Source organism: Rhinolophus ferrumequinum, chromosome 15, assembly GCF_004115265.2.
Source record: "Rhinolophus ferrumequinum isolate MPI-CBG mRhiFer1 chromosome 15, mRhiFer1_v1.p, whole genome shotgun sequence".
NCBI lineage: Eukaryota > Metazoa > Chordata > Mammalia > Chiroptera > Rhinolophidae > Rhinolophus > Rhinolophus ferrumequinum.
This window is the reverse complement of record NC_046298.1, coordinates 22,399,106-22,642,726: the sequence shown is the minus strand read 5'-3', so window position 1 is coordinate 22,642,726 and position 243,621 is coordinate 22,399,106. Positions and strand designations below refer to the sequence as shown.

The following is a 243,621-nucleotide window of genomic DNA, read 5'->3' as shown; positions in this document are numbered from 1 at the left end:
ACACTAGGGTTCACTCTTGGTGGTGTACATTCTATGGGTTTTGACAAATATGTAATGACAGATATCCACCACTATAGCATCATACAGAATAGTTTCACTGCCCTAAAAATCCCGTGCTCCATCTATTTATTCCTCCCTCTCTCAGAACCCCTAACAACCATTGATCTTTTCATTTCCTCTACCAGTTTTGCTGTCATGCAGGGTGTTATGCGGGGTCTCTGGTCCTGCTCCCTGCACTAGAACGCAGGATGTGGTGAGGCCAAAAAGGAACACCCACGGAGCCACAGATAGGGGATTCATACCACTATATTCTCGCTGGCGGCTGGGTTGGAGACATAGGAAGCAGGAGCCACACGATCTGCAACCTGCCATCCGCTTCTCTGCCAACCAACCTCCCTTGCTAACTGTAATCTGCCATGCTAACCACAATCCGCTGTGCTAACTGCAATCCGCGCTTGCTAGCTCAGCCACGGCAGTTATATCAACGGCTAATGGCTAACCAGTAAGAGCTGATGGCCAATTAGTCACAGGTGATGGCCATCTACCCGAGCCAGCACCTTTCCACAAGAGCCTGGAAACTGCTCTTTGGGACTCTGTCCCCACATTTGCATTTTCCAGAATGTCAAATAGTTGAAATCATACAGTATGAAGTCTTTCCAGATTGATTTCTTTCACTTCGAAATATGCACTTAAGGCTCTTCCATGTCTTTTTGAGGGTTTGATAACTCATTTCTCTTTAGTGCTGGAAAATATCCCATTGCCTGGATGTACCAGTTTATACATTCACCCACCAAAGGACATCTTGGTTACTTCCAAGTTTTGACAATTATGAATAAAGCTGCTATAAACATCCATGTGAGGGTTTTGTGTGAATATAAGTTACTCATTTGGGTAAATACTAAGGAGCACAATTGTTAGCTCATATGATAAGAATATGTTTAGTTTTGTAAGAAACTTCCAACATGGCTACACCATTTTGCATCCTCACCAGCAAAGAATGTAAAATCCACATCCTTGCCAGCATTTGGTGTTGTCAGTGCTGTGGATTTGGGGCATTCTAATAGGTCTGTAGTGGTAGCAACTAGCTTTTAATTGAAACAATATATAGTCTCAAAAAGGTACTTGTACACCAATGTTCATAGCAGCATTTTCACAATCACAATAGCCAAAAGGTGGAAACATCTCAAGTGCCCATCAACAGAAGAATGGAAAAATAAAATGTGATGTACATATATATAAATATTACTCAACCAAAAAAAGAATGAAGTTCTGATACATGCTACAACATGGATGAACCTTGAAGATATGCTAAGTGACATAAGCCAGATACAAAAGGACAAATAATGTATTATTTGACTTTTATATCTAGAATAGGCAAATTTATAGAAAGAGAAAGTGGAATAGAGATTACTAGGGACTGGGGTGAAAGGGAAGGCATGGGATGATGAAATAGTTCTATTTGGGATGATCAAAAAGTTCTGAAGAGATAGTGGTGATGGCTATACAACACTGGGAATGTACTTAATACCACAGAGTTGCACACAAGTGGTTAAAACGGCAAATTTCATGTTATGTATATTTTACAAGAATTAAAAAAATAACAAGCTGGATTGAAGTGATGGTTGCATAACTCTGTAAGTTACTAAAAATCAAAGTCTCAGCAAGGTAGTTTTGTTATTTATTGTTTGCACTGTTTTGATATTTTTTTATTTGATGAAATAATTCCATACGTCATCATAAAGGAAAACAGAATACTCAGGACATTTTTTAAAAAAGAGAGACTAATAACTATTAGATATAAAAATGTATTACAAAGCTAAAATAATGAAAACTTTTTAATACTGGCTCCAGAAAAAAACCAACAACAAAGACGTAGAAGTGTATATCAATTTAGTGTCTGTTTTCACAGCACTGGTGAAAAATTGGAATATTCCACAATTGTTACTGGGTAATTAATTTACAATTTGGAGGAAAAATTGCACATTAAGACTATATATTAGCTGGGTGGTGAACACACAGTGTGATTTATGGATGATGTGATACAGAATTGCACAACTGAAATCTATGTAATTCTACTAACAATTGTCACCCCAATAAATTAAAAATAAATTAAAAAAAAAAAGACTATATATTAGAACAATAAAGTATAAGCTGGATTCAAGATTTAAGTTTTAAAGTGGAAATCATGAAAGTACTTACAAAGAAATGATAAAGGAATGTTTTTGATATTCTTTGGGTGAGAAGTTATGATACCAAAGGCAGAATTCGTAAAAGAAAGAATTGACAAATTCAAGCATACAGGAAATTAAATTCTGAAAAATATTGCTATAAACAAAGTTAAAGACAAACTGAGAAAATATATGTGGTACATGTATGAAAGAAAAAGGATAATCTTAATTTATAAACACCTCTTACGAGTTTATTTAACCCAATAAGAAAAAATAAGCTAAGGGGTGGCCAGTTAGCTCTGTTGGTTAGAGTGTGATGCTGATAACACCAAGGTTGCCGGTTCAATCCCCGCATGTGCCTTTAAGGAGCTGAGCCCTCCTTAAAAAAATGTTAATAAATAAATAAACAAATGTAACAAATAAAAAAGAAACAACAAAAAAAACCCACAAAAAAACAAACAAAAAAGAAAAATAAACAAAGGTTATGAATAGCCAATTAAAAAAGAAATATATAGAACAATAAATTCATCAAAAATGTCTCTACTAAAAATCAAAGAAGAGCAATATTATATGTAATATCAGTTTGACCTATAAATTTGGACAATACTTAAAAGAATTATGATACCCAGGGCTGGAACAATTTGGAAACATTTTTTATACAATCCTGGTAGGGCTATAATATAGAAAATCTTTCCGAAGTCTTCATTGTATCAAAATTTTAAATTATCATAGCCTTTAATCTTGTACAAAGATGTATATAAAAGAATGTTCTCATATTGCAGCTTATATTTGCAAAACATTGGAAACAATCTAAAAATCTTTCAACTGATATAAATAAAATTAATTGTGTGATATATAAATAGAATTTGGGGAGACACTGAAAATGATAATGTATGCTAACTATATGGGGGACGTGTCTAATATATCCAGAAATGAAAAAATGTAGATCACACAAGAGTAGGTAGTGTGATCCCATTTTTATAAAAATTATGCATATTTTGAAGACTGAAATGTACAAAAAGAAAGAAGAATCCCCCACCACCCCCTACACACAAAAAGTAAATTCCCCTATCGCCTTATACATAATAACACAGAGTACTCTCTGTGTGGGCTGTATCTGAAGAACTTGCAAAATTCAAGACCACAATATTTTCTATCAATTTCCCCTTAGGAATAAAAGGAAAAGTGTGGAGGATGTTTTTGAAAAACACATTGCATATTTTTATTTAAATATTGCTTTTAATTTTTTTGATTTTTCACTACAGTTTCAGAGTGCTTGCTTCTCAATCAGCTACTCAGCAATATCCTAGTAATTGTCTGATCTCCTTCCAAGCATGTTGTAAAATCCACTTCTGTTCCCACCAGCACTGGCACCAACATTAAGTACATGCTTGGATGGCACTGCGATAGGATGTAAAGAGATTTTAACTGCAATAATAGTGACAGTTGAAAATGGAGCAAATGTCCCAGAGCACATAAATAACAGTGTGGTTTGTTCGTAGTTATTGACAGCAAATTTTTATTTTTGTTTACTTGCTCAAATGACATTACCATGGGGCACAGAATATATATCACGACACATGACCTCATCAATTAACTTTTGTACGCTGTTTTATTAAAATCCTTTGGTCTTTCTTGCGCTCTGAATAGATAATTTATCAAGCCATGATTTTGTAACATCATGTCTTGGTCATTTGAAAAATAATGGCTCACTGAGTCATAAAGATCTTTTAAATATTGATACATTTTGTTATATAGTATCAAATGACCACAATAATATCACCACTGGTCTCATCAGAAAAGCTTTAAGTATTGGGAAGCAGATACCGGTTTTTACCAAAATTCTAATTTTCACTTGAAAGCTCATTTTATCATTGGGTGACAAATATAGTCAGTTGTTTTCCTTGAAGTGATAGCTCAGTTCGTTCATTTTTGAGAAAATGTCTTGCCAAACATTCAGCCTTCATTTATCAGCAATTCAAGCAAAAAACAAATGGTATTCCACGAGAAAAGCAGTTAGTTCAGCTCACAATTCAAACAACTGCACAGGTGATTTTCCTGGAGATAATCAGGATGCTTCTGAGCACAGTAGAAGTAATTTGTGCAAACTTTCTGTATCATCGGACAGAATAGTAAAAAGACAGACACTCAACGGGTAAGACTTAATACAATTAACACTCCTGATTGCTCCATTAAGGTCATTCTTAAGTGAAACTAAGGTTTCTTTTCTGCAATTGAGTGCAGAATGCAATGACTACTAGTTTGGTTTGGTGCCACTGTCTGGAATCCTGTGGTAGCACCAGCAGTTTCCCCTACCAATTGCTTTTACACCATCAGGACAAATGTCAACTCAATGCAATAGGAAAATAACATCACCTAGGTATTATTATTAAAATAATCTTGACCTCCTGGATCCCCTGTAGTGTCTTATAAACCCCAGGGGTCTTCAGCTCACACTTAAAGCACAGTCACCATGTGCAATTATCACACCTAAAACATTAATAATGTTTCCTCAATAGTGTTCAAATATCCAGTTGGTATACATATTTCCAAATTCTTTTCATAAACGTTATGCATTATCTTCAAATTTTTAAAACTCAAGATCCAAATGAGTCCACATCCTGCGATTGATGTCTTTTAATATGTATCTTTATTTTCCTTTGTCATTTAAATACTGAAGACACTGGGTTGTTTGTTCTGAAGAATTTCCATACGGTCTGGATTTTCCTGATTACCTTAAATTTTATTAATTAATTATCTGTTCCTTCATCTGCACTCTGAACTTGAAAAGGTCAATGTTTAAGAATTGTTGGCCAAAAAACAAAAGAATTGTTGGCCAGTGTTAATAGTGATTTCCCTCTCCTTGCCAGGTCTTAACATGATTCTTTTTCTAAGGTTCTGCATGATGGATTCGGGTTTCTTCCCCAGGTGTCTTCATTTCCTACTCTTTTATTCAGCATTACTGAAATCAAGTTTTGTCAAGCATCTGCCTGGTGGCAGACACTGCTAGGGCACAACTATGCATGAGACACAAAGCTCTCTCCCCTTGTAAGCTTACATTCTAGTTGGGAGGACAGGCAATAAACACTAAGTGAAATATACAGTGTGTCAGGTGGCATTCACTGCTAAGGAGGTTGTATCAGGAGTGCTGGGCAGCACGTTCATTATTGAATAGAGTGGATAGAGAAGGCTTTACTGAGCAGGTGAGGTTTGAGCCAAGACTCCATAATCAGATATTAGGCTCCATAATCAAATCCCTACTGATGGATGTTCCTTTCCTTGGATTACTTCCAAAATCTGATAACACCACTCCATCTAGTCAACAACGTTTCCCTGTAAATCGGCCTGCCTCCCTCTTTTATACCTGAGATGATGGGAAGGAATAATATCTAATCACAGCTCTTCTCTTCACATTTGGGGCTCTAAGAAGTGGCCTTCAATCTATTTTTCTCGTGGCATAATTACAAATTAGGAAGCCTGCAAAAATTCTCCTGATATGGAGCAAAGTGAATATCTCATGCTCTCTTTCCTTTATTTTTTATTTTTTTTAATTTATTGGGGTGACAATTGTTAGTAAAATTACATAGATTTCAGGTGTACAATTCTGTATTACATCATCTATAAATCCCATGGTGTGTTCACCGCCCAGAGTCAGTTCTCCTTCCATCACCATATAACTTTCCTTTATTTTTAACATAAATTAACTCTGGGGAATGGAACAGCCTGAACCTTGCAAAATCCACTTAACTTAGCATTTGACAAGTCCATCTTTCTCCTCGAAGAATGGATTCTTACATGGCCAATGGCTTAGAAAGGTTTCATCCAAGGATCCTCTGGCATACGAGGATTGTCTGTCTCATTTATCTCTGCCTTCCCAGGCCTGGGCTTGGTATAGGTGAGGAATGAATGAATGACTGGGGTAAGAACTAATGATGCTTGAAACCCAACTACTACGAGCATCATCCAATTCTGTAGTCCTGTCCACCTGAGTGTACCAAGTGTTGCCTAATACTGCATCCTGTCACCCAAATTTTCAGTGCTGCCCACCTGAGTGGAGCAAGTACCCCTGAATAATGTCACGGTAGATAGCTGATCCATCAGCCCATCTCTCCTGCTGGCCAGGTCTTGGGACTGCAAAGAACTCCAGCTTGTTCCTTGTTTTATCCCCTCCTTGTGGAGAGACACCTAAAAAATATCCTATTTATCCCACATTGAGAAGAAAAAAAGGTCATAGTCATTCTGAATAAGTTTTAGTACTAAATATATTGTTTTTATAGAGGATTTAGAGATAACTTCACACAGGCCAGAAAGCCATGGGTATGAGTATTATCGGGCCAAGTATTATAACAAAATGAAGCAGTTGAATCAAAGCTTCCCATATTTTACGAGTAGATCCAGAAATAGAAAGGATCAGGGGTCTGTTAGTCTAAATACCTGTTTACAAATGGAAAAACTAAAACCTGGAGAAGTCAGCAAGTTTCAATTCTGACAAAGATAATCTGCTATGGTTTCAAAATGATAGTATGACTGTGTCTAGAGGTCTCCAAGAACATGCTCAGCTTCAGTCATTCTCCAGAAGGACTTACAGAACTGAGCAAGCTGTTAACACTCACGGTTACAGTCTATCCCAGTGAAAAGACATAGACTAAAATCAGCAATGGAAAAAGGCACAAAGGCAGCATCCACGAGACACCAGACACAAGATTCCAGTTGTCCTTCTCAGTGGAATCATGCATACAATGCTTAATTCTCCCTGCAATGATGTGCGACAACACATACGGAGTGTCACTAACCAGAAGCTCAGAGAGCCTTAGTGTCCAGTGTTTTTATTGGGGGTTGGTCATATAGGTATGTCTGACTGCTCACACAGCTGATCTTAGTCTCCAGACAAAGCAGAGATCAAGCTAATGCCATGTGGCCCAAGGCCCCCAGCATAAACCACATTGCTAGTATGAACTATCTGGCTGGTTCAAGGCCTCCAGGTAAAGAAAGACACTCTTATCGGTAGACATTCCAGGAGCTTAGAGGTTATCTCTGAAGAGCTGGGCAACAGTCAAACCTTTCTTCATAAGGCACAGGGTTTAGACAACCCATACTTGCCTAGTTAACCCTTTACTGTATAATGACCTACAATGTTTCTTTTATGCCATGGGAAACTGGTTTTGTATTTTGTTTTGTTTTTCCAGAAAAGCAATGCCGAAGAACACTGAGGTAATTAATATCTATCTTCTCCTTCCTTATACACAAACAATTATTTCTTTGTGTGCACCTGTTGGCCACAGTTTGCCAAATAGCATGAAGGAAGCTTATTTCTGTACCAGAAGTAGTTCATATTTCAGTAGGATTTGGAGGTCCTTATGAAAAAGAAGTGGCCCCAATGAATGGCCCACCTGTCTCCATGCCCTCTGCAACATGACTTTGCAGGTTTTCTTAGCAGAAGGTGCAGTCTATTTCCCTGCCTATTAAACTGAGGCTTGCTCTGTGACTTGCTTTGGCCACAGTCTTAAAGTACCACCCCAAATATAGTTATTAAGTTCAAAAAGAAAAACAGTAACTTCACAGTGCAGAACCTCACAGACACCACCTACACTAAGAGATCAAGGTTAACATGTCCAGTAATAAGACATATCAACATCTTCTTATACTGCTGATATGATATGCTGAGAAGGGCACACTACTTCTTTGGTAGTCTTGCCAAAACACATGACCTCAATCTCCTGAGAAAATATCAGACAACCAAAATTGAGGAACATTCTATAAAGTAACTGACTAGTACTCAAAATATCAAGGTCCGAAAGACAAGGAAAGACTGAGAAATTGTCATAAGTTGCAGGAGACAAAGGAAACAAAACAACTAAATACAGCCTGGGATATTGGATTAGAACCTGGATCGAAGAAACAAATAAATACCCCCAAAAAACAAGAAGACAGTGGAAAAACAGGTGAAATCAAATTTGTAGTTTACTATTGTACCAATTCTCTAACTGTACCAGTTAGTACTTTACCAATTCTTAGCTTTGATAATTGTACTATTGTTATTTACAACATAAACATTAATGAAAACTAAGTGAAAGATATATAGGAATTCGCTCTACCATTTTTGCAATTTTTCTGTGTGTAAAATTATCTCAAAATAAAAAGTTAGAAATAATCTGGATACTCATCCTTTATCTGTTATTCATATTGAAAAAGAAATCTTCCTCTTCTGGCACTACGTTTGACTACATGAATCTCTAAGCTGGTTCCTTAGCTCCACCTTCCAAAGACCATTCATTCCTTCTATTGCTCTTCAGGTCAGCAGCTCTGGATGGTGAAGGATACATTAGGATTAGTGAATCCCATGGTCATTTGCCCACTACTGCACCTCCTTCGTTAAAAAGTGAGTCGCTTGGTCTGAGGTGATGTTATATGCTATATACCATGTCGGTGGATCAAATACTGTGAGTCTTCAGACGGTGGTGCTGGCTGAGGTCGTGCAGGCAGGAGAGGCAAACTTACACCATAATATGTGTTGTATTGATTTCAGTCAAGATAAATGTAATCAGCTTGGTTACTAGGTGACTGGCTGGTCTCTCTGAGGAATGGTACCATGTTGGGGATTCAGTATTGCAGTAGGGAAGACCCTACTGCAGTGGCAGTAGTTAGATCAGCCTTAGTGAACAGGTGCCCAGGCTGGTGGGCTTAGTATTAGCTTCTGTCCCTACTACCGTTGTGCCTGTATTGCGGTGGTCATTGACAGAGGTTGGCCGATGACAACTGGCTGCATCCTGTTATCTACTTTGTTTAGTCTCTTCCAGTGGGTGGTAGATACTCTCCAGTGGGTGTTAACATGTAATTCACGTGATAGAAAGATATCACTTTGTACCTACTCCTACAGCTTCAACTACATGCTTCTTCCCAAACCTCCTTGACCCTCATTTGCCAATCTTTTTCCTCATCGGCCCCTGACCAACCAGCCAAGCCACTCACCATTGCCCGTGGGCCCATATATACTCTTCTGTTGGGTCACTTTTCTTTGTATGAAAGGGGATGACCAGGTACATGCCTGGGGCTCTGCCAATTTGGAGGATTTCAGGATTACCCTGAAAAGTGTTACCAGTTGGGCAACACATTGAGAGTGGAAATGTGAACTCAATCCAATGTAATTGGGGAGAAGAACCTAAGTAGATGTTTGTATTTCTGATTCGATTAGGAAGAAAAACAAAGCTAGGAATAGCTTTATCTCAATAATGTTAGCAACATGCTCCTTCAAATTTGCTGTGGGAGGAAAACCGAACTTGAAATAGCTTCAAGAGCAGCAGCCACGTCACTCCAGCATGGTCCTGGGATCTGCCTGGTGGGAGGGTGGAGAGTAAAGGGATGCAACCTTTTTTCCTTTACTTATTTAGTGAATGTCTGCTCATCCTTAGTTTTCCTCTTCCAGAAAGATTTCTAGCCTTGCCTCACTGCCCTACTCCTTCCCTTCCCCTGCACTTTGCAGCCTCACAGCCCTGATTGCAGTCCCTTCTGTGACACCGGAGCTGAGACTTGCAGGGTGAGAAAGACAAGGGTGTGTGCCAAGCTAGGGGTATACAGGAGTGCAAAGTGAAGCTGGAGCCAGATGCTGAAGAGGAGATTGGAAGGCAGTGGGGTAGATGGAGAGGTCAGCAGGAACTGGCAGGACCCTTAAGGCCACGGCAAGGAGTCTGCCTTTGAAGAACCACAGGAAGCCCTGCAATTGTTTCCCTTTGTGTTAAGTAAACCTCACCTCTCCTTTAGATGTACTGGCCCTGGCTCACGTACCTGACTCAGCAACGTCCGGCAGAGCCACCTTAAGGCGTGCCACCTTAAGCAGGCTCCACCCTCAGCACACCCAATGGGCTGTGCAGTTACTCCGCTTAAGTATCTGCACCCCTCTGGCTACAACCCAGCTATGGCCAGTCTGCTCCGGGCGGCAGTAACCTGGGGCCGGTTCCCTTGGAGGGGCTACTGCTCCAGGGGGACTCAGGTAGGCAGGGGAATCCCTCTGGAGGGTGGGCTGCCCCCCCTCCCCTGTATGCCAAGCTCCCATCAGGCTCTGTGCTACCCCTGCACCGTGTGACCCTGAACAGAGAATCACTGGGCTTGCCCTGTGTCACTGTGGGTGTTGGGTGAGATGGACCAAAGACCCCACAGCTGTCATGAGTGGGGCTGAGGGAAGTCACACGAAAGGTTTGAGGGCTCCGCAGTGCCCCTTTAGGACTCCCAAATGTACACAGACATTTTGAAAGAATGCCTAGAAAGCAAGGGCGTGGGTTCTAGGCCAGGCTCTGTCCTTGACCTGCTGGCCTCCACTCCCCATCTGTAAAGTGGGAAGAAATCCTTAGAAGGGCTCCGAGGGCCCCACAAGCACCCAGCCACGGTGGAGTCGGGGTGGGGGACACTGCAGTTGATGAGCAATGGAGCTTTTTTCTTCCTGTCCTTCCTTTTACAAGCTGTGTCCCTGGTGTGACTGGGGCACTGCCTTGGAAAAGGGACAGAGATGAAAAGCTTTACCAGTCACTAAGGCAGGACTGGCTACTTTATGTGACCCTGATGACACCCCTTTTGTAGAGTGAGTCTGGTTCTTGTTTTTATCCAGGTGGCAGTTTTTCTGAAGTAAAACATTCACCCTGATGGTTGTGTCTGGATTTCCTTTGGGTGGGCCCACTGGCAAGGCCTGGCTCCTCTAGCTTTTGGGGGTGGTGTCAGTGTGGGTGAGGGGGAGGCCAGAGGTGCTGGCAGCTCCTCTTCCCCTCCAGCACCACCCCTCCCACCTGCCACAGGAGTAGTTCTGTGGCCCCAGGTGTCTGTAAGTGACCCTGGCAATGTTTCTTCCTTGCAGGGCAAACTCAGCAGGGACTTTGTGGAGACTCTGAAGGCAATTGTGGGGAGCCCCCATGTGTCTACTGCTGCTTCGGTCCTAGAGCAACACGGGCATGATGAGTCAATGCACAGGTATAAGGGGTCCTGTACTCTGTCAGAGCCCCTGGCTGGGAGTGAGAGTTCTGGGCTGGCTTCTTCCCTATTCATCTTTTTGGGGTGCTCTGGCATTGTCTCCTCCACTTGTGCAGCCTCAGGCCCTGCAATATCTCAGGGATCCTTGAAATGTGAGCGGGATCAGAGGGTCCCACACCCCCTCTAAACGCTGAGGGTCTTGTTCTAGGTGCCAACCTCCAGACGTCGTGGTGTGGCCCCAGAATGTGGAGCAGGTCAGCCAGCTGGCAGCCCTGTGCTATGGCCAAAATGTGCCCATCATCCCATTTGGTACAGGCACCGGGCTTGAGGGTGGAGTCTGTGCTGTGCAGGTATGGCGGCCCCTCCCTGGCCAGGCTCTGGTCCCATCACATGTCACATTTGTGGTGCCCAATCCACCACATCCAGCTTGATTGCCCAAGTCCAATCCTCCTTACCTGCCATCCTGGGGCTGCGGTCTGGCTGCTAGGTCAGCTTCAAAGTGGAGTGCTGGGGGCTGTGGTCTGGCAGGTGACCTGGGTCAGCTGTCCCCTTGGCACCCCTCCTGCCAGGGTGGTGTCTGTATCAACCTGACACATATGGACCGAATCCTGGAGCTGAATCCGGAAGACTTCTCTGTGGTGGTGGAACCCGGCGTCACCCGCAAAGCACTCAACACCTACGTGCGGGACAGTGGCCTCTGGTTTCCCGTAGGTAGGCTGGGACTTGAGGCCCTTCCCCAAGGCCTTCAGGGCTCCTGGAGACAGGGCTGTTTCTGGGGCTTGAGGCCACCCCTCTGCCCCTGGGCACCTGCCCATGCTACCTTCTGCCTGCCCTCTGCCCTCCAGACCCAGGGGCAGACGCCTCTCTCTGTGGCATGGCGGCCACCGGGGCCTCGGGCACTACCACTGTGCGCTATGGTACCATGCGGGACAACGTGCTGAACCTGGAGGTGGTGCTGCCTGGCGGGCGGCTGCTTCACACTGCAGGCCAAAGCCGTCATTTCCGGTGAGCACCCTCTACCCACGGCGATGGGGGCCTCCTGGATAGGTGGGCCAGGCTTCTGAAACTCGTGTCACGTGGGATGAAGCTGATAGTACTGGAGTTCATTTTTCTTGCACGAGGCGAACTTGGGCTCCGCCTTGATGGCAGTCTAGGCTGATGGGGACAGCCCAGACCTCAGGCTCAGCACCCTACCTGGCAGGGGCCTCGGGGACAGTGCCCAGCTTCCAGCGCCAGGCTCCTGGATAGAAATCTATTGCCAAGTGGCCTGGGTTCTCACCTACCTGTGTGTCCCTGGGTCCCAGGAAGAGTGCAGCTGGCTACAACCTCACCGGGCTCTTTGTGGGCTCTGAGGGGACACTGGGCCTCATCACAGCAGCTACACTGCGCCTGCACCCTGTCCCTGAAGCCACGGTGGCTGCCACCTGTGCATTCCCCAGTGTCCAGGCGGCCGTGGACAGCACCATACACATCCTCCAGGCTGCAGTGCCCGTGGCCCGCATTGGTGAGCTGGGGACTGGACAGTCCAGGTGGGCTCCCCAGAAGAGGCCCCCTTTGAAGACCAGGCCTTACCTCACCTGCCCTCCCCTTGGTCCCAGAGTTCCTGGATGATGTCATGATGGATGCCTGCAACAGGTACAGCAACCTGAACTGCTCCGTGGCACCCACGCTCTTTCTTGAGTTCCATGGCTCCGAGCAGGCACTGGCAGAGCAGCTACAGCGGACAGGTGTGCTGGGGTGCTATAGGGCGTAGGACACAGGCTGCCCAAAGTAGAGCCTGGTATCAACCCCTCACTCCCCACAGAGGAGATTGCCCAGTACAACGGAGCCTCCCACTTCTCCTGGGCCAAGGAGGCGGAGCAGCGCAGCCAGCTCTGGGCCGCAAGGCACAACGCCTGGTACGCAATCTTGGCCCTGCGGCCAGGCTGCAAGGTGAGCCGTGCTGGGCGGAGGCGGGACCCACGGCTCAGCCCACGGACCCTTTTTGCTCAGCTCACTACCCTGGTGTCCAGAGCAGCAGACCGAGGCCCACAGGGACAGGACTGCCCCCACGCAGCTGTTTCTCAGACACTATCTAGAAGGAAAGCAGAGTCATCTGCCAAACGCTCCAGAGAGAGCTCCTGCGGTGAGCCAGGCCTTGTGCACAGGGACCCTGGAGCAGGCCCAGCACAGAGCTTTTAGCTGTTGTGAATGCAGAGGATAAGCTTCCTGGAGAGAGGGATAATGAAGTGGAAGGTGTTAGCCAACAGGAAGGGGAGGGAGACTGGGCTCCAGCAGCTCAAGCAAAAGCTCAGATGTGTGTGCACTGGGGGAGCAGTGAGGGTGAGGAGCAAGGGGAGAGCTGTGGAGCTGGGGAAGCCTCTGCGATGGTAGCCATGCCTAGAGAACACGCCCGGCCATCATCTTGTACAGGGGACACTGGGGCCATGAGGCCGAGCCTCCTCGGAGCTGTTCTTAACCTTGACTACAGCTCTTAACCTTGACCCTTACCTCTGGGCAGGCAAGGGTGAGGGGGGGACTTCACAGGCCCGCCCCCTCTTCCAGGGCTATGCCACGGACGTTTGTGTGCCCATCTCCCGGCTGCCGGAGATCCTGGTGCAGACCGAGGAGGACCTGAAGGCCTCGGGGCTCACAGGTGCTGCCTGCCCACTGCTGGAGCGCGGCAGGGTGGAGGGTGGAAGGCTGGGCTGGGGATGGCAGCTCTGTCCTCTGGGCCCGTAGGAGCCATTGTTGGACATGTGGGCGACGGCAACTTCCATTGCCTCCTACTGGTAGACCCGGAGGACGCCGACGAGATCCACAGGATTAAGGTCTTCACACACCAGCTGGGCAGGTAAGAATAAACCTGGCCAGGGAGCTGGGGGACAGCTGCAGAGAGGGAGGAGCTCCCCGCTGAGAATCTCTTTTCTTCTGCCTCCCAGGCGGGCACTGGCACTCCGTGGGACGTGCACTGGGGAACATGGCATTGGGCTGGGCAAGCGGCAGCTGCTGCAGGAGGAGGTGGGCACCGTGGGCATGGAGACCATGTGGCAGCTCAAAGCTACACTGGATCCCCGAGGCCTTATGAACCCGGGCAAGATGCTGTGAGGGGGCCCCGAGCACTTGGCCCCCAAACCCCCAGACAACGGAACCTCCTGTTCTGGAATCTTGCTTAACGACAGAGAACAGCTCTGCCTTTCCCTCTGATCTGGAACCCAAGGCCAGAGGCTAAGCGAGAAGCCTGGACACTTGGCTCCTTCTTGGACCTCGTGTCCTCAGGAGCCTTTGGTCTAGTAAATGGCTCAGGGTCATTCCGGTGACACTTCCTCCTCTGTTCTCTTACACATCCTGTCCTGGACGGAAGAGGCAGTATGGGTCACCCCAAAGAATAAGGTGACCCCTCTCCATTCATTGCTGGGGGCCTGGGACCAAGCCTGAGGGACCCAGCACCCTTAGCCCTACTCTGCCTGGTGACAGGAATACTCCTTTCTTGGTGTGGAAGGAGGCCTTGATATTGCTTCTTGGGGTTCTCAAAATAAATCTGAACCCCATTTGCGGCAACCTGGAGATGAGCAGGCAGTACCTATGAACGGCTTCCCATGCCACCCCCATTCAGGTTCTCTGTCCTTTGGCCTGTGACACACTCATCCCTCATTCCGGACCTGTTCTCTGACTTGTTGCATTCTGAGGCTACAGAAGAAGGTCACTTACAGGGGCCCAGGTCCCGGTCCCAACTGCTCTGCCTGAGAACCCCAGGGCCTGAGGACTTGCCGATGGCCAGCATCTCTTACGACAGACTCCCCCACTGAGCCCGGGTCTTAGGACATTCTGAACATGTTTTTTAAGCAGCTGCTACCAGTCATTGGAAATGGAAGTGATTTGCCTCATCATGTGATGTATTATACTCCCAGCTTTTTTGCCCTCAAAGTCAGGATCTGCCACCGGGCATGCCCCGGCCTTGGGATGACTGCTAGAGCTACTGGACTAGGGTATGAGTTGTTCCCCGTAAGCCCACGAGAGGGCGCCTGACACCATAAACTCAGACACCATAGACTCTGCTTTGGGCAGTGGCACCTAACTCACCACCTGTTCGGGCATACAGCTCTCATCCCCCAACTTCTTAGGGTCGGGGAGGGGCCTGGTGTCCTGGGAGCCAATCTCTAAACTGTGCACCCCACTGCAGGCCCAGGAGCCTATTGTATGGGTCCACCTCCCTCCCCCTGGGCCTGGCCCCTTAGGAAAGGTGTTCGGCCAGCCATTTGGGTGCACCCTCCATCTCCCCTCACTCTTCTCCCATTACCTCTAAACTCCTTCCCTGCCTCCATCTCCTCGCCACCCCCAGTCCCATCAGCAGTTCGGGGTCTGGGCAGAGGCAGCCCTCTGTGACTCCTTGGTCCACTTGGTTCCTGGAATCCTTCCTCTGTGTAAACACCGAGCTAAGGCAGGAGTTCACCCCTCTGTGACTTTTCTGTCCCCTGGCTGTGCTGGCTGGGAACAGTAGCTGTGCCGGGGGTGATGTGGGGCAAATCTCACTGGCCCCCTCCCGAACAACCCCACACACTGTCCACAGAGACACAGCTCACTAGACCTCGCCTCCCAGGGGCCAATCCTGCAGGGGTAGGGCTCTTCCCTGATGTGCCTCCCACTACCCGGCAACTCGTAGGTGCTCAACAAATGACCATTTCCCCACACTTTTATTAGGAAAAATTCCAAACATACAGAAGAGAAGAGTTGAAGAACAAGCACACAGTTCACATACCAGCCACTGACAATTCAACAATGAATATTTTTGTCTTATTTGCTGTATTTTGGGGGAACCATTTGAAATTGTTACACATTTCTTGACATCATTCATCTGTATAATTCAGCCTCTGTCTCCTAATAATAAGGACATTCTCCTAAACACCTCAACATCATTAAATGCTACTAGATGATATTAGTGAGGTGCTCCTGTCCAGGAAGCCCCCGTGTGTGGGGACCCTCAGCAGAGGGAGTGGGTAGAACCTACCTCCCAGTTCCTGCTGATCCCCTCTCCTCCGGGCTGGGAGAGCTGTCTGGATGGAAGATGACAAGGTACCAGTTCTACCTGGGAAACCCTGACACCCGTGTCCAACCCCGACCCCACCCAGATGCTGGCACCTACGTCTCAATTTGGAGGCCACAGTAGCCAGCAGAGGGCTGCAGTGTGCAGGGTGGGAGTAGAAGTCGCTGGGGGCGGGGAGGGGGGTAAGCACCAGCCCCAGGAGCCTGGAATAGCACCCAGCGTGGGCTCCGGCCTTGCCTTGCCTGGCGCACGACCACTCAGCTCACCCAGAACTCTGCTAAGGCAACCAGGCCTGAAGCAACCGAGGTGGGCACACAGGCCTCTGTCTGCAGGCCCAGGGGGTCAGGCAAGGAGATCTCCGTCAGGGCCAGCTTTGCTGGAGGAATTAAATATAGAACAGGGAGACACAGTTGCCAGGCAGAAGCAGGAGGTGCTGTGAATAGAACAGTGCTCTTTGCTCTGACAAAGCTACCAGGGAGCCTGATATGCATGTGGCAGAGGCAGACTCTCTGACCCTCACAGTGACCTCTGAGCTGAGTGATTCTGTCCCCACTTCACATGCGAGGAATTTGAAGATTAGACGAATAAAGTGGTTTCCTCAAGATCATTCTGCCAAGAAATAGAGACGTATGCAGACAGTTTAGAGCCCATGTTCTGGCCGCCGTGGTGATCGTCAGTCCTGGGGTCTCCACTTCAGATGGGTCTGACTCGAAGGCTCGGGCTTAGACCCACACACAAGTTCTTTAGCATTTCTCTGAACGTGCTGAGCGTGCCTGTACCTTGGCTCACATTTGCCCACAGGCCTGCGGTGCCTTGTGGAGTAGGTGCTTCAGGATGTATTTGACCGAGATGAGTGCAGAGCCAGGGCCTGGAGGGGTTAGGAGGCAACAGCGCACGGGAGGCCTGAGAAAGGCAGAGCAGAGGGCGCGGAGTCGTCTCCCTCCAGAGCTTTCCTTCGCAGGCCATGCAGGAGGCTCTGGAATGCTGCTCCTGCAGCCTGTCTGGCACAGGGACAGAGGCCAGGCGTGCACTGCTATCCCCTGTCCGGAGCTTCCCGCCCAGCCCAAGGTGTGCCAACTCTTGTGAGCCCTGAGTGGCTGGTTCTAGTTCAAGGCTCTGAGCTGGCTTAGCCCCAAACCAGGGCCTGTTTCTGGGCCTCAATGAAGCATGCCCATGAGTCAGCACTGAGGCTCCCACTGAGCAGGCAGGGCAGGATGTGGAGCCGGGAGCCGAGAATGGGGGGGAGGGGCACAGTGCTAGGCAAACACCTGGGAGAACCCACATCCTTGCAGCCTCCAGGGGCTGCAAGAGCTTTGCCCCTGCAGCTCTTTCACAAGAGTTCTGTTACAACCACTCCACAGGTGACGGCCGACTCCACGATGCCGGAGGGTTAGTAAACCTGGGGGCCTCAGGTCTGACCAGCCCCGTTCCTCTATCCAGGCATGACTGCTCTGAGAATCCCAGTACACCTGCAGCCCCAAGTAGTAGCCAGAAGGAAGGCTTAGGGGCGAGGGGAGGGAGGGAGGACAGGCCTTCAATCCCCATTTCCTGATTGTGTAACAACACTTCACTAAAATAAAGTCACACAGTGCATCTTTTATTAGACATTGTTTTAATACCATATCAAAACATCTTGACTAATGAAGAAAGCTTTTCCCCCAGCTTTGAACATTTTTTTAAACATTTTATAAGGTTGTTGTTTTTTTGTATTTTAATATATAAATACAGAAGAAACCTATCTTGCATGGGCTGATGCCACGTGTGACCATCAATGGCTAAAATGTTCTCAGAGTGCCTGAAAACAGGGGTAGCTGTACATATTCCTTTAATAAGTCTTTTGTTTGTCTGTTTAAGTTTTCAGGAGGGTGGGGGAATCCACAAGGGTCTAAGAAAAATGTTCAGGATTTTTGCAGGACACTTGTGATTGTTAAATCCTCTGAACTGACCAGAACCAGGAGGGAGGGAGGGAAAAGAAACGGGAATGGAGGGGGAGAAGGTCTTCCATGGGTTGTTGTTTTGGCAATGAAGTCAAGATCTCAGGGTCCCACAGGGAGAAAAGTGCAAAACCAAGCCAGAAAAATGGACAAAGAAAACCAAGGCAGAGAGGTTGGTGACGGAGAGGGCCGACGGGGCGCTGGGCACAGGGCGCTGTGCTAGGGCTCCCGTAACGTCAGGACAGGAGTGGTGAGAACCTGGCTCTCTCTGTGCGTTTCTGTTCTAGCTGGGCAGCAGACAGCAATCTGTAAACATCACGAGGGAAAACACCAGTCGACACTAGACTTTTTTTTTATAATTTTTTTGTTTTGTTTTGTTTTTTTGTTTTTTTTTGGTAAACACTTTAGAGACAGACCCACAACGCCTTTCAAAGGTGAAAAGAAAATGCCCTTTCCCTCCTGGGATGAGGAGTGAGGGGAAGGGTGGCGGTTGATTCTTTCTTCTCTCAAACTCGCGGCTCATCCAATTTGGTGTCCTCAGGGAGAAAGGGAGAACCATTCTCCAGAAGTCAGTGCAGTAGGGGTGCCCTGTTCCCACTGGTGTCCCCAACTCAGCTCTGCCCCAGTGTCCGAAGCCTCCTCTCAGGAACAGAGCTGGCTGTCCCTGTATGGACCACAATACGTAAGTCATGCTCCATCAGGCTGACACCAGGCAGGGGCGCCTGTGGTTCCAGTCTTGGGGCCCCAAGAAGGCAAACATGCCGGGAATTTGGACTCGCACTCCAGCACCAGGCTCCACTCCCTCTGCCTCACTCTCACCCTCGCTGTTTCTTCTCCCCATGTCCTCAGTGTTTGAGGTGAAGGTAAAAAGAGCAAATGTCCCTGATTTGTCTGCCATCATCAGCTGTTCTGGGAGTTTACTTGGAATAAATAAAATAAGCCTAACAAAGAATAAGAGAAAACAAACAAAAAATAAGAGAAAGAGAAAAAAAAAGAGGCCCCAAAACCTTTGGATGTGAGATGCGGTGGAGTCAGAATTTTCATTGCTCTGGGGGCGGTTTGTCTATTTGCCAGGAAAAAAGAAAGTTCCAGTCCAGAACTCGGAAGGGACAGGTAGGATGGGGGACAGGAGAGAACGGTCAGCTTACAGTAAAGCAGGGTGCCCTGGGGAAGAAATGGAGAGGCCAGACCGGAAGGCTCTATCGGGGGACACGTGTGCACATTTTGAGGAAGTTAGTTGCACTGGCCTGCTGTGGAACCAGGAACCTGAGCTGTGGGGTGAGTGGGGCCAAGTCTGGCCTGCAGGCCTCAGATCCATCTGGCAGCAGGGGAAGTGGCCTGAGGCGGGAAGAGCCAGCAGTGGAATGATGACTGACACCGTCCCCCAGACTGTCTTGTTTAGTAAGTATGATGTCCACCCAGGCATGGGGAACGAGATTATCCCCGTCCCCAAAGAGGAGTCAGAGCCCCTGAGGAGCTGACCTGCCAGAGCCACTCAGTGAGCACAGAGCAGGCTGGGCCGTCAGCCTGGTGTCTGGCTGCTGAGCTCACGCTGCTTCTCCCACCTGGCACATTCCAAAGGGCTCTGCCTTCTTCAGGGAGAGTCACCCTAGACGTCTGGCATAGACTGATCTTTCCCCAGCGAATCAACTGTACCGAGCAGGTTTTTCTTTATAACTGTGCCAGTTTGCATTTCTTAGCCCCTCCAGAATAATTTTCCCCTAACAGAACTACTAACTGATAAGATACACCCCTCCCGGGGGTGGGGTGTGTAGGGGCAACTCAGCCCTCACACCCAGGCCCCAGAATGATCTGACCCCAAGCCTTGTGCACGTAGCACCCGCAACCACCAGCTCACCTTTCAGAGGAATCAGCAAGCGAGCCCAGCAGGGTCAGTCCGCAGGGTGTTCTGGACAAGATCTGTTCACTTCAAACCACGAGTCTATGCAGCTGAGACGGGAGGCGGCAAGGGGAGACAGGTTACCGCTGACCAGGCCGCTCCTTAGGGGGCTCGCTCCAAGGGTCAGGTTTCTGAGCAGGGGTTTCCTAAATCTCGCCTGCGAGGACCCCAGGGGAAAACAAGCGTGTCCCCAGATACCCACTTTCTGAAGCAGCAAGAAGGCAGAACACCAAACTGATCTTGGCTCAGCCAGGGCAGCCAACTTGGCATGGTGGGTATAGGACTGGAGTGGATCGGGATGCTAAGGGAAGAGGGGAGTGTGGCCTTGAGAGGGATCAAGACCTTACCTGCATGGAGCCCAGGACGATGGCAACAGCTACTAGTGAGAAGGGGAGAGTGGCTAGACTGTACAGGGCAGCTAGTCAGCCACATCTCAGGCTTGAAGGGCAGGAAGTGGGAACAAAGACCCGGAAGCCTGGCCATTACTCTGACCTCTGGGGACCTGAGAGAACCCTCCCCTGAGTCAAAGGGACAGCTCGATGCTCCCTCACTGGTGGGAGACTTCTTAGGAGACCCCCAAGCTACCTGGCACAGTTTGCTGCGGTCGCAGCCAGCATCTAGCACTTCCCCGAGAAAAAGGATGGCCTTCTGGCTTAGTGACATTGCTAAGAGGACAGGAGGCTGACCGTGAGACGCTGGTCTCTAGTGTTTACAGAAAGGACTGCCTGAGTCAGAGAGGGAACAGAGATCGCCCTAAGACAGCTTTCGGATTTGTAAACCAACATCTGGATATTTTCAAAGACAGGGATCAGACAGATAATTTGCATAATTCTTCCTGGAGCCAAAGATTCCCTTTTTCTAGTCCTGGTTGGTGCCTGGCTAGGACGCTGGAGAACTCTGTGCTGGACCCGCACCCAGACCCCTCCCCTAGGCTAACCTGGAGCCTCGCCTGCGTCAGCCACATCCATGCGCAGGGTGCCACTGTTGCCCTGTGGCCAGTGGCCCGGTGACTCAGGTTTTGGAAAAGCCCATGTGTCAGGCAGAAGCTTTGGGGCTCGAGGAGCCAAGAGCAGGTGGCGGCCATAGGCAGTACAGAGTGTCCTCCCTCTTGGGTAAGGAGGTGTCTTCTTTCCAGTCGGAAACAAGAACAAGGCTCATGCCGGAGACTGAGGATAAATCTCAGCCCTGCTAATTATAGCAGCTTTCAGTGCTGTGGCCCCACAGGTAGTGGCTATTCCTGCCGCCTGGCCCTCTGGGGAGCAGGGGCGGGTACAGGGGCAGCAAGCATGCTGTTCCACACTGCCTGCCTCGCACAGATGAGAGGCCTCCCCCTGTGAAGCAGGGGGCTAATGGAGGGAGAAGAAACTTGGAGGGATGGATGGATATCAACCTTCCAAAGAAGGGAATTTTTGGCTCTTTGGGATCCTAAGCACCTTCAACCTGTGGGGCTCCACAGGTCTCCCCATCAACCCTCACCATCCAGGTTGTCAAACCAGAGCAAAACCTCTGGCAATTCCACTCGGCATGTCTGCTGGCTCAGAGCCCGGGAGGAAGGTGGGGGAGGAGGCCATCCCTCAACAAAAGGAGACAGAATGGCTAGTGATGAGGGTCTGACTTCTCCCCGGACCCACGGGGAAGAAGCCCTCTGGGATCTGGCGAGCTGGCCCTGCCGTCCTCTCGTACCTTTTGTGATAAATGCACAGGCAGGGCAGCCTGGCTATCGTGTCCCCCTGAAGCAGCTCCTCCAGGCAGATCACACACTCCCCCGCGTCTTTAGTCAGCACGTCATCTGCAAAGGGGGGACAAGGAGAGTGGGAGAGGGTCACCACCAGCAGACAGGTGGCACCAAGCAGGCATGGGGCTGTAACTGGTTGGGACTGCTTGGGTCACCCAAAGTGTACTAGGTTCTATGGTGACAAAGAAGCCCAGGATGGACCTGGCCCTGAAGGCTCTCACTGCAGAGACAAGACATGCGCACCACAAGTTTATTGTCTAAAGACAAAATGGGATTAATCACCAAGTAAGTGGCCCAGGGAGTGGAGGGGGCTTGGGGAGGGAGAGACATGTAGCACACGCAGCATGAGGCAACCTGTTTCCTTGTATAGACTTTTCCCCTAAACATACACATAGACCAGGTGCACTGGTTTTTGGTTTGGGAAATATGATGATGGAGAAAGTGGCACAAGGCAAGAAGGAATGGAAGAAACAGGTATTCTAGCAAGTACTTGTACATGCACGTCCGTAGCAGCATTATTCACAATAGCCAAAGGGAGGAAACAGCCCAAAAGTCCACCAACTAATGAACAGATAAACAAAATGTGGTATATCCATGCAATAGAATACTACTCAGCCACGAAAAAAGAACAACGAATGGACACAAGCTCAAAAATACTACAGTAAGTGAAAGAAGCCAGACACAAAAAGCCACCTCTTGTACGACTGTATTATACGAAGTGTCCAGAATAGCAAATGCATAGGTAAAGACAAAAAGTAGCTCAGGGGCTGAGGGCAGGAGGGATTGGGGAGTGACTGTTTAAGGGGTTTAGAACCCCTTTTTTGTGGTAAGAACACTTAAGCTAAGATCTAGCCTCTTAACAAGTTTTTAAGTGTACAATACAGTATTATTTTAACTACAGGTACAATGTTGTACAGCACAGCTGTAGAACTTACTCATCTTGCATAACCGAAACTTTTTACCTGCTGAGTAGCAAGTCCCCATTTCCTCTCCCCTCAGCCTCTGGCAACCACCATTCTAGTCCCTGGTTCTAGGAGGCTGCCTGTCTTAAATATCACTTAAATATGTAAGTGGAGTCACGCAAAAGACGTTCTTTGGGGGTGATGAAAGTGTTGCTAAATGGATAGACATGGTGGTTGTACAGCATTGTGAATGTTCTCAATGTCACTAAACTACACAACTCAATTTTTTTAGAAAGAAAACTGCCCCTGCCATCCCCACACAAAAGAAGGAATGGAAGAAAGCTGTAGCACACCACGGGCCCCAGCAAAGCCATGGCCACGGAAGCCGAGCGCAACAGGGAGAGCGCCACAGCGAGGCAGCAGTTCTTTATAACATTTCTAAGACATTCTGGGCACTGGCCACTCAGTGAATAAGCCACGAACTCAGGATTCAAGAAACTCAGAGTCTAACAGGTCAGGACAAACAAGAAAATGGAAATGAACAGCACAGGAATTTCTGGCAGGTCTTATAATACATCCAGGCCCCAGGATGAGGTATGAAAGATGCCTAATCAGGGTAGGGCCTGTTCAGAAAAGGATTATTCCAGGCAAAGGGAACAAACAGTATTTGTGTACCTGTGAACTGCAGGGAGCTTGCTATGGCAGGTGCAGAGAGACTCCTGGGGTGAGGGGTCGTGGTGCGGGTGGAGGGGAGGCAGGAGGGAAGATGACACCAGACTCGTGTCCTGCTGCAGTGCCCGGGCTTTATCTGGCTCACTGAGAGGCCCGAGAGATGCACTCTGATCCCATCTGGTCTCTGGAAACTACTGGAGAAGGGATCGAAGACCCCACAGATGGGGGAGCCCATTCTAGAAGCCAATGCAACAATGCAGGGGGTATGAACTCATACACTAGCAATGGGGGCAGGAAGGGAGGAATTCTGCATTAACAGGGGAGCTGGGCAAATGGCGGGCGATTGTCACGAAGAGGGAACCCAGAAGGAGGAGGACAGGCATGGGAATGAAATGAATTCATCGCTGGGTGGGAGGTGCTGACCAGGGGTCTCTACTGGGACACACTAATGGAAACCTCCATCAGTCTGTTCAAGTCTTGATCTGGCGTTTAGAAGAGAGACGTAGGCGACACGTCGTAGAAGATGTGGGATAAAGAGATTGTCTGGAGAGAAAGTTTAGACTGAAATCCATAGAAGGCAAAATACAAACCCAGGTCAACATTAATATCTGAAAGGATGGTGAAAGAGGTGAAGTAAGCAAAAGGTTACCCAGAAGTTCTCAAAACTAAAGGAGAAACACCAAGAGAGCAGGATCATGGATGTGAAGAAAGGACAGCTTGAAATAGGATCAATTCTCCACTACTGAAAAATGTTAATTGTTCATGAATATTGCCCATGATACACACTCAGGGGTGCGTGTGTGTACATTTTCACTTGAGACCCGCGATCTTAGGAACAACGCAGGGCACAGGGTACTGTCCCCACTTTACAAATGAGGAAAGAAGTCAGACATCTTGCCTAAGGCAGAGGGCTGGTGAGCGGCCAGGGACCTTCTGCTTGGTGTGCTCCTCCACTGCTGTTTCTCTGTGCCCTCTGATTACTTGGGTCCAAAGGGAAAAATCTGGGGCTCATAAAATGAGGATTCTCCATGGCCTAGAAGGCTATGGTGACTCCAAGCCCACCACCGGGAACTCCGAGGAAAAAGCCTAAGATAGAGCCGATTCAACACTTCAGACCCCATGCCCGTGAGTTGTGAGGGAAGTCACTCTTAGCTACTTGGCCACCAGGACAATCTGTGGTCATTTTCTCTGTTAAGATCTGGCCAAGCCAAAGGCCCACCCGAAAAGGGCAAAAGAGAAGAGAAAAAGTAGACAGCACACAGCCCGCCACTGGAGTGTAACCTCAGACTCCAAACATGGTAAGTGCAGCTCAAAGAAAGGGTATCGTCTCGTTTTTTAAGAGCACTAAATACTATACATATTTATACATTTGCACATGCATTACTTTTATCATTAAGAAACGCCAATAAATAAACATTTACCAAAAAAAAAAAAAAAAAGAAAGAAACATTGACTCTGAAATGCATCAAAGGATAAGGACTGGGGGAGGCAGCTCACGGGACGTGACACAGCGGGTACACAGTACAACGTAGATTTTGGGTGGTGGGTATTTGGGTGTTCGTGGCAAAACTCCTAACTCTGCTGCATGTTTGAGATTTTTCATAATAAAATATCAGAGGGAAAAATAAAGATGGGAGGAAAGTCTAGCTGTGAGAAGGCAGAGTCATATTGTAGACCTCCCTGGGCATTTATTTCCCACTCTCTTCGTCTCATCTCTAAAGCAAGAGTTTGGGTACAGCCCTCAGTCTCCTTTCCCGTACTTCTCTCTATGATTTCCCTGGGAGCACAACATTATTGCTTCTGAAAGAGTGTCCCCTTGCATTTCACCCTACCAATTGGTAATTCCGTTGTGACCCTAAGGGGCAAGTTAGAATGAATTCCCTGGGTCCCAAACAGCTTTCAGGCTGGCTGCACTTTCCTGTCCTCTGTGAGCTCCAGGAGGGTCCGTGAGGCCCCTCGCCTGCTTAGAAGTGACTAAAATATGGGACACAGAGCCAGGAATGGAGATAAGAGTTGGAGCTTGCTTCTTCAACAGGATTAAACTGGACTCTCCTCTCTTCTCACACTGGATATCACTAGGGAAAGGGGAAGGGATGGGAGCCGCAAGGATGGTGCATTTTCTTATCCTGTTATGCACTCAAGGACTCAGGCTTGAGCACATGAAGGTGAGACAGTCTTTTCTTACTAACAATCGACGGCTATCACACAACACTTTACAGAGCATTTGCATGCGTGGTATAGTGTTGTGCCTTACCAGCCAGCCTGGGTCTGCATGCAGCACTGGAGGGAAGAATGAAACTGTGCAGCTGGCCCACCAGGCTGGCACGCAGCAGGGAGCGCATTTCACTGGTACCAAGAGCCCTGGCTGCAAAAGGCCACCTGAAGGTTCCTGGGATGGGGCTTGGAACCTGACCGCGCGGGGAAGCCAGCAGTGCCCACACCAATACAGTGCCCAGGGAGCAGCATTCTTCCCACGGTGGAAGGCAGGGAGCATGCCTGAGTGGACTGAGAAAAGCTTCCTGTCCCAATCCCTGGGGCCCTGAAAATCAGCAGCCCCCAGATGTCCCTGGGGGCCAAGCAGGGGAGTGGAAATGGCTGAAGCTGAAGCTTGGCTCTCAACCAGTTCCTACAAGACTTCCACACTCTTCAGATGGGAGCCTGCTGCCTGCTGTCGGAGGACCTCATGGTACAAAGCCAAGGACGCTGGGCCTGGCACAAGTTAAGGCCACTCTGCAGATGGACACAGATGCCCCTTGGCAGCCCCAGGTTCCCAGCAGAGGGGGCTCAACCAATGCTGGCTGATGAGAACACAGGAATGAAGCTGTGCTTTCTGCCTTTCTCTTACTGCCTCTCAAGCCCCTTCGAAGCATCCTGCTACGCTGTGCAAGGTCACTGTAACTGCCCAAGGGAGTTTGGAAGTGTGTTTGGACTGGCTGGGGGTGGTGCAAAATGGTGCCAATGCCTGTCCCTCCAACCAGACCAGGGAACTAAACCAGAGTGGCAGGCAAATTTCTCTAGTGCCCAAATGGGAGGTACGATGCCTGTCGTGCGGCTGGGGGCAGGAGGTGAGGGCATACTTTTGCTTCCTCCCTAAGAAACAGAGGTAGCACTATTTGTCAAAGAAAAGGGATTTCGGAGGAGAAAAAGGAACCCTCACTTCTTTGGGGACAGTTATGTGCCAGGAACTTCACAAACACATCTCAATGAATCCTAGAGACCCTGTGGGGGTCTTTGGATCAGTTCATGCAGCTGGTAAGTAGCCACGACCCCCAAGCCCAGTTCCTTCCACTTGGCCAGCTTGCTAACTTTCCTTAAAAGACCAGGAGACAGGGTTTCTTCCTTCGGGCTGGAAAACATCACTGATCTCATAGACAGCTTCAGATCTTTCTTTTTGTGAATGTGTGTGAGCAGAGGCCCAAGAAAGGTGGAGGGAGGAACCTAGATGCTCAGAGTGAACAGACCAGATTTAGGAGCTGCACTGCTGCCCTTCAAGTACTACTGTGGGGCTTAGCTGCCCTGCAGAGAGCGCTGGCTCAACATTCCCCAAGGGACCCCCAGAGCTGCTGGGGGGGGGTCGGGAAGCCCAAACAGCTACAGATACATTTCTGCGGGCAGCCAGGAGTGAAGGCTGATGCTATGCAGCTCACAGCCAGCAGCTAAGCGTGGGACTGTACATAATAGGTTTCCCCTTGTGCCTGATGGCAGTCCAGGCCCCAGTGAGAAGGGAGGCGGGAGCCAGAGGGAAAACCCCCAACAAATGACGCAGAGACACAGGCTCCACCCCCCAGCCTCATTTCCAGCCTAGGTGTGGAAAAGCCTGGTCTCGCAGCCTGTCAGCATGCGCAGAGCTGCCAGCCCAGGCTCCTGGGGATAGGAAGGAACAGAGCCACCAATGCCAGGACTTGCCCGCTCCCTTACAGGGAAATCTCCAGGCAAAGGGGAGACATTGGGCAGAGAGTTCCCCTACCAGCAATGGCATCCCCACTCCAACACCCTAAAGCTAATTGTTTGGAGAGGTGGGTGGCAATGAGGACAGCCCAGAGGGGTGAGCCACTAAAGCAAGCTCAGGCCCAGAAGGCTTCGACGGACAGAGGCTCCCCACAGCAACCCCACTCAGTCCCCTCTCCTTGGGCCTCCCTCCCTCCCTCCCAGCCACTCCTCAGCAGCTGCTGGGCGGGCCCTTCTCCCCTCCCTCCTGCAGCACCAGGACAGACACCTTCACAGCCAGACTCAGCCCCTGCCACAGCATCGAACACCAGCTCCTGGCAGTGCCCAACTAGGCTGGGCAAACTCCTAGGCCAGGACCCGGCTCCCCCAGGACCAAGAAAAGGCATTCCCATCCCAACTACAAGGTCTCAGCAGACAGAGACACAGGCCAAATAAGCACCAGTTACTCAGGTCTGCGGGCTCAGCTCAGGGCAAACTAGCAGGAGGTATTCCTGCTCTCCGAGGAGCTAGATTCCTTGTCCTTTAAAGAAACCTTGTGTGACATTTAGCATTTCAAGAGCCCTGAAGTTGGTTGGGGGCAATGACCTTTGCCAGAAAGGAGGGGAGGGCAGTCAGGACATAAGAAGCAAAGGATGGGTCTGTGCCACCAAAGAAAGCTGAAGGGAGAATCTTCTAAAGCTGTTTGACAGCCACCAAGCTCTCCTAATACTGCTGGCAAAGGAACCTGCCACACGCCAGAATCTCCCAGGACCAAGGACTCCTGGGCTGGCCCTGGAACCAGGACCACCTGCTTTCAATGGGCAGTCGGGCATCTGTCATGCCCCCACCCCAGGATATGACTCTCTTCTAGTCATGGCAAAGTCAGGTCCCTCCTCACAAGGTTCCCTCTGCTAGCTGGGCAACTTGTTGGTCGAAATTTGAGTGCATATTCTTGAGGGCGAGTTCTCCCAGGCTCAGACCACAAAACAGATGTTGGAAAGGGATAGAAATTAAAAGGCCCATTCAAGCTGGCCACATTTACCCAAAAAATAGGTCCCTCCAACTCCTTCCTTATTTCCTAGGAGTCCGTGGGTCAGAGCCGCCCGGGAAGAGGAGAAGGAAGGATGTCCCAGTCGGTGCTCTGGGGTCTGGCGCCCGCCCTGCCCCTCCAGCAGGGCTTACCGCCTGCCTGCAGCACTGCTTACTGGGCTTCACATTTCTCTTGAGCACTGGGCAAACCAGTTGAACTAGTCTTGCTTTTCCTAAATTGTTTTTTTTTTTTTTTTTAATCTGGCAGGCGGCTACTGGAGGCCTTCCAACCCATGGCTCAGGCCAACCCTCATAATAAGAAAAATACTACTTTGTATCTGCCTCATTTAGGAGTTTTCTATTTTTTTTTCATTCGGTGGTTAACTAAATTTCATCTTGTATATAACTGCTGTAAATTTTCTAAAAAATTCCCCAACTGGTGCCAGCAATTACAGGAAGTTTGTGTGTGTGTATGTGTAGATGGGAAATCTCCAGGGAGTGGCCAGGTGTTCCAGTGACTGTTCATAAGAAAGTAGCACGTCTCTCTCTTTCCATTAGAAAAGCCTCATCCTGCCCCCTTTTCAGAAAGATTCTGAGAACGCTACATTTCACAGACTCTTTCATCTCCTCATAAAAAAAAAAAACTTTTTTAACTAGAAAATATCAAATGAACCCAGGAGGTTGGGATAATGAGAAATCATGGGTAAAATCATATTACTGGCAAAACCAAAATAAATATCTAGAGGTCCCGATTGGGAGCTTTGGCCTATGGACCTTAAAGGTCTGTGCTTTGTCTGAACTAGAACAGGCCTCAGACCAGCCCCTGAGACTTCCACTCTACATACAAACCCCAGGTGTCTAACGACTTCTTAGCTGGAAGGTTTAGGTGTCTTCAGAAGAGACGCCTCCTTTTCATATTAATAGTACATACAGAGGGGCCATTGTTTCTGAAGCATCTCATCACTTTACGACAAATTCCACTGACAGGACTGATGCAACAAGCCCTCCCTTTGTCTCTGATGGTAAAGGACTGGCTTTTGCTAAAGAGATCCTGGAGTTTAAGCTTCTAGTTTACACACACGCAGTCCTGAAGAGGTGGCTTTTCAACTAGAGGAGGAAAAAAATGGGACCAGAACAAGAAGCTATGTGTCAGGCTGCATGGACAAGCTTCTTGTCCTCTACGAGGACTCCCACTCTGGGTGTGGCTTCTGTGGATGGCCTGTGCTCAGACTGGGCTGCAAAGCCTGCTCTCCTGTGGAGAAGGTGAAGGGAAAGGACGACCCTCTCCTATGGCTGCCAGCAGGGAGGAGACCTAGGGCAGGGCAGCCCGCGCAGTTCTCCGGGATGGAGCCCCTCACCTTCCCCACTCTCCAAATGGGGCCTGTGAGTACTCCGTACTCAGGTGGCCCCAAGAGCACTCTGTCCTCCACAGTTGCCTTTGCAAAGTTCTGCCCGATGACACCAAGAGCCATTCCTCTTGGGTAAGCCCACTGTGAGGCTGCTTTGTGTTCTTATGACACAAGGCAGTGTCCACGGAGATCTCTCCCCAGTAACCCAAGGGACAAAAAGCGGTCTTCATGAGGGCTCTGCACATATGGAAAATAAGTGAACACAGTTTCTGAGGCCATATTGGGGAGAAGACTCCTCTCTATCCACGGTTCCAGGCAGAGACGAGGAATAGAACAAAGAGTTAGAGCAGCCTCGAAGGGACGCACACTGATAAGTCTGACGGGAAGCCCAGAGCGCTTGTGAGAACAGACTCAAGCACAGTGGCTGTCAGTCCCCAGGGACATGGACAGGCTGTCCACTGGGGAGAGGAGGGGCTTCCCGGACACCAGAGGGTTCGGAAGGGGAGAGAAATGCTGGGGATACAGACAGGGCCACAACCTTTCCTGCGGCTGGTCGTCCAACCTGAGCAAAGGTTACCAAACTGCAGGTAGCTGAGGCAGTAGGTAACTGGCCTGCCCGCCGGCATCCAGAGTCTTTGGGCTGAGCAGGTAAACAACAGATGAGAGAACAGCAGGATATGTTTTCAGGAGAACTGAGTGGATCACATCTGTCAGATTACTTTGCAGGAACAATCTGGAATCATCAGGCCTTCCCTGGGCTAACGCTGTGTAGGGAAAGGAGCACATCGGAGTCTGAGGGGGCAGGAGCCCAAGGACAGGTCTGTCGAGTCTCCCCAGGGAACTTGCACCATCAGAAGGGGGGGTGTCAAGCGATCCAGGCTCACCTCCTGTGCAGTCCTCAGACTCTCTTGGACGTCAAAGAACTCTTTTCCTAAGCACTGCTGGGACTTTAATCCTAGAAGGCGGGCCCAGTGCCAGGGTTGGGCGGCACCACACTCAGATCTGCTGCATGTTCTCAGAGAAGACTCAGTTCTGTGATGAACATGGTTTGAAGACCAGACTGAGCACACGAGCATGGCTGCCAGAGAGCGGCCAGCAGCACAGCGTGCACAGCGCTAAGAGAAACCAGTCTACTCTGCAAAACGAGGAAAAGAAACCCAAGAATGGTGTTGCCCCTTTCGGGGCTGCTGTAACGTCCTGAGACCTGACCGTGTGCCAGGCTCAGTGCTGAAGGGTTTTACATGTAACATCTATATTATTCTGACAAAAATCCTATGAACTAGGTATTGATATCCCCGTTTTACAGACCAGAAAAGCAAGACTCTACTAAACTGATCAACTTGTCCGGGATAATACAGTCAGTAAGCAGTAGAGGCCGGCTTTGAATTTGGATCAGTTGGGCTCCAAATCCTTACCCACAGCAGACCAGGCAGATGCTGACACTCATTTTGTCACCGAGGTGCCATATTAGGGGGACTTGGGTTTCACGGAATCCCTGGCCCGGTTTCCGACCTCCTGTTGTATTCCCGGCTCAGCTCTGAGGCAGCCTCCAAGGTGGGTAGCAGCATGACCGTGGTGGAGCGACTAGGTGACAGCTCAGTGTTTTTAAGCCCTAAAGGGCGTCCACGTATTGCATTTATACTGCGGTGGAGAGTCAGGGCGTAAGCCCTCTGTGCAAACCAGTGGCACAGACTCCTGTCCCCCAAGGAGAGGTGGCACTACCTCTGGGCCCGCTGCTATGAGGTGGGTGAACGGGCAGAGTCTGTATCTCCCACCAACCAGATGTCCAAGGAACCAAGAAGGCAGCAGGACTAACTGAACGACCCAAGAGACTTCCGGCACCATGGAACTGACCCTTAGGCCTTCCTTCCTTATCTTATTCCTCTTCCTCTCTGACTGGCACAGCAAGACTCGCTGCATCGTTGGGTTTCCTGTCACCGTTCAGGATTCCTGCCAGAAGGCAGGTGGAAATACTGCCAGAGCCACGTGAGGTTGGGAAGACCCTCACTCAAGGATCCCCCAGCCAAGCACTTACCATTGTAGGAGAGGCGAGGTTTGCTCAGACACATTATAAAGTGCATTTCCATTTCATCAGAAGCCACAGACTTGGAGCAAATGGGGCACTTGAAACCTGAAAGAGAGGAAAACAGGATAAAATGTCTTCTCCAAATATATCCGTAAGTGCAAATGCTCTTAAATGACTGGCCATGTGAGGTCAGAGCTGACGTGGAGAACTACAATCTAGATATGTCCTAGACTTGATTTCTCCTTCATTGAGTCGTGCAAAATTTTATTTTATTATAGTCCCCAACTCTCATTTTTTTCATCAGTGCTCTCCCTGTCATATGCCCCTCATTAAAGTTTTTCAGGCGTCACTGACAGCTGAGTTGAGTTTTATTTTTTTAGATCCTTTCCCAAGGAGGTCTAGCGGGCAGTGGAGATAGGCAGGCATCAAATCAGGGCAGCTAAATAATCCGTTTTTGAATAACAAAGCGTTGAACACCCTTCCACCTTACAGCCCTCAAACCACTCGCTAGACCAGTGGGAGGATTGCCTACGGTCGTTGGCATCTCCACCCCTCCCACGGCTCCGTTCCTCGTCAGCTCATACCCAGGTGGCGCCTCCATCCGTCACTCCATCCGACACCCTTTGCTTCCCGTGTGACGAAGGCAGCTGTGGTCCTCCAGAGGGTTCCCAAACGCCATGCGTGCCTTGGCGCTATGCCACTGAGAGTGACCGCTGTTTCACCACCCAGGCTAACACAGGGTTCTATTCCCCGGTGGGGACTCTGTATACACTCAAGGGGTTCCATCAGAATGGTCCCAGCACTGGAGATTTCAGGTGACGATCTTCTGAGCGGAACTCCACTAGGCAAACATAGTCCCTTCATTGATTTTTAAAATAAACTTTTAAAAAATGTAAGTTATTTTCAATTTTCCCCACTTTACTTTTACTGAAATTATTTTCAAATGGATTATTTTCCAATCTACCAAAAAGATCCAATACTACGGAAAAGTTATTGTGAAGATTTGACTCTTCTGTTCATTTTTAGTAAAAATGTTGCATGCAGTTTCACCGAATGTCAGTAGTATCTGTCAGCAACATTTCTGTGAAACAGATAAAAGGCTGAGGATTCCTGGTGACTGTTGGCTGCTTCAGGGCAGAGGATTCCACACCCTTACCAGCGTCCTCCCCTTCCGCGGGGCTCGCTCATGCTATATGGGAAGCCCTGGACTCCAATAGCAGGTGGTGCTGAGACAGGAAGCAAGCCCACTCCCACATTCCCACGGAGGTCACAAGCACTTTGCTTCAAGTCTTCTCCAAACCCTCCCTCTCTTCAGTAACAATGCTGTGAACTATAGGACGAGACAAAAAATCCAGGGTCTGTCTGACTGGGGACAAAGTGGGCTCTAGACTCAGCGGCACAGTCCCCATTTCCCTGAACCCCTTCCTAAAAGATCTTTAGCAGCAAAGCATCTCAGCTGAAAAGTCTTAGAAGTGCTATGAACCCAAGGACTCTGGCCAAGCTTTGAGAAAGGGCTACATTTTCTGATTTCTGTATGGTTACGAATCCATTAATAACAAACCCAGAAGACTGAAACAAACAAACAAACAAACAAACAAACAAACAACATGGTGGGGCCGGCCCGGTGGCTCAGGCAGTTGGAACTCTGTGCTCCTAACTCTGAAGGCTGCCGGTTCGATTCCCACATGGGCCAGTGGGCTCTCAACCACAAGATTGTCAGTTCAACTCCTCGAGTCCCGCAAGGGATGGTGGGCAGCGCCCCCTGCAACTAAGATTGAACATGGAGCCTTGAGCTGAGCTGCCGCTGAGCTCCCTGATGGCTCAGTTGGTTGGAGCGCCAGCTCTCAACCACAAGGTTGCTGGTTCGACTCCCGCAAGGGATGGTGGGCTGCGCCCCCTGCAACTAGCAACAGCAACTGGACCTGGAGCTGAGCTGCGCCCTCCACAACTAAGACTGAAAGGACAACAACTTGAAGCTGAACGGCACCCTCCACAACTACGATTGAAGGACAACAACTTGACTTGGAAAAAAGTCCTGGACGTACACACTGTTCCCCAATAAAGTCCTGTTCTCTTTCCCCAATAAAATCTAACAAACAAACAAACAAACAAACAAACATGGTGGGAAGGGTCCATCCCCACTTTTCTGGCAAAATGGGATCTCAAATGTGTCGGACTGCTTCTTTCCTAAGCCAGTTTGGAAAGCTATAGACCCAGTGTTACACACGCAGTGAACAGGGGAGTAACGAACCTGAGTCTGGCAGAACGAGGACTCCTTCACCTCTAACCTAAGTCCCTCCGCACCCTTGGATCTGCCGCCATGCCTGTGTACTGCAAATAAATCTCTACTTATAGTGAATAACATTCCACAGCATTACAAGCCATTGGGAGGTTGTCTCATCTTCTCCAGAGCTTGGTTCACCTCCTTCTCTGCAAAATACCAAGGTTTTACAACACTTTAAGTGAGGACAGGACACTTCTATTTTGCTGAGTCTGCAGGCTAAGGGCTCAGGGCTGTGAGCAGGCCAGGCCGGATGTGCTCTGGACCAGGTCAGGCCCGGGTCATCTAACACGAGGCTGACACAGTCCCTGTGATTTGTTCCTAATAAAAAGCCTTACACCTCGCACATTCCTCACTTCTCTGATAGCTCAGAACAGATTCACGGTTACCGCTTATAATAGCAGCAGACAACCCTGCATCTGAATCATTCCCTGAGTGCAGGAGGGGGGTCAAGTTATAGCGAAGGTGCTGGGAAGTAAGCCACCAACAAGGAGGCCTGAGAAGGAATGCTACTGAACATGTATGTCCCAGAACAATACAAGTGGAGACACAGGTTTAGACCAGCCCCCCTCATTGTAGAGATGAAGAAAGGGGTCCCACTGAGGTCATCAGGTCAAACATCTAAGGAAGCTGGGCGAAGACTAGAATCAGATTTCTTAGCTCCGGATCTAAAGTCCTTTCCATCAGGGAAGAGTTGATCACAGGTGTGATACCGCAATTCATAACAAGAAATATATATTTGGATTTTGTCCCGTTTCTGGCACAGAGCTCCTAAAACCCTTGAAGTTTCCTCATTTTGTAAGTCCAATAACTTTTGGTCTTTTGTCGTCAGTTCCTCAAATGGTTCCAGAGCAATAGGTGAAAGGCCTGTCTTATTAGTCATAACAAGTCCTTTTCGACCACATCAGAGTTTATGTAAATGAGATGACTTCTGGAAAGTCCCTTGGTAAACTGAGGATAGGGGCTGGCTGCCAGGGGAAACAACCAGCTGACCAGAGGGCTGGAACTTTCAGTCCCGCCCCCAACCTCCGGGGAAGGGAGAGGCACTGGAGATTGAGTTCAATCACCAATGGCCAATGATTTAATCGATGCCCATGTAAGGAAGCCTCTATAAAAACTCAAAAGGACCGGGTTCAGAGAGTTTCCAGGCTGGTGAACACGTGGAGATCCGGGGAGAGTAGTGCCCATGGAGAGGGCATGGAAGCTCTGCGCCCTTTCCCCACATCTGGCCCTATGCCTCTCTTCTTGCACCTAGCTGTTCCTGAGTTACATCCTTTTATAATATACTCACAGGTATAATCCTTGTAGCAGGTGAAATGTTGCTCTGAGTTCCGTAAGCTGCTCTAACAAACTACGTGAAAGTGAGGAGGGGGTTGTGGGACGGCCAGCTGATCAGAAGCACAGGTAACAGACTGGACTTGGGAACAGTGTCTGAAGTGGGGGAAGAAGTCTTGTGTGACTGAGCCCTTCGCCTGTGGGACCTGATGCTATCTTCTGGTAGGTGGTGTCAGAACTGAGTTAATTGCTTGGTGGTACTGGGAAAACATACCTCAGAACCGGGTTTTAAGAAAGAGATGGATTGGGGAAAATTCTATCTGCAGAGGAAGTGCCACTGTCATAGGAAGAGATGTACATTCCAGGGCAAGTAGGGTGAGCGCCTACTTGGATCACCACTGCCTCTGGCCTCGAGTCGGGTGGGGTGCGGGAGGGTAAGGCTCAAGAAACAACTCAGTCCAGTACGTGAGCGGGAAATACCAAGATGACCGGGGTTTTCCGGCCTCAAGATCTTGGCAATAATCGACCCTCTCTGTACCTCAGTTTCCTCATCTGAAAAATAGTCATTTACCTCAGTCTTGCTAGGAGCAAATGAGATAAGAAACCTGACAGCACACTAAAAGGCAGCTAATCAAATGCACGTGGTACCCTTATCATCACGAATGGCAGCACGTGACCAGGAGGAACAGGAGAGCCGGGGGAAGGATCTGGGGTCTGAGAGACAGGTGATGGAGCAGCAGGACACAGGCCACGAATGTGCAAAGTGTGCGGGGGTGGCCAGTGGCCACCCCAGTCAGTCCTATCTCTGTTTCCTATGAACGTCCAGAGGACCCTGTCTGTGTATGGCACTTTTTGTAATGCCCATGTGGAACCATGGTCCCTGCTGAACCTCTATGGCACCCATTCTTGCACGTGATAATAAGAGCTTGCATTTACTGAGTTGCTATTATGGGCAGCCACTGGACTTTACATGTCTTCTCATTGACATAACATGAGGTGGGTACTAACGTTCACTCGACTTTGTAGAAGAGGACATCAAAGTGAGTCACTTGCCCAAGGTAGCCAGCCAGACAGAGCCAGAGCTGGCACACAACCCCAGGAAGGCTGACAGCCCAGTGTGTACCTTACTTGCCAAGCTGTGCACTAGCAGAGAAGCTACATGGCAGAAACAACATAAACGCTACAGACACGGGTATTACTAAATGCTAACTTCAAATCTTCCACGTTGGCCCATTTTCTCCTGAAGTACCCACGGTCCTAGATAATTCCATAAACTGAAACAATGAATTGTTTTTTCTGGGAATTTCTGTTAATATGGAAGGACAGAGTCCTATTTTCAATTTAGCACATGAGCCTATAGCACTGGTTTTAAGACGCTGAGTTTGCGAATTACCTTTTAAATGGAAATTAAAAGGTAAAAGGTAAGAGGGATGGAAAGATATGGAGAGTTGAGGGAAAAAAAACTAATGTGTTTCCCACCTTCATTCCTGAAAGGTCATCCAGTGATGAAGGATTCTACCACTACTGCCCCAATCTTTCCTCATAATTGCCCAGTCATGATTCAGCACCAACAATGCTACAGATGAATAAATACTGTGATCTTTATGAGCTATCTGAAGGTTACCCAGGAAGATCCCCCGGAAATTTTGATACCATTTTGGAAAGAAATTCAAATTAAATTAAAATCAGCCCTGAACAGAAAGATAAACCAAAGGTCTGCAATGTCATCCGATCGACATGATTTTGTTATTTCATGAAACCTTCATCAGCACTCAGGAAGCACGTATAAGAGATGCTCGATTTTCCTTCATGAGAAAGCGACAGGTAACGTCTCCAGGAGACCTCCTAACTGCATCTGAGAGGAGACTCTGTCCCTCGCCCTGGAAGTTGGGTGAACAGAGAGCAAGTACATCCAGTTGCCTTCCTCTTTTACATCTAATTTCCTTTCAGAGGCAGTGCCGTGCCTGCGTTGTGTCTTTACTATTTGCCACTGACTGAATGAAGAGACTGACCCTAGTCTGACACTGGCTCCCCTAAACCCTTGTCTGCTCCCATCAGACTGTGGCAGTCAGGAAACTTACCATGTTCCCAGTCCTTTTCTGCCAACCTCTCAAAATGAGGAAGGAACGAATGACAGAGCGGGAGGGGGATTTGTCTGTAATTGTCTGATTCTGCACTGGGTGGGCTTCACCAAGCAAATACTGCCCCAGGATCCCTCCACCGCAACCAAGAGGAGCTGAGAGAGAGCTCCTAATGGAGACTTCATTTCCTCCTCGCTTTCTCTGCCATCGGACCAGGTCAAGGTTAGACAGCCAGAAGCGCTGAGGACAGTTTGATCAGCCAGAGCCCAGCTGCTTCCTGTCTTTCAACAGGATATTGCCTAAGTGGGAAAGCCGCTGCTGGAGCAGCCACCAGGACCAGAGCTCCTGCGAGATGACAAGCCTGCACTAGGCACCTGGTATAGGGCATTGACCCCTTTCCCTGCGGGTTAAAGGCTAAGCCCACTGGTAGGTAAACCCACAGTGCCCCGAGGAACCCACACACGGTCGTGTGCATCAAGCATCTCCCTGGGTCGGGTTAATTGGGCTCCTCGGACTTCACCCAGGCCCTTCTATTTGACTGACAGGGGAACTGAAGAACAGGCAACTGGCTCAAGTTACAACTCTCCCAATCCTCTTCAACATTTATCATGTGATATAAAGTTTTCATGCTCTGGGGACCATATATTTCTCATTTTCCAAAACTGCAGCCTTCTCCTTTAAGACCTGATTTCTCGGGACCTGTGCTCTGCGTGTTGCCCCAGTTCCCTCCCTGACCCTCCCTCCTATGCTGATGCGCTATTTTAACGCTGCCCCAGTTCTGCCTCTGGGATCACCTAAACAGAGAAGAATCAAAAGAAGCAACCAGGGAAAATGAAGCCATGCCATCCGGCAGGACCTCCTGTCCCCGAGAGGAGGGCAGATGTGGAGTCCACTCACCTAGGGGCCCAGAGTGTCACCACCCAACAATGCGTCCCTACTGTCCAGTCCCTGCTTTCCAGCCCGGATGTTCCCTCTCACAGCCAGGGGGTGCTTAACGTCTGTAAAAGGAGACCAGAATAAATGAATTTGATTCAGTGAAATTTATTACAAATGGAAGAGCCAGGAGTAACACGGGATGGCTTTATTTTACTACAGAGATGTGTCCCCGAGAGCACAGGCTATGGGTGTCACATTCTCCTCCTCTGAAACCACTGCACACTCTGATTTGCTGAGGTGTGGGTTGGTCTCTTGTGGAGAACATTCTGGACTAGGGAAAGGCCCAGGAGTTCTGACCTCTACCTTTTCCAACACTGTTCCCCTGGACTTGGCCTCCGGACTTCTGTTCTAGGGCCTGGAGCTCACTTGTTTCCCAGGAGCCAAGAAAATTCTCATATGCAGATATTAGAAGACAGTCACACTGACACTTAAAAGCAATTTATTATATTTGTGTGTGTGTGTTTATTTTTCTTAACCTATCTGTTGTGATGGTTAACTTTGTGCAACTTGACTGGATCATGGGTTAAAGTTTATTTCTGGGTGTGTCTGTGAGGGTGTTTCTATATGAAATCAGTATTTGAATGGGGAGACTGAGGAAAGCAGATTGGGGAGACACACTCTACTTTGTCCAATCCATGGAAGAACTGAATAGAATAAAAAGGCAGAGAAGTGGAGATTTTGAGCTCCCTGCCTCTTTGAACGGGGACACTGGTCTTCTACCCCCAGACTGGAACTTCTACCACCCATTCTTCTGGTTCTCAAGCCTTTATGTATGTTTATATGCATACATATATATCCTGTTGGTTCTGTTTCCCTGGAGAACCCTATTATATCTGTTTATTAAAATGCCAAACAAAAAATTTAAAACATTGACAACAAATGTTGGCGAGGATATGAAGCAACTAGAACTCATACTGTTGGAGGGAGTATAAAATGACATGGTCATTTTGGGAAAAGCTTAGGTAGTTCCTTATAAAACAAAATATACACGCAGCCTAACCCAAGCATAATTCCTCATCTAAATATTTACCCAAAAGAAATGAAAACACGTGGCTACAAATAGATACAACAATGTTCATTGCAGCTTTATTCATAACAAGCAAAAACTGGAACCCAACTATCCATCAACAGAATGTAGTGGATGTGTCTCACTTCTTTTTCTCACCTAATTGCTCTGAGACCTCTAGTACTATGTTGAATAAAAGTTTGCCTGGGTATCAGATTCTTGCGTTGCCTTCCTTTTTTCCTTCGGTGGTCTGGAGATAAAATTCTACCACCTTCTAGCTTCTTGGTGCTGCAAATAGAAAATCTGATGCCAGTGTGATTCTTCCTCCTTTGTAAAAAATAGGTTTCTTTGGCCTGAAAGCCTGAAACATTTTTCTCTTCATCCTTAGAGTTCAGAAATTTTACCAGAATATGCGTTATGTGTCTTAGTTATTTCCCCTAGTGGTTAAGTCATGAGTCTGTTCACCAAATATTTCTAGCTCTCCTCCTTTCAGTTATGTAGTAGGTCTGCACCTGCCTGTTCCCTTTGAAGATGAAGGTGGGTTTCTGATTTGCATTGGCCAGTGAAATGTGAGCCGAAGTAATGTATGTACTTCCAAGCGGACTTTAAGTACTAGTTCATGATTCACCACGTTACCCGCAGTGAGATGAGACCTCTATCACCTTGGATTCCTGAGTAACAAGGAGCAGAGCACCCCCCATTCTTGACCTGCACTGGGTACTGCAGTGTGAGGGAAAAATAAATTCGTTGAGTTAAACTACTGAGCTTATGGGACTGTTTTATTATTACATTATAACCTGGTTCTGTCCTGCCTTGACACACCCTTCCTCTACCTTTTTCTCCTTTTAGTACTTCTAGTTTCCTGCATGTCAAGTGTCTTGGTTCCATCTTCCAGGTCTCATATCTTCTCCTCCATAATGTCTATCTTAGAATTTTCTCAGGAGTTCCGCCTTTCTAACTCCTTCTGTGGGCCCTGCGTGCCTACCCCCGTGATTGGCTCACAGAGGTAAATGGTTGGCATTGGAAGAGATAAAAGAGATGAGACATGCATTCCAGCCACTACCGTCCTAGAATCCTCTCTGCCCGGATATTCCTATTTGGCTCTTTAAATGTACGTACTTCTTTGTGTCAGCAATAATCCACATACCTGTCAATTTCAATGTTTATATATTCTATAGTGATAATATGTTGTACCTAGCTATTTTCTTCTGTGGGTGTTTGGATTCCCAATTTTTACCTGCTATAAAGATTCTCAGTAGTGATCTCCATTCTCTACTTAGCCTAAGCATGGTATATTCCACCCCCAACATATTTTTGCTGTTTCTGGATTCTTGGCTGAATGGTTTGGAAGAAAGAAAACCACATTAGGAGTCAGAAGAAATAGGCTCTCCCAATCACTAGCCAGGTGGATTTGTACAAGCTAACAAGCTACTTAGCAATCTGCATAGTGCCCTGCCTGCTGCCTACTGTCAGTTATTATTCTAAAGCCCAATGAAAATGGCTGTGTGAGTATTCTGTGCAGAGCAAAGCACGCGAAATGTGGGGTGACCATTTTCTCACGGTAAATGCAAGTTTACTTGCATCCCGTAAAAAACTCAGATATACCGAGACTTGTTAGTAAATTGGCCTATCAGGAAATTCACAAATTCTTCAGGCAAAGAAGTGAAAACTGAGCTGACCCTACATAATGTACTTTGTGGACTCTAAGATGCCATCAATTTTAAGAGGCACTATTAGGAACCTCCGAGAGAGGGGGTGAAAAAAAAGCTGCCAATTGTAATTTTAAGATGTGATGATATGATACACCCTGATTTTAGAGCTGTTAACTTGTGAACTGTATATGGTATTAGAATCAGTAAGTATATGAAAAGTACATATATGGATGTTAAAAAAAAATCTATCTACCTATCTATCTGTCTGTCTGTCTGTCTGTCTGTCTACCTATCTATGCTACATGAGAACAGGCTCAGCGGCGGTATCTACAGCGGGAACAAAGGGAAGAACTCCAGGGTAGGCACAGGGACGTGTGCCTGATGACAACCCACCCACCCTGCTGCTACAGCAAGTCCAGGCTGCAATCCTGGCAGGTGGAGCCCAACAACTGCATTCCAGCCAAGTGAAGAATAGGAAAAGCATTTGCCAGGAGCAGGAACTACGGCTACTAATTGGTCCTGTTCCCACTGACCCTCTAACCCATTTCTTCTAGAGAGAAGCCCTGGAAGGACTGTTTAGGAGGGCATGATGGGAAGGGGGGGAGAAGGAACATGACGGTCTCATGACTGGAGCCTGAGCGGGTACAAATATAAAAATGATGAAAGCCTCAATGTGTGACCGAGTCCCCAACTACTGGCTGGGAAAGATAAATGCTGAATTATCACTCCTTGTCACCTGGCTACCCTCCTTGGGCAGATTTAGGGGCATCCAAACATGACTCAAAAGTGTGGACGTCGTCTCCAGATGAACATTTGGCTTTTATTTGGGAGATGTCTTATTTAAAGGATGGACCATCTGTTCAAAGAGGAAGATTGTCTAGTATCCAAAGGGTCAAGCCAGAATTTATTTACATTCACAGATATTAGGAATGACCTACCAGCTAGACAATGGGATAGACATGTCTGGCCAGGAAATGCCTAGTTACTTAGCTGAATCCCATGCTTTCCTCTTAACGGCTGTCCCACTTTAATTCCAACACCCCACACACCACACACCTATGCCCCTTGGACCCACAGCAGCTGCTGGAGTGGGCTTTCCAGTGTATGGGTAATGCCAGAGAACTCTTAGGAGAAGGCAGAATTTCCCAGCCTTTTTCTCACAAACTCAAGAGCAAGAAGTGGGGCCAAAGACCAGCTACCCTCAAAAGACAAAGGGACTATAACATCTGTTCTGCAGGGAAAAGGCAGCTATCGAGGATTTGTGGGCTGCCTCCCCATTAGCCACAGAAGAGGGCCTCCCTTCTTCCACTTCCACAGGGGGATGCTGAGCAGGACACCAGCCACGCAGGTCCAGTCTCATTCTGCAGGTGCCCCAGGCAGATTTACTAGGGAAACTGCTTGGAACTACCCTGCTGCTGGCCTGTTTCTCCCCAAGTTCTTGGGTCTCTATTGATATACTTAAAAAATTCCAACCTTCAACTGACTTTGGGATGTGTGTGTGTGTATGTGTGCGTGTGTGTGTGAGAGAGAGAGAGAGAGATTAGAGGAGAAAAGGCGAGTTAGGGAAAGGAAAAGGACAAAGAAAGGAAGTTTCCCATAACACCTATCCAGGACCAATGGTTTATTTCTGGGCTCTCAGAGGCATTGACCACCCAACGTCCACATGCCTGGCAGGGATTTTTCACTGACGAGAAGGAAAATGCTTGAAACACTACTAGATCATGTTCAGCCAGATATGACTCACCAGGCAATGGACATGACACTCAAATCTAAGTGACTACACATACTGAAAGACACCATTTGCAGGGTGGAACTTTCGTCCACTGATGATGACAACCCTGGCCTACCTATCAATGGAGGCTCCCAGTACAATCTTAGGATGCAGAACATGGTCTGCTGTAGTCACGTGATAAAACCTATGGGCGGGCACGCAGCAACACTGGGGGCTGAGCTTGGCTATTTTGCAGAATGACTGCTGGCTGGCTTCTTGCCTGGGCCTTGACCTGGCCCCTTCTCAGCAGGTGTCCTCTGCTCAGCTGCACCTCCAACACAGAAGTGAACGGAGGCGGAACTCGGAGGACATGGTCCTGCAGGCCACAGTGGTGCTTTGAAATGGCATCTAAAGAGGAAGAAGCCAAAAGAATAGGATGGGTTTGTTTGGAGAGCTTAACCGCAGTGGAGTGACCAGTCTTATCAAAGGGAACTGTCAGGGGGAGAGGAGGCCTTCGTGAGTCAAGCCTCGCTTTTCTGTCATCCTCCCACGGCTGAGTACCATACAGAAAGAGATGGAAAGACCCCAGAGAGCGATCAGGTACTGGCCAATGAGTTAAAAAGGATTTCCCAGAGACCCTCCAGACAGACACAACACATGAGCAAGGATCCCCAATTCTAAGCTCCTTAAAACAGCAAATGACCCCTATCGAGACACATGTAGAGTATGCTACCAGACTGGTGTTCTTCACTTCTGGTTCAGATTATTTCAAGTCTGGCAGACAAAAAAAGGGAGAGGGAGAAGCGTGGGAGCAAGAGGAAGAGACTCCAACATGGCAGCTGGAACATGGATGGCAATACTTCATAAATCTTTATATTCATGATAATCGTTCCAAGGTTAAAAAACCAGGGATCTCCTAATGGTAAGTAATTTGGCTGTCTGGCAAGCAAAAGATTTGTGATAGGATGTAACAATAAAATCAAGTATATGTTAGTGGACCTTAAGCCAGTAAGCAGTGTCTGTATTGGACCTTACAAACATAAATGCTTATGAAATGTGGAAGCCACACAAACTGGGAATTCCTTCTTCACTTTAGTATTTTACCTTGACAACTATTTTTACATAGATTACGACATCCCCTCATTTCAAATTAGCGTATCAACTTCCCAGAATATTGGCATTGGAAATCTAAATGTCGACAAATATCACTTATTGAAATCCGTGGAAAATCAGAGAATTAAAACTCAAGCAGTCAAATAGAATGAAACAACATGAATCTTGACTCAGAATTCAAGCGTTCACGTCACAAGTTATGTGGTCCAGGACAAGTCACCTCATCTTTCAGAGCTTCCCTTTTCTCATCTGTAAAACGGGAATAATTTACCAACCTGACCACTAAATGAGAACATGTGTGTCAACAGCTACACAAACGTGTGGCCGGCAGAACAATGGTCCTTCAAAGATGTCCATCCACATCCTTAACCCCTGGAACCTGTGAATAATACCTCGTGTGGCAAAAAAAAAAAAATGGCTTTGCAAAAGGGATACATTTAGGATTTTAAAATGGGAGATTATCCAGGTGAGACCAGTGTAATCACAAGGCTCCTTATAAGGGAAAGAGGGAGACCGGCGCTTCAGGGAAGCAGGTGTGAAGATGCCACACTGCTAATTTGGAAGGCGGAGGAAGGGGCCACGAAGCAAGGAAAGTGGGCAGTACTCAGGAGCTGGAAAAGGCGGGAAGGGGTTCTCCTCTGGAACCTCCAGAAGAAATTCAATCTGGCCAACATTACTGATTGGAGCCCAGACCACCATTTCAGACTTTTCACCTCCAATAATGTAAGAGAAAAAACCTGTATTGTCAAATTTATGATAATTTGTTAGAGCAGTGACAGGAAACCCATACAAAATGTTATAGGACACGTGATTATTCCCCTAAAGGACCACATTTTATAAGGGGGAAGTAGTTGGGGTTCCCGGGCTCTACTGAAAATTACCGGAGCATGGCAGTCTCTCGGGGGGCACCACTGAAAATCGTACCGCTATTTGCCACACTCAAGTAGGATGAAGAACCAAGTGAGTCAGTCTGTCTGCCCATCCCTTTTTATTCTAGTTATTAAGTGGTAAGGAAACATGGCAAAACATTACATATAATTTCTGTCCTCAAGGAACTGATCATCTATGAAGGATAAGATAAGAAGAAAGAAGACACGGCCACAGAGCTCTCATTATTTTTCGCTATTATCATACCCTAAGCAATTGTCTAACGAATGCATCTGACAGCCAGCTTTTACCCGGGACGCGCCTGTAATGGCTGGCGGAGGATCCATCAGCCTCCTGAAGTAACACGCCAGGTTCTGTAGGTGGGCTTCTCTTTAGGAATGGATCCATCGATTTAGACTGTCATAAAGGGTTTGGATTTAACCCAAAAGTTCAGAATCATTTGTATAACAAGAGAAAGATTACAGATAGCAGAATAGAGCATGTTATAACAGATGTTTTGAGAACAGTCCAAACGCCTGTGACTTATTTTCAATACGGAGAAGGAACTCCAAGGGGAAAAGTCAACTGAACTGGGCCCTCCAGGGCTCTACCTCCAGAGCAGGGTCGTTAATACTTGTTAAAGCACCCCAGGGCCATCACAACAAGTGCCATTAAACCCATTTTCCCTCCTCTCCCGAGTCAGTACACCGCGCTAGCCCCCACCTTACACAACTCTCAATCCCACCCACACCTTCAACCACAGCCCCGTTTACAATGCAAAGCACCGTGCAGAGCTGTCTGCAATGCCTTCCCCACTGCGCCTCGAACTCCTCCAATCCTCAAAACTGCCCTTTCCCAGGTTAGTTACCAAGGACCCCACATCTTGGTACCCTAAAGTCAATTCTTCACCAATAAGCAGCATTTGAGCAAGGTGACCCTCCTCTTTTACCTGCCCCCCCCCACTGCTGTACTTGCTTTTCGGTCCCCCATAATCCTTCTCACATCTGCCAGCCCCCTCACTTCCTTAGACAACCCCCCTAAAACAGCCACCACTCTTGATCCACCCTCCACAACACAATGTACTTTACTTCCTTCGTAGCACCCACCACCACCGTACCTGCTGCCTGCCATCCCCATTACAATACAAGCTCCAGGAAGGCAGTCTTTTTCGTTTACTGCTGAGTCCCCAGCGCATGGAATATGATAGGCTCTTGTAAATATCTGTCGGGTTAATAAATATCACACTGTGTGGAACTGTGTGAAGAATGCCCAGCTGTACAATCGGAAATAGATGTTAGGCGGTTGCTTGAGTCCATTCTCAGCAGAGGCTACCTTCCACACTACTCAGGGCTCAGCAGCTGCCATCCCACAGCGAGGGGGAAGCAGGAGGGTACGCTGTGTGGGAGGCAGAATGTCAGTTAAGACCCACTGCGGTCATGCTGCTTCCTGCCTAACCTGTGGTTCTGATCAGCGGTGCAGATAATAATCACATGTGCACATGCACAGACTGCAGGCACCCCTGCCAGCAATGTGGTGAGCAGCGGATGTGAAGGGATCTACTTCGGTTGACACCTGGGCCGGCCTTGAAAGTCCTAAGGGCAGGCAAAAGGTCAGCCCTGCCCCATGCTAAATGAAGTCACGTGGAGCTAGAACTCCCTCCAGTTTCTCAAGGGCAGGCAGGGCCTCTCTGCCTATTCCTCCCCACCCGGCCCCCACATGGAAGCACCCAGAGGCTTCCTACCCCAGGGAGAGGCTACCTAGGGACCCAATGGCCATTTCTTGGACAGTTTGGATTTTAAACGCTTTAGCAGTCTGATAGATATATTTTTATTATGGAAATTTTCAAATAAACAAAAAATTAGAGTATGATGAGCCCCGAGTTACTCATTTCAACAATGATCAACTCAGGGTCAATTCTGTCTCACTCCCCCTGGGGTGTCCATGTCTTGGCTTGCCTGGACAATCTTGGTTTAAGCTTGTCCTGATGTAATAAGTAGCGCCCCTTCTTTCAGTCTCAAACATACCTGGGATTGGACAATAAATTGTATGGTCACCCGATCGTTACCCCCACCATCTCCCTACTGTATCCAGATTATTTTGAAGCAAATTCTAGACGTAAGTCCATCTATAAATATTTCACGATATGATGCCAAATATCTCAATAGAGCTCTACACCCTTTAGACACCTGCTCATGAAGAACTGTGCTCTTTCCTCTCAGCACTCTTGCTGGGGGCTTTCATGTCTCATAAGCAGGGAGTCAGGAAGGGGGAGTCAGAATGGCCCCCACACAGGTTCTGTGCTATCCGCTGGCATGCGGGCCCTCCACACCCACCCTTTGGGCCAATGTGTAACCCCAGCTCACGGATGGGGCTGGCACGTGTGTGGAGAAACCCAAGTTGTGCTTACGCCAGCCTGATTGCACTGTACGGCCTCCATCCACTGCACCTCCACACAGGAGGTCTAGAAACAGTCAGACAATAGGGCCACCAGACCAGACCGTGGCAGTCACGGCTCATTTTATACGTGGACGCAGCAGGAGCAGTGTGAGTTTGAACAATTCAACTTAAACTTCAAACGACCCAGAAGAGAATGAAAACCCAACTTCTGTCTCTGCTTGCTGGATGGTGTCACTGCAAGATTCCAGAGCCAGGCTAAAAGCTGGAGCCACCTAAACACCCTGCCTTCTTAGCACGTAGGAGAAAAATGGGGAAAGAAATGGTATACTCTCATCTTTTTTCTGTCCTCAGATGAAATAATCCTAAAAAGCTCACTGGTCGATGACCCAACGAGCCCACTTCTGGGTGCACTTCCCAGAGGAATTCTTCCACAGGCCAATCAGAAGCAGCACGGAGTGGGGCGCAGTGAGCTGCAGACGGCCCAGATGACGAGCGGGAATGGGTACACACCACGTAGAGCGTGTATACCGTAAAGCAGGACGCAGCGGGCAGCAGCAGTGGACTGAACACACACACGGGATAGATCCGAACACAGTGCTGAGTTTAAAAAGTCACCCCAAGGATCTGTGGCACCAAGCCACTGACTTAAATTAAAGATATGTGCACACGAAGAACTAAAATCCAAATCCAAAAGCAAAAATAAAAACTCCACGTATGCACACAAGCAACAATTCCTAATACACCAATAAGAGAATACACAGCAAGCACCAAGCACATTTGCATGGTTGGCTATGGAAGGGAGGGGAATGGAGAACAGGAATAAAAGGGAATAAATCGATGTACAAATGAATAAAACCAAGAGAACACCCTTGCCCAGATGAATGATAACATGCCACAAACTGAAGAACAATATTAACCCAACTCTCTATACCAGAAGGTCTAAAATGGAAAAAAAAAAAAGAAGGAAAAAAGCTCATTTTTAATAAAAGCCAGCAAGTGATCAATGCTTGTGAAAAGGAACCTGGCTTTGATTTTTTTAAATGCATCCTTTCACCCAACTAAGTGACTGACAAATGGTCCAGGACCTGGGAGGAAGAGAAACGGGTGCTGAGAGAGGATGCCCCCGTCCTGCCTTTTGGCACGTGGGAAGGTAGGATGGATGGCATGTCTGGGCTACATCGCTGGCCCAACACAGTCCCTGAAACTCAGGTGGGGACGGGGAGGAGCGCGAACGAGTCCCACCCACTGTAATGCCGCCCCTCACAGTGCCAGCCTGGGACTCAGCCTAGAGGCACCTGCGTCCATTGGGTGACTCGTGTCACAGCTCCGTTTACATTTCTTACCTGCAAAGGGATGGGCTTTGACAGGACAATCTAAACCTAAAATTGTCCCCTGCTTTACTACTTGGTGCGTGTGTGTGTCCTACGACATTGCTAATCCTGTGTATTAAACTGTGTTAATGTTTAATTTTGTGTATACGTCAGTGTCTCTAGTGGGTGGCCACTGAAGGCTGAATCCATCTTCTCCATTTTCCTGAGGGTTACTGAGTGCCAGGCACTGATCAGCACCCCAGGCAGAAAGAGCTCTTTCATGGACTGTAAACTCCAAGGGGACACACACACACACACAAAGTACACAGGCAAGTGCCCCACCTCACACGCACTATTACGACGGGGACAGAACAAGGGGCTAAATGGAACTGGGAGTGGGGTTCTCACTGAGATTTTGGGGCCAGAGCTGAGATGGCAGAGATTGTTCTGTAAGAAGGGACGGCTAAGCGGAAACTACAGGACAAGCAAAAGCCAGCTAGGCAGCTCGTGGGGAGGAAAAGAAGGCGAGAGGAAGGAGAGGGAGGAAAGGGTCCATGCAGAGGGCACAGTACGTGCAGGGCCTTGGGGTGAGAAGAGCTTGTTCTTTCAAAGAACCAGAGCACTGCGTGGCCGGGTCAGAAAGGCGGATGAATGCCTATCCCCAGGTGGATGGTGCCGCAGACTGTATTTTCCCAAATGGCCTTCGGGCTATTCCGTCCCACAGGTACTTCCAGGGCCGCGTGGCGCTGGAGTCCGTTTTCCCTCCCCCTGAACCTGGGTGGGCTTGTGACTGATCTGACTAACGGTCCAGCCGAGAGGCTTGGGACTGTGAGGCTGTCATGCGACAGATAAAGCCACTGTCCAGCTGTCTCTCAGGACCTTACCCGGCAGCCCAGCCACCGGGCTGTGAAAGCTCCCGGGCCACTCGACCAGGCCACACACAGGAGCGTGCTGGCTGACAGCCCCGGCTGAGGCCTCGGCCAGACATGGGAGGGCACGGGCCGTCAAAACACACATGGCCCACACTTCCATTTTCTGCAGCTGAGACCCCAAATATCACGAAGCAGAGACACGCTGCTGCAGCAGTGTCCTGTCAGATACCCGACCCACAGATAAGTGGTTGTTTCGTGCCTCTTACTTTTGGGGTATTTTGTTAGGCAGTCTTAGTAGGGATCAGATCTGATAGGACCTTGCAAGGCACATTGAGGGTTGGGTGCATCCTTCTGGAAATATTGCAAAACTGTCCAACAACTGGGAGATGGGCTCCACTCAGAAATCGTAGTGTGGGCACAGTGCAGTAAATGGACGGTGCGCTCTGAGCGCCTGCAGGACAGCGAGGGGGCATGCTGCCGTCACCCGGCCCAAAGGTGACGTGGACGGAGAAGCAGGCTGGAGCCAGGCTGCCTCCCCTGCTGCCCTGCCAGCCCGTGTTACTGGGCCTCTGAATGGGCTGCCCTGTGGACCATCTGGTGGATTCAGAATCCAGAAGAGATGTCTGGATGACGCAACTCTGAACAATTCTTTATCTTGATTACTGTGGTTTTTGGCATCCCTTTATACTTTGTGCCCGATCCTGACAGAAAACTATATGGATTTAAAAGATCTTTAAAGTATTCACTTTCTTGGATTTATCATCTTAGAAGTCAGAGGAAAGCGTGCAGAAGTGAATGATGCTCAACTTTCTGGCTTCAGAAATTGGGTAAACAGTTGTTTTCATGGACATAGGAATGCCTAGAAGGAGGATGGGTTACAGAAAGGGGGAAGGGATAAAGATAATGGTTCAGTTTGGGACACGAGGAGTTTGAAGAATCGGAGAGACTTGCAGGTGGAGACGTCTGGTGCATCTGGTGTCAGAAGCTGAGGCCTAGAGGGAAGATCGGACTGGAGGTATGAATTAGTCTAGAAACAGTTAAAAAAAAAAAAAGCCATGGAAAGAGATAAGTGCACTTCAGGAGAATGGATAAGGATCCAAATCTGAGCCCTGAAAGGAAAAAATATTTAGGGGACCACACTTGAACATACGTGCAAATGTGGTGGTTACTGGAAGTAAAAGGGAGCAGCTAAGAATAATATTTACAGGGACCCAGAGCAAAAAACCAAAAAACCAAATGAAGTTTCCATACAATAGACATCTATCTCCAAAGTGATTTCTTGCCTTCCTTTGCTCCTCTTGTCCTTTTTTTTTTTTTTTTTTCTGGAAAGGAAACAGTGTTACTAAAAGACTACCCCTTGATGTGGCTAAACTTAACTCAGATCTTTAAAATGATGAACCAATTAACACTGTTCACCCCTCTGGTTAAAGAGCAGCAGAAAGTACCATTTTTCTTACTTCTGCCCCGAGGAAGAAGTGGACCCTCATGTTTATGAATGTGCCCAAAACAACTTGGTGAGGTAGTTTCGGGTCCATTTTACAGGAGAGGAAAAGGGCTCAGGCAAGCAAGGAAAGAGACATGGATGGAGTGAAAAGGGAAGTATGTTTTCCAGCTCCGACCACCAGGGTCGAATTTTAAGGTTGGGTTAGGGAGATCGCATTTCATGACCTGGAGGAAGGCAGGGCTACCTGGCTGGAGACGCAGAAGCTCACTGCACAGGCTGCAGACCCCAGAAGCAGCGTGGCCCCACTCACTCAGCAGGTGCTACTGGAGGCCCTCACACACATGTGGGACACTCTTCCTCCAGAGGTCATGCACCAAAACTAGATCCCTGGGTCTTTACACTTTTGGCAGGATAAATGTTTGAGTTTGGTTTTAATAGGCAAAACCAATCAACTAGACAATCTCTGCAACGGGAACAGTGGCTACGGATTAGAACTCAACGAGGCCTCTGAGAAAGGGATTTGTCACACAAGTGCAGCTGCTCTCCATGCAGGCTGAGACGCCGGCCTGCCAGGGAACCTTCTTGCACTGCTGGGGATGGTTTCACACTTGAGGTTTTATTCCCCAATCACTTCAGCATATTACAAAATGTTTACCAATTCTAATTGCCATCTTCCTCCACCTCGAGGCTCTCCCAGGGTACTGCATTCTTGGGGAACTCTGACACTCAGCTCTAAACTTTGAGACCTGTTTTATGTGACACTCCCCTCCCCCAGTGTAGAAAAGGGTTTTATTTTAAATATATTTTATTTGTTTAAAAGTATTTAAAGGATTTTATTTTAAAATATTTTAAAATATTCTCTGGACTAAACTATCTATATGTTGAGACTTTCTTTTTACATGTACACTCTTGAAATCTGTTTTTGTTTCCATTTAAAAATATTTTCTTCCCATGAAATAATGTGTCTCCCTCATCTCTTTTAAGAAATGTTTATATAATAGTATCCTACTATCCAGAGATACAATTTATTTAGCTAAAGTCCTACAGAAAGACATTTATGTTGCCTCCAGTTTTTTTAGTATTGGAAGCTACAATGTATCTTGGCAGCATTTGGGCACTTATCTGATTTCATCCCTTTGGGTAAATTTCACAAAGTAAAACTGCTTAGTCAAGACACAGATACATACTTTACAACAACTACGACTACAAAAGGGGACAAAGGAAAAGTCAGTCCTATGAAGCACATAGATATCTCCTTTGCCAGATTCCCTTTTCTGGATTGCAGGCTTTCCTCCTTCATTAGGAGTGAGTATATCTTCCAGCAGCTTTCTGAGAAAGGGTTAAGTTTTTTGAGACCTTGCAAATGACTTTATTCTACCCTCCTATGTCTGTGGGTGGGGGCTGGTTCACTGGTGGTTTCACAGCAAGCTGTCAGAGACATCAGACTGCTTTTCCTCCACCCTTTGTTTTCATCCTGGGGCTGCAAGGGCTGATTTAATCACACTCGGAGGTTCAGGCTGGTCTGAGTAAGGCCTTTCTCTTTTTGTTTCCTTTCATCCTGGATGGTCATTCCATTCTCCTCCTTGCAGACCTTCTTTGGAAGCAACCATTTAAATGTGCTTTCTGTGCATCCTCTGGATTATAGGTGCACTTGCAAAATGTGGATTGTCATTTTGGCTATGTGACTTTTTTGCTCTTTACTGGATCGTTCCCATTGGTAAACAAATATGCTGACATTTCTCCAATTTTGGAAAAATGCCTTCTCTTGACTCCCCTTTCTCTGACAGCTATCTCCCCATTTCTTTGCATTGCTTTGCATCGCAACTCGTCCAAAAGGTTGTCTATCCTTGCTAATGCCTGTCTTCCCTTCTACCCTAAACCTACTCCAGTCAGACTTTTGTCTTTATCACTCCATCAAAATTACGCATCAAAGCACCACTGGGTCCCATGCGATTAACCTTAACAGTCAGCTTTTGGTCCTCATCCACTTGACCTCTCGCAGGAGGATGGGTCAGGTCAACACTCCTTTCTGTTTGGCTTCCTTTCTTCGCTTGGCTTATACACTGTACTCTCTTGGTTTTCCTCTAACCCACTGGCTGCTCCTCTGTCTCCTTTTCTGTTTTCTCCTCTTCTTCCTCACCATGTAATCATGATCCAGGCCTGGAGGTTCAGTCCTCAACCTCCACTGTTCTCTTTCTACATCGTCTCCCTTCTGAGTCTCGAGGCCTTTAATACCACCTGTATTTCTGCCGTATTTGTGCTTTACAAAGTCCTTCCCTGCTCCTGTGACACAAAGATATTCTGCATTTTCTCCTACTTGTTTGTAATCCTTTATCTGCAAAACTTGGGGCGCAAGGAGTTTGGAATTCAGATTGTTCCAGACTAAAGAATGGTGATGTCATGTGACGTTACAGGTGATAACATCTAGGCAGCACCACATCACCACATCATCACACACGTTCATAGCTGTAAGTGACCCATCAAAGAAATGACTCATACAGGTGAGGGTCGTCACTGCACATTAACACCAATAGATTTTTATCATTAGAACACGAACATCATTTGGCTTTTGGAGAACAGACTATTTCAAGTTACCAACGAATCACCCTCGAAGTAGCTTGCTAACTACAAAGGAGGACAATGTACTTTTACGATGGAAAAAGCTAGCAGTAACCATTTTAACCAAATAATCAAACTTGACAGAACTATTGGTGGAAAAAACATGACATTCAGCACGTGTCTCCTTACATGACACAACATGAAATATGTAGCAAAAACACCTGTATTCTTGCCAAAAATGTTTAAACTGAAACTAATCAAGCGTTTAGACCTAGCTTTCAGTTTATAAAGCAGTGCAAGGGATGGTATAAACAGGCTAAAGGACACCATGGGGAAACAGAGAAATCCACAATGAGGGACATTCTATAAGTCAATTGGTCCTGGTCTTTACAAGAAGTCAATGTCACATGCAAACACACAGCATTCCATATCAAGAGAAATGAAAGAAGCAGATGAACCGAATGCAATGCGTAAATCTTGCCAACATCTTAGTTTATTTTAATAAAGCCATCTAAAAATACGTATTTTTGGTCTAAGGCCAAATATCCCTCAAATTAGACTCATTCTAAGGTCTGAGCAGAGAGGGAACTGGGTTAAGATAAGGAAGAGGATGTAGCAGTTTCCCCAACACGCCACAGCAGGACGAATTGATGAGTCCCGCCCCACGTCCTTATAGTTTTGTTTCTGCCAGTATTATGAAACTTACTGTCGTCTGTCTCGCCTCCTATTTTTTGTGTATGTTTGCAACTCCCATACTAGACTGTTTCTGAGGACACATCTAATTTTCTTTTTTCTAAATGTTGACTTTGTTACTTCAAATGTGTTTAAGAATAAAAGTTCTTTTTTAAAAATCCAATTAGAATTCTGAATGGGATTGCATTTGTGGCAGGCTGTATTTTCCAAAGATAGCTGTACCACTGTGTGTCTCATCCCACACGCTCTTTTTACAACGTGATATTAACATCCCTCTATTGACAGAAGGTCCCTTCTACCTAAAGGGACTTTTGCTCTGGCCTCAACCAATAGTGCAGAGATAACAATGTGTGACTTCCACAGCAGGGTCAAAAAATAGTTTCCACCTGGTTCTCTCTTGGGACAAGGGCTGTGGGAACCCTGAGCCAACATGTAAGAAGTCCAGCTACCCTGAAGGCACCCTGCTGGGGAGATCGCACAGAAAACTTGCAAAGAAATAGAGATGTCTCAAGAGCCCCAGCTTTCCTGGAGCCCCAACTCCTTTTGGTCTTCCCAGACCAGGCGTGGGGCATGTAAGTGGAAAAGCCTTTGACATGGTCCCATCCACAGCCTCAGGAGAGGCCAAAACACACACACACACACAAAAAAAAGCCTGAGAGAGCTGCTCCCAAATTACGGGCTCACAAAAATGGTGAGAGAGAATGATTATTGCTCTTCTAAGCTAGTAAGTTTTGAGAGAATTTGTTACTCCACTGTTATTGGGGAAGCACTGAATTTATAAATCAGTGTGACAGGAAGATTATCCTCTTTATAATATTACGTCTCACGCAAGGATACAGAACGTCTTTCCATTTATTTGGATTTCCCATAGACGTTCTAAATATTCTTGTTTTAGTTAAATACCAGAAACTTTATGGTTTCTTTTGCTATTATTTTGTATATTTCTGGTGACTATTGCTGGCAAAGGGAAATACAATTTGATCAGATATTAGGTTGTATAGTAATACAAAAGTAATCGTGGTTTTTGCAATTATTATTGCGGTTTTTGCAATTATTAACCTTTTAAATCGCAATTACTTTTGCACCAACATAATAGATTCATCTTGTATCTGATTATATCATGTGTAAGTAAAGTTTTACCCCTTCCCTTCCAATTCTTACATTTAATTTCTTTTTCTTTCCTTCACCTGTTGATTAGGACCTCCACTACAATGTTTGTTACAGATTTTTGTTATTTAACTTGTCAAATTAAGAAAGCTCCTTTTATCTTTATCTTATTGAGAATCTAACACATAAAATGGTATTGAACTTATCAAATTCTATTTCTGTGTCGACTGAGATCATGTTTTCTCTCCTTTGGTCTATTGATAAGATAGGTTTGCTGATGTTGAACCATCCTTGTATTTCTTGGGGCAAACAATCCTTGTTTGTGATGTGTTATGTTCTCAACACACTATTGAATTGGTTAGCTGGTATTTCACTTGGAATTATGGTTGTGGAGGTTCCAGGGGTTTTTTTCCTTTGTGATCAAATGGTAGTAACTATAGGTCTTTTCTCTGTAGTAGTTGAGTTTCTTCAAGGAAAGATCCTCCACATTCGTGTCTCTACTCCCGGAACGGAACAGGAAAGGAAGCCTGGAGCCCCGTGGTCCGGCCTAGACCCCTGCCTGACCGCCTGCCTCTGCGGTGGCACCTCACTCCCACCTCCCCGCCTGGGAGCTTGGCCAGCCCGTAAACTCCTCCTGCTCAGCTTCCCCAGCGCCAACACCTCCCAACTGCTGCAGGGCAGTGAACGGAGTCACAAGGTGGAGAAGGTACAAATGGTTCCTTGTTCAGGCTTCCAGACTATCCCCTTGTTTGCGAGGTTAATAGGGTCTGGATAATAACTTGGGCAATATCCACATGAAGCCAAAATAAAAAGGTAACTTTTTTGTATACTAATTTGTCCACAAATTGAATTAAAACAAAAAGAAGCAAGTTACAGAACAGTATGTGGAGTGTGACACTCTTAGAAAACAAGGAAACCCACATGTCCGCACAGAAGCACGTGCACAAACACACCCCTGTTTCACCACGGCTACCAGCTTAACCACGGACACGGAGGCTGCAGTGGGAGAAGCGCGATAACCTTTTACTTGAAACACTCTGCATTGCTGGGTTTTGTGATAATGAACTCAAATTACTTTCACAATTACAAGAACCAAAAAAGATGTTTTTGTTAAGTCCTACTTCCTAACCCCCACCCCATTTATCCCTGGATCTCGAAGAAAATAATAGTGGTTAGGATGGCTACTTACGAAGAAGGCAAAACCAAGAGGCTGGGCCTAGATGAGTGACTCTGGCTGAACAACACCCTGGTGGAGTTTGCTGGATGGCAGCACTCTAGGGCCTGCCCCATAGGAGCCAGCTGCTTAGCACAACCAGCCCTGCAACCTCGGGGCCGCCCTGCCAGGCAGCCCTAGTGCTGGAGCCATGCAGAGCCGCCCCCAGGCTGGCTTGCTTCTCATTGTTGCTTTCCTCGTCTCCGTTTTCAGCTCTGGCTGCCTGCGTTTAGCACGCGTAATATTATCATCACCGCAGCAATAAGATTGGTACAGTTTCTCACTCCAGGAAAGCACATTCCCTTTTTTCTTATTTGAAGACACAAGCGGTACCGGGCAAGGGTTACAGGGACATGGCCCACCCCTCAAAAAGTCTCAATTCTCTCGCTGTAGCAGCTCTGAGTCTGCTGCTCATTTAGCTTTCCCATCCACCCAGTAGGATGGGGGAGGGGACAGAGTAACAGGAAGCAAAAATGAGAACAGCAGCCTGCATTTCCGGGATCACTCCTTTGTGCCAGGCTTGGTTCTGGGCGACTTATCTGCATTACCGTATTTAGTCCCTAAACCTCACACCGTTACTACTCCTACTTTACAGATGAGAAAATCAAGGCACAGGAAACTGAAGGTCAGACAGCTAAGAATGACGGGAGCTGTGATCTCAACCTAGGCAAGCTGACATGAGGAACCAGAAAGGAGAAGTGGGGTGGGGAGGGAGGAAAGGAATAAAACAAGGCAGCCAAAACTCCACTTGCGCCTCATTTTCAATCAAGGACAGAACAACTGAGTTTTGGCTGAAAATCAGGCCCTTATCTCAAAGATTAGCTAATGTGAGACTCAAGGTAGAAGAGAAGTTTTCAGAAATAATGTTCCTATATTCCTTTGGGTGGTCTGGCGACATACAGGAAGAACTACAAGAATAACGGGAAATCGCCCTCTGTATTTTAACAAAAATCCCAAGCTAGGAGATGACCTCCACTCCCTTTCTAGTCCCACCTGGCCTGAGGGAGGCAGGCCCACGCAGGGAGGTCACAGACAACGCAAAAAACAAAAGCCATTTGTCCCCCACTTCCCTCCCGCCGCCTTATTACTGAGGACAAACGCAGCACCTGCTTGGTGCCTAGAGTTTTCTCCCTTCTCATTCCGATTCTGATGGGAACAGGTGCTGCTTTTAATCAGCTGAGCTGAATGGCAGGGGGACAGTGACAACGTGCTCACAAGCATTCTACGCTCTGCAGAACTTCGGAGCTCAGTCACACACTTCATCACTCACTCACAAGACCACCGGCGTTATCATCTTCATTTATTAATTCAAATGCTTTCAAGAACCGATCAAGGTCTTTGAGCTAAAATCTAAAACATACAAACGAAACGCCACCATCGATTTTTTTCAAAGCTACATATCATGAATACCTGTCCAAGGCAAACGCTGAAGCCAGTAGGGTGTGATGGTCAGAGATGAAGGGGGATGGATCAGGTAAAAGTAAAAGCAGGAGGAGCCTGGCTGTCTATACCCACCCCAATCTAGCTTGAAATCTACCCCTGGGCTCTAGGAATGTGGATGCCGACTCCTCCAGGCCGGGGTGTCCTTCTGACCTACCCGAAGGCTCTCCTCACAGATGATCTGGCTCCAGTGTCCAGCCTGCTGCCAGGGTGCTGTGGTAGGAAAGGGACTAAGCAGGCAGCTAAAACGTCACATACGCATTCTCATCAAGGGCCCGTCACTAACCACTTGTGGGACTCTTGACAACTCAGTGTTTCCGAGTCTCCATTTTTCACCTGTAAAGTGAGGAGACTGGCTCCTTCTAATTCTAAGGCTTAGATGACTGCGGTGTTTTTCTCCTGCTGAGGGTGCCCTCTAGTTCATGGAGGACCTTGGGTTCTTCTGCCCCTTGAAGAAAGATGGTACTATTTCCAGGTGAACAAAAGGAGTTGGGAAGCCCCAGGCCTCACACATAGCAAATATTCTAAAATATTTTCAGAACTGATGCCCCTGTGTGTGTGTGTGTGTGTGTGTGTGTGTGTGTGTGTGTTAAAGTATCTATGAGCAAAGGCAATGGGATGCTTGTTATTCACAGGCCGACTGTTAAACTTCAGAAGATTCCTCCTCTGTCCTCCTCTAACGCCTCCCCTTGGACCACTGTGCAGCATCTTACTCCCAAACCCCACACAAAGCTGCCGTCACCTGTAGTGATCTGAAGGAGAGAGATTCACAGGAATTAAAGATTGAGAAGCACCCCAGTAACACCCACCTTGCCACAAGTATCAAGGGGAGACGGATATGGGGACACCCCAGCTCCTGGATGACTCTGCTACACACCTCCTGCTATGAATGTTATAGCAAAGAGAACACAGGTGCATGTGGCCAAAGCTGCTCTGAAAGGTAAAGATATTCCACATTTGCACTCTCTTTCACATAGCTCTTTTAATGGACTCCTCCTAATGAATAATTCATCTCACTTCAGCAACTCAACTTTAGCAGAAGGTCAAAGCAATGACCTTGAGCCTCTGTAGGTGGAAACATCTCCTTTAAGGCTGCTGCGTTCAGCTAGGGAAGGGGAAGTGGGTAAGGAGAGGGAGAGAAAGAGAAAGAGAAAGTGGGTAAGAGAGAGACAGACAGAGAGAGAGAGGTTTTATGGAGGGAGAAGTATTTCTCAGGTGGCTAAGAAATGCATTTTCTGGAGAGACATGGGGTGTCCCTAACCTCCCAGGTTGTGCTTAATGGAGCTCGCCAATGGGACAACTACAAGGTATTACCTTCTTCTGAGACACTCTTAAACAAGTAAGGTTCTAAGCATGTTATTATAAATGAGATATAACAGGTCTGTCAAAGCTCTTTAAACTGTTTTGATTCTTTTGAAGTCACTGAACAGCCATTTGCTTAGATCCGTCTAAGGAGCCTAACAGCGAGAACACTGATACTTTGTCAAGTCAAAAGTGTAACCTAATTTTAAGTTTCTTTTACAGACTAACTTGAGGGAAATATAATATAAGCCTTCCATTGTCTCAGCAGCCAGGCTCTTCAGAACGGGAACGTCCCACAGTACTGTTACACTTAGGCCAATTTTCATTAAAAGGCTTCAGCCAGGTCAGAAGCTGTGACAAAGCTGATTCCTCAAACTGACACTTTAAAGCAAGCTGGTGACAAGATGATTAATTCCGCTAAGACACCTGGTAGAGTGAAAGTTATATTGGGTCATAGGAATCAATTGAGAAGTCCCATATTTTTCATGTCCTCTTTCCTCGGGCACTTCTGATGAAGCCATCACAAAACCTGCCAGCAAGAACATCAGAGCTTCATTGCAGGGTCTGAATCCATTGTGTCCCTTGAAGGGAAGTCACCACTGGGCAGCCTAACTGAGATCTCTTGCCTCATTTTCTTAGCCGCCTCCTCACGCAGTTAAGAAACTCCAGTACCACACAGTATAGGAGAAATAAAGAGATGACCTTTGAAGTCTTCCCCAAAGTCAAGAGCGTAGCCAAGATTAAAATCCAGGTTTCTGGACTCCTAACCTCTCCTCTGGTGGGCTAGGGTTGATTTCATGGTCCTGGTGCTTGTTGAAAGTAAACTGACGTTTTAAGACGCTTAACCACAGAGCTGGGAGGACTATGGGTGGAGCCGGGCCCCTTGTTAACCCTCTAGTCTTGACTTCCTGTTGAATTCTATGGTAACCTCCCGGGAGAAGGGATGGAAATAAAGGGGGTGCCTCGGCCCCCCTTTTTGGCCATGGAGGACTGACCCTCTGGGTGCAAACTTGTTTGCACTCCTTGGTGGTTCCGTTTCTTTTCCTTTTCCCGAATAAACCGTTTTCTTTTTGGTGGATTGTCTGGAGAATTATTTGGCCAGACTACATGGTGAAATATGTGGCTAGGACTTGTCTCCTCACTCCTGCCACAGGCAAGGTTGGACTGCCCCAATTGAGGGAACTGCCCTTCGCCTTGGTTTAGCCGTGGCACGTCCAAATGCTTTTGAGTTTCCTACAATTGAGAGAGGATCTTCCTATCCTGGATTGTACCAAATAATCAAATCAGGGTATCTAGTCAGATAGCCTGACTCAAACGCTATCTACTCCTCTAGACTTTGTAAGTTCAAAGGAGTGAAGGGAGAAATGGGGGTAGGAAGATGAAGGAACACAATGGCTTCCAAAGGTCCAATGAAACAAAGCTAGCCTGATGGAGAGAGGGGAGAGATCAAATCTATCAGCCTAAGAAGACCTTTAGTCCACTTTTTAAACTGATGTGTGCAACTTCTAATCATTACAGGTAGAATAAAAATCCTAAACCCTTGGCTCCAAATACTTCTCTGCTCACATCTAAAATGGAAGGATCAAATATGACCTAAGAAAACACTTCAAGAGACGAGTCTTCCGATGGCAGAAAGACGGGTTCGTAGGCAATCCAAGCCATTTCACCACCAACAAAAATAAAAAGACTATAGTTTTCACGGATGCCCTCAGAGTATCAGAGTTTATTAGGCTTGATCTTGATTAATTATGCTGTTCTTTTAAAAATACCATGTGATGCCAAGCACCCAGGGAAGGGTAACTGCCGTGTCTATAATGAGTCCTCTCATAAAATCTGAAAACAGTTCCGACAGCACTCTTCCTGTGGCAAACAGGCCTGGGACAATTTAAGGGCTTCCTTCACAGGTCCCAAATGCTCGTGCAGCTGGGAGATCAAGGCCAGAATCTCGTCATTTACATTCAGATATGAAAAGCCTCGCAGCTAGCGGCCCCTGGGATGGCAGTGAGCATCTCAGAACTAGAACAAGGAAAAAACACTGTGGTTGAAAACTCTCAACTACAGTGTTCTGGAGGCCCAGTGCATCTTCTGGGTGAAGAGGCTTGATTTACTTAAAGGAGAAAAGGAAAGCAACCACGTGGAACAACTTTCCTGGACCCAACCAGCCAAAGCCGCATCCCAAGCAAGCACAAGTGCTACTAGCATCTCTTATCGACTTACCAAACACAATCCAAACACTTCTTTTCCAAAGCAACGTGATAAGATTTGCTGCTTACTTTCTGCCCAAGTGCAACAATGAAGGGTTGGGACCCCACTGTTCTGCAGGGTTCCAATTTCCCTTCAAGTTGCCCCCATCTTTAACCATTTCTCTTACTCTTTTGCAAGGCCTTCGCCACTTTTCTTCCCGTTAGTTCTGGTGCCTGCAATGGTGTAGGTATGGGGAAATAACCCTTGGACTTAACCGTTATTGTGGTATTATTCTGAGTGCCCCTCGCTATAAGGCTACTGAAAGTCAAAAAGGAAAAAACTGCACACCCCTGATAAGAAGAGCCCCCCTAATGGGACAGCCCCAAACTATCACCACATCTACACACTCCTGCAGAGAAAGAAAAAGAAAAAAAGAAAAAGGGAATTTGGAAATATCAGAATATTTATAGGACCAGAGGGGCAGAATGGTGAGCCCTCATTAGTTCAGGGGGTTCACAATGGCATTGGTTCCTCCCCTCTCCACACACAGCTCACTGCCAGAACAGCAGCTCCAGAGGCAGACAGCACCAACCCCCTGACTTTCTTGCAAAGCAGCTGCTGCTGACAATCCCGAGGCCAGGGATGATGAATCCCTTGTTTGTTTCTGAAGTTCATTTTTTCCCTGTAAAGTTATTTTCAATCCTACTTCCTAAGTCTTCTGACTTTGGAAGTAGAACTGGAAAGTTCAAAAGTGATAAGAGACCCAGAGAAAGCACACGATAGAACAGAAGGAATCTGGTCATCCTGCTGCTCTGAACCAGACAACCAACCTCCCAGCTAAGGGAAGGCCCTTGAGCCTTGGGACTTGAGGAATTTGTCTTTCTCAAGCCCTTCTCAATCCAGGACCAAATTAAATCATTAAAAAAAAAAAAAGAATCCAGGTGTTGATCAAACCTGGTGATTCTTGCTGAGCAAACAAGAATACAAAACTCTGTCACCACTTCTATTTGTACTGGAATAACCTCACTAAATTCTGTTCAGATCAGAAATCTGCTTGGCATGAATAAGCACAAAACAAGTATTTGAGTTACACAGAAGTCAAAGGAGCAGGGGAACTGGAGAAGGAGTTCTGGCAGGGTGGGGGTTTTCAAAGAAGCACTGGAGCCACGGGATTCTGAAAGAGGAAAACACCCGGGAGCTTCTGAACAAATCAGAAAGCAAATACAACAGCATGACTCTGTAAAAAATGTCTTCATAACAAGAATCCGCAATCTTTGAGTTCCAACCACCCAAGAAACTGAACCGGAAGATGCCACAGGACTGAATGAATGCATCAGGGGGAGGGAAGTTTTCCTGAGAAAACTGAGAAGTTTAAACAAAAGCCAGGGGTCTCACAGGTGGAGCCAAGTGTTACCTTCACCACCAGCCTCCAGCAAGCATAGTCCATGGGCTCCTAAGAGGATGTTACCTGCCCTCCAAAGATTAGACATGTTATACACTCACTGGATTGTCATTCTAAGAATCACAGACATGTCTGCTGGGAAATTTTACCTCTGAATGAATGGAAGGACATCAGTTGATTCTCCAAGCAATAAACCAGGAGACACTGACTCATTTTCACTGTGGTGAACTATAAAAATGAAGGACGTCCATACACTGCAATCCTGTTTGCCTTAATTTTTCTGGCAATAAAATGGCCAGAGCCAGAGAAGTCTGAGTTTTCTGGTTGCTTCGCAAGGGGTTTCCCATAGTGGATGGTTGAACCTAGTGGTATTAAGTCTCTTCCATGAGGTAAGTCCATGTCGATTTGTTTTCTCACACACTACTTATGAATCCCAATATCTGTAAGTCTTTGTACAGCAAACAGTTCCCATTCTTGTTGAACAGTGCCAATTCCGGATTTATTCTTTAACCAAGAAAGGTAAACACCAGCATCAGATAGAACTCTATACCTGACTTTCAAACCTGTTCTGGTCACAACCACTAGAACTTATGAGCAGTATTGTCATTAAAAACGATGGAATCCTCAGCCCCAGTACCCAATTTCCAGCGTCCACTGGCCAGAGCTGCCTGACGGAAATGGGAACCAACACAACCACTGGGGATCTATGGAAGGAAATGGATCCTTTCAACTTCCTTAAGCCCTGACCTCTGAAGAGGAAGATTCCAATTCATCTTTATGGATCCTTATATTTCAAACTGGATACAAAAAAAGACCGCTAAAGTGACATTGGGACGGGAACCTATACAAATAACCATCAGCTATTAACGGCTACAATGACTGACATCCTCAGAATTTTCTCCAACAGCAAATAGTCCCAATTACATACAAATACAACCTGCTGGCTCAGCAAAGGAATGAATCTAAATTCTGAGCAACTCAGGGACAGCTTTGGGTCACCGACTAGCAGATGTCTTTATTGAGGAAATCCCAGAAAAGAAATATTATTTGTTTTCTTTGAAGCTTGTGATGCAAGAGATACCCTCTTGATCCTTCAAGGAGATGCCCAGTTAGAGACGACGCTGACCGTCCCAGGGAAAGCTCATTTCAGTTGGAAAGGCAACAGTCACCCGCACAAGACCACGCGCTTGTTCTGTTTTTCTTCTGTAAAATCAAAGTCCTCTGTCGTCAAGCTCACTGAAGAGTTAACAGGCACGGCGGTCTCGTGTCTTTCCAGCAGAAGCGACTTTCCACAGACGGGCAGGAAGGGGTTCCTCACTCCAGACAGCAGCTGGTGTGCCAAAAATGCCTTTGGCTTTGTGGGCAGAGGAGAAGACCTCTCTCCCCGAGGGACTCATCATCAAGTGCTCATCATCAAGCCCACAGGTTTTCCAAGAAGACTCCACTCTCTGAGGGCAGAGCATGACCTGTTCCTGGTCTAGTCGCATGAGAGTGCTGGGGACCAAGTTCTTCCCAACAAGAGACACCCAGGAGGCTAAGTCAGGACCCTGGTTCTATACAAGAACGGTGAAATTCTAAACCGTAGGTGGGACAGGAAAAGCGGGGTGAGTGTGCACAGAGGGAAGGGTGGTTCCAATTCGAGTTAACTAGCACTGCCACTTTACTTAAACCAGAGAAACAGTTCCTTTAGAAAACTCTAAAATTGAGAGCAGGGGAAAATACAAATGCTGTTCCCACACTTCTCGATTCTCTTCCTGCATCAGTGCAGCAGGGGACGATCGATGCCTGGCCGTGTTTGTGGGAAAGAGAAGCCACTGCTCTACAAATGAAGGAGAATGTGGACCAACCCACTCTGCCTGTTACAAAGGCCTTCTTTCTGCATTAGCTCCGGGAAGGTGATAAGATCTCAGTAACAGGTTCATCCAGACACTCTGCTCCTTTAATTATTGCTCTAAAACAAGAGAGCTACACAGGAGACCAGACTAGGAAGAGACCCAGACCCTCTTGTTTGGACTTGACCAGTATGTGAGAGAGGCGAGGAGGGGCTGAGGTTGTTCCGCCGATGGGAGCAGTGACAGCCAAGGCACCATCGCTCGAGAGCAGGTCTCACGCTCCACGTGAACAGGTAAGGCCAATCCCCCCCAGTGGAATTAATATCAGAAATCACGGGGGATGCAGTAATGCCATCACAGACCTTGATGGAGGAGACGGTCAGAGAAGCACAGGGCACTAGTATAACCGACTGGGAAATTATTCAATTGCCTCTTCAAGTAAAAAGCAATGACTCTAGATCTCTAATCCGACATGCCTGAGTCAGGGACAAGAGTCAAGGCTGAAACTCCAGCACGAGGCTTGAGAAGCCCACAGCGATCTCCTGTGCCGGCCCCCACCTTGAGCCCCCCCATACCACTCTTCCCTGTCAACCATGTCCGATAGGGAAATCTGCCCAGGGTCTTAGACTAGAGACCCTGAGCCAGTGACTGGCTTGCACCTTGACCCACGGAGGTCAGCGGGGCAGCAGAGCAGCCATGGTGTCAGAAAGACCAAGGAACAGCAGCTTCTCCCAGCAGGACCACCCCTTACCATGACGGGACTTCCAGCACCAGATTCCTGAGAGTACCCCACCCTCACAACAGCTGCTGGGTTTTATTTTCCTTCTCCAAACCAGGAGCCACATTTTTAGATCAACATAGTTAATACGGCCCTTTACTCTACAATACAAAAAGTGCACGTAAAAATGCTATGCTGTTAAAACAGACAGCAGGCCGGTTACTTTCTACATGGGCTTCTGCCATTTCCACAGGAACCACAAAACCAGAGGAAACTAAGAGGCGTTGCTGGGAGTAGGAAGAGTACAAAGGGAACTTTCAACAAGCAGGGAAGAAATCATTTAAAATGGAAGCAAACCTGTGAGATGAAGGAAGAGACACACAGTTAATTCAACGGAAAGCAAAGGTTTGACCTGGGCTTGGAAGGACGCTGGCCACCAAAGGGAACATAACGGAAGAACCTGAACCATCAGGATGAGCCAAACAAGCAGTGGCCTACAACAGATGTGGCCTGAACAGGGAGTCCAGAACCAACAGCACATACCCCAAAGCTTCTTTCCTGAAGTCTAGATTGTCTTGAAAAGCGACGTGTCATACCCAAGTACAAACTGAAAAGACATAATCTGAGCTTATGAGGGAAAATATGTAAGTCAAGTTTGCTTCCTTAATACATGAAGTGTGTTTTGCAGCATGAGGCACACGTATGATGGCTACAAAGAGAGAAAAACCTCTGCGCTCACAAGGAGCCCTTGACAGCTGCAGACAACAGGCTTTGCAGTTCTTACCTTTCCACAGCTGGACTCCCCAAGTTGGAGAATACAATTCTTTCCTGACCCTTTGTTCCCACCTTATATCTATAGTTAGATATTTGCTGTTTAACGTCAAGGTTCTAACCACACACCTGAACTAATTTTATAAGGTAGGGTGGGGAGTAAGATTAAAATCCCCTAGATTTCCTCTGGGATCTATAAAATAGAGCTTCTGGGCGGCAGTCAGCCTACCTAGGGCAGGACTTTAAGAAAGAGTCCATTTCCTCAGGAGGATCCTGCTTCATTTCCAGTAATAGATGCCTCAAGGAGATAAGTCACAGGATGTCTAACCTGGGGAACACATCATATCTCTAACGGCAGCAAATGAAAATGCTTTTCACATCTGCAGGTTCAGATTCTCCTCATTCTCACACGAGTCACCAGCTCTGTTTAAATTCTGTATGTTCGTGCTGCAAAGGAGCAGAATCACAGAGGAGATCATGCAGAGACTAAAAATGCATTTGGTGAAATGCATCAAAACCATAAGAAGGTTCAATGGAGGACGCACAGATGAACAGTTGTGATAAAGCAAATATGGGGCAATGCTGATTGCAGTCTAGGTGGTGGTTATATGGATGTTCACTGCACGATTCTCTCAATTTCACTGTCTCTGGGGGACCTGTCTGCTTGAGGATGGGGGTGGCCTTGCAGGACCGAGGATGTTACTCCTACCCCTGAGACAGAAAAACTGGCCTCACCTTGAATGAGTCTGCTTGCCTTAAGGAGGCTTTTCAAGTCACCGAAAGTTCTTTACGGGGGTGTGTATCAGAATCAGCGTCATCCACATTAAGGACCTTTCAGATGGGTAGTAGTCTATCGGGGTGATGACCTCATTAAGGTATACAAATGTCTAATCATTATGTTGTACCCCTGAAACTAATGTCAACTGCACTTGAAAAATAAATTTTAAAAAATTAGGGACCTTTTATAAACGGCTCATGCTTGGGCCCTACTGTAAGTCTACTGACCCACAATCTAGTTTGGTAGGGTGATATAATTTTTCTATCTTGATAGAGGTTTGAGTTGCACTTGTCAAAACTCAGTGAACAGGGGTGGCCGGGTGGTGCAAGTGGTTTGAGAGCGAGCTCTGAAAAGAGGGGTTGCTGGTTCGATTCCCACATGGGCCAGTGAGCTGCGCCCTCCACAACTAGACTGAAGGACAACGACTTGGAGCTGAAGGGCCCTGGAGAAACACACTGTTCCCCAACATTCCCCAATTAAAAAAAATTTTTTTTAAATAAACCAAAAACTCAGTGAACATATACTTAAAATGTGTGCATGTCACTGTGTGTAAATTTTACACCAAGAGAAGAAACTAAACAAATGCTGAACACCAGTTAATGGTATACATGTTGAAATATTTAGAGGGAAGTATACAGATGTACTTTGAAATATGTCAAAAAAAAGACTGATAGATGAATAGAAGACTGGATAGATAAAACAAGCATAGTAAAAAAGATATATTTGGGGTAGGTAATGGTGGTATAGCTATGTCAGCAGAGAAGTATTTGTTTAAAGTTCCTCAGATTAAAGAAACTGTAGTCTATCCATATCACAGAATACTAATTAGCAAAAAAAAAGAATGAACTATTGATATGCACAACTTGAAAAGAAAATTATACTAAGTGAAAAAAGCCAATCCTGAAGGTTACATACCATATGATTCCATTACAGCATTAACAAAATGACAACCTTACACAGATGGAGAACAGGTTAGTAGTTGCCAGGGATTAGGGGTGGGGGTCGGGAGGTGGGTGTGACTATAAAGGGAAACAGTGGGATCTCTGTGGTAATGGAACGCTCTGCATCTTGATTGTGGTGGTGGATACTCCAGCCTACAGACGTGGTAAGACTGTAAACCACACACACACACACACAAATGGGTGCATGTCAAACTGGTGAAATCTGAATAAGGTCTGTGGATCAGACCAGATACCAATGTCCATTTCCTTTTGATCTTGTACCACAGTTATGCTAAGATGGACTGCTGTGGGGAACTGCATGGGGGCACGTGGGACCACTCTGTATTAGTTTTACAACTTCCTGTGAGTCTGTAATTATTTCAAAGTTAAAAGTTAAAAAAGCAAAAGTTCCTCGGACGATTCCAAAACATTTCCCTAGTTAAGAACTACTAATGTAGTCTGACCCCTTACTGTGGTTAGAGAAGAAAAACCAAAGTCCATAGAGGTTTCCCAATCACAAAAACCTTCATTTTCTGATTCCAAAATTAAAAGAAAGTTAATCAAGTACCAAACATGTTCATTGATATTTCTGAGCCACTTATGCCTCAACACACCATCCCTTCTTCCTCCTTTGGGTTCGTAAACTTGGCATTACATGAAATACTAGGATTGAGATCATCCAAATAGGTAATTTTTGGGGGGAAAAAGGTAGGTTAAGTAGACCAAAAGGAGGAAAAACACACAGATGATTTCTATAGTTACAGAGGGGCAGCTGCAAATTCGCAAACTGAAAATTATATGTAAGTTTTTTAAAAACTGAGTGGTTCACACCCATCATACCCAAGCTTGGGTTTATCAAAATGGGTTTCTCTCAGCTTTGAGAGATCCTGAACCATTATTTGCTAGTAAATTTCATAAGAAGTTTGGGGGAACAAGCTCTAGACACAGCTATTTCCATCTGTTGTTGAAAATAAGATCCTGTATTTAAAAAGAAATTAAGAAGTCATAAATCCTTCAAACTACAACCTCAGCAGGGGAGTGAACCATGATTCTTTTCATCTTTTAAAATGTAATAACTTTGCTCCAACTTGATCATATTGAAAAGGAAACCATTATGACACATTTAAATGTTGATGTAGGGATGCCCTTAAGAAAGATTAAGCCCCAATAAACTTTAATTTAAAAAAAAAAGAAAGATTAAGGAAAACAAGACACTCAGCGGCTTCTACAACTTAACTTCACTGTCCTCCCCGCTACTTTCCACTACCCCTACTTTGTGAGATCTTTGTAATCAGGATTAATAATAATTTGGGAAGCTAAGATTTCAGGATTTGTTAAATTGTGAGCAAGGTATCAACTTTAGTCACTTGTTGAAAGTTCACCAAAGATTAAACCTAAGCCTTAAAAATTCTTTGACATGCCAAGTCTCAATCCGAATATGAAAATCAGGGGAACTTTCCATTACAGTAATATGACAGCCTAGATAACCAGAAAGCCCTACTGCTACAAATGCCTAATACTATTGGAGGAAAAAAGAACTGGAAATCCCCAAGTGCCAGAAACTGAAGAGAACTGCAAAAAGTGAGGGTAGGAAAAGACACACACACGCACGCACGCACGCACGCACACGCTCAAAAGAAAAGTTTCTCTTAAGACCTCTAACCACAGGCCTGCACGTCCGATACCCTGCTTATGATGAGCTTGCAGTCAAAAATTACAAAATACAGGGGGAAACAATCCGCTATGGGCAGGAATTTGAAAACTGTACAATCTGACAAATCCTGTAAAATAAATATATTTAAAGATTAAAGACATAAAAGAAGGATTCAAAATTCCATAGAGTAAGATACTATGGAAGGGAAGAAAGAAGGAAGGAAGGAGGACATGGGAGACAACTGGAAAGATAAATAAGAACGTAATGTTAGATAATATTAATTAGTAAATGTCATGATGTCTACGACTTACTTTTAAATGGTTCATAAAAATATATGTGAGAGATAGGGAGTGAGAGGGAAGAGAAGTTAAATATGGCAAAATGTTCATTGGCTGGATCTAGGTGAGGAGTATGTAAGTATTTGTTGTTCTCATCTTTTCATTTTTCTGTAGGATTGAAATTTTTCAAAATAACAAGTTGGGGAAAAAGACATCTTTTACATTTACAAACATAAAAACCTGTGTTTGTATTAGGGCAATTAAATATGGTAATGAGTGGGGATAAAAAAGAAGGAATAAAAGAATTGGAAGCACTTACGGATTTAATATGGTTCCAATTCAAGTAAATTATAGAAATAAAAAAGTCCCCAGGAGATCATGTGATGGAGAGTTAGTCTGTTTAGTTCAGGAGACTCTTGATTTGATACCACTTATAACTGAGCAGATAATAGTACGCATTTGTATTGGATCATCTAAGGAAATATAATTGCCAATTTCACCAAAAGATCTAAGAATAATATTTTCACTATATAGCTATGAATCCTGAATACTAAACTAACGTACGTCTTCTAATGCTAATATCAAAGTGGTTTTTAAAGAGAAATAATAAAAGGGGATAAAAATAATTCCTCTATGATCAAAAAAAGTTTATGGAAAGCAGTAAAGCAGAACCTCGGGGGCATTTAAAATGCATATACTAGAACAGGCAAATCTATATGGACAGGAAGTAGACTGCCTAGCACTGGTAGACTTGGGGGGAAATGGGAGATGTCTAGAGGGTATGGAGTTTCTTTTAGGGGAAGGAGAATGTTCTAAAATTGACAGTGGTGATAGCTGCACAACTCTGAATATATTAAAAGAACTTGAATTGTGCACTTTAAATGGGTGAATTGTATGTGAACCATAATATCTCATTAAAGTTGTGAAAAATGCATGGAAAATCACTAGAGTGTCCGATCACAAACCTAGAAAAGAACCACAGACCACACCCAAAGAGAGCAGAAGGGAGGACAACTGGGCAAAAAAAAGGTTCCTCACAGCAACCAACAGAACATGACCAAGGTGCTTAGGCAGGAAAAAATGTTATTTAAAAGGATGGTGGCAGAGTAACATGGACAGGAAGCTAAGCACCCAGGGATAAAGCCAAAAACCACACCACAAAACTGGGCTGATGAGGGGCCTTCCACCGTAGGGATACTTGACAAAAATGCCACCATCACACCACCCCTGATGCCATTTACACACTCCAACTTGACCCTGACCACATGCCACCTCCATTGCCTCCAGCTGTTCTTTCCAAATTAGCCTTTGGACACAGCCCAGGTCATCTTTCTGGACCCTGCCGGAAGGAAGGCCAGGCATTTAAATTTCCCGAGCTCTACCTTGAGAAGGCAAGGCTCAGGGGGTTAGAAAATCTCCAACATCCATTCCTGAGAGCAAATGAGGTGCAGAAAAGAACGTTTTTAACCCAGTGAAAGGTATCTACAATCCCACAGCAACAATCACTTTTAGTGGTAAAACTTCAAGAACATTCTCTTTAAAATCCCTCTATGGTCAGGAAGAAATCAAGGATGCCCACCATCAATGCTTTAATTCTGTGGTGAATTAGATGGCCGAGCCAGAACATTGTTATGAGCTGAATTGTGTCCCCCAAGAATTCCTATATTGAAATCTTAACCCCCAGTATCCCACAATGTGACATATTTGGAGATAGGGGCGTTAAAAAGGTAATTAAATGAAGTCATCAGGGTGGGCCCTAATCCAATATGATTAGTGTCCTTATAATGGGCTGGATCTGCATGGATGCATTTCAAAAACATAACTCTGAATTAAAAACAAACAAAAAGCAAGTTGCAAAGAGATAAATACATTATAGCTTTTCATTTTTAACATACACATAAAATTGTGGGTCTTCATGTAAGTGGTAAAAGTACAGATAAATACACACATAAAAAATACATAAACATTTCATCCTGGTGATAAGTACATAGATGTTTGCCATATTATTTTCTGTACTGTTCCGTATGTTTGAAATGCCTCAAAAAAATGAAGCATTTTTTGTAAAAATAAAACACTCTTTGAAGTCTAGATAAATGTGAACATTAAATTCTAAGGGGTTCACAATGTTTTAAAAAGTCCCACACTGTTCTCTATTATCTGTACACACACGCTTTTTCCGGGGACCCTAAGCTCACTCCTCCACTACCACCACCCCAGCAGGAAGGTGAAACTAACAAAGAAAGTGATATTTAATTCCCAAGTCGCTTATTTTTAAGCCAGAATAAAAACCAACTCTAGGAATAAAAAGCCCCTTTTTCATGGCTTGTGTGACTTCCTATAATCTGAAAGGTGTCAGGGATAAATATACCACATTCTCCACCTGGGAGTACTCAAGTGAGATCATTAAAGAGAAGATTCAGCTGACACAAAAGAACAAAGCAGGCTTACAGGCACCAGATGCAATATGGTTCAAGTTCAAAGTCAAGACCCTAATAGGGATCACTCGGGCAGAGCCAGTGATTGCTAACGTCACGGAACCTTTACTGCCAGGTTAAAAAAAAAAATCTTAAACCCAGTAAAATTTGCATTGGCCCCAGCGCTGTCGACTAGCAGTAACCCTCCCCGCTCATCCATGCCCTCTCTATACCGAGGATAATGACTCAAACTTCTACTTCCCAGCCTTTTCCTAAGGGAAAAAAACAGTCAAGAATACCTAACAAAAAAATATAATGCAAAGGGCAGGCAGAGTTCATGCATTTAATTTTAGGTCGGTTACCAGGTTTTTCTTGAGCCCTGGCCAGGATTATTCTGGTACTGGCATAAGGAACCTGGTTTACATGGGTGTGGGCTAGATTAAAAACAAACAAAACTTTCACACTAGTGCGAGTGCTCACAGAATACGTCCCTCCCCATATCCACGAGGCCTGACCAGACAAGCACTACCCAGTGATCCAACCAGGACACTTGCGAGGAGATTCTGCTACAGGCAGGGTGTCCCACAGCACAGAAAGGGACCGGGAGGCAACGAACGGAATCACTATTTCAAATCCTCTGCCACCTCCTTCTTCTGGTGGAAGTATTAAACAATGTTGGAGAAAAGAATTCCATTTTCAAGAGGCCCATGGGTGACAGAACCATACTAAGCTCCCCTTGGGGAATAATAATATTAAATAACAGATGAGGTGCTTAAAACATTATGTTACTCCATTTAAGAATACATCAATCTTGGTTCGTTTGTTATATGTCCTTTTTCTAAGGAAAAAAACAAAATGCCCATCCAATAAAAATATATCCTAGAGCCTTGTAAAATCAGTGGCAGCAAAGTGAGGCCACAGGACGAGAAGGCCAGAAACTTAAGCACTCTGTCCCACAGTCAGCAAGGCTGATAGTAAAACCACCACAAGAGATTTCCAAAGATTAAATTCTGAAAGTCAGGATCATGCTTTAAAATATGAAGCAAAGGCAGCTCCTGATTCACAGCAGTTTCCACCCAGCCCCACGATCTCTCTACCTCTTACATGCTACCTTCTACGGCTATTGCTGTTTCTGAACTACAGTCTCTGTTACCAGCCTGTAAACTCCATGAGGACAAGAATCATGTTTGATCAATTTCTGCACACGAGGGCCTAAAATGATACGCAATTTCTGCACACGAGGGCCTAAAATGATACGCTGTGTAGGAGGGCTGACAATTCAGTTTGAGAACTTGTTGCAACGAAGTTGCTAACCTTTTTTGATATCAGAGGATTAATCATTATGAATTTGTACTGGACAGTTAACCATATTTACTATTTGGAAGTGCTGAAAAGGATGCATGAAAAAGTTAAATGACCTGAGCTTTTCGCTAACAATTCATGGCTCTTGCAGCATGACAATGCCCCAGCTCACACAGCACTGTCTGTGAGGGAGTTTTTAGCCAGTAAACAAATAACTGTGTTGGAACACCCTTCCTACTCACTAATCTGGCCCCCAGTGACTTCTTTCTTTACCCGAAGATAAAGGAAATATTGAAAGGAAGACAATTTGATGACATTCAGGACATCAAGGGTAATACGATGACAGCTCTGATGGCCATTCCAGAAAAAGAGTTCCAAAATTGCTTTGAAGCGTAGACTAGGCGCTGGCATCAGTGCATAGCTTCCCAAGGGGAGTACTTCAAAGGTGACCATAGTGATATTCAGCAATGAGCTATGAGCACTTTTTCTAGGATGAGTTTGCGAACTTAATTGTCCAACCTCATATAGTCAAATGATCAATAAATATTAGTTGGGTTTAAGTGAATCCAGTACAAAAAGGCCTGGTAAAGTAGAACATAAGAACTACACAGTTCGGAAGGCTGACCGTTCAAAATAAATATACATTTAAAACGATAAAAGATGAAGCGCCAACCTTTGCAAGAAAAAGATAAAAATGTTCCTCTAAGTAAAATTGAGGAAGGGAAGCCCCAAAGTTTCCTCTTGCAAGCTTCTGAAAAGATAAAAGCATGTCTGGTTTGAGTGATGATAATGTGTTATAGGCGTAGGCAAGAACAGGTGAAAAAAATCTGATAAAAACAACCATGAAGCTGCGCATATAACTCAGTGAAGAGGGAACCAGACTTGGCCAGGCTGCTTCAAATCTCACTGGTATGAAGGTGGCTTTAAAATAAGGAAGGATAAAACAGAGAGAAGATAAATGCATCATCTTCAACGTGCTCTTTCTTGTAACGCTCTCTCGCTCCTAGTAAGTATTTGTAGTGCCAACTAGTCGTGAGCCATCGAGGGGAAGGGAAACAACGCAGTCATTGCCGCTCTGGAGCGGGCCTTAGCTTGTGTGCTCACTAGCTGTAAACGGAACATGGCCAACCTGGAGAAATGCCAACACGTCAAGTGTCTCTCAGGAACTGTTTATTATAACCTCTCAAAGAACAGTGAGTCAGTTTCAGTTCCTCTCTGAGAAATCATAAAGATTCCTGAATGAAAAACATCAGAATTCAAAAACAGGTAACAGTTTTATAGAATTCAACAAGTTAATCCTAAAACTTAGATGGAAATACAAAGGACCTACCGTGTTTCCCCGAAAATAAGACCGGGTCTTATACTAAGGTTTGCTCCAAAAGACACATTAGGGCTTATGTTCAAGGGATGTCATCCTGAAAAATCACGCTAGGGCTTATTTTCTGGTTAGGTCTTATTTTCGGGGAAACATGGTAGTATAGCCAAAACAATTTTGAAAAGAACACTACCAGATTTCAAAACTTACTATAAAGTTCTAAGTAACCAAGATAGTGACAAACATATAAATCAATGGAACAGAAATGAGTCCAGAAATAATCCTTTACATTTATGGCCAGTTGATTTTGCCAAGGGAATGCAACTCTTCTCTTGGGACCGGGAAGGGGGGGGGCGGCGGGGGGGGAGGGGAATGGTCTTTTCAACAAACGATGCTAAGCCAAATAAATGTACGTGTGTGTAGAAAAAAAAAAAAAAGGAACTTAGACCCTTACCTCACACCATACCCCAAAATTAACTCAAAATGGAACAGACATGTAAAAGCTAAAACTATAAAACTTGTAAATGAAAACATGGAAAATCTTTGTGACTTTGGATTGGCAAACTTTTTTTTTAAAAAATATATGACACCAAAAGCATGACCAATACAAGAAAAACACTAATAAATTGGAGTTAATTAAAATAAAAAATGTTTGTTCTTCAAAAAGAGACCATAGAAGTAAATGAAAAGACAAGTCACACATTGGGAGAAAATATTTGCAAATCACACATCTGATAAGAGACTTGTATCCAGAATACATAAAGAATTCTTATAACTCAATTAAGATGACAAACAACAAATAAAAAACCAAAGGGCAAAGATTTGAATGGACATTTCACCAGAGATATGAATTGCTAATAACAATAAGCACACAAAAAGAAGCTCAACATTAGTCATTAGGGAAATGCAAATTAATACCACAACAAGATACAACTATTAATACATACCGAGTAGAATGTCTATAATTCATAAGACTGACCAAACCAGGTGTTTCGAGGATTTGACAAAAATTGAAACCCTCATCCATGCTAAAATGTACAGCCACTTTGGAAAAGGTTGTCAGTTTCTTAAAAGGTTAAACATAGACCTACCATATGGAAACACATGTCTACACAAATACTTTTAGGTGAATGTTCACAGCAGCAACCTTCATAATTGCTTCAAACTAAAAATAATCCAAATGTCCATCACTATAGTGAATGGATAGACAAAACATGGTAAATTCACACAATGGATACGATTTAGCAATAATAATAAAAAAAATACTGCTCAACATGGAAGAACCTAAGTGACTAAAGCCAAACACAAGATGGCTTTCTTGTATGATTTCATTTATAAGAAATTTCCAAAAAATACAAATCCAGAGACAGCATATTAGTGGTTGTCTGGGACTGAGGGTGGGAGCAGGGATTGACTATAAACAGATGTAATGGAACATTTTTGGGGGTGGAAGTGTTATAAAATTGGATTTTAGAAAGAGTTGCACAACTCCTTAAAAAAAAAGTCACCCCCATTATCTGGAGGGCCCCTTATTGCAGGTTCTTATAAACAGTGAAAAATTTTGGGGGATACTTTCTAGTAAAAATGGAGTTTTCAGAACTAGAGAGGGATTTCTCTGTAAGTACTTCTGCAACTTTAGCACACGTAAGAATCACTTGAGAAACCTGTTAAAATATAGACACCCCAGATATCCCCCCACTCCAGATATGAATTCAGTAGGTCTGGGGTGGGGTCCACTAATTTGCATTTCTAAAACTCTCCGGGAACACTCAGCAAAAATTCAGATTCCAAAGTCCCACCAGAGATCTATTGCACTGAATCATTAGGAAAGGAGGACGTGGGAATGTACACCTCTTATAGGTAGGTATAGGGAGAGTCTTACTATCCATTCCATGGGTTAGTACTCCATGAGCTATATAATACTCTCGCATATCGTTAATTCCAATGATTTGATAAGTAGTTTCAAGGGCAAAATTTGTGTGTTCCTGTGCTGAAAATGACAAAGTAAATGTCCTATATTGTAAATGGTTCAAAGTAAAAGGTTCTGCCTTAGGCCTTTTAAATAATTTGCAGAGAAGTAAATTATATTTATTCAAGGTATTTTAAATATGCTTCCACATTAAAAAAATGTTTTCACCTTTAAAAATGTTTAGGCCACTTTTTTAAGTTGAATTTAATTTTAAATCTGTTCAAATGCAAGATCATGTTTTTTTCAATTCGTAGCAGGGAAGTGTAATTGTTTGATCTATAGATCACAATTCTGACAGGCACTTGATAACACTCAGCAGTAGTAGTGCCATTTTTAATGCTTCAATTCAACAATTTCCTGCATATCTACTGGAGTCTAATGCCGCGTCATCACAGAAGGCACAGTTAGGCACAGAGGAAGACCTAGCTCTTACCAGGAACCTACCACACTTTTTACTATTATACAAACAATGGTACTCAACATCAGTGTATGCAGGAAGAGATGGGAAATTTTTACAGAAGTAGGTCAGTATTCTAGAAAAACATGTAACAGCACTTAGTTTCCTTTTCTCTTATCAATATGGCTCAAAGGAGGGAGCGTGCTCCCGTCAGAAAGCCCGACTGAGGACCTCAGTGTGAATGTGCGTAGAATAGCGCACACATGGGACTTCCCTAAGGGCACGTCAGTTTCTTCAGATTCCGACTGAATAGGCCTGGGGTGGGGCTCAAGCCCTCCAGGGAAAAGATGCTGCGGTAGATCCTGTTTCTACAATATTGTCCGTCCCACAGGCTCCTCTGTAATGGTCTATCTCCTGGGTAGCCCGGATGCTTGTCTTGACTCACAGAAGGTAGAGGAAGTGGCAGCATGTAACTTCTGAGGCTGGGCCCGGAGAGAATGGCAGCTCTGCTTTTACTGCTTGGAATGCTTGCTCTTGGAATCCAGCTGCCATGCAATGAGACCCAAGATAGCCAAGGGGAGAGGGAGAAGGTCCTTGCTTCCTAGCCATGCCCACCAAGGTGCTAAATGTGTGGGTGAGGCCATCTTAGATGTTCTACCTCTAGTTGCTGACTACAATAACCTCATGAGATGCCCAGCTGAGCCCTGCTTAATCTCCTGAGTCATGAGCAATATATTATGAGCAAATATATTAATGGTTGTGGTCTTAAGCCATTAAGTTTTGAGGTAGGTTTTGTTACCTAACAACAAAGTCTGCTCTCAAACATTCTTCTAGGTAAATGATACCCAGATTGTAGTCAATATACAAGGACATGGTCTCTACACCTCAGGGATGGGATGAACCTGAAATCTACCTGGGGGTGGAGGGGCAGAGGGAGAAAATAAATGTTCACAGCAAGACCAAATCCACTTCCTTATCATAGACTTTTCCACATTTGTTTGCAAACGGTTTTGTTGCCTTCCAGAAAAGCAAGTTTTATGAATGCTTTTTGTCCCTTCTAACAGCCAAATGAGGCATAGGACTGCCATTAACCTATCAATGTGGTTCCACTTTTAAAGAGTTTGCTACAACGGGAGGAAGAAAAGACCCTTGACGGTGTGGATTTCAACAGTATCGTCCATTCTGCTCTTCCCTCTACATGCTAGTACCTCCAGTCAAGTTTATAACAGGAAAGAGTTTAAACCCGACCACATCTACACTGCCACCCATCACAAAGGCTGCAAAAGATGATGCTGGAGTCAGATACAAATTCTGTCTGTCATTTCCCATCTGTAAGATGGGAAGCCTGGCACTGACCAAGCACTCAAGAAATGTCAAGTTCATGTTTCCCGTCTCTCTTCCCTCCCAAACAATGCAACTGAACCGACAGTGTTGCATAGCCCAAGGATTTTCTTGAACGTACTCTAAGCAAACACAATAAAGAAAGTGAATTACGTATGCCTCAGTTCCTAGAGCTCAGGGGAAGTAAACATATGGATGGATACATAAACATTTATCACCCAGATACACTGGGCAAATCCTACTCATCTAAGTACCATACAGGTGTTACCATCCCTTTTAACTGTTCACAATTTCAACAGAAAGAAAATGAATGAAGTTGCTCCTATATTTCTGGACAGGTTGTCCAAAGTTCTTTGGATGAGAGAGTAGATAACTTTGCTGCCAGAGAACAGGCCGTGCTTGTCTAGAGATGGATCCTTAAAAGGAGAACTGCAGAGATGAGCTCTGAGCCCAAAGCAGCTGTGCAAGTCGGAATGATCTCAACTCACCACTAAGAGCTGGCTAGTGAACACCACAGTGTTGGGAAGTAAGTCCTCGAGTCTACTGATTGAGAGAGAGGAACACTTTGGTTGAAACAGGACAGTCTTCTTATTTAGAAGGATGGTGGCGGGTAGAGGAGTTTAGTTCTGCTAGGGTTTAGGAGACGGAAGATTCCCAATGTGATCCTTCTTGATTCTTACATAAGGTAGTAAATTGAATCTTCTACAATAACTGGCATTAAACTGATTATGGCAGCCTCCTACTAATTATAGCTCAGTCGTCACTGGTCTCTGTTTTACTGAAATATCCCTCACTCTTTCAGTCATCTGAACCACAGAACCAAAAAATGAGATCATATGTGCTTTTCAGATCTTAGCTTCATATGATTTGCTCAAGATCTTAAAATGTCTGCTCTATGAACTGTGAAATCTGAATCTTATTCTTTAGGGCCTACTCATTCACCGTCCTCTCTGGAACAGAAATTGCTGTACCAAAAGTGATGTGTGACATGGAGTCTTTCAAAAAATGATAAAAAAATACAGTGAATGCTGCTGTGGAGTGCCATCCGATGGAAAGGCAGTGATCTTCAATACGGGAAGCGGCACGTCGAACCTTAGTAACAGTGTGTGACAAGTCTCAAATTGTTTGGTGCAGTCAGTTGGGTGTGAGCTACGGTTGAGAGAAGGTGTGTTTTAAAGTATGCCATAAATCATCCTCCATCATGATAATGTTCCGTGTCACACATCGCTTCTGGTATACAGCAATTTCTGTCAAATAAACACATTATGGTGTGTCCTCATCCACCTTATTCACCGGATCTGGCACTGTGTGACTTCTGGCTCTTCCCGAAAGTCAAAATGATTCAGGACATCGAGGCAGCCACGACAGTGCAACTAAAGACACTCACGAAACAGGACTTCCAGAACTGCTTCAGAAAGTGGCGAGAACGATGGGCTAATAAGTGTGTTCAAAGTGAGGGGGAGTATTTTGAGGTGTAATCCACCTCAATATTATTAATGGCAATATGTCTTTTACTGTAATAATTTTTTATTTAAACATTCACTGTATTGTTTGATCATACCTCGTATATGCTTTCTCTAAGAAACCCACTTTAAATGGGAAGACATAGATAGGTTAAAAGTAAAAGGATAGAAAAAAATAACCATGAAAATACTAATCAAAAGAAAGCTGGAGTGGCTATAATTATTGCTGGAGATTTTACACTGCCTCTGTCATTGATAAAACAAGTAGACAGAAAATTAGTATAGTTCTAGAGGACTTAAAACACTATCAACCAAATCGACCTAACTGACATTGATAGAAAATCCACTCAAAAGCATCAGAAAACACATTCTTTTCAGATGCATGTGGAACATTCACTGAACTAGAACACATTCTGAGCTACAAAACAAATCTCAAAAAATTTAAGAGAATTCAAGTCATACAAAGTATATACTCTGATCACAACAGAATGAAACTAAAAACCAATACTAGAAAGATATTTGGAAAATTCCCAAATGTCTGGCAATTAAATAAGATACTTCTAATAATCTGTGAGTCATAGAAAAAAAAATCACATAAAATTAGAAAATATAGTGAAATGAATGAAAATAAAAGGACAATATATCAAAATATATGGAATACATAATACAAAAAAACTAAATAAAGCAGAATGTTTACAGGGAAATTTATAGCTTTAAATGTTGATATTAGAAAAGGTCTAAAAATCAATGATCTAAATAAACTTCAACCTTTAAGAGCTAGAAAAGGAAGAGCAAATTAAACTGAAAAAAGGATGAAATAAAAAGCAGAAATCAACAAAATAGAAGAAAAACAGTAAATTGAATCAATGAAACCAAAAGGTAGTTCACTGAAACAATTAATAAAATTGATAAATCCATAGGCAGACATATCAGAAAAAAGAGAAGACACATATTACCAACGTTAGGAATGAAAGATGGGTCATCCCTAAGCACCCTTATGGCCATTAAAAGGGTAATAAGGAAATATTACGAACAACTTTTTGCTGATATATTTAACAACTTAGACAAAATGGACAAATCACACGAAGAAAGCTAAACTACTAAAGCTTAGTTGATGAGAAATAACCTGAATAGCTCTATACCTATTAAAGAAATTAAATTTTTAGTTAAACTTTTTTACACGGAAAACTCCGGGCTTTACTGGTGAATTCTACCAAACACTAAGAAAGAAAACATCTTCCAGAAAACAGAAAATCAACACTTCCCAAATCATTGTACGAGGCCACATTACTGATCTCAAAACAAGACAAAATATTACATGGAAAGAAAATTACAAATACTGTTCATGAACATAAAAGAAAAAATCCTTCACAAAATGTTAACAAATTGAAGTAAATAACATAAAAAGAATGATGCATCAGGACCAATTGGATTGGTTTACTCTTTGAAATCAATGTTATTCATCATATTAACAGAATAAGGGAGGAAAAAAACCTATCATCCTCTCAATAGATGTTGACAAAATTCACCAGCTATTGATAACCAGAAATAAAAGGAAACTTTATGAAACACCTACACTTACTTAAACATCAAGCTTCGTGATGGAAGACTGAATGCTCCCCACTAAGACTGGGGGCCACACAAAGATACGTCTCTCTCTCATTACTTCTATTCAACGTTGTATTGGGGATCCCAGTCAGTGCAATGGAGTAAGGAATATGATTTAAACAGAAGTAAAGCTGTCTCGATTTTCAGATAGTGTAATTATGTGTGTGCAAAGTCTGTGAACTACACAAAAGCTACTAGAACCAGTAAGCTCATGTAGCAAGGTCACAGGATAAAAGATCAAGCTACAAAAATCATTGTATTTATACAGACTAGCAACACACTATATAGAAAAGAAGTTTTTAAAAGTAGCAACCGATACGACATCAAAAGCACAGGCCACAAAAGTAAAAACAGATAAATTGAACTACTTCAAAATAAAAGACTTCTATGCATTAAAGGGCACAACAGAGTGAACAAGCAACCTACGGAATGAAAGACAATACTGTATGTGTATATGACATCCGATCATGTGTCTGATAAGGGGTAAACATCTGGAATACATACAGAACTTCTACAACTCAACAACAAAAATAACCCAATTTAAAAATGGACAAAGGATTTGAATAAACATTTCTCCAAAAGAGATATACAAATAGCCAACAAGCACATGAGAAGATTCTCAACAGCACTAATGATTAGGGAACTGCAATGAGATAGTGCCTCACACCTGTTAGGATGTCTAGTATCAAAAAGACAAGAGATAACAAATGCTCGAGAAAAGAGAACCCTTGGACAGTTAGTGGGAACGTAAACTGGTGCAGCCACTATGCAAAACAGTATGGCAGTTCCACAAAAAATTAAAAATAGAATTATCATGTGATCCTGCGATGCTACTTCTGGGTATTTATACAAAATAATTGTAAGCAAGCTCTTGAAGAGATATTTGTACACCATATTCAAAGCAGCCTTATTCACTACAGTCAAAAGACGGAAGCAACCCATTGATGGAAGTGTCCACTGATGGGTGAATGGATAAACAAAATGTGGTGCATATACATATAATGGAATAATAATCAGCCTTAAAAAAAGAAAGAAGCTGTGGCACTTGCTATAGCATGGATGAATCTTGAAGATTACGCTAAGTGAAATAAGCCAGTTACAAAAAGACAAATACCATATGATTTTATTTATTATATGAGGTGGGTAGCAAGAATAGCCACTCACAGAAACAGCAAGTAGAATGGTGGTTGCCAAAGGCTGGGGGAGGGAGAAATGGGGAGTTGTTTAATGAGTACATAGTTTCAGTTTTGCAAGATGAAGAAATTATGGATATTGGTCACACAACAATGTGATTATACTTACCACTACTGAACTGTACACTTAAAAATGGTTAAGATAGTCAATGTTATGTATGCTATGTGTACTTTACCACAATTAAAACAATTTTTAAAAAACAAATGTGGAAAACTATATTTTGTGATATATGTTTAAAAATGTGTGCATGGCTTTTACTCTAAAACCACAAAACATTGCCGAGAGAGATTAAAGTTCACTTAAATAAATGTAGAGAAATACCACTTTCATGGATTAGAAGTTACAATATTAAGTTGTTAGCTCTCCCCAATTTTATTCATAAATTTCACTCAATCCCAATCTAAATTCCTACAGGTTTTTTCCTAGAAATTTACAAGCTGATTCTAAAATCCATATGGAAATTGAAAGGATCAAGAATAACATAATTATGGGGTGGCCGGATGGCTCAGTTGGTTAGAGCATGAGCTCTGAACAATGGGGTTGCCAGTTCGATTCCTGCATGGGATGGTAGGCTGTACGCCCTGCAACTAGATTGAAAACGGCGACTGAACTTGGAGCTGCGCTACGCCCTCCACAACTAGACTGAAGGACAATGACTTGACTTGGAGATGATGGGTCCAGGAAAAAACACACTGTTACGCAATAAAATTTAAAAAAACAAAAAAAAACTCATAGAAGTAAACACAGGTGTAATTTTCCATGGCCTGGAATTAGGCAACAATTTCTTAAGTATGCCACCCAAAGCATAAGTAACAAAGAAAAAATAAACTGGACTTCATCAAAATTATGGCGACTCAAAGATAACAGAATGGGAGAAAAACTTTGCAAATCATATATCTAATCAGGGATTCAAACCCAAAATATATAAAGAAATTGTACAACTCAACAAAAAGACAAACAATCCAAATAAAAAATTGGCAAAAAAGTTGAACAGACAGTTCTCCAAAAAAGATATACGAAGGGCCCACAAATATGTGAAAAAATACCCAACATTCTAAGGGAAATGCAAATCAAAACCACAGTGAGATATGCCACACCACTTTACAACCATCAGGATGGCTAATTTCAAAAAGACAGATAATAATAAGTATTGGTGAAGATGTGGTGAAATCAGAACCATCATACACTGTGAGTGGGAATGTAAAATGGTGAGCTTTCTTTGGAAAATAGTCTGGAGTTCCTCAAAAAGATCAAACATGGGTATCATGTGACCCTGCAATTCCACTCCCAGGTACATATGTCCAGGTGAAATGAAAACATATGTCCACACAAAAACTTGCACGGGAATGTCCATAGCAATGTTGTTCTTACTGGCCAAAAGGTGGAAACCACCCAAATGTGTATCAACTGATGAATGGATAGACAACAGGTGATGTACCCATACAATGAAATATTACTCAGACATAAAAGGAATGAAGTGCTATACATGCTATAATAAAGATGAACCTTGAAAACATGCTGTGAAAGAAATCAGACACAAAAGCCACATATGATGATTCCATTTCTACGAAATGTCCAGAACAGGCAAATTTATACAGGGAGGAAGTAATCAGTAGTTGTCTTAAGGCTGGGGTAGATTGAGGGTAAATAGAGTCACTGCTAATGGTTATGGGATTTCCTTTGGGGATACTGAAATTGTTCTAAAATTAATGCGATGATAGTTGCACAACTCTCTTAATACACTAAAAACCACTGAATTGTACATTTTAATGGGTGACTTGTATGTAAAGTGAATTATATCTTAATAAAGCAGTTAAATAAAAAAGTGAAGGGAGCAGCTGAGCTGGAGAGGTAAATTCTGGAGTCATCAGCACATACATGGTACTTATAACCACCAATCGCAAAGACTTCACCAGGCTGTGATATACAAAACAATGAGAAGTGTCCAAGGACTGATCTTCCATGCCTTTCAACATTCAAGGTAGAGAAATGGGGAAGAATCAGCAAAGGAGTTAAGATCCATGAAAGGGAGGAAGAAAACTAGGTGAGTGGTACCCTGGAAGCAAATGAAAAAGTGTTTCATGGAGACCAACTTGTCAAATGCAGCTGGCTTTCCCAAACTGAGAATTGCGAAGGGACTACTGGATTTAGCAACACAAAGGTGACCTTGATAAGAGCAGTTTCAATTGAGTAGTGAGGGCAAATACCTGATGGGAGTGGGTTCCAGGAGACAAATCAGAAAGTCAAGAAAAGAGAATTCTGAAGAAGTGTGCTATGAACAGAAACAGAGAAATGGGGTAGTATCTGGAGAAGTAGAATCAAGAGAATTTGTTGTTGCTCTTTTCAACATGGAAGAAGCATCAACAGTTTGTATGTTGATAGAATGTGCCACTAGAAAAGCAACATTTAGGAGGAAGAGGAGGAGGAAGGCCGGAGCAATGCTCTTGAGGCAGAAAACAGGAGTAAAATCCATTGCACAAAGAGGCCGTGGCCGGAGCTGGATGCGGACAGCGGAGGCCTATAGATACACGACAGGGGAAAACAGCAGAGACTCCAGTCAGGGGGTGGATATGGTGGTGAGCGCCAGTAACTTGTTTTCTCGATGAAATAGGAAGTAAGGTCATAGCAAAACGTGTGAGCGGAGTTGAAAAAAGGTATGGGATAGTCCTCCAGGAGGGCAGGAGAATGAATGAACACAGAAACACAGCAGGATTTCCGGGCAGCATTAAGCACCTGCTTTAAGTTAGTGACCAGGAATTAAGAACGACAGGCCTGGAAGTACACACTGTTCCCCAATAAAGTCCTGTTCCCCTTCCCCAATAAAATAAAATAGAATTAAAAAAAAAAAAAAAAAAAAAAAGAACGAGGCCAGAGAACATGGTGGGTGTTTGTGTTTGCTCCAGCCCAGGAGGACACCCACATAGCAGGCAGTCTTGGATTGACTCAAAGCAAAAGCGAAAGGAGGATGAGAGTGTGTTATGTGAGGCAGTGATTATGACTGACCTTAGAATTTAAGTCAAGGAGGAAAGTAAGGACATGAGGGGGTGAGGGACGGGGGAAGGAAATAGGATCAATGAACTATAGGTCCTCTTGGAATCAAAGATTGTCGAGAGGACTGATGTTATGATAAAGAGCAGAAAAATGCAGTCATGGGGGGCAACTCATATACTCTTTTGGTTGACATAGTAAGAAAGTGTGCTTTATTTTTCCACTATTTCTATGAACTACAAAGAATGCTATAGACTCGTAAGTGGTAGGAAGGGCTGAGGGCTGAAAAAGATTCCCCCAATTTAATTTTTGGTGGCCAAACTCAGTATAACTTAATAACAATATGAGATACCTTTTATTAGAGGCACATCACTTTCTAGCTGTGTAATGATAGGTGAGTTCTCTAATCGCTAGGGCTCAGTTTCCTCATCTGCAAAATGGGGTTGATAACAGTTAACCACCTCACAGGGTAAGGATTGAAAGAGTTAATATATGAGAAGCATTTACAACTGTGCCTGACACTTAGTAAGCAATAAATAAATGTGTGCTATTAATAATACTGTTATTACAGACTACTGTTTAAGATTGTGCGTGTTTCTTATTTTTAAAACATGTAATATCCAGCAAAAACAGACTATTATAAAAGCAACAGTCTCAGCAGGGTAGAGTTCAAAGACTCTATGAAGCCTGGCTGAGGCTCAAGTCATCACGGAATTTTTCCAAGTACTTTTCCCACTCTGCTCCTGTTTCTCCACTTTCTGGGGGCATGGGAGAAATGACATGCGCCATCCAGAAGGGCTACGAGCTCACAGGAGCTCTATATCAACCTTGCTGTTGGGTAATGGGTTCAACTTCATCCTTAAACCAATTTCCAACTTCCGTGACAGTACTTTTTACTTCCTGCCTACACAGCTGGCCTCCGACGGTCACACAAAATAGCAACATCTTTAAAAAACACTTTAGGAAGGGGTGCTTTTTCTTATTTAGGAATATTTCACATGTCCGTTTAGGAACAGGCTAGACTTCTTTTACACTTCAAATTAAGATGCGTGGTTATCGGTCGTTTCATTACTCCACAGGTCACTGGAGGACGGAGGAGAATCAGACGTTGCCTGCCCATCACTGACTACTACTCAGACCGCGGGGCAGTTGGAATTGAGCTCACGGAGACTCCTCCCTCCGTGGCTAGAATCCCAGACAGGGGTCCAGGTTCCAGTGGAGTGCTGCGGGGCCCAGGAGCATGCCGCCTGTTTGAGTTTCTGTTTGCAGCACCCCAGGCAAGCAAAAGCCCCTGGCTGAATGCAGAGCCGTGACTAGCTGCCTATTACAGGCCTGGGTTGAAACGTCTCAACCCCCAGCCCCCCGCCTGGTACTGTCTTTTAGAGCAGCTCAGATTGTGGATCCAAGATAAAAATTTCTTAGGCTCTAAGTCTACCTATGGCAGAAGCAATCATCCCATCAGAAATAAAAATGGGAAGAAGCAGTGAATTCTGGTACAAGTTAGACATATTCAGATTGCTTCAGAATTGAAGGCAGAAAGAGACGATGGGCTCCTATAAATCCTACTGCCTGGTGTGATTCAATTACCAAAGGTCCTCTGCAGTTGGGGCTGAGCTCTGGGCTCTTTCTAGTTGACCATTTAATTGCTCTCTGAGAACAGACTAAATCTGTAAGAGGGACTTTGTGGTCTTTCCCTGTGGGACTCTTATTAACAACTTACGGAGAAGTTTTTGACCAAACAGTAGACATGGTCTCTCTCTAGCAACGTGTAAAAAAGCATTTCCGGGTAAATTCTGTGGACACAACTTATTGTATCATGACTTCACCCCAATAGGTACAATGGCTGGGGATAGGGGAATGGAGGGGATTTGCTGTGAATAGGTTCCACTTCTGGGTTCACTAAGTTTTGGGAAATGACCACAGAGACCCAAACCAAAACAACAAAATCCACACATACACGTGGAATGACTTGGAACAATAAAAAACAGAAGTTGTGGAATGGTCATGTGATTTCTAGTTCTCTACACACAGGGGCAAAAATCTGGAGAAATACATACCAAAGAGATCATGGAGAACTTTTGCTTCTTACATTAGTGTTTGAGATCTTTATAATGAATATTCTGATTAGTTTTGTGATGAGGGGGGGAAAAAAAGGAAGAACCCATGCTTCCAGATTTACTTAAAAAACAAAAAACCGATTGACTGAGAAACCACAAAGATCTGTTCGCTTTTCCGTTTCTGCAGAGCACCTATTAATTCATATTGTCCAACCCCTTAACCTGCTGTAGGGCATGTTTTTCTTTTTCACCTTCTTTTCCTTTTACAAATGCTGCCTCTGAATTCTTTCTAAACCTCTCCCAGTCATCTTAGAAGCCATCTTTTTCTTTCAGATTTCTTCCAGAAAGTCTAAGCTACCTTTGTCAAGCCTACAAAAATCACCAATATGAAGTAAGTATTGAAGCCTTTTCCAATGCAAATTACCTTTATCTTTATCTAAAAAAAAAAATCACTGCCCTTTTTCATGTGTATCTTCATTGAACAACTTTTATTTAGGTACCTACTCTGTACCATGGGCCATAAAAATTAAAGACAGACTTTTCTAAACTTTCTAAACTAACACGTCACGGGTACTCTACAACCAACAAGAACAATGTCCCGTCTCTGAACAGCAAAGTCCAAGCCTCAAATCCCTAGCAAAGGACACACGTGCCAACTCCAGCTCGTTAGTTCGAACTGTGAGCACAGGAAGCACTGTATTCAGAAGGATTCTGAGTGCAGGTCGAGTTCCGTAATATAGAATGAGGTAAGTTTCAGCAATGTCTGTCATGGGCAGAGAACAAGGTTAGGGTCAGTGGTTCTTCCCTCTCTGCGTAGCCCATTGGGGCAGGGCTGGTGTGACCCACATTGTTCCTATTCTGGATCTATCTGGAGTCCAGTCACTGTGAAATGTTGCTGTATTAGAAGGAGGTGTGGGTATGTGTCTGTTGCGGGGAGAAGGTATTTTCTTTTCTTGAGAATCTTTAACTGTTCTACAGCAACTCAAGGGAGAATGAGATGGCAATTTAAGGGGGTGGAGAAAAATCATTTCATTACAAGGAATTTCCAGCCTGAGTCAAACTTCAAGTTGTAAGACCTTGGGCTGATTTTCTCCAGTCAACTCATAAACCCATCTTTCCTATTCTCAGTTTAATCACAACTGCATAAAATCAGTATGCTTATGCAATAAGCATCTTCATCTTCCCCGAGCTTCAGTCACCTTTCTACTTCACTGGCTTCCCCTCTTCCCATGGTACCAAATTATAGGTAAGGTTTGGGTTCACCATTTCACCCCATAAATCACTCTTAGAATGCAACACCCTCTCTGAATTCTCCATATACATAAATGGTGTAGAATGGCAGTTACTCTAAAGAGAGCCTTCTAGAGTCTGGGGATCAATAGGTTCACTTGATCCATTTTCTGAAACTACCCATTCACCAATTCTCTACGTACTATAAAATACTGTGGAAGGGTTCAGAACGGCACTGCCCAACAGAACTTTCTACAATAATAGAAATATTCTACATCTGTACTGTCCATTATAGCAGTCACTAGTAATTTGTGGCTATTAAGCACTTGAAATGTGGCTTCTGTGACTCAGAAACTAAATTTTGAATAATTGTAACTTAAATAGCCACATGTGGCTAGTGGCTACTGTGCTGGACAGCCGTCTAGAAGAGAATAAATCAAGCCTCTTGAGAAACTGGAAACCTCTAAAAGTTTATCCTGTAACTTCCCTCGGCATATCCTGAGTACAGAGGAAGAGTTAAGCCTTCTGTTGCCATAGAAACAGATCCTTGCCACAGCTGTAAGCTCCCAAGAGGTATAGTGCTGAAAGGTTTCCCGAAATGACTCAGGAGCTTCTCTTCCTCTGGGAGTAGAGAACAAAATGATGATGGGTTTCCAGCTTCCTGCCTCCCTGTTCATAGTGCTTGTTTGCTCAACAGTATAATGCCAGTAATACAGCTTCATGGAATTTTTGAGCAGCAAGAAAAAAGAAAGCAGCTAGCCAACGCTACTTACTTTCCCAAAGAGGAAAACTAGAACCATGGAAACAAGGTGATTTACTCATTTTTTGTTTGTTTTTACACAATTGAAGGCAATAAGGAAACAACCCACCGCGTTAATCCAAGGAATTTAAAATGTAGTTCAATGAAATATAAAATTCAATGGGTAGGCTGAAATGCAAGTGAAGAAAAAACAGTGTACTGCAAGGTAGAGATAAGAAATTATCCATAGTGCAGCATACAGAGATAAAGAGCTGGAAAATGAGAAAGACTTTAAGAAACATGAAGGATAGAATAAGGACTAATAGATGACTTCTAGGATTTCCAAAAGGAAAGATGGGAGAATAAAAGAAAGGTGAAATTGGAAGGGATAAATGACTGAGAATTTCTCAAATGCTTTGAAACATATGTAATCTCAGATTCAAGAACAAAGAGCAAGCAGGATAAATAAAAATACTGAACACATGACAGTAAAGTTGCAGAATACCAGTAAGAGAAGATAAAGCAGCTAGGAGAAAAAAACCAGATTAACTCTTGAGTTGAGAAGCAGACTTCTCAATTGCAATGTTAGAAACCAGAAGATAATGCAACAGAATATCACCCAATTGCTGAGAAAAAATAACTGCCAACTCAGATTTTTATATGCAGCTAAATAACCATTCAATGGTTATGATAACTAAAACACTTTTAGAGAAGCAAATAGTTTAGTATTAATAGACTTTCACTGAAAAAATATTTTAAAGCTTACTTCTGGAAAAAGGACATTTAACAGAAGGATGAATGAAGCGTGATAAACGGAACGGTAAGCAAAGAATTTGGTAAGGAGGTAGGAAAATCCCAACAAGCAGACTTTATCAAATAAGAAGAGCAACAACTAATTCTAGGGTATAAAAATAAAGTGAGATTACAATACTGAACCACAAATATGTATGTATAATACAAACTGTGGGTTCTTATATTATTTGGGAAGAGAGTAGTGATACTGATGAAACTTCAGATTTCATTCAAATATGTGTGCCAAGAATTTAAGAGTAGCCTCTAAAAGAACTGAAAGCTTCCAGATGGTGAGGAGTGAAAGGAGATAAGAATGAATACGTGGGATAAATAAAACTCAAGCTATCTAAATAGAAGTCAGGAAAAGAGAAAAATTGCAAACAAAACACATTGTAAATAGCACAAAATAAGATATTAAATAATAATATATTAAATAATATAAGATATTAAAACAATATAATTGTAACCACCATGCTTTTAAAATCAAATAAACTTGCAAATTAAAAGTTGCAGATTAAGCTGGGGAAAAAATCTAACTGCATTTACAGGAGACACATGTAAAACATCAAGACATTGAAAGTAAAAGGACAGGGAAGATACCAGGCAAATATTTACAAGAAGAAAGCTGGCACTAATATCAAACAAAATAGACCAAGGTATTATTAGGGATAAAAATGCTTTCTAAAAAAACAATTCTCTAGGAAGATATAAACAATTCTAAATAACTATGCACTTAAGAGAACTTTAAATTATATACAGCAAACTTTGACAAAATTATAAAGAAAAGTTAGCAAATCCACAGTCATAGAGATTTTAACATAGTTCCTTGCAGGAATTGGTAGATCAAGAATACCAAAATTGGGGCAGCCAGATGGCTCAGTTGGTTAGAGCGCGAGCTCCTAACAGCAAGGTTGCTGGTTCATTTCCCGCATGGGATGGCGGGCTGTGCCCCCTGCAACTAAAGAATGAAAACGGCAACTGGACTTGGAACTGAGCTGCGCCCTCCACAACTAGATTGAAGGACAGCGACTTGGAGCTTATGGGCCCTGGAGAAACACTCTGTTCCCCAATATTCCCCAATAAAATTTAAAAAAAAGAAAAAGGAACACCAAAATTTAGTAAGATATGAAATATTTGGACAATACAACTGATAAACTTGATCTAGGATTATACAGAATCAAATCTCACCCAACAATCTTCTCAAGCACAAATGAAATATTTATGGAAATTGACTACGTAGTACTATGCCACAAATCAAGTATCAATTAGAAAAAATCAATATCATACAGACTGCTCTGTGACCATAATGCAATTAAGTTAGAGGTCAACTTAAATAATGTTTGAATTTTTCAAAATATACTTGTCAATAACTCATGAATCAAATACTAGAAATTAGAAAATACCTAGAGCTGAATGATAAACACTACGTATCATGTTTCCCCGAAAATAAGACCTAGCTGGACCATCAGCTCTAATGCGTCTTTTGGAGCAAAAATTAATATAAGACCCGGTCTTATTTTACTATAAGACCAGGTATAGTATAATAAAATAAAATAAAATAAAATATAATATAATATAATATAATATAATATAATATAATATAATATAATACCGGGTCTTATATTAATTTTTGCTCCAAAAGACTCTTTAGAGCTGATGGTCCAGCTAGGTCTTATTTTTGGGGAAACACGGTATCAAAAATCATGGGATTTTAGTTCAAGAAGTACTCAAAGAAAAATTCTAGAGCTTTAAATGTCTATATTAGAAAAGGATATTGAAAAGTCAATAAGCATAGGGTCATCTCAAGAAGTTAGAAAAACACAAAGTAAGTGTAAGGAAAGTATAATAGAAGGAAAGATAAAATACAGTTAAGAACAGAAAGTAATGAAATAGAGGGGAAGAAAGGCAACTGACAAAATCAAAAGCTGGTCCTTTGAAAATAAACAAATAAAATAGAGCTCTGGCAAGACTAATCAAGAATAAAAACAAAACATACAAATAATACTAGGAATGAAAAAGGGGCATAATATAGAGATAGACACAGAGATTGCCTTGAAATATTCCTTATCAAAACTTACACAATAGAAAACCTAAATAGACCAAAAACATTGAAGAATTTGAAACACTAGATAAAAACCTACTCAGCAAAAAAAGTCCTAGGCCCAGGTAGTTTTACAGGAGAATTTTACATACAAGTTGTACCAAGCATTCCAAGCACAGATATTTCCTATGTCTCTGTTTCCTCTCTATTCTGTGCTCTACAAGGCTAATAAGTCCGAACATGGTTCCCTTGCCTCCTAAACTTCTGTTGGGTTTGGCCAATGGGAAGCACCAGTAGGAGACTTGAGGACAAGATAACAGAGAGGTTGGGGTACTTATTACTTGTTTTTTTCTGTGCCTTGCAATGGTATGTATGCAGTGGCTTCATTCTTCTATATAAGTCCACAGTTCTATGGGACATGTCCCGGAGCTACAGTTCTCACCAGGTTTGATAACGGCTCCCTCACCATGGACTCCAGATCTAAGAGTGGTAACAGCTTTCCAGACTGTGGCCAGTCTCCAGATGTTTCACCCATTCACTATTACCGTGTTTCCCCCAAAATAAGACCTACCCGGACCATCAGCTCTAATGCGTCTTTTGGAGCAAAAATTATTATAAGACCCGGTATGTTATATTAATTATATTACATTATATTATACTGGGTCTTATATTACAGTAAAATAAGTCCGGGTCTCATATTAATTTTTGCTCCAAAAGATGCATTAGAACTGATTGTCCAGCTAGGTTTTATATTTGGGGAAACACGGTAGTTCCTTTAAGCCTGCCCACAACTTTGTAAACTGTCTCTTCAATTAAGTTTGATTCAATTACCTCTCTGAGTATTCAATCTGTTTGCAGCCAGAATTCTAATATGCCATTATACAAACTCTTCCAGAAAAGAATGAACATCTATCCCTAAACTCTTTTTAAAAAGCTGCATTAATCTTAATAACAAAAGAATGACAGTATGAAAATAAAATTATGAGTGTAAATTCATAACATATATGCAGAAATCCCAGGTAGGATAGTAACATATTAGCAAGGGAAAAGTTTGATAAAATAGCCATTTGTGATACTTAATTTAACAAATTAAGAATACAAGGGGGAAAAAAATCTATGAAAAACAAACAACACTTCCAATGCAAGAAGCACTCCCTTTAATAAGAGGAAAACAAGGATGCCCTTGATTATAGATTCAAATAGAATTTTTACTGCAGGAACTAGACAGAAATCTTAAAGTAAAAGAAGTGACACATAAGATGATTAACAAAAAAGTCATTATTTGCAGCATGATTCTCTTGGATTTTCTCTGTAGTTATTTCCCTTTAAAACTATTAGACATATAAGAATCCAACAAGTCGGCTGAATATACAAGAAAACTGGAACAATTATTAAAAAAATGTAAAGCTACTATTTACAGTAATAACCAAAAAACTATAAGGTACCCAGTGATAAACCTAACAAAAGAGATTCAAGATCTTCTAAAAATTGTAAAGCTTTCACCAAAGACGTTAAATAATAATGAGGCTACATTTACTGATCACTTATTATCTCATGGGCACTGTTTTGAGTGATGTGGATATACCTATAAACTCATTTAATTCATAGAGTAGTCCCATATGATAGATATAATTATGATTAGCCTTATATTAGAGGTAAAGCAATTAAGGCACAAGACCAAGTCACTTACTCAAGGTTCCAAAACTAAAAATCAGCAACACTAGGATTCAAATGTAAGGCAGTCTGGTTCTGAGTCTGCAACCTTAACCACACCCAAGGCGGGAGGTGGGGGTGTTCCATTCCTCCCGTGAAGGCACCCCTGGCTCAGCCAAGCCAAGCCTCCATTCTCAAGTCATACTTAGGCAGACTTGACCTGAACTCTCCAGCCTACAGCTGTGAGAAGACCCTCAATCTAAGGGCAAGAAGACCCTCTTTCAACAGACGGGATCAGATCACAAACCTTGGGATCAGGGGTTGGGACTGAATCTACTTTGGTCCATATAAGGCTACAGGAAACTGATGAAAGCAGATCTCAGTATTAGGCCTAGCCATTTCTTCAGACACCATGTCACTTTTAAGATCACGTGGTTTTCCTATTCCCAGGAGTAGGTCAATGTAGATAACTCAGACTGGAGAAATTTCATTTCTTAAGATCTTAAGCTGCTTTGCAGAGTTAAGAGCTAAATGAATGGGATGGCCCAGTGGTCTGGTGGCTCAGGTGGTTGGAGCGCTGTGCTCCTAAGGCCGAGGTCACAGGTTCAATTCCCACATGGGCCAATGAGTTGCTCCCTCTATAGCTATTGGCTCTCCCTGGAGCTAGGCCTGGAGCTGGGCTGCCATGAGCAGCCGAGCCAGAGGTCAGCATGTGCTGCCATGACTACTGTGTGCTGCCATGAGAGGCCGGCGGCCAGCCAGCGTGAGTAGCCAGCAGCCAGCGTGAACAGCCGGCAGCCCGCGAGAGCTGCTGTGAGCGCTGACCGAAGACCAGCGAGCGGCTGCCTCAGTAGGGGGAGCGCAAGGCTCCTAATACCAGCATGGGCCAGGGAGCTGTGTCCTACACAACTAGACTGAGAAACAACGGCTTGAACCAGAGTGGGTGGTGGGGAGGAGGGGGGGAGGCAGAAGAAGGGGGGAAAAAAGAACTAAATGGACATCAACTACTTATGTGTTTCTAATAATATTTGAGGATTCTGAGTGATGGATGCAATATTTATTTGTATAAATTTGTACAACTTTTCTGTAAATCTGAAATTACTTTAAAATTTTTAAAATCAAAATAAATCTATTCTTATATCTGTAAGTCCATTTTTACCACATTCATAGGCAGACGCAATTTTATAGAGATAGTGATTGAGAAATTCAATGTAATTCCAATAAATATCCTAACAGTTTTTTTCCCCCACAGAAGTTGACAAAGCTGTTTCTAAAATTTATCTGGAAGCAGAAAGTGCCAAAAATAGCTAACCAGTTTTGTTGTTTTTATTGTTGTTGTCTGTAACATACAGAACTGTTTACTTTGCTGTTTGCAATACAAAGAAACAGGGAAATGTTATGGTTTGTCAATATAGTAGGGGGAAAATTTGAAACTGCCCATTAGGGTCAGTTTGCCAGATGTCCCATCATTAAGAATACCAGCTATAAACAGAGCAGTTCCTGGTACTTTGTACTTCATTTTGTTGATTCTATCTGGATTCCCTTATTTGTCCTCTAGAAAGCTTCGTTTAGACAACAGAGCTTTGAAAAAGAATAAATAACAAAATGAAAGGATTTGCCCTTCCACACAGTAAGACAAAAACTACAGTAATTAAGAAAGTATTACCACAAGGATAGACAAATTGACCAATGGAACAGAACAAAAAGCCCAGGAACAAATCCATGCCTGGAAAGAAACTTAATATATGATAGAAATGGCTCTGCAAATCAGTAGGAAAAGACCTATCATTCCTCACTTGTTGCTAGGAGAGCTGGTTATTCATACAAAAAAAGGGAAAATACACCCTTATCTTACCCCATTCAAACAATTTAATTCTCCAAGGATTAAGGACTTAAATACGAATGGCCAAATTTAAAAACTTTTAGAAGAAAACGTAAGATTATATCTTTATAACCTCAGGAAAGAAAATCTTCCTTAAGACACAAAATATACAGGTCCTAAGGTAAAATACGAGAATAGTCAATTGCATTAAAATTGCTAACTAGAAAAAAACCAGAGTCCCTTCCTGCTCCGCTTGCGTGGATGGGGCAGAGCCTCTGGTCCGCCAGCACCACCTGAGGATCCCAGAAGCCGCCCCAGCGATGGAAGACGACCAGGAGCTGGCGAGGTAACGGCTGAGGTGGGCGAGTGGGCGGGAGGAGCGGGCTGCGCCCTGCACCGGAGCTGGTAGCTGAGGGGCCCGCAGTGGGCAGGGGCCTCAGCCTCTGCAGTCCGGCCTGCCATCAAAGGCCTAACTAGGAGGGCAAGGGATGAGAGAGAAGTGGGCACCTGGGAAGAAGAAGGGGCCCCGATTGGGAAAAGAGGAGAGGAGACGAGGATGTGTTTGAATTGAGATGTTCAGGCACTAGACACCCAGGAGGCAAGATTAGTTGTGGGACTAGAGTTAAGTCCTCCATCCCCGGCTTAGAACAGCAAGAGTAAATCAAGCTAACGTGTGAAATCACGCACCAGGCCACTGTCCTCGAGTGATGGTATTGGTGTGTTCAGTCAGGCCTAAGGCCCTGTAACTGGCCCAAGTCCCGCCTGTGCAGACTGCTAATAAAGCCACTCTGTGCACTGAGTTCTTCCTCCCTCCTGCTTGATTGCCTCTTCTGTCTTTCCGTTCTAGTTTCTGTAGCTCCTGCAAATGGAAGCTGTAGTTGGGCCTGTGCGTGATCAGCTGTAGTCTCTATTTTTATAATAATCTGTGTTTTTCTACGCCTTTCAACTCCCTTTTCATCCTCTAGCATGCCATCCTATTCTAATTCTATCCTTTCTTTGGATTCTACCAAAAGAACATTTTAGCAAACATTTAAGTTTGTGTTTTAAGGAGATTCCCCTGTAGCCATGTGGATGGTCAAATGGAATAGGGAGAAACTGGAGGCAATAAATTAAATATTCATTGATAGAATACGTGGAGGCAGGAAAATAAGGGGTTAATGCTAAATAGTTCTATGTAACTGGAAGTGCGTTAGAAGTGTTGCAGTGGTGAAATGGTAAACGAAGCTACTTACAAAACCATATTCAGTATGATCTCAGTTTTATAAAAAATGTGTGTGCAGAAAAGTATCTGGACTGAAGACCTCAATGGCTGAGGGCGAGAGGAAGACAGCCCTGGAAATGGTCCAGGCAGCTGGAACAGGTAGACACTGTGTGGCACGTGTATTACACAAGGAGAACCAAACCCTAGGAAATTCTCTTCATTACATGATCATGAAGAACCTGGAAGTGGAATTTTGTGGTTACACTACAACCCATCCTTCAGAGAGTAAAATTTATTTACGCATTCAGACTCGAGGTGCTCTTCCAGCTGTTGAACCATTTCAGAGAGGCCTGAATGAGCTCATGAATGTCTGCCAACATGTGCTTGACAAGTTTGAGGCAAGCATAAAGGAATATAAGGACCAGAAAGCATGCAGAAATGAATCCACATTCTAGTCCCTTATTCACTCTACAGGGAGGAATGTCTTCTAGGATATTCTCTTCGTGAGCTTGCAAAACCCAGAAGTTTGTAATTACAACATGCTCTGTCTTTCGGAAAGGTGTGATTCTAGCTATTAACCCATTACAGCTATTGGAATCCCCATAAGAATCTTTGTATTCTTGTAATAAATTCCCTCTTTAAACTAAAAAAAAAGAAAGAAATCACAAACAGAATAAAGAGATAATCCACAAACAGGGAGAAATGCATCTGTATTACATGACAAAGAATTATCTGGAAACGAAACGAAACAAAAACACACTGTCATACAAACTAGTAAGGATGAACCATCCATTATATAAACATGGGTAAAAGACATGAACAAGCATTTCACAGAAGAGGAAACATGATTAAATATATAACATTAGGGGCTGGCCCAGTGGCTCAGGTGGTTGGAATGCCGTGCTCCTAACGCCATGGTCGCCAGTTTGATTGCCACATGGGCCAGTGAGCTGCACCCTCTACAGCTAAGATTGTGAAGCTAAGATTGTGAACAACAGCTCTCCCTGGAGCTGGGCAGCCCTGAGCAGCCAGAGGTCGGCCTGAGCTGCCTCGAGCTACCATGTGCTGCCATGAGCGGCCGGCAGCCAGTGTGAGTGGCCGGCAGCCGGCGAGAGCTGCAGGGAGCTGCTGTGAGCGGCCGACCAACGACTGGTGACCGACAACCGTAGATATATATAGATATAGATATAGATATATATACACATAAAATATTAATGTATTAATTATGTATAAATAGTATATCATCAAATACATAAATAACATCACATGATATGCCATTTCACACCCACCAGAGCTTGACAAAATTAAACTATGACAATATCAAGTTTTGGCAAGGATGTGGAACAACTGAAAATACGCTATTTGGGGAGTATAAATTGGTACAAGCACATTGGAGAGCTACTGGGCAATATTTAATTAAAAATTGAAGATATATATATAAACTATGATCCAGCTATTTCATGACTAAGGATATACCCCAGAAAAACTCTCATTCAAGTATGTAAAGGAACAGAAAAAATTCTCAAAGCAACTGAAAAGAACTTTAATATCCATTGATAAGAGAAGGGCTCCATAATGGTGATATTTGTGGTATAGTCATACAATGGAGTACAGCAGTGAAAATTAATGCATTAGATCAATAAGTAGTACAACGGCCGGCCCGGTGGCGCAGGCGGTTAGAGCTCCGTGCTCCTAACTCCAAAGGCTACTGGTTCGATTCCCATATGGGCCAGTGGGCTCTCAACCACAAGGTTGCCAGTTCAATTCCTCGAGTCCCGCAAGGGATGGAGCTGAGCTGTGCCCTCCACAACTAAGACTGAAAGGATAACAACATGACTTGGAAAAAAGTCCTGGAAGCACACACTGTTCCCCAATAAAGTCCGGTTCCCCTTCCCCAATAAAATCTTTAAATAAATAAGTAAATAAATAAGTAGTACAATGGATTTACAGATCCATTTTGAGGTATATACATATAGGGACATGAAAGGATAGACATTATGATAAGTTTATATAAATGAAATGAATACTGTTTTGGATAGTAACATGAAGTAAAAGTATGAACATACATAGGATGATAAACAGGAGACAGGGCAGAGGTTACCTTTGGGAAGTTGGAAAAGGGAAATTGGCAAGGTACATACAATTACATCTGTAATGTTTTATTTATTAATCTGCTTGGTAGATAAAGTACATTATCTCTTTTGAATGCCTGAAATAGTTCACTTTTTGAAAAGCTTCCAAGAGACCAGAGCTCCTATTCAGAGTCACAGCACTATTTGATTTCCTGAAATGTGCAAGTGAAACTAAAATTGAAATAGCACAAACCCCTATGACTTTCCCATTTTGCAATCACAGCACTGAAACTTTAGGGTTCAACTAATAAAAGTGAACAGACAGGAAAAAGGAAGGGTCAGGCTCCCACCTGGATCCCGTGACAGGACGTACCCTGAGGCCCCTAATGGGAGAGAGGCAGGGAAGTAATTCCTGCTATTTTATAAAAGTGATAATCACTTTTTCCTTAAGCATTTTGAAGTCCTCAGGCAACAGATACTTTGTAATTATGCCCTCAATTAAAAATGTTGAGCCTCTACTACATAACCTAAGAAAATTAGTCCTCTCAGAAGAGAAGTTCCTATGGCTTTTTCCTTGTTTGAAAGAGTTGGTTAAAGCCATCCTTTGAAGGATGTCTATAATCCTACAGGCCTGATACCTTCAAGGCCCAGAAAACTCTCCCCCCGCCCCCGCCCCCCACTTCCGTGCTTGTGTCCTTTTCTCTATTAGTATTGCAGGCTCTAAGGCATCAAACGCTGACTTCCTGTTCCTCTTTATTGAGCTCAAGAGACTAGGAACTGGTAAGAGGCTTTGAAGGAAAGTACAAAGCCAGGAAAACACAGAGTGGAGACAGCTATGACTTTCCAAAGGAAAGCAAATCTTAACAGTGTAGTGTAACCTTTCAGACTTTCTTCTATCTGTAGCTTACATAAGACAGTGGTTCAGACATGAGGACAGACGAAGAACTAACTGTAAGTTACTGAAGTTGGCAACAGTCCAAACTCAGGTTTGAGTGGGCAGAGGTCGAGGACAGGTATTTTGGATGTTGATATCATAATCCTGGCTTGTTCTAAACTCTTAATATCTCTAGCCATTTCCTTTTCACCATCCTACAAAGAGACTGACTGGGTGATGTGTTCTCCTTGGGTGTCATTCTAAGTGCTTTATTAGACCTAAAATGACCTTGAATGAATCCTCTCTGTGAAGTCGTCCCATGGCCAGAGCCAAGTGCCATGCCACCATTTCACAATACGGAAAAAGAAGGCACACTCATGACTCTTAAGCTTTCATCATTAGGTCCAGGGGCGTCCCTTACTCCAGAAATATGATGCTTTTCCTCTAAATGACCTCAGGCCCTCTGACCCACGGCCTCAGGTTTTATGATCCTATTACACCACAATGGTGTTTTAATGAATTGAGTCTAAACATTGAAACTCCAATCTCATTGGTCATGCTCTTCACTGAGCACGGGCCTCCCCCTTCTATTCTGCGGTCCTGCACTTTGAATTCAGGGCACCCTGTCAGCATGGAAAGCACCAGAGTTCCGATATGGCAGCCTCTGGTTATGTTCCACAGAGGGATTTATCATCCACAACCTACTCAAATCCTTCCCCCAACAGCTACCAAAAATTCCCCTGGTGAGAAATGCTATTATGAGAAGGAGTGGCTGTTTTGTGACTCACACTGTTTCATTAAAAAGATTTTTTTTTAAAACAGATTTTCAGTAGAAGAATCCAAAGGTTTTTCCAAAGCTACAGCAAACACAGAACAGCTCATACTATTTCTCAAAGGTCTGCTGCTTCATAGGAGATTCCTATACTTCAAAATACTGGAAACGCTTAGATTTGCTGTCCTTTTATGTTGCACGTAGCCTCTGGGCTGACAGGGGAGGCAGGAAATAGATCAATTAAACACAGCTAACCAGACTGGGCTCATGAGATATTAAGATGGAAAGCAGCTGGTGTGCAAGCCAGCCCTCATCACAGGCCTTAGCCTTGCCAGAGTTATCCAGGGTAACTGGCTGCAATGCCATGAATGTTCGGCCATATCTGACCAGGATTGAGGAAATCTAATAACATATGATATACATGGGTATTTGGTGATGCTTGTTTCAGTAGGGAGTAGTGCTATAAAAAAGTTACTTTGAAAAAGCTGACTTAGATGATATTATACCTTAGAGAGCATTAAAAGTGTAACTGATCTAATAGAACAAAATTACAGAAAGCTCATTTGTATTTATGGTAGACCAAGTATTTTACTGGTTTAGGTTGGAATCTCAAGGACTCCCTCAAATCTTTGTAGGATTCCCAGAGTACTTGGGCAGGCATCAGGATAAAAGAATCCTAAGAGCTCTTTCTATGGAAAAGCACCTTCTCACCAGGGAAAATGGTTATTTCGGGGAAACAAATGAAAAGATCTCCAAAGAGCTGAAAAATGCATGTAAAATGACCAAACCAGCTGGGGTCTAGGGTCTTGGGTTCTCCTCCTACCTCTGTCCCAGATCATCTGGGTGACTCCAGATTTAAGTTTGTCCCACATGCTAACAAATTAACTTTGACCTTAAAAGATACTGTACGGTACAGAGATGACAAATTTCATAACAACTCTTTGTGAAACATGGCTTATTTACCTGTACTTTGAGAATTAAAGGGACTACCAACAAGCAACTTGGAGCCATGCTATGACAAGTCTAATTCACCAAGATCAAGTTGACTGCATAGCCCTAACTGTAAGCTGAGGCCTCTTCAAAAATTATCCTTCAGAAATTAAGGTACCACCTTATAGCCAAAGTCTGAATAAAGTCTCTCAGCATGGAGCATTCTTTTCAGTTCTTTACTTTGAGCAAAAAATACTCAAATATAATACATATTTAATCATTATTCCAGAGGGAATGACATTTCAGTCCCCAGTGTTGGCTATCATAAACAAGGCTTTAAAAATTACTTAACACAACACTAAAGTGTCGATGTTGTGGAACTCAGAGACATACAAGACCAAGGAAAACTGTTCCTTATAGTTCCTTGTGGGCATTTGTGGCTGGGGATAAATTTTATGGAGACAGATTACAAAAGTGCTGGATCATACTTCTAGAAAACAGTGCTCAGGTCAGGCCCCGTGGCTCAGGTGGTTGGAGCGGCGTGCTCCTAATGCAGAGGTCGCTGGTTCGATTCCCACATGGGCCAATGAGTTGTGCCCTCTACAGCTAAGATTGTGAACAACAGCTCTCCCTGGAGCTGGGCCAGGGTGAGTAGCCCTCGGAGGTTGGCGTAAGCTGCTGTGGGCTGGCGTGAGCTGCTGTGGGCTGCCGTGAGTGGTCAGCAGCCATCGTGAGTGGCTGGCAGCCGGCGAAAGCCGCTGTGAGCGGCCAACCGACGGCTTCAGCGGGGGAAGCGCAAGGCTCATAATACCAGCCTGGGCCAGGGAGCTGTGTCCTACACAATTATACTGAGAAACAACGGCTTGAACCGGAGTTGCGGAGGTGGGGGAGGGAGAACAGTGCTCAGTGACCAGAAAGAAAAGTGGCTCTAGGGATAACAAAGATATTAAAGTCAAAGATACACGTGAAGAGTTTGAAAAACAGTTTTTTGTTTGATATTCTCATTGAGAAAACAGAAGACCACTTGTATTAGGACATATGAGGAATTTCTTAGTAGGCACTTAACGGGAACCACAAAGGAAAGATTGCCTGCCCCAACCCAGAACTAGGGTTTTTGAAAGAATGAATAGTGTGAGTGAAGAGTGGAGAGGAAATATCCACTTAGCAGCCTCTTGGACAAAACTCTGAATTTGTTTATTCTATAGAGGGTCTGATGAAGAAGGTAAAATCTTCCACAAGCTGCAATATTCACTCTTAAGGGGTGAGGAACCAACGATTCTCAGTAATGTACATGAAAAAGGGGTTCTATGGAAAGTAACCTGACAGGGTGATCTGATCATAAATTCCTAACTGGGCAGGTCATAATGGGTAGTCACGCCCAGGTGTATAACTTCTTTCGTAAAAGGCTTATCTTTGCCTTAAGCAAGCCCTGTCCATTGTTTCTGTGCATCTATTTTAACACACCTTTGAAATAAGGTAACCACCCTCAAGAGAGCACATAGTCTTGTTAACTATCCTGTAATCCAATCCCAACCCTTGCTCTCTCCCATCTTCTTCTAATCTTCATTAGTTCCCTACTTTATTCCAAATGAATAAAAGAGCTGCAAACTGTCATTTCTTGTATTTATCTCACTCTGTTGAGATCCTGCTTCCAGGCATATCCTGTTTGGCTCAAATAAATTTTTATAAAAATTCTCTACAGGTTTGGATGTTCTTACGTCCACAAAAAGAACAAAGCAATGCACTTAATAAATACCAGTTGAATAAATGAATGTCCTAGCTGTACAGATCTTCACACACATACAGTCTCACACTTGTGGGTCAGTAAGAGAAAAGCAGAGACGTCTTTTGTCCATTTAAAATCTGGATTCATGCTAAAATCTTGACTTATCTAGCTACTGACTGGGGGTACATAAAAGAGGATATAACTCAGTAAGCCTTTCTATAGCAAAGCAGCCAAAGGCAGCTGTGCCTTAGAAGAAAAACGAGGGAGAAGACAAGCACAGAAGGAGAGGGGACATTGCCACAATTAACTGTGAGGAGCAACCTCAATTCTCAGGATCGAAGCAGATGGGCTTAGGCCTACCCATAGGAGACAAACGCACAGTTCCATGCAAAAGAAAACCATCAAATAATGAACAATGCTCTTCTGGGTGAATCCACCCTCTGGGAACAAATGAAAAGATTTGTATGGATCGTGCTTAGTAAGTATCTGCCTGGTTTAGTAATATTAAAAATAAGGCTAATGAATGCACCAAAAAGGCATTCCGAGTTCTTTCTCTGTGTGTAGAGTTGAGATTCAGATATAGATGGTATTCTGACTACATTTTCAGAATCATTTGTTACAAATTCAGATTCTTGGGTCTTCTCCTTAGCTCTACTGAATTCTGGGAGTGAGGTTCAGTCATATGCACTGCAGCCCCCTAGAGAATACTGGGCAGAGTCAACTTTGAAAACCTTTTGAACCTTTCACAGAAATCAGGAGAGCTCTTCTTTGCCTCCTGATTATAGATCCAAGAGTCCACTATAAATTCTTACAACACCTCTTCTAACTTGGCATTTACAGGGACCCAGTGAAATCCCCTTCCTCTTTATTCCCAACAGAGGAAGGATGGTAGTCTCAATTCTAACAACTCCTGGGAGTTTTCAAGGTAAACAGTCTCAACAGTCTAGAAACTATCCCAGCTACTGCTTTAAGATTAAATTTGGTTCTTTGTTTCATACTTGACGGTTGTTGTTGAGTTTATTAATTCATACCCACAACTCACCCCGTACCAATTCAGCATATCAAAATCAAACTGCTGGATTCAAGGATAAAACTGTGGGCTTATGAGAACATAACATTCAGAACTGAAAACTGCTGGGTCTATGAAGTCCCTTCTCATACTCAAGCCTGTACCCACCAGTAATCACATTTTGATTCATATTACACCATGACAAAGCTTGAAAAAGAAACAGATGGAAATTTATACTCAACCATCATTCTAAAAGACTGGGTTTAAGATTTAGGTTCTGGGTTAAGTTCAAGATTCCAGTACCACCCTCAGTAACCCACTGTCATTAAAAACACCCCTATTTAGTAGAAACAGGACGCATTTAAATTATCATCACTTCCCTATGAAGGTTTTTCCAATTTCGAAACTATCAAAATTGAAGTTTAGTTCTAGAATTGGGTTTACTAAAATATTAGTGCCCAATAAGCTTGGGTTGAATATCCCATTTGTAAAATATAAAGCATGTTCCCTTTCCCAAAAGGAACTAGAGTTGCATTTCTTTGGTTAAGAATGGCCTGGCTTAGAGTATTCCTTGTGACATATTTGGGGTGTGTCTTTGTTTAGTAGCAAAAAGTATACATCCCATAAAACAAGCACTTTTAAGAGTGAAACCACTGTTTCTTGCAACACCTTTCAAACCCAAATGAGGAGGAGCTAACTATGACCTTCAAGAAACTACCTTCTCTTCAGGGGAACTTTTTAGTTTTATAGAAAATAAGTCCTCATGGCTAGAGAACTAAAAACTCTGCTTAAAAAAAAATCTTGGGCAGGTCGGGTGGCTCACGTGGTTGGAGCACCATGATCCTAACACCTAGGTCACGGGTTCGATTCCCACATGAGCCAGTGAGCTGTGCCCTCTACAGCTAAGATTGTGAACAATAGCTCTCCCTGGAGCTGGGCTGCCATGAGCAGCTGGCGGTTGGCATAGCAGTGGTTGGCATAGCTGCTGCAGGCTGCTGAGTGCTGCCTTGAGCTGCTGTGTGCTGCCACGGGCTACCATGTGACCAGCGTGAGCTGCCATGAGCGGCCGACCGATTAGTGGTGACCGACTGCCGGAGGGGAGCACAAGGCTCCTAATACCAGCATAGGCCAGGGAGCTGTGTCCTACATGACTAGACTGAGGAACAACGGCTTGAACCAGAATGGGAGTGGTGGGGGTGGAAGAAGGGGGGAAAAAAATCTTTATTAAGAATAGAACTTTTGCAGGGCAGGGGACCCATCATGCTCTTTGGAGACCACAGAATGCTTTTCCTTTCCCAAAAACCATGTAAAGGACCATTACCTCTAGTACACCTAAGGTGAGGTACAAAGAGGCTTTCTGATCCACTCCAATGGAGTTGGCAATTCTCCCTAATTATTTAAGAATAGAGAAAATTAAATCACTTGAGAACCCTAGAGTGACAGCAAAAAAGAACCCATGAGATATCCTGCTAGCACGTTTAAAGACTTCTGAAAAGTCACATTCTGTTCACCCCAGTTGATGGCTTGGTGACAACAGAGAACAGTTTAGATTTTTCTGAATATGCATGTGTCTGACTATGCACATACGACTAACGGATTGGGAGTGAAACCCTCAATGACCAGCCATTTTAAGGAAGGAGCCAGAAAACAGGCAACCCTCTTCCTTCCCACATGGTGGATCCTCTGTTTTCCCCCCACATCTAGAAATCCATATTCTGAGATTCAAAGGACACTATCAGGAGTTAAACACCTTACAGCAAAAACTTACATTTTAATGTAGAAAGGGTCTCCCTAACTCCGACCTTATGAAGCAGCTTTTCTCAATGGCATTCATCATTATGAACAGCTCAGTAGAGAGTACTACCTTCCATTTTGGGGAAACAGTTCACAGTTCTAAATCTCTGTCCAGCAAATTCTGAGATGAGAGAAGGCAGAGAACTAGAGGAAAAGTGTCCCTATAGGAACACCAGTTTCCAGTTGTATGTTATTTGGCTTTTCTAAACACTACCTCAGGAGACCCAGCAGGGTAAACAGAACAGGTATTATCTCCATCACATAGGTGGAGGGGGAAAAAAAAAATGGTGACTCTGAGGCTAAATGACTCATTTGCCCAAGGCCACAAATCAGGTAGTTAATTAGCCGCCCAACTAGGAGATGAGCCCAGTCCTCTGACTCACAGGCGGGTACCATTTCCAGGACCCTACCAGCTTCCTTTTGTTTTAGGATGAAAGGTAGCAGACTGTAATGATTAAGAGCCCAGGTTCTGACGCTTGCCAATCCCAGCTCCATCACCTATTAGCTATCTGACCTGTGTGGGTTCCTTACTCTCCCCTCTAAACCTCAGTTTTCTCACCTGTAAAATGAGAATAAAAAGTCCTACCTCATAGAGTTATAATTATGATTAAATGAGACGATGGACACAAGACACTCAAATTTATTCCCTCAACAGGTATTTGTGCCAGGCACACACAATGCAAGTTACAACAGTGATCACGAGGCACAATCCTGCTCTCACGGAGCTTAAAATTTAGTCAAACTAAACAGAAAAAGTAAACATAAATAAGATACTTATGAAGTGTAAGTGCTATCAAGGTAACAGGAGAGTGACTGGAGAGATTAACAGGAGGGAGCCAAGTTTTCAGACTGGGCTCTGAAGAGAAATTTAAGTTGAACCCTAAAGGATCAGAAAGAGCTATCCATGTACAGAACTAAAGGAAAAGCATTCCAGGCGTAGGGACCAGGGCGTGAGAGGGTCACAGACCAAGAAAGTGTAAGAACCAAGAGAAGACAAATGGGACTGCTGTGTATCTTCACAGGACTTGGGAAACAACTTTTACAGGCTGGCTGCCGAGAATTACACATCTATTTTTAAAATAACAAAAATGAGCCTCAAGAGAGCTGCGTCTCGCCCAAGGTCACGGATACTTAGAGGAGGAGCTGGGACCCCTGGATTCCACCTCCTGATACATCAGCTCCCTCCCTTTAAGGAAGCCTCCTGAACACTGAGTTCCCCCCCTTGTTTCACTGACAACTATTTTCTGTGCCCACGAAGAGTTCCAAAGCACGTGGAAAACACAAGCAAGAGCACGGCATCGACTTCCAGGCATCTAGTTACTTGTGCACCAAAATCTAGGCTTATCCTTCTACTTTCACAACACAAGAGCAAACGCTGCTCAGCCCTTATTCAAAGGCTCTAAAACGGAAGTAAGTTTCTCTTTTTACAGCAATGAACAAGAGAGGAAAGGGATGTTCTGAGAGGAAGATCCCTTGGCCTGTTCCAGAAAGGTAGATAGAACCACCACTGCAGAAGAGCAGAAATATGAAAGTTCATCTCCAATGAACTGCATAGGAAAAACTAATTACTTTAATTGAATGAAAGAACGAATTCTTAAAGCAGTAGTTCTCAATCAAGGTGGTATTCCCCCCTCCCCCACCAAGAGCATTTGGAAATTTGTAGGGGCATTTAGTAGACAGGGCCAAGTATGCTTAATGTATTGCAAAAGGACAGGATGGTCCTGTAAAGAATGTTATTGCCCAAAATAATAATAGCAGCCCCCAACACATGCTTTAATAGTAATCCCTTAAGGGGATATGCTCCAACTTTCCCCGTATTCCCATGACTCAGTGGCTATTAAGGGCTATTGGCTCCCTCCTGTTAATCTCTCCAATCACTCACCTGTTACCTTAATAGCACACTCCCTACCCTCACCACAATTGAAGGGAAAAAAAAAATTAAACTATGGTTTCACAGTTGTGGAATCTGAAATTTTGGAATCAATTTGTAAGCTCCCAACTCCAGCATGAAGCCTGGTGGTGGAATAAGGAAAAAGAAGATTCTAGTAAGAAACAGGCAAGAAATTTTAGCAAACGGGAAACTCCTTCTCTAGACAAGCCTCTATAAGATTACATATGTCTTGCAACACAAAATTCTGTGATTTTAGAGAACCTTCTCATAGTGCTTTTCAGTTTAAAATCAGATACTAATGGCAGTTTTTAAAAAAACTTAACCGCAATCATCTCACAAATTTAGCTGACTCTTTCTGGACCTAATTTTATAAGAAAGATTATTAATTTCAAGATGCCTAAAGCTGATCAAACGTCTGAAAGTGCCAAAGGTAGTCATGCCATGTATCTCATTCAGGGCAGAGTCTGGTGCAGGTCAGAGAATCTCCAATGATATCTAGAGGCTTGTTTAGTGATTAAAATACCATCAGAGCAAATCAAAAGCCACTTTCAAGTGCTACCTGAAATCAGTCACTACGCCCCGCCCCGCAAAAAAAAAATTATTTCACAAATTAAAAGTTTATAGAATTGAAAAAAATCCAGACTATTTCCAGAAATAAAAGCCAATTAGTAAATAGTGGCCCCACACCCCTTTTGACCAATTTTCTAGAAGCCTAACCTGGCCTCTCAGGTTAGCTGAGCAGACAGACCTGTTTTCCTCCAGAAGCTCCTGCCAGGCAGAGCCTGGGAAATCCTCCTCCAGCTTTTTGCTGGCCTGTCACCAGAAGTTCACAACATGAATTCATCCAGATTCTTTGAATCCTCCTCCTCTCTTGTCATGTACCAACAGCCTGGCAATAAAATCCCACCTCTCCATTACAAAAAGATACCAATTACCAGGAAGACCAAGCTCTTAGCACGAAGGGGAAGAAAAAAGATGGAGGGATGTTAGAGTCATTGAGCCAAGCCTAATGCATGCAGCACGGGCGACCAGAACCCTAGTCCTGCAAAGCCTTGGAAGGAGGCTCCCTGGCTGGGCCCTCCATCAGCAGGCCACACCTGTCTATGCCAGCAGCCTGCTAGCTGCTCCATTTTAAACAATTCAAACATCTCTCCAGCAGGGTGGCAAAATTGAGCACCCCTCTCTACCTGCAAGAGTGAGAGCCCTAATCCAACCACCACTTGCCCCCAATTTTATTTCTTTTCACACTCTTTGTTTGGGAGACACCGCTTGGTCAAACTGGATCTCTCTGTAAAGGTGAGGTAGGCACAATGCTGCAGTGACAGAAAGGAAGCACCGAGGCAGACCTGCTTTAAGCCAGGCCAGATTTCTTCTCTGAGGACGGGATTGCCAATAAGTGGGACTTCAATAGGCACGTTTCTCTCTCCACAAGTGAACCAACGCCTGAAGTCTTAAAACGCCCGGCTCCTCCACAGCCTCGCAGAAAGCCTTTTCTGGAGGGTCGGTATCCCTATCTTCCCTTGACTTGGGAAACCCAGGGAAGGCAGACAGATCCAGGTCGTGCACTCCACATCCAAACCTTCGCACGCGCGCCAAGGTTTTGAGCGCCCAAGTGCGCCCTCCCTTGCACTCCACCCCCCGAGGCCTCGAGCACCCGCGGACTCACCACTGTGCGAGCTGAACCACCTGGGTGCGATGTGCAGAGGTAGAGCATCCGCCAGCGAGGCTCGGGAGCCCAGGTACAGCATCCCGTCTCTATGGTGACCGCCGCCCGTCTCCTGGTAACCATTGCCATGGGCATAGGTGGATTCAGACGCGGACCCTCCGCCGCCCGGCGCCCTCTCCGAGTCGCCGGTCCCCCGGGAGGCGGGGGTGTAGAGGCCAAAGGGTACCCCTCCGGCCGTGCTGGGGTCCATGCCCATGCCCGCCACGGAGCTGACCGAGCGGCTGCGCAGCCCCATGGCTCCACCGCCCGCCCGGTAGTGCCCAAAGTGGGGCGCCCCTCCCGGCGGGGGCACGGCGCTGTCATCGGTGGAGACCCCCGGGAAGGGGCCCCGGGAACGGGCCGCCGTGCTCTGCTTGCCCCCCATACTCGCCCGGGCCCCGGTGGGGCGGGAACCTGGAGGCCGAGACCCTCCCCCACTTCTCAGCAGCGAGTGGAGGGCTGGGCGAGCATAAAGGGGGAGGGAGTCAAAAAGGAGACCGGGAGAGGAAAAAGGGGGAAAAAAAGAAAAGAAAATCCGCGGGGCGGAAGAGGAAGGCGGGCGGGGATCCCAAACTAAGAATTTAAAACGATCCAAGCCAAACGCATGTTTCCCTTCAAGGTCCAAAGAGGCGCAGTCCGGCGCGAGCTCGGCGCGCCACAGGCCGCCCCCGGGCTCCCGAAAGCCGGGGGAGCCGCAGGGAAGGAAGGAGGGAGGCGGCAAGCGAGCGCGAGGAGGCGCCGAAGGAGGCCGCCCGCCCGACAGGAGGAAGCGGAGGAGGGCTGGGGGCGCCGGGCGCGTCCCCCACCTCAGGACGCCGCGACCATGGACGGCGGCCCGGACCCTTCAGGCCTCGGGCGAGCTGCAGCGCTCGGCGGCCAGGCCGAGCTCGGGAAACCGCGGTCGCGTCGCGTCGCGCTCTCGCACCAGCCGACACCGACCCCGCCAGCCGCGCCGCCCTGCTGGGTCCCGGGCTGCGCTCGCCGGCGCTCCTCGCCGCCGTGGAGACAATGGAGGGCGGCAGAGCGCAGGCGCGGCCCGCGCCCCCTCCCCCTCACCCCCCCCCCGCCGGCTTAACCCCTTCGCGGCCCCTGCGGCGCCCAGCTGCTGACGCCCTGGAGGCCCCCACCCACACAGCCCCCGCGGGCCAGTGGCCTGAGGCACGGGGTATCACGAACTGAAGCAACGCGTTTTTCAAAGCAAGCACCCTTTAAGTCCCTCAAAGTGGCTAATAATTATGAGGGAACCACCTATGGGGGAGGGGCGGCTCTGGCCCAAATGGGTGGGAAGGAAACACAAGAAAGGCTGAAGATTTCTCAAAACGCCTACCTGGCTCTGAGGGTCACTAGTCAAGCTCCGCTCCCAGCGCAAATTTGCCCCCACAGCACCCTCTGGTGGACACGCTGTCCGTTCTTTCTGAGATTCCCCGTCCAAGGACCCCTAAGATCAGGAAGCTTAGCATTTGGGGGACTTTTAGCTGTTTGGGGGTAAGCAGTCAGTACACTGGGGCACTTGTGATTCCGGATTTTGCTGGCAGTAGATCAGAACTTCCTATTTGGGGCGTAAGCGAATGAGTAGTTACCTTAGCCAAAATGTGCTCCTGAAAATCATTAGTTGTACCATAAAAGGTAAAAAGATATAAATATGGAAATGGAAAAATGCAGCTAGACCTAGTGATTTTAGAAACTCCCTTGTTCAAGGTGGGTCCCCTGCTTAGTTTACCTTTTATCCTGGCCTACACCACAGGACGTGGGACAAAGTGAGTACTCAATAAATATTTGTTGACCGAGTCTGCATTTTGCAATATGCTCCTCTCACATAGTCTCATTCATTCATTCATTCATTCATTCATTCATTCATTCACTATTTTTCAAGCACTGAGTGCTGGCTGTGAGCATCACCCAGTCCCTGGCCTAACTGACTTCCAAATCAAGGAGCCAAAAACAGTGTGGTCAAAAAAGGGGCACTGTAATAAATCTAATAAAAAGTAACCTCACAGGGTGATCTGATCATAAATTCCTAAACGGGCAGGTCATGGTGGGTAGTCACACCCCAGGCACACAACTTTTTTAGTAAAGGGTTTATTTTTGCCTTAAGCAAGGCTTGTCCATTGTTTCTGTGCATCTAGGTTAACACACCTTTGAAATACCTTTTTCAGACCCCTTGAAGGGAGCACACAACCACGCTCAAGGGAGCATATAATCTTGTTAACTATGCTGTACCTTGCTTTCTCCCACCTCCATGTGCTCTCTGTTCCCCCCCTTAATTCCAAATGTATAAAAGAAGTTGCAAAACTGCCATTTGAGAACTTGCTTCCCAACAATTGTTGTCAGTTTGGCTCAAATTAACTCTTATAAAAATTCTGTACAGGTTTGGACATTTCTTATGTTGACAAGGGTGTAGAGCAATAATGAAAGAAAACCAGAAAAAGAAGGGCTAGTCTGTCAGAGGTGTTGATTGTCCCAGTAGACCAGCTTGGAAAGAAACAGGAAGACTATTTGCAAACATGACATGGAGTGCTTGGGAGTGAGCAAAAAGGAAGAGAAGGAAGAGTCCTGTAAAAGAAATGAATGTAGGAAAAAACAAAATGTTCCAATACCCAAGAAATTATCTGTAAGTACCTAACAGGAATTTGTGCACACCTAAGATCCAAATGAGTGATCTGAAGAAAAACAAGAAAGTTTGAATTTAACGCAATTCCATCCTGAAGAATGGCTTTGGTAACAGAAGAGGGGTAGTTCAGTACTGTGCAGAAAAAAGAATACCAGATCTCTTGACAGATATCTATTGAGGAGATAAATACACAATAAGTATTGTAACCATCTAAGTAGCTTTTGATTTACCTATTCATTCAACACTTTTTTAGTGTATTGAACAAAATATGAATATCTAATAAATGCCAGGCACTGTACTAGGTTCTGGGACACAGTGGTGAGCCAGACAAATGGAGTCCATGTTCTCACAGAGCTTCAGAAGAACCACTTCCTATCCACTAGGATGGCTACATCAAAGAGAACAATAAGAAGTGTTGCTGAGATGTGCAGAAATCAGAAACCTTATACCTTGCTGATGGGAATGTAAAATGGTTCACCTGCTGTGGAAAACAGTCTGGCAGTTCCTCAAAAAAATTAAACATAAAATTATCATGTGACCCAGTAATTCCACTCCTAGGTATATTTCCAAAAGAAATGAAAACATATGTCCACAGAAAAGCTTGTACATGAATGTTTACAGCAGCATTATTCAAAACAGCTGAAAAGTGGAAACAACCCAAATGTCCATTAGCTGATGAACGGATAAAGCAAATATGGTATATCCATACCATGGACTATTATTCAGCCATAAAAAGAAATGAAGTGCTGATATGTGCTACAACATGGATGAAACTTGAAAACATTATACTAAGCAAAAGAAGCCAATCACAAAACACAAAAGACCACATATTCAGTTATATGAAATGCGCAGAGTAGGCAAATCCATTGAGATAGAAAGGTTAATGGTTGCCAGGACCTGGGGGAGGGGAGAACGGAGAATGACTGCTAATGGGTTTCTTTTATGGAGTGGTGAAAATATTCTGGAATTAGATGATAGTGACGGTTGTGCAACCTTGTGAATATACTAAAAACCACTGAATTATACACTTAAAAGGGTGAATTTATGGTATATGAATTACAGTGAAAATATATATATATATACCTATATACCATATATGTATACCATACATATGGTATTGAAGCTGGCAGTGACAATACAGATAAGCCTAAAACAGTCCCTGGCATGTAGTTGGCACTAAATAAATATTTGTCAAATGAATGAATGAATGACTAAGTGCTATGAAAGTAAAACTACTGTGAGAGTGAAAGCTTGGTGCCGATGAAAAGAGACAGGTACAAATACAGTGATTCTAAGCCAAGATCTTGTTAAAAAAACAAATACAACCAAGTAAATTTGAAGATCTGATTGGCTTTCTTAAACAATTCATGAATCAGGCAGCGTCTCATCGAGGAACTAGGAGGACATTCCCAAGAGTTGTACAAAATGAAAGTTTTTATAGGCAGAAAGAGGGTGGGACTAAGAAATTAAAAAGTGGGGCCGGCCTGGTGGCTCAGGTGGTTGGAGCTCCGTGATCCTAACTCTGAAGGCTGCCGGTTCGATTCCCACATGGGTCAGTGGGCTCTCAACCACAAGGTTGCCAGTTCGATTCCTCGACTCCCGCAAGGGATGGTGGGCTCCGCCCCCTGCAACTAAGATTGAATACGGTACCTTGAGCTGAGCTGCTACTGAGCTCCTGGATGGTTCAGTTGGTTGGAGCATGGTCCTCTCAACCATAAGGTTGCTGGTTCGACTCCCACAAGGGATGGTGGGCTGTGCCCCCTGCAACTAGCAATGGCAACTGGACCGGGAGCTGAGCTGCATCCTCCACAACTAAGATTGAAGGACAACAACTTGACTTGGAAAAAAGTCCTGGAAGTACACACTGTTCCCCAATAAAGCCCTGTTCCCCTTCCCCAATAAAATCTTAAAAAAAAAAAAAATTAAAAAATTAAAAAGTGGCTTATTTCAGGCAAGGACACCTTTCTTTAGGGGACACCTTTCTTTAGGGGGAGGCAAGGGGTCTTATCAGGCAGATTACCTCACTAGTGTTGATCAGGAAGTTCCAGATTGATTGATTAAGATGATGCTTCGGGGAGAGGTTGAAACTGCGATTGAAATCAGGTATTAAATCTAGGTTTGGTGTAATAAGCTTTCAGCAGGAGTCATGCCATTTTGGGCCTGTGTTTTTCTGTTTGACACCCTAAAAGACGAGTTGGAGATTAGCCAGAGAATAGGGTGAGAGGGGTGAACTGTGTTTCAAGAAGAGAAAAATGTTCCAAACAAAGGGAACAGCATGTTCAAAGGCCTGGAGAACACGGCATCTTCAGGGAACTGAAGGATGCAATAGAGTTGCAATGAAAGGAAGTGGGAACCAAAGATGAAGCTGGTCCTCAGGGCGGCCGGTTCAATTCCCACATGGGCCAGTGAGTTACACCCTCCACAACTACATTGAAAACAACGTCTTGACTTGGAGCTGATAGGTCCTGGAAAAACACACTGTTCCCCAATATTCCCCAATAAAAATTAAAAACAACAACAACAATAATGACCAATGATTAATGAGCACTGAAGATGCCAAGACTTGCAAAATTCAGAAACTTCCCTCTTCCCCAAATAAAGATCTATATTTTTCTTAGCTTATATATTCATAAAGATACTGGATAGAAACACGAAAGAGCATAATGTAATCCCCCGGGGAGTGGGCAGCAGGAACTGGAGAGTTGGGTGACAGGATGGATGAGAAATATTTTGTTTCATTATATACCTTTTTGTATTTGTGTTTGGCCCATTTTTTTTTGGTAAATTTGTAGAAAGGTAGGTAGATAGATAGATAGATAAAGTATATACCACAGGCACACTAAAAAGTCACATAGCTGATAGGAGCAGAACTTCTAACCTTTATACATGCTCATCAAAGAATTTTTAGTTAACAATTTCATTTTGTCTGTATGCTTTGGGGTGAAAAAGATTAGATGTGTTTAATAGCTGTATTTCTTTTTGTAAATTAATAGCTTGCCCTTCATTTATATTCCAGTCTAATGGTTATCATAAGCCAGTCTCTCTCACATCTGGCACCACTGAACAGCTGAGGGCCTGAACTGAAAAGGTGAAGCCTCTACTCTCTGCAATGTTATGACAATAAGTTTAGGTGCCCTGGGGGACCCTGAATCACAGCCTTTTTCAGGCAATGTCCCTGTTATCTCCTTGTGCGCTTATTCACATGACAATTTTCCCATCTGAAATGAAGATATTAAGATACAAACTCTTTATCCAGTAACTTGATTCTATCCTTTACATCTAGAGAGAATGACTCAAGGCATAGCAACAGGCATCCACAGAGACCTGCAGTCTCAGATTAGTTTCAATGTGTCATTTGTTACATCAAGAATCCAGTATGTGTTTTGCTCCAAGTTTCTCTTGTGGGTTCTTGGTTTAAAGTTAATGGGTCTGGGGAGGTGTCAAGTCATTTTGAACTATCTCAATGCAAGGCTATCAGATGGAGAAATGGCCCCAACTAGATTTGGGACTCTTGTTTTATTTATTTTTCTATCTCCATATCTTCATGCTGTCACCCACCCTGAGTGAACTGCTTCCTGTCTCTCCTTCAGCTGTGAAACAGGGTTAATAAAGCACTGACCCACCTACCAGAACAGTCAGGAGAAAGAGCTGATAAAATCCGTGTTGCCCAAACTTGCAAACACGAGTGCATAACTGTTGCAAAGCCCAATTTTAAACATCTCCAGAAGAATATAAGTCAGAAAATGGGAGCAATGGATTGTTAGGGCTGCTCCTGGGAAGCTTTTGGGGAACCTATGGCATCCTCTCTGTCTCCAAGAGCCTGAGAGTGGGGAAGGCTCCCTACAGCTTTGGAGGGAGCCCCCAGCACCTCCTCTGGGGGTAGACAAGTGACTCCCAGTAAGAGACTTCCTCCCAGACCACTCAGAACTCTTTACATTTTTATTGTTTTGCTTGAAAAGAGGAAACTTAAAGAGAGAAATCAGAGTAATGGGCAACCAAATGCACCTAGCAAGGAGCTTGAGCACGTGGGCATGTCCACAAATATTTGTTGACTGATGAAAAGAGGGAAATTACTAGTGGGGCTCCAGACAGGATTCCAAGATTTTCAGATGTAAACAGATGGAAGGGTCAGCTAAACTTCACATTCTCTAGAAAAGGAAACAGGACTGGAATGAAAAGGGATTCTGTTCAAACTTGCGAGTCTACCGTAGTAGTTGCTGATAAGAGCCAGCCAAAGCCCTGGATTTCTAGGTTGGCCAGAGATCCTGCTTCTGAAAATACATTGCTTGGTGATAAGGGCCTTGAGGCCTGGTCAGCCAGTTGAGTTCTACTTGACAAGGGACTCCTAACAGTCCCCAGTTTCTGATTCAGACAGGATATTCATAGGTGGATCTCAGAGGTACATAGCAATGAAGCAGCAGCCAGAGATCTCGAGATTTAGCTTGAATCCCTACTTTTTCAATGTGGGTGGGAGATGGAAAGAAAGGGCCCAAGAAGGCAGTCTGAAAGGTGTTCATCCTCCCTCTCTCAAAAATTCTACTGGGCTCTTTTCACATTTAAGAAAGAAAACATTGAGAGAACACAGAGCACCAAGGACTTGAAACCCAAAGTACTTTCTGTGCCTACGAATCATGACAAGCAGATTTTCAGAACTAGACAGACATGAACTAAAGAGGTAGGAGTGGGGGAGGGTTGCAGAAATACTCAGGCAAGAGCAATTCTACAGGTTTTAGTGGGAAACAGATTACCAAACTATTTACAGACAGACAGCTTTGGAATCTCTCTCTCTCTCTCTCTCTCTCTCTCTCTCTCTCTCTCTCTCTCTCTCTCTCTCTCTCTCTCTCTCTCTCTCTCTCTCTCTCTCTCTCTGTCTCTCTCTTCTCCCCCACCCCTAGCCCTTTCTAACTTTTCTAGCTATACTTCTTGCTACAACTTCCCATATGCCCTGACTATTTGCTAAATTGCTAATCACTTGTTCAGTGGATATTTATTGCACACCCACTACATCCCAGGCAATAGGCAAATAAACAAATAAGATTATGGTATGTTAGATGAATTTATTAATTTTTTTTTTTTAAGGGGAACAGGACTTTATTGGGGAACAGTGTGTACTTCCAGGACTTTTTTTCCAAGTCAAGTTGTTGTCCTTTCAGTCTTAGTTGTGGAGGGCGCAGCTCAGCTCCAGGTCTAGTTGCCGTTACTAGTTGCAGGGGGCGCAGCCCACCATCCCTTGCAGGACTCGAGGAATTGAACTGGCAACCTTGTGGTTGAGAGCCCACTGGCCCATGTGGGAATCTAACCAGCAGCTTTTGGAGTTAGGAACATGGAGCTCTAACCGCCTGAGGCACCGGGCCGGCAGAATTGATTAATTTTTATTAGAGACAAAAAAGGGGTTCTAGGGAAAGTAACCTCACAGGATGAACTGGGCAGGTCATGGTGGGTAGTCACGCCCCAGGCATATACTTTTTTTTAGTAAAAGGTTTGTCTTTGCCTTAAGCAAGCCCTGTCCATTGTTTCTGTGCATCTAGTTTAACACACTTGTGAAATAAGGATAACCACCCTCAAGAGAGCACATAATCTTGTAAACTATCCTGAAATCCGATCAGTGCCTTGCTTTCTCCCACCTTCATGTAATCTTCCTTACTTTCCCTCCTTATTTCCAAGAGCTTAAAAATAAACTGCCAAACCATCATTCTCCATAGCATTTGAGATCTTGCTTCCTGGCAATTGTCGCCACTTTGGCTCAAATAAAATCTTATAGAAGTTCTTTACAGGTCTGGACATTTCTTATGTAAACAACGTATTCCTATGCGATGGCATGAGGACACTTAGAAAGTATTCTGTTTCTTTTTCCCTGCCCTTGAATCTTTCCCCCTCTGGGCTGGCTGAGCTGAGGTGAGGCCCTTCTCTCTAGAGCAGTCTTTTGTGGTAGAGAATTAGGAGAAAACTGGGAGACAAGGAAGAAAGGCTAATAATATAGAAGGGTGAAGGCCATGGCTGGAGTTTTTTAAGGGCTGCAGTGTGTGAGAATAACTGATAGGTTGATAGGAAAGAAAGAAAAGGGACTTGAAGGAGACTAGTGATTCTGTGTTCCCTTCTGGGGGTAAAGAATTGCAGGTAAAGATTTTGAATAGTTTTAAAAATTACATTTGGTTTCACAGAAGGCATCCCTTGACCTATATAGCAGCCTAAGGGTATGACTTTATATGCTTTTCGCATTCATTCATTGGACAAATATTCATGGAGTGCCTGTATATGCAGTCACCATGCAGGGCTGAAAACAAAACAGACCTGGTTCCTGTCCTCCTGAAGCTTGAAATGTTAAATAAAAAAATAAATATCGAATTACAAATCGTGAAGTGTACTTTGAAAAAAAGCACAGTGCCCTGAGTGTTAATTGAGGAACTGCTTTGTGTCTTTGCAGTGCATCCTTCTCTTCACACTTAAGGGTCTTTGTTCACACTTCAATGCTGAAGTACTATTTTTGACAGTGTACGCTATTGAAATCCTAATTATACCGAAAAGCTTAAAAGTCACCTGCTTCAAGATGCTATGTCAGGATTTAGGATGACATAAAGAGAGGACGTTTAGGATGTCCTCTCCTGGCACATTGCTTGCAAGTTTTTTGTAAAACCCAATTCATTCTGCCAAGTGTATACCTGTTGTACAGGGACCAACTGTCTCAGTTTATCTGGACTGAAGGGTTTGCTGGGATACGTTGTTCACCCTATTGATAAGTCTGTCTTCCCCATTACATCCAACACCCCAGGAGGGAAGGGAAGGCTTCTTATCTCTATTCAGGCAATGCCTTGCACATAGAAATAATAGTTGTATTAACAACAACAACAATAAAAATAGTTTACACTTGAGTATTGACTACATTCCAGGCTCTGTGCTTAACTCCTTGTAACAACCGAGTGAATCAAGCAGGTCATTTTCCCCTTCTATAAAGAAATAGAAGCTAAGCCAGTTAAGCCAGGATTTGAGAGGGTGGGACAAAAGAAGAGTAGCTAATCACCATTTATTGTGCAATCAGCAGTTCTCAAACGTTTTGATCTCAGGATCCCTTTACACTCTTGAAACTTTTTAAAGATTCCCCCTCCCCAACTTTTATGTGGGCTATATATACTGATAGTAATTAATAGATTAAAAAATGAAAATTTAAAACGTATTTATTCATGATTTTACTTGTACATTAATGCACATTAGCATTGATAATACATTTTGTAAATGAAAAATAATTTATTTTAAAAAACAGTGGGATAAGTGGCAAATCTCTTTAATGTCTGGCTTAATAGAAAACTGCTTCAAATATATGGTGATGGAAGGAGAACTGACTCTGGGTGGTGAACACACAATGGAATTTATAGATGATGTATTACAGAATTGTACACCTGAAATCTATGTAACTTTACTAACAATTGTCACCCCAATTAACTTTAATTAAAAGAACCCCAAAAAACCAAAAAAAAACCCTGCTGAATTCTCACATCTGCTTCTACCATTCAATCTGCTACATACAATATATACCACGTAGATTCTTGAAAACTTCACTGTACACTGATGAGAGAAAGAAAGTGAAAAAGGCAAATAACGTCTTAGTATGATTATCAAAATTGTTTTGCCTTCAGAAACCCCATGAAAAGGTTGTGGAGACTCGCTGGGGTCCCTGGACACTTTGGCAGGTGCTGCTGTACTGTACGAAACAATAAATTTCCCATTCAGACTTTTCAATGCCTTTATGGCAGGTTTGCACAAATGTTGGATTTTGGTTTGTAGACATCCTCGGTCTTGCCGGTGACGCCAGCGAGGAGACAGGGAAGACAACACGCACTGCATCTCGACCAAACCGCAATCTGCGAGCTTTTCCTGTGTTATCCACCCGCTACTCGACCTTGGACTACAACTCCCGGCCCAGCTTGCAGCAAGGGGGTGTGTGTCCGCAGCCGGGACGAAGCTTGTGTGACTCAAGCCGAGTGACGGAAGTGGAGGGGGCGAGCCTGTTTTGGGTAGGGGCGGTTCCTCAATTGGAGGAGTCTGGAAGAGGGGGTGGAGCCAGTGTTTGGGTCAGCCAATGATTTGCGCTCAGGCGGAAGAAGGGAACGGGGCGTGGCAGGGCTCAGTCGCAGGCTGCGTGGGGCTTACAGAGCCCTGGTACGCGGGTTTCGGTGGCGGGAACGCGCGGTTCTGGGACCTGGGCTCCCGACTGCAGGAGATGGCTACGCGATGGAGCAGCGAGAACGTGGTGGTGGAGTTTCGCGACTCTCAGGTGAGCTGGCCGCCAAATGGAGCCTTCTGGGCATGCGCCCTTCCCGGTTCCCTTCCCCCACGCTGCCGGGTCCGCTTCAGGGGCGGCGGGGCGACCCCCAAGCCTGGGCTGGGCTCGTGGACAAGAGAGTGACCCGGAACTGTTAGACCTGAGCGGGCGAGGGGGAGCTTTGATGACTATTGGGGGCGGTTGGGGCGGGCGCCGACAGGGTTTCGGGGTTCCCCGCGGGGGGTACGGGGATGGTGTCTGCTTTGGGACTCCGAAGTGCAGAGATTGCGTGCGAGTGAGTGCTGGGAAGCTTCCAAACTCGGATGGTGGGCAAGGGGGTGTTTGCTTCCCCAGGCTGAGGGTCGCGCTTAGTGACTTTGGGCAAATCGCAGAACTTCTCTGAGCCTCACAGCTCTGTGGACTTAACGCTTCTTCACAGGACTTTGGGGGTGGATTCAATTAAAAAAAACAAAACTGCAGGTATAGTGCCTGTTTCGGCGCCTAAGCTTTTAAGTTGTCGCTGCTGCTAGAATAGTGGAAAATACCGTATTGCCGGGTTCGAATCCCGGCTCAGCCCCAAGCCTGTCCTCACTCTCTGCGCATTAGTTTGCTCACCTCAAAGGGTTGGCTTGAGAATTTTACTATGAGATCATTCACACATTTAGCATGTGTGGTACAGTGACAGGCACATGGTAAGCCTCAAGGAACGTTAGCACTTACTAGTGATTTTTACCATTTTTAAATTTCCTGTGTCCCATATGGCAGGCCTCGTGCTAAGTGATTTCTCTGTATTTTCTTTTTCTAATTCATGAAAGAACCACACAAGATAAATAGATATTATCCCTTTGTTTCCAAACGGAGAAGCTGATCTCTGTTTGGCTGATCCCAAGTGACCTGGCCAACGTCCCCTTATGTGGCTGCATTGGGATTTGAACTAAGGCATCTGGCCCCAGGGCTCTTGTTGGCCTCATTACACTGCCTTGCTTCATATTTTATGAGCTTGTCATACAGTCATTCCTCAACAAATACCATGTACCCCCACCACCTTAGGACAGTGTCTTGGTGATTCGCTTTTTATGCTACAAATACAGAGGGTGCCAAAAAAATGTGTACACATTTTAAGAAAGGAAAAAACTGTGTTAAATTTGTAATACTCAATATTATACTGATAACAAAAGATGAATACGGGTCTTGTGTATACATTTTTTTGGCACCCCAGTATTTATGGAATACCTTCTGTGTGCCAGGCTTTCAGTCACTCATTTATTCAACAAGGATTTATTGAGCTCTTGCCAGGTGCAGACTGTGCCAGGCGCTGTGTTGAAACTCAGATGATTTATACTGAAGGGAAATTGGGATTACAACAAGGGGTGATGTGGTTTCTTCTTTCTAAAATCCCATGGTCATAAAGATAATGAGTGGAGGAGCCACCAACCAGTTTGCTCTATGGTGCTCTCTGATACATAGTTCCCTGGAGAATTTGAGCGGCAGCATTTGGATTAAAGAATCCTGAAGCACTTTGTACTGTCAGCACTGTGTCTCTGGGAGGCCTGCGCTCCCAGGGGAGGCCTCGCCAGACTCCTAGGGATAAAGAACCACATTCCTGTTACCCTTCTTGTTAATTACTTTCACTGGGGACTAAGAACAAAATCTTGTATGGAACCTGCTAATTTGGAAGCTACTAATCTGTAAACCCTTTAATTCTCATAGAAATACAGGTAGCCTCTTACAGAGAAACCAGACCTCCCTATAGAAACGTCATTGAAGAGACCTGCAGAGAGGGTGCTGACACATAGGTTAGGAAGCTATGAAGTAGTAGGATAATAAACCGAAACAGCAGCTGTCAAAGTCAGAGGACAAAGTAAATTGGGTAATTTAACTGCCTTGTGGGAGTTTCTGTTTTTCTTTCTGATTTTTCTGCTCATTTGGAAAGGTACATTCGTGTCAATTATCATGGTTTCGTGGTTAATTCTGATGGTAATTGGTGGGGGATTAGGGACCCTTTTTGTTAACTATTTCATTAATGTAGAAATGAAGAGTTGAAACTCTTACTATTGTCTTTCTGAAGAGGAAGGCCAGAACAATAAACTTTTAAAAACACCCTGCCTCTTTAAAAAATAAAAGCTTTTGGGTTTTTCAGTGGAAAAATCCCAGCCTAAAAGGTGAAACTCTTTTTCTTTTACACCTTATACAAGCATCATTTATTTTATAAATCAATGCCTTGAGATATTGTCACTGATTAATAGTGAAGAACCTGTGCTGCTTGGATCTACTCTTACTGTGTTTCCCTGAAAATAAGACCTAGCCGGATAATCAGCTCTAATGCGTCTTTTAGACCCGGTCTTATATTAAGTTTTGTTCCAACAGAAACATTAGAGCTGATTGTCTGGTTAGGTCTTATTTTTGAGGAAACACGGTATGTGGTCCCTGGAATCAATGAGTATTGACACTGTAAGAAAACTTAGAGATAATCTTCTAGGGCAACTCCATCGAGTAGAATTTTCTGTGATGATGGAAATGTGGCTGTTAAACACATGAAATGGGGTCAGTACAACACATTGTATTTTTAATTTAATCAAATTTTAATTAATTGCCATTTAAATAGCTACCTGTGGCTAGTGGCAATGGTATTGGAAAGTGTAGTGGAGATTCAATAGTTTATACTCAAAGAGAGGTAAAATGGGGGAGAGGAATATAGTGAAAAATACAGTGAGTTTACAGGGTTACAGATGATTACTAGAATTAGTGGGGTGATCATATTGTAAGATATAAAAATGCCGAATCACTATATTGTGCTCCTAAAACTAATATACAATATATGATTGTATACCAACTCTACTTAAATGGAAAAAAACAAGAATTGGTCATGGTTGGAGTGTTGGGGTGGACTTGGGAGGGAGAGATGCGAGACAGCCTGTAGAAGTGATCAGAGAAGAGGTCTTAAGTGATCTTCAGTGGCACGCCAAGGGTGTTGGACCTTGTCCTGTAGGCTGTGGGGAGCCACTAAAGGAGCATGAACAAGCAAGCAGCATAACCAGGCTTAAGTCTAACAACAGCCCTGAGGGTGGAGAGTGAGGCTGGTGAGAGGCTGGGGTACCTGTCCAGTGAGGACTGATGAAGGCCTGAGCCCAGGCAGAGATAGGAAGAAATGGATTGATTAGGATCAGACCAGGAAGGGGGGTGCCCAAAGTTGGGAGGAGTTTCAGGAAAGACTCATGTCATAGAAATCAAAGGTTTTAAGGAGGAGTCAGATCAAGTGAAAAACTAATAGAAAGTATCGACTAATTTCAGCAATATAAGAGGTCAGTGAGCTGTGCTGGATTGTTTTTTATTGTTGTATGCCTGAGGTGTGGTGGACAAGGGTTTTGAACCTATTTCTGACTCCAAAGCCTGTGCGTACTTTTTCTACTGCACCAGATGAACTCCGTTTTTCTGCAGAAATGCCGTGTAGAATCTTTCTTTCTTTTGATAAAATGTGATCAGTTTTTCTGGAGTGGTGAAACCAAATGCTGTAAGGAACACAGCTGACTTCATGAACATGATTTTTTAAATAATTATTAAACTTTTATTTATTTAAGTGTATTTTTTCAGGACCCATCAGTTCCAAGTCAGGTAGGTAGTTGTTTCAGTCTAGTTGTGGAAGGCGCAGCTCACAGTGGCCCATGTGGGGATTGAACCAGCAAACCTTGTTGTTAAGAGCACTGCGTTCTAACCAACTGAGCTAACTGGCTGCCCTAAACATGATTTTTTTAAAAGAAGGGCTGTAGCAATTTGTGTAAGGGGCTTACAGAGTCTCATGGAATTGATATCTTTTATTAGCCACCAGTTAGCCCATATTTTCCAAATTATTAGTTACATCTTCTCCAGGCTAATAAGAATGAAACGTCACTGTTAATGCTATGGTAGTGTCATTTCATGAAGGTCACATGACTCCTAAAGTGTGCCACAAAAGCAACCATCCTGCAGTTGAAGGAACAAGGGCTGTTAAGGACTTTATTCTCTTCTGTTAAAAGGTATCTCTTGGGCTGGCCCGGTGGCTCAGGCGGTTGGAGCTCCATGCTCCTAACTCCGAAGGCTGCCGGTTCGATTCCCACATGGGCCAGTGGGCTCTCAACCACAAGGTTGCCAGTTCAATTCCTCGACTCCCTCAAGGGATGGTGGGCTCCGCCCCCTGCAACTATGATTGAACAAGGCACCTTGAGCTGAGCTGCCGCTGAACTCCCGGATGGCTCAGTTGGTTGGAGTGCATCCTCTCAACCACAAGGTTGCCGGTTCAACGCCCGCAAGGGATGGTGGGGGCGCCCCTGCAACTAGAAAACGGCAACTGGACCTGGAGCTGAGCTGCGCCTGACACAACTAAGATTGAAAGGACAACAACTTGACTTGGAAAAACAGGCCTGGAAGTACACACTGTTCCCCAATAAAGTCCTGTTCCCCTTCCCCAATAAAATCTTTAAAAAAAAAAAAAAAAGTATCTCTTGACAGGGAGCAGTTCTGAAATAGTCTGTTTTCCTAGGAGTACAGTTCAATGTCTAAAAACAAAGGATGAAACAAGATATGATTGGAATTTTACATTATAAAGTGTGTGGGTAAGGTACACCAATTTTATTCATCAGATTTCCCTATTCTAATAGAAGGTTTCACACAGCAGGCAGTGAACTATCAAACTTTATTATCCTAGGAGGTATAAAGAAATGAAGGCACTTTAGAAGTGTAGATAATTCATAGGTGATAAATTGTCAAGGAATTATTAAGAGAAACTAGTGAAAAAATTCTTTGAGACGTTAAGGAAGTGCTTTGACACATGAGCTGGAAGGACCCTGATTTAGACCTGATTCTGACCTATCTTCAAAACAGTAGAATATCACCTCCATGCACAAAGCACCTCTTTGGGTGCTCTGGGAGAAATGAAATAGAGCCTGCCCTTCAGGGGCTCACCCGCTAGTGGGAGAAGGTAAATGTGTACAGCAGGAACTACCACAAAGCAGATTAAAGCGAGTCCTATGACAGAGGGGCAGAGAAGGTGCTTCCTGAGAAGGTGGCATCCCTTTGGCTGTTTCCCGGTGAGCCTTGTAGAGGAGGTATGTCTTGGGACTTGAAAGATGAGTAGAAGTTCAACAGCAAGTAGGAGAGAAAGACTTTTCAGGCAGAGGAAAGAGCTTAAGTATTTCTCCAGAATTGGGAGCGTTGCTGAGTCCTTCGAGAAAGGCACGAGTGCTGCACATGGGTGTGGCTTGAACAGGTGGGGTGAGAGGTCAGACTGGAAAGTTCTGTTAAGCGTCTGATTTGGGAGGGTCTGCAGGCCCCTCCCAAAGTTTCTACTGATTCTGTTGAGGGCGAAAAACCAACCCTGTTTTAGAACAGAGAATTGATATAATCGAACTCTTTTTCAGAAGTTTAGCGTTAAGTAGAATGGAAAAAAAAGAGGAAGGTGGACTGTTGGGAGTCTGTTGCTGGACCAGGCCACAGGTGGGCGTTGTGGGTCTTGGCCAGATGAGAGGAGTGGAAAGAGAAGAGACTTGGAATGCTTTGAATAAAAGTATTTTTTATTATAACGCAATGGGAATATATAAATAATACAAAAATATAGGCTCATTTAGAGGAATAAAATTAGGAACAACTACAATCTAAACATTTTGATAGACTTTCATCAATTTTTTTTTAGGCATAAGTAGCTGATTAAAGTTTTCATTCATAATAGGATATAAAATACCACTTTACTTCTCTAAGCTGTCTTGAATTTGCAGCAGGCCCCTTCCCACAGGATGGCAGGAAATTCTCTCTTAGTCATTATAGGGGCTCCCTTCCTCTTTTGCTGTGGGATGTTATAAGAGTCCCATGGTTCTTAACCCCCTGATGTCAGGACTTAGCATTTGGGTTGTTTCAGGTCTTTCTGTCTTAAGGTCAACTAATTTGGGACCTTAATTACATCTACAAAATCCCTTCACAGTAGTACCTTGATTAGTGTTTGAATAATGGGGAGAATGTGTGTGTGCACCAAGGGCCCAGAATCTTGGGGCAACTTTAGGATTCTGCCTCTCTAAAGATGGTACCACCCCTGGTTGGAAGTACCATCTGCTTTCTTTCATATGTACCTTTAATCTGTAAATTGCACAGAAGGATTCTGAAAATGGCATTTCATTTCACTGCCTGCCTCTCTAGCTGGGCTTTTCTCTGCTCATGACTCTAGTGGAATGAATAATAAACACTTTTCAGCCTCCAGTGAGAGCACTCTGGCTTCTTGTCCCTAATATTGCCTATGACATGTTTCTTGAGGGTGTGCGAGTGTGAGAAACCCATTAATAAGACCAGTGAGAGTGAGGAAGAGAGTTTCTGCTTACCATTTGTGATTTGTGAGTATAGCAGCATGTACAAAATGGATTCTCTCTTGATAGTCTCTAGAAATAACTTAGAGCATTTAATAACCAAACAGTGGCACAAACTGTTTCAGATAATGCCCTGAGACTGCAACAGGATTTGAATTTGTCCAAATAAGAAAATTTAGGGCTATAACTGTCGTGATTAAAATCAGCCTCATGCTTCAGCCTGAATGCACATTCATTTGATTTGGTGTAGTCTCTTGGGAATTAGACATTGGATCCTGAAAAGATGGTGTTTCCTAGGAAATGGGAGTCCTAGCAAATGAAAACTAGTGAAATGTGCTAGAAATCTCAGATTAAATGAGAAGTAGACATCCCAATAACAAGACTGTGACTGGATTCAGCATGGGTGGTGTTTGAATATTACCACTGCCATTCGGTTGGGAGGAGGAACCCATGCCCTTTGGAAGGGCGTGGATTGTGTGTGTGTGTGTGTGTGTGTGTGTGATGTCCCAGGTTAGGTTTTGCTTGGAAGGGGCTCTGTTTGCTCCACGCTGGTCACATTCTCCAAGGGCTCCAGGACTTCTCCTGCCTCAATTCAGAATATGCCAGCTTGATTGTGTGTAGTTCTGGTGTTGGGGGGAACAGACAGCAACTGCTCTCTTGTGAATGCGAAAGTGAGATTTGAATGAGAACCAGAGGGGGAAAAGTATCCGCTGTAGAGGATACTTGCCAGTTGGGGACGACCTGGGCCGTGGGAAGAGGAAGACCCCAAGGTGACTGACTACCTGCCTGCCTTCAACCTGAGCTGGCTTTCCTGGCAGAACTGAATCCGTGTTCTCTCTCACAGGCAACTGCAATGTCTGTGGACTGTCTGGGGCAGCATGCGGTGCTTTCTGGGTAAGTGAGCATTCTGTGACACTGGGAACAAATTGCAAATCAAGAGGTTTCTGGGAAATTGGCAAGTACTCTTATATTTAAGGGTTACAGTGATGGGGTTTAGTTCTGCTGTCCTAGTGACCAGGGGATTATCCCTCCTCGTGCCTTGGAGGGATTATTTGCAGTTTATTTTTGTCTGCCCTAACAGCTAAGCAATAAAACTCCTTTGAAATTTTAGAGATTGGTAGTTTGGTCTTGAAATTGCAATTTTTTGTTTACTGCACAGGCTCTTCATAAAGATGCTGTGTGGTGTGGTGTCACAGGTAGTTCGTTACTAGGACCGAGGGGATGTGGGGTCTCGTTTGGCAGTGCCATTGATTATGAGCCCCTGGACATTTACTCAGTTGGCCTCCCTGGACTTTGGTTTTCTCATGGAGGAATTCAATTTTATCATGAAGAAATTGAACTACATAATTTCTCTAGTGTCTTCTGGCTCAAACTTTTTAGGATTCTGGCAGTTAAGGGTCATCCCTGCATTGCTAATCACCCTAACATTGTACCAGTATGATAACATTTAATGGTCAGAGTTCCCCCTTCCCTTTTATATTGCTTTAGATTAATACCCCTACTTCTCAAATTTGGCAGTATTTTCATTAACTTGGTTGTTTATGAACCCATTTATAAATCAATGAGGTATTTTCTATTAACTTCATTATTTCATTTTATTTTATTATTATTTTTTTACTGGGGAATATTATTGGGGAATAAATGTAGCATGTAGTGTATTCCTCTAGGGCCCATCAGCTCCAAGTCGTCCTTCAATCTAGTTGTGGAGGGCACCGCTCAGCTCCAAGTCCAGTTGCCATTTTCAATCCTTAGCTGCAGGGGGTGCAGTCCACCATCCCAGGCGGGAATTGAACAGGAAACCTTGTTGAGAGCTCACGCTCTAACCAGCTGAGCCATCCAGCTGCCCCTCTGGAAGGTCAGCGGCAGCTGGGCAGCTGGTTGTGTTCAGTCTCGTTGTGGAGGGTGCAGCTCACTGGCTTATGTGGAAATCGAACCGGCAACCCTGTTGTTCAGAGCTTGTGCTCTAATCAACTGAGCCATCTGGTAGTCCCTTCATTATTTTATTTTGAAATCATGTTTTGACTTATCTTAAGACAAGCACATACCAAACATTTATATAATTAGAAAGCATGTACAATGGAAAGTAAGTGTCCTTCCTCCCTCTACCTGTTTTCCCAGAGACAATTATCGATACCATTTTCTTGTGTCACACTGGGTGCATAGATAAGGAAAAGTGGGTATGTCTCTTTTCTGCCTCCTCCCTACTCACTTTTTTTTTCCCCAGGATGTCAAGTCATTGTTTTTCAATCTAGTTGTGGGGGGGCGCAGCTCAGCTCCAAGTCAAGTCATTGTTTTTTTTCCGATCTAGTTGTGGAGGGCACAGCTCACTGGCCCATGTGGGACTCGAACCAGTGACCTTGGTGTTGTGAGCACTTTGCTCCAACCACTGAGCCAACAGGCTGCCCACCGGCTCAACTCCAAGCTCAAGCTGTTGTTTTCAGTCTAGTTGTGGAGGGCGCAGTTCACTGGCCCATGTGGGAATCCAACCAGCTACCTTGTTGGGAGCTCACGCTCTAATCAGATGGCCGCCCCACTATTTTTTTTTTAAACAATTTTATTGAGATATAATTCACATACCATACAATTCACCCATTTAAAATGTACAATTCAATGGTTTTAGTATATATTATTAATTTACTATATTTTTTAAATCAAGGAAATATCTATAGTACATTAAAAAGTCAAATAGCATTACAAGACTTATATTGTCAGAAAGTAGAATCCTATCACACCTTTTGATCACTCCTGACCCCACTCACCAGAAGCAACTAGTTGACTCTTTTGGCTATTTCTTTTGGATTGCCTCCATTTTCCAAACAGTATATATAAACTGCTATATTTTGATTCATCCATTGACTTTTTACAATAGAAGATGAGGATTTAGCCCTTTTACTTTGCTCTGTGAGTCCTTTACGTATATACCTGCCTTCCCGCCCTCCTTCCAATATATAACAATTGTTGGGTTTAATCGATATTTGGGGTTCTTTTTCTGAGTTATTGTTGGGAGGTCCTGTGTCATTCTGATTCTAGACTCTGTATGTGACCTGTGTTTTCTCTTTGGAAGCTTTAAAACCCTATCTTTGTCTCTTGTATTATCTCTAATGTGAGAAATTTTTACTGTGATTGCTTTCTTGTGTGTCTTTTTTCATTGATTGTGCAGGCACTTACAGCCCCCCTCCTTTTTTACATTATTACTTGTTTTATCTAAACAAATAGAAGCATAACATACACTTGGTATCATGTAGCTGTATTAACAACTCTCAGGTGCCATAAAATATTCTCAGGTGCCCTGGAATAACTGTGTCTCAAATGTTAGACTTCTCAGCATTCACCGATGTATATATTGCTCATTCGTAGCATTCTGGGAGAGAATGGGGTTATGTAAATGGAAATCATGCAAGTGTACCTGTTTGGGTGTATTCTTAGATATGTATACATCCATATTATTTTTTAACATGATCTTGAAGTTCACCATTTCATTTTCGTATATTGAACTTGAACAATATGTGTAGTAAAGTGTATGCATAAAAGAACAGCTCAGATAAATTTACAGATATCTACACCATGTGGTCACCACTCAGATTAAAATACAGAATAATTTTTAGCACCTTGGAAGTCCCTTTCAGTTAATTAGCATTTATTTGATGCTGAATGTACTCCTGGGCTATAAGTTTTTGTTTCTTCAGTTTCTTCTGGGAGATCTTTTTCTTCTGTACAACCTCCTCTCCTGGTTTAGGAACAATCTGCTCTTTTTCAGTGAGGATCCTCTCAGTGTGGCAGGGGGAGCTCATGTAGGCGTTAACCCATTAGCCCATGCGCACCGTAAGTTCTGTGAAGCATCTTGGGCGCTTTGTTCACCTGGCTGTGCTCACTGATCAGAGAATTTACATCTCAGCCCTAAAGTTCAGCATGACTCTCTGCATTTTAAAATATGTGCAGCAAAAATTCAGCATTCGTTTTGGGCTCCCAACCCTGCGTCAAGCCCCACTGTTTGGCCTGGGCACACCTACCTACTCCACCGTTTTAAGGACGGAAAGGCACACGTTGCTTCTGTAAAGTGACAGCCTTCAGATACTTGGTGGCTTTTTGGATATGCATACCCTCAATCGCCTGCTTGGGCAGTTTCACCAGTGTTCTTAAAGTGAACACAAAGATTTGAATCTTTTTAATTTTTTAAATTTTTAACAAAATTTTATTCAAAGTATTAGGAAAATTATATTCAAAACACAGAAATAATCAGACTATAACAATGCTGCATAGATAGTGGTATACAAGTTCCCTGATGCTTAGTGACTTCTTTCTAATTTAAACGTCAATTTTCAGGTCACTAGGTAGAAAATGGTAGAGGCATTATTTTGTGTCTTGGAGGCTGAAAAAATGGCTTTCATGGTGAGAATTGACACCATGTAAACAACAACGATTAGATTATTCCCAATTTAATTATATTCCCTTCTTGTTATTTCCCAGAGATGAAAATTGAGAATGTAAGGATTACTAGATGGAAATAGGAGGTAAATTACCTGTTAGGAGATATCCTGATTGGTACCTGCTTTAATCAGACAAAACACTGATTAAAGTTTTAAAAATTGCAGCCATACCATTATGCTTAACTAAAATTATCAGTCTGAATACTTTTTTACATAACACATTACATATGTACAAGAGAAAAAAATGACTTGTTTCCAATCCTTTGACCTTCAGTTAAAAAAAAAGCCATAACCTAATGATTTACACATGCAATCTGGCAATTTGGGCTTTCTCCCTACATTACAAAAATTAACTGCTTGTATTTCATCCAGCAAACCCCATGTGTCCGTAACGCCTATTTCAGCATTTTCTCTGGTGGACTTTTTGTTTATAGTGATCTGACTTGGCTACCACCAGTGCTCTCTCACTGTCAGAGTTGGCTCTGGGGGCCACACAGTAAAAGGAGGACCGTAGGGGCTGGGCCTACGACTCAGAACTGGGACGTGACATGCCAAGGGGTTCGAGGGCCCAATGTGACGCTGCATGCACTAGCACGTGGGAGCTCTGGGAACTTTCTCTGTTACCAAGGGCAGTGGCCACCATGTTCCTAGCGCCAAATCCGCGACGGTACAGAACCCCAAGATGTGGACTTCTTGATCGGCATAATTTTGTGGGATTTTCTGGGTCAAGTGAATAGTGGACCATTTTAGAGGTCACGTCAGGCCACTTTCGGGAAGAGCGGAAATCTGTGTCTTTTTAGTTTGAAGAAATTTTCCTGCATTATGTCGTTGATAACACCTCCCCTCCACATTTCCTCTTCTCAGTCCTTTCTGGAGCTGCTATTAGTCATGTCGAATATCCTGTATGGATTCTCTTTTGGTTTTTTTGTTTTGCATTCTGGTAGTTTTCTTTAACTTCCAACCCTTCTATCGGATTTCTTTAAACTATTTTAATTTCTAAGAGCTCTTTCTTAGTCTCTGTTTTTTATATTGTCTTCTTTTGCCTCTCTGAGAATATTAATTGTAGGATTTTTTCTTTCCTCTGTGCCAACCCCATTTCCTTTTTCTTTCTTTTGATAATGCTGGTCTCTGTCATTCAGGTTCCCTCTGATGCTCCTGCAGTCTCTGTTAATGTGAGAGAATGACTGGAATCTGTTCACATGGGCCGTGGTGGGGTTCACTGTGGGGAGATCAGGTGGGAACCAGGCCCTCTTGTTGGAGGGTTTTATTGTTGTTGTTATTTGTTTGTTTGCTTTTTCTTTTTCTTGAGCTGGTCATTTCTTCCTGAGAAGAATCCTCCTGTCACTAGTCACTGTCTGAAGATTAAAAGCTAAGCGTTCTGAGTGCTGAATCGGGGGAGAGGCCTAAGCGTCTTACATTCATGTCCTGTTCTGAACTCAGCCCCTCTCACTTACTTTCTGCCAGGCCTCTTGTCCCAAGCCCGGCCTTCTCTGAAGTAATTTCTCCAAAGCACATCACCCACCCCTCCACCTGAGTGAAGAAGAGGTGGAGAGACAGTCACGAGGCTTAAACCACTCTCCTTGTTTGGTTTGGTTTTGTTCTGCTTTCGGTTCTCCAGCCTTCTCTCTTCTCCTTGCCTGTAGCCTGAAGCCTCCAGCCTGAGCAGTCCTAGGTTCTGCCATGAATCACCTTGCTTCTCACTCACTTCTGCCGGCACTTGGTCATTAGCTGTCTTTACCCTAGATAATTACCATTCGTTCACATGCTGGTCCTCTCTCATTTTCTTTGTCTTTGTGGGTTCTCTTTCTTATGTTCTTACTCTTATTTTAGTCGGTCTTCAGAGGGGAATGAAGATAAAAACACTTATGTTCAATCAGGCATCTTTTTCCTCAAGTGCTCACTGTCCTGTATTTGCTCTGGAATGTCTCTGAACTCCCTGCCGCCGCACACCCCATCTGTACAGCTCTTAGCCTTTTCCTGTTTCTTGTTCTAATGGCAAGATGTCAGCTGGCCTGCCACAGGATAAGGTGATTCCTTCAGAGGAGGTCAGAGATTCTAGATCTTTATTTAGCAGCAACTTTCTTAGAAGTCCCAGTTCTGTGAATTTGTGTCTTACTTAGCAGTTGTTCTTCCTTAACCATCCCTCCTAGGGTTTCTGCTAGAGTTTTCCATACTATTTTAACTTTCCATTTCTTAGCTTTTCTGAGCAGGGACTAGTAATCTTTTTCTTCATTATTGAGCCCACTTATCCTCGTTGACATGGGATATCCTCTAACAATGAAACGAGAGCTGATGGCCGCTGAGATGTTGATTCACACACCAAAGATTTTCACTTAAAAAAAAGGAAAATAGGTGAACACAGAACATCCCTGTTTTCAGATCCTTTATAGTGATTGGCATCTTGAACATTATTAGCACTTACTACATTATTTTCATTATTATTTTTTGGTTATTATTTGCCCTCTGGATAGACTTAACTTAGTTCCCTTTCTAGTTAGTTGACTTCCAAGGGAATTTGAGATTTTTCCACAGGATGTTTGGTTAAGCTATACGTGATGTGTTTAGCACACATTTATTGATTACAAAGCACTGGGCCTAGTGATGCTGGACATACAGAGATATTCGAGACGTGGTCCATACTCCAAACACTTAGTTGGTTCGGGACGAGAGCCTTAACATTGGTACATAGTGCTGCTCAGAGATAAATGCTGCAGTCGAAATGCAAAGCGTGTGTTAGGAGTAATGTCGAAGCAGTGACTGTCCCAAGTGGGGGATTGGAAGAGGCTGGGTGAGGGCTGGGTTGGAGCTGGGTGCGGTGGGGGTGGTAGGGAAGACCACCTCTAGAGGTCGATTCTCGCAGGGATGTGACTCCCACTTGCCGACCAGCCTCCTTGAGTTGTCACTTGTATGTCTTTCAGAGTAGAAAAATGGTCATCTGTCTCTGGGGATTTTTTTGAGCACTGCTTGAAAACTGTGTAATTCTAAATGTGCTTTTGTATCTCAATGCTAATGCTGTTGTATGGTCATAATGTTGATGTTGTTCTCCTAGCCGCCGATTCCTATACATCGTTAATCTAGATGCCCCTTTTGAAGGTCACCGAAAGATCTCGCGCCAGAGCAAATGGGACATTGGAGCTGTGCAGTGGAATCCTCATGACAGCTTCGCACACTATTTTGCAGCTTCGGTGAGCTTATTTAAGAAGGACAGGAGAAGGCTTTTAAACATGTGATCTGGGGCTGGCAGGTATAAGTCTGGATGTAGAAAGGAGAATGTAACCCTCATTTCGCAGGTGGAAAAAAGATGTGGATGGTTCTACAAGAAAGATAGAGGCAAATTACAGATGAAAAAAAGATATATGTGAAGAGGTTTTGCTGCTGTTGTAGGTGTCAGACCTTGCGTTTCTAAGGATTGAATCCAGATTTTGAAAGGGACACAGGTGGATGCCTCCATTTCTGTGTGTGATGAGAACCTGTTTTCATTAGCAGTAATGTAACTAGACATTCTAAGGGTGAAACTAGTGAGCTGGTCTGGGGTTGACCTTCATTGCTTTCAGAGGGATTGGAAGGTTCCATATACTCTTCCCCTCAAAGGAAGGGGTTCTTTTTTGATTGGGATTCATTAGATTAGTTCACCCCCTGAAAATTTATGTGTCTGTTTATCTATGAATTTTTCTAGGGAAAAGATGCATACATTTTATTAGGTTTTCCAAGGGATTCATGACTGAAAAAGGATTCCGGGGAGACCATTTCTGGTACCTTTCACCAAATTCTCTATGAGCATTCTGTTTTCCTAGAATGATTAGAGATCTCAACCTCTGGCTCCTTTTGTACTGGGCCAGAAGGATAGTATTTAAAGGAACCCTTCTTATTGTCCAGGGCATGTGACCATTCACAGTGCTGTCTGGGGCTGTTCTTATCAGGAATGACAGTGTGTGAGAGGAAAGCATCTAAGAAAGAAGAGCAACACTGTCAGCTTTAGAAGGGACCACAAGCTTCTCTTCTCCGTCATTCCTAAAATAGAATCTGACTGTCTGTCTTTTTACCATGGATGTGTGAGGTTGAACTGGTTGGGAAGAGTGTTCTGAAGGAGAAGGGGCAGGCAGTCTGCTGCTTTCCCGTTCTCCATTTCTTTCCTGTGCGTGAGGAAGGTTGCCCTTTCTGTTGGCTTACACCTTGATGCCCTTTAGCTCCCCTCTCACGCTCAGCTCCTGATCATTTGGTCCACGGTTTCTCAACCGTGGCCGTATAGACAAGTTAGGTCAGATAATTCTTTAGGTGGGGGCTATTCTGTGCCTCAGCATTTAGTAGCATCCTTGGCCCCTGCCTACTAGATTCTTGTAAGCATCCTCCTCCTCCCCCCTCATAGTGACAACCAAAATGTCTCTAGACATTGTTAAATGTCCTCTGGGAAGCAAAGTGTCCCCTGATTGGGGGCAGTGATTTAGGCCGACCCCTCAGTACTCGGTCCAAGTGGATTAACACTACATTTATTTAGGAGTGGCAAGGAAGACAGCCTTTTTTTAAAAAGACAATCATTTAAAAGTGACACTTTAGTGTCATTACTACATTCACAATGTTGTGTGACCATGACCTACCTCTGTGTAGTTCCCAAAAATCCATCACTTCATTGTAAGACCCCTTACAATTAAGCAATTTCTCCCCATTTCCCCCTCCCCGTAACCCCTGGCAATCACCAGTCTGTGTTCTGTCTTTATGGATTCATCTATTCTGGGTATTTCATATAAATGGAATCATGCAATACGTGACTTTTTGTGTCTGGCTTCTTTATCCGTGTTGTAGCAGGTATCGCTACTTCACTGCTTTTTATGACTGAATAATACTCCATTGTATGGATAAACTACATTTTGTTTATCTGTTCACCACTGATGGACGTTTGGGTTGGCTTTTGTGAATAGTGCTAATATGCACATGTGTGTACATGTACTTTTTGGGTACTTCTTTTTGGTATATACCTATGAGTGGATTTGTGGGGTCATATGGTAAATCTGTGTTTACCTTTTTGAGGAACCATCACACTTTTCTACAGTGGCGGACTGTTTTACAGCCCCACCAGCAATGTGCAAGTGTTCCAGTTTCTCCCCATTTTCGCCAAAATTTGTTATTTCCTGTTTTATTAAAAAAAAAAAAAAGAAGACAGCCACTCTAGTGGGTGTAAAATGGTACCTCACTGTGGTTTTGATTTGCATTTCCCTAACGCCTGTTGGCCATTTGTATATGTGTGTTTTTTTTGAGAAATGTCTATTCAAATCCTTTGTCCATTTTTTAAAAAAGAAGTGTGCTTTTATTTATTTATTTATTTATTCATTTATTTTTAAATTTTTTTTATTGGGGAACAGTGTGTTTCTCCAGGGCCCATAAGCTCCAAGTCTCTGTCCTTCAATCTAGCTGTGGAGGGCACAGCTCAGCTCTAAGTCCAGTCTCCGTTTTCAATCTTTAGTTGCAGGGGGCGCAGCCCACCATCCCATGTGGGAATTGAACCGGCAATTCGTACTCTTAACTGTCCATTTTTAAATTGGGTTCCTTGTGTTTTTGCTGTCAAGTTGTAATAGTTTTTTATATATTTTTCCCCCCTTTCTTTTGCTGCTCCCCTCCCCCCCACACTCCGGTTCAAGCCGTTGTTTCTCAGTCTAGTCGTGTAGGACACAGCTCCCTGGCCCATGCTGGTATTAGGAGCCTTGTGCTCCCCCCACTGAAGTATTTGGTCACCAGTAGTCGGTCGACTGCTCACAGCAGCTCCCGGCAGCTCTCCATTTTGGTGGTGGTGGTTTTCTTTCTTATGCATCTGTTTTGTAAGTGTGGTAGATGGACTCTAGGTATTTAATAATGGGAAGAGTGAGTTAAAAAAATCTAGTGCAACAGCAGCTGGAGAGATGGGTGTGTGACCTTCCAGTAGTTGGGGGACATCGCCATTACCCGTAACTCACATGCTTCGTGGTGCATCTGTAGCTTCAGTTCAGCTCTGACTGTTCAAGATGGGTTCATTTTGAAGATATACTACCTTTCCAGTTTGAAATTCAGAATCCGCTGTACTGAGTTGAGGTTAGCTCAAATGTTAATTATACTTATTTCCGATGGCTTTTTTAAAAAGTTCAACCTATAGGATCTTTGCCATGCAAGTTGTTTTCTACATGGCTTCCCCTTCTCGGCCTTCAGCAGATTGGGGTGAGAGCGTATATTCTGATGTACTTACTACCTGCTGCCTTCTTTCCCTTGTTTCTTTTCAGAGTAACCAACGGGTCGACCTTTATAAGTGGAAAGATGGCAGTGGGGAAGTTGGCACAACCTTACAAGGCCATACACGTGTAATCAGGTAAGCACCAGCCCTGCACAGCTCCCTGGACTGTCTCGCTTTGTCACAGTCCTTTGGGGAACGAAATGAAAGCATCCTCCTCTTTCCACAGCTTGCTTCTCTGTGTTGCGTCGGCCCTGGGTGGCTGTTAGATTGTTAGTTTGCACTTAGGTGATGTCTTTCACAGCAGAGAACAACCAGCATCCATGCGGTGTTAACCCTGAGCCCAGGAAACAGGTGCAGCTGGTCCAGAGGAAGGATTCGAGCTGATTTTTGCCGCAGGAGGGAGGCGATGTTATGCAGGGAATCCCTCAGGTCACAGCCGGCAGTGCCCAGGAGTCCAGAGACAGCAGGGAGAAGGCTTGTGCTCTTTTCTCCAGCAACTGTGGGTCACCACATAGAGCTATGTCACAGTCCATTATCTAGATGCACACTTGCCTTATACTTGTGTTCTTCCAGTTGTTTCTGGAGTGTTCCCTTATCCACCCTTTCCCTGGGTCCCTGTTTCTGGGTGGGGAAAATTTGTTCTGGGAAGTAGCAGCAGGGAGTGCAGGAGTGGTGAGGTAGACCTGAGAGGTGATGGGAAAGGCTAGACCCCCGGCTGTGCTAACTGTTCGTGTAGGAACTGCCTTTCTGTGAGTGAGGGCGTGAGTAGGAGGACCACAGCCCTGCTTGCCCTCCTGGAAGCTGTGTGGCAACTGGGCAGCTTGCACGGCTTTAAGAGATACTGGGCTTATTCAGGGTCCTTGTGGTTGAGTCCGATGTAGTAGACAGTAAATGAAAAATTGCTTCGTGTTTCCGATGACAAGGGAAGGACCTGAAAGTTTCCTTCAGAGCTCAGTTAAATCTTGTTCATTCCCAAAGAACTTTGGAGAATCTCAGCCTAAACTGTATTAAGAGGTCTGTTAACAGTGACTTTCTGAAGTCACCAGAGACTAAATCTTTGGAACCACAGACTAGTGCTTTGGAACCAGACCTTGAATTTTCATCTGTTCATCGTTCTGTTTGTTTCTTGTGTCCCCAGCGACTTGGACTGGGCCGTGTTTGAGCCCGATCTCCTGGTTACCAGCTCTGTGGACACCTACATCTACGTGTGGGATATCAAGTAAGAACAGTTCAGAGGCATAGCCACTTGGTTGTGGGGCAGTTTCGGACCTTCGTTTTCGAGATCAGGTGTCTTAGTTTAGTTCCCCCTAGATGCAGACCCTGAGACAAGGATACTTGCCAGATACATTATTTAGGAGGCAAAAGAAACACCGTAGGGGGGGGCCGGCCCGGTGGCTCAGGCGGTTGGAGCTCCTTGCTTCTAACGCCGAAGGCTGCCGGTTCGATTCCCACATGGGCCAGTGGGCTGTCAACCACAAGATTGCTGGTTCAACTCCTCAACTCCCACAAGGGATGGTGGGCAGTGCCCCCTTCAACTAACAACAGCAACTGGACCTGGAGCTGATCTGCACCATGCCCTCCACAACTAAGACTGAAAGGACAACTTGACTTGGGGAAAAAAAAGCCTGGAAGTACACACTGTTCCCCAATAAAGTCCTGTTCCCCTTCCCCAATAAAAATCTTTAAAAAAAAAAGGAAACACTGTAGGGGGATGAAGAAGAGAGACAGGATCGGTAGGGCCCCAAACAGAGGGTGCGTTATCCACCTGGGTACCACTGTGAACAGGTGGGGTTAGTATTACTGCGGACCACTAAGTGCTAGTGTAAAGCCGCCTCCTCAGAGGTGCCCCCCCAAGGCTAAGGAAGTGAGGGTGCTGTCACTGTCCGTCATTGGTTGTCCCCATGGGCCTTAATTCCTTGGCACTTCAGTCCTATCACAAAGGTTTGCAAAATGGGCTTCAGGAACCAGGGAGGTCTCTTTGGTAAAGAAACATAGGTCCTGGCATTTGGAAGTCAGGCTGGAGTTTGCTGAAGTGGCAGTGAGCATGGGGGGATTTTAATGGGCACGGACACAACTGCTACAGGAGGGGCAATGCTACGAGACGCATCAGCTCAGCGCTTTCCTTGGTCTTTGTGAGTCTTCAGTTCCCCATCTGTAAGAGGGGGCTGAGTAACCCTGGTAGGGTTACTCTTCATGGAGGGAAGAGTGAAACCCAGGTCCTGGCACGGTGTAAGTGCTTAGCAAACTTCTTTTCTTCTCTCCCTTTGTAGAGCAAAGTTTCCTTTTCCCTAACAGAGGTGACTCACTAGAGGGTGTAGTCTGTAGAGTCCCCCAGATGGGACACTTTCCCCTCACGAGGCTGCTCTGCTCCAAAGTGGCAGTGGCTTTGTGATATTGTACACTGGAAGGTGGACTGTAGGTGGAAAACTAGCCAGGTATGGAGGTATGACAGACCTGACAGACCAGTGAAAGGGATTCTTCGGTAGTAAAGGTATGTCCTCTGACTTCACTTGCATTCCATACAGATAAGCCCTTCAGAGGTGATTAGTCTAAAGGCAGAGCCAGAGGGAGGCAGGGAGCACAAAATCCAGGGAAATGGAGGAGAGAAGCTCTTAAACAAACGAAGTCCCCAGGGAGCGTTGGGGCCAGGTTAGAGTATTCCTCGTTGACATGAATCAATTGTTTTCATAACTTAAAGATTACAAGACACTGAACTGACAGTTCCTTTCAGGTTTTCTAAATAGTAAGCCGAGCTGCAGATTGGCCTTGTCTGGCCCCCTAGCTCTACCATGCTGCCCAGCTCTCCTTTTACCATTTGTAGTGATTCGTGAGCCTCTTTCTCCAAGAGTCTCCTGTTGTCTCCAGGAGTAGTTTGTTGTTGTTGTTTTTTGTTAATTGTGGCTATAAAACAGAAAATATAAAATGTACCATCTTCACCATTTTAAAGTGTACAGCCAGTAGTGTTAAGTACATTCACATTTGTGTGAAGAGATCTCTAGAATGTTTTCATCTTGCGAAGCTAAAATAAAAATTTATTTATTTATTTATTTTTTTATTGGGGAATATTGGGGAACAGTGTGTTTCTCCAGGGCCCATCAGCTCCAAGTTGTTGTCCTTCAATCTAGTTGTGGAGGGCGCAACTCAGCCCCAAGTCCAGTTGCCGTTTTCAATCTTTAGTTGCAGGGGGCGCAGCCCACCATCCCATGTGGGAATTGAACCGGCAACCTTGTTGAGAGCTCACACTCTAACCAGCTGAGCCATCCGTCTGCCCCTCAGTAGAGCTGTGGCTCTTTGTCTTCAATCTAGTTGTGGAGGGTGGCAGCTCACTGGCCCTTGTGGTAATCGAACTGGCAACCCTGTTGTTCAGAGCTTGTGCTCTAACCAGCTGAGCCATCTGGCCACCCCACAAAGCTAAAACTTTGTACTCATTAAACCACTTCCCATTTCCCCCTCCCGCTAGCTCCTGGCAACTACCACTCATAGAGACTTTCTGTCTCTATGAATTTGACACCTCGAGGGACCTCATATAAGTGGAATCATACAATATTTGTCCTTTCAGGGCTGACTGATTTGACTTAGCATAATGCCCTTAAAGGTTCATCCATGGTATAGCATGTGACACGATTTCCTTCCTTTTTGAGGCCTAATAATATTCCATTGTATCTGTAGCTCACAGTTTGTTTATCCATTCATCAGTTGATGGACAAGGGCTGCTTTCACCTCTTGGTGATTGTGAACATCCAGAGTAGTTTTTCACTCCACCTTTGAAATGCTGTTGGGAAGCTTCCTGCAGAGTTATGCTTCCCCACATGACTGTCCCCTTGTTCTATTACGAGAAATGACACCAGGAGGGTATTCTTTGGGCTTTTCTGCTCATACATCAGGGTCACCCAGGCCATGCTGAATCATGTAATTCTTCTTCTGTGGATACAGCTATATGATTTGAAATTCAGACTCAGCCTCAAACGAAGTGACTGACAAAGTTAATCTACCTAGAGGGAGACTGGCTTCTTTTTACACTTTGTTAAGGCCCTCACGTTCCCTCTGAACTCCAAGTACCCACTGAAAGGAAAGAACAAATGTGTGTACACGTGGATGGTGGCAGATGAACTGGGCATTTGATTTCTGACTTTTATATTTCAGAGACACGAGGAAACCTACCATTGCACTGTCTGCTGTAGGTGAGTGTATATTCCCCCCCAGCTTGTCTTCATTCCTTTCCTTCTAGCTCTCACACTGACCACCCCACTCCCCATGTGTGATCATGGCTGGGTAGAATTGTAAGTTTCATATTGCAAGGAGCTTGCTTCATGCTGCTCTTAGAAGTTAGAATCAGGACTGTTGAGTGTGGTCAGGAACTTATTTCAGAATTCAGGGACAGGAACCAGATTGGTTTGTTCTTAAACTTGTTATTGTGGAAAATTACAAATGTTTAAAAAAATAGAAGAAAATGAACTGCCTTGTGTTTCCCATCGAGCATCAACAGTTGTCAGTGTATGGCCACTCTTATTTCATCTTTACCTCTACCCACCGTCCCACCCCCGACCCCATCCCCCTGGGATTATTTTGAAGCAAATCCCAGGTATCTTATCATTTCATCAACAAATATTTTGCAGTATTTTTTACAAGAGAAGACTGTTTTACAGAAAAAAACATAATCACAATATCATTAACATTTCTAAAAATATTAACAAAAGCCCTTTATTATCATCAAATATTAAAACAGTATTCCAATTTCCCCAATAGTCTCTCTTCCCCCACCCCCCGCCTCTCTCTTTTCCCTTACAAATTATTTGACTCAGAATCCAAGCAAAGTCAATGCTTGCAAGTGGTTGATACATTTCTCATCTTTTTTTAATTGGTAGGGTTCTTCTCCCTCTCCTTTTTTGGTTTGTTTTTCTTTTCCTGCGGTTTATTTATTGAAGAAACCAGGTTGTTTGTCCTGTGGTTTCTCCACAATGTAGATGATGCTGATTGTGTCCCCCTGGTGTCATTTAATATGGATGCACTGAGTCTTTGAAATTACTTTCTGATTTACCTGTTTTCATTGCTCAGCGTCAATTGAAATTGACTATTTTGGAGATTTTGCATTGGGACTGTTGTGGAGTTTCCCCACTATTTCCTGGGAGTAGAGCTTGGGTGTAGCGCTGGTATACCTTAACAGTGATGAAGCCGATTCATCGGCTTTGCATTTTGGCATTCTTGATAAAAACATATCATATCTATTTCTTATGTCCTGCTCCTTTGTATCTTCTTGTTACATTTGAATTCTGATTTGGTGTTTATTCCAAAATGATTGCATGATTCGTATCTTTTCCCCTGCACCCCCATGCCTCATCAGTTAAAGGCATTTAGCATCACGATTGTATTAAGCAGCTTAGGGTTAGGGACCATCTCTGTCTGGTTCATTGCTACAGACCAAGGTCAGTATGTCTGCCTGACCCGAGGGGTTGCTCCATAAATGTTTGTTACTTGGATGTACTGTGCCTCTGTGCTAAGGGCTTAATGATTCTGTTGATCTGGTATGTCCCCCACCTTTTAGGCACTTACGGTCTCAGACAGAGAATGGTCCATAGACCTGGTAGCAGAGGACATCCCACTGAATAAAAATACAAATGGTCTGTAAATCCTCGATCACATTCCTTTGACTTTATTTCCATTTAACAGGTTTCTAAGTTAGATTGGTCATAGAACAACCCTAAAAATAAAGACAGTTCTTTTTTTCAGCCCACTTATTCTAATTGCTTTCTTTTCTCTTATAGGTCCTTCAAAAAATAGAATTAGGAGACTTTTTCATTTTTTGCACCTCAGCGAGGTTTCTCAGTAGTGGTAAGGCTGCCCTGGGAGAAAGAGGCAACTGGGAGGCTTGTGAATCTTTATAAGCTGTCCCATATAACCTTCCCTGGGAGGTGCAGCCTTGGGTACTGCGCTCCCCATGTCTGTGGTCCTCAGCTTTCCGGGAGTACATTGTTCATACCTTCGGGGAAGGGAGTCAGTGAGAGTATGTCCATGTGTGCTCCAAGTGTTCTCTGCATCCGGGACTCTTACATTCTGGGACCTCTGTTTGACCCCGGTGTCATGATCCTAGTGAAGCAGGTTGAAGTAGGGGGTTCCCAGAATCTTTGGGAGGCTTCCTGATCTGATGGACCCCCTCTCCCCACATGCACTGGAAAAAGTATTTTCCCTGCATCTCAAGGACAAAAAAACACAACAAACAAACAAATACCCTCACCAAAACCAAGAAAGGTTAAGTCCTGGATCTTATTTCCTGTTATATCCTAAGTTCTTACTTTGTCTATTAAGATCTCTAGACTTCTTGGATCAGATTGTTCTCCAAAGCTCTGGCTCTACTATGGCGTCCTCAGTAATAACCGCCCACCCAAGAGGAGAGGTGTCAAAGTGGAAATATGTATTGTTTGAGCAAGGACAAGGAGAGGCAAGAAGCAGGGCCATTGTTTGGTTCTGGGTTAATTAAGTTAATTATTTTTAAGAGAAAGAATTACTGTTATGTCTCAGTTTTCCACGTCTCAGCCCCTTCTGGCATCTTACAGTATGCCTCTTTTGTCATTGTTATCTCTTTGTATGGGCAGAATGCAAAAGGCCTGAGTTCACCCAGTGCCGGGGTGTTCCCTTTCCCTGACTCACCTCAGGGCCAGTAGACGTGTGACTGCTGACGAGGAGATGTGGGGGGTGCACAGAACCTTCTGAGGGCAGAACTGGGGCTTATGCTTCATCTGAGCTTCAGCTGTGGGCTTTGTTTTTCCAAGACTGTCCCTCCAAAAAAAAGGAAGGAGCAGGCCCTGAGCTGAGGCTCTTCGGGTCGGGAGTGCAAGCTGGTTGCTGGAGATGGTGAAGGGCCAGGTTGTGTGATGAGTCAATTACTAACCAGCAGAGCTAAGCTCAACTTCTCTCTAAGAAATGACATTTCCCTACTGATGCTGCGCGGAGTTAACTTTTAGATTTTTTTCCTAAGTGAAGGCATTTTTTTCAAATACGTGACTCTGGTCCTGTTCCCATGTGTTATTTAATTCATTTACCTTTTTGGCTTCATTTTATCTTTAACGATGGAGTTGGTGCAATCACAGAAAGTTGAAGGATTCTGTGCTTATTCAACTGGAACTCATTATCCAGCTCCCCTGGATGTGCTCCCCTCTGCTTCCGAAGGTGTTGAGGGCAGCAGCTTTCTCCCTCTGATTTTTCTTTGCAGCGGGTGCCTCACAGGTCAAATGGAATAAAAAAAATGCTAATTGCCTTGCTACCAGTCATGACGGGGATGTGAGGATATGGGACAAGCGGGTGAGTAATCTCTCTTTTTCCCCCAGTTGGCCTTCAGTCACTCCCAGAGGGTACGAAGCGAATGTTGTGATTAGCAGGGCTTGTCTGTGAGAGTCTAGGGTGCCCTATGCAGCATGGTAAATCGCCATTTTAAAATCCCAGTACCAGATGACATTTTATTTCCGATCAAACTGGTGTTGATGGAAGATAGGGAAGTGAGGCATTGTGATCAGTGGTTAAGAAATGAACGTGGCGTGAGCCTCATTTTGCTGCCTGCTGAGTATATCAGGTGAGCCACTACACTTCACCAAGGCTCTGTTGCCTTATCTTTACAGTAAAGGTGATATTAATAGTGAGTGTATCATGGAGAGATCAAACCTGGGGGTCCCGACACTATTCTAGAAGGTCAGCTGCCCCACATTGCAAAGGGAAAACTAGCTGTTCCCGGACATATACCATCCTGAGTACCTCTGGTATCAATCACTGGGGCGGGTACTCAGTATGTTCAGATCCTCCCTTAGAAGCCTAGCTGTCCTGTCACCCTCCAAAGTGCTTACAAACCATGTGTTCTCCCTGAAGCAGCCCATGTAACTGACAGGTGGGAAAGAGGGGTAGGGTCCCAGGCTGCAGCTGTCATGGAACGTCTGTTGGAAATTTGGTATGTTTGCATCAATGAGAAGGATGATTCAGGGAAGAGGCCGCCCACATTTCTAATTGCCAGATGATTGGGTAATAATGCATAGTGCGGTCAGCTTCTGTAAGATCTGGGGTAGAAATACTGCCTCCTGCTTTGTGAAACCTGAGCCTACAGAACCTCAGCCTTTTTGGGTAGCACTTACTTTGAGTTTTCCTGAAACTTGTTCAGGGGCTGTCCCAACTTGGGTGCTGACTGGAAAGTCTCAGCTTTGTTTCTGGCTGCCCTGCTCCCTTCCTCTTCTAGCTGTGAAGTTCTTACAGTTGGAGAGAGGAGAGGGATGTAAAGCATAGATTGGGATCCTGCTGGATTGGTGTGCTAGCCAAAGCCCTCTGCCCTAGGTAGCTCTTAGGTGAGAAGGTGATTTTATAAGTAGAGGGTGGACGGGTCCATCTTCCACATGTTAGTTTTTGTCTCTGTCCCTTTAGTCCGGTCTGGTAATAGTTATTCTTTCCCTCTCTGTGTTTCTTAAATTGATGATTGGTGTTATTTCTTCTGTCACTAGCATAGCATTTAAATATAGTAAATGGTTTAAATAAAATATTTGGTTAATTGTAGTGCATACCTATTTGCCATAGACTATTTTCAGAGCCATAGGCAAAGTAAACAATGTGACATTTAGTTATGAACTCTGTCAGTACCTGTTTCCCAAAACAGTACCTGTGTACCTTATCTTGTAGAAATATACTGCCAAACTGTTCCTTTCTAGCCTTTTATCAATTTTGTTTAAAGGGTTTAAACTTTATTTTTGGTTATTAATACTTAGGACTTCTGCTCCGATGGATTGTAAAACTTGTTGGTCATATTTTTACTTATCTGGCACTTTTCTAGTGTTAAACCAGCACTGATGACCGTAAACATCAGAGGCTTAAAAAGTGCAGTATTAGTGATAATGTTGGATTTCATTCAAACCCATGTAGACTAATAATATTAACATTTACTAAACGTTTATTATGTGCAGGCATTGTTCTAAGAACATTGATTCATTTCTCTTTATAGCTAGCCTTTAAAGTAGGTACTATTTCTATCCCTATTCTACAGATGAGTAAACTGAGGCACAGTTTGTTGCTAGGCTTTGAATTCAGGGAGGCTGGTTCTGGAAACTGCACTTTTAACCTCATAGACTGATGCTAATTATAGAAGTGAAAATGCTGTTTATAAAAAATATGAAAGAGAAAATAAAAATCAGTCATAGTCCTATTACCTAGAGACAAATGCTAACATGTTCTTTTCTTATGCTTTTTAAGAATGTGATTTATCACATCATATATATAGTTATGTACATTTTTTTATCATTTAAGATTACAACAGATGCATTTTCCCCATGTTATAATCTCTGTAACTTTTAAGGGCTACATCATATTGTATCAGATAGCTGTATTATAATTAATTCTAAAATTTAATTATTCTCCATTTATTTGTGTTGTTTCTGTTTTCTAGTATGCCAAATAACACTAAGGTGAACATTTTTTGTATCTAAAGCTTTTTGTGAATTTGGAATATTCCCTTAAGGGAGGAAAATTTCCATTCTCTTGATAAAAATTGTCAATTTTCCCCCCGAAAAATTGTACTACTTTATATATACACCAGCAGTGACAAATGCAACCTCACTGCATTGAGTGTTGTTTACAAATATCTTCTAATTTGATAGTTAAAAAAATTCTTGTTTTAATGTATATTTCTGAGGTTTCCTTCTGAGTTTGTTTTATATGTGCTTTTTAATCGTCTATTACTTTCTTTTGTGATCTGTGTTCATTCCCTTTTGGGGTCTTGGTCATTAAGCCCCCTCCCCTCCTTCCGTGGCTCAGGTGGTTGCAGCACTGTGCTCCTAATGCCGGATGTCGCTGGTTCGATTCCCATATGGGCCATTGAGCTGCGCCCTCTACAGCTAAGATTGTGAACAACGGCTCTCCCTGGAGCTGGGCTGGCGGGAGCAGCCTCAGCTGGGTCCGGGAGCGCAGGGCTCATAATACCAGCATGGGCCAGGGAGCTGTGTCCTACACAACCAGACTGAGAAACAACGACTTGAACCGGAGTGGGAGGGAGGTGGGAGAAGGGGAAACAAAGAAAAGATTGGTGGTTTTCGCCTCAGGATTGAGGTTGGATCTGTTTGGATGTCACAGCCTCTCTTCTTGGGTGATTGTAAGGAAGGGGAGTGGGAATTGCAGACCATACTTCTAAACTGGAAAAGTACCCACTAGCTCGTATCCTTCATTAAAGCCGTGCATGGGGCTGGAGCAGGGAGAAGTTAGGTTCATAGGCCCACGTGTAGAGAGAGCATGCTTGAAGGAGAGTTGGGTAAGTATTTTTGTTGTTGTTTTGTTTTAAACAAAACAAATTGGAGTTTCTTATGGATAGAGATGGTGTCTGGTAGCATTCTTGTATCCCCACTCAGTACCTAGCAGACTGTTACATAGACACTCAGTAAGTTCTTTCTAAATTGACAATACTCAGTGCAGATCCTTTGCAGAAACCCAGTACAGCAGTGGAATATCTAGCAGCTCACCTCTCGAAGATCCATGGCCTGGACTGGCACCCGGACAGCGAGCACGTGCTTGCTACCTCCAGTCAAGACAACTCTGTCAAGGTGAGTGGTACCCACTGGGGCAATTGGGGGAGGCATTAGTTTGTGTGACAGCACACTCTTGGGAAGGAAAACTACAGTATGTTAGCATAGTGTGTGGTTTTCAGGGGTGCATGTGCTTCTTGGGGAGCTAGGCAGGTAAACCTGGTTATGTAGACCAACAGGAGTGATGATATAGTAGCATGTATCTGAGATGGCTCCTGGACTTTGTTCAGAGGGTTTTCTCCTTTCCCTTTATGAAAGGAAGTCAAGAGACAAAAGCACTTAGAAAGGAAAAGCAGTTTACTTGCAAAGAAGTTGCAGGAAGTCAGATTTCAGAAGGACTGGCTTATCAAAAAAAAAAAAAAAAAAGAAAGAAAAAAAAGCTCAACAGATATGTAAATAAAGGAGAAAAGCCCACAGACTTATTAAGATTACCAAGTTTATGATTAGCATATCTGGGGTGGAAAATTTCTGACACAATTATCTTATCTGCAAAATTACAACATCTGCAGACCATCAGCATTGCGAAAGTTAGGGATAGAGTCGTTTTATTAGAGATTCTGTAACTTATAGGAAATGCTCAAGGTTTTATGTGTTTTTGTGACCCTGTTATTTTTGGTTTATCTCGGAGTGCAGTGTTTGTTGTTTTTCCTCTCCGCCTGGGATGTGATGTGCATGTACCCTGTTCAAAATGACGCAGGGCACAGAGCCAGCCTCACCCCACGGTTTCTCCTTGTAGTTAGGTCTCTGTCCAGGAGGACAGAGATTTGACCACAGAAGTTTGCTTAGCAATTTTGTGATTCAGCATCACTAATTTATATGTAACTTATATGTTTTGTTTTATTTACATAGGCGTGTACAACGTCCTCTTGGTATCGTTAGCAAAACTAGAATCATACTCAGGCTTAAACGTTAACTTCTGTCTTGAGGTTTGTAAATCCCCTAGCGTTGTAATTTACTTTTATGTGCCAGACGTGTGTTTTTTCCTTGTTGTTGTTATTAATTTGTTTGTTTGTTTGGGATTTGGGTTTTTGTCTCCCAAGTTCAGGAACAAGAAACCAGCCAATTGACCTCTGTCTCTTTCTTTAAGGTCCTTAAGTTTGTCACTGTATATAACATAACCATAAAAGTAATTTACAGGTACTTCGTATGATATTCAACCATTGTTTTTAGTAATTTGTAGATAAGGCTGAAATCACCTATGGATGAATATGGATGGGAGGATGGCATGGCTCTGGTTAATTTATTATAATAACCAATTCTATCAGATTGAAACAGTGAAATCCTCTATTCATGTATTGGACTCCATCACTGATTGCCTTGAAAATAAGAATGTGTCACAAATAGGACTTTGTCAGATCTTCAGGTCCTCTAATTTAACCCATCAATTATATAATTGTCACCAATTGATGAGCATATTTAAACTTAGAAACAAAATCCTTTTTTAAAAAAGGATTAATTTTGTTAATCATCATGCCAGTCTTTATAAATGAACATGGATAAACATTCATTTCCAACGTGAAATGTAAACAATTGCTGAAATGCATTCATGGTAATAATATTTTACTGGTATATAATTAACCCAGAGAGGTTGAACTTCTCTTTTATTGACTAGTTTTTCACATACGGTGGACTTGGTAGCAGGAAAGCATTCACAAAGTGTTGAGCTAATTAAAAATCTGGAGCATGCCAAGCTTAACCTGGTTGTTTCTGGTTTCCTTTTTTTATAAGTTGAGGGAGCAAGTTATAGTTTACCTTGTGGCTATCTGGGAAACCCAAAAGCAGTTTAGATGGAAAAGACATCTTAACAATTTGATTATTTTGAATATGGGACCTGAATTTGGCAAAAAAGTGTTTTCAGGAGAAATAAGAATTACCTCATGCTGTCCCTTTACAGTCACATCCTTCCCCAACACCTGACTCCTGGCAACCACTGGTTGTTCTTCATCACTATAGTTTTGTGTTTTTGAGAATGTCATTAAAATGGAATCATGCAGTACATAACTTTTTAAGGTTGGCTTCTTTCACTCAGCATAGCACCTTTGAGAGTCATCCAAGTTGTTTTATTTTTTATTTTTTTAATTTTTATTGAGGAATATTGGGGGACAGTGTTTTTCCAGGACCCATCAGCTCCATGTCAAGTTATTTTTGTTTTTTTTTCAATCTCGTTGTTGGGGGGGCGCAGCTCAGCTCAAAGTCAAGACATTGTTTTCAATCTAGTTGTGGAGGGCGCAGCTCTTTGGCCCATGTAGGAATCGAATCGGCGACCTTGGTGTTATGAGCACTGCGCTCCAACCTCTGAGCCAACTGGCTGCCCCCAAGTTGTTTTAAGAATCAGTAATTTGTATACTTTTTATTGCTGAGTAGTAATCCACTTTATGGATATACTACAACTTATTATCTGTTGACCTGTTGAAGATACGGGCTGTTTCCAGTTTTTGGTGATTGTGAATAGAGCTGCTGTAACCATTCATGTATAGATTTTTCTGTGAACAGAAGTTTTCAGTTTTCTAGGACGAATATGTAGGACTGGGATCACTGGGTCATAGCATATAGTATGTGTGTGTTTAACTTTTTAAGAAACTGTCACTTTTCCAGTGTGGCTCCTGTCATTTGTTTTTCAAAATAATTTCTTAATCCCTGAATCGTTCACAATTTCAGTCTTGGTCCCCCTGCCTTTGGTGCTCTGCCACTCTGCATTCCTAACAGATGCTTGAGATCTAAGTATATTTGTCTCTCCCTTAAAAGCATAGGCATCTCTAAGGCAGATTTGTATCTGGCTCACCTTTGTGTACTTCTGCCACTGGAAGTTCCACACCTTCCAGGGTGGCGTGGGTGAATGAGTGTATATGTGAGTGAGCTGGTGCACAGATAGTCCACAGCCACATTTTCCTGCATGATCTTGGGCAAGTTTAGTAATTTAGTAATTCAGCTTCTCCATTTGCAAAAGAGATTAATAACATCCATTATACGGTTGTTGTAAAGATTAAATGGATAAAAAGTTTGAAACTCTAAACATCTGTCTGAAATACAATAAGCAGTCAGTATATTTCAGCTATTGTTATTAGTTAAATTACCCTACGTGGTGTAAAAGTGATAGAGGGTGAAAACGTGTCACTCTTACCTTTCAGCTCCGAAGGTTGGGTAAGGCACGCTGACAGTGATCTGCCCCGAGGGGTGGTCCTCAAGAAGTCCGGAATTCTCCTGCAATGTTTATAAAAGTGAAAGGGAGTGTTTCTTTGTGTCGATGTCACAGTAGCATGGCTGTGGGGCTGACTGAAATGCGCTATTGAAATGGATCTCTGCAGGACCGAAAGCAGTGGTTTGAAGATTGTGCTTATTTCAATAGTTGAGTTTCTTTTAATGGCATTTATTTCACAAATTATCTTGCTTTCTTTCTTCTAGTTCTGGGATTACCGCCAGCCTCGGAAATACCTCAATATTCTCCCTTGCCAGGTGCCTGTCTGGAAGGCCAGATACACTGTGAGTGCGACACCTATCTGGTGCTGGGAAACTTCCATCTTGGTGTTCCAGACACAAGGGGCCAAGGGCCATTTCTTATTTTCTTTGTGAGGCAATGTTTTCTTTCTGTCTATCTTGATTTGGGGGGGAACGTGGTGGTCATGATGGCATAAAAGGTGTTACCTGTTTAATAATTTGCCCTTGGAATGTTGGGTAAGAATCTGTCCTAGAATTGCTAACCATAGCTGGACTAGAAAGCTAGGCAGTGTGAAGGTGGTCACTGATGGCAGGGGAAGAGGGTGAGATGGAGGCAGAGCGTTGAGAAGCTTGTGGTCAGTGGATTGTGGTGGGAAGAACTCTGGCTTTAGATTCAGAAGACCTGGGTTTGAGGCCCAGCAATGCCATTTAGTCTCCCACACGCCCCCCCCCCCCCGCCCCAAGCTTTGTTGAGATACAGTTGACATAAAATATTGTATAAGTTTAAGGTATACAGTGTATTGACTTGGCATACTTACACACTACGAAATGATTACCAACATAGCATTAGGTAACACTTCCATCGCCTCACATAATTACCATTTTTTTGGGTCATGAGAACATTTCAGATCTTAGCAACTTTCGAGTATGTAATACAGTGTTATTAGCTATAGTCACCATGTGGTGCATTAGATCCCCAGAACTTATTCATCTTATAGCTGGAAGTTTGAACTCTGACTAACGTCTCCTTATTTCCCTCACTCCTCAACCCCTGGTAACTGCCATTCTACTCTGTTTCTAAGAGTTCAGCTTTTTTAGATTTTTACATATAAGTGATATCATACAGTATTTGTCTTTCTCTGACTTATTTCACTTAGCATAATGCTCTCAAGGCTTATCCATGTTGTGGTAAATGGTAGGATTTCCTTCTTTCTCATAGCTGAAATATTCCATTGGTGTGTGTGTGCCAGTGTCACATTTTCTTTAATGTATTCATCTGTTGATGGGCAATTAGGTTGTTTCCCTACCTTGGCTATTGTGAATGATGCTGCAGTGAGACATTTAATATCTGTGTGGCTGTGAGCAAGCCACCTGATGTTCTTGAGCAGCGATTTTTTTCCTCTGTAGACTATGAATAATAATTTTTACTATGCCTTTTTTCTTCTTTTTTTATTGTGATAAAATTCACCATTTTAAAGTGTTTAATTCGGTGGCATTTAGTACACGCACAATATGCCTTCCTTTTGAAAAACTGTATATAAAAATGCTTTATAAAGCATAAAATGCTATGAATATAAGGGGCAGGCTACTATCAACCTTTCAACAATTTTTCCATTGGCACATTGATAGCTGCTGATCAGAGGTAATATATTTCTTCTAGTGTCAATTTGAAAGGGAGCATAGGGATGAATAAAGCTACCTTTATACATTAAGCTGTCACCCTGGGGCATGATGGAGCGAGCATAGAGGATAATTTGGGTAATAAGTGGCTTTTGCATCTGGGAACACATGTCAAGGAATCATACGTTCTTATGAATTGAAATACTTCTCTGGATTAATATGTTTGCTTAAAAAAATGAACAGAGAAGTCCAGGAGTGCTGCCAGGAGAAGAGATAGAGATAAATGTGCTTTTAGGTGACGATGATGTATTCCTTAAAAACAGTCTAATTATCAATCTAATGGGCCCCTTAGCTACTTAGCAGATTGAGTGTTGATAAGTAAAACCTGACTGAAGGTTTTCCTTTGAATAGCTGTAGTATTGGGGACAATGGGAAGGTTGGGCTTCATGCGAGTGGTATGCCCCTGGTGCATTTCCACATGGCAGGAATTATGCTTGCTGCTCTGGGCTTTTGCCCAGAGTACCTTGCATGCTCACTCTGGGAACGCACTCAGTAACTCTTAGAGGGAGCTCAGGGAGAGTAGCTAGGATGTGAAACAGTGCGTTCCAGGGTGCAGCCGTCAGAGCCATTTGCTTGTTTTAGAATAGTTTAAAAGTTCCTCTCCAAGTATTTGGCTTAGCTTTATTTTTCACTTGCTCTGATCCCTTCCAAAAGCAAAGAAAAAGTAAAAGAAAACCAAAAGAAAAGTAGATGTGATTGTCAACTTAAGGTATTTGGAAAAATTTTACCCACATGGGTTGTGATTTGTTTTAGTTAGGAAAGAATTCCAAGTTTGGTTAACTGACAACTCAGCGAAATCTCCCTGGGATGATGACCTGCTTTTCCTTTTCTTGCTGTAGCCTTTCAGCAATGGATTAGTGACTGTGATGGTTCCCCAGCTTCGGAGGGAGAACAGTCTTCTCTTGTGGAATGTCTTTGACTTAAACACCCCCGTCCATACCTTTGTGGGCCACGATGATGTGGTGCTGGAGTTCCAGTGGAGGAAACAGAAGGAAGGTGAGTGAGAGAGAAGGCCGCTGCCCCATTGCCTTCTGAGCCCTGTTCAGCAGCAGCTCCGGTCAGGTTTGGCTGTGAGGAGGGCGCACCGTACAGGGCTGGGCTTGAAGAACCAGAGCGTCAGGGGCACCAGCACCTCTCATCGTAGATGGCTGTGCAGGCTGCGGTTCTTCTTCCAGGTTCCCTCCTCTTATGTTCAGTGTAGTCTCTCTCCTGTGTGAAAGAGATCTGTAAGAAATTGATAGACTTGCTGTTGCATCGTTTATAGGGCTGAAAATCTTTGGGGTCACTACCCTGAGAAGCCCCCGGCAGTTGCCCTTGCCCACTCTGTTGATGAGGGAGACCCTAGGTCATCATTAGTACTGCCTACCACAGACTCCCATTTCTCGTCACAAACACATACCTCCCATCGCATTGAAGATAGGTTTGGCCAAATGAGTTGGTTTGATCATGAGACATGAACAGAAATGTTGCAGTTTCTTCTGGGTTGAAGTATTAACAGCTAGTGTGCAATTACACGCTCTTATTGCCTCTGCCACAGGAACTGGTGAAACTCCAGATGGAGCTGCTGTGGTCAGGAGTGAGTGTGAGGTGGAGATATAGAGCGAGCAGGAAACGCTTGCTTTAAGCTACTGAGATGTGGGGTTGTTTGTTATCGCTGCTTAATTAGCCAGCCCTCACTATTGTGGGGTCAGAATTACTGGGGTCCCACTATTGTGGGAGTCAGGAAGCCCTCGACCTCAGTTTCTCCACCAACCCTCCATGCAAATTCAATTGCCACCTCTCTTTTCTTGAGATCTTATTGCCATGCTCTCTAAATGTTTTACTGAATAGAAATATATTTCTTGGTCTTTTCATATCATAGAAGGAAAGTCAGGCAGTGGAATAGCATGTCTTGTCTAGAGCCCAGGAAAGGTCTCTAGATCTGGTAGATCTGGGATTAGAACGGTCATCTTACCCCCGCTTGTTTGTGACCCCCATAAACCTCTTCCAGAATTGTTTTGAAAGGAGTCTTTTGGTCATCCTCGTAATTTTCCTATCTTTATTTCCATAATCGGTCTTGTTTTTAGAAACATGAGGCTGGTTGGTCTTTATCCCATCAGTTTGCATGCATGACTTTGGCTTTCAACTTAATCTCTTGCATTTTGCCATAGTGAAAAGATGATGAGTTTCCCCACAGTCTGGCAGGGAGAGGTTGGCCTATAGTTTTGTATTGAAATAAAAAGTTTTTAGCAACCCATTTTCAGTTATCTATGTGTGGTAGGATGAATTGTGTAAATTGGGACTGTCTAGCCAGTTGTGAAATTTTGAGTACAAGTTACCGGTGTTTTTAAAATTCCTTTTTATTGTGTATTATATCATCTATCTAGAATATTGCATAAAACATGGACAGTTTAACAAATTATTATAAAGTGAAAATCTGTGTAACTACCACCAGGGTCAAGAAAGAGAACACTGCTAGAATCACAGAAGCTTCCTGATCACAATCCCCTCTCTTTCCCCAGAAGTAAACACTATCCTAATGCTTATGATAGATGATAGTGATTTCTGTTTTTATCTTTTTGGTTTTACTGCCCATTTATGCATCCCTCAAAATAGTTTAGGTGTGCTTGTTTTTAATCTTTTATGACTGTAATCATCCTGCATGTATTCTTGTATTTTAATTTTTATTTTTACTGCCATATCTTTGTAGTCAATTTTTATTGGAAGACCTTAAACTTTGATTTTGGTTTTTGCTGTGGTGTAGGAACTCCCAGAGAGGTAGCAAGAAAATAAGGATGTTATAGCCAAAGGAAGAGGATGCTTCATTAGGGGAGTGGCAGTCATTGGTTTCAGGTGTTGCTGAAGAGAAAAGCACTTCATTGTACAAATAGGAAGCCATGTATTTAAGAGAGGTGTTCCGAAAGCAGATTGAGAATGGAAGCCAGATTGTAAGATAGCTAAGCAGAGGCAGCAGGAACTGGTGTTGTGAATGAAGTTGCCTTCAAAAGCAAGGTTGACTGGCAGAGGCTGCTGCCCTCTCTTTATGAAGGCAAGGAGAAGATGCAAGAAGAGGAGTATGTGGGAAAGCAAAGGCCATTTGAAAAGGAGATAGAATAGGGCCAAAGGCACAGCTAAAGCAGTTGGGTTTAGAAAGGAATTAGGCACAACTTTTCTTCAAAGTCAGGGACATGAAAAGAGGCCAGATGGGGAGTCAGAAAATAGTTGACGTGAACATGAGTCTAGATGGTAGAACTCATAACAGGCAGTAGTTCGGGACTGCTTCTGTCTTGTTAGGTGTGTACAGGGATATATTGAAACACTGATTGAAGACAATGATACCGAGAAGGAACTTTTCTCCCTCACCCTATTAGCTTGAACAGATCGTGTTCTCTGTTGTCTCAGTTTCCCCATTTGTAAAACAAGGGAATTGGATGAAATTACTTCTAAATTCTTTGCTCTCTGAAGATTGCCACGAAGGAGATACTTCGCACTACATGATTACCATGAAATGTCCTGATCTTTCATAAAGCTCTTTCATAAAGCACCCCGAACCTTTTCAGAATAATTGCCCTTTCACCGGACCTAATATTTGAAAATATAATTTGGTCAACTCAGAACATTAAAGATTGATTATTCATTTTATAAAGAAATGCATGCATCTCTTTACCAAAAAAAAAATCCTTTTAAACAGTAAGATATCATGATGCATTTAAAACAATTCATTTTACAAAAACTGTATTCATCCACATCTCTTCTAGAGCATGTAAAAGAAGAACGTTTGTGGAGGTGAAAGTTTAATGTGACATTAAACCCCAGCATCACTCTTCCCTTGCTAATTTGCCAGTTATTATTTCACTTCATTTAAGTTTCTGCTCAAAAGTGACTTCCTCAGGGAGTCCTATCTAAAAATAGCTCTGCCATCAGTCTCTGTCCTCTTATCCTGTGTTATTTATTTTTTATAACACTATCACTACTGGATATTTTATTATGTATTTGTTTGTTTGTCTGTTTCCACTACTGGAAGGTGAGATCTATAAAGACAGAGATTGTTTTGTTCATGTTGTGGTTCTAGTGCCTAGGAGAATACCTGGCATATAGGAGGTGTTTGATAAATATTTGTTGAATGGATGGATGGATGGATGAAAGAATGAATGAGTCTCATTCCATTGCAACCTGTAGCAAAATTGATTTTTTATTCAATCAATTTTATTTTTTATTTTTTATTTTTTAATCCAAAGACATTTCCAGGATATTTTATTTACTTGGTGATTTCTAGGGTCCAAGGACTACCAGCTGGTTACATGGTCACGGGATCAGACCTTGAGAATGTGGCGGGTGGATTCCCAGATGCAGAGGGTATGTATTCATTGCTATTGTGGAGGAATGTAACTGGATATATTGTAAAGTTTAAAAAAATACAAGATCTAGTATTTATGGAAGTTAGAGGATACGTCACAGAGGCGTTTAATACATACATATACTTGCTGGTTGGCCAAGTGCCTCATGTGTGCCACACTGGGCTGTGGGGTCTTCAAGAGCCAGCTTCGGGATTCAGCACTTTAAGGCTGAAAACCTCTGAAGGTCTCTGTTTCTCTTGTCCTGGTGTAAGAGGGTGTGGGTGGCATACCGAATAAATAGCCTGTGGTCTTCATTTCTTTCTTTTCTTCTAAATGGGCCGGGAAGCTTATCCTTGAACTCTGCAATGTTCCGAGTCCTCTACGGCCATAAATAACACCTGTTCTATAAAACCTCTTCCAGGTTTTGCCCCATAAATGATATGTTTCTTATATGAACCACAACGGTACCTGGTATGAACTGCTTTGTGGCCCTTGCTTTGTTCTGCCTCATCACGGGGTTCTGTCTTCTCATTTGGTGGCTGCATTTCTTGAAGGCGGGAACCAAATCTACTTGTATTGCCTCCCCCACTGCACTCTGTATGGAGTGGATAGAAAACCCTGGGTAAAATTTACAGCACTGCTTAGTATGAAGTCACTCTTGAGTATTTTGGTCAATTATCATCACCTTACTGCCTTTCAAATCTGTTTTCTCCAAAAAGTACCACTTGCTCCAAATGCTTTGTAGATTATGATATTTTTGGTTTGGGGTTATGCGAAGAACTCGATCAGGGCTTGGAATTTAAAATAATGTTTTCTGAGGTTTGCATAAACAAGAACAGGATGAAAAATTCAGGGTGGAATAATAGAGTCTATTCTCCTGAGTATTTACCTAGGGAGAGTTGCTGATGGATAAAGCCTATCTTGATTGTATCAGTTTTTGGCCAACATCTCTGTCCTTTGCGATTCCCATTTTTAAGTTAGAACTCTTAATCAAACATGATGATCATTTCCAGACTTGTCTAGACCTAGATCTTCTACCCTTTGTTACAGCTTTGTGCAAATGACATACTAGATGGTGTTGATGAGTTCATCGAGAGCATTTCTCTTCTGCCCGAACCAGAGAAGATCCTTCACACTCAAGACACAGATCACCAGCACAACTCAAGCCATGGGGAGGAAGAAGGTAATTGGTCAACTGATGTTTTAGGTGGGGTGCCCCTCTACGCATTTTAGAGTTGTAGAGGATGGAGATACCCCAGAACTACTCTCTGGCTCAATTTCAGAATGTTTGCCAACAACTGAACTTCTCTCTCCTGCTAGTCTTAAAGGAAGACCCCCCAAGCAATCTCCTGGAAGAGAAGAAATCAGATCAGCCGGGACTGCCTCAGACTCTGCAGCAGGAGTTCTCCCTGATCAATGTGCAGATCCGGAACGTCAACGTGGAGGTAGGTACTCAGAGTTTAATGCACTGTCTCCCGTGCTTGCGGGTGGCAGGTGGTGGGACAGAGGACTGTGTCAGTTTCGGTTTTCGCTAGCTCATACCTTTGCTGCTCTAATAGGTAAGTCTCTTGGCTTGCTTTTTCATTTCCTAGGTTTTCTAAAGAAACAGTGTTTTACAAACGCAGAATTTTTTTTTCCTTACATACTACTTTCTTATAGTACAAACTAAGGGTTAGACTGATGCTTATGTGTCTTAAAATCTTAGATGCTCTGACACCTCCCGTATGTGCAGATACTTAGATCCTGGAAGGCTTAGTGATTTGGCAGAGAACTTACTGCTAAAGTTAATAGCGGAGCTGAGTTTAGAAGCCAAACTTCCTGATCACCCAGGGCTTTTGGTGCTTTTCTGTATGATCTTCCCTTAAAGTTGGTCATGTCCTTGGTGATTTAGATTCAGAGTAAGAAGGTGACCAAGCTGTTTTGTTCACTTCACACATGGAGAGGTTCACTCTTTTCCTTTGGGGCAGGTATTAAAATTTTTTGCTTCAGAGAATTGAGTCTCTCTCTACAAAGGAGTTTTAAAACTCGATTAGTTTTTCTTTTGCCCAGATTCAGTTAACAGTAGGCATGGAAATGTGCACTTATGTAATTATCTCATTTAACCTTTAAAACAGCTCTGCAATAAGTGCTTTTATCCCTACTTAACAGAGAGGAAATGTAGACACTAAGAGATGGAATGACTTGTCTGAGGTCAGCAGCTATTTGGTGTAAGAGATAATATTTGAATGAAGGTCTCCAGATTTCCCACGTGTGTGCCTCTATTCACTGCACTCCAGGTGTCTTCCCTAGTTGGCAGCATAAGAAAGCAAAAGAGATAAAATCCTTGATTAATTGGTTATCTCTATCAACTCAGTTTATATTTGTCCCCATTGAAAACAGGGTGGCTACCTGGTGATCTAGTTTAAGAAGGAGATACTGATTCCTTTCTCAGGAATGCTTTTTAAAAATTGAGATACAATTCACATACCATAATTTATCCTTTTAAAGTATATAATTTAGTGGTTATTAATATAGTCACAAAATTGTGCAACCATCACCACTCTACTTCCAGAACCTTTTCATATATCCATGACCAGTCACTCCCCAGCCTCTGGAAACCACTAATCTGCTTTTTGTCTCTATGGATTTTTCTAGGATCACTTATTATCTTGTTAGCTATTTAATTCTTTCCTGTTTTATTTTCTGGTCTCAAAATAAATATGACAATTTTCAGCCTACCTCACAGCTTTAGGATGAAGCATTTTTAAGTCGAAATATTTAGAATTTTATTATATTGGTGCTAAAATTAAAAACCTAACCTTGAAAATGAGTGGTCCAAATCTTCCAAATTCATTTGTCTTTGGAGATTCTCCCTTCATCTTTGGAGATTCCAGAAACTGAGAGCACTTAGAACCCATTTGTATGTAGAAGTCCTTTGTGGTTTGTCTCTGGAGCAGTTGTCACTTTGTCCTTTGCAGATGGACGCAGCAGACAGGAGCTGCACCGTGTCTGTGCACTGTAGCAGCCATCGGGTCAAGATGCTGGTGAAGTTCCCTGCGCAGTATCCAAACAACGCTGCCCCTTCCTTCCAGTTTATCAACCCCACAACCATCACATCCACGATGAAAGCTAAGCTGCTAAAGGTAGGGATCTGTGTTCAAATTCTCCATGATGTTGTAAGAGGAGAGCTCTGCTCATACACATTGGTGTCTGAGTTGAGTAGTCAAGTTGAATGAAAACTGATGGATACTATTTGGAAGTCATCTGTCCTTATCCACTGCAGTGTTAACACTTCCTATTTATTTTGTGTAGAAAACATTAGAGCAGTGATTCTTGACTTTTTTGGGCCCTGGACCCTCTTTGAAAGTCTAATGGAAACTATAGACCCTTCCCAGAAAAATTGGCACAAATATTGCATATAACTTCAGAAATGTTGCATATGAATAATATGCAGTTTTGTAATTGCATATAATCTGCTCACAGATCTCATTAAAGCTATGCATTAATCCCACCTTAAGAACCCTGCAATACAATTTCATTTATCTGGAAACAATAGGCAAGATACATTATCAAGCTGAAAGATACTTATAGAAAAAAGTACGTAAGGTCATTTAAGAGAATCCATCCAATAAAAAGAGATGGTGCCATCCTAGAGTGAGGCTGCCTGGCTGCACAGGTGAATGTGAAAGGATGGCAGTGCATCAGTGGAGGTGGTACAGCCTGGCATCTGGTCTTTACCCCTACAGGTTCAGAAACTTGATTTGTCAGTTCATGCAGAACTAATCAGCCAGAATCTCGGTGAAAAAGCCCCATGAGCTGGGGATGATATATCTTTTTCAGTGTGAGCAGTATCACATGTGAAGTCATAAAAATGTCTTGATGAAACCGAGTTGGCCTGAATGCTGTTCACTTTTGCCTAGTTTCATGCATACTTGATTCATCTTCTTAGAGTATGATCTGTAACCTAGAAATTTTTCAAGTGTCATAAGGCTCTCTGAAAGGCTAATTACTCAGATTTTTGTGGTAGTTGATGTTTTGTACTAGGAATTTGAATATTTCATTGTCTCATTTTGACATTAAAAAAAAGATTTTTCTGTTGGTATAAAAATGATAGGACTAGGAAGTGTTTTTAAAGGTCCAATTCAGTGCTGTCCAATAGAAATATAATGCAGGCCACATGAATTAAAAAATTTCTAGTAGTCAAAACACTAAAAAAACTTAAAAGTAGCAGGTAAATTAATTTCAGTAATAGTTTTATTTTATCCAGTATATCCAAAGCATTATAGCAACATGTAATCAATATGAAAATTAAAATTATTGAGATAGTTTACATTCTTTCTTTTTTTTTGTACTAAGTCTTTAACATTCATCTTGAATTTTACACTTACAGCACATCTCAATTCAGACCAGCCACACTTCACATGTTCAATGTCCCCATGTGGGTAATGACTTCAATATTGGATAGTGCAGATCCAATTTACATGTCTATCTTCAGTATGTGTATGTCACATTATATATGCAGCATGTGCCTTAAAATGATGGGATTTCTATACTTTTCACTAAAGTGAAATCTGTTCCCCTTGGCTTGAATTGCTCACTTAGAGCAATTTTCAGTTCAGCCCAGCATGTATTACTTCTAACGTACTGACATTTCTCATGGAGAGGAGTAGAATAAGGAGTGAGGAAAGGAATAGAATTCACTATAAATAAACAATAGTAGTCGTTCCATTACTAGAAATGTGCTCTCTCAAAACCAGCGTGTATGCTTACCCTGGCTTTCTAAGAAAAGGGCATCTGAAAGTGAGCTCAGAAACGAATTTTCTCTTTGAGCCTCTAGAGAAGGTAGAAAGTAGGATGGGTTTTGGAAGCCTCAGGCACTGCCATGCTCCAGTCTCCCTGCATCTTCTCTGCTTCCAAATATAAGTGAATCAGGAGAAAGAATGTTGCTGTTCCTGACTGTGTTTTGTACCTTTTCCAGATCCTGAAAGACACTTCCCTGCAAAAAGTGAAACGCAACCAGAGTTGTCTGGAGCCCTGCCTGCGCCAGCTTGTTTCCTGCCTTGAGTCTTTTGTGGTGAGAGTCTTGTACCAACCTATGCTTTGGTGTTTTGTTTCATTTCTTCCTCCCTAAACTCCTGGGTGCCCTGATTTTGTAATAATGTATCTTTATTTTGTGACTCCACTTTAAGACAAGTTGTGGGTTTCTGTCTGTTGATTTTTACATTTTAGAACCAAGAAGACAGCGCTTCCAGCAACCCCTTTGCACTCCCGAACTCTGTCACACCACCTTTACCTACGTTTGCCCGGGTAACCACTGCCTATGGATCCTACCAGGATGCCAATATTCCTTTTCCTAGGACCTCGGGGGCCAGGTTCTGTGGAGCAGGTTGGTCTCTTTTTGGTTTTATGATTCTAGATTTTGAGAGAGATCAGCTAAGGATGTCATATAGTCTATATAGTAATTCCTATCAGGCGAGTTTTCTTTTTTATTTCCTAAGACTCAGAAGACTTCTGTAGTAGTGTTTATATTGTCTGATGCTGAATTGGTGTCTGTGGACATATTCTGAGAATGTTCACCAGAATAACAGTCTTGATGAGCATATTTGAGTCTTACTTAGAGCCCTGATTCTCAACAGGGGACAGGTCCTCTAACCAGGAAATATAAAGTACCTGTGAAGACTTTTTCCAAACCACATATATCTTGTCTCTCCTGGATCCTGGAGATTCTGACCTTTGTCCTTGTTAAGTATGGCTGTAGTCATGAGCCTTTGCACCTCATGAGAAGGTGTTGTGTCCTTCAGGTATATTGAGATAGACAAAAGATTGACCAATGCTGCCTTAGGGTTTCCCACGTCCAGCTTATTGACCTTGTTGTACACATGTGATGTCTTCTTTGTCAGGGTATCTGGTGTATTTCACAAGGCCTATGACGATGCATCGAGCAGTATCTCCTACAGAACCTACTCCGAGGTGAGTCTGGGAGATGGCAGGTGTAATGTAAAGTGGTTTTTGTTTTCGTAATTGATAAACTTTATCGTTTAGAGCAACTTTAGGTTCAGGGCAAAATTAAGTGGATAGTGCAGAGTTCTCATATTGCCCAATCCTCATATATGTACAACCTCTCCCAAATTACTGGTTTTTTAAACTTAAATAAATATTATAAGTTATATACTCTAGACTTCTGGTTCTGCAATGTGGAACCGAGATGACTTGGAAACCCTCTTGCTACAAACACATGGATATCTTGGTGTAATGTAATCAGCATACTTAGGAGCAAATAACTGAGCTCACAAGAAAGAAAGGAGATTGAACCAAGTGCATGAGCAGGCGCTACTGCTCTCGTGGGACTTGGCCAGTCTCTGCAGTAACGCAGGCAGATGAGACTTTGGCTCTATAAGAATTGAGAATTAACTGCTAGCGACCCCCTACGTTACACTGGGTTCCTTATTTGAAAAGGTTGGACTAGAAAACAATCATCTACTCACAAAGGGAAACAAGAATATCTGGATTTGGGGAATATCTGGATCAGAGGGAAAAATGTTCCTATTTGAACATTTTTTTATGCTAACAGTATTTTATTGAAGTATACAAATGTATACTTTTTTTTCCCCCCGCCTCCCCCCCACCCCCAACTCCCGTTCAAGCCGTTGTTTCTCGGTCTAGTTGTGTAGGACACAGCTCTCTGGCCCATGCTGGTATTAAAGCCTTGTGCTCCCCGCTCCCTGCGGCTGAGGAAGTCAGTCGCCAGTTGTTGGTCGGCCGCTCCTGGCAGCTCATGGCAGCACACGGTAGCCCACGGTAGCTCACACTGGTTGCCGGCCACTCACGCTGGCTGCTGGCCACTCACAGTGGCCCACGGCAGCACACAGCGGCCCACGGCAGCACACAGCAGCCCAAGGGAGCTTCTGCTGAGCTTCAGCTGCTCACGGCAGCCCAGCTCCAGGGAGAGCTGTTGTTCAGAATCTTAGCTGTAGAGTGCACAGCTCACTGGGATTCCATGTGGGAATCGAACCGGCGTCTTTGCCATTAGGAGCACGGCGCTCCAAACACCTGAGCCATCTGGCCGGCCCGAAATGTATACCTTGATGGTCAGCACCCAAGTCAAGATACAGAGCATTGCCCTCATCCCAAAAGTTCCCTGGTCTCTTTACCCATAGGAAACTGCTCCTCTGACTTCCATCATTGTAGTTTAGTTTTGCCTGTGTTTGAATTTCATCTAAATAGAATCATGCAGCATGTAGTGTTTTATGTCTGGTTTATTTTATTTTGCTCAACTTAATGTTTTTGAAATTGATCCACATTGTTGCATGTATCAATAGTTCCATTGTATGAAAATAATACAGTTTATTCATACTCCTATTGATGGACATTTGGATAATTTCCAGTTTGGGGCTATTATGTGTAGATCTACACATATGAGTCTTTTTATGGACATGGATATTAATTTCTCTACCTAAGGAGTCGAATCTCTGGGTCATAGGATAGCTGTATATTTGTTTAATTTTATTAGAATTGCCAAAACATCTCCCCCCCCAGTGGTTGTGTCATTTTACACTCTTTACAAGCAGTGTTTCAGAGTTCTGGTTGCTCCATATCCTCTCCAAAGCTTGATGTTTTTCAAGCTTTTCAATGTTAGCCGTTGTGGTGGGTGTGCAGTGTTATCTCATTGCGGCTTTAATTTTCACTCCCATGGTGATGACTTATGAGGTTGAGCCACTTTTGTGTGCTAATTGACCATTTGGGTATCTTTTTTTTGTGATGTGCCTGTTCACGTATTTTGTCCATTTTATTTTATTTTATTTTTTGGACTATGTTTCTTATTCTTTATTTGTGGTAGTTCTTTATTCTGATTGCAATCCTTTGCGAGATGTATGTGTTGATTGGCTTCTAATCTGTGGCTTTTCTTTCTCCTTCCTTAATAAATGTTTGATAAAGAGCAGTTTTTAATTTATTTTGATACAGTCCAGTTTACCACTTTTAAAATTTTGTGGTTAGTGCTTTCTTTGCCTACCCCGAGGTCATGAAAATATTCTTTAGAGTTTAATTTTTTCTGTAGACATATATAGTTGTTCCAGCATCATTTATGGAAAAGGTTTTCCTTTTCATATTAAATTTGCATCGATAACTTTGTTGAAAATCAATTGAGTATATGTTTGTGGATGTCTATTTTTTTCCTTTGATCTCTTGGTCTCTCCTTATGCCAGCACCACACACAGCAGCCCGTGGCAGCTCACGGCAGCCCAGCTCCAGGGAAAGCTGTTGTAGGGGGCGCAGCTCACTGGCCCATGTGGGAATCAAACCGGCATCCTTGGCGTTAGGAGCACGGTGCTTAAAACACCTGAACCACCGGAAGTTTATTATTCTTATTCAGGATTGTGTTGGCTATTTTAGGTCCTTTGCATTTCTGTAAAAATATGAAATCAGCTTATTGGTTTTTACTATAAAGCTCATATTTGGATTGGAATTGTGTTGACTCTGTAGATCAATTTGGAGAAAATGGATATCTTAACAATATGGAATTTTCCAATCTACTAACATGGTGTACTTCTGTTTGGGTCTTTTTCAATTTCTCTCACCAATATTTTGTATTTTCAACATACATTTTTTTTGTTGTTTGTTCCTAAGTACTTGAGGTATTTGATGCTAGTATAAATGAAATTTTTTAAATGTTTATTTTCCAAATGTCTGTTTCTAATATATAGAAATACAGTAGATTTTTATAGATTGACGTATCTAAATTCACTTATTAGTTTTAGTAATTTGTAGATTCCTTTGAATTTTCCATGTATATAATCACAGAAACATTCTCTGCTTCAGCAGATAAAGCATTTTTCAGTTCTAAAAGTTCCATTTGTTCTTTTCCATTCCCCTTCCCCCCGCACCCCCTATTTTATCCATCTTTTCCTTTTGGTTTCATCAAGTGCCAAGAACAGCACTACTTAGAAATGTGGAACGATTGAAGCCAGTGGGTAATTCTGCATTTTCAACCACAGATCACTCTCAGCTTTGTCTGCTTATCATACTGGCTTGATTGCGCCCATGAAGATCCGCACAGAGGCCCCTGGGAACCTTCGTTTATACAGTGGGAGCCCCACTCGCAGTGAGAAAGAGCAGGTCTCCATCAGCTCCTTCTACTACAAGGAGCGGGTAAGCAGCAGAGCCACTGTCTTTGATTCTCCTCCCTTCCCTGGATTCTTGTTCTTTATCTCCCTGCCTGCCACACACAGCTGCTAAATTAGTAATCCCCTAGTCTTTCACTTTCATAATTAGTTTGTTAAAGAAAGACCATTGCTTTGTGCCTTTCTATTGGTTTTTACTACTGTAGATTGTATGCGGTTGGGGGCATGGATAGTTCTTATAATCTGTAGTCTTCTCTCCCCATTTAACCCTATCCTTGTAATCCCCAGTCAGTAAGCTGATTCCCATTCTTTCAGGTAGAATAATTTACCTTCAGGTTTTCCTTGGTATTCTGATGTTTGTCAATAAATTAAAGGGTGTTTATGAAGGCTTAGGATCTTGATTTATTTGGAACTTCGTAGTTCTGAGACATTTTCAAGTTGATCTCTAAAACGTTTTATACTTTTCTAAGTCTACACTGAAGTATCCATTTGAATGGACCAGTTTACATAAAAATCACCTGAACCAGTCCTTATGTTCCTGGATTCTTAAGGAACTCATCATCCCTAAAGTAGCTATTAAGCTGTCAGAAGCCTTTGGTGACGACAATGTAGAGAACGTTGGCAGAGTGTAGGAAGGATTCTGAGAATTCTTTCTTGTCAGATTGAGAGTCTGGCTTAAACCAGCTTTTAACTGACAGCATGTTTTAAATAGAGCTACCACTGAGCTACTCACAAACTCAGTCCTTAGGGATTCTTTGTTGTCCCCCACTAATTGAGAAATTATGATTGACTATAATTAAAATTTTTAAATTAAATTATTTTAAATAACTAATTATAGCAAGTGTTAAGGAGTCTTCCACTTATTGCAGTATAGTATCTAACCTTATTAGTTCACACTAATAGTTGGCCATCTCTTACTTTGTCTGATCTTAGGGTTGCATGACTGAAAGGAGTGGCAGGAACTGATGCGTGCGTGAGACAGGACCAGTCTTGGGAAAAACCATTTGGTCCAATAGGGAAAATGATTTTTAGTCCTTTCTTCATATCTCTGATGGAATTCTCCCACCCCATGCCCCGGCTACCTGCTGTCACAGACCTTCGTGGAACACTTATATCTTCCCGGGTCTTTTGCATTAAAAAATTCTTTTTCTGCAAGGTAGCAGGTAACTGATAAGATAATTTGATAAACTCGTTGGAACTAAGGCATTTTCTAATTGACGTACTAGCCAAACAGACTTATGGTTGGATAAATGTGGGAATTTTCTTTAGCTCCAGAGTCAGGTTGAGGAGATCTTTTAGTCAAAGAAACAGTTCTGAATTCCCTTCAAATCATGTCATGTGCTACTCATGCTTGTATTTGGATTGGGCAAAATACATGGACCGGCACTTTTGACTCTGTGACAGTGTGTAAAGACCATGTTGAGTCAAAGTAATTCTTGTTCCAAGGTGGGAACTCTCCTAATGCAGAAGCATTTGTGAAGCCGACATTCGTGTGTTTGGTGTCTGGGCTCTTTTACTACAAACACCATAATCATAAAGAGGGATCAAAGGAAAAATTGGGATATTTCAGTTTGGGATGGTTCCCATTGTGCTGCTTCTCCTCAGAGAATGCTCTATATTAGGTACTCCACCAGGATGACATAGTAAGTGGTCTTTAAGTTTTATTCCAGATAATGATCAAGCAAAATGGAAGGAGATACTTTTATTATAATTGTATATGAAACTTCTGTGTTGCTGTATACATATGTACAGGAAAGTTCACAAATCACAAGATGGGTATAATTCAGTGAATTAACAATCATATTGGCCAAGAAATGGAACATTACAAGAACCTTAGAAATCCTGGGGAAGGGAGGTACATTTCAGTGAATGACATATAGTAATTTAGGTTAAATCTTATGAAATTGGTGATATTTGAACATTTTAGACCTTAAAGAAAAGTTTCATGTGGTTCAACCTAAGAAGCAGTTAAAATGAGTAAGTCAGTTTTTTTGTGATGAATCTGAAATAAATTTATTTCTCATTGAAGCTTGTTCATGTCCATTCCATTTACATGAGGGAAAAGGGGAGGATTCAAGAAATGACATATGGCCACGATATTGGATATAGGCCAATATCTTCATGGAGGGCAATATGGTTTTGTCCCTCGAGGAGTATTTTCTGATCCTCGTGTCTAGTTTCACATGTCAAGTAATATCACTTTCATTACTTTTGTTCTGGAAATGATTCCAGTTTACTAAATTTCTCTGTGCTAAGTCTTCATTTTCAGCCCAGATTTTTCTCCTGTGTATTTCTGTTCTCTTTTAGATTTCTACCCCTGGGATCTTTAAATGAGTAAGAATAAAGGAAGAGACTATAACTGCATTAAAGTATAGCAATGATGGAATTATAGCATATTTTGGAGATTACAAAAAAATGTTTTATAGAGCCATTGGGGATTACTGTTTGTTTCTCTTGTTTTTGTGTGTTTTTAACCTGCCCTACTTACGTCACGTTATATGAAGCCAAATGTTCTTGAGATGGAATTCCAAGGTTTGCTTCTATAAATTAAAAAAAAAAGAGTGACACACCTAAAAAACCATCAAATTTCATAGGAAGTTAGGAAGCACACAGAGACGCTAGTATTCATTTGGTAACCGGACCAACTGTTAACAGTTGATGAAATATTGCTTATTCCAAGGGTAAATTGGAAGATCCAGAACTTCTGAGAAACATTAGACATTATCCTATGAACATTTAAACAATTTTGCAACCTCCCACATTTGCTTTAGTTCATATAAGTAAAATAGCTCTAATGTAAATACCTGGAGTGGTCTTGAAATTACTACTAGAAGAATTTCTTATTTCTACAGTCTGTTTATGCTCCCAGCTTTACACTGATATTTATGTTGTTAGAGTGCACGCAAGAGTATAGGTCCTTCAGCCTTAGCTCCTGCTTCCCCACATTTCTCGGGGGCTCTCGCTTCCCCATGGCATCGCTCTTAAAATAGTCCTGTAGTCCCAAGGTCAAGACTTTCGGTTTCCCCAATCTCCCTCCAGCCACACACCAAAAAAATGAGGTATTGAGTCTATTGAAGAACTTCTTCCTTTTTAGGAATGAGAATCTTCTCGCACATATGTGTGCTCCTGAAGGGGAAAGCAGAGTCTTTCACCTGTTTCTGCACTTGTGCTGTGATCTTAATGCTTGATAGAGAACCACAGACCTTGATCATAGTTCCTTGGTCAGAGCGATGTGGACATTAGCCTCCTTATATCTTGAAATGGGTTTTGGGCTGAAGAGCAATGACATTGAAGCGGGGTTTGGAATGTGATGGGTTGGACGGGAGGTGAGGGAATGCACATACTGCTGTGCTTAGGTTCAGATTTTTTGGTCATTTCAATCCCGATTTTGCAGTATTCTGTGGTACCTTTTAGTCCATCAGATGTGTGGGAAGCTTTCATTTTATTCTATATTTTTCCCTTTTAATTTTCTTGGTGTTTTTCTTCCCTTCTCCTGGGTGTAACGTTTTCATACACAGATGTCTCCTCGCTCTGCCCGGCGACGTTGGTCCATACAAGCAATTAACGACTTCCCGGTACTGTGCGCTGTGCAAATGCTCTCCTTGACTAATCCTGTCTCTGCCAAAAGGCCCAAGAATAAAATGCCACCTGCCTGGCTTTGAGGAACCTGAAATGACAGGCTGGCTGGGTTTTAGGACCAGCAACAATAAATTTTCACTCTTGGGAGTCAGGCACCAAGGACCACCTCTTGTTCCATCCCAGTTTCAAATGGGCGAACAATGATACTGTTAAGGATTGTGAATGGACTTTTTTGAAAAAGAACTGGATTCTTGGAAAGAACCCTGGTTGTAAGCCTTTAGTTTACCTGATTTCAGTGGGAGTATTTGTATAATTTCATAGTACTTTCAAAAGCCGACCTTTGGTATAGGGGGAAGCAAGAGGAAGATATAAGAGGCTTCCACCATTTTGTCTCCTTTTATAGTCTTGGTCTAATTCAAAGAGGGAAGTACCCACCTGCTTCATTGGCATGACGCATAAGCTAGTTTTTATCCTTTGGGAATTTTCTGGAACCAATGTTTTCCAGAAAAATTTGTATTGACAGTAAATATTTTCTATTGACAGTAAAACCTCCGCTGTAGACACCCTCTCTTCCTTTCCTTTCTTTCTTACTCATTCCTATTGGCCGTCTCCCCTCTTCTGTCTTCCTCTCCCACCCCCTTCATGTTTCAGTAGTGCCACGGCAACCTCAGGCTGTACAAGGTGGCCTTGAGACTTCAGCATAAATTTCATTTGGTGTAAAAACATATTTAGGGGACTAGTTCGATAGCCTTTTCGTATAAAAACCAGTTGAAATCAGGAGCCCTGATCAGCAAGTACCACTGCTGCCAACAACTTGCAGGTGGAGCCACCAGCGTGGCCACCTTTCCTCAAAAAGCCTGTCCCGGCCAACCCAACTGCTGAATATCCACTGATTTTTCCAGCAGTCCCTCTCCCACTGCTACTTAAATAGGAACTCATTTTGACTCCCTGCCGCTCTGCTGATTATGCATTGTTTATGGGGTTGCTGCGAAGCAGTTGGTGGCTTATTCTTGGGCTGTTTTTACATTTAACCCATTTATTGTTGCCTCCGATTGTAGCAGTAACACTGGTGGTACAGTCGCAAGCTGGCTATTGATTGTCATTCAGTGCTGTTTGCACCAATGCCTCCCTCCCTCCCTCTCCCACCCGACTCCTTTTTCCCCTGTCCTCTTTCCTGTAATTCTGCGAACACCTTCTTGGTATGTTCAGAGGAGCATCCGGTGCTCATTATGTGATAACCTGTCTGTCTTGCTTTGTCTCTCTTCCCTCAATCCCTGCTCATGAAATCTGTGGGGAAGGGCATTTTCTCTTGATGGGGCATTGAGAAGACCTAAGAGCAACGCAGAGTCCTTTGCCTCCCAGAGGTACCGATTGTACCACACAGAAAAGTACCCATGTTCCAGCTCATCAGCGTGGGACTGGAGTAATGCAGGAGGTTTGAGGGCATTTGGGCCCTGGTGCCCTCCCCTTACCTTGAGAGATCAGCTACATCTCTGCCTGGTGTGTCATTGTCTTCTGTGTGTTGTCACCTGACAGTTGCACAGATAAGACAGACGCCTAAAATTGCCAGCAAGATACTAAGGGAAAAGGAAGTCTTGGGGAAGTCTTGGAGTATGAACCCTTTTTGTTGCCAAAGCTCTGGAAGAAACACCCTGGGAAACTGTCCATGCTTGTTAGGGAGCAGCACGGATTGGAGACTTAGCACATCTCCATTTAGGCAGCTTAATTTATTTGAATCCCCAGAGTAATTGGCCACTAGACAGTATTGCCGAGTGACTCCTGTAGCCTGAGGGGGAGATAATTCATATTTTAAAACCACTAACCATCAAATTGAAAAAAAACAAACAAACAAAACTGTTTCATGACCCTTTAAAGATTTTTGATACTGTTTTGCCGTTATTCCTTGTTGGATTAAATGAACGAATAGTGCTGTCCCATAATTGCTTTTATAGTTTGATTCTTGGTGGCAGCTATAATTAGGTGACGCTGTGTTGGGGAAGCTTCTCCTATTATAGGCTCAAAGGCAGTTTCATGAGGTCCCATAAAACATAGCCTGTGCGTCATCGTCAGTACAGATCAAACAGAGAAGCACCTAGAGGCCTGGTGTCTCAAGAAGTTGACGAGGAAGTCTCAGGAAATACAGACTGATTTCCATAATTCAGTGAGCATAGTAGCAGAAAGTTGTCCAAGACCACTATCTTTACCTTTTCATCGAGTTCTTATTGATGATTCGCACTGTTGTGTTTCTACCAATCTCTGTAGAAACCCAAGATTGCAACTGGGGGAAGAGTCCTAATACATCTTTTTGGACTCTGAGTCTTCTTTATGAATGTATCTAAACTTAACAAATCCAGAAAGGAGATTAAACAGTGTGAGGTGCAGGCTCGTGAGCCCGGCCAGAAATACGGCATCTGGGTCTGAGCCTGGCGTGTCCCCTGGGAAGCCAGGTAGCCCGGAAGCTACTTGCCTCTGCCGGTCTTCAGCACACTGCTCTGGCTCAGCAGAACAGTCATGATGCTTGGCAGGGAAGTGACTTTAGAAGTGAATAGCTAGCTGTAGATGATGGCGTGTTGGATAGGCCTCCCTAGAATCAGATGTTGATTTCCTTATATGCAGAAATGGATCCGTTTAAAAGTGGACCAAACTATTTACATATCGTAGGAACAGGTGGCATAGTCGGGACTTATTTATTTATTTTCCTTTTTAATCAAAAGTCATGTTCTTAAAAACAGGTTAACGAGTATGGGTTTAGCAGCCTGGCAGGCTTGTGTTCAAATCTCAGCTCTTATGAGTGTGGGCTTGAGTAATGGAGGCAACATCCCCTCTGTCAGAGGAGCTGTGCTGAGCCTCATGCTCGCATGGCGTGAGCAATCCATAGCAGGAGCTAATGTTGATAATAACAGGCAAGCCTTTAAATCCCAAGTCAAACATCTGTATACTTGGACTTGTGTCTAGGACATTTCTCATTTCCCACATGTGGGCTCCTGGGTAGCCATTTGTAGGTAAGACTCTGGGGAAATAAGATAATTGCCTAGGATTATCCATGTCCATTACCCACATCCCTTGGCTCAAGTATCTTTAACATTCTAAAATGATCATTTTTAGAAATAATTCAAGTCTGCTAGGAAAAACAGTTTAAAATGAGCTAGTCTATTTGCAGATGAACCACTTAATACTATATTTTCATTAGGTTTGCTTAAAAAGTCAGGGAATTGTGGTTTTCACTGTGGTCTGAAAGCAGTAGACCCCATCCCCCTCATGAGGCTTCCGTTGATTTCCAGTTTAGTTAAATGAAGCTATAGTGAATTGCTCAATTGTCCAAGTGTTTCTCATTTTCTCTTTGTAATAAGGAGCCAGAGTCACCACTTAGAACAGTGTTTTAGAAGCCTTCCAACCAACCTGAAGACCCAGTTCGACGGATAATATTCCCTTCTTGGTTGAATCTTTTTAGTGTAGACCTTTCTCCCTTCCTCCCTCCCTCCATCCCTCTTTTCCTCCTTCTCTCCCCCTCACTCATGCGTTCTCTCTCTCTCTCTCTCTCTCTCTCCCTCTCTCTCCCTCTCTCCCCCCCCAGTACCCTAAGTCTCATCTGATGACCAATTATGTGGGACCTCTGGGTTTGTCATTTCCTGGGATTTTTAAACTCCTGGAAACCAGGATGAAAATCACAATGAAATGAGTGTATGTATTTATACCCTCCCTATTCTAGTTAAGCACATTGTGCTGTTCCTGTCACTGCTGGATGGATGGAGGCCAAATTACCCTGCACTATGACGTGACAAAACCAGTCAGGTCATAGTGCACGTCGTCTCGTGTTGGTTAACAAGGCCTGGCTCCAGCCCATTCTGACAGATTGTTTGCTCTTTAGCACATTCTCCCCTTACTTGCACCCACGTCAGGATATTTGTGGCTAAAAGGATAGCGTTTTGTGAGTACAGTCGTAATTCTTCTTCAGAAATTGACCAAGAGTTAGCGGAGAATTGAAGGGCTACCCCACAATGATAGGTTAAGGTTCCTCTTGTATTGCAGAATAATGTCTCCTGTATAAATAGTAACTGAACTGCTTCTTAAAATCAAATGGGTTCAGGTCCATATTGATGTTGTAGCATACGTATTTACCAATTATGATAAGCAATTCAGAGACTTCATTTACCTTCTGTGAACTAAGTCTGAGTGTCCTGGATTTCGTAGGTTCCATAACACTTCCTAATCCTATAGGAAGTTACATGCATTGGGCAACCTTGTGGATTAGAAGGGACATCAGTGGTCAGAAACACCTGACATGACTAATTTATGGAAGAGTGATTGTATAAAAATCACTTGCGGAACATGAATTTGTGAATAATCTAAATAATGAACTAATCTAAATTCCGGACGCTTTATATGCATTCCTAAAGATTACGGATTTTAAAATTGCCCTTTTTCAGTTTACATGGTGTGTACTCTCACCTTTCCGGTGTACCCTTGCTGACCTGGTGAGACAGCAGTGCTCACCCTGAGCCACAAGTTGTCACTGCAAAGAGAGAGTGATAGATTACATTCACAGCAAATAAGTGACTGCCTGGGGCCACCTTCAACCAGTACGTGTGGCAAAAAGACCTTGGTTTTTTTGACTTAGAATTGCAGACCCTTTCACTAGCTTCTTTTGCCTCCGTTGTTAATAAATATGTCACTTCCCTCCTGAGTTGAATCACCTTGGTGGCCCCCTTTTTAATTTCTGGCAATGAAGTAAAATAGAATATAACTCCCTTGGCTCGTTGTCATTTTGAAGGTACCAGAGGGGGCTACACTCTAATAATTCTCATTTTTCCAGGACGTCTCTCATTTCCCACATCCAGTAGACTCCTCTGTAACCAGTTGTAGGTAAGGCTCTGGGGAAATAGAATAATTGATCCTGATCTTCCATGTCCATTACCCACAACCCTCTGCTCAAGTCTTTTTGACATTCTAAAATCATCACTTTTAGAAATAATTCAAGTCTGCTAGGAAAAACAGGGTAATTTTCCCTGAGCTGCTAAGTTTTTCTGTCTGCCTACCATAGAGGAAGGTTTGCAGAGCCCACGCTGCTGTGTCTGGATTAAATTCTCAACATATCCTATTAAAACTCTCTGAGAAGGAGAGTTTTAAAAAACACAACTTTGATTAGTTTCAAGCAAGAACTTTGAACCTAGGGCTGAACCCAGCCTTAAAAGTTGCTCTTCTCGCACATTTTTGTGGTCTTTACTAACCTATTTACCTGCTGTTCTTTTTCTTCTTTATTTTTTAAATTCTGGCTTCAAGGTATCTGTTTTTGAGCACCTGCAGAATATATACAGTTCTGTAGTAGGTGCTTATTTTCCTGTTGTGATTTGGGACCAAGAGCTCAATGCCCTATGTCATCCTTTTATTTCCTGCAGATGCTGATTCATATAATTGTGGGCATGATGTAATGCAAAGTCTCTGCAAATTACCAATGACCCAACTATGATGTGTCTGTAACTGTAGGTTTCCATTCAGCAAGGTTCCCATTAGTTATATCTTGTCGTCTCCTCCAGAAATCAAGGAGATGGAAAAGTAAGCGCGAGGGATTGGACTCTGGCAATCGACCAATCAAGGCTGCTGGCAAAGTTATCATCCAGGATATTGCATGCCTTCTTCCTGTTCACAAGTCATTGGGAGAACTGTACATGTAAGTTCAAAATTTTAAGTGTGCCATGCTTACTATTACTTAGGAATGATTATCAACGATTTTCTTTCTTTTTTTTTTTTTAATGTATTGGAACTCTTTCTTCAAAAGCAGTTTTAGGAGAAGTCTAGTGTATTAGCTTCCTATTGCTGTATAGCAAATTACCACAAATGTAATGGCTTAAAACAATGTACATCTGTTATCTCACAATTTCCATGGATCAGGAGTCTGGGTATGGCTTAGCTGGGTCCTTGCTCAGGTCTCACGAGGCTGAAATCATGGAGTTGACCAGGTGGTACACTTATCCAATGCTCGGGATCCTCTTCCCAGCTCACTCAGGTTGTTAGCAGAATTCAGTTTCTTGCAGCCATAGAACTCAGTGAATTTCATCTTCTTCCGAGACCAGCAGGAGTGTCTCACTGATGCTGCACCGTCTTGCTCACCTATCTTTTGATTAGGTCAGGCCCCCTCAGGATAATTTTGACAATTTCAGAATCGACTGATTAATACTAACCTAATCATGGAAGTGATGTCTCATCAGCATTCACTGGTCTCACCTGCATTTAAAGGAAGGGGTTTATTACACAAGGTACTTAATAGCAGGGGCACTAATCTTGGGAGCAGTCTCAGAGTTCTGCCTACTAAGCCCAGTCAATAAAATAGATAAAGCAGAGCTACTTTGGTTAAAGGGAGATGAGTGACAAGCATACAGAGGCCGGCCTGTGGTTCCTCTTCTTCCTGAATTTGAACACATACCAAAAAGTACTTATTATGGAGTATACACAGCATGCTATTCTTTGTGTTAGAAACTACAGTGTTGCACATATTTAAATCCATTGTTATTCAACCTTTGAGCCTGGGGAACTCCACAGAAAACCGGGTTGCAAATTTGTCTTTGAGTGTGGTCTCGTCTCCTGACCTCAAAGAGGTGAGTGATTTCACCTTCCCAGGCCTGAACCCACAGCATAACATCAGCGAGTAGTTAAGCATTTTGTTCATGTCACGTGGGAGGGGAGCTTTAGGCCAGTACAAATAAAATATTTTGAGTGATAACCAAAGAAGCAGTTTTTGGCCTATTTGTTAAACCAGGAGTAATTGATTTAGGAAGTTAGACTATAAAGAAACTTTCAAATTCTTTTTAAATTTCAGATTGAATGTAAATGATATCCAAGAAACGTGTCAGAAGAATGCCACTTCCGCCTTGCTTGTTGGAAGGAAGGATCTTGTTCAGGTATTACCCACCCCTTTTGCGGGAGATTTGGAGTTTTATTTTTGAGCAGGTTGTTTTCACTTTATAGTTGTGATTTAGTGATATTTCGAGGTGTGCCTACTATTAATTCCTCCCCCAATTTCCTTGCCAAACTATAGGGCTGGAGCAGCTTTCTAAATACCTTGGATGTTTTTCTTATTAGTGGTTAGTTGAGATGGCCCTAAAGCAGGGGTGTCCAAACTTTTTTCGTTTTTCACCAAGGGCCATATGTGGTAAAATACACAAACAGCCGGGCCACTCACTCGAGGTGAAGGACGTATTGCCTCACCTGGTTGATTTAAGTAAACTAAATATATTTTTGGAATTTGCTGCAGGCCAATAAAAAATGGATTGCGGGCCGCAGTTGGCCCGCGGGCTGTAGTTTGGACACCCCTGCCCTAAAGCATTTACTGAGTATTTTTTATTACATCCCTTTTCTATTTTAGTACCATGGCGATTGTTACCTAAATTTGGGTATCTGCATCTTTCCCATTTGCACCCTTAATTCTATTTTGTTTCGGGTTTTTTTGCTTTTAAAAATGTTTCATTTCATAATAGGTTTAAGAAAACATTTCTTTGGATGGAGACATGTTGAGTTTTAAAATACAATGCAGTCTTACAAAAATTTAAATCTTCATTTTTGCAGGAAGACAGCAGTGTATTTAAAGCAAACTGCTCCTACGGTTTTTTTAAACAACTCGATTGAGATAATATGCAGTTCTCCCATTTAAAATGTGCCATTCCGTGGCTTTTAGTGTATTCACAGGGTTTTGCAACAGTCACCACAAATAATTTTAGAACATTTCATCACCCTAAAAAGGTAGCCCACATCCCTTAGCTCTCAATCCCTTCTTCCTGCACCTAGCCTTAGGCAATGTTTCATTTCATAATAGGTTTAGGAAAACATTTCTTTAGATGGAGACATGTTGAGTTTTCTTTGTTTGTTTTTGTTTTTGTTTTTTTAAATTTTATTGGGGAAGGGGAACAGGACTTTATTGGGGAAGAGTGTGTACTTCCAGGACTTTTTTCCAAGTCAAGTTGGCCTTTCGATCTTAGTTGTGGAGGGTGCCATTCAGCTTCAAGTTGTTGTCCTTTCAGTCTTAGTAGTGGAGGGCGCAGCTCAGCTCCAGGTCCAGTTGCCGTTGCTAGTTGCAGGGGGCACAGCCCACCATCCCTTGCGGGAGTCAAAACTGGCAACCTTGTGGTTGAGAGGATGCGCTCCAACCAGCTGGATGCGAGCCATCCAGGAGCTCATTGGCAGCTCAGCTCAAGGTGCCGGGTTCAATCTTAGTTGCAGGGAGCGGAGCCCACCATCCCTTATGGGAGTGAGGAATTGAACTGGCATCCTTGTGGTTGAGACCCCACTGGCCCATGTGGGAATCGAACCGGCACCCTTCGGAGTTAGGAGCATGGAGCTTTTTAACTGCCTGAGCCACTGGGCTGGCCCGAGACATGTTGAGTTTTAAAATCTACTTTGTCTGGCTGTATCGCATCCATTATTCTTTAGTGTGAGGATTAGATTAAGCAATGGAAACTACTAGCTGTTATCCTATCTGCTCAGGTCTTTCCCTTATAACCCTCCAAATGACCTAGAGCTAAAGCCTGTCCTTGATTTTTATCTGATGAAAACATCCCTTTTAAGTGAAATTTAGTCGTGGATTTAATCTATTTCTCTAAGGACCCAGCCACCTAAAATTCTGTGAACATTAAGAAGGCAAAATGAAGCAGTAGAATTTTTGTGGAATATATAACAGGATGTATAGGTTTAACTCAGCTCCCTAGTGGTGTAATCCTGGGCAAATTATTTCCGACTCTCTTAGACTCTGTGTACATTTGTAAAATGGGTATCATAAGAATAATGACCTCATAGAGTTGGTGAGAAGATTGGTAAATGCAGTGCGAAGGCAGACCATGTTCATGTTCTGAAAAACAGTCTCTGAGGAAAAATGACTTCCTGAAGTGTTTTGTTTTTTAAGTTTTTGTTAAGTTGATTTGGAAGGTCAGGCTAGTCCGAGTGAAGTGGAAAGACCCTTCCCTTGGGTTCAGACAGGCCAAGGTTTAAATCTGAGCTCTGTCACTTTGTTGTTATGTGATCCTGGGCAGCTGTCTCATCTTTCTGAACCTCAATTTCCTTGGCTGTAAAATAGGAACAATACTTCTAAGGTCCTTATGAGAACTAAATAAGGTAATGATGTAAAATTCCCGTATCTACATCTGATAGATGGTAACTACCTAATATATGGTACAATTACTGTTGCTGTTCTTGCAATTATTGTCACCATTTGTGGTATGGTACCGTTTAATAATGGGACAGAAATGGCATCAATGCAAATGCTTGAAGAATTTTTTTAAAATTCTTTGTGCACGCGTTGAAGATGATGTGCCTACTGTTTTACAAAGAGTTGCAGAAATAAACCCGAGTGTCAACTATTTCTGTTGGAGGCAGTAGGAAACATGTATTATAAGTGAGGAAATATAATAACACGCCTAAATTGTCAGCAGGGTAGTAAACATCCTACTCTGTCCCATTACACAATTATGTAGGTGAGTCATTGATTATAAAGATGAAGGTAACCAACTTTCTCAGCCGAACCCATGCTTGGGTGCATTATTTAAGTATATAGGTAATTTAATTGATTTTTTTTACATATCTGGTAAACTTCTCTACCTGTGTTTCAGTATTTTTATTTGGTTAGTCTTTTTTCCTTAGATTATAAACTCCTTGATTTAAAACCTGTACTTCTTTTGAGTATCTCACAGAGTCTAGTATAGTGTTTTTCAGTTAGTGGGCATACAATGATTTGTTGCTGCTAGCAAAGATTTCCCAAAAGTACTATTCCATTTTTAAATGTGTGGAGGGGAGTGGGCTCCGTTGATGGCACGATGTATTTAGTGTGTGCTAAATTTTGCGTTTAATAGACACTTAATGGACATTGGTTTCTGCTTGATGGCTCCAAGCGCTGTGAGATTTCCTCACTTGGTGTCAACAAAAAAGGAAGCCAGGTCTGTTTTGTCTTGGCCTGTTTTTTTTCTGTAGCTTCAGAGAGTATACTGCAACTTTTGTAAGGAAAGCAACAAGTTTTTCATTATTTGGCTAGAGAAGGACAGATCTTAAATATGATACAGAATACTCTTTTTTTCTCCCTGCCAGTTCAATAATGAAGCAGCAGAAAAAGTCACATGAGTTAGTAGCTAAATAGACAACCAGCTGAAGTTACTGCATGGTGCTATTTCTATGAAGTTTGCTTAATGAAAGTTTTTAAGGCTAGTGTTTCTCAAATGTTATAGTTCCTTGAGAATCTCGTTAAACTGCCAATTCTGATTCAGTAGGTCTGGATTGAGACCTGAAGTTCCGTATTTCAATAAGCTCCCAGCTTTTGCGGCTCTCAGAGTAGCAAGGGCAGGATGTAGGTGGAGGGGAGGGTGGGTTCTTTCATGCTTCCTGTTCCTGTCCTTACCAGTCTGAGTTTGGGGTTTTTCTCTTTGATTTGTTCAGGTTTGGTCGCTGGCTACGGTAGCTACAGATCTTTGCCTTGGTCCGAAATCTGACCCAGATTTGGAAACACCCTGGGCTCGACATCCATTTGGGCGACAGCTGCTGGAATCCCTGTAGGTTTGGAGAGCTAAAAGTGAGGAAATGAGTGATGTAAATTTTAGTTAGGTCTGTCAACACTTTCAAGGTTACAGTCTAAGAGAAAAGTACAGAGGCCTGAGGAATGAGAGATGGAAGTTAAATCTTCCTTTTTGTGCTACAATAATTTCTGTGCACAACTCCTTGTATATAGCGGAAGGAACTATATAGTATTTGTCATCTATCACAGGGATTTGAGACTCGTGACCTTTAGAGATTTATGCATTAGCCTATAAGTCACATCATTCTGAACACAGGAGTTTGAGCTTTTGAGATGATAAATGTCTAGGTTGCTGTAGAGTTTCGCAACTGTGAGCAAATTAGAGAATTGCGTGTTGGCTTTCATTGCTTTCAAAAGGCCATGATGCTTTCACTCTATTAGGCAATTTATGAACACACTGTATTTGAGTTTCATTTATAACACTGAAATATGGCCAACTGGAAATATAATGTGCAAAATGATTTACAACCAGGTAAACCACTGGAACCTCCGTAACAGTGAGCCAAGTTCTATAAGGATGTTCTCCTTCCTTCACGGGAAGCTTTGCTCTACCTACTGGTTGAGGCCAGACCTGGGACACTTGTGCTCGTGCTTCAGTTGCCTCATGGTAACGCAGGGATGATAATGCTTGCTCTACCCACTTCTTCACGTGAGGCTCAAATCAGTGTGAAAACCCCTTACCAGATATTAGACGTTGCCTGATAGGAAAGCACCAGTGTTCCATCACAGCGGCCAAGTCCCTCTGATCCCTACCTCACATTCTAGCCTCGTGGTCCTAAAAGGAGCAAAAGGGATATAACTACCTACAAGGTAAAACTATTCCTTGTTCTTATTTAATAGCTCATATTTCTAATTCCACCTCCTGAGTCTATCGTCTGCTCGCCATACAGTGGTGGTACAGTGTTCTCTGAGCACCTTCGCATAGCTTTAGGTTATTTGAAGTTTACAGGAACCTCCCAGAAAGCAGTGCAGTTGGGAAAGAGCCATGTATGGCCTCACTCAGATCTCAGTTTAGTCTCCTTAGTTCTTGAAAAGCTATACATTCGAGCCTGAGCCCATCCCTAGATGCCAACCAGAAGCTTTCAAATTGATTGTCTAGGTCATTGGTAATACATTTTATTCCAAAGCAAATTTAACCAAATTTAATCAAAGTAGATCAAGCCTCTGGATCTGTAGAAAGCCCTGGTTCCTAATGGGGGGGGGGGCAGTTTGAGGAAGAATTAAGCATCCTCTCTTCCTATCCCTATGGCAACAACCCACCACGGTTGTGATAGTATCCTTCCTCCATCCCTTCTCTTGACCTATATTCTCTTCTCTCATGTTTTTCTCTAGGTTGGCTCATTACTGCCAACTCCGGGATGTCCAGACATTGGCTATGCTCTGCAGCGTGTTTGAAGCCCAGTCTCGGCCTCAGGGAATACCAAACCCTTTTGTGCCTTTTCCCAGTCGTTCTTCAAATCTGGTGGTGTCCCACAGTCGATACGTAAGCTTGTGGTTTTCTGGTTTGTGTGTCTTTTCCTAAAGGTAAACTTTCATGGGGAATGGTATTCTGATGCTACTCTTGTTTGTTCTGCAGCCCAGCTTTACCTCCTCTGGTTCCTGCTCAAGCATGTCAGACCCAGGGCTCAATACTGGTGGCTGGAACATAGGTTGGTATGGAGCTCACTGAGCCCACCCTGGATGTTTAGTTCTCTAAAAGCTGTGTGTGAATTGTTAATAATATGTACTCTTTAGTTGATGAATATTCTCCACATTTTTCCTCGTTTCTCATTTTTCTTTAAATTTAGTATGATGGTGATACTACATTCAGCAAGGCCGGGACTTTCATGTTTCAACAGGCCAGTTTCTGGAAGGTCTTTGTTCTTTTCTGGGTTGCTTTTCATCCCATAACCTTGAGAAACTGACAATGAGCCTTTCCAGTGTTCACCCCCAAAACCTAACCCTGTCCTTTCTCTGTCACATACCTTTTCCATGATCATCTGCCACTTCTATTATCTACCTCTTCCCATATAACTTTTAATGTAGAGAAATAAAGCTGAGCCTTATTCTAGCTGGCCATAAAGATCTGTTTAATGAGTAGATGTTTTGTGTTTTCTGGATTTTTAAAATTTGTTGTTAAAAATGATCTTAATGTTCTTGATTATAAAAGTAATACAGTGAAGGAAGAAAAACAAAATACAAAGTATCAGAGAAGAAAATAGTAATCATTGATTGCCCCACCTAGAAATAACATGCGAACATTTCAAAACATTTTCTTCCAATCTTTATGTATGTGGGGTCTAGCTGGAGTCATTATGTGATTTTGTGTTCGGTTTTTCATTTTATCATGAGCATTTTCTAATGTTATTTAAAAAGTCTTTATAAATAATGACTGCCTAGTATACTATGCCATAATTTGCTTAATCATTATGTGTGTACTTAATTATCAGGTTATCTTAAGAATAAATAATACCTAGACAAAAAAGTAAGTCTAGGAAAGACTTCAGTTTAGTTCTATTTCTCAGGATCTTCAACTTAGCTTATTTTTATTTTGGGGAATAAATTGGACACTGCTTTATGAAAGTTTTCAGAGATTTTCTGTGTCTCCTCTGATTTCCATCTTCCCATCCCATTTGATTTTCTTCAGCAGGGAGAGAGATAGAACACGTATCTTCACCGTGGGGAGAGTCCTCACCAGAAGAAATCCGCTTTGGGAGTCTGACCTATAGTGATCCTCGAGAACGAGAACGTGACCAGCATGATAAAAATAAAAGGTAATGACCTTCCTAAGTGAGAGCTGCAGTTCTATAGTGCTTCGATTCTCCAACATTAAAACTCTGGTATTAAGAAAGATATATACAGTGCCAGCTGGTATTGAGCTTGTTTTTTCTTAAAGGAACTGACAGGAAATCTTTTGACTTTTATCCAGGCTCCTGGACCCCGCCAATACCCAGCAATTTGATGACTTTAAGAAATGCTATGGAGAAATCCTCTATCGCTGGGGTCTGAGAGAAAAGAGAGCCGAAGTGCTGAAGTTTGTTTCATGTCCCCCTGATCCCCACAAAGGGATCGGTGAGTATGCATTTTTTTTTTCTTTTCCTGTCATTGTCTGAAAGCTTCTATAATTTGTCCATAACACAATACATGGAATGAAGTTTTAGTTTCTTGTAAGTCAGCAGAAATTTCTGAGGCATTTTGGGTCTATTTTAAGCTTCTTGAAAACCCTTGCATTTCATGACAAGATTAAATATTTATTGTGACAGAAGTAGTTTTATATACAATCCTCAGGTAGTAATTGGAAGTAGGGACTCTTATTCATTTAATAATGTAGGTATTCACCCAATATCTATCAAACTCCTCTTAAGTCACAGTGCTAGCACATTTCTTCCCTTTGTGGAACTCACAGATTAGTGGGGGAGAAAAATTAATTAAAAATTGTAATCAAACGATTTAAGAGCAAACAAAAGGGATATTGTGGCAGGGAAAGCAGGGAGGGCTAATTTTAGAAGATGTAATGAGGTGTATTGGGAAGGCCTCTCTGAGGAGCTGAGGTCTGAAGAACAAGGGCCATCTGTGCGGAGCACAGCCAACAGAGTGTCCATGCAGAGGGAGCAGGCCGATGGGAGACGCAACTTGTTATTTTAAGTAAGTGAAGGAAGCCCAGTGTGGCTAGAACACAATGAGTGAGAAGAGTGGTATAAAATTAGATTGTAGAATAATTAGGGACTTATAAATATAGAATTCGGATTGTATTCTAAGTCCAGTGGTAAGCTTCAAAGGGCACTGAGAAGGGACTTGCTCTGGTTTCTATTTATTTTAAGAGGATCACTTTGGCTGTTATCTGAAGAAAGGATTGGAGGAGGGCAGAAGTAGAGGTTGGAAGAACTTTGAAGACAGAATAGTCAAAGAGAGATTAACAGCTTAGTCCAGGGGTCATATCAGCTGGGGTGGGGAGAGAAGAATGGAGTAAAAATATGTTAGAAGTAGACTCAAGATGACTTACGAACAAATTGGATGTGCGACTAAGGAAAAGGGACAAAACTTGGATAATTCCTAGGTTTCTAGCTTGAGCAACTGGGTAGATGATGGTGCCATATTCTAAGAAAATTGACATCAAAAGACTGAAAGAAAACCGAGAGCTCAGTTTGGGACAGTCAGAGTTGTGTGTGAGATATCAGACTGTAGAAGTCATATAGGCAGTCGGATGTGAGTCTGAAGGTCAAAGGAGAGATTGAGGCTAGAACTAAGAATTTGGGAATCTTCAGCATCTGAATGTTATTCAAGCTGTGAGAATGGGTACATCTACCCGGGAGCTGGAGGGTGGAGAGGAAGAGTTTGAGGAGAAAAAAGTAGGAGAGCTCACCCACTTTGGGTCTTGAGAGGAAATTAATACCTGGAGCTTGAGTCTGAGAGGAAGAACCAGAAAAAGGAACTTAGAATGAGTCACCAATGAATTTTGATGAAAAGCAAGACTGTGATATGAAAGAAGCTAAGAGATGTTTTTTAAAGGGTAAAATGGAAGACTGCCAGAGAGTCAACTGAACAGACGTTGATTTCTTCTCTCCCCAGACCCCACCAAAGTGTCTAGAGAGAGCTTTTCTGAAAAGGCGTAACTGTGCAAGGAGAAATATTGGCAATAAAATTTGGGACCCGGGAGGCAGATAGGTTAGTGTTACTTGATTTTATAGGGCCTGAGAAAGTTGAACCCCAAACCGGCAGGCAGAAAACAGTAAGATACATGGCAGAACCACCAAATGGCTCAGGAATTAGTGGTACCTGGTACCTCTGGAAGTAGCACGAAAACTGGAAGTTCATTCTCGAGAGAAGATAAACACGTTTCTAGAGTGAAAGGGCTCACCAAGCACCTAGCATAATGAATGAAGACCCAGGCTAAAGAGAAGGCCCCAGAACTTTCCAGAGAGAAAACAGGTTACATACAAGGGATAAGAAATATGAATGGCATCACCCTTCCTCAGGAGCAGTGAACTAGATACTGGAAACTGGATGACAACATAGTAGTACCTTTAGAATTCTCAAAAAAATGACTTGTAACCTAGGCTTGTACCTATTTTATGAATCAAGTGTGAAAGTGAAATGTTCCTCCTATCTAAGGAGGAGGAATAGAATCAATCCAGGAAACCAGGGAGTCAGAATGATGTTGAAGGGAGATCTGCAATGGCAGACCTAGAGGGAGACCAGTCCAGATTGGAGCTTCAGGAATGTTGTCTCCAGGAAGAGAAAACTGAAAAAAAATTTAATGTATTTCAGTGTTCAGTTTATTTATAGAAGATTCAGATATCTAAGGGAGAATTTAGAGATGAATTATTGATAAGTACATAGCAAATTAAACAGATGAACAAGATAAGACAGTTACCAACTCTAGGAAATACAAAATGTGCAAGAAAGGAAAAGTTGTCATGGTACATGGCTTGAATAATGTTTACCTAGATAAATAATGTAAAAGCAGAATACTGATCCAACCAAATGATGATAGAACTATCTGGGGAAGGTGAGGGACAGGTGGTAAAACATTAGCTCATGAAGACTTAAATGATATTCAAGAGTGAATAATATGTCCTAATACCATTATAAACATTATTACAAGTTTTCAGAAAAGGGGGGATTGTGGAAGATTTACAGACAAAAACATTAAGAAAAATATTTTCATTCTTAAGGTTTTTACTGTTTGGAAGATTCAGACTGCCCATATGTAGGAAACAGCAGGTATTGAAAGAAAAACACAGGGTTACCAGGGCTACCATTGGTCTCCTCAGGTGGAAAACCAGCAATTTCTTCTTGCGCTCATTACATCTGCAAGGGTCATTGTACCATATCGGCAGCAAATTTGAGGGATAAAGTTGTTTTCATTTAGGGGTTAGATACTTACAGAAAGGACTCAAAGCTTCATTTATTTTGAGGGAATAATGCTCAACAGAGTCATCTTAAAAAAAAAAAAACTCTGGAAATAAGATGATTTTTGTTTTTTCCACTGTGGTATGTGGCTCTTGGTTGTAATGGTGGCTGAGCAAAGCGATTGCTTTGCTTTGTCAGCCCTGCCTCCAGTTCCTCCTCCAGAGGTACACATCTCTGCTCCCCTGCATTTTGTACAGCAATTTTCTGCTTCAGCTGATTAGTTTATTGTCTTATTTATGTGACTGGTTTTATTTACATTTGTTCAATAGGTAATGTTAGCTAATACAGCTCTTCTGTATGGTTAACAAACTAGAATCATATGAGACTAAGCCTTTGGAGTTAGTTTCCTCCTGGAGGTTTTGTAAAGCCTTAGGAATCATAATTTGGTCATCCTGTGTGCCAGAGTATTTTTATTGCCTTAGTAGTTTAGTCTGTTAAGAACCAAGAATGATCCGTTTCGCGTTTCCCAGGTTTCATCTGCAAAGCCTATAACCTGTGGTTGTATGCGTCCTTCCCTGAGATCCCTAAGCTTGTCAGTGTTGCTGTAAAGGACACCGTGACAGCTTTGGGATTTTGAACACATTCCATGTCCCTTTATAGCTCCTAAGTGGCGAAAGTTAGCATGTACGCCAGCATGGCCCAAAGGTATCCACACGTCCTTCTCAGCTGTTAACTAATGGCCATTCCATTTTGTGTACCACTAAGAGGCAAGAGAAAAGTATTAAAATTATGTCAAGTGACTTAGTGTTTTTGTATTTTCTATCTGTGTGAATTTATATCCACTTAACAATTGTGCATACACCCCCAAAGATTATTCATTAAGTAACTAAATGAAATATTTGTTCAAGGTCGTAAAGATAATAAGGATGTTAGAAATTATGTTTAAGCTGACACACTATAGAGAAACAATTATTAATAATATATTGAATTTTTCAGAGAGATGACATTTTAATAATTTTACCCAGGTAGATATGGAGAGTAATTAAGTTTACATTTTTAGCTATCTCAAGTGCCAAAGAACAACCCTTTTTAAAAGACATGTTATCATAATTCTGTTAACTTGTACACACAATTTTACATCCTCATAATTTAAATGTTGAATCTTATGAAACCAATAAAACCAATAAAGGAAATTTAAGAAATTTAAACTAATTAGGCTTTTCATGAGAACATAAACGGAAGTCTTACATAATATAAAAAGTTATGCTTAGAGTAGGCATAGCTATTTTTAAACCAAAATTATCAAAGCAGTCTAATTTGTCTCACGATTTACCTTGACTAGGGCTACCATAAAATTTTCTCCCTGGTTACCATGTATTTAAAAAAATATTTATTGGTACTTTTTTATGACTATCAGTTGTCATGAAGCATAGGAACTGGCTGTGATAGAAGAAAGGACGCTTCTATTGTAAGAGGTAGAAGGACAAGAGGAACAAACTTGGGAGACTTGAAGATTTGGTGATGGAGGGATGAAGGGGCCCCTATTTGAAGGCTTCTGTTTTCTCAGAGAAGAGAGAGAAGAGGCCATCAGGCGACAGAGAGGGAGTGAAGGTGTGAGGGAAGAGTTTTTGGAATGTGGCTGGGGTATGAAGTAGCTATCTTGGAAATGGAAGAGAAACAGGCCACTGTGCAGCGCTGGGAGTCTGTCCATGGTCGTGTATTTAGTGAGACACACATCGTGATGGTGGGCCTTCCCTCAGGATGGTGGGTCTTCCCGGGGCAGGCATGGAGTAGGCAGGTGATAGGGGTCATCCAAGGTTGAAGTTTTGCCAGGTGGTACCATGGAGGGAGAGGGTGGCAAAGATGTTGAGGATATTTGCCAAAAAGTGATTACAAAGTTGGGTCATGTAATTCAGGCTGACCAAAGGGCAAACTACAGCCAGAAGGAGGCTGATGGAATAAAAGTGAAAGTGAAGGTGGTAGATTAGAGACGAGAGGGCAGTGACCTAAGAGGTCAGGTGTGCAGAGGGTTAGTGGCGTAGATTTTTAAAGGCACCGAGGATCATGCCAAGAATTGGGGTAGAGGAAAGATTGAGGACCAAGAACAGAAGTCTTCAGTGTATGGGTGTGTGTGTCCAGACTGTCAGTAGATGAGAGCCGTGGAAAAGAGGAAAGGCTGGTGAAACGAGAGGGTATAGCCTCTAGAGGAAAGTTAACAGCCTGGAGGCAGTAATGGGGCATGTGCCCACCCTCCTGCCCCTGCTCATTCTTAAGAGCACATGGAAGCTTTGTGCTCAAGATGGCACAGTGGAAGGCCAGGCAGGGAGGAGGTAGGATCGCCAGAGCAGCCAGGGATGAGCAGGGCGAGAAGGACAGTGAACCTGGGCCGGCTGGACTCAGGGACCCAGACTGAGGCAGCCTGGGATGAGCGGATGCTGGGATTAGCCCTCAGGGTCTCTTCTAGGAGGCTGGGGACCAGTCACAGCAGAACGGTCCTGACCGCTTCCCCAACGGTGGGTGGCACTGTGGTGTACTGACCTGGTCCATCTTGTGCTGCTGGGTCATCAGCAGGCAGGTACAGACGATATTGTAAGACCAATCGGCTCTTGGCCCGAGTGTTTACTGAGTCCTACAGTTCTTGGAACACGTGTTTATCTCTTTCATGTGTCCTGCCCCTGCCACTGTTGGGGTGGAAAGAGGAATGAGACCCATCTGCCACTGCGGCAGGCCCTGGGGTTTCACCAAGGCCTATGAGAGCCAGGCGCCTGCTGGACCCTCTGCCCGCATCCTGCCACTGCAGTGACAGCAGCTCCTCTTTATAACACTTGAGACTGTAGAAGAAGGGGTTCTGCTGTTTAAAACAAGAAAATCAAAAATCACTGGTCTGATGGGAGTCCTACAGAGTCCTAAGATGAATGTCTTTCTTAGTTCACAATGCCCAGTTTGCTTTTGCAAAACTAAACTCGTGTCTCTTGTTTTGGCCATCTCCAACCATTTGCAGAGTTTGGCGTGTACTGCAGCCACTGCCGGAGCGAGGTCCGTGGCACACAGTGCACCATCTGCAAAGGCTTCACATTCCAGTGTGCCATCTGCCACGTGGCAGTTCGAGGATCGTCCAATTTCTGCCTGACCTGCGGGCATGGGGGACACACCAGCCACATGATGGAGTGGTTTCGGACCCAGGAGGTGTGTCCCACCGGGTGTGGGTGTCACTGCCTGCTTGAAAGCACTTTCTGAATTTACTGGGAGTTGTCGGAAATTCCAGAGGACCCCGTCAGTGCCCGGCGACAAGCTCTCTGCCAGGCGAGAGGCTGCAGGACCCATTCCTAACTAGACTGGGGTGTGTTCCCTCACAGACTGCACAGCACCAGCTGTCGTGAGCCGTGGCCCTCTCGTTTGGTCGTGAGCCGTGGCCCTCTCTCGTTTGGCTGTCGGTGACGTGGGTGTTGCTGGAGGAGAAGGATGGCAGCCGTGCAGAGCTGCAAAGCCAGGTGGAAGTTTTCTTGGAGAAAAGCGTCTGCCTTCAGAGCCATGTTAACTTTTCAGGTGTTAACCTTAAATCCCTGAAGAGCATCTTCTGATGCCATTACAGAGACCAAGTTCAGAAGCAAAGGACAGGCTCCTGAGCCAAAGGACGGTGGACATTAATTTAGTTGACAGAGGGGTCTGTGACATAAGTTGGTATATTCCATGAACTGATGGATAGTGGTCTGTTAAAATATGATACTTAAATTATAAATGTATGATGTACTTAAGGATTCTTGAGATGTATTTTTTGTTATTTCTCTTCCAGTTGCTCTCCCTTGGCTAATAAAATTCTAGTACTTGTTTAAAAAAAAAGAGAGAAAGTTGAACAATATTTTAGTGGATCTTTTTTTACCCTACTTCTAATTGAGGTTAACTCTTGGATAGGAACAAAGAGAGGGCTCAGATTGTCAAAGGAAATGCTGATTTACTTTTGTTATCTGGCAGGAGAAAATAGAATTTGACATTTAAGGTTCTTCCCAACCCCAAGAATCTTTTAATCATTTCTTTCAGCAAAAGGAAAATGAGATAGCATCGCAGCATTGACGTAACCGTCTCCATTGCCGCTGTGCAGGTTGGCTGAGCTCTGGTAAGTTCCTTCACAAACTTCACCACGTATTTATTTGTGTGCCAACTGGTTATGACTCAGATATCCACCAATTCTTCAGAATCATTGTCAGTGCTTCACATTTTGTATATGCCAGGAAAAGGTTCCTTCTTTCTGGTATTTCTACTGAAACTTGTATTTGTTTCTTAGAATTTTACAATTCCAGATTGATTAACTTAAGAAACATAGCTCCATGTCTCAGAATGTGTTGTACATCGTTACTGAGGTAGGACCCATTAATGGATTGTGAAATCAATTTAGTAGACAAAAACCAGCGTAAAAAAAAGTGAAATAGAGTAGAAGAAAAAGGATCAGCATTACCATACAGGGGGTAATGTTGTTTTGTGTAACTGGTTTACGAGTGCACACACACACACTTGCACACGTGTATAGTGGATCACAGTGTAAATTCATTTCTCACTGCAGCTTGTGGTCAAAACACTTTCAAAACACTGTTTGAGATGATGTTTGTACTTTGTCCCTTGTATTGCTGGGTGCAAACCACCGTGACATAAGAGATGCCTAGATCTGGACAGTGAGAACAGAGGTTTCTCCTGGGTTCTGAGGTGAGGTCAGATGTCAGCGTCTGTGCACAGTGAGCTGAATAACGACGAGGTGCAGCAGGTACATTGTGGGGGCTGATAAAGGAGGCAGCCGAGGAAATCTGAATTTGTTCACTCTTTGCCTTTCACTGGTTTGTGTCGATGCTGCCGTAATGGTGGTCACGGAAGAGGCTGACTTATTTACACTGAGGACCTGCTGTGTTCCTCAGTGAAATCACTCCATTCGCGGAGAACAGCCTTTTCCTGTTCCCCACTGGTCAAGCTAAGGTAAAAATCTGTCCCTATCCGTCCCTATCAAGAATTAGATGTGTTTATTATGGGAACCTTATCTTCTAAATCTTAAAAACCTTAATAATGGGTATTAAGAACTTTAAAGCTTAAAACATTATGTAATGTCTTCTTTCAATATATATATTCCTTTTGAATTTCCTAGGTACCAGAACAAAAGTCTAATATTTTAAAAATATTCACTACTGGAAACATATTGGTCTGGGTTGGGTTATGGCCATGGTCGATATTCTCTCTGCCTCGGAATAGATTATTATAAGCACCTAAGTCCTTTTTTGTTTGTTTGTTTTTTAAAATAATATAAGTTGTGTTCCAAAGTACCTTGGAACTTGGCAAGGAAAACAGGGCTAGTAGCAGCCTTATGTGTGCACCAGAAACAAAATGTTGCTTAGGTGACCTACTGTAAAGAATGGGGGAAGGGCAACCATCAGCTTGATTTTGTTCCCCTGCCCCCTAAAACACAAGTGGCATAATGCTTTCCTTGGTAATGCCACACAGAATCAATGTTGCTTTAAATTTTTTTGAAAAATTCTATCTAATATAAAAATGCATTCAGTCTGAAGGTGCTTTCCTTATTCAGTGATTCCCTGGGTGGCTGGCAGGATTTAGAAGAAAGCTGGTTCCATTTCCGTGACTTAATGCAGCAGGAACTTGAGGGAAAGGCAGGAGTCATGCATTTTGTCAGAAGATTGATGCTGAAGGGTGGGGGAGCTCATCAGTGGTCTCTATGCAACAGAACAATTTCTTAGAAGATTGATTTTGCTAGCAGTGGAAAAACAGTTCAGAAAACAGGGTTATAAATAACACCCTCTACTTTATGGCTCACCGAGTCATACTTTCCTCAAAGTTGGAGCTGGCAATAGGGACACACTCAAAGGACATATCCCAAGGGAGAAAACATACCCCTTGATTTCCTCATTCTCCTTAGAACCTAATGTCCTTGTCAAAGTCAGAAAGAAACCTGTCCTATTGGCATTCCATCATACTGGCACATTTATTTCACCACAATATCATTGATTTGATATTTTTTCTTAAATCAGAGAAGATCTGATTTAATTCATCAAGTATTTAACATGAGATGAGTGCTTGGACAAAGGTGAATATAAAGAATGTGAACTCTATCCTGCTGGAATGCAGAATCTAGTAGGAATTTGTTACATAAATGCTCCTATGACAGTGTGCTATTGGCCTCCGAGGGAAGGAAGGAGTAACTCCACTGAGGGCAGAGATTATACAGAGGAGGAGGCTTTGGCGAGTGTAAGGAGGAGTATTCTTCAGGTGAGGAAGAGTGGGAAGGCTGAGGGAAGGACTAAGCCAAGATGGACAAGCAAGCATGACATTTGGCACCGTATGTGGTTTCTTACAGGTGGAGCTTAGGTTGGGGCTGAGAATTGAGGCTGGGGAGCAGGACTGGAGTCAGAGCATAATGGGTCCCGAACGCTGTGCCAAGGAGTCTGGGCCAGTCCTTTCCCCTGTAAGCCAGTTCTCAGTCTTTTATCATCTACCGATTACATAATGGGAATTCCACACAAACACAGACCACCAATTTTAATTTTTAAAAATATCACCAACAGAAGTGTTTAAATGAATCGCATCAGACCATATCTTTCACCAACGTTTCCTTGTGTTTGGCTTGATGATGTATATACCATAAACTGTAGGTGATATACCATGTAGATGTATATACCATGTAACTGTAGTTGGTCTATTTTAATTTTTACTCTCTTTTTCCCCCATGTGAAGTAGAAAAATCTGAAACTCGTTATTATAGGTTCTTGAGAACACAAGTGTTTGGTGGTTACTGAACACTAATCAGTGTCCCTGTCTATAGTTTCTTGATATTCTTGATATTTTGATGCTATAAAATTCTTGGTATTTTTGATTCAAACGTGGATAATAAGTTATAGTGAGATTTTCCTCTGAAGACTTCATTCGGCATTTTGTCCAGTGGGCAAATGAGCACATTTCTCAGAAGCTGAAAGAGCAATAATTGGATTCCCAATCCCCTTTTTGTTCTGTTGCAGCATTTGGCTGTGCTTTTAAATATATGCTTGGCGATAATGTCATCTCCTTTTTCTAACAAAGAAAATCAGCTTTGGGGAAGACTCAAATACTCGTCAATCAAGCCATTTACAGCACAGCTCATTCTCAAGAACTGATAAATTTTAACCTCAACATTAAACACACTTTCTTCTCCATCTTTGTTGATAAATTTAAACTGTTTTGTACTTGGTCTTAAAGGCACTTCATTGATTTCCAGAGAGGCCATGTGTTGTTATAAATGATAATAGCCATGATTTGATGAAATACTGGGAATAGGTACAAGTGGATAACCAGTTCAATAAGGTCTGATTTCAGGTATTTGTCATCGTATTCCTATTATTCATAATCTTTTCAGTTACACACTTCACATGGTTACACTTAAAAGATTCAGTTGTCCTAACACAGAGTCAAAGCCTATGTTTTTTCCAAAGTCTAGTTCCTTGTTTACATATCGGATGCATTCCAAGGGTTGATTACTGCTTTTATCACTATTTTTTATTTTTTAAATTTTTATTGGGGAATGGTGTGTTTTTCCAGGACCCATCAGTCATTGTCCTTCAATCTATTTGTGGCGGGCGCAGCTCAGCTCCAAGTCCAGTCGCTGTTTTCAATCTTTAGTTGCAGGGGGCACAGCCCACCATCCCATGCGGGAATTGAACTGGCAACCTTGATGTTGAGAGCTCTGTCTCTTAACCAACTGAGCCATCCGGCTGCCTCACCAGCAGCTCAGGCTGCCTCACCAGCAGCTCAGCGGTAGCTCGTTGTCTACAATCTAGTTGTGGAGGGCGCAGCTCACTGGCCTGTGTGGGAATCCAACTGGCAACCTTGTTGCAGAGAGCTTGTGCTCTAACCATCTGAGCCATCTGGCTGCCCCTACTTTTACTTTTCAATTAACCTTTTTGAGTTACTGATCCATTTTGTAAATTAGAGATATGCTATACATGGGTAATAATCAAAGTGCAAATTTAATAGACAATATACGTATTTGATAGTCACGATGAAATGGCAGCGTAGTCTTTATACATACATGTGCAATCTTTGAGGATATGATTAAGAACTAATTCAGACATGAGATATTTATTAAAATTATAATTAACATTCTGTCAAATTTGAGGAAAAAAATATACACACCTCAAATTATTTTATCTTTATCCCCTGGAAGGCTTGACTATCGCAGACCACTTGGAAAGACCAGTGGTATGAGGATCGCACTTGAGAAATACCTGCTATAGGTGATGGGGAGTCACGGAAGAGTGTTAAATGTAAGAGTCATAGGTCAGGTTTTAATTTGACCGTATGAAGATTAGAGGTGAAAGGAAAAGGGACACTGGTTAGAACTGTATTTCTGTGCCTTAAATAAAATGGTGACATTGAGACTGGAGAGGAGGGTGAAAGAGCCAAGAGGTCTCCAGGGAGTAGAATTGGCAAGATTGAGCTCAGCCCTGGGTTCGAGGCTACAAGAGGAGTGGCTGATGCCGTCGCTGAGCAATTCTTTCCCCGTTGTCCCTTACCCACCCATCTTCCATGAGGGCAGTCTCCCTTGCTGGCCTCACATCCAGAAGGCCTCACTTTTCTCTTGCTCCAGGGCTCCCAGGCTCTATTCCCCATCTTTCCGGTATGCTTTTTTGCATGTGATCCAGCCAGGAGTTGCTACCAGGACCCTGAAATGAGGCTGTCTTTGGGGCAAGGAGCCCCTGAGGGGGTCGTTTCCTGGGCTCTAAAGCACCACTGGGTTTCTGCCTTCTTCCTAACCACTTACCCCCCAGACTGCTAAGATCTATCTGGGCCTTCACCTCCCTCGGCCTGCCTGGGGCAGTGTTGAAATGCGGTCGTCATCATTGTTTCCTCCCCTTCAAACCTTCATTGCACAGGAGGAAGTAAAGCCCAGAGAGGGAAAGTAATGTCTCAACTCACATAAGAGTGAGTCTGTATTTGACCCACACATTTTTAAGAGAACATTTTTATACCTTTATTTGTTTTTTCTAATCATAGAAACATTTAAAACTTTGTTACTATTTGTCCTCTCCACCCTGTCCACATACAATTTTCCAAGTATGGCTTATTTTATGTTCACAAATCAGAAAAATATAGAAACAAAGGCAAAAAGAGATTAAAACCATCTCCTTATGAAGAATGTATGGTCAGCCTTGGGGCTGTTTCCCAGAGTGAGAGCAGCTGTATTAGGAAAAAGCACAGAGAGCTTTTTCTCTACCACCATATTGTACCAGAATTTATTTTTGTAAACTTTTAATTTTTAGATCATTATAGATTCACATGCCGTTGTAAGAAATTAAATAGAGTGATTTTGTATACTCTTCCCCCAGTTTCTCCATATCGTAACATCTTGCATAATTATAGTAAATATCACAACCAGGAAATTGATTTGGGTACTATCCATTCTCCTTATTTACCAGTTTTACCTGCACTCAGGGTGTGTGTGTGTGTGTGTGTGTGTGTGTGTGTGTGTGTGTGTGTGTTTATAGTTCTCTGCAGTTTTATCATGTGTAGATTTGTGTATCCATCACCACCACTGTCAAAATCCCTCATGCAGAGCAGGGATCCTGCTGCCCTGTTATAGCCAGAGTGACTCCCCACGTCCATCCCAACCTTTTGGCAACTGCTATCTTTTCCAGATCTACGATTGTGTCATTTCAAGAATGTTCTATAAATGCAAGCATATAGTATGTAAACTTTTGAGATTGGCTTTTTTATTCCTTGTAATTCCCTTGAGATACAACAAGTTGTGTGTATCAATAGCTTGTTCCTTTTTATTGTGTTGTATAATATATTCCATAGTATGGATGGACCACAGTGTTGAATCATTAACCTGTTGAACTACATTGAACTATATGAAGGACATTTGGGTTGTTCTCAGTTTTCAGAATTGATTTTTGAAAATTATTTTGTTACTTATTTTCTTTAAAACCAAAAAATTTTCACTTCAATCAGTGAAACAGTACATGGAAATAAATAAAATTATCTTTCTCCTGTCTCCCCAGCAACCAGCTAATCCCTACACTTCTCTCATACATACAAATATGCAAATACTATAAAGAATTATTTGTTTGTAGAAAAGTGTGGTTACATGTACTACAGTTTGCTTCTCACTGAAAATACATAATGACATCCCTGCAGTAATAGATTTAATGTAAAACAATAGCTTTCCATTTGATATTTGAAATATCAAAACTGGATGCGGTAATGTGCCAGGACTTCCTTGCTCCTCCCTGCAGAGTATAACTGTTAACCCTGGAAATAACACAGGGAACAACCAGAGAACTCTGAAAGGTGGAAAAGAAAGGTGAACTGGTTAGAGATGCCAGGGCTGGAAGAATGACGAGATGTTTTATAACCTTCCACTCAAAAGTGACCTGCACCCTGCATTTTCCAACCCCTAACCCAGCAGTAGAAGGCAGCCCAAGTGAAAGAAGGAGAACCTCACCAACACCAGGTGATCTGGGAAGCCCCAGCACGGGGGATAGGCTGGAAACTTTCCGATACCCAGGAGTGGGGCAGTCCCATGTTTAGGTTCAACAGCTGGGGAGGCACTCTCCCTCACCTCTTGTCTGAGACTGTCGTCCCCACTGAAAGACACCTGGTAACCTAACACTCTCCTTGCCTACTAAGCCTGAGAATCTCTTTCCCCACTGAGACACCAGGTGGCTGGGAGCACTGGCAAAGGAAATCTCACCACAGCCAGTGCCTACAGGAAGTAGCTGGCCTTACAAAACTCCTTTGTCCCCATCAGGCAGCACCAGTAAGAACCAGTGGAAGCTCCAGTGGCACCAGATAAATTACGCAGACCAGAACACCACCACAGAGGGTCTGAAAAATTAAATTGTCTTTGGAACCACAGCCCACAAAAGTATGCCACACCCACTTATAAAAGTTAAACCTAAACGGTGATTGCCTGCTAAAATACAAGATTTATACAGGACCAGAGCCTCCTAACATAATAGCCAAAATGTTCGGGATACAATTGAGAATCACCTGTTATACCAAGAACCAAAATTCACAACTTGAATGAGGAAAAACAATCAACTAATGCCAACACTGAGGTGAATAGATGTTAGAATTATTTGACGAGGATTTTGAAGCAGCCATCATAAAAAAGCTAACAACCAATTACAGACTCTCTTGAAACAAATTAAAAATACAGAAAATCTCAGCAAAGAAGTAATAAAACTAAATGGAATTATAGAACTGAAAATACAATAATAAATTTTAAAAACTTGCTGGATGAAGTCAAGAATAGAGTGGAAATGACAGAATAGAATCAGTGAAATTGAGGATAGAATTTACCCAATCAGAACAGGGAAAAAGTTGCTGAAAAAAAATGATCAGAGCCTTAGGGACAATAACAAAAGATACAACATTTGTACCATCAGAATCCCAGAAGGGGACTGAAGAGAGGGGCTGAAAATAGTAGTCAATGAAAAAATGGCCAGAAACTCCCCAAATTTAATGAAAAGCATAAACCTACCAATTCAACTAGTTGAGATTTGTTTTTAAAATTTTAATGTATTAATTTACCAAATAGAATAAACCCAAAGAAATCCATGTTAAGACACATAATTAAACTTCTGAAAACTAAAGACAGTGAAAAAATCTTGAACACAGTGGAGAGAAACCACACATTATCTATAGGGGAACACCAATTCAAATGATAAGAAACTCATTTGGAGGCTTGAAAGAAGTAGACGACATTGCTCAAAAGTTGAAAGAAAAGAACTGTCAACCTAGAATTATATATCTGGCAAAATTATCCTTTGAGGATGAAGAATTTGTCACGAGCAGATTTATCCTAAAAGAAGGACTAATAGATGTTCTTCAAACAGATACGAATGATAAAAGAAGGGATGTTGGAACATCAGGAAGGAAGAAGGAACAATGGAAAGAGCAAAAATATGGGTATATGCAATAATTATCCTTTTCATGAGTTATTTAAATCACATTTGATGATTGAAACAAAAATTATAACACCATTTGGAAATGACATTTAAAAGTGGGGAAGGTAAAGGGACCTGAATGAATGGAAGGTTTCCACACTTCACTCAAGGGGGTAAACGTTATACCAGTAGACTGTTGTTCCATGTATTCTGTAATGCCCAGAGCCACCACTAGGAAAACAACAGAGTGATGCACTCAAAAATGCTATAAATGTCAAGTGGTACAGCCACTGTGGGAAACTGTATGGCAGTTCCTCAAAAAGTTAAAATTACAATTACCATATCATCCCATAGAGAATTACCAGCAATTCTAGTTCTGGGTATATACCCAAAAGAATTGAAAGCAGAGTCCCAAAGAGACACCTGTACACCCATACTCACAGCAGCATTATTCATAACAGCTAAAATGTGGAAGCAACCCAAGTTGCCATCGATGGATGAATGGATAAGCCAGATGTGGTATATTTATACAGTGGAATATTATTCCACCTTAAAAAGGAAGGAAATTCTGCCATATGCTACAATATGCATGAACCTGGAGTATACTATGCTAAATAAAATGAGTCATAAAAAAACAAATACTGTATAGTTCCACTTACATAAGGTACTTAGCGTAGTCAAAAGTATAGACAGAAAGTGGAATGAATGGTGGTTGCCTGAAGCGGGGGGAAGGAGAGCATGGGGAGTTGTTTAATGAGTATAGTTTCAGGTTTGCAAGATGAAGAGTTACGGAGATGGATGGTGGTGATGGTTGCCTACCAGTATGACTGCACTTAATCCCACTGAAATGTACACTTGAAAATGGTTAAGATAGTAAATTTCATGTACATGTATTTTACCACAATGAAAAATTGGAAAGGAGAAAAAAAATAAATCAAGATGAGATTCTAAAAAGTGTTCAGGTAACCCACAGGAAGGTAAGACAAGAGAAACAGAGGAATGAGAAATAGGAAACAAACAGATACTAAAATGGCAGATTTTCAGTAGCCCAAACTGGAATTAGACCAGGTGTCCTTCAACAAGTGAAGGGTTAAATAAATTGTAGTACATCCATAGCAGTGTACCATGGGACGCTACTTAGCAGCAGAAAGGAATGAGCTAGGGATACACATAACCCCCGGGAATTATGCTGAGTGAAAAAAGCCAATCCTAAAAGGTTATATACATTCTGTATGATTCTCATAATACAGCACTCTTGAAATGACAAAATTATAAAGCTAGAGAATGGGACGGGGAGGGGCGGGTAGGAGGTATGTTATACGTGGGCAACGAGATCCTTGTGGGGATAGAAAACTTTTGCATCTTGATTGTGGTGGTGAGTATACTGTGCCCGAGTGTGACAAGGAAACTTTTGGAGGTGTGGATATGTTTACATCCTTGATTGTGGTGATGGTGTCAGCAGTCCAAACTTATCAACATGTATACATTAAATATGTGCAACTTTTTAACATCAATTACAGCTCAATAAAGCTGTAAAAAAAAAAATCCTGCGTGTGGTATTGTACTGCCATCTTTCAAGATGTTACCATTAGAAGAAACCGAGCAAACGATAAACAGTTTTATTTCTTAAAGCTGCATGTGGATCTATATTATTATTTCTTTAAACTGCATGTGAATCTATAATTATCTAAAAAAAACCCCTTTAATTATTTTTAAAAAATAGCAGAGTACTGAGATTTACCACAACTGGTTCTGATTAACAACTGAATATTGAACATCAACTCAGGCAGGCTAGATCTGCTCTGGACCTAACTGAAAACTTTCTTGACTAATGATCAGTGGGACTTGTTTTAACCAATTGCACAGGGTCTTATGGACTCATTCTGTCCTACCCAGTATAGAGGAGGAAAAATCAATTCCTCTACCAATCTTAGATTTTTCAACTGGGGCCCTGTAAATTAGATGGACAAAAGACAGATTGATAAGAGAAAAATAATCAGAAGTTTATTAACATGTGCAAGTACTGATGGATGAGTAATTCAAAGAGGTGGCTTAGAATTCAGGTTTACATATAGGACCTTCAACAAAAAACAGTACATTTTTAGCGATGTGACAAGACAAAGGAAAGGGACCTTGAGTCTAGAAGGGCAGCAAATCATGGGAAGGCAAATGTATGGGGAACTAGTGGTAAATAAAGTATAGTTAGTAAAGTTTGTAGCTTTCCACTGGTGCCATCTCTCCAGACTGATAAGGGTCTAAAGCTGTCTCCAGAGATTAACTTTTGAACTTCCTGGTAGTGAGGGGAGGAGGGACACCTTTGTAAATTTATGTCCTGCTTTTAGGCAAACAAGGGGTAGGGCAGAGAGCTTTTCCTATGTTTGCTGCTGCTTAATCACCTTTAGCTCAAAATAATCCCATGTCAAACATGGAGTGATATATTCTGGTTTCCTTCACCAGGGCCTAAGACTAAATCCTTCATTAGTACAGTCACTTCCTAACACACATGACGTCTCTCTCTTCTAGCGGAGCCACCCGCTGATGTGTGCTCCCTTGTCTGCGAAGCCATGAAATTAGAGGCTCACATGTGGATCACTGTGGTGAATTTTGTCTTTCCTTTGACGATAGTGAGTTGAGGTTTGGAGCAGTTAAAATGACTTGACCAAGGCTTTCTGTACATGTGCGCAATCAGATTTGGAGCCAGGCAGACTCTCTGCACTTTAATAAGTCATGGAAATGGAGAGGAGGGTGGGAGGGTCCGATATTTGGGTGGTGGACTCAGTAGGATTGAGTTAGCCTGGGTTTGCCAATATTAGAGGAGGTGGCTGATATTTAATCAGCATATCTAGTTTCTCATTGCAATTTTAATCGTTTGACTCTGTTCCCTTATGATGGTTGGAATTATTTTCCAATAATACTTGTAGTTGAAAGGCAGTTAAAATGTTCAGGAATAGATGATAAATGTGATATCTGCCATCACTTTGCACATATAACGAATCCTGGGAGACTGGTTATTACCTCCCAAACCAGAAATCAGAAATCCCCAGGGCTGCCGCAGGCATTGTTAGTGTGCGAGAATGCCTGTGGAGAAACTTTCAGATTAGACCAGGGATGTCCATACTTTTTTCAACGTTTTTTACCAAGGGCCATATGCGGTAAAATACACAAACAGCCGGGCCACTCACTCGAGGTGAAGTACGTATTGCCTCACCGGGTTTATTTAAGTAAACTAAATATATTTTTGGAATTTGCTGCGGGTCAATAAAAAATGAATTGCGGGTCGCAGTTGGCCCCGCGGGCCGCAGTTTGGACACCCCTGGATTAGACCAACAGAAAAAAGGTAAGCAAAGCGCAGACATGAGTATTCCACTTCCTTCTATCATAAAAATATTTCTCTTACAGTAGCATAAACCTCAAAACTATCTCTATTACCTTTATTTTGTGATGTTAAGCTAAAATACAATATAAAGGATGAGAAAGCAATTAGATAGAAATGACCTGTCTTTACTCTTTGAGCTCAGCTTTTTGCTATCATGGCTCTGGATTGCCATTCAGGAAAGCACTCTTCTCTCTCTCACCTTGGTACTTTCAGAAGATTGAAAGCGTTGCTGGCATCAACTGGCCTGTGCAGCTCGTCGTTTGGGTGCCTTTGTGTCTGTACTGGGAGTAACTCTGGTTTAAAGGCCTGGGGCCAAGCCAGACATTATGTTCTTCCGCCACTTTCTCAATTTAGAGAGAATCGTTGATGGAGAGCACCCCCAAAACAGTCTCTGTAATTTTTCTTCTTTTCCTAATGGAGTTCAGAAATGAAAGAAAAGCGGAAACGATGGACATTGGTGTCCAAAATAGGTCACTGTTTTTTTTTCCCCAATCAGGAAAATATTCCAGAAACTAATGTGCTTGCTTGCTTTAGAAGGTTTGGACCAATCTATCTTAAAGGAATCAAACTTTTTCCTTCTGTAAACATTGTGAATACATTTAGTTCAACAGAGCTTAAACATTTGTGCAGTACAAATAGAGGATATACTCTTTCTTGTTCTCCCACAAAAGGCCTTGGCAGAATTAGAAATCCTGGAATAGAGCTGGCTGAAGGAGCTCAAGGTGTAATTTTCAGAGCACAGAGCTTCCTCATTTACATCGTTAGAGCTGAGAAATTATTCACGCTAGATGGCAGCAGAGATCTAGATTTGGTGACTTGGTTAGATTTTTTTTTTTTTTTCAGTATGAAATGAGGTTGAGGATGAAGGTTAATCCAGACTAGTCTGTACCTGTTTCTCTAGTTGTAAAATGAACATTCTGCTTACTTGTAATTCACCCTAGATTCATAGATCCAGTGATTGAACAAACATATACCGTCAGAAAGAAAAGCAGCTTGAAATCCCGCCCCTTACTTTCTTGAGTATGAACATTTCTCACACATTATTGCTAAAATCTGAACTTTTAACATTAATTTTAAATTGCATTTTAAAATGAGGAACGTAGTTAAAATAGTTATTAAGTTGATGCAGAAGTAATTGTGGTTCTACAATTATTTTTAACCTTTTAAACTGCAATTACTTTTGCACCAACCCAATATTAATAAGGAAGATGGATGTGGTCACATCAAATCTAGGCACCTGGTCACTAAGGTCGTTCAGAGGATTCTACCAATATTGATTCTAGAAGCGACTGAGAAAGGCAGACGCTGAACCAAGGAGAAAGTAAAATAGAATAAAATAAAATAAAAACATTAAGGTGAAGTGAGGTGGATTTCTTTTTATGTACTTTCACCATTGACCTTCACAGAGACTTTCCAGGGACACAGCCCATTTTACAGTTGATGAAACCAAGGCTCAGAGACATTATGCTTAAGGTGATAGAAGACAAAGCTGGGATTAGAACCCAGATTTCCTGTAGTTTAGCCCTACATTCACTCTATCATATTGCTTTTCTAGGAAGAATGTGCAACAAATCCTTGACGATGGCTCACTAGAAAACATATTCGTGTAAGATTGGTTGATGAAACAGAGCTGAGATGTGTAATTCATATGTTGGATAATTGCATCTGATTAAGATTTTGAAAAACTCAACAAATTTATATCCAGATTAAAAAGATAAGTTTTATGAAGGATGAATACAAAGTCTACAGTTAGTTAGAAACAATTAATAGTAAAAGTACAATTTTGATGAGGGAGTTCATATGTAAAAGACCTAGAGATTTTAGCCAACTGAGTGTTTGGATGGAGAGGTAATAATAGTCCTATTTATGCCACTTTGTCAGCCCACGTATGGGTCATTCTGTTCAGTTCAGGGGTGTTTTTACAGACCATTGTTCCAGGAATAAGAAAGGTGGTGAAGTGTTTGGAAACTGTATAAAATGAATTATTACAATAATTGGAAATTTTTAACCTGGCAAAGAGAAGGTGTAGAGAAGACATGAAACAGTGACTTTTAATGGCTGAAAGTAAATTAGGTTTATTCTGTAGTTCTGGAGTTCAAAAATAGGATTACGGGAAACCAGTTACAAGGAAATAGATTTCAGCTCAGTATAAGTGATAACAAAAAAAATTAAAATAGTTGATTGTCATAACTCACATATGTATGGCATAACGCATGTATGACATAGCTCACCTTAGAGAAATAACCTTGATGAGCCTCTTTTGGTGTGAAAGGTGAGCTGCCTCTGGTGTGGTCGGAGAGAAGATACAAAAAATAAAACTCAATTTTCCTGTCTAATCAGGTGAAAGGAATTTTCATATTCCCTGGGGAGCTATGGGAAGAAGGGAGAAAGGTGAGGCGGGCTGGGCAGAGAGCAACCTGCAGAAGGCCTAGCTCCCTGGTGGGATATGCTGAGTGAGAAATTTGCTGAGGTGGGAAATGGCTGAATAACTTCTGGGAGCAGTAATACTTAACATTCCATTTGAAGTTATTTTCTGTTCTATGCCATAATTGCCCTCCGCTGCTACTAGGGTAACTGGTCCATAAAAGTCCGCCACACAGTGACTTTGTGTCCCTGGGGTATTGGGGGAACGAAAGAAGAGGAATAAGGTTCAGAATGGAGTGAAGTGACCAATAAGAGAAGACAATGAATGTGGGCATTGAAGAATGAGCAAACAAACTTTAGCCTGGACTGCCTAGATCAATATTGGTGTCTGGAAAATCCATGAGAATGTTGGGGGAGGCAGCCTAGATCTGCCTTATGTAGATATTAAAGATAAAGGTGATTTCAGCAGGATGGAGGGATTAGGGATATCTGGATTATACTCGGGAGACTTAAAATTGTCCAACAAAAGGTAGTGAGCTCCCCGTTACTGAAAGAGTTCTCTTGGTAGCATCTATTAAGAGTGTTGTAGAGGGAATTTTTGAATCCGTTGTGCCAGATGAACTGTAAGGACCTTAATGAAACTGACTGCCTTCCCCTCTACCTACTTTATTATATCCTTTCATTCAAGGGTCAACTTTGGGTTGGCAAGAATTTAATGTGCCTCAATATATTAATACATAAATAACAGATTATTTTTAAAGGTGTGATTTTTTCCCCAAGTATCTGTTTCATTTCAGGCACTGTAACACGCTTGATTCCTGCCATTTTATAAGCTTACATTTTAGTATGCACTATGCTGATTATAATGAGGGTTTTCTGGGTTAGGAATCTGGAGTAGAGGGAATAGTGTCTGGGAATCTGGAGACTTTTGTTCTCACCCCAGCTTTGCTGTGTAACTCTAGAGAAAGCACAGGACATTTGTACATCTCGACTCATCTGTAAAGTAAAAGTGCACAACTATTCCAGGTGTCACAAACTCTTAACATAAGGACGTGAAGCAAGCAGATGTTATGATTTGTTTCATAATGACACCTTACATGGAATTCTTTAGAAAGATACTTTGCATATTAAGCACATTGCATTGTACTCTTACACAAAGAATTGTGTTCTCCCATTTTTTTCTTGAAACACTCAGCCTTCTAGATCTTTCATTCATCTTCCCACATTGATAGAGTCACAGTGTAAGGGATTTTAGTGACACAATAGGCTCCACCACAACTATTTTAAGCAGGAATGAGATTTGTGAAAGAGAAATAACTCACAGAAACTCTAGGAGGGCTGGAGAATCAGGCATGGGAGCTATGCAGCCAGGAGAAGGGTTACCAGGTAAAAATATAGGATGCCCAGGAAATTGGAATTTCAGTCGGCACATACTTGTTGTTAATCTGAAGTTCAAACTTAAGTGGAGGCCTTGTATTTTTATTTGCTAAATCTGGCAACCTTAGCCAAGGGTTGTGCCTAAATTATACCCTGCAATGACTCCTGAGCATGGGATGCGCCCCCAATCCCCACCCTAGGTCGCTGCCATTGCTGACTCTGGGGTCTCACGTCTGTATCCCCTGTGCAAATTGTGATCTTGAAAAGTCTAATAGCCAATCAACCAAAGGATAGATGCCCAGTCTCGCTAATAATCTGGGAAATGCAAGTTAAGACAAAAGATAGCATCGGTGAGGCACTATGCACGAGTGGTCAGAGCATGGACCCTGAGGCCAGACCTCGCTGATTGCATCTCAGCTTTCCTGTGTCCTTGGCACTGTGCCACCGTGTCCTCCTCTGAAAAGTATAAGTAACAGTACTTTTCCCAAAAGGGGTTATTTTGAACAGTGTATTTCTAAATTTCCAATATTGCTTCAAAGTTTGTTATGCTCTGACATAGAGTTTTTTTCTGCTCCCTTAGCAGGGTCTGTTAAAGAATTAGGGGTCTCCTGCCCCCCCAATAGCCTCGCCATCAAAGGGTTTACTTTGGAAACCCTCAGGACTCATCATGGCCTGTATACTTGCTTATGCCAACATAGGAAGTTTCTAAATGTATTTCACTCAGCTAGGTAATCAAGGTCAACATCAAGGTCGAGAATCATGTTGACAGTGTGATATGATAGTTGATGTGTGATGAATTTTACCTCCAGGGTCATCCTCCCCCAAAGCTATAACCCCAGTCTAGTCATGAGAAACACAGCAGACAAATCCCAACTGAAGGACATTTTACAAAATACTTGGCCAATATTCCTCAAAACTGTCAAGGTCATCCAAAGCAAGGAAAGTCTAGAAAACTGTCAGAGCAAAAGAGGAGCCGAAGGAGACATTGCAACTAAATGTAATGTTGCCTCCCAAATGGGATCCTGGAACAGGGGACAGTTAGGGAGATCTGAATAAAGTATGGACTTTAGTTAGTAATAATGTATCAATATTGGTTCATTAATTGTTGTGACAAAGGGACCATACTAATATGAGGTGCTTATACGGAGGGAAACTGGTTGTGGTGTATATGGGAGCTGTCTGTACTGTCTTTGCAATTTTTCTGTAAATTTAAAACTCTTTTAAAATAAGAAGATTATTTAAATGTATTTTCAGTGAGGGATTTAAAGTTTCTCATAGTGGCAGTAACAAATTTCTTCCAAAACTGTTCATAAGAGGTAAGAAAAGTTTGAAGATTTACTATACTCACTTCTCTGTTTAACCTATTCTTGAGACTGCCTGTTTCACCTAAACATACAATATGAATTGTCATCATTTCAAGATTTCAAGTGACGTGTGCTGACATTTCTAAATAATTGAATCAAAATTATAATTATTCCTTATGTGATCTGGATAAATCCCTTAATTCTTAGCTTGACATTTTAAGATCAAGGAGTAATCAGAAAGTGACACCAAAACACTGCTCAGTACATAATTAATCTTTCAAAAAGAGGCTGCAAAGCCAATTAATCATTCTTAGAAATAGGAATAAAGTTTTGAAATAGCATCCATCTGTGTTACTACCCTGATTTTATTTAATTGGGTCACCGTGTTCAGAAATGGCAGTAACCTTGCACTCCCTGGGTACTGGCTAAAAGAGCGCGCGCGCACACACACACACACACACACACACACACAATACCATTTTCCACCTACAAGACTGACAAAGATAAAAAAGTTGAAAAAACAGTGTTGGCTAACATGTGGGGAAGCATGCGGTGTTATATCCTGGAGTGTTCACTGGTGTAGCCTTCTTAGAAAACAATTTGGCAGTAGCTCTCAAACTGTTCAATACCCAACCCTTGGACATAGTTTCATTTGTAGGAGTTTATTCCACAAATGCACTTACACAAATGCACAAAAATGTTTGTATGAGAATGTTTAATTTCACATTGTTTATTATAGTGGGGGAAAAAAACAACCTAAATGTTTATCAATAGGGTTCTGATTAAATAAACTTGTGTGTCCATACAATGGAATATTATGTCACCATTAGAAAAACATGGATGCAGACTATAGGTGCTGCCATATATATTATGTGAAAGAACACACTGACAAACTATGTATAAAGTGTGGTCCTATTTCTGTTTTGTTTTTTTTTAGTGATATATCATATACATTTATAAATGCATAGAAAATTTCTGGAAGAATACACTATTAATAGGAATATTAGGAGGGGCTTGGGGAATAGGCCTGCAGGGTTTGGGGTAGAAAAGAGTTTTACTTTTTATTTTTAATTCTTTGTACTGTTTGATTTTTAAATATATTGCTTTGACTCTTCAATGTAAAAAAAACCAACTGTTGAATATTATAAAGCTTCCATGCCAAAATCAAACAAGCAATTTTTTAATATATAAGTTTTAAATATAAAAAGAGAAGTTTTCCAGATTTCTCAGCACTGACTGAGAAGAATTTTGTGTTTTGGAGACCGCTGGGTGCAAACCACTTTATTTCCTCAATTTTGTTTTAAACAGGATAGATGTACCTGGGGCAAAAGGTTTATATGGGTCACAAAAGCACACACCCAAAGAATATGTGCTTATATATTTAGAGTTTTATTGAATAAATTTATAACTAGGTAAATTTTATGGGTGTGTTTTACATTTTAGATGTGATATCAATTTGGCCTTAGGTAGTTGACCTGTCATTACTTTAAGGTTAAAAGCTTAGTTAATAGGTGGTGACAATTAAAATCATATTTTTTTTCCGTTAGGACTTAATGTTTCAATGAAGAACAGGCTAGGATAGTGTTCAAAACCAACTTCTGAAAAGTCACATTTATATAAAGGAAATAAAATAGGCCAGCAGAAGTCCGCAAAAGGTGCAGCTTGTGTTATTGCACTTGGATGAAATATACTGTTCAGGGTAGCATAATCTTTAGGCCACACAAGGCCAGGAGGAGGGGACAAACCCCCAGGTAGTATTTATCCTGGATTCCAAACTGTTCGTGGCCTCCAAAATCTTTAGCATTTTTGAAACGTTCAATTAAGAGATCTTTACAAAAATGACTGCTGTGTCTTCAACACGTTTTGGTTACAACCATACTCTTCATTCCAGTTCACGTGTAAGTTTAAGGTACAGCTTTACCTCACATGATGGGACACCTGTTACACCAAAACCACTCAGAGCCCCAGGCCATGGAAAGTGGGGAAGGAAGTGAATTTCTACTTTACACAATTTTAGGGACCAATACCGTGGTTTAGTTTACCCTTTCAAGCACTCTTCATTTTGGTCATTTATATTGATCGGAACATGAGAAAAAGTGACAGTAAGTACGAATCAGCACTAAAGTAATTCCTAAGCTACTAGTAGAAAATAAAATAAAAATTTAAAAAGTCCCCAGCCACATTCACGAACGTGGCATAACTCTATGTACAATAAAAAGGCTGTAAACTTAAGAAAAGATAAACTCTGACTTCAAAACAAATTACAGAATGGATTTTGCTCTTACCCTTGAGTGTTATAGAGAAAAGTGTAAACCGGTAGCCCTAGTTACCAAAAATCACTTGTCCTCCTAGGCTGCGGAATGACCTTGAAGTTTGGCCTGAGCTAGTTTTATCTTCAAGTTTTCTCCGAGTTTGTCCATGAACTCAAACGTATTCAAGTAGTCAGAACGTTGCACATTGGGTAAACCTTTAATACAAGCAGCCAAGTCTTTGGTCACAAAGCCAGCCTCAGTGGTTTCAACACAGACATCCTCCAAAGCCTTTGCAAAGAAGCCGAGCTCTTTATTGTTATCAAGCTTTGCTCTGTGGGCTAACCCTCTGGTCTAGGCAAAAATGGAGGCAATGCGATTGGTGGACGTCTCCTGTCCCTTCTGGTACATGCGGTAGTGACGGGTCACAGTCCCATGGGCAGCCTCTGCTTCTACTGTCTTACCATCCGGACAAATCAGCACACTGGTTATCATGCCAAGAGAGCCATAACCTTGGGCCACGGAGTCCGACTGTCACCATCATAGTTCTTACAGGTCCAGATGAAGCCTCCTTCTGATTTCATAGCTTGGCCCACCATGTCGTCGATGAGCCTATGCTCATACCAGATCTTCTGGGCTTCAGACTTGGACTCATACTGCTTGTCATATATGTCCTGAAAGATGTCTTTAAAACGTCCATCATATTTCTTCAGAATAGTGTTTTTGGTGCTCAGATACAAACGCCAACTCTTAGACAGAGCCATCTGGAAAGAACTGTGTGCAAAATCTTCAGTTGACTTATCTTGATTGTACATCCCCATGGCAACACCACCACTCCCTTCAAAGTTATGTACCAAGTGTCTTTTTTGGGGTCCATCACTTGGTGTGTAGGTTATCTCTACTTTTCCAGAACCAGGAACAACAAAATCAGTTGCTCTGTATTGATCTCTGTAAGCATGGCGACCTATGATGATGGGTTTTACCCATCCGCTCACAAGCCGGGGAATATTTTTGCAGATAATAGCTTCCCTGAAGACAGTACCACCCAGAATATTTCGGATGGTGCCATTTGGCGACTTCCACATTTGTTTCAACTTGAACTCCTCAACCCTCTTCTCATTGGGGGTGATGGTAGTACGCTTGATACCAACATTGTACTTCTTTATAGCTTCTGCAACATCCTTGGTGACCTGGTCATTGGGGCATCACGATTCTCTATGCCTAAGTCAGAGTTGTGCAGGTCCAATTCCACATACGGAAAAATGAGTTTTTCTTTAATCAACTCCCAAATGATTCGCGTCATTTCATCTCCTTGCATCTCTACCACAGAACCGCCATGGATTTTTTGAGACATTTTGAATTCAATAAACCTTTACAGTGAGTCAACTTCTAATCACTCCAAATCCTCTTAATCTTGCAGGCTCAGCCGAGTTCAGTTTATGTCAAGCGCACACTCTAGCAATCCCAGCTGGGTCCCAGCTGTTTCAGCGTCTGACACCACCTCCGCAGAAAGCCACAGACTGGCAGGCCCGTATTTTTTTTTTTTTTTAAAGATTTTATTGAGGAAGGGGAACAGGACTTTATTGGGGAACAGTGTGTACTTCCAGGACTTTTTTCCAAGTCAAGTTGTTGTCCTTTCAATCTTAGTTGTGGAGGGTGCCGTTCAACTTCAAGTTGTTGTCCTTTTCAGTCTTAGTTGTGGATGGTGCAGCTCAGCTCCAGGTCCAGTTGCCGTAGCTAGTTGCAGGGGGCGCAGCCCACTATCCCTTGCGGGAGTCGAACCGGCAACCTTGTGGTTGAGAGGGCGCGCTCCAACCAACTAAGCCATCCGGGAGCTCAGTGGCAGCTCAGCTCAAGGTGCTGTGTTCAATCTTAGTTGCAGGGGGCAGAGCCCACCATCCCTTGCGGGACTTGAGGCGTTGAACTGGCAACCTTGTGGTTGAGAGCCCACTGGCACATGTGGGAATCGAACTGGCAGCCTTCGGAGTCAGGAGCATGGAGCTCTAACCGCCTGAGCCACTGGCCCAGCCCCTAAAATCATATTTTAAAAGTCCTTCTCTAAAGAGTTTTGGCATTAAGTATATTACATATTCCTTGGAATAATAATGCCACCCAAGAAAACTTGAGTCTTCTTCCAAAATAGTCTTAAAAGAAGATTATAAAGAGTAAAAGAAAGATTTTACCTCAAATAGGCTACCTGAAGACCATTCCAAGAACTTTGAATCTCAAGAAGTTTGGAGCAAATAATGATAATATGAGTATATTAAGTAAAAAAGACATGATACAGAACTTATGTTTATGTTAGTATTCCAGTTTTGTGAAACAAAAAACTGCACATATACACACTTATGATTAAAGGAGACTAAATTATTCCATGATTCAGAATAATACTACCATTTCTAACTCCAGTCCATCTGCCCCCATATAGCAAGCAGCTGCTGAGGCTTCGGGTTGCAGGGTGTAATGTGGATTTGGGCTCACCACACCATGGGACAAGTGAGTGGCAGCCAGTTTGGAGGGCTCTGCATGGTGGCCGTGGAAGCTCCTGGGTGCCCTGTGAGAGGAGATCTACCCAGGCCTCAGACAGAGTCCGTGAGACCCCTGGAAGCCAAGGAGTTGGAACAGGTGGGGGCGGTTACCTGAAAGAATGAAATTAGTGGTGGTTACCAAGAGAAATGGGAAATGGATGTTGGGAAAGTGATCACTAAATCCACTGTGGGAAGCAATCATTAATGAGGGTTGACCTATGAGTATTTGAGGGCAGGATCCATTGTTTTTTTTGTTTTTTAATTTTAAAATGGTTTTCTTAAATTTATTTTTTTTAAAACATAACATGAGGAGGATGTTAAAACTAGTGTAATAGCTTAATAAAATAAGTATTCCAGATTTTGGGAGGGATGAAGAACGCTTTACCAGAATCCCCCCAACTTAATCATAGTGGATTAATGATGGATTTTGTGGATGTGGTTAGTCAATGACACTGGCCTGTCAGATCTTTCTTTCTGCACGAAATTCCATTGAGTTCTCTGGTCCTCTTGGCTGATGAAGAACCATTAGGCAAGGAGCATTGGCGTCATCCAATAGGTGATGTTCTTCAACCTATTGACCAACCTATCAGGTCGGGGAGCTGCATCAGCCTTGGGGCCCTCGCAGATTCACCAAACATTAGGAGCACTGCATTTGCCAGTACGCTGATTAAGAATCACTGAGAATTCCACCTCATCTCCAGCCTGTAGCTCAGTGCCATCCTGAACTTCTTTCACATGGAAAACAAGCTTCTTGCTATCTCCTACTTCATAGTTAATGAGGCCAAACTGATCTTTCACACACTCCACTGTGGGCCTCCACAGGGGTTGATGTTGTAGGCCATAGTCTGTGCTTTTTGGTCCAGGGCACACAATGGGAACTTGACATTCGCCCCTTTCTCCAGGCAATCCCTTTTGTTGGCCATTCCAACTATGCCACATGGATAGACCTCATCTTTCATATCCCCCACTCCAGGATCTCAATCATTTCTTGGTACTCGGTCTGTGTTGGATCAATACTCTTCAAGGGGTGAATGACTTTTCCCCGAGTAGATGGTAGGATCAGCTTCCTCAGTAATGCCATTCACCGAATGTGTTTTGTTGATTCTGCACTGACTTTGTTGCCTCTGCCTTTGGACTAGCTGTACTTGACCAGGCCATCGACATCACCAGAGAACTCACTGTAATGGAAACAGATTTCCTTATCATGATTGGCTGTTTCAGTGAATCCAAGATTATCCTTCAGAGTTGCCACATAACCCAAGAGCCTGTTGGAGTTAGAATTACGACCTAAAAACTGCACACAAGTTACAATCAGCTGTCTAGGTCTCTGCTTGACACTAATACTAAATTCAGCCTTATCTCCTGTTTGAGGAGAAGTAGATCCTTCCAAATCCTTGTCTTGAAAAGCAATAGTTAGTTTCACTCCACAATCATCATAAGCAACAACACCATCCTCAGCCTCCTTTTCTTTGCCTTTATTTGGGCTAGTGGTTTTAGGATTGGAAAAAGTGGCTTCTTTTTCTACAGTGCCCAGGAAATAGTGATCTGAATGGGAATGAAACGAAACCGTGCCCTTGGGAAGTTTTTTAATCCTAATAGCATGATTTCTTTGGGCAGAGAGCATATCAGGAACCACAGTAAACTCTACTTCATCTGTAATCTGGACCTGGCTCCCATCCAGAATTTCACTGCAGTGAAAGAATATACGAGCATCACGATCCACACTATGAAAGCAAACCATCTGTCATGGCAGCAATTACACCCATTTCTCTGGCTTCATTAATGAACTGAAATGTATTTGATAGAACTTCTGTGTTGGTTGCTCATTCTAATTTGTCATGTCGATCTGTTGAAATATGAAACCTGACATGGTCACCTTCCAACAGGGTCACCTTGGATTTTGTATCTTTGTCTCCAAAGGGAAGTTCTTTAGGAATCACAAAGTCAACTTTGTGAAGCATCCTGGCAATGGGTCATTCTGGTTTTTACTGGGTACTTTTGGGATAACTTTGGTCACAGTTCCTTCGAAATGTTCAATGCTGGTCTTCAAAAATGACTGTTCCTGGAGGCAATCGTCTGACATTTGTTGCAACTTCTTTACCATTTCTGTCCTTGATTATGAATTCCTCATCATCTACAGGCTGTAAGGCTTCTAAGTCACCCTTAAATTCACTGTAGTGAAAGAATATCTCTTTTACTACATCACCTCTTTCAATAAAGCCAAATGCCTCCTTCATGGCATGAACTACTCCCTGACAGCAGGCTTGTTTCTGTTTCAACAGCATAATGTTTTGAGCACTTCATAGCACCAGTATGTATATTGTTATCAATTACAAAGTTATCTCTGGTGTTCAGCTGAACGTTCCCTTCCATGTCTTCAGGGGTGTCAGTCAGATAAAACACTTCTTGTCCACTCATTTGTTCTTCAGGGAGGATTTCTGGTTTTATCTTCACCAGTTTAACAACAATGGGTTTCCCAGTCTGCCTGTCAGATGAGACTTCAAATTCAACATCATCTCCTACTTTTAAGTTGTGCAGGTTGCCATGACACTGTGAACAGTGGAAGAAAAGTCTAGCTTGATGTTCTGAACACTGAATAAATCCCTAAAGGTTAGCAGTTTTTCAATAACCCATTTCACGCAGTGCTGCTGAAGTACCATTGGAGTACCCATTGTGTTCATTGTTGTGGAAAAGATTTGGATCAAAGTTCACCTTGCAGTGATAATCAAATATTGCACTTTCAGTAGTATTTGCTGACCCTTCTTTTTCAGCACACGTTTCAAAGGATGAAAGTTGCTAGTATTAAAAAAAAGAGCGAGAGAAAATGATCTATCAAGCTAGTAAACAATATAGCTGCTGCTGCACCAGGCAATCTCCCAGTACAGCACTGAAGAAAACAAAGACTACTAGCAGCATTGGAAAGTGCTCTCTCAAAGTTGTTGAGTAGGCACAAACTTCTTGTTTCAGATCTAGTGCTGTGTCTTCAACTTAAGTGTACGCACTCTTCCTTGGTCTTGTTGGTTGTTTCGAGGTTTGTTCCTTGCCTGATCTAAACTTGAAGCAGCCGTTTCAGGTAGTAAAGTCTGTTCTGTTACACTTTAGACCCAACAGCTCAGCGCCCCCTTTCCAGCGCCGCCATAAGCCAGGATCCATTGTTTCTAAAGTTTTAAAGAACACCTCTGTCGATAGCGCCTAGCTTAAGTTCACCAGTAACACATCTGTAGGTGAACAATTGGCTTTGTTGCCCCTTGCACAGAGGGAGAACACTCACCGTGGAACTTTTCATATCTGGGTTGATGCAGTTTATATCAAAACTTATTTCCTCATCATCTATAAGTTTATTATTTATGCCTTTCTAGAATTACAAATTCACTTATCCACTTAAGAGGAGATGAGTAAGCATCTTGGGCTTGTTTCCACACCCAACAGTGGTTCAGGGCAACCAGCCAGAAGGGCAGCCAGAGCATGGGAACTTGGGTACATCGTACCCAGATGGACGAGCTCAGGCCTCTCTCAGTGTTTGGCTCTCAACTCTACATCTTTGAACTGGAGTTAATTATAAATTTCTCTACCCAAGTCATCATACATTCTGGTCATCTTTTAAATTCATTCCCTACCAATCTTTACTTTCTGATTTTGGTAGATGGAAATTAGTACCTCTTCTCTTACCCCGACCTTGGATTGCAGCCACTCTTCCGGCTGCCCATTGAGAGCTCATTGAATTCTGCACTCTTTTAATGTTTCCTTCTGTATCTACCTCATCAGCCCACATCCCAGAATTGTTTGTTGACAAATCGAACTTAGGAGTCCAAATAGAATGTGAACAGTCTCCTTTGGTCAAGTTTCTCATCCTTATTGATATTTTTTAGGTAAAGAACTAGCCAATGAGAAATTAAGCAAGTGTCTTTCATGATAAATTTTCAGTGGAAAAGGTAGGACCATAATTCAGGACAACTTTCCCATCATATTACTAGGTCAAAAGAAAGCAATAAGCACTACAGGGGCCGGCCCGGTGGCTTAGATGGTTGGAGCTCCGTGCTCCTAACTCTGAAGGCTGCCAGTTCGATTCCCGCATGGGCCAGTGGGCTCTCAACCACAAGGTTGCCAGTTCAACTCCTCGAGTCTCGAGTGATGGTGGGCCGTGCCCCCTGCAACCAAGATTGAACACGGCACCTTGAGCTGAGCTGCCGCTGAGCCCCCGGATGGCTCAGTTGGTTGGAGCGCGTCTTCTCAACCACAAGGTTGCCGGTTCGACTTCCGCAAGGGATGGTGGGTTGCACCCCCTGCAACTAGCAACAGCAACTGGACCTGGAGCTGAGCTGCGCCCTCCACAACTAAGACTGAAAGGACAACAACTTGAAGCTGAACAGCACCCTCCACAACTAGGATTGAAAGGACAACAACTTGACTTGGAAAAAAGTCCTGGAAGTACACACTGTTCCCCAATAAAGCCCTGTTCCCCTTCCCCAATAAAATCTTAAAAAAAAAAAAAGTAAGCAGTACATGACTGGACACTTGTGTTGGATATACATGTTATCATGTTGCTAATTGTCTCAGATGGATGCCCTGTCTACTCTTTAACTTTGTACCTTCTACTCTTCCATTTCTTCATATCTATAGGTGAGAGATAAAAAAAAAAGCGTGTTACACAAATACTATGGTGCAACAAACTGATTGTGACATCTGCATGCCGTGAGCACTGAAATACCTTTACAGCCATTGTTCACTCAGTTATATAAAAATACTGACATCTGCTGACTTGTTGGAATGGGCCTTGGGGCTTTATAGCAAAGGTATTGTTTAAGTGACCTATATTCCCTTTATTATTAAGCAACATATTTCCAATCTAAAGTTGGAGATTACCATGGCCTTACAGCTCAGTTAGCCCATTTCTATTTTTGATTTGTCTTTGTCTTATAGAAACCTCTGCAGTTTCGATAACATTTGAAATAACAATCTATTCTGGAAACTACTAAGTGTTAAAATTTATATACTTGCCTAATTCTATACATACAGTAGCCTTAAAAATTCTATATACTTCTTTAAAAGCAGAATGCAAGCTAGAATCTACAATATGGCATTCTAGCTTGGGGTGGCTATAAAAAGGTGACTATTTATCTCTCTAATTGAAATAGTTTATTTTTTCCTTGTGGATGCTGATAATTTTTTTAATACTTTGCCATTAGAATTGTTGTGTGACCTTGGGAGTCTAGTTGGAAATATCCCAAAGGAATAAGCCAGCCATGTCTTGCTTAGCTCAGAGCAGAGATGCCATACGCATCCAATCTAACCTTTTCAAGTGATATTTGTTCACGTCAACCCTAGAGGGGTTTTGCAAACTCTCAGAGGTTCCCATGGCTGGTTGTGGCTGGCTACTCTGTGCCAACTTGGGCAGCAAGAGCTGTGCTAATAAAATCAAGACCAGAAGTAAAATTAAATTTTCTATTTATTTTACGAAAGCATTATTGTAGGCAACTTAACAGTATACAATCTCACTGTGGTAGACTAAATAATGGCCCCTCCCAAAGATGTGTACATCCTAATTCCAGGAACCTGTGAATATATTATCTTACATTGTGTCTTAGTCTGTTCAGATTGCTCTAACAAAATTCCATAGACTGGGCGGCCTATAAACAACAGAAATTTATTTCTCCCGGTTCTGGAGGCTGGGAAGTCCGAGATCAAAGTGCTGGCAAGATTCAGTGTCTGGTGAGAACTTGCTTCCCGGTTCATAGACATCTGGCTTCTTGCTGTGTAGTCACATGGCGGAAAGAGGAAGGGTGCTCTGTGGAGTCTCTTTTATAAGGGTGCTAAACTCATTCATGAGGGCTGTACTCTCATCACCTAATCACCCCCCAAAGGCCCTGTCTTCTAACACCATCACACTGGAGATTAGGTTTCAACATAGGAATTTTGGGGGGACACAGACATTCAGTCTATAGCACAGGTTAAAAGAGATTTTGAAGATGTTATTAAATTAAGGATCTTGAGATGGGGAGATTATTCTGGATTCATCAGCGCGGGCCCAATGTAATCACAGGAGTCCTTATAAAAGGGAGGCAGCAGGGTCAGAACTAGAGCACATACATGAAGACAGAATCAGATGTTGGAGTGGTGTGCTTTGCAGTTGGAGGAAGGGGCCACAAGCCAAGACATATGTGTGGCCTCTAGAAGTTGGAAAAGGCAAGGAAGCAGATTCTTCCCTAGAGGTTTCAGAATAAACACAGTTCTGCCAAAACATTGATTTTAGCCCAAAAGACCCATTTTGGACTTCTGGCTTCTAGAATTGTATAGGTTCTTCCCCTGGCCCAGAAAATATAGGATAAGGTCATTGATGTGAGCATAAGAGATCAAGGTCCTGAACTCCACAGAACGTGAAAGTGCTGTCTGACTGTAGCCTGGCCAGCTCTTAGAAGGAGAAATTAATGACCAAGGATGTGTGGAACAAGGAAAGACTTTCAAAAGCTAGAACTGTAGCCAGGATTGCTGGTCACACAGATAAATAGTTGGTACTGATAAGGCAAAAGTGACAATTACTGCCTTAGGAAAAGGATGACAGTGTTACTCAAGATTTACTTTCTTGTGGGTAAAATAAGCCTTTGGTAATTCTTTCTAACTCTAACTCTTTTTAACTGTCCAGCACTTTTAAAGTCACTACTTTAGGTTTAAATAAACCTGTTGTGAGAAACCATAAAATAAATGAAATGATAACTGAATGTAATTAAGCACAAATCCTGGACTGTTATTTCTTCACATGGAAGCAAAAAACTGTTAAGAGGTAATATGGGTCAACCAATATGTTAGACTAGTTCTAGCTAGAAGTGCTTTTCAAAAAGAATAATTAGTGGAAGAATCTTTGCTTTGCAGGAAAACATTCACTTCTTTTAAACTCAGCAAGTTCTAAAGCTCTCTTGAAACAAGGTTTGGTTGGTCAGTGTTTGAATAACTAATGAATATCTAGGATCTAAATGGGTAAATTTATTGAGTGATTATTGTTGAATAACAGCATAATTAGCATTACTAATAATGTAATTACTAATAAAAGGTAATTAACAAGGTGATTATTAAATGGTATTATCAGTAAGTTAAACATTCTTATTAGTAGGAAATTGGTCCTCAACTATGTCTCTTTTTTTCTCTGATTTATTCTAAGGGGTAAATATTACATTGCTTTTTACTCGTTGCATGATACTACTACCAAATTTTGTAAGCAATGCTCAATCTTGTTTAATGGAAGAGTAAATATTAATGATGTATTTTTTCAATTTTAAAAATTGAGATATAATTGACGTATAACATTATATTAGTTTTAGGTGTAGAACATAATAATTTTATATATGTATATATCGCAAAATGGTCACCACAATAAATTTAGTTAACATCCATCACCACAGAATTACAATTTTTTTCTTGTGATGAGAACTTTTAAGATTTACTCTCTGAGCAACTTTCAAATATACACTACTGTTAATTATAGTCATCATGCTGTATATTACATCCCCAGGACTTATGATCATATAACTGGAAGTTTGTACTTTTTGACCTCTGGTGTATTTTTCAAGAGTCACCTAGTGAAGATAATATATAGTCTTTCCATTTTTATTCTAATAGAATCTGTGAGGTTATGTGTGGTGACCATAAGAATAAAACAATGGAATAGGGCCATGGAAGGTGTTTTCTGGGCTCTAAAAGGAAATTTCCAGGGAGGGGAAACTGGCTTTCTGAAGTGAACAGAGGAGAAGCCCTTGGTGGATGTGTGCTTTTCCTCGGCCTCCAGGTTGGGTGCCTCCCACCCACTACTCCTTGTGCTTTGCTTTCTTCCCCTCCCAGCATAGTCCACCGCCCCCCATACTGTATCTCCTCTCTCCCTAGACCATAAGCACCCCAGGACGAGGCCCACTCTTATCCCTTCCATATCTTCAGGCCTGGCACAATCCCAGGCACATGGTAAGTGCCAACATTGGCTGAATACATAAAATATAGAGTGAAGTGTAAAACTTGTCCAGAGGAAGAGGAAATTAAAATAGAAAAGCCATTTAGAATCGGTTTTGTGTGTGTGTATGTGTGTGTGTGTGTGTGTGTGTGTGTGTGTGTGTGTGTGTGTGCTTCCTCATTAAACTTTGTTTTAATGGGTCTCAAAATTCTGTGACAGATTTTTGGTCAAGTTGTTTCCATTAAAAAGTACTGATTTTAAAAATTAACAACTTAAAAACTGCCACATGCGCACAAAAACAAATGGTCCACAAAACATTCTCCTTTCCTTCTGAAGGTTTTACGATGCATTGTAATCATTAACTAGTCTTTTACTATTGAACTTAAATGGTCAATTGAGACAAATAGTTCTGAGACCATTCTTCAACCACTCATTGAGACTGGGATGGCAAGTATTGGAGATAATATTCATTTAGCCTTCTGAGCTTTCTGGTCACCAAGGTTACCTTGGTGACCTTGCCAGATCCAGCTGCCTTCTGCTATCCACTGCTTTGCTGACACCCATAGCAACTGTCTGTCTCATGTCACAAACAGCAGAACAGTCCAGAAGAGGGTAGTCAGAGAAGCTGTCACCTCAACATGGGCTTGCCAGGAACCAGATCAATGATGGCAGCATCACCAGATTTCAGAAACTTCAGGCCATCTTCCAGCTTTTTCCCAGAATGATCAATCTTCTCCTTCAGCTCAGCAAATTTGCAAGCTGTGTGACAGTCCAGCACAGGTTAATATCCAGCACTGATTGGACCTGGATGGTTCAGGATAATCACCTGAGCCATGAAGCCAACTCCTTTCATTGGTGGGCTACCAGCTACATTGCCATGATGGACATCTTTGACACATTCTTGACATTGAAGCCCACATTGTTTCCAGGAAGAGCTTCACTCAAAGTTGCATGGTGCATTTCAACAGACTTTACTTCAGTTGTAATGTTGACTGGAGCAAAGGTGACCACCACGCCAGGTTTGAGAACACCATTCTCCACTTGGCCCACAGGGACAGTACCAATACCACCAACTTTGTGAGATCCTGGAGGGGCAGGCGCAAAGACTTGTCAGCAGTTCCACTGGCATTGCCATCTTTATGGGTGACATTCTGTCCTTTGAACCAAGGTATGTTAGCATTTGGCTCCAGCATGTAGTCACCATTCCAACCAGAAATTGGCACAAATGTGGGTGCTGACTTCCTTAACGATTTCCCCATATCTCTTCTGGCTATAAGGCAGCTCAGTGGAATCCATTTTGTTGACACCAATTAGTCATTTCACACCCAGTGTGTAAGCCAGGAGAGCATGCTCACGAGTCTGCCCGTTTTTGGAGATAGCTGCTTCAAATTCACCAGCACCAGCAGCAACAATCAGGACAGCACAGTCAGCCTGAGATGTGCCTGTAATCGTGTTTTTGATAAAGTCTCTGTGTCCTGGGGCATCAGTGATGGTCACATAATACTTGCTGGTCTCAAATTGCCACAGGGAGATACCAATGGTGACCCCACGCTCATGTACAGCTTCCAGTTTATCCAAGACCCAGGCAGACTCAAAGGAGCCCTTTCCCATCTCAGCAGCTCCTTCTCAAATTTTCCAATGGTTCTTTTGTCGATCCCACCACATTTATAGATCAGGTGACCAGTAGTGGTAGACTTGCCGGAATCTACATATCCAATGATGACGTTGTTGATATGAGTCTTTTCTTTTCCCATTTTGGGTTAGATTTAGCAGTGGTTTTCACTTATACCCACGTTCTGGCAGCAAACCCGTTGCGAAAAAGGAGTTTTGTGCTTCTTAGAACCTAATCAGAGGCTAGATACTGAAAGTTTTAAGGGGTCACATTAGCAGTAATAAACCAAACTCCACTGGTTCTGGCCCCTAAGCATTTCTAAGAGCTTCCACAGGGCATCTCATCTGTGCGCATGTTTACCATCCAGTTGGCCCCCATAAGATACCCACTTGGTGGACTTTGGAGTTGGGTGCAGACTACCTCATTTCCATTCGTCAGTACCCCAGTCTCCCACGGGGAGCTGGCTTTGGGAGCGCCAGTTGCTCATCACATCCTGCTGCTGTTCCCACCGGCTCCCACCAGGATCCTAGAGGTGCTCTGGAACCCTAGAGAGACCACCTGCTACTTCATGGCCTGAGGCTCGGTAGGGCCATTAGTAGTCTTGCCTGGATTGGATTGTTGTTGTTTTCCATTGATCTTAATCACAGGGCATGGTAATACAAAGAGACACTATAAGGGATCTCCTGTATTCCGGACGTCCTCTTCCTTACCTTTGCTGCAGAATGATAGTCTAATTTCCCCTTAGTAGTCAGGATCAAGCACCCCAGCCAACACCACGACTCCCTTCTTTGCCTGTTGATTCAGAGGCTTGAGGAACCCAAATGTCTGGGTGGCAGGCTGCACTTTCAGTTCAACTGTAGTGTCTCCTGGTGGAAGCATTTCTCCCTCTGAAATCAAGACTTCTAGGCCGGCAGAGGATAAAGTTGTGGGGACAGGAAGCAAAAATGTTGCTAATGGGTCACTAGAGTAACAGTGAGTGATGCCACTCCCATTCCCACCTCTTGATTCCTGGATCTGAGAATCCAGGCTTTTGGAGAGAGAGCGCCATATATTGGACAGTGATTTGGAGTACGTAGAGCTTTCTGGAGAGCCTTCCTCAGCCCTAACAGGTATGGCCACCTCGCTGGTGCTGTAACAGTCTGAAAAAGACTGGTCCACCATTCTGTCAAGCCAGCTGTGTCAGGATGGTGGAGAACACGATAAAACCAGTGAATTTCATGAGCTTGCGTCCATTCCTGCACTTCTTTTGCTGTGAAGTGGGTTCCTTGAGTAGAAGCAATGCTGTATGGAGTACCAGGATGGTGGATAAGACATTCTGGAAGTCCATGAATAGCAGAAGCATTGCATGCAGGAAAGGCAAATCTTTATCCAGAATAAATATCTATTGCAATAAAGACAAACTGCTGCCCCTTCCATGATGGAAGTGGTTCAATGTAATCAACCTGCCATCAGGTGGTTGACTGGGCACCCTGGAGAATGGTTCCTTATCAAGGGCTCAGCATTGGTTTCTGCTGCTGGCAGATTAGGCACTCAGTGGTGGCCGTAGCCAGGTCAGCCTTGTTGAATAGAGATCCATGTTATTGAGCCCATACATAACCTCCATCCCTGCCATCATTGCCACTTTGTTCATGAGTCCATTGGGCGATAACAGAAGTGGGTGGGAAGAGAGGCTGACTGGTATCCACAGAATGGCTCATCCTATCTAGTTGATTCTTAAAATCCTCCTCTGCTGAGGTCACTGTTTGGTGAGCATTCACATGAGACACAATATCTTCACTTATGTTTTGCCCATTCAGAGAGCTCTATCCACAAAGCTCTTTCCCACATTTCTTTGTCACTAATTTTCCAATCATGTTCCTTCCAAATCCTTGACGATCCACTCAAACCCTGGTTATAGACCGCGTATTGGTATAATTGCACATAGAACCATTTCTCCTCTCAAGCAAGGTGAGCAACCAGATGCATTGCCTGAAGTTCAGACCACTGAGAGGATTTCTATTCAACACTGTCCGTCAGGGATGTCCCAGAGAGCTGTAGTGCTACAGCTGTCCACTTTCAGATGGTGCCTGCATGTCATATAAAGCCATCTGTAAACGAGGCCTGAGTCTTTTCTTCGTCTGTCAGCCGATTATAGAGAATTCCCCATGAAGTCATCGGTGCAGCGTGGGAGAAAGATGGTCGTGTAGTAGGAGTGGGGACCATAGGCATTTGGGCCACTTCGTCATGTAACTTACTTGTGCCTTCAGGGCCTGCACCGGCCTGTTCACGTATACCACTTCCATTTCATGATGGAGTGTTGCTGTGCAAACCCAACTTTAGGGGGTGGTGAGTCAGATAACACCCAGTTCAGGATGGGCAGCCCAGGCCGTGTGGTAAATTTGTGGCCCATGGTCAAGTGTTCAGTCTCTACTAAGGCTCAGCAGCAGGCTAAGAGTTGTTTCTCAGAAGGAGAGTAGTTATCTGCGGATGATGACAGGGTCTTGCTCCAACATCCTAAAGGTGTTGTGATTTGCTTTTCCTCTACCTTTTTGTTATATTTGGGCCCACAACAGGTTGTATGATGCCTACTCACATTGGTGAGGGTGATCTTTACTCAGTTTACTGATTTAAATACTAATTGCTTCCAGAAACACCCTTATCCAGAAATAATGTTTTACTACCTATCTGGGCATCCATTAGATCAGATAAGTTGACACAAAATTAACCATTCCACATGGTAACCGTTAGCCACAAGTGGTTATTTAGTTAAAATTAAAAATTCAGATTCTGAATCACACTAGCCATATTTCAAGCACTCAATAACTAGTGGCTACCGTGTTGAACAGTGTGGATAGAACATTTCCATAATCGCAGAAAGTTCTAGTGGACAGCATTGCTTTGGAGGATAAAACCAAGATATGAAAAGATTATCTGACTTTATAGAAATCACAGTACAAGCCTGTGGAACCATAAAGAGAAACGCTCTTCTCTTAATTCCCAGAATATTAGATAATGGTAGGATGACGGAGGGCCGAGGAAGGGGAGTAATGTTTTTAAAACTTCAGCTGGACTCTGAACATCCACATTAGGGTATGTGTGTGTAATTTCAATTCCTCCCCAAACAATGTCATTCTCAAAATCTTTCCGCACAGCTTCCTTCTAGTGTGGAGGTTCCCAACTTTGTTTCTGAAGTTGCTAAAACTTCCGAGAACCTGATGCACATATTGTGACCTGTCTCCACCCCATCCAACCCATTTTCCTATGAATTAAATGAAAAACTGGGAAAAAGATTGGAAGATACGCTGTAGTTTATGACCCTGCTTTAGGCAGACTCACTTATCTGCTTCCAAAGACAAAGTTAAAATGAATCCATTTTCTGGAAATAGGTGAGTAGATAGAGCCCCTCTGTCTGAGTTTTATGTGAATGAACAATGAACTTTTTAGCCAATTCTGGTAGAGCGCCCATTACCCTTTATAATGATAATCATTGCTTCATGAAGATGGTGCTGAAAGGAAGGAGGAAGCCCCTGCCCCTCCCAAAGCTGAAGGCAAAGCAAGTCTTTGAAGGCAAAGAAAGCAGTTGCTGAAAGGCAACAACAGCCACACAAAGAAAGATCTGCATGTCACCCACCTTCCAAAGAGTGCCCCCAGGAGAAACAAACTTGACCAGTATGCCATCATCAAGTTCCCCTAAATACTGAGTCAGCCACGAAGAAGATAGAAGACAATACACTTGTGTTCATGGTGGATGTCAAGGCCAACAAGCACAAGATCAAACAGGCTGTGAAGAAGCTCCATGAAATTGACGTGGCCGAGGTCAATGCTCTGATCAGGCCTGATGGAGAGAAGAAGGCGTATGCTCAACTGGCTCCCGACTCTGATGCCAACAAAACTGGGGTCATCTAAACTGACTCCAGCCGGCTAATCCTAAGTATGAACATTTTCACCGTAAAAAATAATAATATAATCATTGCTAATATTTATTGCAGTGTTACTGTGTATCAAGCACTATGCTAAAGGCTTTGCACACTTGAATAACAATCCTACAAAGAGATTGCTGTTATTAACTCCTCTTTACAAGTGAGGAGGCAACTAGAGGTTCCACCTAGCAGAACCAATATTTAACTCCAGTTCATCTGACTCCAGAGCTTGTGCTCAGAACCTCGCGGCTGTACTTTTTCTTGATGATGTCCCAGCATCATGTTTATTATTCTCTATTGGGTTTGTCCTATTTATTGTATGTCTCTCCTTCAAGACTGGGAACTTCTGAAGGACAAGGTCAGTGCCTTATTTATTGAAATGTGTAGTTGTTTTTGGCTACCAAGGCCCTTCCTGTTTTTGAGTTCCCTCCGCTCCCTGCCGTTACGTAAGTTTACCTCCTCCCATGAAACATAAAAAGACAAGAAATACTCTTTCCCTGTCTTGAGCTATCAGGGCATGGACACAGGCCTTGGCCAATTACCTTTCCCACCTGGGGCAGGCACAGAATATTGAGCTAGTCACACAAAGATGATGAGATCGTTAGTCCTTATTCATGGTGATGGTGGTATCCAGCAGTGGCCTGTGGTGGAAGTAGTGGTAGCATCCTGACCAAGTGGTTTCTACTAAAACATGCTGGTTATCTTCCTGCTCGCTGGCCTTCCACTGCTGCCCTGTTTTCTGTCCATTTTCCAACCCCTGTTCTCCTGCCTTTTATCTTCTTCTTCCAGAATATTCTCTTTTTGTGTAGAGTTGTTTCTGCTGCTTGCAACCAAGCACCATGACTAACACAGTTATCTTTGCATACCTAAAAGAATGGGGTAGTGCATTAGTAAATGTGAAATGAATGGATGAAATCTCATAAGTAGTCAACATACCTTGTAGACAAATGGAATAAAAGGAGGAAGTAAGATAAGAATGAATATGTTATAAGAACTATGGAAAGTGAGATGGGAGGAATATATTTTCCCACTTAAATCCTTTTTTTAACTTGTTAGATGTTGTGCTTGTAATGTAGAAGATCTGATAAAGACAAGGTATAGGAGACATGAAGTGTCATTCTTTTTTTTAAATTAAAATTTATTGGGGTGACAATGGTCAACAAAACTACATAGGTTTCAAATGTACAATTTTATAATATATCATCTATATATTGCATTATGTGTTCACCACCCAGAGTCAGTTCTCCTTCCATTACTGTATATCTGACCCCTTTTCCCCTTTTCTACCATCCCCGTATTCCCTCTTACCCTCTGGTAACCACTAAACTGTTGTCTGTGTCTATTTGCTTGTCTTGTTTCTTTGTTGCCTTCAGTTTTACATCCCACATATGAGTGAAGTCGTATGGTTTTCAGTTGTTTCTGTCTGACTTATTTCACTTAGCATAATGATCTCAAGATCCATCCATGTTGTTGCAAATGGCAGGATTTCATCTTTTCTTATGGGTGAGTAATATTCCATTGTGTATATATACCACATCTTATTTATGCAATCATCTATCAAAGGACACTTTGGTTGTTTCCATGTCTTGGCCGCCATAAATAATGCTGCAATGAACATCAGAGTACATATATCTTTACAGATAAATGTTTTCAGATTTTTGGGGTGGATACCCAGGAGAGGGATTGCTGGGTCATATGGTAATTCTGTTCTTAATTTTTTGAAGAACCTCCATACTGTTTTCCATAGTGGCTGCACCAATTTACATTCCCACCAATGTCTCCACAGCCTTTGTCTCCACAGCCTCTCCAACATTTGTCATTATTTGTCTTGTTGATGATAGCCATTCTAACTGGTGTGAGGTGATATCTCATTGTGGTTTTGATTTGCATTTCCCTAATAGCTAGTGAAGTTGAGCATTTTTCATATATCTGTTGGCCATTTGTATGTCTTCTTGGGAGAAGTTTCTGTTCATGTCCTCTGCCTATTTGTTAATTGGATTGTTTGTCATTTTGTGGTTGAGTTGTATGAGTTCCTTATATATTTTGGATATTAGGCCCTTATCAGAGGCATTGTTTGCAAATATCTTCTCCCATTCAGTCGGTTGGTTGCCTCTTTGTTTTGTTGATGGTTTCTTTTGCTGTGCAGAAGCTTTTTGATATATTCCCATTCATTTATTTTAGCTTTTACTTCCCTTGTCTTTGAGGTCAAATTCATAAAATCCTCTTTGAACCCAAGGTTTATAAGTTTATTCTATGCAGTCTATTGTTTCAGGTCTTATGTTCAGATCTTTGATCCATTTTGAGTTAATTGTGGTACATGTTGACAGATAGCAGTCTAACTTAATTCTTTTGCATGTGGCTTTCCAATTTTCCCAGCACCATTTATTGAAGAGGCTTTCTTTACTCCATTGTATATTTTTGGCTCCTTTGTCTAAAATTATCTGTCCATATTTATGTGGGATTATTTCTGGGTTTTCATTTCTATTCCATTGGTCTATGTGTGTGTGTGTTTTTCTGCCAATACCATGTCATTCTTAAAAATGCAATTAGAAAACAAAAATCCCTGTGCTCAAATCTGAGGTGCAAGCCTTCAGCTTTCTCTGAAGCTTCGTATAAATTCCACTATGAGTCTCTTCAAACAACTGCTTTTCAAATACAGTAACCTCCTCCAGGTCTCCAGTTACTCAGCTCACAGTTTGCAGGAACTTGTCCTGTTCTTGTTTCTTGCCACTTTTACGAAGAGCGAGGATTAGTGTGGCTTCACGTTTTGTAGTCCTCTTTATTAACTTTATTAAAGTCCTCTTTATTAAAGCCAAGACATTAGGAAATGATTTGGTTCAGGCATTCATCAAGAAGTACCATATTTTGCCATGTATAATGTGTATTTTTTGGCCCAAATTTGTGAGGGAAAAATAAAGATGTGCATTATACCTGGGTAGTACTAATTCCGTATCTATATAAATGTTTTTAATTCTTTTATTTATGTTTATGGGTTAAAAGTGTAACTCTAGAAGTCAATAACGATATCCATATGCAAAATAATGTTCTGGAATACGATAATTGGTTTTGTTGAACTTTCGACAAACTTGCAACGACAAAGAGTTCTTAGCCTTCTATGATGCGTAAATATTGTAAATTTTTTATGGGTACATAAAATTTCTTGTACCTTGTATCTGTTCTTGTATTTTGTAATTATTTGTTACATAAAATTTCTTATACTGTAACATGTTACGAAATAAATGCTAAAATTCCTTTATAATGCAAAAAAACAAGCACCTAAATGTAAAGAAATAAAAATTTGAATTAAAAAATTAAAACGAAAGATTTTTCCCCCTGAAAGTTTGGGCTAAAAACGTGCGTGCACATTATACACAGGAGCACATTATATATAGCAAAATATGATATTTTATAATTAAAGCTGATAATGAGCTCTGTGATACTCCACAGGCATCCAAGTAGACATTTGACTTCACACGAAATACAAGTGAATAAATGAGTGATGTGAGCAAGAATACAAGAAAATCACTAAAAATTTGTATAGAAAAATGTTCACCTGTTTGGCAACACATCAAAAACAGTTAATTAGATGGGACATCATAGGAATGGCGGCAGCGGGGTGCACTTTCTGAGTTCTCCTCCGGATCTTATTACAAACGGGACCTATAACCCATCAAAGAACTCTTTGCTCATCACACAGAACAACAGCTAAGAGACTCGTGGAAGGATTACTTGAAGGTGCGCTAATTGGGCGAGCAGGGGAAAGAAGGAAGGGAGTGGAGTGAAAACGCGCAGGACCCCGGCGGGGTCTCGGCCGGCAGTGGCGGCGGCGGCAGTGGCGGCGGTGAAAACCGCGGTGGCACCCGCAGTTCCGGGCACGCATGGGATCCCAGGGCGGAACGGAGAGCACAGAGGCCAGGAGGTGGGCTCTTTCCCTGCATCCCACGGCTGATTTCTCCCGCTGGGAGGGCGGCTAGTGGGCCCTAGGGCGGACAAAGAACACAGACTCCATACTTGGGCCCCTCCCTCCCGCTCCTCCAATCCTACCCCAGTCCTTCCAGAGACTTAAACTGGACCCTGAACTGAGGAGTAGTGTCAGATTACAGAGGAGCCGTAGTAGTGCTCAGGCTCTGGGAAGACTGACAGGCAGCCCTGACCTAGGGAAGAGGCTGGGAAGAATGTGATTTTGGCTGGGCTAGGAGAGAAGAGACTCCCCCACCCCCAGCCCCCACCTTTTCTGGCCTGCGGGAAGAGGGTGACGCGTGGCTGGGCTGGGAGAGAGAAGACCCCTCCATCCCCAGCCCCCACCCTTTCTGGCCTGCCTAGGGCGGGGCAAGTGCTACTGCCGAGACACTCCCAGGGATCAGCAGTAAGCAGCAGACGCAGCTCTGGGCTTTCAGCAGCTCAGAAATCTCCCGCCCGCACCCCCCCATACACACACACACTGAAGAAGTGCCCTAAGACTCAGGACTACTGGACACGGGGCTGGTGGTGCTACTCTCTGTGCATATGTGCAGGCAAGGGCAGAAACTGCACTGACTTTGTAAAAACTATCATCCAGACCCCTCAGGCCCACGCATTTAAATCTACAGTCCCAAAGTCACTCTGGGCACCAGGTGACCGGCTCTGCCTGCGCAATAAGCAGGGGGCTGTTTGGTACAGCAGAGGACAACCTGGACATTACTTGGTGGGCTTAAGCCAAGACTGGCGCTGCTTTTTGTTTTGCTTTGTTTTGTTTTGCTTTATCTTTGTATCTTTGATATCTTTTCCTGTGTCGAGTGGGGGTTATCGGGTGTTTTTACATGTGAATGTATTTGATTTTTTTCTTTGTTGTTGTTGTTGTTGTTGTTGTTGTGCTTGGTGATTTGCTTTGTTCTGAAACTTCCCTACCAGGGCCCAGCTTAAGAGGCACAAGATTCAACATATCCAGAGGCCAACTCCAGACCAAACCAGAGTACTACTGGGTTTGACCTACAAGTCACACACCCAGAGGGAATTCTCTGCAGGCACTAGAGCCCATAGAGGCCAAACCACATTTAAGTGGTCAACCCTCACACAGCAGAACGCCCTGAGGTGGGCAGAGCCAAGTCTCACAACGAATCAGCCTAGGAGTTAACCCCACCTACTCACAAGCAAAAAGCAATAAAAGATCTTCTTGGACAGGACAATATACACAACACAAGAGTCACCTTTGGAGCACATGCAGAGGAGAAGAACGAAGTAGTGCAAGTCAAATATAAAGGACACATACTACATAAGATAACCTAGCAAGAACTAAGAACTCTAGGGGATCTACCTAATACATCAAAGCAAACACAGAGAGTCAGCCAGAATGGGGAAACAAAGATACACGTCCCAAATAAAAGAACAGAAGAAACCTCCACAACTGGAACCAAATGAAGCAGAGGTAACCAACCTTTCAGAGACAGAGTTCAGAACACTGGTGATAAGAATGTTTAAGGAGCTTAGAGAAGACATAAAGAAGGATGTAGAAATCATAACGAACAACCAGTTAGAACTAAAGAACACAATTACTGAAATTAAGAACTCACTTGAAGGAATTACCAGCAGGTTAGATGAAGCAGAGGATCGAATCAGCGACTTAGAAGACAAGGTAGCAGAGATCACCCGGAACAACAGAAAGAAAAAAGAATAAAAAACAATGAGGATGGCTTAAGAGACCTCTGGGATAACATCAAGCGCAACAACGTGCACATCATAGGAATACCAGAAGGTGAAGAGAGGAAGCAAGGGATTGAGAACATATTTGAAGTAGTAATGTTCGAAAACTTCTCCAACCTGATGAAGGAAACCAACATACAAGCGCAGGAAGTGCAGAGAGTTCCAACCAGGATAAACCCAAACAGGTCCACACCAAGACACATTACAGTTAAAATGGCAAAGCTTAAAGACAAAGAGAGCAAGAGAAAAGCAGCAAGAGAAAGACAGAGGGTTACATACAAGGGAACTCCCATAAGACTATCAAATGACTTTTCTACAGAAACATTGAAGGCCAGGAGGGAGTGGCAGGAGATACTCAAAGTGATGGAAAACAAAGGCCTACAACCTAGATTGCTTTATCCAGCAAGGCTGTCATTTAAAGTTGATGGAGAGATAAAGAGCTTTCCAGAAAAAACTAAGCTAAAGGAATTTATTACCACCAAGCCAGCATTGCAAGAAATACTAAAAGGACTTCTGTAAATAGAAGAAAGATCAAAACAACCTAACTACAAATTTAAAAATGGCAATAACTATGTACCTATCAATAATCACTTTAAATGTAAACGGATTAAATGCTCCAATCAAGAGACATAGGGTGGCTGACTGGATAAGAAAGCAAGACCCTTGTATATGCTGTATACAAGAGACTCACCTCAGAACAAAAGACACACACAGGCTGAAAGTGAAGGGTTGGAGTAAGATATTTCATGCAAATGGAAATGAGAAAAAATCCGGAGTTGCAATACTTATATCTGACAAAATAGACTTTAAAATGAAGAACATATTAAGAGATAAAGATGGGCACTATATAATAATAAAGGGATCCATCCGACAAGAGGACATAACCCTAGTAAACATCTATGCACCCAACATAGGAGCACCTAAATATATAAAACAGGTACTGACTGACATAAAGACAGAGATCAACAGTAACACTATCATAGTAGGGGACTTCAACACACCTCTGACAACAAAGGACAGGTCTTCCAGACAGAAAATCAATATGGAAACAACAGCCTTAAATGATACATTGGACCACTTGGATTTAATCGATATTTTCAGAACATTTCACCCCAATGCTGCAAAATACACGTTTTTCTCAAGCGCACATGGAACATTTTCCAAGATAGACCATATGTTAGGCCACAAAACAAGTCTTGATAAATTTAAGAAAATTGAAATCATTCCAATTGTCTTCTCTGATCACAATGCTATGAAATTACAAATGAACTACAGGAAAAAAACTGGAAGACACACCAATTCATGGAGGCTGAATAACTTATTACTAAATAATGAATGGGTCAAGCAGGAGATCAAGGAAGAAATCAAAAGATATCTCGAGACAAACGAAAATGAAAACATGACGACCCAAAATCTATGGGATGCCGCGAAAGCAGTCCTAAGAGGGAAATTCATAGCTTTGCAGGCCTACCTAAAGAAACAAGAAACATCACTAATCAACAGTTTATCTTCACACTTAAGGGATCTGGAAAAAGAACAGCAAAATAAGCCCAAAGGGAGCACAAGGAAGGAGATAATAAAGATCAGAGCAGAAATAAATGAAATAGAAACCAGAAAAACAATACAAAAGATCAATGAATCCAAGAGTTGGTTCTTAGAGAAGATAAACAAAATTGACAAACCTTTAGCCAGACTCATTAAAAAAAGAGAGAGAGGACCCAAATTAATAAAATCAGAAATGAAAGAGGAGAAGTGACAACGGACACCGCAGAAATACAAAAAGTTTTAAGAAATTACTATGAGCAACTATATGCCAACAAATTTGACAATCTGGAAGAAATGGACAATTTTCTAGAGGCGTACAACCTTCCAAGGCTAACTCAAGAAGAAACAGAAAACCTGAATAGTCTGATTACCACCAGGGAAATTGAATCAGTAATCAACAATCTCCCAACAAACAAAAGCTCTGGACCAGATGGCTTTACAGGTGAATTTTACAAAACGTTCAAAAAAGAATTATCACCTATTCTCCTCAAGCTCTTCCAAAAAATCCAGAAGGAGGGAAGGCTCCCAAACACTTTTTATGAGGCCACTATCACCCTGATCCCAAAATCAGACAAAGACACCACAAAAAAAGAAAACTATAGGCCGATATCTCTAATGAACATAGATGCAAAAATCATCAACAAAATATTAGCGAACAGAATTCAGCAATACATTAAAAAGATCATACACCATGATCAAGTGGGATTCATCCCTGGTATGCAAGGGTGGTTCAACATCCGCAAATCAATTAATGTCATACACCACATTAACAAAATGAAAAATAAAAATCACATGATCATATCAATAGATGCAGAAAAAGCATTTGATAAAATCCAACAGCCATTTATGATAAAAACCCTTAAGAAAGTGGGAATAGAGGGATCATATCTCAACATAATAAAGCCCATATATGACAAACCCACAGCTAACATCATACTCAATGGGGAAAAGCTAAAACCATTCCCCCTAAGATCAGGAACAAGGCAAGGTTGCCCACTATCTCCACTTCTATTCAACATAGTGCTGGAAGTTCTAGCTACAGCAATCAGACAAGAAAAAGAAATAAAAGGCATCCAAATTGGTAAGGAGGAAGTAAAATTATCATTATATGCAGATGATATGATACTATATGTAGAGAACCCTAAAGACTTCACCAAGAAGCTATTAGAGCTGATAGGTGAATTTAATAAAGTAGCAGGATACAAAATTAATATTCAGAAATCAGTTGCATTTGTATATACCAATAATAAAACATCAGGAGGAGAAATTAAAAAACAATCCTATTTACAATTGATCCAAAGACTATAAAATACCTGGGAATAAATTTAACCAAAGACGTAAAAGATCTGTACTCAGAAAATTATAAGACACTGAAGAAAGGAATGAAAGAAGATATAAATAGATGGAAACACATATCATGTTCATGGATAGGAAGAATTAATATAGTTAAAATGTCCATACTGCCTAAGGCGATATACATATTCAACGCAATTCCTATCGAACTACCAACGACGTTTTTCACAGAAATAGAACATATAATCCTAAAATTTATATGGGACCATAAAAGACCCCGTATAGCCTCAGCAATCTTGAGAAATAAGAACAAAGTGGGAGGTATAACAATACCTGACTTCAAATTATACTACAAGGCTACAGTAATCAAAACAGCATGGTACTGGCATAAAAACAGACACATAGATCAATGGAACAGAATAGAGAGTCCAGAAATAAATCCATGCCTATATGGTCATTTAATCTACGACAATGAAAGCAAGAATGTACGATGGGGTAAAGACAGCCTATTCAATAAATGGTGCTGGGAAACCTGGACAGACACATGCAAAAAAATGAAGCTGGACCACCTCCTTACACCATATACAAAAATAAATTCAAAATGGCTTAAAGACTTAAATGTAAGATCTGAAACCATAAAATACCTAGAAGAAAATATAGGAAGAAACTTCACAGACATTACCCGGAGTAAGATTTTTACTGATATATCCCCTCATGCGAGGGAAGTAAGAGAAAAAATAAACATGTGGGATTATATCAAACTAAAAAGTTTTTTCACAGCAAAGGAAACCATCAATAAAACAAAAAGGGATCCTACTGAATGGGAAAAGATATTTGCCAATGATACATCTGATAAGGGATTAATATCACAAATCTATAAACAACTCACTCAACTCAACTCCAAAAAAACAAACGACCCAATTAAAAAATGGGCAGAGGACTTGAAGAGACATTTTTCTAAAAAGGACATACAGATGGCAAACAGACATATGAAGAAATGCTCAACCTCACTAACCATCAGAGAAATGCAAATAAAAACCACAATGAGATACCACCTCACCCCAGTCAAAATGGCTATCATCAATAAATCAACAAACAACAAGTGCTGGCACGGATGTGGAGAAAAGGGAACGCTTGTGCACTGTTGGTGGGATTGCAGATTGGTGCAGCCACTATGGAAAACAGTATGGAGGTATCTCAAAAATCTGAAAATGGAGCTACCCTATAATCCAGTAATTCCACTCCTAGGTATCTATCCGGAGAAATCCAAAACTCCAATTCAAAAATCTTTATGCACTCCTATGTTTATTGCAGCACTATACACAATAGCTAAGACATGGAAACAACTGAAATGCCCCTCGGTAGATGACTGGATTAAGAAACTGTGGTACATTTATACAATGGAGTATTACGCAGCCATAAAGAAGAAAGAAATCTTACCATTTGCAACAACATGGATGGACCTAGAGAACATTATGTTAAGTGAAATAAGTCAGACAGAGAAAGATAAGTACCATATGATCTCACTTATATGCGGAATCTAAAGAAAAGAATAAGTGAATGAACTAATCAGAAATAGTTTTGGAGACAAAGAGGAAAAACTGAGGGTTGCTAGATGGGTGGGAGGGTGGGGGTAAGGGGGAAGGTGAGGGGATTATAAAACAATCAGTAACCACAAGATGGCCATGGGGTTTTGAAAATTAATCTGGGGAACGTAATTTCGTGGTTACCAGAGGGTAAGGGGGTTGGGGGTTGGGAGATGAGGTTAAGGGGGATCAAATATATGGTGATGGAAGGAGAACTGACTCTGGGTGGTGAACACACAATGTAATTTATAGATGATGTGATACAGAATTGTACACCTGAAATCTATGTAATTTTACTAACAATTGTCACCCCAATAAATTAAAAAAAAAAAGAAAGGTTCTAGGGAAAAAATAAATAAATAAAAAATTAAAATTAAAAAAACAAACAGTTAATTATATATTATTCGTAGGCATAAAAGTTGTTCTTTTTTTGTTTTGTTTTAAAGTTTTTTGGAATTTATTGATTTGTATTTAAAAAGAACTGTTGACAAAGGTTCACCAGAAATAATCTGGCCAAGTGGGAAAATACAGTTAATAATACTGAAACACTACTAAAGTAATTCCAAGGCATATGGTTTATATGACATAACAATATCTCTTAGATGCTGTCATTGATATGAAAACTGACTGCTACTCACTTTTCTAAACACACAGTCATATAATTAACAATATTCAATCACTTCTTTCTTGAATATATAAAAATGAAAATACCAATTAAAAAACTAATATGTCTTCTCTTTAAATGTTTCTTGCATATACCATTTCAATGTTTTCATTCAACAGTGGTGTGGTTTAAGAGATTTTTCATTTACAAGTCAAACAACAATCCACCTAAAGGGAACTGATAGTCTATAGGTTCATAGTGCAAATAAAGAGTTCAGGAATGCAGCAACTGACATTTCTAAAATCCAAAACAATAAAATTCCTAGAAGATACATGCAATAAGTTCTGCTAAGCAGCTGGCCACAGAACTAGAACATTTGATAACTTTATCCATGATTTCAATGGGACTCCAAATATTTCCAAACTCAACTTGAACTCTCATCTCAGGCTTTGTATTTTGCTTTTCCGGTTTCATTAATAACACATGATTCAAAGCCCTGAAGTATTCATTATAGTTAAGGGCATATCCTACAGCAAACTTGTCTGGAATCTGAAATCCAACGAAATCTGGTCTATACCCAGCACTTGGAGTGATCCTTTTTACCAGCAAGCTTGCGACCTTGACCATTTTTGGATTATGCTGCTTGACCAAGAAAAGCAATTATCAATTATATCTTCAATTGTCAATTATATCTTAAACAATCAAGACATTTTTTCCAGTTAAAGTTGAGAAATCATCTCTAATTACTTTTATGTCTCCTGTTACCTGGTCATTACAGTAGCTCTTCAGTCTAATAAAATCTAGTCATAGGAATGGATCTATCACTATTTCTGTTCAGTGCTTTGATGTAATCCAGCAGGTCAGCAAAGAATTGATAGCCCACCTTGAGTATGCAGAGGCTATGGTGTGATGGTCTCCCATTTCCATCATCACACTCGAGCAAGCCATTTGATCCTGGCTGTAATAAGTCCGTGAGGAATAAACACCTTTTCCAAATCCTCAGTGTAATGATTAGGTGTACAAATAAATTGAGGTCATAACCTGGTTCATCATCACTAATCACGATGCTCGGGCTGCGAGTCGTCATCATGGAACCAGCAGGTGCGCCGGCTGAGTGAGTCCCAAGTTGTGCTTTTCTTGAATAATTATTTAATGGTCTAAACCGAGCTGGACTTTCTTAGCTTGGTTCTATACCCTGTTACACTTGTATCAGTCAGGGGTCCCCAGAGGAGGGAGGCACATTCAAGATTCTGCCTGCTATTCATTTTATCTATGAGAGAGGGAGACAGAGACAGAGACAAAGGGAGAGGCAGAGACACCAGAATACACTGTATTTCAGACTCCAAACTCCCTGCCATTAGCTTATGAGGCTCTGCGTGAACATTAAGATCCTACCCACATCTCCAATTTTATCTTCTCACGCTATGCAGTTCTCTTCTCCAAACTTCCTGGTCTGCTAACTCTCAAACACATCTCTGTTACTGTCTTTGTCTTAAGTAGACATTTTGTAGTATGCCATTTTAATTCCTTTGTCATAACTTTTACTATATTTTTGAGGTTGTTTTTTTTTTTTTTTTTTTTTTGCAGTGGTTGCTCTTGGAACTACAGTTAACATCTTACCCTATAAGAATCTAGCTCTGATTAATACAACTTAATCTCAATACTACAGATATTTGCTCCTATATAGCTTTATTCTCTCCTCCTCCTTTGTGCTAGTATTGTCATACAGATTACATTTTTATGAACTGAATTACGTGCATACCGACACCAATTTATAATAATTGCTTTATGCAGTTGTCTTTTAAATCAGATAGGAGAAGAAAAGAGACTTACCAACAAAAATACATTAATAATATCTTTTATGGTTACCTCTGTAGTTGCCTTTACTTTCTTTATTTCTTCATGTAGATTTAAGGTACTGTATAGTGACTTTTCATTTCAGATTGAAGGACTCTCTTTAGCATATCTTGCAGGGCAGGACTGCTAGTGATGAATTCTCTCAGTTTTATTTTTCTGAGAATATCTTAATTTCTTTTTAATTTTTGCAGGGTAGTTTTGCCAAATACAGAATTCTTGATTGCTAATTTTTCTTTCAGCACTTCAAATATGTCACCCCATTGCTTTCTGGCTTCTGCAGTTTCTGATGAGATATCAGCTTTTAATCTTGTTGATGCTCCTTTGAATGTGATGAGTTGCTTCTCTTGCTGCTTTTGAGATTCTCTCCTTGTCTTTCAAAAATTTGATTAGCACCTAACCCCAGTCAGAATGACTATCATCAACAAGACAAATAGTAACAAGTGTTGGAGAGGCTGTGGAGAAAAAGGAACCCTCATACACTGTTGGTGGGAATGCAGACTGGTGCAGCCGTTATGGAAGGCAGTGTGGAGGTTCCTCAAAAAATTACAAATAGAATTACCATATGACCCAGCAATCCCTCTCCTGGGTATCTACCAAAAAAATCTGAAAACATTTATACATAAAGACATGTGTGCTCCAATGTTCATTGCAGCTTTGTTTACGGTGGCCAAGACATGGAAGCAACCAAAACGTCCTTTGGTAGATGAATGGATAAAGAAGTTGTGGTATATATACACAATGGAATACTATTCGGCGATAAGAAAAGATGATATAGGAACATTTGTGACAACATGGATGGATCTTGAGAGTATAATGCTAAGTGAAATAAGTCAGACAGTAAAAGCAGAGAACCATATGATTTCACTGATATGTGGTATATAAACCAAAAACAACGAAAGAACAAGACCAACAAATGAGAAACAAAAACTCATAGACACAGACAATAGTTTAATGGTTACCAGAGGGTAAGGGGGGTGGGGGGTGGGAGATGAGGGTAAGGGGGATCAAATATATGGTGATGGAAGGAGAACTGACTCTGGCTGGTGAACACACAATGGGATTTATAGATGATGTAATACAGAATTGTACACCTGAAATCTATGTAATTTTACTAACAATTGTCACCCCAATAAATTTAAAAAAATTTTGATTATGATGTACCTTGGTGTGAGCCTTTTTCTGTTTATTCTAATTGGAGTTTGTTGAGCTTCTAGCTACAGATTAATTTTTTCAATCGAATCTGGGGTGTTTTTAGCCATTATTCTTCAAATATTCTTTTTGCTCCTTTCTCTCCTTTTCTTCTGGGCACATTATGTTGGCACACTTAATGGTGACTCAGAGGTCTCTGCGGTTCTGTGCACTTTTGTCCATTCATTTTCCTTTCTCTTCCTCTGACTGGATAATCTCCATTGACCTATCTTAAAGTTCTCTGATTCTTTCTTCTGCCTGTTCAAATATGTTGCTGAGTCCCTCTAGTGAATTTTTCATTTCAGTTATTATACTTTTCAAGTCTAGAATTTGTATTTGGTTCTTTTTCATAAATTCTATCTCTTGATATTTTCTGTGGTGAGATAGCATTCTCAAACGTTGCTTTAGTTCTTTATAAATGTTTCATTTAGTTAGTTGAACATATTGAAGATAGCTGATTTAAAGTCTTTGTCTACTGAGTCCAATGTCTGGGTTTCTTCAAGAACGGTTTTTATTGATTGCTTTTTTCCTGTGTATGGGCTATAGTTGTTTCTTTGTATGTCTCATAATTTTTAATTGAAAACTGGAATTTTAAGTAATATAATCTGGTAAATCTAGAAATCAGATTTCTTTATACTCTCCCACCAGGATTTGTTGTTGTTGCTGTTTGTCATTATTGTTTTTGTTTGTTTGTTATAGTGACCTTTCTGATGTATTTCTGTAAAATCTGTATTCCTTGGTCATGTTTGGCCATTGAGGTCTCTGCTTGGTTTGCTTAGTGTCAACTAATTATTGGACAAGATTTTCTTAAATACTTGGAACCAATAAATCTTTGCCAAAGGACTTTGTGTGCATATTGAGGCTTGCTTTCAATACTCAGCCAGGCAGTTGATAATTCCATCTTATCCTTTACTTCCTGCTTGTGCAGAGCCTCAAGGTCAACTAGAGGTGAGAATTTAGGGCTCTCTCATGTTATTCTTGAGCTTGCACATAACCTAACATGTATGTCTTTCTAAATTCCCAAGAATGAATTGGAGCTCATCATACATAGCTCTGTGAAAATCTCATAACCCAGCTTTTCCTTTTAAGCTCTTTTTTTTTATTTAAATAAAGCCTATTGTTTGCCCCAGCTGTTATCCACACCTCAGGCAACCATGAAATTAAACAATTGTCTCTAAATGTTTTTGACAAATGTCTCTGGGGAAAAGGCTTTTTTCACTAGGTGAGCTTCAAATCAGGTGAAATAAAGACCGCCTTGCAAGTGGAATTTCAGGGAACAGTCATACAAGTCAAATCATGAGAATTCTTTGGGAAGGAGGCTTTGAAGGAGCTGCAACCCCAGCTCCCTCTGCTGGCTGCCAGACTACTGGATTTCCCCATGACTTCAGACTACTGGTTTTCAAGGTTACTGTGGAGATGGAGAGAGAGTGTTAGAACGAGGGCAAGTTAAAAATGCCATAGTGCTTGCCATTCTTACCAAGATTTGGCCACTTTTCTTGAATAAATGTTCCCTGGATTGGTGCAAGATGTTAGCTAATTTTTAGAATTCTGAAAAATTTAACCAGTTTTCTCATTGCTTTATGGGGGAGAAAACTTTTGGAAGTTCTGTAAATCCATGAGCCTACCCTAAAGATATATTGAATCAATATCGCAGAGAATTGGGCAAAAATCTGCATTTTTATATGCATCTCCAAGTAATTCTTATTAAACCCTAAAATCTGAGAAACTACCACTTCAAAATCATTGGTTGCCACCATATTTTAAAATTGACCTTACTGAGCAGGCAAAACAGTGGAATTTACATGGTGCCAGAAACTTCAGAACCTGCAACTAAGGATCATACCACTCTTTTCTTGCTTTCTTCACCGCCTGCCACATAAAGAATGGAAAACATCCCTAATATTAGGGATCTTATGTCCAAACAGTATGCACATTGCCACAAGACCTTAATGTTCTTGTTTTCCATAAAACAGCTATGTTTCCAATGCCCTGAATGCTACTGGAGACAGTTAAAGGTGATGTGGTTTAAAGGATCTTAACCTTTATAAGAATCATTTAAATCACATCGCAAAACACGAATAGAAGGGCGGCCAGATGGCTCAGTTGGTTGAGCGTGAGCTCTGAACAATGAGGTTGCCGGTTCGATTCCCACATGGGCCAGTGAGCTGTGCCCTCCACAACTAGATTGAAGACAATGAACTGCCGCTGAGCTTCTGGAGGGGCAGCTGGATGGCTCAGTTGGTTAGAGCGCAGAGCACAGCTCTCAACAACAAGGTTGCCAGTTCAATTCCCGCATGGGATGGTGGGCTGTGCCCCCTGCAACTAAGATTGAAAACGGTGACTGGACTTGGAGCTGAGCTGCGCCCTCCACAACTAGATTGAAGGACAACAACTTGGAGCTAATGGGCCCTGGAGAAACACACTGTTCCCCAATATTCCCCAATTAAAAACACACACAATATGAATAGAAATAAAAACAGCCATTTCCTGTTCTGATCTCTGCTTGAAAATTAACAACCTGCATAACTGGAAATTATAAATCAAATTAATAGGGAAGTAAATTACCATCTTTTACTTCTGAACTAAAGGCATACAGATGGGTGCAATCGAGCTCACACCCTGTTTTTAATAATATATTAAGTAGTCAATGATGTTATGGTGGTGAGGATACAGTTGGCCAAAATTAATGCATATTTGGAGCTCAGTCTTTACTAACTCAGCCTGAAGAGCATAGAGGGAGACTTATTTTTCAAAAAGACTCATAATAAGAACCTGTTTTGCAAGATGGGTGTGTGGATTTGTGGCCACCATGTGCAAGCTTTTCGTGAGTGCAGCTTCTTCCTGAGGCTTCCTGGCCTGGCTCCTTTGCTAGCTGTACAGCTTTGGACTAGTTTGTTAACATCTCTAATTCCCATTTCCCTCATGTGGAAAGTGAGCATAATAATGGTGTATATTCACAGAACTGCTGTGAGGATTACTGCAATAATCCAAGTGAAGCTCTTAGCATAACGCCTGGCATAGCTTGCATGAAGCATGCAGTAAGGCTGATTATAATTGTTTTCATTGTGGTGATATAGGTATGAAGTGCTCAGCATAGTGGCTACTGTGTAGCCGATGCCCTAAATCTGTGCTACACAACATGGTAGCCGCTGGCCATACGTGGCTACTGAGCACTAGAACTGTGGCTGGTGCAAACTGAGATATACTGAGTGTGTAAAACACCACATTGGACTTCAAAGACTTAATGCATTGGGGGAGGCAAAAGAAAGGGGGAGAAAAGACTTAATGCATTAAAAAAAGGAATAAAATATCTCATTAAAAATTTTTAGAGTGATGGAATCTTGATAATACTTTGGGTGTATTTGGTTAAATAAAATATATCATTAAAATTAGTTTCACCTGTTTCTTTATATCTTCTTAAGTGGGGCTACTAGAAAATTTAAGTTTCCATAGGGGGCATCTGTTAGTGGCTTCCACATCATCTCCTATGAAACGCACTTTATTCAGATTGCATTTAACCCATTCATTGCTGTCTCCTCTGAGGCAGGCTGTGCATGAGGACTATGCCAAGTACCTCAGGAGTGTACAAGGAGGAGAGCCGTGGCCACGGTTGTTGTGGAGGAGGTGGCATCGGAACAGCTGCTCACTGTCTCCAGAGGTCAACCGGAGACTCCAGGCTGCTGACTTTCTGTGGGCTTTGCTCCCTTCAGAACGTTTTGAAAGCATGAAAGACATCATTACATCTCTACCCTGGGAAAATCTGCCAGCCAGACAAGTCCTGGCTTTCCAGTAAAGGACCAAATCAAGGTAAGCGGTATTCTGATAGCTGAACCTTAATCTGAGTATTTGGCCTCATGTGCATTTACATTATTTACAGTATTTACAGTATTTACATTATGTAGTGAGTAGTAGCTAAACATTGATGGAAAAGTTATCTGCCTTTCGAGGACATCTAAATAACAATGTATAAAAATATATAATGCCACGCCACGGATACTGTTTTTTTGTTGTTTATTCAGTTTGATTTGGGAAGACAGTATTCAATGGCTACTGTGATAATCTTGAAGTTCTGAGGGACTTTGAAAAGACATTGCTGACCAGACAGTTTTTTGTCTTTCTGTCAAAAACCACTTCATGAATGAGATAGTCAATAGGTCTATTTTTAAGGAGATTCATGGAGAGAGGCAATGCTTTGTTTATTTGTTTTTAATCATCCATGGCTCCATGAAGAAACAGGTCTATTACTCATAGTAATAGGGGTGCAATAAGATGCTGTGACTCTTTTTAAACAAATAACAGCTTTATCGAGACAAAATTCATATACTGTATAATTCACCCATTTAAAGTGCACAGTTCAGTGGCTTACAGTATACTCACCAAGATGTGCAACCATCACCACAGTCCACTTTAGAACATTTTCATCACCCCCGAAAAGAAACACTGCATCCTACAGCCATCACCCCCTGGAGTGGGTTGATTGTGGCCCCAAAAGATATGTCCACCTGGAATCTCAAAATGTGACCTTATTTGGAATAAGTGTCTTTGCAGAGGTAGTGAAAGATCTTGAAATGGGATCATTCTGGATTAGGGCCATTAAATCCAATGCTGAGTGTCTTTATGAGACAGACAAGGAGAACATGCAGTGACACAGAGTGAAGATGGAGGAAGAGATTAGAGGTATAAAACCCTAAGCCCAGGGCCACAAAAAGACTGCCAGCAACCCGGCAGGAGAGAGGTAGGGTACGAATTCCCCCTCAGAGCTCCCAGAGGGAACCAGTCTTGCCAACACCTTCATTTTGGACTTCTGGCCTTCTGAACTGGGAGACGATAAATTTCTGTTGTTTCAAGCTGCCAAGGTTGTGGTAATTTGTCCTAACTGTCCTAGGTAATTAGTGTATTCCAACCTCCCCATCTTCTCCCAGCCTCTGGTAACCAACAGTCTACTTTCTGTCTTTATAGATTAGCCTATTTTGGAATCATACAATATGTAGTTTTTTCTAACTGGCTTCTTTCA

General features: G+C 42.8%; 4 protein-coding genes and 5 pseudogenes across 9 annotated transcripts; 3 read left to right on the top strand and 6 right to left on the bottom strand.

The window, feature by feature from the left end:
- The first annotated feature begins 10,080 nt into the window (after positions 1 to 10,080).
- LDHD (lactate dehydrogenase D) lies at positions 10,081 to 15,160 on the top strand. The gene is made up of 11 exons (XM_033127866.1): positions 10,081 to 10,155; positions 11,011 to 11,123; positions 11,332 to 11,473; positions 11,693 to 11,834; positions 11,969 to 12,128; positions 12,428 to 12,627; positions 12,722 to 12,850; positions 12,928 to 13,055; positions 13,668 to 13,758; positions 13,845 to 13,956; positions 14,045 to 15,160. The coding sequence occupies exons 1-11, from the start codon at positions 10,081 to 10,083 to the stop codon at positions 14,208 to 14,210; spliced, it is 1,458 nt and encodes a 485-aa protein (XP_032983757.1). The 3' UTR covers positions 14,211 to 15,160.
- A 2,581-nt stretch (positions 15,161 to 17,741) lies between these two features.
- ZNRF1 (zinc and ring finger 1) lies at positions 17,742 to 111,027 on the bottom strand. Of its 3 annotated transcripts, none has more exons than XM_033127867.1 (5): positions 109,698 to 111,027; positions 31,630 to 31,725; positions 21,664 to 21,769; positions 19,939 to 20,030; positions 17,742 to 18,744 (listed from the first exon to the last, which is right to left on the bottom strand). In XM_033127867.1, the coding sequence occupies exons 1-4, from the start codon at positions 110,119 to 110,121 to the stop codon at positions 19,973 to 19,975; spliced, it is 684 nt and encodes a 227-aa protein (XP_032983758.1). In that variant the 5' UTR covers positions 110,122 to 111,027; the 3' UTR covers positions 17,742 to 18,744; positions 19,939 to 19,972. The 3 variants fall into 3 exon arrangements, with proteins under 3 accessions (XP_032983758.1, XP_032983759.1, XP_032983760.1); XM_033127868.1 differs by having other exon boundaries at positions 17,742 to 18,386; positions 109,698 to 110,430; XM_033127869.1 differs by lacking the exon at positions 17,742 to 18,744 and adding an exon at positions 18,751 to 19,021 and having other exon boundaries at positions 109,698 to 110,430.
- LOC117034660 (DNA-directed RNA polymerases I and III subunit RPAC2-like) lies at positions 96,083 to 97,434 on the top strand. The gene is made up of 2 exons (XM_033127871.1): positions 96,083 to 96,108; positions 97,043 to 97,434. The coding sequence occupies exons 1-2, from the start codon at positions 96,083 to 96,085 to the stop codon at positions 97,416 to 97,418; spliced, it is 402 nt and encodes a 133-aa protein (XP_032983762.1). The 3' UTR covers positions 97,419 to 97,434.
- Positions 111,028 to 120,458: 9,431 nt separating the features above from the next.
- WDR59 (WD repeat domain 59) lies at positions 120,459 to 190,135 on the top strand. Of its 4 annotated transcripts, XM_033129019.1 has the most exons (27): positions 120,459 to 120,616; positions 127,775 to 127,824; positions 134,407 to 134,542; positions 137,603 to 137,688; positions 138,692 to 138,772; positions 141,697 to 141,734; positions 144,761 to 144,849; positions 147,993 to 148,109; positions 151,494 to 151,571; positions 153,767 to 153,923; positions 157,183 to 157,262; positions 158,294 to 158,426; positions 158,564 to 158,688; positions 160,201 to 160,365; positions 162,201 to 162,296; positions 162,452 to 162,608; positions 163,123 to 163,192; positions 166,216 to 166,369; positions 169,860 to 169,916; positions 175,455 to 175,588; positions 176,735 to 176,816; positions 180,331 to 180,443; positions 181,799 to 181,949; positions 182,043 to 182,115; positions 183,093 to 183,219; positions 183,375 to 183,517; positions 189,300 to 190,135. In XM_033129019.1, the coding sequence occupies exons 1-27, from the start codon at positions 120,563 to 120,565 to the stop codon at positions 189,533 to 189,535; spliced, it is 2,982 nt and encodes a 993-aa protein (XP_032984910.1). In that variant the 5' UTR covers positions 120,459 to 120,562; the 3' UTR covers positions 189,536 to 190,135. The 4 variants fall into 4 exon arrangements, with proteins under 4 accessions (XP_032984910.1, XP_032984913.1, XP_032984912.1 ...); XM_033129022.1 differs by lacking the exon at positions 134,407 to 134,542; XM_033129021.1 differs by lacking the exon at positions 169,860 to 169,916.
- An 18,813-nt stretch (positions 190,136 to 208,948) lies between these two features.
- LOC117035035 (isocitrate dehydrogenase [NADP] cytoplasmic-like) lies at positions 208,949 to 210,334 on the bottom strand (annotated as a pseudogene).
- A 1,516-nt stretch (positions 210,335 to 211,850) lies between these two features.
- On the bottom strand, positions 211,851 to 214,697 carry LOC117035321 (cold shock domain-containing protein E1-like; annotated as a pseudogene).
- A 1,306-nt stretch (positions 214,698 to 216,003) lies between these two features.
- On the bottom strand, positions 216,004 to 221,098 carry LOC117035320 (putative elongation factor 1-alpha-like 3; annotated as a pseudogene).
- Positions 221,099 to 221,517: 419 nt separating this feature from the next.
- LOC117035319 (uncharacterized) lies at positions 221,518 to 224,678 on the bottom strand (annotated as a pseudogene).
- An 11,326-nt stretch (positions 224,679 to 236,004) lies between these two features.
- On the bottom strand, positions 236,005 to 236,658 carry LOC117035037 (hypoxanthine-guanine phosphoribosyltransferase-like; annotated as a pseudogene).
- Between the last annotated feature and the right edge of the window lie 6,963 nt (positions 236,659 to 243,621).

What these genes read in the sequence shown, in the direction of transcription:
- LDHD (XM_033127866.1), top strand. Translation starts at nt 10,081, where the DNA reads ATGGCCAGTCTGCTCCGGGCGGCAGTAACCTGGGGCCGGTTCCCTTGG. An exon ending in GAAGGCCTCGGGGCTCACAG is followed by an intron (nt 13,759 to 13,844) that starts GTGCTGCCTGCC and finishes CTGGGCCCGTAG; the next exon opens with GAGCCATTGTTGGACATGTG. An exon ending in TTCACACACCAGCTGGGCAG is followed by an intron (nt 13,957 to 14,044) that starts GTAAGAATAAAC and finishes TCTGCCTCCCAG; the next exon opens with GCGGGCACTGGCACTCCGTG.
- LOC117034660 (XM_033127871.1), top strand. Translation starts at nt 96,083, where the DNA reads ATGGAAGACGACCAGGAGCTGGCGAG. An exon ending in GACGACCAGGAGCTGGCGAG is followed by an intron (nt 96,109 to 97,042) that starts GTAACGGCTGAG and finishes ATGTGTGTGCAG; the next exon opens with AAAAGTATCTGGACTGAAGA.
- ZNRF1 (XM_033127867.1), bottom strand. Translation starts at nt 110,121, where the DNA reads ATGGGGGGCAAGCAGAGCACGGCGGCCCGTTCCCGGGGCCCCTTCCCG. An exon ending in GTGGTTCAGCTCGCACAGTG is followed by an intron (nt 31,726 to 109,697) that starts GTGAGTCCGCGG and finishes CCTCTCTTTCAG; the next exon opens with GTTTCAAGTGCCCCATTTGC. An exon ending in CTGTGCATTTATCACAAAAG is followed by an intron (nt 20,031 to 21,663) that starts GTACGAGAGGAC and finishes CTCCCGTCTCAG; the next exon opens with CTGCATAGACTCGTGGTTTG.
- WDR59 (XM_033129019.1), top strand. Translation starts at nt 120,563, where the DNA reads ATGGCTACGCGATGGAGCAGCGAGAACGTGGTGGTGGAGTTTCGCGAC. An exon ending in ATCTACGTGTGGGATATCAA is followed by an intron (nt 138,773 to 141,696) that starts GTAAGAACAGTT and finishes TTTATATTTCAG; the next exon opens with AGACACGAGGAAACCTACCA. An exon ending in TGGTGTCCCACAGTCGATAC is followed by an intron (nt 181,950 to 182,042) that starts GTAAGCTTGTGG and finishes TTTGTTCTGCAG; the next exon opens with CCCAGCTTTACCTCCTCTGG.